Source organism: Halichoeres trimaculatus, unplaced genomic scaffold (assembly GCF_033239565.1).
Source record: "Halichoeres trimaculatus isolate MK-OKI-2021-1 unplaced genomic scaffold, fHalTri1.1 fHalTri1_scaffold_13, whole genome shotgun sequence".
Classification (NCBI taxonomy): Eukaryota; Metazoa; Chordata; class Actinopteri; order Labriformes; family Labridae; genus Halichoeres; species Halichoeres trimaculatus.
In genome coordinates this window covers 7,939,275-8,227,632 of record NW_027437191.1, presented here as the reverse complement: position 1 = coordinate 8,227,632, position 288,358 = coordinate 7,939,275, and the positions used below count along the sequence as shown (strand labels likewise).

At 41.2% G+C, this 288,358-nt stretch overlaps 8 protein-coding genes and 1 non-coding gene across 13 annotated transcripts; 6 read left to right on the top strand and 3 right to left on the bottom strand.

The window, feature by feature from the left end:
• Positions 1-45,316: 45,316 nt before the first annotated feature.
• snw1 (SNW domain containing 1) lies at positions 45,317-52,948 on the top strand. Its single transcript, XM_074685889.1, has 14 exons — positions 45,317-45,411; positions 45,895-46,048; positions 46,242-46,403; positions 47,264-47,359; positions 47,611-47,717; positions 47,945-48,049; positions 48,593-48,662; positions 48,779-48,844; positions 49,019-49,135; positions 49,222-49,363; positions 49,967-50,072; positions 50,786-50,903; positions 51,179-51,342; positions 52,342-52,948. Exons 1-14 carry the CDS (start codon positions 45,398-45,400, stop codon positions 52,532-52,534), a joined length of 1,614 nt encoding a protein of 537 aa, XP_074541990.1. The 5' UTR covers positions 45,317-45,397; the 3' UTR covers positions 52,535-52,948.
• Positions 52,949-69,082: 16,134 nt separating this feature from the next.
• Positions 69,083-89,208, top strand: sptlc2b (serine palmitoyltransferase, long chain base subunit 2b). Its single transcript, XM_074685505.1, has 12 exons — positions 69,083-69,359; positions 73,356-73,550; positions 73,931-74,085; positions 76,231-76,379; positions 77,847-77,971; positions 79,323-79,416; positions 79,924-80,029; positions 80,936-81,155; positions 82,201-82,327; positions 84,714-84,849; positions 85,168-85,297; positions 86,918-89,208. Exons 1-12 carry the CDS (start codon positions 69,216-69,218, stop codon positions 87,029-87,031), a joined length of 1,695 nt encoding a protein of 564 aa, XP_074541606.1. The 5' UTR covers positions 69,083-69,215; the 3' UTR covers positions 87,032-89,208.
• A 611-nt stretch (positions 89,209-89,819) lies between these two features.
• Positions 89,820-105,797, top strand: ism2b (isthmin 2b). Its single transcript, XM_074685327.1, has 6 exons — positions 89,820-90,452; positions 97,933-98,184; positions 99,192-99,516; positions 102,813-102,950; positions 103,068-103,136; positions 103,417-105,797. The coding sequence occupies exons 1-6, from the start codon at positions 90,342-90,344 to the stop codon at positions 103,932-103,934; spliced, it is 1,413 nt and encodes a 470-aa protein (XP_074541428.1). The 5' UTR covers positions 89,820-90,341; the 3' UTR covers positions 103,935-105,797.
• Positions 105,798-107,377: 1,580 nt separating this feature from the next.
• LOC141801712 (cholesterol 24-hydroxylase-like) lies at positions 107,378-119,316 on the top strand. 2 transcript variants are annotated; one of them, XM_074684899.1, is made up of 16 exons: positions 107,378-107,512; positions 107,950-107,982; positions 114,736-114,813; positions 115,109-115,190; positions 115,601-115,674; positions 115,945-116,031; positions 116,187-116,325; positions 116,481-116,591; positions 116,676-116,838; positions 117,249-117,314; positions 117,577-117,649; positions 117,734-117,818; positions 118,085-118,195; positions 118,485-118,573; positions 118,674-118,740; positions 118,825-119,316. In XM_074684899.1, exons 2-16 carry the CDS (start codon positions 107,978-107,980, stop codon positions 118,987-118,989), a joined length of 1,395 nt encoding a protein of 464 aa, XP_074541000.1. In that variant the 5' UTR covers positions 107,378-107,512; positions 107,950-107,977; the 3' UTR covers positions 118,990-119,316. The 2 variants fall into 2 exon arrangements, with proteins under 2 accessions (XP_074541000.1, XP_074540999.1); XM_074684898.1 differs by lacking the exons at positions 107,378-107,512; positions 107,950-107,982 and adding an exon at positions 114,338-114,608.
• On the bottom strand, positions 114,201-114,273 carry trnat-ugu (transfer RNA threonine (anticodon UGU)). The gene has a single exon. It is a non-coding gene; the product is annotated as a tRNA-Thr (tRNA).
• Positions 119,317-122,263: 2,947 nt separating the features above from the next.
• Positions 122,264-179,884, top strand: ccdc85cb (coiled-coil domain containing 85C, b). 4 transcript variants are annotated; one of them, XM_074684902.1, is made up of 7 exons: positions 122,264-123,727; positions 161,634-161,713; positions 162,886-162,927; positions 168,939-169,040; positions 174,333-174,425; positions 176,422-176,520; positions 177,697-179,884. In XM_074684902.1, the coding sequence occupies exons 1-7, from the start codon at positions 123,010-123,012 to the stop codon at positions 177,784-177,786; spliced, it is 1,224 nt and encodes a 407-aa protein (XP_074541003.1). In that variant the 5' UTR covers positions 122,264-123,009; the 3' UTR covers positions 177,787-179,884. The 4 variants fall into 4 exon arrangements, with proteins under 4 accessions (XP_074541003.1, XP_074541002.1, XP_074541005.1 ...); XM_074684901.1 differs by having other exon boundaries at positions 168,936-169,040; XM_074684904.1 differs by lacking the exon at positions 162,886-162,927 and having other exon boundaries at positions 122,265-123,727.
• A 1,114-nt stretch (positions 179,885-180,998) lies between these two features.
• ccnk (cyclin K) lies at positions 180,999-188,215 on the bottom strand. The gene is made up of 11 exons (XM_074685943.1): positions 188,054-188,215; positions 186,745-186,980; positions 186,433-186,514; positions 186,210-186,341; positions 184,264-184,369; positions 184,103-184,160; positions 183,659-183,828; positions 183,360-183,568; positions 183,190-183,220; positions 182,944-183,015; positions 180,999-182,521 (listed from the first exon to the last, which is right to left on the bottom strand). The coding sequence occupies exons 1-11, from the start codon at positions 188,060-188,062 to the stop codon at positions 181,989-181,991; spliced, it is 1,638 nt and encodes a 545-aa protein (XP_074542044.1). The 5' UTR covers positions 188,063-188,215; the 3' UTR covers positions 180,999-181,988.
• A 3,887-nt stretch (positions 188,216-192,102) lies between these two features.
• On the top strand, positions 192,103-222,146 carry bcl11bb (BCL11 transcription factor B b). The gene is made up of 3 exons (XM_074685273.1): positions 192,103-193,002; positions 200,481-200,864; positions 217,035-222,146. Exons 1-3 carry the CDS (start codon positions 192,939-192,941, stop codon positions 219,098-219,100), a joined length of 2,514 nt encoding a protein of 837 aa, XP_074541374.1. The 5' UTR covers positions 192,103-192,938; the 3' UTR covers positions 219,101-222,146.
• Positions 222,147-235,764: 13,618 nt separating this feature from the next.
• Positions 235,765-237,013, bottom strand: LOC141801933 (uncharacterized). Its single transcript, XM_074685274.1, has 5 exons — positions 236,921-237,013; positions 236,783-236,838; positions 236,543-236,701; positions 235,903-236,444; positions 235,765-235,820 (listed from the first exon to the last, which is right to left on the bottom strand). The coding sequence occupies exons 1-5, from the start codon at positions 236,941-236,943 to the stop codon at positions 235,812-235,814; spliced, it is 789 nt and encodes a 262-aa protein (XP_074541375.1). The 5' UTR covers positions 236,944-237,013; the 3' UTR covers positions 235,765-235,811.
• Between the last annotated feature and the right edge of the window lie 51,345 nt (positions 237,014-288,358).

Below are 288,358 nucleotides of genomic sequence, written 5' to 3'. Positions count from 1 at the left end.
ATAAACTTTAAACTTGGGTTCTGAAAATACAGAAACACAAGCACAGAAATTCAACATGGCTGCATCCTGCATTTCATCCTGGTCTACTAAATGACACGCTTGCACCTGTGCATACTAAAGACCCCAAAGCTGCCCCAAAATGGCTGTGTGTGCTATGCTCATTTGAACCACCAAAAATTACTAAAATATTACATTAGTGCCTGAATATTTATCTTTTAACAGCTGAACAATGTCCATCTATCCATCCATCCATCTTCTGCTGCTTGTCCGGGGTCAGGTCGTGGGGGCAGCAGCCTAAGCAGGGAGGCCCAGACTTCCCTCTCCCTAGCTACTTTTTCTTGCTCTTCCCGGGGGATCCTGAGACGTTCCCAGGCCAGCTGAGAGATGTAGTCTCACCAGCGTGTCCTGGGTCTGCCCCAGGGTCTCCTCCCAGTGGGACGTGCCCTGAACACCTCACCAGGGAGGCATCCTTATCAGATGCCCGAGCCACCTCATCTGGCTCCTCTCAACGCGGAGGAGCAGTGGCTTTACTCCAAGCTCCTCCCAGACACCCGAGCTTCTCCCCTTATCTCTAAGAGAGAGCCCGGCCACCCTACAGAGGAAGCTCATTTTGGATGCTTGTACCCGTGATCTTGTTCTTTCGGTCATTTCCCAAAGCTCATGACCATAGGTGAGGGTGGGAACGAAGATCGACCGGTAAACAGAGAGCTTTGCCTTCCGGCTCAGCTCCCTCTTCAACACAACAGACCCGTGCACAGTCCGCATTACTGCGGACGCCGCACCAATCCGCCTGCCGATCTCTCGCTCCATCCTTCCCTCACTCCTGAACAAGACCCCGTGATACTTAAACTCCTCCACTTGGGGCAGGATCTCATCCCCGACCTGAAGAGGGCACTCCACCCTTTTCCGACGGAGGACCATGGACTCAGATTTGGAGGAGTTGATTCTCATCCCAGCCGCTTCACACTTGGCTGGGAACTGATCCAGAGAGAGTTTAAGGTCATGGCTTGATGAAGCCAACAGGACCACATTATCTGTAAAAAGCAGTGATCCAATCCTGAGGTCACCAAACTGAACCCCCTTGACATTTTGGCTGCACCTAGAAATTCTGTCCATAAAAGTTATGAACAGAATCGGTGACTAAGGGCAGCCCTGGCGGAGTCCAACCTTTACTGTAAACGAGTCTGACTTACTGCCAGCAATGTGGACCAAGCTCTGGCACCAGTCGTACAGGGAACAGATGGCTCGTAACAAGCAGCCCGACACCCCATACTCCCGGAGAACCCCCCACAGGACTCCCCCGAGGGACACGGTTGAAAGCCTTCTCCAAGGCCACAAAACACATGTGGACAGGTTGGGCAAACTTCTATGCACCCTCAAGGACCCTGCTGAGGGTATAGAGCTGAACAATGTATAATACAAAATAAAAATAAACATGACAGTAGGGGGTGTCCGTGTCTATAAACATGTTTCACACCATTATTATGGGTCCCACTCTACCTTAGTTTAGTGGCAGGGGTTAGACTTAGGGACATTGGCTGTACAATCTAAAGCTATCCACACTAGAGCCTTTCTTCAATGTCCATGACCCAAACACCAAGTTTTATGAAACATAGATAAGTAGATGAATTGTTTCACTTGCATTTTTTTGCACTTTAACCAGTGTGTTCACACAAGTAGGTTTCTCCTTTTTTTCTTTCTTTGGAGACATTTCATGGCATAGGTGGATGAAGGGTAGTGTGCAGGGTAAATTGTCCTCTAGTTTATTAATTGCAGCTGTCCGTCTCATATGGATAAAAGAAGGAAAAAGCTAAAATGTTTGGGGAATCCAGTCAACACCTGTCCAGCCTGTTCAAGTAAAGTCTATGCATATCAAACATTGAATGTCCGTACTTCTTTTGCAGCAGATCACCCTCCTGGAGGCTGGGAGGACTTCACTGCTTAATCTCCCAGTCATTGCCGTTTGTGTTAACATTGTCTGACTTGTCATAAAGGTCACAGCGAGATTTCATTCCAATTTTAGATATACTCTTTGTCTCAAGTGCAGGAAAAAAAGAGGTGCTGTCCTCTGCTAAACCTTAATAGTCTTTAGAGACACTGAGGTCAGGAAAGTTCACTTCCAATATCTTTTTGAGTGTCTTGGAGCTGTGTGAAGAGGTTTTTCTAGTGAAGACACTGGCAGCAGGCCCACTGAACAGAACTTCTCTCTGCCTGTTCTCGCTGGTCGCTGCGGGCAAAAGTCTAGATTACGATTAGAATGCTACCAAGCTAACATTGTATCTCACATTGTAAAAAAAACTTCTAACTGTTTCCCATTTCGTGATTTGTGTTTTTTTTCCTTGAGGCAGAAGATCAAGTAAATGCACAATAATATTCTCTTAAACTATCATCTTCTAAACTCTGTCCTCATCCTGTCTCAGTGTCTGTTTGGGGGTGAAATCTGAGCTGAACCTGGGGCAGAACCTGATTTTGAGTAGTTCAGCTTCTCACCTTGTCAAATAAAACTTTATATTGCCAAATAATCCTCCCACATAGAAGGAACAGTGACTAACTCTGGGCTGTCTCACACCATTTCTAGTGAATTTTTACTGTTTTGGTGCCTGAGGCGGAAAGTAGTTTTACATTTTTCTACCAAAATAAACATGGTCATGTTATCATGACTTAGGGATGATTTGCCTGTTTTTCAAACCAGACCACAATTTTTGTAACTCAGAGTAAACCTTTGAGGGACAAAGATTTGGAGAATTATTGGCTAAGATGTGTTTCAATTTAAGTCGAGGTGTCACCAGCTTTACAGGTAAGCAGGATACCAAAGAGTCATTGGGGATTATCTTTGATGAACTCTTGAACACAGCACGAGGAGGATGTCAGTGTTGCTGTTTGCCAAAGTGAATTCTCTCCACATGTTCAGAGCAAACATCCACTCAGTGTCTGAGCGAGCTGTGACTTCACCCGGCTGTTACTGAAGGTATCAAAACCAGTAAATGCCTCAGCCAAGGTCTGTACGAGGATACTTGAAATAACTGGCAGAATTAGCCTTTGGCTATTGGTTTACTGCATGGAATGTGCACTGCATTAATGATAAGAAAGTGAGGTTTGCTGTATCAGCCTTGTTCTAGTTGGAGTGCCTGGGTGGACTTTTCACACAAAAAGCTGAAGTTCAGCTGTAGACTGCAACAGGAAGTTCTCCACAGCTCGTTTTAAGTGGGTGTTTACCAACAAGGAAGTGTTTCAACCAACAGGGAGATGTAAAACATGATCCATGGAGGAAACAGTGAGGGGGTTTGAAACAAACTCAAGAAACACAGTAAAACAGTGATCGCACCATAGCAGAGGATGGCAAAATCAAAGTTAAACATTAATTTTGAATAAAGATCAACAGTTGGTTAGATAAGATAAGATAAGATAAGATAAGATAAGATAAGATAAGACAAGACAAGACAAGACAAGACAAGACAAGACAAGACAAGACAAGACAAGATAAGATAAGATAAGATAAGATAAACTTTGTAAACTCAGAGGGAAACTGTTCTGCAAGAAATTAGGGAGAAATACAAAATACAAATTAGGAAGTAAAAAGGATAAAATATGATTAAAACAAAATGTCCAATTTAAAATGCAAAGTGTTAAGTGGATGACCCAATACAAAGTTTCTGAGTCAAAATAAATGCAGAAACCAGTGCATACAGTATCAAGCTAAGTGAAGGGATAAATGAGAGTCATGGAATGAGTAAATTGAGTTGCACTTGAGTTAAGTTGAAAACTCTTGAACCTATTGATAAACTATTACTAATGATAAACCATCCGATATGACAGATTAAATAAACTTCAGGCTATTGTACACAGGTGACAAATGAAACAATGATAATATTACATTAGGTATAAACTTATGACAGCAGTATGAGAAATAAATTATAAGAAACTCAGAAGTGATGCTGTCCTTGGTATCTGATTGGCCCCTGTGTCATTAAAAAAAAAAAACACAAGACAGGAACCATGACTCAGCACTTTTTCCTCTCCAGGTCTGTTGAGGCAGCAGCCCCACTAACTAACATGCAGGGGGCGGTTATGAGCAGTGCGTAGCCAAAAAGACACATTGGACTAGCATAGTCTAAAATCCTTGCTGCTTAGTTTTAACAATGAACCACTGTTTGTCATCAGTTGTTCTCACAACTCAAAAGAAAACACAAAGCATTTTGGGCAACGCCAAGAAGGGAGTAAAGAAAAGGGACATTTATAAAGCGGTGCAGGGGGGCACTTGTTTTGGTGAAAGGTGAACATTGATATTTAAATAACTGAATCTCTCTAAAGTTAAAGCCATATGAAAGAAAAAACAAAGTATCAAGGAGACCAGCTTCTAAAAAACTAGACACAGCGCAGGTTGCTGGTTCAGCAGAGTCTACAGCCTGTGGTGAGGCTGTTTCAAACTTAAGTGTAGATCCAAAAGGTCACTTACTGATTAGTAGAAGTGTTGAAGCAAATATAAATATAGTAATTCAGATTTCAAAAGGAAGATACATATATATTTTAACTCACCAATGTTTATTATTTGATTTTTCTTGAGCCTGGTGATTCATTTATTACTTCCACCAAGGAGGCTATGTTTTGGGAGTTTGTCTACTTGTTTGTCTGTAAACAGCATAACTCAAAAAGTTATAGACCGATCTTCATAAAATTTTCAGGATGTGTTCAAAATAGGATAAGTAAGAAGTGATTAAGTTTTGGAGTTGATCCAGATCACCATCTGGATCCAGAATTTTTTTAAAGGATTCTTTATCATTGTGAGATAGGGCTGTTTTCACCATATGTTTATATAACTCCATGGTAAATGATTAGATTGCTTTGCAAAACAAAACAAGACAAGGTCACCATCATTTCTGACAGATGTAAAAGTATGATCCAGATCCTGTCAATATTCTGTATACTAAGATCCTGAATATGAAATACGTCCTGGGTCATCATAATTTTCAACACTGTCAGGAAACAAATTATCGTACAAACCTGCAACCTATCCAAATAGTAGCAAACAGTCTCCTGAAAGGGAGTATAACATTAAAGTAGGACTAAAATGTTGATGACAATCACAATATGTTTGGTGGAGGTCTGCACTTTCTGAGTGCTTTTCTAGTTTTGGGAAATGAAGACATCACATTTTTAAAACAATGGATTCCATGACCAGCTTGTCTGGTACTGACTTCAACAATGATTCATTTTTATCCATCCAAAAAGTTCAGTGTCTTCCAAAGTTGTGCTCCATGACATCATCTGTGAGAATAATCAAAAGAGGGTAAATCTAAATGGATGAAAAGAGGAGGAAATTAAATAAAATAGGATACAGCGAAGATAGGAGGAGATGAGGAATGAGTCTCATGAGTTAAAGGTAGAAAATAGAGGTGACAAATGAAAGGAAATGAAAAGGGTGTTTCACAAGGCGGGAGGCTGAATATGAATGTAAAGAAGGAAAACAACAAGAAAACTGACTTTTTACAAAGTGAGGAAGGTGTAGAGAAAATTACTGAAAGTGAAGTAAAAAAAAGTCAAAATAAGGGCTGTACATCCTGCTCCAATCAGCCGTCAGTGAAGTCATTGTCTGAATGAGAGCTTCTTTCTTCCTCCTTTCTTCGACAACGGTTGCTAGGCGCTACCCAAGTAGCTGCCTGTTGCAGCAGCTCTCTCGTCTTTGTCCGTTTCTTGTAATTTTTTCGTCTTTTTTCCGTCATCTTTGTATTTGGAGTGGATCATCACTTTGTATGGTTCATTGTCGGTCACGGACACCAAACTTTTTGTGGCTTCGGCGGTATTTTTTACTACTTTTCTCCTGTGTTTGTCTGGAGATCCTACATGTAACCATGGCTGCATTGTTTACATGCAAAATTAGCTGTTAGCAGCCTGTAGCATGTCAATGCTAACTAGTGTAGGGCTTGATGATTTCCCTCGAGCTGAGGAGGAGGCGGTGAGGACGACGTGCTGGTTCTCGGATGTGAGCTGGGAGGTGACGACGTGGACCTGTCCTTCCATCCATCGTTGTTGGGAACGTGGGATCTAGCCCCGGGGGATGGATGAGCTAGCTAGTGCTGTTTACGGACGTGGCTGACGGAGCTGACATCGGACGCCGCGACACATCGGAGGAGCTTCGCCTGCTGTGAGCAGACAGGATCCAGGAGACAGAGACTGAACAGACTTCTGGGGAGGCTCAGTCCTGGACCCTGTGGAGGTGGAGACTAGCTGGGCTGGAGAGTGGTGGACGGGATGTCGTCATCTAATTTCTTATGGACATTTTTGCACTTTCTATACTCTTTCTTACTTTTGTTTTCTTAAATGCTGCGGTGACTCCTGAATTTCCCCTCGGGGATAAATAAAGTATTTTCTATTCTATTCTATTCTATTCCTGTTGTCTAGATATCCTGCCAACAGATTTTTTTTTAAAAGTCTCTAAAGTCATGGCAACAGATCTGGTACAGATTGTAAACATGTCTCTTCTCTCAGGCGTTTTCAAGCCCTGAAAACTGCTGTGATCAAGCCTCTGTTAAAAAAGAACAATTTAGACAAGACAGTGAAAAACAACTACAGGCCCATATCCAATTTACCATTTTTAAGTAAAATTATTGAGAGAGCAGTTTTTTAGCAATTATATAACTTTATGACACTGAACGACTGTTTTGATGTCTTCCAGTCAGGTTTCCGGCCTCATCACAGCACTGAGACTGCTCTGGTTAAGGTGTTTCATGACATCCACCTGAACACAGACAGTGGCATAGTTTCAGTAGTTGTGCTGCTCGATCTCAGTGCTGCTTTCGATACAGCAGACCATGACATACTGTTAAACCGACTAGAGAACTGGGTGGGACTTTCTGGCACAGCACTTAATTGGTTTAAATCTTACCTGAAGGACAGAGACTGTTTTGTGTCTATAGGTAACTTTACATCTGAGTGGACAAAAATAACATGTAGAGTCCCCCAAGGATCCATCCTGGGGCCTCTGCTGTTTAACATTTATATGCTCCCACTTGCTCAGATTATAAAAAACAACAAAGTCAGTTACCATAACTATGCTGACAACACACAGTTATACATTTCAGTGTCACCAGGTGATCATGGCAGCATACAGGCTCTGGGTAAATGTATTGAACAGATCAATGATTGGATGAGCCTGAACTTCCTCCAGCTAAACAAAGATAAAACTGAGGTTGTTGTTTTTGGAGCCAAATCAGAGAGAGTCAATATCAGTGAGCAGCTCCAGGTGTTACAGTTAAAAACCACTGACCATGCCAGAAACCTGGGCGTGATCATGGACTCAGATCTCAATTTTAACAAACACATTAAGACAGTTACAAAGTCAGCCTACTATCACTTAAAGAATGTGTCCAGGATTAAAGGACTGATGAGTCAGCAGGACCTGGAAAAACTGGTCCATGCTTTTATCTTCAGTAGGCTTGATTACTGTAACAGCGTCTTTACAGGTCTCCCTAAAAAATCAGTCAGACAGCTGCAGCTGGTTCAGAACGCTGCTGCTCGAGTCCTCACAAAGACCAAGAAAGCAGATCACATTAGCCCAGTTCTGAGGTTTACACTGGCTTCCTGTTTGTAAGAGGATAGAGTTTAAAACTCTCCTGTTGGTTTACAAAGCTCTGAATGGACTAGGGCCAAAATACATCAATGATCTTTTGATCCTGTATGAACCACCAAGACCACTTAGGTCTTCTGGATCAGATCTGCTTTCAGTCCCCAGAGTCAGAACTAAACATGGAGTGGCAGCATTCAGCTTCTATGCTCCAAAATCTAGAACAAGCTGCCAGAAAATATCAGGTCTGCTGAAACTCTTAGCTCATTTAAATCCAGGTTGAAGACCCACCTTTTTACAGCTGCCTTTTATTAGAGCATTTTAACAAATCATTTTAATATCCTGTTTTTAATTCTGCACTGCAAATTTTATCTTAAAATCTTTTTCAAATCTGTTTTAAAATCTATTTAAATCTTTTTAATCTTTTGTTTGTTTTTTGTTGTTTTATTTTACTGTATCTTTTTAATTAATCTCCTTTTTAATTAAATTTTAATTGTTTTCTATAATTTGTTCTGCCTGTAAAGCACTTTGAATTGCCATGCTGAAATGTGCTATATGAATAAACTTGCCTTGCCTTGCCTTTCTGTTGGAAACTGCAGAGATTCAGACCTCATTGAAACGCTGACATCAGACTTTGAGCACATGTTTTGGTGTCTGATATATCCTTGGTTTGACTGCATCTCATGGCCGTTGCAAAAGAATACATTCAGAATGGCAATTAGCTGCATGATGTACAGTTTTATGTGGTGTGAAATTGGGTTTTTCAGGTGTTATTTCACCCAGCATTCGCCATAATTTACTCAAGGACTGTCACGCAGCGCAAACCAGCTGCCAGTCTCATAATTGGGAAAGTCAGCAGAGGATGGCACAATATACTTCACTGTATGAATATCCTTCTTTCTGTGCTTACAGTGACTGTGCTGGTTAGTCGGGCATGTGTGACACAGAGCAAAAATGCCATCCAATTTCCCTTTTTGGATGGGAAAAGGCACCTCGCTATCAAACATCTCTCAGAGCCTGTCAAAACAGATTGCTCTGATATACTGGTTTGACACAAGCAAGGGCATCCCTCGACTCCAGAGAGGTTTTTGGTGGAAGATACAGAGATGCAGAGACAGACGGCACTCATAAAACCTGCGTTCACTGACAAACCCGATACCCCAGAGGAGAAGATGCTGACAAATTGACATATAACTTTACTGTATCTGTCGGTATTTCTCATTTTCTGATGCAATAAGCCCTCAAACAGTACACAGTGCCAGACAGCTGAGATAACAGTCGGTTTCTGACACCACTGGCCTTTTGTGATGGCTGTAAGTCAGTTAGATAAATTAGGCACCTTGGCACACACAGTCAAAGACACACACACACACAGTCACACCGAGGCACAGCCTCATACACAACTTTCTGCTTATGTCATCAAATGTGGCGTTAAATTTGTGCTCAGAGCAAGAATACACTCTACCTGTCACCATGGCAGCTGCGTGGGGTGATTGCAATCGCACAATCAGTGGTGGCTCATGGGAAATAAGCCTGAAAGAATGAGCTCTCCTGAGAAACAGAAAAAAAAGACAGACAGAGGAAGAGAGTGAGAGATAAAGACAGGGAGAGGAAGTCAGGCGCAGTCAGAGAAAAAAGAGCTGAGCAGAGACAATGAATCAGAGTAACCTTTTGTCTCCAATGACATGAATCAAGTATATTTGGCTTTGCATGTTTGGCGCTCATCAGTACTTGAAGGCTGCTCCCTCTGGGAAATGTATTATCTAATAACATGTTGTTTAAATTAAGCAAGATACATTTATCATGCAATCACATCAGGCGATCCCAGTGTGCAGCCAGCGTAGCGCAGTAAACATGTACATTAAATAATTTAGTTTTCTGTTTAGGTATTCCTGCTTCACATGAACGTTTTATTTTTCATATATTTTCTCAATACATTAACTTTTCTGTTTATTGGGGTTTAGGCATTTCAAGTTTTACTGCACTTTAACTGTTTATTTTAAGAAATAGAGAGCAAAAGTGTGTAATTGTGGTGGTTTACTTCCTTTGTAACTTAATACTCATGCTTCCATTCACGTTAAAAAGTTTGGTAGGGCAGAACCGCCATCTCTGAACATATATATATATATACAACAACAGTAAAACAAAGAGAGGTGGCACCTCCTAGCGGTAGCACTCGGCACTGCCGCAATACATTCAAAGAAATACAAAAGGACTGTTACACCATGTAACACTTTTTATAAACTTTATGTTTCCTGTATAAATCATGTGTATTGATGCTTTAATGTTATTTTGGAGCAACCTGGCGATTTGGTTAAAAATAGAAGCAGCTAGAGAAAGAATTATTGGTGCGTTCCGTTTCTCCTCAGAAGTCGGAATTTTGTAAGTTCCGAGTGGGAACGCCCAACTGGATGGAATTTCCAACAGGAAGTCGGAGCACCCACACCAACCCTAGTTTCCAGGAGAAATTCAGAGTTCAGGGGTAAACAGTAATTAAGCTCCTGTTATATTAAATTTAAGAATTTCTGACTAGTGTTTGTCACAATAAATCAGCCATATACATCAGGTGTGGCCAACCTGTGGCTCTCTGCGTTTCGGTGTGCAGATTTTCAATCCATTCAGGAAAAAAAAATAATATATATATATATATATATATATATATATATATATATATATATATATATATATATATATATATATATATATATATATATTGTTTTGAGTATAGATTTGTACTTAAGTTTCTGTTTCTGTTCACTACATGAGCTCCTCTCAGTTGCTCAGATAGATCAATAGATAGATAAATACCTACATACATACTAACATACATACATAGATGATAGATAGATGGGTAGATGGAACATTGTTGCTTCTGCAGTAAAAACAGAAATTTGTTTTTGACACGGCTCTAAATACAAATTCATACAATCTTACAAACACAATAAATCTTGCTTTGAAAATTGGAAATGTATTGATTTTTATTTTATGTCAATATGTTTTTGTGTGAGAGGAAGTGTGTTCCTAAAACAACCTGTGTAGTGTAGCTCTTTGTAGTAACATGGCTCTTAGTCTCTGACTGGTGGGCCACTCCTGGTATACATGGTATTGTTCTATGTTTATATACAGAAATACTGCTGTTATAGAAAGTGTTTCCCACTTGGTGATTGGAATGCTGAACTTGGAGATGACGTCTTACCACTCCTTACTTCCCAGTTTCAAGTATAAATGGGAAACAGAATCTGTAGCCAATATCTCCAAAATTACTGCTGTTGACGAATTGCACTGAATTTGAGCCATTGTTATACTTAACTTGACACCTGCTCAGTGACAAAATGTTAAAATTAGCATTTCAACATGACCTCTAATGGGCATTTTTCAGGTTTTGCTGTCAACCTCATGTGGACACCAGAGGAACTGCAGCTTTTTTTTTTCAGCTTGCATACCTGCTTTATTTTTCACCCCAGGAAATTGGTAGCTAAATTAAAATCACACAATTTTCCATAACTCCACATCTTCAGGGATGTCTTATATTTGATCTTTCCTGGCCTGACTTACCTCTGTAATTACAGTCTTACATATCTCTGGCAGAAAAAGTCAAAGCTCCTATTTCTGCCCTGAGCAGTGAGGAGGGCTCTCTGAGGAGCTATGTGCAAAGATGCACCAGAGCATCCTTCACTGAACTCTTTTACTGGCTGATCTTGTTCCTCTATTGGATATCGGTTAAATTCCCACTGAAGTTTACTGGAGCGATCTGAAACGTGAGTTTTATACCAGACTACAGGCTGAAAGTAGGTTAAACTCAAGTGTATTACATTTGATCTCTTTTCTGATTCCCTATCCATTTTGACAAGTGTGGGTCTGAACTACAAACTGTTTTTTTTTCTTATACCCCATCTTTCCTCAGGTCCTTCTAGTATCACCCCATTAACTGTTATTAAATACAGTAAAGTAAAGAAATAGCTCTGTCTGCAGCATTAACAAATTCATCAGATAACTTTTCCTGATTAACATTACAGATTTTCAATCCTGGAGCTGTCAGCTATCGTCTGGTTAAGATATACGCCTTCAGTGACGAAACAAACATCTACTTGGGTATTCTGTAGTCAGTCTTGAGCAGTAAACCATTTTTAAGGCTCCCGTATGATCAAAGCAAAGAAGCTTCACCAGTAAAAACATGTCTGCAAAATAAATGCCATCCTTTCTTGGTTTCTGATACAAAAGTCTCAATGCTGTTGTTTTTTTCAGAAGAGTCTGATGCAGATTTGTTGCACAAGATGAAATGATTGATCCTTAGCGGTTTGTTATCTGCACTTAAATGCAAGTATCTGTTCGCAGAGAAACATAAATCCTCTTCTAATTTCTACTGATAGCTATTATGTCATTACAGACATTTGCATCCAGTCAACAACTTTTTTTGGGGTCCAGACTGATTTGATAATTATGTCAAAGTACTATTAACAGACTATACATACAGCTAGATTAGTTTCACATCACCAAGAAGAAGATTATAAATGGAGTGATGACCATCTACTTCTCTATCTTAGCAGACGATAAAAATTTGACTTGGACTTACAGCGGATATACACAAAATGCATCTCCAATCTGTCTCCTCTCTGTCAAGGCAACAGATCAGATAGGCTTTCATTCAAATCACTGTGTCAACTCATACTGGATCCATTCTGTTGCAGTACGTCTGCGTGGCTGGTCTGTCATGTTGCATGTAATACGCAGCCATCCTATTTTTGTGGAGCTGTGACACATACATTTAGCATAGGGAAGATCGAGCGGGACAGGAAGTCATGACCGGAAACTACCATAAACACCCAGGGACTTTCCCAACAACGATGGATGGAAGGACAGGTCCACGTCGTCACCTCACAGCTCACACCCGAGAAAATAAAACAGACCGTGTAAGAATATTTTTTTATTTAGCTTGACTACGATGATAAATGGACATAATGAGTGGAGCCAGACCAGGAGTCAACATGTTTAAGGTTTTACAGTCCAACATAAATGAAGAGACTTATCATTGGAGTAGGAAGCATGGGAACTTCTCGATCTCGTGACTCCAGCTGTCTGTCAGTCATGCAGCTTGATGGACTGAAAAACGCAGTGAAGTGACAAACACAATCAACACGCAAAAGAACCAAGTCGCACAGTAGCTGTATCTGGTGTATTTAGGGCTTAAGTGCAGCTGTAAGAAAGGAGCCCATGTCCCCCCAAACAATGAGTGGCTGCCAGTTGCAGCCTGTCTCTTTGTTGTTTTTGTTTCTTTTTTTCTCTTTTTCTTCTTTTCTCTTTTTGTTACCTTTGAACTCATGGCCTGATGTTACGTATTATGTTGCACATAGACACCAAACTGGTTGCATTAGCAGTGGTTTTTTACTTTTTGTTACTCCTGTGTGTGTAGAGATCCCACATGTGGTTGCATTGTTAAGACCCAAGATTTCACCTGTTAGCAGCCTCTAGCATGTCTATGCTAACCAGTGCTGGGACTGGTGTTCTTTGAGAGCTGGGGAGAAGGGGGCAAGGATGATGTGCTGGTGCTGTGGTATGAACTAGGAAGAGATGACGTCAACCTGTCTTTGCAAGATCAATCTCCTATAAGATGAACGAGCTAGCTGTGCTAACCCAGCATCGGAGGAAATACCTGAGGGCAGAGTAGCGTCATGCAAGTCACAGACATGGCTAACAGGTGCCACATTGGACGGGTTTTACCTGCTTTGAGCGGACAGGATAAAGGAGAGTGAGACTGAACAGACTGGTGAAGAAGGTCAGCTCTGTCCTGGATCCTGTGGAGGCTGACTCGAGAATCACGGCCAAGCTGCCATCTCTGATGGACTTTGTTTTCTAGTTGACACTTATTACATTCTCCTATATATTCTTGAACATTTTGCATGTTGTATACTTTCTTGTATTGCCGCTGTGACTCTGAATTTCCCTTCAGGGATTAATAAAGTACATACTATTCTTTTCTTCTCTGTTCTATTTTAATAGCCTATTCTCATTCAAGCAGACCACATCAGGGCACAGTGGCATTTTTGCTCTGAAGTGCAGCTTTGAGTGCATTTGTCCCTCTGCCTGCTCTTTATGAATATGACAATGTCTTTTGGCTCATTTGCACAGTTTTACCAGGTGCGAAAGTCATGGGCTTTCTGTGAAAAGAGCTGGTTACAAAGACTTCTGCCACCACTACAGGGAGGTAGAGGGTGGGATGAAGAAGAGGCAGGACTTACTAATGAACGTTTAATGTATTCCTAAAAAAGCAAAAGCCCCTGAGGCCTGTTTATTAAAAGCACTCATAGTGAGCTGCGCCCCTGGGTCTCTGTGCAGTTTGTTCCACCAGCAGGAGGAAGAAGTTCCCCACGATGCAAATCCTCATCCTGAGGGCCCAGAGGTGCTGACTATTGCTTGACCTGCCAGTGGAGGATTGTGGGATAATAAGCTCTTCGAGTTATCAGGCAAAATGTTTTTTTTTTTGTAGACTCTTTAAATATAGTCCTGGAGGAGACAACCTCCCACCTGACCCAATCTTTTTACAATTCCATGATGTAACACTCCTACTTATGCCCTGAGCTCGTATTTCTCTCTGCTTCCCTTTCCTCTTTTTTTATCTCTCACTCCATCCCACCCACTCCGTCTGCCTCTCTCGTACATTAGCCCTCCATGGGAATAAACTGAATGAGTGAACCTGACTGTTTGAATGAGTCGACTCTTCAGCTCATCTCCCCCATCCAAGTTTCGCTCCACATTAGCCTCATTGCGTTTCCTCTCTCCTCCTTCCTTCCCCCTTTGATGTCAAATTAGCCCTTTACCCCCGAGCTGCTGTGAAACATGACAACACGATTCACCCCTTCACCTGCCCCTAGCCTGTGTCTCTGTCATACTCCGCATTCCCCCATAAGCTCAGTGTGTCCCTGCTTCACCTTTAACAGCCCTGCCCTCCACCTCTCTGCCATCGCTCTGTCTATCTCTCCATCTCCAGCAGCTACCCCCAGCTGCACAAGGGAGCCGTATTTAGCATGAGCTTAGTAAAATCAAAACGCTTGGCTGGAAGATGCCATCGCTGTGTGTTAGTGGGTGACGTTTCACACTAGGGGCCCAGAGTGTGTGAGTTCTCTCAACTACACGACTCAAACCAACCAGATGCTCCACAGGGGGATGAAAGAGCAAACATTGCAGTTTCACAGCACTGCCATTACTTCACGCCTGACAAGAGGAGGAGGAGGAGAAGGTAGGAGTAGTATCATGTAGTGCCTCTGGAGAAATGGAAACCTGCCTGTCTGCTCCCTGTGGTTGTATTTTTTAGACGTGTTACAATTTTATCCACTGTTATATAAACTCCTGTACATTATGCTGTCTTTAATTTAGGCAGCAATCTGAGGGGCTGAGTGTGAGGCTTATGTGGAGGAGCCAAAAACTGCAGTTCCTCAGGTGGCCACCAGGGGCTGGCCTCAAAATCAAGTCTGGTTCTACTTCAGTATCTATGCTTTTTGTTTAAAACACATGGAAGTGCAACTATTTCTGAATAAAATGTAGTAAAACTACCCAAAGACAAGGAGTGAAAAGCTAATTTTTATTTGTTTTTGATGACTAATAAATCTTGCTGTATTCGACTTAAAACTCATCAAGAGAACTTCACTGTTCATAATGTTCGAGCTGGTTTTATCAGATTAACATTACTCTGTTGATACAAGTGAATCATGAATTTAATACAATAGCCTATTAGCTTATTAACAACATGTTAGCTAAGCTAGCACGCTGCCACACCTCAATTTTTTAACTTACTTAAGACACATTAGAAATCATAATATTACTGCTGAGAGTTTGGCACTTTCACAGGCTCCCACAGGACTTAGAGTATATTCATAAAAAGAGGTATAAGCCCCATGATCCTTTTCAGAACCTAACAGCTGGCCTAAGCTTGGTTTAGCTTGACACATCCAAGAGGTCCATCTCAACAACCTTGTCCCCTCATATGGTCCTTTTCAAATAGAAAATTTCTGTGTTTCACTCATCTGAAAATTTCTAACTGTGGGACAGAGAGGCAAGAACCAACAGGAGCTCTGAGTGTCTGAAAAGAGGCCATGAAAAGAGGAATTACCACTCCATTACCATATCACTCTCTCACCACCTTGTGGCCCAGAGTCTCTGCACACTGTTGTAAATTGCTTCTAGCAAGGCATGCGTTTGTTTTGGAACTAAACGGAGATCGGATCAAAACAATTTTTTTTTGTTCTAGACAATTTTTTACTGGCTACAATGCGCAGAGGTAAGATACCTATCAGTACAGTTATGCAGCAATACAGTCTGAAACGTGACACCAAGCAAATGTTGTAGTAGCCCGGTGCTCTGAGGCTAACGTGACAACAGATAAACTCTGTCAGTTTGTAAGTAGTATAGTAGCTGTTTATATTTAGCACAGCTGGCAGGCCGATGCTCTAAGACATGTCTGTAATGTGTAACGTTAGTAAATCCTGGTTAGCTATGTCCTGCCAGTCATCTACCAATCAGAGCTAACGTAACCTCACTCTTCATTTTATTGATTGACTCTCAAGTTTGAACAGACCACTGCAGAATAACTGCTGACTGTGGGTTGGAATGAACATTATCACAAACAGCTTAGCCCCTGTGTTGTAGAGTGATACAGCCCGAGCTTAAGGCTAATTAGCCTTTAGCTCTGGACGTATCACCCTCCTGTTTATCTTTCTTCTGCTCTTCTGTCCTTTTTCTGTCTGGCAGTTTGGCTCCTGTGTCCACCATCACTACAAATTTTTAAATAGAAATTGTTTTCATCAGATAAAAACACAGATCTCTGTGCTTTATCTCTTCTCACTCCTTGCTGATTCTGCATGTCTCATTTCTGTGCGTCGTGTTAATGCAGAAACCATAATCCAGCTTTCAGAGCCCAGAAAAAGGAGTTTTGGCCTTGAAATATAATTTTCTCTGGTTGCATCAGAGCTGAACTTAAATGACTGACATGTTTTTAATCACACTCAGGATAATAGTTGATTAAAAATAGGGCATGTCTTAGAGTGGCTGTTGGTTGCTTGCTGTTTGCTAGTCATTACCTCAGCCAACTAACAGTAAATTCTGTTGAATGTGTTAACTTCCGCTGGCTCCACTTTGCTGCATTTAAGCTTGTATCAAATCGGCTGTTGGAGCCATCCACAGCTGATTCACAAGACTTCTGTTTCTGTCAGATGCCAGAGCATATATTAGCACAGAGAAAATCAAGTGAGACAGGAAATCAAACACCAGCATATCATTAAAATGTGTGATTTTCAGAATCAAACTTTCTGTTGACATCAGATTATATTTCAATTAACTCCAACAGCAAACTATTATAATGAGCAGTGCCAGGCCTGGAGTCAACGGGTCAGAATAAGGAGAGGCTCATCAATGAGGTGAGAAAATTATTGATTCATTTCTGAGGAAAATCTTTGATCGTGTGACACCAGCTGTCTGCTGGTCCATCAGTGTTTTTGGGTGTAGACAGACGAGAGAGCAAGCAAGCTGGTATAAGTCACTTAACCTAACCTCTTGGTCTGTTTGATTGTTGTCTGAATTTGAGGAATTTTTCATTCACGTATTGTACAAACCGTATGGCTTGCTGTGCATTAATTGCATTAACAAGCCAGCTAAAAGTTTGTGATCCAGCTTCACTAGCTCAAAAACCGAGGCATGTGCTGCTTGTTTGCTAGCACTGACTTGAAGGTGTTGTCATTTAGCAAGCTACCATGAGTGGCTTGCTAATTGGAAGTCATGTTAATGCTTTTCTGAGACAAGAAGATAAGTTATTTCAAAACACTGATGAATGACATTTTTCCCACTCTTTGAAGTCGGACATGTGGGAGAAAGTTACATGTTTCACAACATCAAAGTGCTTCTTTTTTCTTCTGTCATCACAATTTTTAATTGGTTGTTAAAAATCATGGAACAAGATAGTGAATTAGTTCATAACAAATTAGCCTCCAATCACTTTTGACTCTAGAAAATCAACCTTATGGTGGCCAAAAACCCTAACTTGAGGCTCAGTAAAATAACGGTCAGACCAGTGAGTGGGGTCAACTTGGCTATGGTCATATTTATACGTTTTAGGATCTCACTTTTGATGCCCCCGTGAGGACTTCTGGACTTAGCCTGTACATTTTTACAGGTAAACATGAAGCAGTGTTTTTGGTCTGACAGCAGCTGATACTCTCTTTCACCCTGAGAGCAGTATGGGCTCATGTCTCTCACAGATTGACTCTGAGACAGATTCTGGCAGCTAAAGCACCGTCTATAGAAGTGCAAGCAGAGTGGAAATATTATTGCCCCGGGCATGCTTTTCCAAACCCTGCAGTACACCCTGGTTATCATTACCCAACAAAAAAAGACAGATAAAGATAATCTCCAGCAGTGTGAATTCTGAGGATGAACATCGAGGCCCAAAAAAACACCCAATTCCAGAGAGTTAATTAAGGTTTGGATGACTGGCTGCAGAGGGTGTGGATGAGCAATGTGCTGCTCACCGATAAAGACGATTGGCTCAGTTTTATTGTTGTCTTCTCACCCGCCCTCGCCTCCAGAAAGGGAGAAAGAAAGGAACAGGCTTGGTTAATGATTGCTGATTGCCTGATTGTTTCATTAATCCGATTACTTGCCAAACTGCCTGTTATCTCAGTTTGGATACAGGACATTACAGGAAAGAGGCGCAATTTATCTTGCTGGGGTGATTGTAACTGCACATGCTTCAGTTCAGCATGCATAACAACCATGTTAGGGTAAAAAGCTTTAAATAGTTTGGCATGATTCTTTACAATGTTTGTTTCTTGTTTCTCAAATACCAAAATTAGCTCACCTGGTTCAGTGCAAAGCACTTCTAATGAAAGATTTTCAGTGTTAATACAGTTCTGTAGCATTGTGGCCCAGAGATGAAAGCTGAACAAAAGTTTACTTTTTAATGGTGTTTTTTCCCAAATGTTCAGATGTGAACACTGTGGGGCCTTCAAAGCCAGCAGCTGTGTTTTTTTGTGAGGCCCACTTGTGCCTTTTGCAGAAATGCACAACTGAAATCCTTCTAGAAATGTTCACGAGCTCTAACCTTGACATTTGCCAGACTTGCCTGTTCACACATTTCCCTCACAGCATGAAGCAGTCATTGTTGGATAAGGGGAGTGTTGAGACATCAAGAGCCTGCTGCATAAGCCACAAGGTAATATATATGATTATATAGCCAGGGCTGAACGATTTTGGAAAATTGTGTGATTACAAATTTTGGACCAATATTGCAATTGTGATTTAACATACGATTTATTTATTTATTTATTTATTTATTTATTTATTTATTTATTTATTTATTTATTTATATTTTTATTTTTATTTTTATTTATTTATCTATTTATATTATTTTATTTTATTTTTATTTATTTATTTATTTTATTTTTATTTTATTTATTTTTATTTATTTTATTTTATTTTATTTTATTTTATTTTTTTTGGGGGGGGGGGGGGGGGGGGGGCGCTCTTCTGCATTTTTCACTACACACAAGCAAAAAATCATTCCATAGTATGACCAACATGACAAAAGATACTGTGACATTTAAACTATCCTTTCCTGTAGGCCAGGTTATGATGAAATAGGATGAATTGATACATGTATTGATATGGATAATATATCTTTATCTGACGATTACAGTCACAGTAGAATACTGACTGTTTGATTTAACTTCAAGTCTTGTAGATGTGTAATATCATTATCATTAATTACCTTAAATAAAATCTGAAAGAAACAAAGTCCTGCAGAACAACAGGCATGGTAGGAACAATAATATGAAAAATAAATATGAATCCCCTCTTTAATGAATCTCACACAAAGCTCAGAAATGTAATTAAGACCAAATCGCTGACAAAATATCAAATATATATAAAAATCTCACTGATCTCTCATCAGGAACAAAACACAAAAGTTTTGGCTCAACTACTGAAATATGTAAACATGTTGATTTCACTTTTAAATGCACTTTAAAACTTTTTTTTTTAATTGCACTCTTTGCAATTTAAAAAATTGCATTCTATTACATTGTGATGTCGGTTGAAATTGGATAAATTGTTCAGCCCAAGTTATGGCACAGAAAGCAGCAGAGAGTAATGTTAAATTACAGCATTTTGCATTTATATGTGTAAACTTACTAATATGCAAACATCTGAGAGTTCTTCTCTAAAAAACTATTCCTCCTCCAAACCTACAGTGGTTTCATTCATCCTGTTACGTATCACTCAGCTAAATGTCACTGGCCTGTCTGCTCTCACTGCAAAATTTACTTAATGTTTCCATCTGCCCTCATCCATCAGCTCAACTTTGTTTAGAAGTTTTGCTTTGCATCTGGAAAGGGAAGCAAAGGTGAAAATGTTTGTCTCTGTGGTTTAACAACTTTTTACTTTTGTGTGATACAGCTGACAAATCAGATGTTAATTATAAACACCAGTTTCTCACAAATTAAGGAAAAAAGATGGCGGTACAAAAAGGTGTAGTGATGTGTGACACTGAATGAAAGCTGTCTGCTAAAGCGCTATCATGGGACCCAGGACCAATTCAGCGTAAACGCCAGTTTTCACACCACCACACACACACCACACTTCACACACACACAGGTAAAGCCTGTTCTTGACATTTAAATCCCTGTGGTGTGTCGGGGCTCTGCAGGTCTTTGTCAAGTTGTGCAAGTGATATTTCTATCGACTGTGTTCATACTGCAACCGGCCCTCTCTCTTGAGCTCTAATCAATGTGTGCTAATGCCTCTATTATAATCCGTGCTCTTGAATTAAGGTGGCATTGATCAACAGGCCTGTTGTTGCCACAGTGCGGGGCTGCATGAGCGACTGAAGGGAAAATTCAGTCTGAAGCAAACAGTGACTCAGAAAGGCAACGAGGAGGGGTGATGTGAAAGTAATATGGGAACTGAGTCTGTGCTGTTGTTTTTCTCAAACTGGATCTTTAATTTGTTGCCTCTCCCTGAGGTTTTTAAGTATGCATTGTTGCCATCGGTTCGGAGAGGGTGGGAAAATGCATCATGCGTGTCGATCAGAGGTGTGCCGGATTTTAAATACCGCTGAGCTTTGGGGTGCTCTGTGAATGAATTGCTGCAGGTGTTTGGGGTTTCGTTTTTACACAACAGAATTGGATCAGTGGGCTTCTCTGAGTATTAAAATGCATCTTTTTTCCCCCCTGTGTGTTCAGAATGAAACACAGGATGACGGTTTGGACAGTGGAGCACAGCAGATCGAAACAAAAGAGATGCTCTCTCTTTTCAGTATCTGCCCTTTACAAACAATGAGATATGATCCCTGAAGCTTTTCATGCTATTTAATTACACATAATATTGTTCAGGGGAATAACAAACAAAATAAAGGCAGGTGTTTGCTCTTTTCTAAAAGGCTCATTAGAGAAAGGCTCTTGACTTCTAAACAGCTGTGAGTACTACGTCTTTTCAAGCAGACATCCCTCGGTTTGCACATTAAACAAGGTGTGTGCACTGTGTGACAAATGTAAAAACTGATAAATAATGTCAGGAGAGAAAGGAGCATATGAGAGGTGCAAAAATGACAGGATTAGATCAAGGTAATTTTCTTTAAAGTATGTAACAGGAGTTTTATTGGAGTGGCAGAGCAGTGATTCCCATCTGTTGATATTCATTCTGAAAACTTCAGGTCTGATTAGATTAATAGATGGTCTTTATATTTCTTCACATTGCTCAGGCACCTAGCTAGCCTTTTTTTTTTTTTTGTGACGTGCTTCCTATGTCTCACTGCTCATTTATTTTCTGTACTTCATACACCTACTCAGCTTCCTCTCCATTTCCAAGGCTGACCAAGGCCTCGAAAATGAGAGTAAAACATGACAGAGAGGGGAGAAATGCACCAGGTGATGGAAAGATATCAAGAACACACTTCACCTGCATAGAGGAAGGTTTCTATGAATGGCACAGAGCGTAAAACTATATATATTTACCACAATGCAGGACCATGAAATAGAGTATAGTTGATTGATGGCATCTGAAATGAACAGCCTTGTCTCTTGGAGTAGGCCATGTGGGGATGTACTTCAAGAAAACCGACAAACACAAGAAATGGTGACAAAAGAAAATCACATAGTTGGTTTACTCACCAAGTGCTTGGTGATAATGTTCAATAAAGGTCATGGCTTGGGTAAAATCAATATGCTAGATACATTTTGTGAAAGCAACATTATTAAGGATATGAAAGCATTCTTTATCCCTTACTAAGCCGTGGCAGTGATTGGCACAAGAATAAGAAAGTATGTGTGGGATGAGCTATATTTCTGCTCCTAGTTACTGATAAAACAACAACCTGGTTTGAAAACAATATCTCTCCAAAAGCATTTGAGTCAAGATGAACAGACCGTATGTTGGGTGCGGAGGATTTATGCGTGCATATTATAGTTTTGGTTCAAGGTAAGGTGTGTCAATATGAGTGTCTCAAAGTGGTGATGGTTGGACGTATCATCCTACAGATGTATCAGCATCAGAGGTAAAAACAGAGGCAAGTTGCACGTATCTTTTAGCACAGCAGCCCAGGCCCAATTTTTAACACACCTCCATCATGCGTATAACCAGAGAAAAGCACTGGATGTATCACTTTGGGTTGCTCAAAACGGAGACGTTAGTAAGTCAAAGTGAGAAAATGTGAAATTGTGAAAAACCTGCTGCGATGATCACAACAGAAACTCATTTTACACGTCATCATGTGTAGAGGAAAGTGAAGTGTGAGAGAGTTTGTGAACATGTGACAGTTCTGCTCTGTGACTAGCTGAATCAAACAATGTGTTGTTGCAAGATCGATGAAAGTACAAAGACATGATCTGGGGTTTCCACAAGCACCAAGTCACTTAACTTTGGCCGACTGCTTATTCTATTTCAGATTTCAATAAATTAATTCAAATGTCAATACCTGCTTCCTGCTTTTCCCTGTTTATAGTAGGAGCAATTTCCTCTACCTCGTAATAATACAGGCACAAGGAAGATGTCTGTTTTGAAAGGCCCTTCTTTGCATGATCTGTAGTCTGTATGTCAATGTCAGAAAAAAGGGTGTGTGTGCAACAAAGAACTAAACTTTGGGGTCCGATATTAGCAAACTCAGCCCCTAAGGAGGTCACATGCCAGTGCTCTCATTAGTACTGGTCCCAAGCCAAGATCAATGGGAAGTGTTGTGTCAGGAAGGGTGTCAGATGTAAAACTACCAAATCAACATGCAAAACCTAGTAATTTGTGATGAATGCCCTAAAAGGGGAAGCCAAAGAAGAAGTTTGATGAAACTATATGCAGTTTAATGCATTTGCATTTCACTGAAAGGAGGTTTGTAAGGAGCTTTGTTATGGTGCTTTTGTTGGCTTCATATGTGTATAACAGTACAACATTACCTTAAAGGGTGTTTGATATGACAGCTCCCTGAAAGGGAAACCAAACCTTCAGAGCTCCCCCTGATGGCTGGCTAATGACTGGCCACGGTACAGATCAAAAAGCCTAACTTCTTTAAGTTAACAGATTGGACATGGGTCAAACTATAGAATTCAAAGACACACCAGTAACAACTTTCTAAAAATCGGTTGCTGTAAAAATGCAGTTTAACCCCAGATGTCTGAGCTCTGTTGACAAACTTTCTGCTATAAGTTGACCGGAAAAGCTGTTTGACAGGAAACCGTTCAGAAATATGGATAAAGTGGATCTTTTTTGCAAGGTCTCAAGCCTCAAATGATATCACCAGTGCAAGCTATCAACAACATGAGAATTTGTGGACTATGAAACGCTTCTTTCGTTGCTAGCCTTGTCAAACAACACACGTTATGCCTCAAGGATCCTACTCTTAGCAGTCAACCACATATAATGTATAAAACGTGGACACATTCTACCAGCATTACCCATCTGTTTTTTGGCTATCCTGGCCATATTGGAAGTGGCAAGGGCTTTGCATACAGCCATAGGTAGCCAGCCAGTCATGTGACCTGAGCTGTGCCTCTGATTGGGCGAGCTTGTGATCTTAATATCTTCTGGACTGCTAAAACTTCCCCCCTGTACAGTGTGTGCCGATAGTAAACTTGGCGATTCAGATAGGAGATGTTATGAACCAGGCTGTAAATAGGTTAATTTCTGCTTTGAATTTTTTTTTTTTTTTTTTTTTGCTTGGTGTGTTTGTGACTTCCTATACTTCCAGAGCCAGCCTCAAGCAGACACTCCAGAAACTCCAGATTTTAGCACTTCTGCATTGTCTCATATTCTTCAACCAGAGGTTGCTGCTTCAACCAGAGGTCTAGACCTTGCCCTCAGTTATATTTTTACAATAGCTGTATTGAGGACTGATTGTGTCACAGCAGTATGACGAGGGCTGTCCCATTCTGGAGGCTCCTTCAGATGTTAAGACTCCACTGCTCTATATATCCTTTAAATCTTTCTGCTTTAATTCAAACAAAAAGCAGACTAAGTTACAGTTATAATGAGTTTAGTGTCACTCACAGTTTTATGACATAAAAATATTTGAATTTTACAATTTTGTATGCATCCTATGTCAACCCAACCAACACATGCTGGCTATGACAGTAGCGGACTGTTAGCTAGGTCATACATTTGAAACATGATAGGAATTATTTTATTACATATGGATAGCCCCATTTCTCTATAACTTATATCAGCCTACAGCCAACACTTGATCTGATGCTACATTACGAATTCCTCTCAGGATTGCTAGCTGCTTATTTCCACCTTCTGTCTTCCGTCCCTCTGCCTCTCCTTTTTATCTCTCTCTCACACACTCTGCCATTTCTGCGCTGACATTAATTACAATGAGAATCACAAGTGATGGCACTCATCACTTCAGCATTACAGCCGGCATATTCAGCAAATGCACAGCCTGATGAAGTGTCCACGTAGCTCTGCGCCGTGATTTATAACTTATTTCTGCCACAATGCTTAGGCCGATAACTCTTATTCTCCACCATTTACTGGCATGACTTGTCTCACACAGCGAGGTGACTGTGTTGATGTGTGCTCAAAGTGCGTAGAATGACCTCTACAGTGAAAGGACCAGAGCTCAGAGAACACTTATGTAACTGCTAGAATGGTTAATATTGTATGGAAAAGTTATATGAGAAGAAACACTGTGCACATGAGTGGGCTTTTTAACAATCTGGACACATATCCATCATGTGTCTGTGGGCGATAAGCATGTGTGTACAGTCCACTTGAGCTGTTCTTTACTTCTCAGGCAAAAGTTCAAGGCAAATGCTTTTCTCATACGGCCAGCCAACTTCACTGACTTGGAGGCTTTATTCAGAGGTTAACTTCAACGAGTCCCTTCATGCAGAGCCAGCTGAGAATGTTTAATCTGAGAGTGGTGTGCCATATGGATGGGAATATAAAGAAGAAGAAGAAGAAGAAGCCATGTGATTGCATGGTTTAAAACAAGACTAAAGCCTTTATACATTAAAGTAAAATCTGGCAATGTAAAGAATATCACAGAGACTGAGGGTGAAGATGGTGACAGAAAACAAAAGGAGAAACAAAGCAGGTTAAATCAAATGGGAGCTCCGACAAAAAAGAGAGATTGAATGAAACAAGAATGAGGAAAGAAGAGTAACCTCCAATTCACCCATAAAGCGTGAGCGCTGCGCAACGCGCTACGCCGTACTTAGAAACCACTCTAGTCAATCATTGCATACACACAGCACGCTCTGCGGCCCACCAACACCAACCAAGCATCACCAATGGCTGAGTGCAGCTGTTTCGCTGCAAGTCTATTTTGGCCATAGTGCGCTGCAGAAACGCGTCCATCTATGCAGAGCAGATCTTACCAAACAGGAAAATAGACACAAAAATGATCAGAGTATCAGGTCATTTTAAAATAAAGCACCGTGTTCTGGCTCCCGTAAATCTAGTCCTCGTTTATCAAAACTCTAGCCATGTTTCCACCATGCACTTCAGTTCGTTTTGTCTCGGTACGGCGCGCATTTTATGGCGTTTCCACTGACTGATCCTGGGACAGATCCCCAAATAACCGAGTTGAGCCGTCCCACTTTTTGGGACCCTTCTGTTGGGATGCCACACTGAACCAATCCGCTCTCGAAAGGTGGAGCTACAACACTGCAGACTATTGATTGGTTGGTGGAATCGTCACTTACTGTGCGACAGTGGCTGCATTTCTCCTGGTGGCTCACAGACTTCCCTGAAACAAAGCTTGAGTGCACTCTGTACCAAAGAGCAACATTCCAATCACAGAAAACGTAATGCTGGGTGTTTTCCAATGTTGCTCTTTGTTTACTGTGTCGCATTTTTCTTCTTCGTTGGATTCATTAGCGGTGTACACTGTGTCACGCTGCTATGGCGTCACGCTACATGCAGCTTGTACGCTGCCTACCACGAGGGGGCACGGTTGGCTGTGGAAATGCAAACAAGACTAAGCTTAACCATGCCAACCTGTTCCAAACTGTACTGTTCTGAACCGGACTGCTTGGTGGAAACGAGGCTAAAGTTTCTGGCACATTGCCAAAAGTCATCATCCAGATGAAATCCAAGCTTTTGGACAAGGGAAGTTTATTTTGGAGGTGAAAAACTTCATAATTCTATACGACACCACATATCCTTTTTATAAAATCACCAACAGAAGGAGAAGGCATGGACTGAAGGTGCTGAAGTTTTGGGAGGACCAGATGAGTTTAACATACTAATTAATTCCATGAAAGTACTTTGTCATGGGTGGGATTCCTGCTGGAACATGTGGTTCTCCTGTTATCTGATGATCTCAGGTATCCAGCTGCTTTGGGTGGTATGCGGTGTTCACACTTTATGTGTGAATTGGGGGTAAGGGGTCCTATTTACACATTTCGACCCAAAATGCTGAAAAAAAAAAAAAGGATTTACATGAAAAAACTGAGAGACTGAAAACGCTGTAGTTAGCATGCCAGGCCTGTAGTTGGCGCTATGACGGTCTTGACAATAAGTGTTTTTTGGTAGATCTCCACTGAAGCTGAGTTGGGCTGATCAATAGGTGTATTTGGGAATACTGAGTGCAGAAGTGGCACATCTTGCAGAAAAACAGTCAGCAGGTTCAGCAAATCCAGCAGCACAAGCACAATATGGCAGTCCACGACGACTGTAACAACAGTACTGTTGTATGTGAACATGCGCAAAGCGGAGCATGACGTCAGAATTTCCTCTGGCACCAGCTTGCTGTTTACATGGAAACAGTGGCTGCATTATTTCAGAAAAAATCCACTCTGGAGGCTGTTTTCAAAAGTTTGCATTGTAGGTCAGCTCAAAATGCCATTTTTGTGTAAACCTGAGGCCAAAATGTAACAATACTCTTGCATTTAACCATAAACATCTCCTCAGGCAAACATAAAATGAGAGGGCATGAGAGAAGAACTTAAAGAGAAGACGTGTGTGCTTTATCTGGTGAAATTAGTCTGAAGTCAAAGATGGAAAGAGAGTCTCTAATCCGTCTTCCCCTAAGCCTCGAATCACCTGCCATCCACAAAGTCACAGTCCATCCCACAGGAAAACACTCATTACTGGCTGCCATTACGTTTGACTGCATCCCTCTCTATAACCTTGAAACACTGTTCGCTCAGCCAAAAACACTTCAATCCAGTGGGAGAGCAGGGTCAATTGAGTCAATGTCGAGTGACTCCTTTCCCCTAAAGGCACAGCAGTTGACATCCTTTCCGTTCTCCCCGTCTTGTGTGTAACAAGGACAGGTATAGGTATACCACATGGGAACAAAAAGCCCGCTGTGGATGTGCATTGATCTCAAGGTAGAGTAGAGGGAATTAGGCCTCAATGAAAATGGTGTTGGCAAAAGATCCTACAGAGTCTTTGAAGGCGTCAGAAAAATGTCCTTTAGAATTGTTTTCCAGAACCAGGCGAGCATCCATCACCTCTAAAACTGAAAGACAGAAGACGAGAGGGAAAGGGAAGGCAGAAAACCTTAACATTATATCAACAACTTTCCTTCCCAGTAAGCAATTTTGTGTGTGAAATCCTCAGGTTTTTAAATAATTAAAGGAACTCTTGGTTACTGCCAATTAAAAATATTTGTCCTCATCTTGACTGCATTAAACATGGGGCCTTATTTTAATCTTATAGTAAAATATGTTTCTGTACTGTGGTGTACCAGGCTTTCTCGACCACCCTGCAGTGCTGAGCACTGGTAATAATACCAATCTGAATTTTCTGCTGTTTTATTTGCAGTGGAAAGTTTAGCAAATAATACGGAAGAGAATAACTGATGCCTTGAGAGACAGATCACAGAGGAGGGGAGCTGTAGCTAATTTCATGCCTTGTATTTTCCTGTTATGCATGGCTAATTCATGGTTCAGACCGGCGCGATGAAATGTGCACCCTGTGATCTCCCGCAGTCCCTCCTCACCCGGGCTTTGGGTGTTGGAGTCTGAACTATCTTTATGAGGGGAGGCCTGGCAAATCCATATTACGGTTTTTATTTTCGTACAGCGCTAATTCGGAGAGTGCCTGATAAAACCAAGAAGCAGACAGTAGTGGCAGTTCCATTTGGGTTCGCTACCCTTGACTGGCTCAGAGATGTAAATGACTATCCACCCCCCACTGTCCTATGTGCCTGGTCATGCTCCATTTGTAATTTAATACCTCCAACAGAATGCACTGTTGGCAGAAAAAGTATATGGAAAAATTGCCTCTCACTATGCTAAAAAAAACGAGATGTCTTTTGATTGACGTTTTTTGAAACTAGACATTAAATGTGTAGTTGAATGTTTGATTCTGATGTGGATACCTCTTTAATTTTTGTCCTCTGTAAAAGAATTGTTTTGCAAAGAGATAGTATCCAAGGGACAAAGCCGATCTGGCATGGTTCAAAAGTCATACAAATTGGCCTGAGACTCACCACAAAAAAAACTGATGGATTAAAATATTCAAATTGCTTCCCCACAAAGACAACAAACAACTTTTTTTTTTTCCTTTTTTCCCAATTCAGATTTTTAACTTTTATATAAAAATAGAACTTCATTCAGCAGTGTTTACATGTTAAAAAGTCACAACAATGCTCTCCTGGTGTTATATTAATACAGCTACCACTAATTTAACCCTTTAAATTTTTATAATTAATGGACCTATAAAAAAAAAATCTAAAGGGAACTCTACCTCCACCATCTTTGAATATATTTGTTTGTGTTTAATGCTTTCAGAAACTTGAAAAGGGGCATTTTAGGCCCTGTTTCCACCAAGCGGTTCAGTTTGCTTTGTCCCAGATCGGTACGCATTCTGTGGCGTTTCCACTGACTAATCCTGGGACAGACCTCCAAATAACCCAGACAAATCATCCAACTTTTTGGGACCCTTCCAGGTGCCAGACTAAATCAATCCAATCCCCAAAGGTGGAGCTAAAACACAGCAGACCGTTGATTGGTTAGTAGAATCATCACTTACCCTGTGACAGCAGCTGTAATTTTCCTCGCAGCGTACAGCCTTCTCTGAAACAAAGCTTGATTGCACTTTGTAACAAAGAGACACACCCCAATCAGAAAGAAAAGAAAATTGCTGGGTGTCGTCCAATGTTGCTCTTTGCTTCTTGTGTCGCATTTTTCTTTTTTGTTGGATTTATAAGCGAGGTGCACTGTGTCATGCTGCTATGGCGCCACGCTATCATGTAAGTGATGCAGCTATCGGCATTCGACTTACACGCCACCTACCACCTATCCTGTTTTTGTGGAAACAGGAACAGGATCAGGTTTAGGCCCCGTTTACACGGAGACTCCCGCAACGATTCTTCCTTTGCGTTTTCAAAAGCCACCCGCGTTTACATGAGGACGGCGTGAAAACGATCCGCGTACATACGACTCCAGGAGGACAAGTCTCCTCTTCTGTTCTTTCTTTTTCTGCCGTTTTGTTGTGTGAGACGGTCGGCAATCCAACCATAACGCGCATTACCGCCAACTACTGGCTCAACTGGAAATGTAGCTGAGCGCGGAGCCTTCACCTGAAACTGCAAGTGCGCATGCGGTGACGTCAGCGTTTCACCCTGAGACGCTCCGCTCTGTGTTTACACGAAGCTGGATGGAGGAGCGGATTCAGATCTTTCCACTCTGGGGAGCGTTTTCAAAAGTTTGCGTTTTCACTGAAAACGCAACGTGGTCTCGTCCAAACGGAAGGCCAAAACGCAACGAAATGTTTGCGGAATCGACCGTTTTCGGCGTCTTGTAAACGGGGCCTTAATTTATCTAACCCAAGGGTCAGAAACCTGCGGCTCTGGAGCCTCATGTGGTTCTTTGACTCCTTTGTAGTGGCTCCTTTTAGCCTGGAAAAAAAAGAATGTTAATGAATTGAAGAATCTTTATTTTTCTTACAGAGAGAATTGATGACTAAAGACATTGACACTAAGTGAAATCATGCCTTTACATTTTGTTGAACTAAATATGCATCACATCTTGCAATAAAGCCTGCCATCGCTCTGTTTCACCTCCTACAACATCAACAGTCCAACAGCTTTCCATGCACCATGGTTAACCTCAAGTTTTGCACCCCTGGTAAGAAAACTAAATCCCCAAAAAGATTCACCTAGAAAATAATACAGATTTTAATTCTGTGTAAACAATGTGCTGGCCTCATTTGCATGCATGAAATGTTGTAAGACAATGAGTTGTGCATAATTATTGATATCTTTTATCAAATTCAACTGAATTTCAATTTTGAATTTTTTTTTTTCAGATTGTTTCAGATTTTTGCTTAATTTTATGACTTTTTAAAATTTCATACATTTTTTTCACAAATTTTTTAAATTCCTTTTTAAGACTTTTGCAATTTTTTCGAATTTCAAAATTTTGCAAACTTTTAGAATTTTACTTTTTTGGTATTTTAAAACCTTTTTTTATGTTTTTTATTTATTTTTGAGTTTTTTTATTTTAAAAAATGAATATTTGCAAAAAAAAACAACAACTTTTTTTGGATAATTATTCACTAGATATTTATAATATAAACTTGATTAGTCTGCTAGTCATGAAGAGTTAAGAGGTAACTGTAGCTGGCTTTCGGTGCTATTTCCACAGTTTTTTTTTTCCTTCCTCGCCGTGTGCCCATTTTCAAATTAAAAGCTGTTCAGTGTCTTCTGCACGAATGAAAAAGATTCAACTTCTGTAACACTATTGCACTGGTAAGTGTCAGGTCTTGATCATCAAGCAATCAAAATTAAGAAGGGATACTGATGTCAACTCTTTACAGCACTCTATAGTCCGTAGAAGAGAGTTTTTATTTTATTTTATTTTATTTTATTTTATTTTATTTTATTTTATTTTATTTTATTGAAGGTACAACTCTGAGAGCTGATGCTACAGAACAGTTTTGATCAACATACTTGACCTTTTCTTTTTTAAATACTGTTGAATGAACACAAATACAAGAACATTTTTAAAAGCAGACTTCATTTTCACTGCAATGGGAGGCAGTAGAGCATCAGGACAGTTTTGGTAACCTGAAAGCACAAAACACTCTGTAATTGAGGTCAGGGGCAAAACCATTTGTAGCTGCTGCCTCAAGCTAACACTCAGAGTGACAGACATGATATCAACCCATTAAACTCCTTAAAGTGCTGAACAAATTGTTGCTAGCATACAAATGTAATATCTGGGCTCTTAATTCATTCCTCTCACCTGAAAATACCTATTACTGCCAAGTTTGACAAATTAATACCTAGTAGGGGCACCTAATGGGCTTAAAAGGTGCTGCTAAGCAAATTTGTTTACTCCAGTCACAGCCAGTAAGTTTGCAAGCAAATAAGCTAAAAAGCTAATTGGATTCTGTCTGTATCTTATTTACAGAGCAGACCAGACAGCTGTATTGATCCTCTCACGTATCTCTCAGCAGTAAATTAAAAAAGCATATTTTCAGAGATGTCATCTTCGTCACCTGCCACAGCATCAGTCAATGTAAAGGTTTCAGAACCATGATGTGATTTTGGGTGTGAGTTGCATGTGCCATTGATGAACACCAGCTCTACACAGTGGAACAAATCTTGAATATCACAGCTGTGTCCTCTCATCCTCAGGAGTCGTCGCCGCGTATCTGCTACCAGGTATGTGTGGGGCACAGCTGCACACTCCACCTCCCGTCTCCTTCACCTGTCAAAAGCTGTTAAGGCGGAGTGGCCCCATCTCACCACCCGCTACCAAAACATATCGTCTGGTTGCTGTGGAGGGTGTAGCCGTCCCTGGGTGAACCTTGCTGGTCCACGCTCGGGTAATGAGGTCCATTTCAGAGAAATAGGCTACCTGTGGTGGGGTAGTTAAAGGTCCAGGATAAAGGGGGTAGAGTGGAAAGAGTGAAGAAGGTAGAGGAGTGCGAGGTGGGTCATCCAGGGAGTGTCCAGGCATGAAGATGAAAGCAGAGCGGCCATCTTGGCTACAAGAAATCAATCAGACTGTGGTTAGAGGGCGCAGCTGTCCTGGAAGTTCCCCAACTGTGACAGGAATATGTCCCAATTATAGATGTGTGTTTTGTGTGTGTTTGTGTGTGAGAGAGAGTTTGGTAACAGATTTGTGTGCAACACTGACAAACAGAAAAATCCACCCTCTTAATATTAGGGCTGCAAAACGAATCACAGTCCCACTGTTTCCTACAACATCCTCTACAAGTTTGAGCCTGAAGCACAGTATCACCTCATTTCACTGCTTTTTTCTCAGACTGGATTACCTCCACTGACACAAAATGGAGCAGAAAATGAGGCCGAACTGCAGCTGCTTAAACTCGCCTTCCAAATCCTTTCCCTCACTCTGAGGGGGCTCTGTCTCAAATCTGGAGCGATACATATCTCCACTGCTGGAGAGGCTTCTGCAGCTGCTCACTATCAGCTCCCTACATCGAGCGACATGCTCTGGAGATTAGCCCTGTGCGCTGCTGCTGCTGCTGCTGCTGCTGCTGCTACTGCTGCTACCAGCACCGCCTGCATCTCTTCTTCCCCTTCTCAAGGTCACATCCGCGTTGAGGCAGAGCACCAGCGCCGTGTGCATGAAGCCATGAACACGGCATGAAATGTGGTTTATCAGAGCAAGTCCGAGCACTTGTTTATTTGAACACACGCAGAAGGTTGAGTAATTGCATAAAAAGGCTGTTGATGTGCGCTGAGAGCATTTTAATTAGCCGTTATTTGCCCTCTCAACGACGAGCTCTCACCAAATGACGAAGCAATTTTGCGTCTATTAGGAAATTAATGACTTCCTCTCCAAATTGGGAGGCCGATGATGGGACTGCTGATGGGCGTCCAACTCCCTCTTAGCATCCTGAATGGATCGGGAAACTGCACAAGTTGGATAAAGTCCAAACACAGAAGGGGGAGTAGTATCTCACACAGCCCTCCTGCTGGTGTAAAGAGACCCTGACTGGCTGCAGCTCTTTTTCTCCCCAGCATCTCCCCCCACCCTCTGCTAATGCCTTCTCTGGCATTCACACAGAGCTTCTCACAAGCACACTCTCTTTAAAAAAAAAAAAAAAAAACATACAGTTGCCTCCAAAGCTACAGCATCATCGCCATTTTAATGTCTGTCTCTTTCTCATGCAAAGCGGATGCAGCATAGAAGAGCTCAGAGTCGTGGAAGCACCTGCAGGCATCTTTGTTGTCACTTGTGAAAGTGTGTGTGAGTGTGAGTGTGTGTGTGCTTGGATTTTAGTGTAAATGTGTGTATGGCAGGATGACAATGCAGCTTTGAGTGGTGCTGCCATCTAGTGGTGATTGTATGATGTGGAGAGCTTTCACATGTGTGGGACATTGTTCATTCATCCTAGAACAAACAGAAGGGTGAATAAACATGTCACGCTCTCATCCTTTCATTTATATACAGGGGGAATACAATTAACCAGCTTGTAATCGAGGTGAAATTTCAACATACTCTGCATATCTTCACATTATACATTACAACTTGAGAAACAGATTGTCCAGTGTAGCCATTACATGCAGATGAAAGAGTGTTTAATACATGATTCACGACCTCAAGCAGGCAGCAGATTACGAAGTGCATGAATGTGTTTCTGCTGTTTGCATCACTGCATAAACTACACGGTCATAAACACTGAATCATCCGTTCTGCTGCAGACTTAATCATCCATTCCACTGACCTAATTATGTCCATAAGACAAATGCAAGCCCCTTTCTCCTTACAAAATAGCTCAGTGAAACCAAATCAGAGGGATAAATACTTGTACACTAAGAGGAAGTGTGACGTTAGTACCTTACAGTGCATCGTGCAGAGTCACCCCTCCTCCCCTCAAGCTTTCCTCAGGCCTCCTTAGCTCGTTCTTTCATAGATTTAATGCTCTACAGGCAGTGCCTGCGGTGAATTCAGCCCTTAAAGGCTGTGAGACCCCTCTGCTGACCTTGTATAGTCACTTCTCTCACTGGACTCCATCCTGATGCTGGCGAGGAGGAGCAGTGAGCAGAAGTGACTCCACTTCTGGGGAGGCCAGATAGCACAGCCGCCAGCTTCAACAATGCTGGGTTAAGGTCAGTGGTAAAGGTTGAGAGGACTTTAGCAGCCATTTCATACGGGCACAATCCATCTATCTGCTTCAGCTTCTTTTACTTCTGTTTTTTTTTTTTTTTTTTTTTGGACTGTGTGTCCATCTGGTTAGCTCAGCTTTTTGGCTGCTGCTGTTTTGTTTATTTGGACAACAGGATGGACAAAGCTTCATGGCATACACACTGCTGCAGCGACTTTTGGATTACAAACGAGAAACCAAGCCCTGAAGCATATCCTGCTTTATTGTCTATTTTTCTGAGGCAGGAACCTTCTGGATGGAGATGAAACCGACACGGGAGCGCCAAAAAATCTCTCCTGCCGGGCTAGGTTGACTGAAAGTTAATGGACTCTCAATAGACCTCATAATGAACTGGGCTTAACTGGTGCAATTAAAAGCTTTTGGTTTTTCTTTACTTGAGGTAAATAAACCAGGGAGGATTTTTATTTAACTCTCTATGTTTAGTTTAATCAAGGCTAAGTTGCTTTGGGTGACAGGTAATTTGTTGACAAAACTTAATCTCTGAGCCATGTTGTTGTGGTTTGAATTTTTAATGGAAATGTTTTGCAAACAATGTGACTTGCTTGGTTCATTAATACTCAGTCCAGGAGATTTGTGCTCCAGTCTTTTAGAGGAAAAATCCACACATTACTGAATATGTATTCAAACAGAAGGTGTACTATGCCCCCCGTACCTGGCTTGCTGTATATTAATCAAACATCAATCTCGGATCCATTGGCCATCATCTGACACATTAAGCCTCTGGGAGCGCTGGCAAACTTTCAGAGCTTTTTGCTTGGATGGCTTTAGTGATAAAGGGCTTCCTCTTCCATCTGTTACTATTCTAAACAGTTCATCCAGCTACTTGAAAGCAAGAATGGAGTCTTGAGTTGAGAATCGATGTCTCAGAAATGGCTGTTGGCAACAGATGTCTGTTTATAGACAGCTATTAAAGCTAAATCACTGTAAGACGACTGCCAGTGGTTCCTGATATTGCATTATGCCACTGTTTCCCGGTTTATAGCAAAAATATTCTCAAGCACAAGTGCACAGTTCTACAACTATACAGATCTGTATATAAAGTTTAAAACAGTACTTTAGTGAGTCAGCGCATGGGGCTCAATTTTGGCCTTATTTTATAGGAGAAGACAGTAGACTGTAGCAATAAGATCAGCTCATATCCAGTCCATGCCTGGTGAACCAGTGCCACACACTGGGCTTCACAACCCCTTTGCGCTCAGCTGATTGCATTTACACAGCAAAATAGGAAAAGAGGCGTTCAAACCAAACTGTTTTGGACTGTCTACTTATGCTGCTCTCGCATATCCACCCCTCTGCACCTCCTTTTCATGCTTGGTCTGTTTTTACCAGGGTTATATGTGATGTAACTGATGTCTTTGTTCCTGCTGCTCGCCCAACATCGGTTTTTCATGCTTGCAAATGAAAGTAAGAGAGATGTGCTCTCCCCTACTCAGGCTTCAGCATATCACATGTGCAGAGAACCCCCAAAGATTAAAACTCATGAGAGGCGCCCTGACTCTGACTTGGAACATGTCCACACTTAGCCAGGTATTTTCAAAACCAAATCCCCCTCATACGTTTTTAAAAAAAAATGCTTTCATCCACATGCAGCTGGCAAATCCGCCGGTGAGTGTGAGTGTCATACACCAAACCTATAATGGGCAGTGTTTTTTCGAAATAAAACCTGTGTCATCCAATCAGAATGAACCCTGTCATTCAGCTGTGATGTTAGACAACTGAAAAACTTTGTTTACCAGCGTCTACATGAAACCACAAAACCTGAGTTTTCCAAAGTCTTCATTTTGGCTGGAGTTTTCAGAAAACATTGTTTTTAGTGACTTGAAACTGTGGTTTCATGTGGATGGCAGAGGTAGGCATAGAAAAATATACAGGAGGTCCTCAACTTGCGTGGTTCTCGACTTGTGTTGTTTTGGCTTTACAACGCCAATAAATATATGTACACACAGAAAAACAGAAGGTCTAAAGTTACGCAATCTGTTTGTAAGCTCCTACGATGCGTATAAGTTTTTGACGTGGAGTGGGTATGAATACACAACTACGCAGTGCTACAGGGTCATCAGCATCGTCCACTTAGTCTCGAGTTGCGTCATAGTGTAGATTGTCTGTGTTTGTGCCCCGGCTATTTTAAGTGTATGTACTATTTTCCCATGAATATGAAGAATAATACATGTATTTGATAGTTATTTAGAGATTTAGGGGATATTTATGAGTAAAAATCCGACTTACACTGAATTTTGGGTTACAACGTGTCATAGGAATGGAACTTGTTCATAACTTAAGGACCCCCTGTATGCAGTTTCCCAGATACCCGGCTATGTGTGGACATGGCCTAAGTTTCAGGGTTACGTTTCAAGAGCGTATGTCTTGTATCAGTATACTTAAAAAAGAGACAAAAACAACCTCAAACTTGCACCCAGTGAAGTAAAGAAGGTGCTAAAGTTAGCATACTTGATCACATTCCAGTAGTATTGTTTGCTACATCACTGTCTTGCTTGCTGACTCACCTCCCCTTCATAATATCTATTCACCTGAATATTCACCTTTTCTTCATGCCAGACTTTCCAGCACTTATCCCCAGACTGATTCCCCGTTACAGACTCTGCCTGCCTTGGACTTACCTGACTTATCTTTACCCAAGCCAGTATCTTCGGCCCTCGTCCCTCACTACAAGTTTCCTTTGTTCTTTACAAAAGCCACCTCTTCTCTCTCATAGACTTTGTATACTGTTTGTTTTGCTCTGTAACTGGACAATTCAAAGGTTTATTGACTGTATTTTTGTGCCTAGCGTCTTACATTTGTGTCCACTTGAACAATCCTGGCATTAGCAATTTAAGTGACTAAACCACTGCAGGGCCCGAGGTGTTTATATACAGTAGTTAATTAATGCTCTGATCAGATGTGGGAGGTATGTAGTTAATTTTGGTTTATTAGACACCTGCAGTGATCCCACTACATCAAAACTGATGAGTGCATCATCAGTTGATAGATGATAACTTTTAATCAGAGTTCATTTTGAAACAGGGGAAGTCCTCTTTCTCTTCCTGGCAAAGACTACAAGTTTAAGGCACATCTGCACTGGACTCACCTGAGAAACTAAATGACAGCCTTTGAGTATAGCCATGAAGTTTAACAATGACAGTGACAGAAGGCTGTGCACAGGGAGGATCCATCCAGCACACACTGAGACCTCCATACCTGTCTCCTGGATTAACAAATGATGTTTTGCCCAATATACAGGAACACACATCCATGTAATTCAAACTGATCTCCTTCATCAAAACAGCTGCAGAGGGGAACAGCAACTACATTCACTGTGTAACCATATCTGACAGGTGAGCAGTGAATAGACCTAAACTAATCTAAGACCATCATCCTGCCATCTGTAATCTGAGGTGACACATAGTTAGGCAGCTTTGTGAGATTGTTGTATCAGGTGAAGGGCTTCAGTCCAACAATGAATAAGCACTGTGCCATACCACTCCTTCACTTTGTCAAACATGCTGTGCCCCATGTGGTAAACATGCACTCCAGTACCCCTGTTTGTATGTGTACATGCTTTTCACATGTGTGGCCGTGTGTTTGTGTGCTTGTGGTTTTGCTTTCAGCAGACTGGAAACTGGAAGGCTGATGACCCACTTTGAGTTGTTTTCATTCACCATTCACTCCTCCTGTGCAGCCACAAGGCTTTTGCTTCCTCTCTTTTCTTCTGCGGCTCCTTCCTGTTCTCCGCCCCTGTATTTACCTGGTAATAATTGTGACACGAATTGTTTCCGACAGGGGAGGAGCTCAGTTTTGGGAGCTAACTCCCGCTACGAGACAGCCAGGGAGAGGAAAAGAAACTTTCTTTGATTCCAACAGCGTGAGCAACTGATAAGTTTACAAGAGCTCCCTGTGTGTCTGTGTTTACCTTGTGACTGATTTTCATAGAAAACAGTGTGTGAGGTGGGCAGAACACAGGAATGTAAGAACTAAAAAGCAGTGTGTTGTTCTTTTTTTTTTAAGTTATCAAACAAGATTTTGATACAAAGATCTTAGTAACAGAATACAGTCACACTGTTAGTTCTCTTTTGGTATTTGGTTTGCACAAACACTAACTAGCTCATTAATTGGTGCATGATCAAGTGAAATCTTCAAAGTTTGGGGAACCATGTATTACCAGATTTTTAGCAAACTGCAAATCAAATACCGAAAATTTAATGAGCAACATTGCTTTTCGTTTTTTAGCAGTAATAGCTGCAAACTGCTGATGGGAGGGTTATAGTTTGAATAATAGATGATAAATAAATTCGAAACAGTGTATTGCATTGCTGAGACTAAGGCAATTTAATTCTAATAGAACAAAATTTGTACAGCCTTGTAATAAACCCTGTTTCCACTTCATACCAGAGGCTCAAAACCCTCTGGCATTGTATGTATGAGAAACCTGCATTGATCTGATATGAGGATCCTCGTGGATTTGCTCTCCCTGGACGTGTTCTTCCACCCCTCTATCTCTGATACTATGCTGTGATTTCATTGGTTCAAAGAAGCATGGGTCTCTTGATGCTATCAGCTTTCTCAGGTGGGATACTCACCGACCACAGTGGAGGTTTTATCAAAAAGGAGAGACACAATCTTTGGTCCAGAGGTCTGAACAGATGTCAATGAAAGTCCAAAGGGATCTCCAGGGTAGTGCGGATGGACATTTGAGCACAGGATTCCTGGATCCTTCAAAGGTGTAGTCAGCGGTCTGGGAGAAAACAAGCAGAGAGGTTGTTAATAAATAAATTTAGACACCCCTCTCCCTTTATACCCCACCCCTGGCTCCACGCCTGAAAGATGATGGTGGTGCATCGTCATGGAAACAAACGTAGAAACTACGTAGCTGCCCAACATGCCGGAGGCCGGACCAGCGGAGGCCAGACCAGAGGAGGCCAGACCTGCGGGAGCCAGACCAGCAAACGCTCGAGGGTCAGTTCGCTATAAAACGTGAAACCGCATTTATTGCTTTAAAAGTAGTAGGAGTGGGACGAGTTTAAGTAGTAATGTAGCAAAAGATATTATAATGATATGATATGTAAATGTTTTCCGATCAAAGATGTGCGATTCCCCACAATAGAAAGGTCCAGGTTGTTGAGCTTGCCTTTGAAAGCGACTTGACCAGCAGATGTACGACCGAGTGGGAGGACGTTGTCCTCAGGAGATTTAGCTGCGACACTCACCGGCTCCAGCTGTTTTACAGGTGTTTCTATCTTTAGCTCGCTACTATTGCTTGGGTTTCGTGGTTCTTTGATAACCCTGACAAGTCAGACAACAGTAGCCACAACTCGACAGCCATAATTGATAACATCACAACAACAGTACATTTTGGCAGATGAGAGAATAAGATGAATGCCCGGCGGCCATTACTGTTATGTGAAGCACCACAAAGCTAATCTTGCTCACCTGTCCGGCAGAAAGAAGGCGACATCCGCGTCCGTTTTCAGCTCTGTTAAATCGCTGAGTTTCCCCCACCGTCGGAAAGCCACACCAATGTTGACCCGGGTCTTCCCTCTCTTATGGTCATAGACCTTCTTTTTCATTTTATGCTCTTCTGTCCTTTTTCTTTTGGGCTGTTTTTCGGCCATTGCTACTGTTGGTATCGCACTGCTTTCTTACGCTAACTGTGCACGCTACGCAACATACTACTCCCCCTTCCCCATCTGTCTCATCCGATCATGAGTATGAGCTGCGCCCTGGGTGTGTAATGGGTGTACCCTGTTTTGGTGGCTCGGTCCGAGCCACAGTATTTACCTGCCGAAATTCAGAGCCAAGGCTGTGTATTGAAACCTGACTTTTTTTCAACATGCTGTCAGTGATGATATCTTGTAGATGAAGAGGAGAAATACGGCGACTTTGACAAATAGTGCAGATTAGACGATGACTACACCTTTAAGGTTTGTCCTGATGTTGAGATGTAACTTCATTGCATTATCATGTGACCACAATCTGCATACATGTTTTTTTTTGTTCTGTTTTGTTTTGTTTGTTTGTTGTTGTTTTGTTTTTTTTTGTATTCACCACACAGTCCTAATGTACTATAGATATTTGCGTACAATGCCCTGCATTCCACAAAAAAGTAATCCCTAGCTTGTCCGGGAATTGCAACTGAGACTCAGAGAAATGATGCACTAAGGAACTATACTATTATTATGAATTCTGAGGGATTTGCCAAAACGTTCAAAATTGGGTTCCTTATTTCCTTTACCTCTTAAAAGGTGCGAAACAAATCCCTTACTATTATCTGTAGTCTAACTGATTCAATGAAAAGAGATTTTTCTTTTCCTTTATTTTACTTTATTGTGGTCACTTAATCTTATATGGAATCAAAAGGAGAAAGCAATACGCTCTGGAAAAGTGGGGCAGATTACAGATTCCACTGCATGTGATTTGGATGTTAAGATAAATTTTGCTCAAGGCTACAGTGTCATATCACAGCAGTGGTAACTATTTCCTCAACAGATGAGAGAAAATGGGACAAAATACCGTTGGAAGGTTGGTTAGAGCAACAATTTCTCTTCAGCAGCTTTGCAGTTTCTGTCGGCAAGAATAAAAACAACAACATTATTGTAGCCAGTATATTGTTTCCTTTGAAATGAGTTTGCCATTTGTGTGTACATCAATTTCATGTAATTTATGTCAGTATTAGCATTAGCTAGGTTAGCATAAGGAGATATTACCTCACTTGTACATATCTCTATAACATATTTCTATAGCAAAAGCGAAACAAATTGTGTTTTTTGATAGTATTCATTGAAAATCTAGTTAAATTTAGCTTATTCTCTTTAATATTTTATTTATTTATGTATTTTGCCAGAGCTCATACTGACTTCCTGTACACTTTGCTTGGCTGATTGCTTTTTATTAAACAACACATGGTGTGCTTATAGCTTAAGTAATGACATTTTAATAGCATTGGTTAAATTTCAAAGATGCAACCAGAATCTCTGTGCCCTTTTTTCCTTTTTCGTAACTTAACTCACTGATCTCATGATGCAATAAAGGGCGCCCTATGTGCAATTAAGTCGGAGGGTTGAATACAATTAAATAAAGAAAGGTATCTGCTGATCTTGTGTCTTCTGCTTAATCTTTCACCCTGATCCCTCTAAGCCATGCAGTGACTTTGTGATGTGGCATGTATTAACATGGACCACAAAGCACAGCCCAAGGCCTTCTCCCACAAGCACATGGACGCCACAGATTCACACCAAGAAAAAACGTTTGCCTGTTGTCATTTTGACCCTGAGATGATGAACATCTCCCATACCATGGTTTGGTATGGGTTAGTAATAACATGGTTTGATACGGTCCCATACCATAATATACCAGATGAGACTACAGGATACAGCATGAAAAAAGATGAGATAAAAATATATGAGATTATAGGACATGATACAAAGAGGTACAATATGATCAACCAAGACAATGTCAGGTAAGACAACTGAGGGACATAATGATACAAGTTCATATAAGATGATAACAAGTTTGAGGCCCTACAGGGCAATACTGTAAGATATGAGGCAATCACACAAGACCAAAACGAGACAATATAATGTGGAATGAAAACACGCATTGAGGGAAGACAATATATGATATTATATGATACCATACTATGCATTTGATGGGATATGACACACCTTATGTCTCTATAAGTCTCCCATATGCTACCAGCTTGTCAAAAATCAGGCAAAAGCACTGTGTTCCACTGGAATGTAATCAATTTATCAATAAAGCCTTCTCTTTTATAAATATGGCATGACCATCTTTTTCAAAAATGTTTCCCTTCCTTACTCGAGATATTAATCAAGCTTTGCTTTCAAACTCCCTGGAGGGAGATTTTAGCTGAGTGGTGAAAGGATGCCCACTTCATCAGTCATCCTGCAGCAGGTTTGGGAACAGGCGGACAGAGCAGTATAAAGCTCCTCAATGCCAAATGCCAGGCACGGTCACAAAGAGAAGCACCCTGATGATTGGGTTTATTAAAAGCTTTCGTGTCCCATGCCACAGCTCTGTGATTGATCTCCTCTGACGTGTCCTTTTACCCTGTGTCACATTAATACACTACATCTCTGCTGAGCGACTGACAGACTGCCTCCTCCTCCTCCTCCAAGAAACAGAGAGCAGGAGGAAGGGAGGAAAATGGGAAGGGAACAGAGGGGAGAGGCAGAGGTGATAGAGAAAGAAAGAAAGAAAGAAAGAAAGAAAGAAAGAAAGAAAGAAAGAAAGAAAGAAAGAAAGAAAGAAAGAAAGACCAACTTATGTCACTTCTGTTGCTGATCATCTTGACAGGAGACTCTGAGTCACCATATTCATCACATTCATCATAACTGCAGGGTCTATGAAGGTGACTTTACATAAATCTCCTGTATGATACCAAAACAAATCAAGCCTTTTGAATTCTCCCTCTGTGAAGTCATCTTCATATATGCCTCACTGGCATCTAGGACAGAAACAGCTTCAGGGTTGTTATATTTCCATTTTGCAATGTTGACTGCCCTTCCTGCTTCTGCTGCTTTTGCTGCTTCATTGTTCTGTGTGGTAACCAGGTGGAATCAGTTCACTGTGACAAAACAGCAATGCTAGCATTACAAAGGTATAGCCTTATTCATAACCTTGAGAAAAGGCAAGGCCATGGTTAATTCACAGACTCCCTTTAAACTTATATCTGCTGAGAGATGGGGCTCAAAGTAGCTGGGTTCTCTGGTGTAGTGAGGATCTGAGGATTTTTGCAGCACTGAAAGGGGAAAGTCTGCTTTGGCTGGACGGGAAACAGCAGCGCCTCAATGATAGAGCCAGCTGTTTTTCAATAGGAAGGTTGGGGGTTTCATCCTAGGACCCCCTGTCAGTATGCCCAAGTGTCCTTTAGCAAGACACTTCACCCTGAACTGCCCCTCTTGGCTGTAGCAGTGTGTGAATGGGATTAGTTTATACTGATAAGTGCTTTACACAGCAGTTCCGGTGTGGTAATGAGTGTATTATAATATGATCTAAACTTTAAAAAGTGAGGAAACCAAAGAAAGTGCTAGATAGATGCAGTCATTTAATATGGTGCATAAATTCAAGTAACGCCTTGCTCACATTGGCTCCAGTACGGTTGCAGTCCAGATACGGTGCGGATTTTGCGCATGCTGCCACTCACATCAGCTCCAGATAATGGCAGCGGCTGGCTCCGGTGCCGGGTACAGAAAGGGCACTCGCGAAAGGAGGAGCTCACGTGGGTTCACGTTCTTGTCTGGACTTTCGCGGGAGCTTTATACCTCTAATGTTTATGATTTTTAATAACGTTACTTTTTTCTTTTCTTGAATTATTCTTATAATAGTATGGGATGTGTCATATAAAATGGGATGACTTTCCACTTCAAGGATGAGTCTCTCGTCGTCCCTTGTTCTCAAAATGCGACTTCGTGTCACCAGGTGTGATGCAATGTTTACAATTACAACTAGCGTGACTGTGCTGTCAAAGAAGAGTCAAGTTACATTAGTTTGTTCACTGATTTTATTTTAAAAAACAACAGATCGTCATGCCACCTGGCAATTCATTTCCTGTATAGCTCGTCATATTTCATTCAGCTTGACGCAGACCCTCTCCGGCGTCCGGAAAAGATAGACTTCTTGCGGATTCTTTCCAATGTGCTGTACCATACCATAACATTACAGGCTAAAACAACAGGCTAACCGCAGCTAAAGTTAGCATCCTGAAGCTAACACAGAGACAGGGGGGACACTGAGGAAAAGCTCTTACATCTGCTCCACAGCACTCAGTATTTGAAATACTCACATTTCCAGGGTCCAAAGTCCGTTGGTGAATGGTTGGTAATGCGCCTGGATTCAGGACCAGTCTATTCGCTAGCCCTCTGTTGTACTGTCCAAAGTTGGAAAAGCAGTCCATAAATTTCACTAAAAGACTTAATAAAGGGGTCTTTGCATAATATGGGACCTTTAAAGCAATAAGACAAAAAAATCTAACTGGGATTTTCCCAAGTGCATGTTTACTGTATGTATGTTGGTGTTCAATAATAAATGTAGTGTTTTAAATAATTCACCAGATGTTCTATGTTTGTACATATTTTTCTTTATATTAAATCAACTTGGTTTGGTCTGTAATTCACTGAAGTTTACCAGTAATTTGGCATTAGCTATGGTTTGTAATGTGCATAGAAACATGATATAAATACAAATGCTCAATGTCGGTAAAACCAGAAGGCTTAATTTTCCCTTGCTCCTTTAATGCTTTATTACTGTCAGATGACACTCCATAAGCTCCTGCATTGTAAGCTTAACATATCAAGAAACAATGACCCATGTGTGTCTCCCACTGAAGGCTGCAAAGAATAGGCTGAGATAAAAAAAAAAAAAAAAAAAAAAAAACAAAGAACCATTTACATGTGCAAAATTTCCATTTAAAATGTCTCTCAAATAGAACCTTCTGCTAACTGCACAAAGATGTCTCCAGATTCTGGACACCCTTTGATGACACCTTTGGATTTCATAATTCATCCCAAAATAACACTGAAAGCTAGCATTTAAGTGCCACCTGAATGAAATCATGGTTGAATTGAAAAAGTGTTTTTATCCATGCACCATGCACATTCCAGTTAAAATCCACAGTTCTTTCTATCTTTTAATTCAGGTTGTTTTTTAAATGTTATAACCAATGAGTTATTTCTTTCAGTAGATGGTTAAAGGAAGGTAGAAAGTAGTCAAAGGAAGCAATGACTTTGTCCACAGAGGGCTCCAAAATCAAGACAAAACTGACAGTTTGTCGCAGCCCTATACTTGATTGTAGTTTAGCGGTTGCCTTAATAAAATCAAAATCACTCTCCTTGTTTCTTGTCTCCATTTGACAAATTTAATCTGAAGTCTGTAGTTGAAGAGGTACACCCCTCCTTAAGGGTTAAAAGTTTACTCTAAAGTTTGTAAATAACAGTGTAATGCTAAACTTTGCACAATGACCTATCTTACTACTCTATTTACTTGTTTCTCACTGGAAAACGTTTTATTGACCTGCATTTTGATGTAAACTCGCCACTTAAACTATATTGTCAAGTATATAATATCAAGTGATCAACTATGTACATATGAAGAAATTATTAAACCTTTTTGACAAACATGGTCTAGCTTGTTAGAATGGATTAGCAACACTGATGGAAATGCTCAGTTCCTCCATACAGCCCATACAGCCCCTAAATCCACTATATCCTTTAGCAGCACTGCGCATGCTCAGTTTCTTGCTAAGGAAGAAAGGAGAAAATGTCTCTAGCGAGGTGAGTACCACGATAAGGCCTAATATGCTGTTAATACACAAAATAGAGTTTATTTCACATTTACATCGTGATACAGTATGAACAGATCATATTTAAAGTTTTAAACTAACGTTGAATGCATTTCTGTTATTGCTCTCCTGTTGTAATCGTGGCTACTGGTATAAGCTAATGCTAACTAGCTTGAGCTGTTAGTCGTAAGTTGAGTGTTGGGCATTAGCAAGCTAACTTAGCAACATGCCGCCGTAGTGACCAAACAAGAGTTATTTTACTGTTTACAAGCGCCGTCTTAGTTATGTCCCACAGTGTTAAGTGAAGTAAATCTAGATATTACTTCCCGGTTGAATAAGTGGTGGATTTACTCTTCAAAACACGTCTGTTTATTTGAGTCAGCGCAACACGGAGGCGCTTTCGGCTAGCGTTAGCCAGTTGGCTGTTACTCATAGTATTTGTGTTTGTTAACCAGTTTTTCCCCATTTTCCCCAGTTTTTTACCAGCGCCGACCCAGCTGTCCCAGGACCAGCTGGAGGCAGAGGAGAAGCTTCGTGCTCAAAAGTCCTACTCCACCGCCCTGGTTTCGTCCCGCAGAGAGCCTCCTCCTTATGGACACAGAAAAGGCTGGGTGCCCCGCTCTCTTGAGGTAAATCACCTAGTATTTAACGTGTCTGGCATAATGCAATAAATGTAGGCAGTCATCTAATTGAACAGTAGTCGTTGGACGATCTTGTCATCCGTTGATGGTGGTGTGATAGATTCACAAGTGTTGCTGCCATTGAGTAGTTTTGAGCACAAACACGTCAGTGCTCTTATTTCATTACAATCTGTTTCTGCAGGACTTCGGAGATGGAGGAGCTTTCCCAGAGATCCATGTGGCCCAGTTTCCTCTGGAAATGGGCAGGAAGAAAAAGACATCAAATGCTCTAGCAGTGCAAGTGGATGCAGAGGGAAAAATCAAATATGACGCCATAGCAAGACAAGGACAGAGCAAAGATAAGGTACACAAGAATACAGCTACTGCAGCAGTTGTGCTCACTTTTGGAATGTTTTGGTGTATTAGTGTGAAATATTTACTGGAAATCAGATTACACAACTGATTAACAGCTGTCTGGAGATGGTTGGTGAGGTCAAATGCACTTTGAGCAGAGTTCCATTAAAATTCAACCAACCAAAATTTGAGACAATGCTGATGTGCTAAAATCTGCTGTTTTTCCAGTGTCCGCTTGAGGCAGGATCACATACATACCAAGCCTAAAAACATATTTTTCACACCAGAAATAAACCTGTTTACAGCCTGGTACAAAAAACTTCTCCCATCTGAATCCTTAATATCACTATCAGCACACACAATACTTTTTCTAACTCTGCACTTTAGAAGGCAAGCTGATCAAGCTCGCCTGATCAGAGGCACAGCTCACCTGACTGACAGGCGGCCTGTAGCTGTTATTGTGGAGACTCAAAGCACATCCCACTTCTAATATGGCTGCAACAGCTGATTTGCTTCAAAAATTCATTTCAGCAACGGACAGTTGACGTCAGGGGGACCTTGTTCATGCATTATACCGTCTGTGGATTCAACAAACTGTTATTCTGTTTCCATAAAATATTACTGTGGCTGCCCATCTATATGTTGTTAAGGCCAAAGCCAAAAAAGGTCAGCACCTTCAAAATGCCATGGTAGTTTTTGTCTCTTTAGATGCTCACAATATTTTGAATTAAAAAATGATAATTTTTAATGATATTTGTTGTTATAAGTATATGCATCACAGTCAATCATGAATAATGTTCTCATATCAGACCCTTGCAAGAAACCTTAATGAAAGAATTTCTGAACATTTTTCTGTCTTTTTTCTTGCAGGTGATCTTTAGTAAGTACACAGACCTTCTACCAAAGGAAGTTTTGAACGAAGACACACCAGAGCTTCAGAAACCAGATGAGGAGACTGTAAGAGAGGTAAGCCAATCGTTTAGTAAGCACCTGTAGGAAGAACCAGTCATTAGTATTAGTCATTTATGTTGAAGTTTTTACTTGTATACTGTACTCTTCTTTTTTTCCCCGAAACTTAAATTAAAAAAAGTGTCAGTCAATGAGAAGTGATCAGAAAGATAATATCAATATGCATAAGCACAGCAGCTTGATTATTTGGAATTTTTAAAACAATTTTATCAATTTTTTATAAAATATTTTGTTTGTGTTTTTCTTAGCTGACAGAGAAGACCAGGGCTGCCCTGGACAAACAAGTTTCTCAAAAGATTGCTGCTGCTATGCCCGTGAGAGCTGCAGACAAACAAGCACCAGCACAGTATATCAGGTATGTCAAACGTAAATTCTATTGTGTCCCATTACTGAATTTGTGTTAGTTGAAAAAATTGGTTTCATGTATGATAATCAGAAATACTCCCTGTTATGTCATGAAGAACTTCAGTTAAACTGCAGATAATGTGAGCCGTCATCTATTTACCTTAATTTGTGTTTGTGGAGTGAGGTAGACTTTTCTTGAATCATAACACGATTATTCCTCTTTTTCTCTCCCTCAAGATATACCCCGTCTCAGCAGGGAGTGGCATTCAACTCAGGGGCCAAACAGAGGGTGATTCGCATGGTGGAAATGCAAAAGGATCCAATGGAGCCGCCACGTTTTAAGTAAGTAAACATCAGTGTGTGATATTTAGATTTAGATTATGGATGGGTTATGTTTGAACAGGTTTCTGTGTATCTGTTTTTCTTCCACTAATTGGTGCTGTTTGGACCAGTAAGTTTTCTTTGGGCTTTTTCCTTCTCTTATTTCCTTCATTTCTTTTATTGGCAGTTTTTATGGCATCCAAAGTTAGGATTTAATTTCAGAAACTTCTGCTTTTGAATAAAAAAATGGTCAAAGGTAATGAGAATTAAGCACAGAGAAGCAAAAGAAGCAGCAAAAGATTAAAGACCCATTCGCATGGCTATAGTTCATAACTACTCAGTAAGATGTTCCTTTAGAGTAAGCCTCCCTGCAAAAGTTTCCCCTAACAATTGCATTTTTCTTTCATTACATATATATATACATTGTTGAACCATGTTTCGACAGTTTGCTTTGAAAACGGGGGGATTTTTGACCAAGATGTTAACTACTTATGGTTCAATCCTATATTCTCCCTTCTCATTGCCTAAAAAAATTAATGAATTTAAACTCATTGCATTTTTCAGAATCAATAAGAAGATTCCTCGGGGACCTCCTTCTCCTCCAGCTCCAGTTATGCATTCCCCAAGCAGAAAGGTAAAGTTGGTGTCCGTGTTTTTTCTACTTGAGTCTTTTATGTTGAAGTGAAAATAAACAAACATTTAAAAAAGTTCAAAAGAAACTCTGCCTGACAGTTTCTCCTTTTATTGTAGATGACTGTCAAAGAACAGCAGGAGTGGAAGATCCCTCCGTGCATCTCTAACTGGAAAAACGCAAAGGTAATGTGACACCAGATGTCAAACAAACTGTGTGGGTTATAAAGTCATCTGCATTTTTGTTAGTTAGGCACAAATGTTACTCACACCAGCTTTTGTTATGATGATTCTAGTTTTTTTGCCCTACTACCTATTTTTTCTTACCATGTTTCTTTTGATGTGCTTGATGTACCTCAGGGTTACACCATTCCTCTTGACAAACGTCTGGCTGCTGATGGCAGAGGGCTTCAAACCGTTCACATCAATGAAAACTTTGCAAAGCTGGCTGAGGCACTCTACATCGCTGATAGAAAGGTACCGCACCACTAATCCTGAGTGAAATGTGACATCGAATAGTTTGTTTACTCACTTATACTAAGCATATGTAAATGTTTCCATAGGCTAGAGAGGCAGTGGAGATGAGAGCCCAGGTGGAGAAGAAGATGGCTCAGAAAGAGAAGGAGAAGAAAGAGGAGAAACTGAGGGAGCTGGCTCAGATGGCTCGAGACCGCAGGGCGGGGATCAAAAGTCATGGGGACAAAGGTGAGTGATGAAGACGACCAAAAAGAAGAGTTATTTATTCTGTTTCTTCATCCTGTCTCTTCCACACACATGGCAGACTTGTTCTCAGTAATGTCGCCACTTCTAAATCTGGAGCATGGCTGACAGAAGTGATGAAAGCGTTTCTCACTCTGCCAGCTCACAGGACCAGCAGAGTGTTGTTCGACCTGTTTTTGTAAAAACTTCTTGAGTAATAATTTAAATACATGACAAAAAAAAACAAATTAGAATCTCAACATTCAGTTCTATTTTGAACGCCAACATCTGTCAGATGAGTTTCTTTTGACTTAATCTCCTCTCCTACTGTGTCTCTAACACCTGCCTCACATTTCTACCATGCCTTTACCATCTGTTTTTTTCATTACCCCTAACATCACCTAACATCCGCTTTGCTCACCTCTGTCTTCTCATTTCTCCCCCCATCTGTTCCCCTTTTATCTGCATGTTTCTTTTCACCTCTGCACATCAACTGCAACATGTCCCATCATCTGTCTCCCTCTACATGTGGTCGTACTTATTTCTAAATTTATCTTTTTGTGTATTTTTCCCCCTTTCTGCTTGTCCATCTCTCTCTGTCTCAAGCAGCAGGTGGTGAGGACACCGAGGCCAGAGAGCGTGACGAGATCCGCCATGACAGAAGGAAAGAGAGACAGCACGACAGGAACATTTCCAGAGCTGCTCCTGATAAGAGGTGCTGGACACGCACTTTAAACACACCACATGTGAACTCACCCACCCTCGTAGCCCCGTATATATGCACACACACTCACACACTGCTGAATCATTCATGGCACCAGCAGTAATACAGAACAAACCCAGCAGGAACCAGCAGAGTGCTCATACAGTAGTTCATGTCCACAGTGATCCACGTACCACGCATGAGAGACGATTAATCACCGTGTGTGTGTGAGACCTGTGTGTGTGAGCTGTGTGTGCTCCGTCAGGTTGTCATTTGATAGAGCTGTGGGTCCCTGGAGGAGTGTAGGAATTGAAATTCAGAGGAGAGCTCATTACAATCACAATTCCAGCTGTCAGAAAGCACAAACCTTGTTATCTTAAAATTACCTTTCACTTCACTTTGAGCTGTTGTTTGCTGAAGGACAGTCAAGATGTTAAAGTCACCAAGAACTTAATAAACAAAGTTATACACACACTTCATTATAAACTAAAGCCTTATCGGCAAATCTGTTGTACTTTTTAGATGGAAGATGTTACCTTCAGTTTGACCTACGGGCAGAAACAGAGATTTGAAGGCAAAATGCTGCAGTGTATGACCAAATACAACAGTGACGTTTCCATTCCCTCATAGACACAGAGTGTTTTCTAATGCTGCTGCTTTATGCCTGCTTGTCTTTGTCAAAACTGTGAATCTTTATTAAAGTCAGCCTTTGTTCTCTGTTTCAGGTCGAAGCTGCAGAGAGATCAGGACAGGGACATCAGTGAGCTCATCGCTCTGGGTATGCCCAATCCCCGGTCTGCCAGTGAGGCACAATACGACCAGAGACTCTTCAACCAGAGCAAGGTTTGAATAAATCATTGAAAAAAAATCTTGAAGTGTGAAAGACAGATTACTTCACTGTACAACATAAGGAATCATCTGCATTTCCTAATTACTTATGGACTTAAGGTTCTTCAAGCATCTGTTCCAGTCTGATTACACCTGAGGGGCTTTTGGGTACAAAAGAGTATAGAAAGTGTTTTAATGCAGAAACTCCCCAGAACGGATAGAGCTGTTAACTTCTTGTGTTTTCATGTTGTTTTGAAACTATGAGTCCCTCTCTGTTTGTCTTTTTCCAGGGTATGGACAGTGGTTTTGCTGGTGGAGAAGACGACACATATAATGTGTACGATCAGCCGTTCCGCGGTGGCAGAGACATGGCCTCAAACATCTACAGACCCAGCAAGAACATTGACAAGGACGCCTACGCAGATGACTTTGACACACTCATGCAGAACAACAGGTACAGATCCTTTCAGGGGCAAAGTAAATCACACTGCTAACAGAGCAGCTAAAGTTTTAACCTTCTTATCATAATCACAAACAAATATCAGGAGCATGAATAACTCTGAGGTCATTGGGGCGTTATGTTAAATCATGAGGTAAGTGTGCACATGACGCCCCAGCAGGAGCTCTTGTCCTTGGGGCTGCAGTGCCACACTCCACTAGTGGAGCATGGCCTGTCCCATATGTTTAGTCACCAGCTTGTCATTGTCCTCCAGGAATGTTGTCTGGCTTCAGGGTGCTACACCGCTGTGCCAAACAATGAAAGACAGTCTTTGACTTGCACAAACTTCATAAGACAGACGAACAGATGTTTCATGGAGAGCCTGATCGTAGCTCTGTATTTTTCCCTGTAAGATTTGTTGAACAAGAAGAAATCCACTTCTTTGCTGCTTTGATAAAAACCTAAATGTTAAAATTAGAGTAAAATTGACTTTTATAGAAAGCACAGTTTGATATGCTTGACAGATCCTGAGGTCCGTGCAGCTTCATGCGGATGAATGACGTCATTATAGCAGCATCGCCCCCTCATGCAATTGTTTTCAAGCGGGAAATTTCTGCATCACACACCTCCAAAAGTTTCTAACTTACACATGAAGGCGCATGGAGGCACAGGAGCTTCTAGTGTCTGAATTACAACAAATATTGGCATTTATAAATCATAACACAGGAATCGCCATAATATCCGTGTGATGAACAACTCCTGGCGTGAAATTTTAGCCGCACTCATCAGAGAAGAAGTGGCAAAACAATATTGTAAACAGCTTCTTCTACTCTAGCTTAGTACTGTGATAGACATATACTGTCCCCTGCAGTTTAGGAACAGATGCCATGCGGAGCATTAAAAAGTAGAAAAGGCCACACACGTTCATCTTCTCTCCATGCATCATATTCATGCAGAAAGCATAACCCAGCCTTAACTGTGAGTTTGCTTAACTCTGTTTTCTTTTCCCATCAGATTTGTTCCAGACAAAGAATTCTCAGGAGCTGACCACGGACAGAGGCGAGAAGGTCCAGTGCAGTTTGAGGAGGATCCCTTCGGTCTGGATAAGTTCTTGAAGGAAGCCAAACAGCACGGAGGCTCCAAGAGGCCTTCCACCAGCAGCCGCTCGAAGGACGACTACCACGACAAGAAACGCAGGAAGGAGTGAGAGCAACCCTCAGAGGTCATGTCGAGCAGCTGCTAGCATGTTAGGAGAAAAAGAAGCATTCTGCGTCTTCTTCTGGTTAATTTGAGTTTACCAAACTCAGTCAGGAATCATCAGATTTTTGTTTTGTTTATATTTGAGAAGGTGAGAGATTCTAAAAGATACTCACATTCTCTCATTTTTTACATTTATCGTTTGCTCTTCGTCATTTGAACATCTTTCAGTGTCATGTTAAAAGTGACACAAGGGGAAACCACAACACAAGTGGAGATAAACTGATAGATATGGTATGTGTGGGGTCAGCCTCTGCATCTAGAAAACGCTGATTGTACATTGCTACAGACGCCATATTACATGTGAACCCTGATATTTGATGTTTTGACCTTTGAAACCCATAGAGTTGAGTTATTGTATCTTTTATTCTTCTTTTTAACATACATACAGAGCAAACCCAGCAGGAACTGTTCATACTCTTTCCCTTATTCGTCCCTCACACTGTCAGCTGTGTTTTATTTAAGTCCCTGGTGTATTTGTGAGCGCAGTTACAGACTGTATGTGATGGCTAAATATGTACAGCAGTATAAACTTACCTGTATGATGTAAGGCAGACCAGCTTTATAATTCTTGTACATTAAGACCAGTGGAATAAATTTCATATAGTGTGTAATCAGTAGCCTGGCTGTTTATTTGAGTGAAGTGTCCTCCTGTGAGTTTTTTCAGTCAAGTTTTCAGCTCCTCATTGTAAACTTTTCCAGCGCAGCAGCAGAGTGTAAAGTCCATTAGCTGTCTAATTATTATAGTTTCCCCATATTAGATTTCCCTCTTTTTAATCACATGCGAGTAATGCATCCCATTTACAAAGATGATTAAATGCCCAAAATGTATCTACAGCAGCCATCTATTTCAAAGTGTGTTCTGACATTTTTTCTCCAGAAATGGGCTCTGCTATTTATGCGATGATTAGGCCAAAACTGCTTCCATTAATTTCAATTAATTATGACTTATGCAGGCTGACAGTTTTATTTTCCCAGCCGTCAGAAAATAATCATCACAGCATTACACAGCCCGGCAGACTCACAAATCTCTGCACAGTGCCATCTTTCACTCATGCCTGAATGGGACTCGGACAGTTTTTATTTGCACATAATTTATGTTTTCTTCAATCGGCAGTGTTTGTAGTTATGGCTTGGTGTATTAGTGCAGAGCTCTGGACTTGTACAGGGTGTTTTACTGCTCGCCTTTTACCAGCATTAAAAAATGATGGATCCTAGAGCTGTGAAATAACACGCAGAAACTCAGAAAGAGTGAGCCTGAGCCAAATGATTTGAAACTACTGCAGGAAATAAAAAAGGAACATATCACATTCACAATTTTTATACTTTAAAACACCTTATTTGGCTGTAGGTCACCTATGCAAAATTAAAATCATAGAAAATAAAGAAGTAGATGTTCCAGCTGAAATTCAAAACAGAGTTGAAGCAGAAGTATTTTATTCTCTCTGATAGCCAGCAGGGGGTGAATATAGTGTTGGTTACAGAGAACACTGACAGAATTTAAAGGAGTAAGGAGTTACTCTTTAAACAACAAATAACACTTTCTGCAGTATTTCTGGTCTGTCACAGCTATACCTTTTTCCTTTATAAGATATTGTCAAATTTGAAGTTACACAATTTATATTCAGGGTGAGGATGCCTGAGATCAACCAGTCTATTTCACTGCAACTCATCATGTAGGATGGAGAAGTAGCCATGCATATTCCAGTCTGTTGTTGTCATGATGTCCTTTTCCTGCCCTCAAAAATTCAAGTCAACAACATAAAATCCAGAGTAGCTGAGATGCACTACACATGTATTAAAAAATGGAAATAAAAAATGTATGTTGATTGGATGGAAGCAACAAATTATATATTTTTTATAGGGACAACAAAATGTAAAAAAAAAAAAAAAAAAAAAAAAAAAAAGAAGAAGAAGACCTGAAGAAACATCCTGATTAGGTTGATCTGCAACAGGTTCATTACTTAGCTGGCAGGTAACTTCAGCACAATGTTTCTGAGCTTAAAATGGCAAAAGAATCTGAGTAATCCACACAATATAATACACACTTCAAAAGAGGATCTGTTGAAATCTACAAAGAGAATAGGTAAAAATAAATAAATAAATGAAAAAGAAAAAAAAACACTTCAAGGCCATAATCTTCTGGCCTTTAGGCAACACATGTGGCTCTGGTTGAAATCCCTTAAAAAAAACCTGTCTAGGAGCACTCAGTCCATAACGGGACTTGAACCAGCAACCCTCCAGTTACAAAGCCAAGTCTATATGGACTGAGATACTGCTGCCCCAAAGTGAATGCTAATTAACATACACAGATTTTGGAGTAAAATGTACATAAAATTTTCAGGATAGACCTTGTAAAAAAAAAGCATAAGAAGTAAGGCAGTTTGTTTTGTAGCCTGTTTCTCTTTTTGTAAGGTGTGTGTGTGTTTCTGGATTGAGCTGCAGAGCATGGTACACAACTGTGTAGCACCTATGAAAAATTCGTCACGGCCACGAATGCAGTCTGACAAAAAAAAAAGAAATCATGACAATGAAAAAATGTCAAGTAATAGTAGTTCTGGGCCAAACAGGTATTCCAACAGTATAAGATGTTTTACCAAGATGCATTGTTACAAGAAATAGCATATTTTAGATTAGATTAAAAAGCCTTTATTGTTCCAATATGGGCTATCTGATTTAAAACAGGAGTCACCAACCAAATTTATACCGTAAAATAAAATACATGGAAAAATTTATTTGAATAATAAATGTCAGCAGGTGAGTCATCATGACCATCTGTGTAGCCTACAGTACAAGGATATGATCTAAGATGGACCCCCGAGGGAAGGTAAACCTCTTTCCAGACAGGGAAAGTCAAACCTCAGCATACAGAGGGGGATGTGGGTCAGCTAAAATGACCTTTGCCCTCTGCTGCAGGCTGGTGCCAGTGATTTTTTGGCAAAGTTTTGCAATACTCCCTGGCCGGTTTTATTATTTTTATTTATTATTATTATTGATGCTAAGGTTCCTGTACCAGAAAATCACTGCAAAAGTTAGAATTGACTCAATAAAAAAATGAATAAAACAATTTTAAAGTTAAAATCCCCCAGCTTCCTTTAAAAGAACAGTCTCTGGTTGGCTTTCTTGCAGATACAGTCTGCCTCCAAGGTCAGTTTGTCATCTGAGATGGTGCCTAGTTACTTGTACGGGCTTAAAATCTGCACAATCTCCAGTTTTGTATTGAAGTAAGTTTTTACACAGGGTCACATTTAGGGACCAATTTCCCTGTAGGGAGAAGTTGGCGTGAGACATGTCCATGTCCATGAGCAAGAAAACAAACTCCTAGTTTCTCCTATTCAGGGACTGTTTTCATGATAATGATCTGCTTTGAACGGCGCTGTATTTCCTGTATGAATAAACTAAAGTGGAGAAGCTGACATGTCCATGCTGCTCCTGCTGTTTAAGGGGCACCGAGGATGAAATGTTTCATCCTCAGTAGTAACTGTCACATTTTTGTGAGAGTGTCACTGTGAGATGATTGAGAAGGCAGAGAGGAACAGTGACAAATACAGTCTGTGTGCAGGTCAAAGTGTGTGAGTGTGCGTGTGTTTGAAGGATCAAAGAAAGTTAAAGGTCCCATATTTTGCAAAAATCACTTTACTAAGTCTTTTAGTGAAATTTGTGGGTCTTTGGCTTTCCTCCCAGCCCACAAAATGTGATATTTAATGACCAAACCTGTACTTAGTAGTGTTTGTGAATGTAAAATCCTGACCTAAAACGAGCTGTTTGAATAACTGGAGATTTGCCGACGTCAGCGATTCCCTTTTTTGACCAATCAGGAGCAAGTCTGACCTGATTGGTCCACCGGAGCAGATACCCCCCTCCCCTCCCAATCCCCTCCTCGCTGCTAGAGAGCAGGGAGGAAAATGCCAAAGTTGAAGGGCCATCACTGCTCTGTTTTTGGCTGTAAACAGCCACATAGTTCCATGCACAAGCTTCCCATCTCAGAAGAAGACAGGACTAAGTGTCTAGAGTTCATTTATCAAGGAAATGTTCCAGCTACACTCAGTAAAACTGTGCATGTGTGTGCTAGTCACTTCACGGCCGACTGCTTTTCCAGCTTTAGACAGTACAACAGAGGGCTAGTGAATAGACTGGTCCTGAACCCAGGTGCATTACCAACCATCCACCAACAAACCTCGGACCCTGGAAATGTGAGTATTTTAAATGCTGTGTGCTGTGGAGCAGATGTAAGAGCTTTTCCTCAGTGCCCCCCCTGTCACTGTGTTAGCTTCAGGATGCTAACTTTAGCTGCGGTTAGCCTGTTGTTTTAGCCTGTAATGTTACGGTAAACGAGCTTTGCTGTTTTCTTAACATTTTCTTAACATTGTGTCACATTAAGGAAACCAATGAAGGCTACATTCATTTCTTTTATGTAGTGTCTGATTTATTTGTGAATTAGTAATGAACTTTGTAAGCTACTTTAAAAACTTCAATCCTTGACATCACTTGGCAAATTTCATCATATTAGTGGCAAGCTTAGATAATATTTAATACAAAAGTCTCTGAATACTTCACAACAGACAAACCTGGTCGCACTTGCTCTAACACATATACAATTTCTTTTTAAAATGCTTGGGATTGCCTTTTGAACACCATTCAAATCCATTGCAGACTTCATCACCAACAAAGCGAAACATGACAATCAGAGTGTAAACACATTTCATGGCTACGGCAGAGAAAAAAATGTGTAAAACTGTGTTTAGTGCTGCGAGGTTCTTTGGATTAAAACTTTAAATTTATTCTTCTCGCTGTTTGAGATCATATTCTCTGTTGTGTCACCGTAAAGCGCTCCAGATTCCCCACGCTTCCCGTCCAGAGGAGGGCTGAGAAACCAAGCTAAACACATTAAACCGGCAGTCAATTACAGCAGAGTGGCTCTGATGTGATTTAACATTGACCTTTACTCCTGTGGAGAGGAGCAGACAGACTCACAAGCTTGGCGCGGGATGTGTCCCCATCTTACCTCTGCACCTGGGAAAACAAACAGAAGACCATGACTCTGACCTGTTTTTTACTTAATTTGTTTATTTTTTTAATCTTTTCCATCTCTTTTCAGATTCTTCTCAGATTTATCTTCTTATCTATCCAGTATTTTCACAGTCAGACTCTTAGTATGCGCATATCACATGTAGATAATTCTTAATTTGATGCTTTATGCTAAATAACAATGGAAGCGTGTGATCATGAGTGTGAATCCTTCCCTCTCTGTGCATAAATGTTGAATGAATGGATGGATGGGAAGTCACTGTGCTCTCAGTGTGAGGTGATTTAAGGACAGCATGGGGTTATTGTGAGGGCCTGGTGTGAGTGTCAGTGTGAGGAAATCAATCTGACATGTGCCATCTTAGTGTGACAGACCCATGATGGGAAAAGTGATAGCTGTGTGTGGTTTTTGAGGAAAAATTATGAACATGACTAAAGTCCTTGCGACACAGAGACACATAAAAATAATGGAAAACTACTCTAAAAGGTGGAAGTAAACAGCCACTTCTTATCTACCTTTTTTATCCTGCTTGGTTTCTGTCTCAAAACCACAGGAAAGATTTGCTCCCTCTCAGCCTGCATTTGTCTCCGGACCCTTGTGGAGAAGCAGGGGACAGCTTGATAAAAGGTCTCCACTCAGCTCTTGTCTCCCTTTATGAATGCGCTCAGAGGAAGATGAATGAGATTCTTATTCATGAAGGTAAGAGGAAATTGGTTCCTTGGCATTGCTTTTGTGTGCTGCCCGATGTAAACGGTGAACATATTGTGTTGGACCATAATGGAATCCTCAGGTTGCAGACAGAGAGGCCATGATGGATAACTCCTTATCTTTTCTCCAAGAGGAAACAAACCCAGAAATAATAAACTGTATTGAGCTGTTGCAGTGCATCTCTTCCCTCTTTGGACTTGCAAGAGGAGGGCTTAAGTTTGTTCTGTGATGCCTTTTGTGATATTTCTTCCTCTTTCCTTCCCTCAGCGGCAGTACAGCAATAAGTTGGGTGATAAATGTGCTCACTGACACTGTTGACCTGTCGAAGACGTTGGCCAGACAAAGATCTTATCTTAATCCATGAGATTTGCTCTTCTCCTCCAGAAGTGAAGGCAGCAGCAGCAACAGAGGAAGCTTCTTTGTTCTGTTCAAGAAGCACACCCACATCCATGGAAACAATGGCCCTATTCCCTCTGTGACAGCATCACTGTTCTTCATCCATACGGACAGATGAGTCATTTCACCAACAAAAAAAAGGAAGGAGGGGGATCTCATTTTAAAAGGCTGAAACATAAAAAGCATAATGCACAGCATCCTGCATCCTACATGGTGACGGTTAGTGTCCTGAATGCTGTGTTGGAACTACTCTGCTAAATTTCTCTGAATCTCACCTGGAAAAATACTCAAACATTGATGTTCCCCTTTGTGGCAACACTTTACTTGACGCACCTCTGTATAACGCATTATAAGTGCATTTATAAAGCATTATAATGCCATGATAGCACTGTATAACTACAGTTATAAACACTCATAAATGATCATAATGCTTTATTACAATAATCACAAGACACTATACAGCATTTTATCATCGCTTACAAGGTCAGGTATTATAATACATTATAACTGTTAGCAACTCACTGACAATGCCCACATACATAATGAATTATACTTATATTCATGATATGCTTATAAATGTCTATATCTATCATTATGATCATTTATGAGTGTTTATAACTGCAGTTATACAGCGCTATAATGGCATTATAATGCTTTATAAATGCACTTATAATGCGTTATACAGAGGTGCGTCAAGTAAAGTGTTACCCATTTGGTTGTTGTATGCATTAACCTGCAGATAAACCAACAACAGAATAAGAGAAGACTATCCAGCTACAGCAAACAGTGAGGAATAAAATAGATGTTGGGTTCAGTCTGTCAGCAGCAACTCAACAAAAGCCCCCTACATGTCATGCTGTCCAGTGTTTTTAACAGGCCATAAACATAAACATGTCCTAACACAGCATGTTGCAACAGAGATGGACAAAAAGGCCATGCCAGCAAAAGGTGATACATGTTTTCTGACAAAAGACTGCATCAAGAAGTATCCATGGATAGAGGGAACTTGGTGAATCATGCCTCTCTTGTTTGACTTTTACATCAAAAATTTCTTTTTGATATTTTTGATATTTTTATTACTCTGAGTCCAGGGACTGTCAGCAGTCATAAAGGTAATTACAGGGCCCTTCGCCAAGAGTGGCAATTATAATGATTTTTTCTTGAAGAAACTCAATGGAAAAACAATTCTTCATGTCATAATTTAATTTACTGTACAAAAAGTGGGAGAAAAAAAATTAAGATAGAAGCCTGTGAACTCAAGGGCTGTTATTTGCAAACAGAGAAGTCCATTAATTTAAATACATCCATCCATCCATCCATTTTCTACTCCACTTATCCTGTTTCAGGGTCGGGGGTGGCTGGAGCCTATCCCAGCTGTCATTGGGCAAGAGGTGGGGCACACCCTGGGCTGGTCGCCAGTCAATCACAGGGCTGACACAGAGACAGACTACCATTCACTCACACCTACAGACAATTTAGAGTGATCAATTAACCTGGTGAGCATGTTTTTGGACTGTGGGAGGAAGCAGTACCCAGAGAGAACCCACACATGCATGGGGAGAACATGCAAACTCCACACAGAAAGGCCCACTGGCCAAGACGGGGATTTGAACCTTCTTGCTGTGAGGCTGCAGCGCTGACTGTTGCTCAAACATTGTATTAACACAACAGACCCATCACATTGGCTCTAAGTTTCAAACCTAACTTCAAATATTTTTCACTTGGGAAGTTGACAAACCTATAAGTCTATTCACAATGAGTCAGTTGCACTTTTTGAATCCTGATCTGAAAAAAAGTCACTCAAAGAAACTTCTGCAAAAAAATTCACAATATGAGAAAGAATGGAATCATCAAGCAGTTGTCAAGCAATTGATTCTGTCAGTATGTTTAAGATATGCACACACACACTTACACACCAGCAGATACTGCACATACAGGCACAGCCACACAGTCGCACATAGCTTGAAATTACAGAAAATGTGAAAACATGATGTTGCAAGTAGCATACAGTGTGATTAGTCCAACTACCCTGGAAATGAGTTGAGCGGATGCAAAAAATAAATAAATAGATAAATAAATAATTGAACCTGTTTTGAAAAAAATAATGGCAGATGAAATTTTCAGTGTGACATGATTGACAAAACATGGGATCCAATTTTGTTTTGTAATGTGCTTCAATTTCGGATGAAAAGAATTGACTCAGTGTGCAAAGACCTTAACAGCAAATGTACATAAAACTAGTGTTCAGCTAGTCAACAGAAGTCAGAAAAACACAAACAGTCAGAAGCAGCTAAACATGGAGATACTTCCTCTGTGGGTTAACACAGAGCCGAAAGTCAGATTTGTTAGGCGGCTGTTAGCTGACTGGAAGTAACTGTTTCCAAGCATGAGGCAGCAGGATTAAAACTGTTTTATGCTTACCTTGAATATCCAGATATATTCATTTGGCTTGCATATTGGACTTCATTGTTCTGAAGATTTACAGTGTGTCTCAAATCCCATACTTCCATACTGTGTACTCAAAATTTTCAAATTGAGTGTACTAAGCATACTACTTACTCACTGGCTTAGTGTGCGAATTTTGGGTGTAGCGCTGTCTCAAATCGCATACTGCCGAGAGCCGTACTTACCGGAAATGACGACATGATGTCGACCTCTTCTTCTTCTAGGTCTAATTGTGACCGGCTTCCAGCGCATTTCTGCCAAATACCGCCACTATTTGCGGTTTTCAAAGCCTTTTCATAGTATATTAAACACAGCTAATAACACGATCAAAATATCAAGCTCTTACCATCTTTCATTGTAATTACAATGAATTTCAATCGCGCTTTGCTACGCCGTAAACGGCGCTAACAACATCTCCTCCTCCTCCTACTGGCTGAAGATGTTCCGGTATGTATTGTTTATTTGTATTTTTTACTGTGCTGAGCAAACTGCCACAGCTCTTCCGCCATTGCTGCCAGAGGAGGAAATGAAGTGTGTTGAGTGTCCACCACAGCTGCATACTCAAAATCCGGGCCGATTTGAGTACATCATCCTGGTACTTTTGTATACTCATTTTTCACATACTATGCATACTGTTTTTCATTTTGACACAGTATACTCAAAATTTTGAGTATTTGAGTATGGAAGTATGCGATTTGGGACACACTATTAGTTTCACTTTTGGGGAGGGATAATGTCACCCAACTTTATACAGGCCTCCTCAAATCATGCCTCAGCTGTGATACGTCACTCCAGACGTTCGTGTCCCCACTGCTCAGTCATGGCTAAATGTACTTTTTGTATACTGACTGTCACTTTCATTTATTTGTGTATATATGTTTGAACACAGCAGGCAAAGCCACAGAGTGTGCAAGTCTAATCCGTCAATTTCACATTCACTTCCCACACCTGAGCACCCGTCCTGTCCTCTGTCACTCACTTTCCAATCATTAGTTCCTCATCTGTGCATATTCAGGCTGGATTTCTCTCATCATTGTAGCAGCAGTCTGTGGAGTTGGCCAGAAAAAAACTGCTCTCCCGAAAAAATGGTCTGCCTGTCAGTCTGTCCGTCCCATCTGACTCACCTGGATCCAGGAAAGCAGAACCCGTCGTCTTCCTCAGTGGCTCCCTCTGGGGATAATCTATTATGCTGGGAAGACTAAGACAGGCGTAACAATCTCTAATGGTTGTGTCAGTCAGAAAGCAGCCTACCACACATACTTTGGCAGTGGGGCCCACCCAACCATGGTGGAGGTGCACATTGACTGCTGTGGGATTTGCTGTGACGGGAAGTGATTGACGCTTACACTAATGTCTCTATCTGAGGATGGAGCTGGGCTGTGGAGAGTATAATCTGAGTGGAAACTTGTGGTGGTAAAGTTGGATATATTGCACATATGTCAATATATCAATATCAATATGGTTATATTCAACCACTCTGAATGCTGCGTTTGTTTCCTCTTTCTCCCTTAAGACCGCCATCTGTGATGTCTATTTCATTGGAATTATTAAGCATGTATCTCAGATTTGGATGTGATTTGCATTTGCTCTTTTGTGCTGGGCTGCAATTTTCACAGTGAATACACTTGTTTGTACTCATTTACATGGTTACTTGTGTGCTGTTTTGATTTCATCATTTGTTATCAACCACATTTAGATGCCGCTGAGGTATGAAAAATGGCTGCTTGCCTAGACTTCCTCCCTGGCAGTGTTGGGTCTTAATAAGTTGTCGGGGGAATAGGAGGAGAGATTGATTCTCTTGATGATTTCATTAGTTGACATCAAAGCAGGGGAATTTCAACAGAGAGAAGGAATACATCTCCAGTGAATAAGGAATCATGTGATGTTGGAATGACTGTTAGAACTCCAGTAACCGAGTCAGTGGAAACCCAATAATTAAGAAGTTTTTCTCAGTGGTCCATACCAGAAGTGAAAAAATCATTAAGAAGCCAATATTTTAGTTTTAATGCCTTAAGGAAAAATAATTAATATTGCTTGAAACCTGGGAAATATATGTTTGTGATCAGTCTTTGGTATTATGAGCCCTTTTTACAATGTACACCCATCAGCCACTTTATTAGGTACACCTTGCTAGTACCAGGTTGGACCCCCTTTTGCCTTCAGAACTGCCTCAATCCTTGGTGGCATAGATTTAATAAGGTACAGGAAACAGTCCTCAGAGAGTTTGGTCCATATTGACATGATAGCATCACACAGTTGCTGCAGATTTGTGGGCTGAACATCCATGATGAGAATCTCCAGTTCCACCACATCCCAAAGGTGCTCTATTGGATTGAGATCTGGGGACTGTGGAGGACGTTTGAGCACAGGGAACTCATTGTCATGTTGAAGAAACCAGTCTGAGATGATTCCAGCTTTATGACATTGAGCGGTATCCTGCTGGAAGTAGCCATCAGAAGATGGGTACACTGTGCTCATAAAGGGATGGACATGGTCAGCAACAATACTCAGGTAGACTGTGGACTTTAAACCATGCTCAGTTGGTACTAAGGGGCCCAAAGTGAGCCAAGAAAATATCCCTCACACTATTACACCAGCAGCAGCCTGAACCGTTGATACAAGGCAGGATGGATCCATGCTTTCATGTTGTTGACGCCAAATTCTGACCCTACCATCCGAATGTGGAGCAGAAATCCAGACTCATCAGACCAAACAACGTTTTTCCAATCTTCTATTGTCCAGTTTTGGTGTTGCTGTGTGAATTGTAGCCTCAGTTTCCTGTTCTTAGCTGACAGGAGGGTCACCCGGTGTGGTCTTCTGCTGCTGTAGCCCATCTGCCTCAAGGTTGGACGTGTTGTGTGTTCAGAGATGCTCTTCTGCAGACCTCAGTTGTAACCAGTGGTTATTTGAGTTACTGTTGCCTTTCTATAAGCTCCAACCAGTCTGTCCATTCTCCTCTGACCTCTGGCATCAACAAGGCATTTTGGCCCATAGAACTGCCGCTCACTGGATATTTTCTCTTTTTGAGACCATTCTCTGCAAACCATGACCATGATTAGACCAACAACCATGTCAAGTTCAAAGTCCCTTAAATCACCTTTCTTCCCCATTCTGATGCTCTGTTTAAACTGCAGCAGATTATCTTGACCGTGTCTACATGCCTAAATGCATTGAGTTGCTGCCATGTGATTGGCTGATTAGAAATTTGTGTTAACGAGCAGTTGGACAGGTGTGCCTAATAAAGAGGCGGGTAAGTGTATGTTTAAGGTAGAACTGCAACACTACCTAACGTGTTGCCTGCCATGTAATACCATCAGACGCATAACAGTAGGGTGAGGTTGGTTTTCAGTTGCATGTGTGTCACAGGTAGAAACAGAGATGAAACAGAGGAAGTACAGTGAAAGCTTTGTTTATGTACATGTCTGATTGCGTGTATTCAAGGCTTCCACCTTGAGTTTAAGGGTATATTCTCATGGCTTCCACACAATGAAAAATCACATACTTGGACACCACTCTTATGGCACTGTGGGGCTCCTTGGTAAAAGTTTCCTTTATGTTTGTGTAAATGCAAATTCTCACTTTTTGAATTCTGCCAAGGGTCCATTTAAATGTATTAAGACAGCAGCTGTTCTCCATTGACATCATGCCAGAAGCTTAACTGCTGGTGAAATATTGTATTACTTTACTCAAGCTTGTTCCTTAAATAATAGAGATTTTCTGAAAGGGCATCAGGCCATATTTTAAAAGACAAAAATATATTTGATAACCCTTAGCCAGCAGCAAAAGTTGGCTTTTGAGCCTTTATTAGTTAACAGCTTGGTCTGGCATTTAACATTAATTTACCTTATAGGTACCTACAAATTAACATACATCTTAAATGGACTGATAGGAATATCAGTTTGAAGTGGACTGCAGTGACACCATTGGCAGGAGTCGCACACTTGTCATGACAACTTGACTCTTAACAAGGCATGTGTTTGTTCTAAAAATCGAGATAGGATCTTTTTTGTAACAATTTTTCTGTGTTCAAGACAACTTTCAATGGATATAACACAATGAGTTAATGTTTTTAACAACAGTTACAGAGTGCTTTTTGAAATGTGACAACAAGCAAACTTTGTCAGTTTGTAATGTAGATTAGTGGTCGGCTATGTTCAGTGCTGCTCACAGCCCGGTGCTCTGAGATGTATGCTTAACATGTACGGTTAGTGAAACCTATCAGTGCTCATCATTTTATTGAAAGACTCTGAAGTTTTAACATACCACTGCAGAATAAATGCTGCATGTGGGTTAAAATGAACATTATCACAAACAGTTTAACACGTGTTTCGGCCTTTAGCTTGTGTTTTAGCCTTTAGCCTGTGCTCTATCTTTCTCCTGCTTACCTTTCTTTTGCTCCTCTGACCTTTTTGTTTTTGCCAGTCCAGCTCCATCATTCTCATTTTGAGTTGTAGATTACGATCAGACTTATATCTAGAAGTAAGACTTTTTCCAAGATCACTTAGAAAGTCCTCTCATTCCCTTTGAATTTTTACATCCATCCAAACTCCCTATTTAGCAAGTTTCAAAAGTAATTTCAGCATTCAGCAGCTTTCTAATTTTGGTATATATTTAGGTATCTAATGTTGGAGGGTAAAATAGCAATCATCTGACAGCTTTGACCAAAGTTGGTGAGTTTTTCTTTTCAGAAGTATCTCCAGAGGTCTATTGATTCCTTAACAGTTGTCTTCTAGCAAATCAGTGGAACTGCAGTTTTTATTAAAGCCCAAAATAATTACAATGTAGTCAATAAGACTTACGGCCTGAAAAAAACATTTCAACATCATTTTTGACCATTTCTTTTTTGATTTTGAAACTTAAAGTCACCATAATTAGAATACATGCTGAAAGCATGAATTATTGCATTTATGTGTGAAACACTTCATTCTGATTGGTCAAAGGTGCTTGAGTATAAATACTTATTCTGGTTACCAGGTCACACATGTAAAGTTTATTAGTCTGTGAACAGGAGTACACAGTTAATATCTTCACCACCTCCTACCAATCTCTTATGGTCTGACTTAACTGCGCATGAAAAGCTGAGTTTAATGGGATTCATAACAAGAGCGCAGACTAATGTTTAGACGTTGATGAAAAGAGATGACAGTTTAAAGGTTATTTGGATTATTTGGTTGGGAAGAATACAGTAGAATACTAAATATATTATATTTCTGTACCATTAAAGTGTGACCAGCCATCAAAACTAATCTGCTAGCTGCATGAGTAAAACAATCTTAAATAATAAAAAAAAAAGTATGATAATCAATAAAACATAATAACTTGTTGGTATCTTTATCTGCTTGCCAGATAATAAAGCAGGCTGAGGTACAGTTAGTTGGTTGTCATGCAGAGTCAACAGAAAGATTCACCCTAAATCTTATCCTTTTTATCACCCAATTTAGCTGAAATGGGAACATAATTTAAAATGTAATAATTATTCTAATATCAATGGAAGGCACTTTGCTTTAACTATACTTTTATGACTAGCTTTAACATCCACTACGGAGACTCTGTGGTCCTGAAGTTTCAAACTTAGCACTTAAAGAACCATCACAACTGACAGATTTAGGAGTTTATAAGAGGGACATTTGAAGCGCTTGTTCATTTAAGTCACTTTGGTTTTCAGCATGTAATCAGAATGAATTCCAGTCACTTTAAGCTCCTTGCTGTGTCTGTATCAATGAGAGCAGATCCTCTTTCCTTTTAACCCTGCCTCTGATCCTATTAAAGCTGGATCCTTATCACCTCTATCAGGTTTGGAATGGATGGGAGCTTAACTGCCTTTGGGCACGTTGGCAAGAGCTGGCTGCTCTGATGTTTCATTATTCCACGCTCAAGGTTACAACCTTGAGACAAAACAAGAGGGAAAAGGTTTGAAAATTGATTAGAGAATCAAGTCATCAGATGTTATCTCTAATGTCTTTATCATGGATGTCACACCTTAAACAAACACTGACCTGCACACCAATGCAACTTAACACTGAACTATCACCCACTGCAACTGCATTACTTCACACTCAAGGTCTGTTTACAGGCAGGGTTCAACCTTTGTGTGGCCCAACAGTGCCATCTAGGTGGGGGGGATTGCAGAGCTGATATTACATTTGCATCTCTGCATGAATAGAAAGCCTCTAACACTCAAACAAACACATGCAAACAGAGGTGAATGGGAGGGACAGGTTTCCTCGCAGGTGGGGTGTTACACAAACAGTTGGACCTTATCTCAAACAAATACTCAGACACAGCAGAGACCATGCTGACAGGCACGTTTTCCCTGGACCATATTCTCCAAACAGGAAAAGAACAGTACAACCAAGAGGTCCACTGTGACTTCAGGAAACCCGTCTATTGTACTTACACCAAAGGTCTTCTCCACTTCCTGATGTACCTGAAACATTGTTTTTAGCAGCCTTCTGCCCTGTAGGACACCAGACCAAGTCATTTTTATTTTTCAGATTAGTGGAGGAAGCACTGGTGTGGTGAAAGTAAAGTCAATGGTGTTTACATTGCCTGATTAAAGCTATAGTCAAGTAAAAAGTCTGATGTCTCCGGTTACAGTTAAACTGGGTCCACAAAAGCCTCACTGTGACACATTTATTAAAGTAAATAGGATGCCATAAAGACCCACACCAGAAGCTTATAGAAAGGTGCACAGGCTTTTCCTTAGCTTAGACTTTTCACCCTTGTAATAGCTAAGGGTTAGCCCAGTCTCTTTTCCTCTGAAATAATCATGGAATTAGCCTTGACCCTTGTTGGCCTCTCCCAAGCCCAGGTGAGAATTCACGTCACTGCAGAGAGGCGTTCAGCTGATGCCTGAGCAAAGGTTATTATGGGTTATTTCCATGGTCTGCGCTTTAGGACGTCCCACACTGGAGAGAGGTTGACGCCTAGCAAAGATTTTGACAAAGGAAGATGTCTCACACCATTCAGTATTAGTTAAAGGAAAAAAAAGTGTTTTAGCAGACAGTTATAAAAATTTCAAAAAAAGGAAAATTAAAAAACTTAAAAAACCTAAATGGACCAAATTTAAAACGTGATAAAACTTTAAACAATTGATTGACTGCTTAAAACTGTTTCTTTTGAACAGGTAAAAGACGACAATAAACTAAAAAGAACCTAGAGAAAAACAGAAAGTCAGAATATATATATATATATATATATATATATATATATATATATATATATATATATATATATATATATATATATATATATATATATATAAACTTTGCAGTTATGTAAATAATAGCTTTATTCTGTTACTACTAATTACTTCCTTAAAAGAAGTACGAAGACGTTACAATTTTTTTTCCCACCCCATCTCGTCTGATCAGAAGTAATGATCCAGTCACTTTTCTTTTTTTCAAATAAACCTATAGCCTATTTAAAGTAATCACTTCTTCCTAGAGATTTACTTAATTGGTATAACATGAATTGTTGTAGAGTTAATTTTGATTTTTTTTGTATTTATTAAGAAATACTTCAAACATATAAATTAGCCAGTATAAGCATGTAAACTCATACTTTATACATCCTATCTAACTTTTCTAAGGACCTGTTACCTTTACCTAATTGTCAGTACTAACCCACAAGTATGTCTCCTAAATCTATTCAAAAAACAAACACCCCTCACATGTGCACAAATGTATAAATACCTTCAGTATACATAAATACACATATATACATGTTTTGCTTTCATACCCACACACATGCATGGACACACAAAACTTATACATAGGCTATATTGTCTAACACGCACTCTACATGAGGTGAGGCTGCCTTTCGTTGACGGATTTGTGAATTGTCTTCTCATAGACGATCTTTGTAAATGGAGTCTCGGCCTCGACCAATGACACCACTCCTGGGCGTGGATTTCCGGTAGGCTCGTGCGGTTCACCGTGCAGAGTGGGCGTCTGATCCGTCTTCTCCTCCAGCTCATACATGACTTCACGACGAACGTTACACAAGTTGGTCAACTTCACATCGTGAATTACTCAGTTATAGTCGGCCGACAAAGATGACAGAAAGCTCCGCGAACAAGCTACTGAACGGAGAGGCCTGCCACCGGACTTCAAATGGGAAAAAAACGAGTAAAAATGGCTTCGTGAAGAACCACTGTCTGTTTCAGCAACCACAGAAGTATCGTCGCCCCAGAGAGAAGGTAAGGAAGGCCCAACCGTCAACTGGTCGATACTGGAGGGGTGGCGGTTGTGTTTCACACCGTTTGCTGTGGACTACTTTGAAATACGGAAATAATGTCAATGAACGTACCATTAAGTTATTAATTCTGCGGTCATAATGCGGCAAAGAATTCCTATTACTTAATGTTTTTATTTTGAAGGCTCAGGAAAAGTGTGAGCTGCGTCTACAACACGAAAGCATCACACCACCTCAACATAGTAAAAGCTAACTGCTGCCAGTCTGCTGTTTAAATTCTACTTATTTTTGTCTTTCTAAAAATTAAGCGTGTTAGCATTAGCTTGCAGTGAGTACTATGTGTTATGTAGGCAACGCTTCTTTCTGTTTTAACTTCTTGTTTGGTGTTACCTGTCACCTGATCGGGATGATTGTAGTGGGGACTTGTTTGTAACCTTACACCCTGTTGTTTCTTCACTTCAGTGTGTGTGTGTGTGTGTGGCTGGTGAAGTCAGACCGGTCTCTGTTTACACTGACTCTACTATGATGAAGAGCAGCGTCTTGCTGTGTTATTAGCGGAGTAGCTGTCTATCTGTGTGTGTCTCCTGGGAGAGGAGAGGAGGGCAGGCCCGTCTCCACATGACACTTGAGCAGGAGAGGAATGTCTCCCGGCTGTGAAGGGTGTGGTCCCTCCAAGGGTAGAAAGAAAAACACTAAACAGTGTTGGTGTGTGAGGTGTGGAGGTGGGGTATGCAGACACACACACACCCACAAAAATACACATACCTTTATTGTTTTTAATTTGATTTATTACATCTTGAACCAAAGTCATATAAAAACCAAACCTTTACTTTCTGTTGAATGAGAAGCACAAACTCTCATTTTTGTGAACATCACATTCCAGACTTGCGCAGCTTAAAGCTGCTGATTTCAACATACAGTGGGTTTTCGCAATAAATTCCAGATGTTATGGCTGTCACACTGATGACATCCGCGTGCACAGAATGTCTCCATTCAGCCAGAGATCAAATCAGTGCTACTATGAACCAATGCTGGAAATACTATCAGAGAACATGCACAACTAAACCAAAGTTATATCATCATTCAGAGTCACAAGACTTAAAAAATCAAGATATTTAAACTTTAACCATGTGTAAAAATAAATGTTATGTTTGCGAGATGAACAAGGCCAGAATGTGTATTATTTGTATTTTGACAGTCGATGCAGGCCAGGCTAAATGCTACCATGAACAGTATTTACCTTTACAGGGTTCCCGTGGATTCTTAAAAAGTCTAAAAAGGCAGTGAATTCATCAAACCAAAAAAGGCCTTAAATGGCATTAAAATGTATTAAATTAGTCTTTAAGAGTCTAAAAAATGTTAGTACATATTAATATGATTGTAAATAGTCCCAAATCTCAAAATAATTGCTAACTTTTTTCTTTTTTTAAGTAATTTACCAAGTGACTCTCGTGGTACACACGCAATCATGAAAGCGCAACCAACAAACATTGGTGTGGTTGCAGTTGGGACTCTATTAGCTGTCCCCAACCCTGTGTAATTGATGTGGTGCTTTGTCCATTTGTGTTTAGTGCGAAGTTGGTCTTAAATTTAGTTTCAAATGGCATAAAAAAGTCTACTAAAGTCTTGAATTTAACTTGCCTTAAAGTGATACTCCGCGATGGAACAAGTTGGGTCCTATCACAAGGTTTAGGGCAGAAATTACCCCTACAGAAGTGTTTTTGTGCAGCAGAAGCCCAGGAGGCACGCACCAAACACCCCCTCCCTGCTCCTCTGCCGGTTTCCTCTGCACTCAGACGGGGCCATATTTTACTTGACCAAAAACACAAATAAACAGACTCCTACCGAAAAAGTCTGATATCGGTCTGCATTCACACTTTATTTAGAGAATTTTCAGTGCGTTACTTTCACTCAAAAACACCGCTAAATAAGGCTCTAGTTCTCATCGTGGCGTAAAACGGCGCTACCTTTACTGCAGAGCCACAGCTGGCTACGAGGCGTTCGCCGCTTAGTGTATCAGTCCGCGCGCGCCGTGCCAGATGTAAACAAATGCAGGTAGTCTGCCGGGACAAAGAGACACGATGAGAACTAGAGTCTTATTTAGCGGTGTTTTTGTGTAAAAGTAACGCGCCGAAAATTCTCTAAATAAAGCGTGAATGCAGACCGATATCAGAGTTTTTCAGTGGGAGTCCGTTTATTTGTGTTTTTGGTCAAGTAAAATATGGCCCCGTCTGAGTGCAGAGGAAACCGGCAGAGGAGCAGGGAGGGGGTGTTTGGTGCGTGCGCCCTGGGCTTCTGCTGCACAAAAACACTGCTGTAGGGGTAATTTCGGCCCTAAACCTTGTGATAGGACCCAACTTGTTCCATAGTATCACTTTAAGCTGTGGGATCCCTGCTTTAAGACTTCCATGTTGGTAAAGTGAACTGCAGTCATCCTGTCTGCAAGTTGATCATAAGGGTACGAAGTGAGCAGACCTGTTCTCCAGTGGAGCTCAGTCTGTCTTGTCGTCACCTTTGACTTCAAACCAGTTGGTAAGCAGCGCACTCTCCCATTAACTCCTCACAAGTTACACCCTGGATTTGCACTTTGTCTACTGAGTGTGAGCCTCCATGTCCTCCTCAGTCAGAGTCTTCCTCTAAAAAAACTCATCCCCCACTTATTGATCTGGTCTGTCCATGTATGAGGAAGGTGCTTGGAAGCAGGATTTTGATGAGCAGGCAGAATAAATGATCTCTCTAACAGCTTTCAGCCAGGACCACAGTGTCAGTAATTGCTCGTTTGGAGATGGGAATTGGATAATTGTTTAGCTGAAAGAGTATTCACTTATTTACTCATTTTGACATGTAATGTAAAAGCCTTTTCAGTGCATACACATCGTAACACGATCTTTATCTCACACACTGCAGAGCCAGCACATAACGTAGAAGATTTCCACAGGTTTGTTTGTTTGTTTGGCTGGATGCACTCTGGAGGATAGTTGCTCTGCTATCCAGCTTTAAACGGACGGCACAGATTTTCAGTTTTTCCTGTACCTGTGTTTATCCACAGGTATAAAAAAATGAACAAATACGACGTCAGCTGGTCCGTATTTAGCTGCAGAGGTTTTCGTCTCTTTGAGCCGGGCACATGAATGTGAATGGGATTTTGTGTTTGTGGTTCGAGACGGACCAATGAAACCATGGTCTCTGGTCTGTTGGCCTTTTAATTCAGAGAAAGGGACCTGTTTAACTGGCTTTTAATACACACACACACACACACACGCGCAGCTCAGTGCCCTCCTGTTCCCTGGCTCAGAGGTATTTCTTGGAGAAGCATGACTGGTCACATGAGCTATGGTTGCTAAGCTGCGGGCCAGAGTCACAGTGTAATGAGTGACCGCCCTCATTTGTTTAATGTTGGCTTTGTCGACAGGAGTGAGTTCTCCATTTTTTCCGTTTAGTTGTTGTGAAGCGCCTACGATGTGTGACCACTTTTATACGGCCTCATAACCCAGGATCAATATTGCTATTCATAAAAGTCAATGAATTAGAACCCTGGTCTGATGGCCATTTTACTGCTGGCTGGTCCACAGGGCTCAGGCACGGTTGGGTCTCCATGAATTAACGTGCTGATTGTGCCCTTTATTGGGTTTCTTACTCCTTTCCAAGAATAACACCATTTGAACAGATCAGCCCTGCTGTCGTCGAGTGTGTGCTCAGCTTATACTGGACTAACTTGGCTGGTTTCTGTCACAATTTATTGGGCCTGCTTAGTGAGGCAGACCCAAGTGTAAACAGAGTTAAGCATCAATAAACCATTACTCTCATGAAGGAGATTCCACAAACAGAGAGGCTTTCTCTCCAACTTAAAGTCAGAGACTAAGTGAAACATTTTAACCGCTGATTCAGGGACTTGAGCTCAGATCTTTGCATTTCAGAAAAGGGTTTTGGTTTCTGTTTCATTCAGTTTGTGTTGAAAAAAACTTTCAATGAAGCTCTGTTTTCCCTGATTTATCCCCAGAACCAGAATGTCACACACAACTCCAGCCTGTACAAGAAGCCCTTCTTGGAATCCTTCGAGGAGACTCCTCTACTGGTGGCCGTGCTCACGTACATGGGCTACGGCATCCTCACCGTCTTTGGCTACCTCAGAGACTTCCTTCGCCACTGGAACATCGAGAAGTGTCATGTGGCTCGAGAGAGAGAGGAGCAGAAGGTGAAATAGATATGATTTTAAACTTTTTTCAATCCAAAAGCAAACAGACCATTCCCTTTGAACCTGTCCTTAAAAAGGCCATGTGTACTCAAATCCAGCCTTAACACTTGTGTTGTGAGCTTAAGTTCTATGATAGGTCTTAGCCGTGTTTCTCAACAACAATAAGGGTTTTGGATTAAGATGTTAGGAAATATAATCCTTCTGTTGAACCATGGTTCAAGTCTGGCCTCGTCCTCAGCTGCTTTCAGTGTTTCAAGTCTTTCACACCTTCCACCTTTAAATCTGGTTTAAAACTGTGTCTCAGTAGCCTCCAACAGAACAAAGACAACCTTTGGAAGTCATTTTACTAAAACTTCTTTTAAACTTTTCGTTCCCTGCAGGATTTTGTCCCTCTCTATCAGGACTTTGAAAACTTTTACACCAGGAACTTGTACATGAGGATTCGAGACAACTGGAATCGGCCCATCTGCAGTGTCCCTGGTGCTAAGATGGACCTGGTGGAGAGAGTTTCCCCCGACTACAACTGGACCTTTGAGTGAGTTGCTGCATCATAGCCTTCATTAACACCTGTACAGATATGTTTAAAAAATCTCTTCATTAAAAACAACTCATCCACACTGGAGTTTTTCATGAACATTGGGTTCTTCAGTGAGAGTGATGATCATGAACAGTTTTTTTTAACCTTGTCTTAACCTTGCGAACATGCAAATATGCCTAACAACAGGGGTTCTTAAAGTAGGCGGTCGTGACACACTGATGGGGAGTTGCAAAAACTTGTTTTTAATGGTATATTTCATTCATTATTGTAAAAAAGCAATCACAAACATTGGTTTGATTTAGGGATACACCAATCCAACTTTTCTGGTTCCAATACCTGGGCTTTGGTATCTACCAATACTGATACCGATCAGATACCAGTGTTAAATAATAACCTGCATACCCTACTGTGGGATAAGACTGGTAATGTTTTGAGTAAAAGGGAAAAAATGAGTATATGGAATTACTGAATTTAATATTTATCTAAACTATGAAATATTTAAATGTTTACCTGTAAAACAATTCTTCAGAAAGCATGCAAGTTCTTTTCAAATGTAAAATTTTATACCCTGTAGACAGGTAATGTTGCAAAAAACAAAGAAGAGTGCATCAGAGGCAACGTTTAAAATCAAATAGCAAAGAGCACTGGCAAAAAAAAAGGATAGAGCTGTTTGCCTGGATCGGCACCATGGATCTCTTCCCACTGATACCAATCCAGCTTTTAGAGGCACCGAAACACAGATAACCGATACCACCTATCAGTGCATCCCTAGTTTGATTAGCCATGCAGACAGCAAACTTCTGATCTGGTTTCCACTCTGGGATGTCTAGAACAGTTACACTGATCGGCTATTTTTGGAGAATCTGATTGCATTGGATTTTGTTCCGTGATCGGGACCGATCCAGTTTTTACATGTTTTCAGCACTGTTACGCTTTACGGCTGCTGTAAATCAAACCGCGTTTCAAACATGTTTGTTGTGTGGGACTACTTCTCTTTGGAAAACAATGATAGTAAAACAGCTTCTTGCAACATCTGTTAAGTGAGTGTTCCTCGAGGAGGTACCAACAGGGCTCACTATAATACAACAAATATAATTCGTCATTTACAACAGAGTCACCCAACAGAGTACAGGATTTATTAGAGAAAGGAATCGGTATCAGATCATCATTGGATCTCTATCGGAAGTAGATAACATGAAAAAAATCAGGTCGGACTGGAAGTCATAAAATCTATATCCAGAAGTGACTCAGGCAGGATAATGCTGGTTTCAGTGGAGGCACCTTTATTTAGGAAACATAGCAATGTGCACATATGTAGTTTAATACTCTACTAATCATGTTTGTTTTTCACCAGGCCCTTAACATCTTTAGCGTCTTCCCATGGCCGCCAGCAGTATCATTTAAAAAGTTGCCGTCTGAAAAGTTTTCTTAAACCTCATTGACTTAAAACATCTGCTCATGTAAGGACATGAGACTACAGGGCAGAGAAAAACTATTTTAAAACGTATCCACTTACGCGTTGTTGGGCCTGTAGTGTGATTGTGTGTTTGTAGATTAGAGTCTGTATGTACACAGGGTGGATATAGTATCAAGGCGTTGTCTTTGATGGTCATTGCTCCCTCAAAGGTGTGTATTTATATGTCTCTGGTGCTGAGCACAACGGGAAGTTTATCGATTCATACTTCAAGTCACTGACCTTGGAGGTCTGATAGTAAGAGTGACATCAGTAGTATTCGTCACATGGCTCATAGCCCAAAACAAACAGAAGACAAACCTGATAAAGCTGTTAAAGAGCTCCAGTAGCAGTGTAATAAAGATAACACTAATATGACAGAACTGGCAAATGACTTCTCACTTTATTACCTCAACAATCAGTAGGAAACTGGCAGAGGTCTAACTTTTTTGAGATGGTACAGAACTTCTACATTTGTCTATAAACACGTTTTCCTATTATAAGCAAGTTTTTTTTCTTAGTTTCTAGTTAATCTCTTGTTTTTGTAAGATATGATGTTCAGTTTTAGTTGTAGACTGTAAATGATATTGCAAACTGAGGCAGAGAGTTTCCAGGCAGCAAAGATCGTCCTACAGTCACTTGTGTTAAGGGTTAATGGGAGTCGTGGTTTCACTCTCTGTTTCTCTCAGGCACACAGGCAAAGTGGTGAAGGGCGTCATCAACATGGGCTCATACAACTACCTGGGCTTTGCTGAGAACGTCGGGGCTTGTGCTGATGCTGCTGTTGAGTCCACACAAAAGTATGGAGTTGGAGTGGGCAGCACACGCTGCGAGATGGGTAAGGGTCACACTTAAGAGCTGCTTTGAAAGAGCTTCAAGGATTTATAATCATCTAACAGTCCCTTTGAGTCATATAGTAATGAAGTGGACTTTAAACCTTAGCTGGTGTATGAGTGACTGCTCTCTCTTTACGCTGTCCTTTCAGCATACAACACAGACCACAGGCATGAGTGGTTTTCAAGGATCAGAATTAGAAAGAGCTTTGAAGTTCACGTCCTTTCACTGCTGCACAGAGACTGCTCCTAACCTGGGAAGCTCTAGTCCATTTCCCTTTCATGAAACATTAACGAACCAGTTTTTTAGAACGTTGTTTAATCCAGCAATGTTTGCGTCAGTATGTTCCAGCGTCTTCTCTAAATCTGTCTCTGCTGGAGTGTGGAAGCTTTGTGTAGCAGTCAGGACTGTTTCCTTTTTAGCCTGTTTTTAACAACATTAGTCTGACGCTGGATACTTTAAACTCATGGACAACCATAGAATGTAAGTGTCTATTCTGATCACCAGACCGAGAGATGCTGTACAGAGAAGAGGGGAGCAGATTTCTAATTTCATGTGTAAAGAAGAGGTTTTTCTACAGCCATATGAACACACACATTGACCATCGGGATGATTTCGAGGTCTAAAATTGTAGGTCACTGAGTTATCATCGATTCAGACTGACTGTGGAAGATAAAACTTTCTGGAGGGCACAGAAAATTAAACATCTCTTAAGAATGAAAGGGTGGTTCAGTTATCAGCATCTGTTTGTATTACTAGCATTAGCTCTTATTAGGGGTGGGAGAAAATGTCCAAAATCGATATAGCAGGATTTTTTTTCTTGACAATATCAATCAGGATTCTTAGTCAAAAAAAAAAAAAATTTTGACTAAAATATATATATTTTTTTCTTTTTTTTCTTTTAGTCTGTTTATAAACTGGATTGGAAAAAAGTTACCACTTTTCTCCAGCAGAGGGTGAAATGTTACTCTCTGACTCACGTGATGCGCATAATGGAAAATATGGCTCCTGATATAGTCTGTAGACATTATCACCATCACTTAACTTTTTCCATGGTCTGGTGTTTGAAAAACAATCTGAAAATGACAAAAATCGTAAATATCGAGGAATCGTAATTTAAATTGAACTGGCCCCCCAAAAATCGTAATAGAATCTGAATTGTGAGAAGCCCTAGCTCTTATTGTGTGAGTGGCTTGTTACACATCCTGTTACAGGTCATAACATCCTTTAGGCATTGGCATCTTATCACATTGCTTAATGTCTCAGCAAGTTACCTCCACTTGTTGGTGAAACAGTGTAAAAGGTGTAGGAAAGAATCCATGTTCTTAAATGCTGTGAACCCTTGTACTGTATATCTCCAGAATTAAGTGAAATACCATTCAAAGAATCAGTTTTCCTTCCTGCTGCAATAAGTAAAAACATTCACAGGAAGATGTACATTGTACTTAAAGTGAGACTGTGTTCTTTCTAGGAAACCTGGACATCCATGAGGAGCTGGAGCAGCTAGTAGCCAGGTTCCTAGGTGTTGAGTCATCCATGGCTTTTGGCATGGGCTTTGCTACAAACTCCATGAACATTCCTGCTCTCACCGGGAAGGTGAGGAATTTCATTACTTCCCTTTATTTATTGTTCTTGTGTTTTCTTCAGCACATCGTGTTCTTCTTGATTGGATTACCTTCTTTTCTGTGTTTTTAAGGCTATGTTTGCCCCTGTACCCATCCTGTTATTGTACTGAGTGTCATTATTAGATTTACTGTTAGGTCAAAACATTGCTTCCTGTGTAAAGTAAAAACAAACTGCATTTCAGATGTATGGCCAAGCTCAAGAGTTCAGACTGTTCCACAACACGCCATTTTCCATCCAAAGCTTTCAAAACATTTTTAGGGCAGCGGGTTGGAGATTAATATTTGACAAGTCCCGGCCACTGTTGGTCCAACTCCAACAAATCTCACAGCAGTCTGTGCTCACGTTCGTTTGCGCTCTCTTCTTCCCTGTCTTTAGCAGGAAGTAGAAGCGTAAGCTGACAGGCGTGGGCAACCTTGTGAGTCAAAGAGCATGCCTTCTGACAGACACATGAGTAAAAACAGATAAGCCAAGAGAAAAAAGTACAACTTGACAGTAAAAGGTTTGAGTCAGTGCTATTGTCACATGGGGCCATGAATTTGTTACTATGCCTGTAACTTCTCTGCTCACTCTCGTCATGGTGTTACAACATGTATGTGTGTTGTGTAATGAGCACATTTAGTCATTGACTGTAAGAAGTGGTGTGATTCATCTGAGTGTGTTAATTATTTATGTTGACTTTAAGAGGTGGATAATGGGTTTGTAATATAATGAAAAGAACACACTTTTGAGAAACAAGCTTTTTTAGATAAATGAAGTTCATTGATGAAGAAAGTCTTGTTCAAAAAATTAATCTGTGATGCTTTTAATGTGTCTTTAGTTACTGTACTCAGTTTAAACCTGACACATTTATTTCTTTTTTGACGCAGTCTCCTTGTTTTAAAGGTAATGTGTAAGAAAATGATAGTAAGAAATTGTTTTCTAAATAGGAAAAAAGAGTATTTTGTATGATCTTATCCTTCTTTTCTGAGGGTAGAAACCTTCATCGTTTGTCCATGGCAGCAGATTTTCTTAGCCTAGAAGTATTAAAAGTAAAAATTTACCCAAACCAGCCAATGACAGTCAGACTTTGATTTTGTTCCAGAGACTTAACTTCTTTCCTCTTAAGACAGGAGTAATCAGTCTGAACCAGAAAGTAGTTGTGTAATACTAAAAGTCCTCCAGCATGTGACGCCCCGGGTGTTACAGTGGTAAGGCACTAGAGAGGGCTGGACCTGAATATTTCCCACTAATAAACTCCTGGTACTGGATGAGCAGCAGACCAGCAGTAAATCAAAACTTTGTGACATTTTTAAAAGCCCTCCTCTCTTTCATCTCCCTTCAGGGTTGTCTTATTCTGAGTGACGAGCTGAATCATGCATCGCTGGTGCTGGGTGCCCGCCTGTCCGGCTCAACAATCCGGGTCTTCAAGCACAACAGTGAGTGAACTTTAGTAAAGAGCGCTTTCTATTTGAATAACTTGACAGAAATGTGCACTAGCATACATCCAAGGAGTGCAGTGTACAGCATACCTTTTCAGCACAGCTGGAGAAAGAATTAGTTATAATCTGCTTTTCCCAACAAATCACAGACTACAAGCTGTTCTGTCTAATGCAAAAACTTGGCACTAATGTTATTTCTGTAGTTTTGCAGTATTTTTTCTTGAATTTAAATTTTGAGCTCTCATATAGGTTTGATTGGTGGATTTTGAAAGCAGACATACGTGTACACACACAGTTATTAGACATCCCCAAGTTTTTTCCCTAAAGTTATCCAAGTTCATACTGAGAAGCCCGGACCCAGGCAGCCTGGCTCTTTGAAGCAGATCTTCAAAGGGTTGCAGTCATTAATACATTGACTTTCATCCAATAATGACAGAAACCTTGTGTTTTTAAGAGGCAACAACGCCCAATCTCAGTCAATAACAATATTTCTCTGTGTTTTAGACATGCAGAGCCTTGAGAAGCTGCTGAGAGATGCGATCGTTCACGGGCAGCCCAGAACTCACCGACCCTGGAAGAAAATCCTCATTGTGGTGGAGGGAATTTACAGGTAAACCTTTGTCTTTCTTTGTTTTTTTTACAAGTAAATGTGCTCTTTGTTTGAAATTTTATGGTGTCATGTGAAGGTATTCATTTACCAAAAACGAAGAAAGGTCTTTTTTTTTCTATGATGTGAATTTTTCTATTTCTTGCTAAGATAAACCGACAGGCATTAAAGTAAATCTTAGTTCCATAAGAAATGTGTTGCAGTATTTCAGAGTTCAGTCTATATATAAATGTAAACACTTTTCCCTGCATTGATCTCACTTGATGCTACACCCACATGCTGACTGTGCATTAAACACACAGAACAATGACGTTTTCAGTGTGAACAAAGTGTGACCAGGAGTTGCACAACTTCTGCTCTAGTATCTGAGCCACGGAGTAAGCACTCTGTTTTATCGTGCTGTTTAAATAAAGAAAATAATGACACTTTGAAAATGTGCCCCTTCTCATTTAATCTCGAAGCATTCCTTGGTGTTTGAAGTGTGCTTACGCTAAAAGCAATCAATCCTGTTGATCAATACAGCTGTCAGAGAGACAGCGTGACATAATAAGTGCCCTTTGCTAATGCAAAGTTAATGGAGCTTCATTTCCACTGGGATTTAGGAAGCAAACACTTTAGCTGCACCAGACACGGTCTGAATGGGCTCTAACACCTTCATATGCACAGCTTTAAAAGGTCAGACAGCTTTTTTTAAGGTCATCTACTCCTTGTTCTCTGTGTTACTGCAACCTCACGGCCAGGTAGTTGATGGTTTTTGGTTTGATGCACTTTCAACCCTCACGTGGGATAGAGGAAGCTCTTTATATTAAAATTTACAGCTTGTTATTGAGTTCTAAACATGTCTTTCATGTGAATGACTTATGAACCTTTCTGATTTGGTGTATTTTGCATCATTGTTCTGTCTAACAGCATGGAGGGCTCTGTTGTGCGCCTGCCTGAGGTCATTGCTCTGAAGAAGCGCTACAAGGCGTATCTGTACCTGGACGAGGCCCACAGTATCGGCGCCATGGGGCCCAACGGCAGAGGAGTGGTGGACTATTTTGGACTGGATCCCAAAGATGTGGACATCATGATGGGAACATTTACCAAGAGCTTTGGTGCTGCCGGAGGATACATTGGAGGGAAAAAGGTTGGTTGTTAACAGGAGGTTGTGAGGTCAGAATATAAAATGTGTTGAACTCTGAACTGTAAAAAGGCACAATACGTACATTAGCTGAAGCTCTTCCTCTTTCTATTTAGATATGCTCTGACTTTCCCTACATGCAGACACCCAGCAAATTGTGTGTCAGTCACTTTCAGTAGTAGTCATAAGGCTTACTAAAAAAGGAAAATGTAACTTCCTTTTTTAAAAAAAAAAAAAAAGAAGAAAAAAAGGAAAAAAAGAGGAAAGAGGGTAGGACTAAAGGCTACTTCTTGTTATGGAGGACGTGAAACATGTAGACAACAGTATATGGTCCATATACAGTCGCATCTTCATATACTTCTGAAATCCCAGAAAAGACATAAATGCTGAAAGACCCAAGAACACATTTTAATATGCAAAGTGGTAATGCCTAAACTCTCCAGGTGATGGCACTGTTACTGTTATGAAAACACACTTGACTGAACTTCAAAGATTGTTTTTAAGTCTTTCAGCTCTAAAGATCATAATGTTTCTTTATTTTATTTTGTGCATACATGATAATAAGATTATGCTCTTTGAAAAAAAAATCAGTTCTTTGATATTGAATTGAAAATTGGTAATCACTTATTTAATGAATAATTGGTTATCCATCTTACCTCAACAAATTTGACATTAGAGCTGCTTTTATGTAACCAGTTAAAGGTGCATTATTTGCACTCATGTAACCTCTCCCCTTCAGTTTGACTGTTCCATACACGTGGCTTACGTTAACAGAGACATGAAACACATTGTAGAATTAAAAAAAACACCATCCAGAAGATTATACAAAAGACTTCAGCTGGCCAAATAGGTTTAAAGAGGGGCTCCTGAAATTCTTAATATTGCTGTGCTCCATACTTCACCAGAGAACAGAATGCCGATTTATGTAAAGTCATCGTACGTATGATGACAGAGGTTAAAAACAGGACTTTTTGAAAACTGATAACATGAAGGGTTTGCTTTATGATTACAATGGTAAAACAAAGCAAATGTTTTGTGATTTTTCTGCCAGGAACTGATTGATTACCTGCGACGCCACTCTCACAGCGCCCTGTACGCCACATCTATGCCCCCTCCTGTGGCCCAGCAGATTATCACCTCCATGAAGATCATCATGGGAGAGGATGGGACCACACTGGGTAGGTGTCAGAATAGAACACCAGCCACCTGCTGGCAGGATTGTGTGATAAACAGGACACATTTGATATGAAATGTTAAATTTTTATTTTGTTGTCAAACTCAAAGATGGTGTTTGGATGAATGTTCGCAATGAAAAAGGTGATTATTTCAGGTGGTGTTTCGGGAAGGCCCACTAAACATCAAACATAGACCTAAAGGAAGTAGAAATCTGTCTATTTTTTGTTATTTCAGTAACATGAAATGTCAAAGATTTCTGCTACACTTGAGTTTTTTCAGTCTGATTTGAGATTACGCTTTTCATATTTGGCATGCGCTTCCCTCAGCGACCACAAGATGGCAGTACAAATCTTTGGCTGAACCTTGACTCAATTGTGCAAACCTGACAGGAGGGGTTCACAGACCTTTTTTTTGACTGACATGAGCTTTTCCACATTTTGTACTTTGGCTCTTTCATACAGATAGGGCTTGATAACCTTGTAACATTTTCCTCTCCAACCTAAAGATAAAAGTTAGTATCCATGACCCACTGACAATTATTAACTTTCAAATAAAAATGCGTAAAAGGTCTTTGACATGTGCTAACTCCTGTGAGGTGTAATGTAAATGTCACATGGGGACGCTTAAGTCCTGTTGGGTATGTGAGTTTTTTCCAGGTCAGAGGCAGCTACAAACTGATTTTGATTAGGTATTGGAAGAAATGTCACATGATCTTAAATTTTAAGGCATGTAAAATAAATTTGAACGATTTCAGATTTTAACATCCACCCATAGAGGGTGATGTGTCTTCATATCTCTTCTGGATCTGGATATTTGAAGGTCTTTAAGCAGTCGCCTTACAGCAGCTGTGTTTCAGAATATCCATGTAGAAAGCTGTTTGGTGGACAGTTACTGGGCTGACAGAAGGTCTTCTTGAAGTGTTGGTATGCTGACTTTTTTACCCTTTCTCTTTATGGCTTTCAGATGTGTGTTCCTCTGCGAGTGTGTGTGCTTCTGTGCCTTCACGCTGGGTACAAAGCAGCACGGTGCCGAGGGCCAGAGATCCATGCGGATCAAACTCTGCTGGACTCATCTCCTACACACACAAACAGATCCGTAGTTTTGTTGTTCTTGCAGGGCGGCACCCCTTTTACTCTTTTATTGGGCCTGATTGATGCCGGCTCCTCTAACGTGCTGATGTAGGCTCAGATTACCCCGCTCCCCAGTCATTGAATCATTAGGTTGTGGAGTAAACACCTGGGGCAAACTCGTACAAGACGGCTGCCCTACAAAGTCATCAGCTCCTTCTCAGAATGTTTTCTGAGCAGAGGAATCCTGACTGTCTGACCTTTGAACATTTCCCAGCGTAGAGGACTAACAATGACAGTCTGATTGGTTGCAGCCCTGTCACTCTTTGAAATTCAGCCCTTTGAAGATGCAGACACTGACACAGACTTGAAGTGACAGTCGAGAGCTGCCTGCTAACACTTTGTTTCTGCGTTGGAGTCACTGAGGACGGCTGCTCATGGTTCCTGGCATTGGTCTGCATCAAAATGTGACATTTGTCGTTTGAAGCTCACATCAATCAAATATGTGGATGGGAAGTAAAAGCAGAAGATGGGCAAAGCTTTCTTCAACATGAAAGGAGCTCAGAAATGCCTGAAAAAGAAAACGCCTGAATATTATATGCTGTATTTTTTTGTTTTGTCCATCAGGGCTGAGAATAGCTTTGGATTCCTTGACTGTGGAAAAAGACGTCTGGATAAATATAATGTCAGACTTTGTTGTGTCTCAGGACGCTTTGAAGTCGTGGTGTTTCTGTTCTGTTTTTCAGAACAGCCAGGCAGATGTGTGTTGCTGTTGGCGCTTCCCAGCCATATGGTTATTTGTTTTTTTAAGATGCTATCAGTGGAGGTTCAGCCTCAGGATTCAAGGAGTGAATCCTCAGTGTGCATCAGACTGACACGTGAGGATTGATGCCTGACCTGGACTTTGAAGAGTCCCAGTTGTCTTCAAAAACAAACCATGTCCTGCTCTCTGTCTAAGATGTGTAAGACATGACACATGAGCTGCGTTTACTAAATGCTAAGCTAGTTTGTAGATTTATAAGTTGTTTTGCTGGTTGAGATGTCATTGGAGCAGGACCTGTGATTTCATACTGCTTTGATCAAGCCGTTGGTTCATGTGTCTTAGCATGAAAAGCACAAAGCCTACAACATCACTCTGAATTTCTGGCCATTTGATTGTAAAAATGGCTGTGTGCTGAACAAAAATGAAACAAATCAGCAGAAAATTGAACAGATGCTTCTAATTTTTGGAGAGAAAAATACAGTGATGTATTTTCATGGTGTGTTTACATCCAATAATCATCATCTTGACATGTCTGTGTGCCTTTTTCTGCCTTCTCAGGTGCTGATCGCCTCAGACAGCTATCAGAGAACACCACCTACTTCCGCAGGAAACTCCGTGACATGGGCTTCATCATCTACGGCAATGATGACTCCCCTGTGGTACCCATGATGCTCTACATGCCAGCCAAAATTGGGTGTGTTTCTCCTTCATTTGAGATAATTTAATACATTTCTATGCTTTGGAGATCTCGGGTAATGAGTATGAATTATTGTAAGACTGAGAATGATTTCACTGTTGGAAGAGACGTAAAGGCTCACGCTCTTAATTTCAGTGATTTTCCTCACTCCTGTCCCATCTACAAATAGAGTTTGACTTAATGTGTGGAAAGCTGTGTATGATTTTAGAGTCACACATTAAAGAAAAAAAACACGTAAGATGTGGCTGTGGTGTTGGTGGAGAAGTTGGACTTTCCATGCGTTGCCTCGCGTCTCATGTAGTTGTTGCTTTTCAGGGCTTTTGGTCGGGAGATGTTAAAGAGGAACATCGGAACAGTGGTTGTCGGCTTCCCAGCAACACCCATCATCGAGTCCAGGGCACGATTCTGCATTTCGGCCGCCCATACCAGAGAGATGCTCAACACAGTAAGTCCCAATCACTGTCAGAAAAAAGGAACAAAAAAAACAATAATTTTTTAATCTTAAACCTTTGAAAGTATAAAGTTGAAATGAAATAAAGGTTAAGATATTGAAGAAATAGGTTGTTTTTTTCCAGAGACATTCATTTGAACATTATTATCTCTGCCAAGGAGGTGATGTATTTGGGAGTGCTTGTCTGTGCACAACATAACTCAAAAAGTAACGAACAGATCTTGATGAAATTCTAAGGAAATGTTAAAAATGGGATAAGGGTGAAGTGATTAAATTTTGGAGGTGATCTGGATCACCGTGTGGATCCAGGTATTTTTTTAAAGGATTCTTTATCATTGTGAGATAGGGCCGTTTTCACCATATGTGTATATAACTCCTCAATGAATGGTCAGATTACTTTGAAAAACAATACAAGACAAGGTCACCATAATTTCTGACAGATGTTAAAGTATGATCCAGATCCTGGCAATATTCTGGATACTAAGATCTGGAATATGAAGTATGTACTGGGTCATCATAACTTTCAACACTGTCAGGGAACAAATTATCTACAAACCTGCAACTAACACCAAATTGTAGCAGACAGTCTGCTGAAAGGGAGTATAACATTAAAGTAGGACTAAAGTGTTGGTGACAATCACAATATGCTTGGCGGAGGTCTGCGCTCGCATTGCTACGAGGGCCTTTGCCTGGTGATGGTGGAAGAAATGGTCTCCTTCATATTTTATGACATTTTTGGCTTCGTCTCTGTAAAGGAGATACCTCTCTGAGATGTCTTGCAATAAAAGGATCTTCTTTGAAAATGAAGCATTCAAAATTTCAAAGTCAGCGTGAAAATGACAATCATCCAACATGTAAAGAGGAAAAGTATCTGAACTCAGATTGTTGTCACAGGACAGAGTTATACAGCTAAAGACTAAATCTGATCCTTAATGTGATTTAAGGTTAAAGGCCCTTTTCAGCTGTTGTCTGTCTCCAGAGTCACAGTGTTGGTGCGCCTGCAGAATAATAAAAGCTCCCGGTATGTCCTTTATTATAAAACAACTTGGAAAGCCAAGCTGTCTTGAAGTATTACAGCGTGGCTCAGACAGAGGCTTTTATTTGAGCTGCTCTGTCTCTCCAAAGACACTTCATTCATCTTCCTGAGGAGCACGTCAACACCGTTTGTAATAGTCCATTTAAAGGGCACCGGCCTGCCTTTGTAGAGCACTTCGAGGAGCCGATTTTTCCGTCTTTGGAAAAGCCAGCCCTCGCTATTTCTCCAAGCATGGAATCAAGAGAAAAAAAAGGGTCAGGAGGAAGGTAAATTGTTTCCAGGTGCTCTGCACTGTTGCAATGCTGATACAGTCTCTTGTGGAAAGAAGTGGAAGGAGTTAGTGTTCAGTTGTGGTTCTTGCAGGGAGCCTTCTGTCATGTTTAGCGCTTGAAAACCCACGTGTGATTAAAGCTTATCACTTCATTTGTCACCTCAGAAGTAATCCTCTTTCAAGATGTGTTTTGTGTGTAATCCTCTCATCTTTTGGAGTTTTCTGTCGTCTGGCTGTCTTCATTATTTTGATTGACGTTAATAATTCCGGCTCCACATTAATAGCTGTCTTCCTGCTCTTTTCCCAGGCGTTGGCAGCCATTAGTGAAGTGGGCGACCTGCTGCAGCTTAAATACTCCAGACGTGAGCAGCCTCTTTCCTCTCTGGGGTGGATGTCCGAGGAGAGTCTGCTTCAAGACTGAGCCTGATCCCTCACAGCTCCACCCTTTCTGTATATGTTCCTGTTTTACATCACCTTCATTTGTCCCTTGTTTCCCTCTGAGCCACTCTCTCCTCCCTGCCCTGCATATCTCTTCACATCAGATCCATGTGGGCCCAAGGTCTTCACAGGTTTCCCAGCGGTTTTGAAAACGGCATTACTCATTACTCAGCCGTAGTGCATTATGGGACCTGACCAAATCACCTTCATCTTCCTGTATTTATCAGATGTTACAAAGTGCATTCAGAGCCTTTCAGTTTGTCCTAACTTATTGTGACTGCATCTATCTGAGTCTTATTCCTGTGAGCACATCGAATGTGTATCTTATTTGTGCAATAATAACAACAACATGGAGTTTCCTTGTAATTCAAACAACCTAGAGCGAAGTAGACCAGTTCCTGCCATGAGTTTCTACTCTTGGGCTTAGAAAAAAATAAATATGATCATAGCTATGACGAACACAAGAGGAAAAAATTATATATGTAAATAATATTTATCCAGGAGTTTGTATTATACTGCCTTAGGGTGGCATCCCAAACTTCAGAGAGATACTTTTTTTTCCACAGGAGTAACAGCATGTTAACTCCACATTTATTTATCTGATGGCTTTTTCTCTTCTAATCACTTTTACTTGAATAGAGAGTAGAGAATACCGGGGTTCTTTCCCTAACCAAAGGATATACTGTATGTGTATAGATATGTTTTCTACCTGTTCTCTAAATGAAAAGCAGATGTTCAAAAAGAAAAACCTTTAATGGGGAAGAATCCCAAGGAGCAAGTCTTAAGGAATATTTTTTACTGCTTATTTTCTAGAAATATTTTTCAGCCTTATTTACTGTTTACACCTGCACTCAAAAACTTGAGCCCAGTGTCTTTAACATTTCTATAAGCTAATGAGCTCCATGTGTAATATAGTTCCCCCTCACGCTAAGTCGTTCTCACTCAAGTGCTTTCATGTGAATCAGCGTTGACACGATCTTTGAGCATGATGACACGCTGAACCCCAGATCTGTATGAATGATGATGACGCTCCCATGCTCATCTGATATACAGACGGCTTTATTTATTTAAAACGTCTTCGTCATCTCTTAGCTTTGATATTTTTGTAACTATTTTCTGAAAGGCAGCTCCTAATGAAAGGTGTGCATCTTATCTGACTACTTTACCATGTCTTAACTTCAGTGCCAGCACTACTGACAGGCATCTCGATGCACACATGACGTAGTCCCTGAAAACTGCGAGATATATTTGGGTATTGCTTTAAACGTCATTGTGTTTCTTTTTTTTTTTTCATTTAATTTATCATCCGTGGTCTAAAATGACATTCCATGTCAAAACGTTTTATCGTCACGTTTGTTTTGCTGTTTTTGTCTGAGTTTTGTGTCTGTGTGAGGTTACCCCAAACATGACCTACATGCCACGTTCAAACACCCTCATCACCAGTTTTTGTTTGATCGCTTATTTGATGAGAACTGGAGGTCGTGTCGGAGTGGCCAGTCAAAAAGCTGGACATTATCTGGAAATGTAACCATTCCTGTAAATGTTCATTAAAGTGATGCTATTCAGCTCCAGTTTAGAGATGTTTTTCCTTTGGTCTTTGGATTTTTAGCGCAGCATAACTGTTTGGGGTTTCCTTTTTAAGTGTACGTTCTGCACACATTGTTTGCATTTTTGTCTTTGAGTGAGTCATTCCAACATTGTTTCTGTTGTGCAGAAAATGGCTTGAACAACCCAATGATGTATTTGCTTTTAATAAACCCAAAGTAAAAGTTGAAACAAACTATGACTACGATCTGATGGCACTCCTTAAAAACAGCATAAAACAGAAGATGTCACACTGTGCATCGACTGCATCGGCAGCACAGTGCAGCACGTTGAGCTCCCACGTTTCTGTCTATAGAAGCAGAAATATAATTACAAACATGACTGTTTTTTCAGCCAGGTTTCTCTCCTAGGAAAAAGAGATTACTCTGTTTGATTTGCTTTGAGCTATTTCATGTACTGTGACATGTTTCAGCTAACCCACCACACACCTGCAGACTAAGCTGCAGTGACCGTTGGTAAAACTTTGCTTTGTTAAAGATAAACCACTGAGAGGAGTTTGTAAAGCCATGTTTGTTGACCATGCTGTTGGAAACAGTGCTGATTAAATCACTTTCTTTGTACCAAGTCCTGGAATGGGTTTGTATTTATTTACGGCAGGCCACACAGACTGTTATCAAAACTTAAACACTCACCTCAAAGATATGTGAAAGCCTTTTATACTGGGAGGTTACTCACATCCTGCCACTACTCCACGTTTTTCACTGACCAGTCATACACTACTGTCCTAAAACTGTAACCATGAAGCCGATGGCCAGTGAGGTGAGATCATAGCTTCAATACAGAGTTTATAAAATGAAGGAATCTAAAAGTACAGGGATTATAAGGCCAGTGGGGATGATTTCACAATGCACTGGCTGAGTATTTCAGCTCTGTGATCAAGTTTGTTTGAGTGATTTCCCAGTGGCTGAATCAAATGTCCTCGTCGTGTCCTGCGTGTGTAGCCCTCTGTAGTTTCTAGGTAAACTAAACCGTGTACATTATCAGGAACCTCAGCGGCCCCATGCTCCCCCCTCCTCACAGCTGTGAGCAATAAGCCTCCCACCCCCAACTCCTTCAGCACCAACCTCCTGAATGCGTGCGTAAAAGGCGAGTTTACCGAAACCGGTTGGCTGGGCTGTACGCACACAGGCGCACGCACACATTCTCTCAAACCGGTGGATGAACTTCAGATGGATAATGGATTAACGCATCAGACAGATAGCGAAGACGAACAGCATGCTATGAACTCCAGATGTCAATGTATTGGAAGAAAACACCCACCCACCCACGACGGAATGACTCACAGTTTAAAGTAGTTGAATAAGCGAGCGCCGGTGCGGACGGGGTGATTCTGCGTGGGGTATTTGACTTCTTTCTGGTACTTAAAGCTTCTCCAACTGTTGTTTTTATGGGGAAGAGAGGCGTTGAGCTCGAGCCGCCATACAGACTGACAGTTGCTGCGCGAGGCGCTGGTGCCAGATATGGATAGCGCGCGGGATACCTCTGGACGCTGGTGCGCATCTTCATAAGTGCGACACCTCTAGACTGACAAGGCCCCAAACTTCATCTGTCCCGAGTCAAAGTCGCGGTCTAACAGTGGACGTGCGGAGCAAGGACACTTTGTTTCAAACAAGAAACTTACTGAAGGTGAAAAGTTTGAGAAAAGTCTCCGAAGTAACTTTTACAAATCCTCATAGGAGGCTAAGAAGATGCGTCAGGGGGTCATGTTGAGATTTCAGATGCTGCTCGTGATTTGGTCTACTCTTCTGGTTAGCTTGGGGACAGCGTTTCCGACCAGACACAAACATGCTGGCCATAAGGTAAGCTTCATTCACGTGTTTTTAAGAGTTACGTTGTGTAGCTTTAGAAACACACCTGTTGCTAACTAAGAGGGGTTTTTTTTTTCATGTTACTGATTTGCGAACATCGTGGTGCATCTGCAGTTGTAACATGCCGATACAAAAAAATAAAGTTCTTCGTGCTCAGAAAAAGACAGAATCTCCGCATTAAAGCAAAAAAGTGGACAACAAAAACAATATTTTGATGACATAAATATTGGGACACGAATATTACATTTAAAAAAATCGTTAAGTTTTCATTATCGATAAAATTCCCAACGCGTTTCTGGTGTACGGAAGCCACAAGAGGACATGCATCCTTTGGTTTAGCTAACTTTTTTTTCGGTGGTAATTTGTTTGCAAATAGATAGATAGATAGATAGATAGATAGATAGATAGATAGATAGATAGATAGATAGATAGATAGATAGTTTGTTTTGTTTGTTTAGACCACAAAGCTGGATTTCCTATCATAAAAAATTAACATACAGCTGGGCTTAACATCACTTTAGTTTATCAAAATTGAAGGGAAAATGTTACAAGATCTCAAGAATTTTTTTTTCTTTTTTTACTGATACACATGTACACCAAAATAGTTTTTTTTTTTTTTTTTTTTTTTTTTGCTTTTTTAAGTGTATAAAATGGCTTAAAATTAGCTTTTTCAAGTATTTTTCTTTGCTAGTTTTGCTATTAAATGGTCCCATGAATTTATGACAAACTAAAGAAAGTCACAATAACGATTAAAAAGAAATAAAGTTCCTCCTCAGTGCTCCCTCTGCTCCTCGGTTGCACTTTTCTCTCCATGTATAGTCAGAGTTGCCATAGCTGGGTATACTCCCTGCCATGATAAATCCAAACTCCTTTCTCTCTCTCACACACACAGGCTGTGTAGTGGTGTGTGTGTGTACTCCAGTGTTTGTGTTACGCACAGACATATTTGGATATCAAAGTCTGTTTGTGTGTGTTTGTGTCAGGGTTCAAGTTTTTGCCTTTGAACTCTCCGTCTTGTGTGGCCTCCCATGGATGCCCTGTTGGGACTCTGTCTCTCTCATCATGTGTCTGATTGATGTCCAAGCAAAGGGAGACGGGGAAGAAAAAAGGGGGGGAGGGAAAGGAGAGAAGAAGGGAATGATTAGTGAGAAGAAGAAAGAAAATATCTCACTGTGGCTTGTGTGATTGTTCATTTCATTCACCATAAAGGCTGCAGTTGGGGAGTGTGCACTTTCGCCTGTGACCTGCTAGATGTGTGTCGGTAAGTGCTGGATGGAGAGGAGAGATTAGCAGAGGAAGAGAGGAAGGAGGAGGAGGAGGAGGGGAAGCTCAGTAAAGCGGGTGCCCAGTAACGAGATGCTTATGTAACCAGAATAAGGCAAGCCCTCGGCATCTCACGCTGGAGATGGGGGTCAAGTGTCATTCATCTGATTGTTTACGTTGGCTCTTTTTTGTGTTAATGTGGAATTTCCTGTTTTTGGTCTTGCCCCCATCTCTCAGCAGAGAAAAAGAAGAAAAGGAGGGGGTGTTGGTGTTGGCCTCTTTTCCAAATATCACGACCTGTTTGCCCTAAATGTTTGGTACCTCCGACCTCCCCAACCTCACCCTGATTCCACCAGGCATGCATTTGTTGTCCCGTTTCCATTCGGAAAAGATGGCGATCAAAGAGGGTCTATAGTTTATTGTTCTTCTGTAATGGTTTGGAAACAGCCAAGTGCAAAGGCCTTTGATATCTGCGGGCGCATAAATCAGAGCTGCCACACTGCCTGCCTTCCCAGCCTGCCCCCCAACCCCACCGGATCCCATCGCTGCCCCTCACCTCAGCCCCTGCTGCCCCCATCCAGACTCCCGACCCCCTCTCCCTAACCTAAATGTGTGTCACAGCCAGCAGTAGCAATGCCAGTAGCCTAAATGAACCCACTGTTTTAGTCTAATGAAAGGAAGACTCAACGTGTTGCCAAAAGGTTTGATTTAATGTTTCTCTTAGAAGAGAGAAGCTCTCCAGACCAGGCTTAGGTCCCCCCGCTGCATCCAGATAGTCTCCCTGTTAAACACACCGCATGCCATCATCCTTAGAGCCTTTGATCAGAAGAGCCCCTCTACGGAGAGGAGGAGAGCAGGATCAGAGGAAAGAGGGGGAGGACGAGAGGAGGAGGAGAGTGATATACAGGGGAAAAGAATACAGGATCCAGATGTGTAGCTGGACGAGATGAGGAGGGTGTGAAAATATGTGGCCTTACTCCTGACTCTGGACCCTCAGTGTCTGCCTGAGTGTGTTAGGTGTTGGATCATGTGTGTGTGTGAATAATGTCACCAGTGGACAGATTTGCTAGTGATGCAGTCCAGGGCCAGGGCTGGATAAAACGGAGCATCACGATGGAGGATTCAGTTCTTAAACCAGACGTCAGACACCAGGTGATCCATGTTCAGAGCTAAAGCCTGGAGCCTGAACGACTTGATCTGCTTCTGTTGTTTCTTTCCAAAGATTCACAGCATACCGCACAAGATCAGAAGTATTTGCACAAGTATTGGTGTGTCCGTATCAACAAAGACACTTTGGATATCTTTTCTGTACTGGCAGACCAAAAGAGAAAACATTCAGAAATCTATGAAATCCAGGGAGGGACACCTAAAAATACACATTTGATAACCCACAAACTGGACCACAGCTAATTTCTGTGTTCAGCTCTTTCTGGCTAACACTGCTGTTAGTTATGTTAGTCTGAATGCTGCTTTATAGTGATACACCATTGAGCAGGATGTGCTGTAGCTAACAATGAACTACTGACTTACAATAGATTGCAAACCTCATGGACAGTACAAACTAGATCAACTACACAAAAAGCTTTTTTCTTATATGTGTGTGTGCTAAGCTTCCCTAATGGATTGTTTAAAGAGCTGCAATGCATTTTGGGACAGCTGGGTATGACCAGTGAGCTCCTGTCCCTTACTTTTAACTTCGGCCAACCATGCACACATCCTATTTTTCACATATACAGAAATGTAGTGTCTCAATGAGACGCTAAATCAGGGGTGGGCAAACTTTTTGATTTGTGGGCCACAATGGGTCCTAACATTTGACAAAGGGGCCGGACCAGGAGCAGATGGATGGAGTGCTTTGGTAACCTATCAGCGTATCATTCGTTCATTCCATATCCTTTCTAGAATCCAAAATCGGAAAACGGATAACGACTTGTTATTCAATTTTTCGTTTTCAAATCAAAAATCAGAAAACAAATAACGGTCTATTTTTTGCTGTTTTGATTTTGTTTTGAAATTAAAATTACAATATGAGCGAATGGAATTATAATGGGATTTTTAATCCGTGTATGGTTCGTTCTTTCGTTATACTGTTTCAAAACAAAATCGAAAAAAAAAAATTGGAAAAAAAGACTTTTTTTTTTTTTTTTTTCTGTTTTAAAACCAAAACTGTAACAAAAATATTTATTTGTCCACTCCTTATTGAACACTCGACATTCTTGTCCACTTTCCTTTTCTTAGGTCCGTTCATCTTTACAGAAGGGCTGATGGGTCAGAGGGTAAAGTGCAAATGTGGAGTAATAGGCCTACGCTCCACCTCAACAAAGCCAATGTATCTACAGTGCCCCATCTAGTGGGAAAACATCAGAATTGCAGGGAAAATAAAACATTAACAAGGTTTATTCATTTAATTTTTTCAAGTTCGGCGGGCCGGATTAAAATGTTTAACGGGCCGCATGTGGCCCCCGGGCCTTAGTTTGCCCATGCCTGCGTTAAATGCTCTGAGCGGCTCCCATCCTGGGTTACAACAACACTAGCTGTGAGTGTTGTTAGCCAGCAAGCATTTCTACGTGTTCTATACGGTTTTTCAGCCTTTCCTCTGAGATGGTAAAGACTACAAGTCTGAGTTAAATTTAGCTGATGTTACTGGAAATTGATTCAGTTGTAAAGTTATCTGCTGTTCACATTCGATTCCATTCTCAATTTTTTTTCTCAGCTGCTTTTCAATTTGTAGGTGGTGTGATTGTTGAAGTTGTTTTATACAAAATAGAAAATGTTCATCAAAGTATCTTAAAGATAGTTTGACTTTTCTTAACAGGTTTTGCAAAACACATTGTCCAATTAAAAGACAATCAGCTGATAATCATACAAAACAAAAACAAAACACACCTATATCAAATGACCATTTGGTAGCTTCATCCAAGATTATGTTTTTTGGGTTAAAAAAAATGAACAAGCATTTTGTAATCTTAAAATTTTTGGTCTGTGATCTGTTTTTTAATCTAAAAGCTGGTTTTATAATGATGATAAAAAATACATTTTATTTTTTGGGCGCCTGTCATGATTCAAGGTCACCTTACATAATAAAGTATAAAATCAAGAAGAACAATAATTTCATAAAAACAACAAACAACAGAAGTGAGGATGGCGAGGTCAACCAGAAAAAGCTGGACGAAACAAATGAGTTTCAATCCGGGATTTGAAAATGGAGAGAAAGATTATGTCCTGGATGGTTTGAGGGACAGAGTTCCATAGACTGGGAGCAGCATGGCTGAAAGCTCGGGACCCCACTGAAGATAGGCAGGCAGAGGGTGTAGCAAGGAGCATGGAGGAAGAAGATCGGAGAGCCCTGGAGGGTGTATAGGTGTGACGGAGATCAGAAAGATACATAGGTGCAAGGTTATTAAGAGCCTTGAAGGTGAGGAGGAGAATCTTATAGTTTATGGGTGGCATTTATAACCAAAGTGGTCAAATAATAATGTAGATTTGATGAATTTAAAAAAAAGAAAATGAAACTTAACTTAACTTCAAAACTTTCACACTGACATACAACAGTTTGTGAATCTGTTGTATGACTTGTGTTGTATTGTGCACCATGTGCTCTGATCCTGAGTGAACAATATCACGCCTGAATGTTGGAGCCCTGCTGTAATAAGTCAGCTTTTCTTATCTATCATTGTTGCAACGCCTGTGTTATTGCAGCCTGAGCAACATTTCTTCTTTCTCCAGCGGATATCATCACAGAAAAAAAAAATGCTACAAAGCTTCCAATAGGTTATCTACTTGTCACCACCCGTTTAGAAATATCTGGGGTAGGGGCCAACTTCTCTTCATCCATCATTTCTCATGCCTGACTGGCTTCTCCTCTAAACAGCCATAATGTGTTCACATGCTTGAATTTGACCGACCACATAACTTCTTTATGGGACAATCACAGGCAGTCAGTGAAAAGTACGCAGCGTTCTAGAGGCCACAACTATAAATCATCAACCGTCTGGTCATTAATTCTGACATTTCTTCTTCTCTTGAGCCCTCTCACAGCAACAGGCCACAAATTAGCCCTCAAACTAACGCTCAGGCCTTGTCCAACCATGTTACAGGCCCAATTTAGCATTTTTAGAGTGATATAAAGAGATGAGTAAATTGTAAATGTCAAGGGTAACTTTTCTATTTCCCATTTTTTTGTGTGTGTGCTTGTCATAAAATTTATGTGTTTTATCTTTTTATTAGACACAAAGAGAATCATACCTACTTCAAACGGCTTTTCAGCCACCATTATTCTCAGAGATTGGCATTACCTCCTCTCTTTTTTTTTCTCAGTACTGTAAAACCCAAAAGGTCAAATTAAGTGGTGGCCGTAGTGGCGGCAGCACAGCAGGTTCAGACACGCTCGCACCAGCCCAGGGGTCCCATGCCTCCCAGGCCCTCTCATTAAAGCTAAAAGAGGATCTCTCTGGCACAGGCCCCTCTTTGTCCCCGGCCTGGATGCCATGACTGTTGTGGGAAAAAAAAGAATGAAATAAGCGAAGGCTGGTTGGTCACTTGGCTGGTTGGTTGGATGCCTCGGGGGCTTTTTGGAATTGCTGACCAAGCTACAAAGTGCTACATGGTTTCAAGGTTTCTTCCTGGAAACAGAGCACTGATTGTTTTTTTACTCATCAATGAGCTATTATTGATAGATTGTTTTTTGTTATTGGCTGTGTGTGTAGCCTGGCCTCTAAATATAAATCAGTTGTTTTGTTTTTTCTTTACATCATTAACATAGGTCTTTGCAGAAAATCTCTATAAATGCAAAAATCAGGCTTCAAATCATCCTCACTAAGATTTGTTTTTATTCATTTGTAAAGAAGCTTTGATGCTGTAAACAGTTCTGAAGATGTCTTGGTTACAGCCTAAATGGCATGTTGAGAAGTGGCGAGTATTGGCGAGTAATGTGGTCAATAGTTAATATTAGGGACGTCCCGATCAAGTTTTTTTGTTCCCGATCTGATTCTGATTTTTTTATATTGAGTACCTGCTGATCCGATATTTCCTGATCCGATCTTTCAGCAATGCTTTAAAAAAAAAGAAAAGAAAAAAAAACTCCTACAAGTTTTCCTTCGAGTTATTTTTTTTTTATTTAAATGAAGAAATCATTCGCTCCAACATGGATAAAGCTTTTTTTCTCCACTTAGTGCAGCATTGGATCAACAAAATAAAAATAAAGCTTCTCAATGGTGCACCACAAGATAACCTTGTATGTGTGTGACAATAAGGTTGCAATTTCTTGTTTGCAATTTTGTTGTACTTGTTATAATGACAAATAAAGTTCTAAATGTGAAGTTCTATCCTAAAATGAATGATGATGTTCTCTTATACACATTTTAATTAAAAACAAGAACTAAGGCCCAGGCTTTTTCCGATTCCCCCCTCCCTGATCTCTGATCGTGGAAAAAAAAGAAGTGATCAACCCCGATTTCTATCACGTGATCAGATCAGGACCTCCCTAGTTTATATGTTCCCAAAAATGTATTTACTTCAGATCTAATACCAGCTCTAATCAGTGAGTTGAAATAAATCTGAATATCTTGTGTTATTTCACCTCTGACATCTGTCCCCTGTGTTATTGCCGTTGCTCCAAACTCTTAAGGTGTTTTTTCCATACCTGGATGGTATGAGGGACATATAGTCCAAAAACAGGGATCGTTTCCCACCTTGGCTCAGATTGTGTGGATTTTCGGAAACACAGCTATTGCTCTCTGATGCAGTCTTGGCTTCGCTTGCAGATGAACCCTGGACAAACAGCTTCTTGACTTATCACACGAGAAGAAGCACACTGGTTGTTGCACATGGAATCTTTGATGCGATGGATTGCTTGTTGTCTCCACCTGGTTGAACCACTGCAGAAGAGCTAAGACTACCAACACCACAGGGCTCCACTTTTGTAATTTTGTGTTGTGTCCAACATTTGAAAAATATGCTCGTCTACCAACTTTTCATTCATCTGACGTCCAATTGTCTCCAAGACAGCCCACGACTCAGTTTGTTTGTAGGTAAACTAATGTTGGAGTCCAGTGCCATCAGTACTTTTTATTTGTTTACCTCCTCCATGGGAAAAGGAGACTGTGAAGAGTTATGACATACAGTTCTGAGTTGGTGCGCGCTTTGGCTGATTGACACTGGTAAAGGTGTAAACGCCAACTCAATATGTCATCTTGATTCCTACCAACAGGCTCATGGCCACCAGATCCACAGCAGTGGAGTCCAGAATGTCGCTGAGACTCTGGAGCAGCAGAACCAGGTCCAAAGTCTCCTCCCTGATCCCCCCAGCCATCAGAGGAGGTGGTCCCATCCCCAGCACCGCTCAGTCGGAGTTCTTCCTCAGCCGGAGCCCGAGGAGGAGGCCAAACCCTTCATCCTGGATCTCAAGAACTTTCCAGACCTGACTAATGCTGATATCAACTCACAGAACCCAAACATACAGGTGAGTTTAGAGACAAAGGTGTGTTCTAAGATCAAACTTTATCAAACCTGTGAGTGAACAGACTAAAAAAAGTTTGGTTTGAGCTCTCACAGCACATAGAGGAGTTCGTTGAGTTTGTCTGCTGTATCCAAACAGAAACTAAAGAAGGTAAATTATGCATTAAATGAAACCCATTCCTGTAATGAGAGCTACGGTATGTTCTTTTTCATCTGTGGAAATGATTCATTTCCCTAATGTTAAACAAAATCAACAGCCTCCCCGTCTAATCTTAGAGCTGTGTGTTTTCATGCTACTGTTTAATTAAAGTGTAATAAAGAAAAACAGACTCTATAATCATAAGTGTTAACCATTAATTCTCTTCTTCCTCCCAAAAAGATCAAAAAAGTTCTTCTGTTAACTTATCTCACAGCAGTTCAGCTCTCCAGCTCTGGTCAGTGCAATCAGGATGTGGTCAGAGGGACGTAATGATGATGACGGCCACGTGTGTGTGTGCAGAAAGTACAGAGATCAATGATGGGTTTTCATGTGACCAGATGTACCCAAGTCCAGATAAAAGACTGAACACAAGTGTTTAATCAACCAAAAGCAATGTGTTATGTCAAATCATACACATTTACAAACGTTAATTAATGAGAGCCCAAAGAGGAACAGCTTTACTTTTGCATGGTCTTCAGGTTGTCTGAAGCGAGAGCGTAGAAGTGCTGCCGCTTCTCAGATGAGTCATACTGAGATAATGAGAGCTACTTATCCAGAATAAAAGGTTCACATTCTCTTCCTGAGAAGATCGTTTACTTGTCTGAATGCTCATGCTTGTGTCTGGATGGCTGACTTACATCCGGTGAGCAGTTCAGCTTCATTAAAAAAATCTTTCCTTCACATTTGAGAGATTTGATTTCCTGAGGAGGAAGCATTACGTATGGATGAATTGAGAGTACATGACACAACAACGAGAACAAATCTCTTGAGGTGTGTACCGCAGTTTAACAGAAACCCTCTTTTCTTCTTAGGTGACCATCGAGGTGGTGGATGACCCCCAGATGGAGGTCGAAATGGATCTAGCCAACGAAAAAGAGTGGCTGCCCTCCTCATCCTCCTCCCCTTCCTCTACAGTAGACTGGCTTGGCGGCAAGAAGCTGTTCTGGCCCCTTTTCTGGAGTTACACGGATTCCAGCGAAGACAGCAGCAGCCGGTCAGGAGCGGAGGAAACTGGTGAGGAAGAGGAGGAAGACTACTCTCTGGATTACGGCAGTGAGGAGCCTTTGCCCAGCGGAGTGGGAGGAGACTGGGATACACGCTGGAACGAAGGCTGGGATCCAGTGCAGAGCTACTATGGTAAGAAAGACCAGTTCAGTCACAGCCCTGTTTGGATACGGCTTCATCAAACCAGTCGACGAAGTGTTGACCTGATATTCAGCCTGTGGGGTGTGTTATACAAATAAATCAGAACGTGAAGTGAAACAAAGGACCAGTTGTTCAAAGATTAAGATGATCTGGATTTGGGAATCCCATTTCTTGCTATCCAGGATCAGGTAATCCATCTCAGTTATATGCCAGCATTGGATTGGATTACCCTGATCTGGACACAGTTTTCAAGATTACCAAATTCAGATTACCAATGCTCTAAATGAGACAACATGTCATAATGTGGGCTACCAGCTCTGTAAAGAACAACAGGTAGAAGAGCCAACATGGGTCACTGTAGATGTTTTTTTATTTTAAGAAAAAAAAAAAAAAACCATAAACATCCACTTCCATTTTTAGTTTCTTTTATGAACCCAAATCTAAGCCCCAACAAATGACTAACAAATATTCATAAAAATACAAAGTGGATATTTTGAAAACATCTGAAATATTGAAAAAAAAAGAGGGTAAATGTCCGATAGTAAAGTTTTAAAGTTTTACTACATTTTCTTCCTGAAATCCACCTTGAAACCCCATGCCCTGTTGGGATCAGGAAAATCCTGCTATTTTGTATCAAAGTGATCCAAATCCTGCTGAAAAGTTCTGAACAACAAAAGCTGAAGATTTTCTTCTTTTTTTAACAATTCGATTCAGCTTTTCTCATATCCACAGATCTCAGTTAATAAATCATAGTCACAACTTAACAAGGAATTATTCAGTTCGTCAAATGTAAAAAATTTTATAATCAAAATTCAAAATTCATGGCACCCGTCTGTTTCTGAAATGGAAAATGAAGCACATCGGCTATAGCGACCATATTGGTAGTGGCAAGGGCTTAGCATCCAGCTATAGGGTGCCTGTCCATCACGTGACCCTGAGCTGTGCCTCTGATTGGGCGAGCTCACGATCTTTATATCCTCTGAACGGCCGAGTTAGAAAACATTTCACCTCCCGTACACTGTGTGCCTATAGTAAAATTGGCAACTCAGACAGAAGATGTTTTTTAACCAGGCTGTAAATAGGTTAATTTCTGCTTTGAAAATGGCTTTTTTTGGCTTGGTGTGTATGTGACTTTTGATACTTCTGGAGCCAGCCCCAAGTGGACACTCGAGAAACAGTTGTGTGATCTAATCCGATTTTGAAATCCTTCTTTACCTTTTGAACAACCTCTTTGCAGAATTTTATCCAGTCTGATAACCAAAATCCGATTCAATTACCTTTGAACAACTGGTCCAAGAGGATGCCGTTTGATCACACTGTTAAAGATAATGGTAAAGTCTAGAACCAGAGACAGAGAGAGACAGAGACGTCTCATCGGCATGCCAACAGTCTCTGCAGTCAGAGAGAGCCAAACAATGCCAGCATGCGAGGCAGCATGAGCACTCGACCATCAGGACATTGTGGGTTGTGTGCGCTTTGAAGTCGACACTGGTCGTGCTGGTCGCAGAGGCCTGCCTTTTGAAGATGGGTCCGATGCGCTCGCTAATGGCAGCGTGAGGCCGGCACTGTTCCCTGGGACAAAACATCTCTCTGCTTGTGGACAATTAGAGGGCAGATTGGGAACACAGAATGACAGGGGCCATTTGGCGGGCCCTTTTATCCCTCCCCAGGACCCCACGGGCCCCCCCCCCAGACCCTGGCGGCCCTCGCTGCCCTCTGTGGTTCGTTCTTTTTGAGCCAGTTCAAGAATTTCGGGGGGCTTTCAGGGCTCTGCATAACTTTTACAGTTCTTTCCTCCCTTTTAAGTTTGCCTCCCTCCAGTGGGAAAAATGCTGCGTCTCTGGGAGTACAGAGGGTACACAGACCGCTGGTTGTAGAAATAGTAAATAAATAGAGAAAGAGAAGTACACGTAATGAATGAAAGGGAAGGAAGATGAAAAAGAGAGACAAAAAGAGGGAGTGAAAAAGAAAGTTTGATAGGTTTGGCGGTTGTTAGTGTGTGTGAGGCCTACTGTGGATCAGAGCACTGTCACGGGTTAACCACAAACTAAAGCTTTCATTCCTCACAGACATTTCTCACAGACACTAATGGGTGCATGATGGATCTATTTGTTTTCTGAAGGTTTTTGAGGCTTCATAATGTTAGATTGTAAAATTTGCAAACAGGTGGCTTGGCAAGTTTGAACTCTTTAACCTTTCCACCTCCCATTATGCTAATGTACAACCTTCATGTGTGTAACTGTTGTGCACACAGCCAGTAAAGAGCAACAATGACTATAAAGTGGTCACATCTAAAGACTCGCTTTACATAAATCTAGGATGTCTGCCTCAGCTTCTTCTGTAATTACGACTCTCCTGAGACCTCATTCCCGTATGGCCACATGGCAAGTTGGCAGCGCCCACAAAGTCAAATTGGGTGCTCGCTACACCCAAGCTGGTATTTCTGCACCCACCTCGCCTTTAATCAAGAAGGACTTGTTTCCAGTGTTATTAACACCACAAGGAAGCATGGTGCGGAGGCGGACAGCCACAGCACAGCTTCCCTCTCTCTAATTTTACTGAAGTCGTCTTAAAAAGAATATGGGCTTGCATGGGAAAGGTTCAACCAGGAGAAAATTGTCATTTATATGAACTGAGTCCATCCAGAAATGTGACTTTTGGAGCTCCAGCTGAGCTCAACACCAAACTGTGAGCAGTAGATTGTTTTTGTTTTGTCATTAAATTAAAACATGAGTGGTTGCTTAGCTTGTTAAATGTAAATCTATAAATAAATGATACTAACTTGACCTGACAGACGTGAACTTTCTTAAGGCACGGTTAATTGCAGAGTTTTCATAGTTAATTTCTTAGCTGTCGCTGTTGAAATGTGTTGTAAATCAGGTTGTCCAGGCACCTCTGTTGCAAACTATCCAGCATGACCTGCCTGTGGGGAGGAGGTCTTCCTGTGTCAGCTGTGTGCTCAGTCAGCAAACAGTATTTTATGTTACATGCTCCAGTGGTAACTCAGTTCACACCAGCAGTAAATGCAAATAGCTTTGGTCTTGTCCAGAGAAACATCTGGCAGAGCGATAAAGCTGACGTTGCCATTCAAAGGACCTGTTTCTACATCAGATTTGGCTCAATAATGTATGTTACTGAAACTACAGGAGGGGTTGAGGGTCATAATCCCAGAATATGTGTGATTTATGTGTCAAGACAAAATAGATGTACATTCTTCTTTTCTAACAGCACAGTTATCTTTGATCTGCCATGATACTGAATACTTTTCATTCATTTCCTCTCTACAGAGAAAGAGTCTGATGAGTGGACACCCTGGTCTCCCTGTTCAGTGACATGTGGACATGGTGAAAGGAAGAGGACAAAGTCCTGTGGATACTCCTGTACTCTGACAGAGGCCTCCAAGTGCGACCTGGAGCCATGTCCTGGTAGGAGAATGTTCACATGAGAAATGAGATGCAAGCCCAAGTCCCTGTTCTCTGGGTTTTTACACTGTTTCCAGCTGTTTTTGATCTTCAGCTGATGTGTCATTCTCCTTTCTGTAGGTGAAGTCAACACTGTGGCTGAGCCTTTTCCTTTCGAGATGGAGAATGGCACAGAGCCATTTGGAGCAGGTAAGTTTTGTGTTTGAGAAGTCCAGCATTTGAAAGATTATATCATATTTTATTCTCTTGCCTTAATATTACTGTACTACAAGTTGTACACATTTACTGTGAAGCATTAACAGATGAACTTGGCCAAAAATATTCTTTCAGTTCTAAAATCCCCTCAGCTCTGGATCTTTGAAAGGTTAAGCTAACATGCTAGGTAGCTAAAGATCATGCTATGTGCTTCAATAGTGACACAAACTGTAACTTGTAACTTCATGTGGCTTTCCTGTTTCCTTCCCTACAGATGTGGACAGCTGTGAGAAGTGGCTCAACTGTAAGAGTGAGTTCCTGCAGAGGTATCTCCACCAGGTCTTATCTGAGCTCCCTAGCTGCCCTTGCTCCTACCCCTCTGAAGCGGCGTACACCGTGGTCAGCATCTATGATGAGACTCACGGCCGGCAGTTCCGCTGGCGGGATGCAAGTGGCCCTAAGGAGCGATTGGACATCTACAAGCCGTCAGCACGTAGCTGCATACGATCAACACTATCCAGTGACTCTTCCACTCTGGCAGCGCAGCACTGTTGTTATGGTGTTGGCGGGCGGCTGATCACTCGGGGGAAAGGCGCAGGCACGCCAAACCTGATCAGCACCGAGTTCTCTCCTGAGCTGCACTTCAAAGTGGATGTGCTGCCTTGGATCCTGTGCAAGGGAGACTGGAGTCGCTTCCATGCGGTGCGGCCTCCCAATAATGGGCTGAGCTGCCCAGAGAATCCACACGAAGATGTGTTTATGAACGAACTTGAAGAGGCCAGAGAGTATTGAGGGACCACAGCCAAAACTATCACTTCACCCTGAGAATCAAAGGGCCCAATCCTAATTTGAGCAGGAACTGCCAACCTTAAAAGTCATCTAACATCTACTCCATGCTTCATGCATCGACTCAGAGGAAACTCTAACTTGTGGCCGGGAGATTTGAGGGCTTTAACAATAATGGTGAAGTGTGGCTGCCCTAAGTTAGGAAATGGCACGGTGTCCTGATATCAGGCCTGACTGAACTAAACCGCGTTGCAGGAATGGAAAAAAAAAATGCAGTGTTTTCCCATCGCTTGCAAACCTGTTCCACATCTGGCATGACATCAAGCTCTCTTTCTTCACATTTGATTCACTCTCCTGGGTGCGTGTAAGCATGATGTCTACCTGCTGGCTTCCTTCATGGTGTCCTCGAGCGCTTGTAATTGACAATAACAGCATATGGTGAACATCCTGATTGCGCTTTTTGTAGGTTTGACATTTGTTTGAGTGTGGGTTGGATAAAATGATGAAACAAACACATGCATGGGAAGAGTCCAACAGATAAATATCTCAACTATGCTGCTACAATAACAATCCTTCAGGTTTTACAAAGGTTTAAGAGGAACCAGACAACAGGACATAAATAAACCCAAAAGATGCCACATGCAGTACAAGTAATGCACATTTCAGTCACTAGATTTAGTCGAGCTATTTGAGACCTAAACCAGAGGAAAGCTGCTGATGTTATTATAAAGCTTATTAAATGAGAATGAAGAAGTAGTGATACAGAAATTTCAAATGAGTGTCACATGATCGGTGTCATGCGTCTCCTCACATTCCCACTGCTAGGAAAGTGTTTCGTCTGGGTGCCAAAGAGTTAAAATTCAGACTGCTGGTGCCTGAGTAAATCCAAACTCATTAGTCTCTATGGTGCAAATGTAGGGTAAAATTAACTGCAGTGAGTAGATTGTGCTCATAGATTGTGCTCTACAGTGTTCTCAGGGGGGCTAACTTTCCACGATACAAACATTTATTCATTTACCTCTACAGTGGAGCACTATTGAAAGTGGAACAAAGAGTATTTGGGTTAAAGTGTAGATACAGATAAATTATGAGCAGATACGGCTAACAGAGAGCAGTTTGAACACTTAAATCTGAATAGTTGTGGCTGATTGTTGCAGAAAGATATCATTGCTGTTTAAGCTTTTGGCCCAGGCTCTTTGGGTTTATGTACAGGACTAGATTAGATAGAAAAACACATTCCTACTCAAATAACGTTCCCTATAGATTGTGTTTGTCCTTTTATCCTGGTAAACGTACAATACAAGCTAAGAAAGTTTTTGCCATCTGCAAATATTTCTGTAGCATAAGGGATCGGAAGGGCTACTGTTGAACTAAAACCGCAACAATGGGTTCTGTCACAGTATTTTTTTTGTTTTTGTTTTTACACCTCCTACCACAACTACACTCTTAAGTTCCTGGAATTGCCCTTTCTATCCAGTCTAGTTCTCTCCACGTTTGCTCCAAACCTTTTTCAGGAATTCTGCTTCCAGATGTTAATGCAAACAAGCGTTTTCATTTTGGAATCACCAATTTTTAAGGATGGCACTTTATTTAAGGTTTATATAAATATATTAATATACAAAAGATATATCAAAATGTATTCATGTTTGCCATTTGTTGAGGATGGTTTTATTGTGAAGGGAAACTCGTTGGAAATGCTGCATTGTTCTGTGAAAGTGCTTATATCAAGTTTTTGTGGAGGAAGCATGATCTTGTGATTTCTGAATCTAGTATTACATATATGGTGTTGTACAGTATTTATTTGTCTGTTCTCTCTTTTTTTAAGTTTACTGAAGCTTTGAAATGTCTAAACTTAACATGGTGCACTAATGGGACTGAAAAAAATGAAGGCATCCGTTATCAAAAGGGAAACCACTCACCTCATATCACTTCAAACAGCTGCATCAAGTGTGTGTTTTATTCGACTTTGTACTGCAGTGCTCTATGAATATGTTGTTGCAATTATACTGAAGAAATATATAAAGACCTTGCATTCATCATTGGACTTTTTAATGTGTCATTTCTTCTTCCATATGTTAAAACTGTGTTGCAGAGCTGAAGAACATAGTGTTGTACTGTGCAGCAACATTCTAGAAAGACTGAGTAGTTACACTCTTTACTGACTGGCATACCAAATTTTTCCATGGCTTTCCGCTCCAACAAGACACGTACAGTGCAGCAAACATTCCTGTAGAGTGCAAACATGTCACTTTCTTACCTAAAGCAGCAGCCTTAAGAGGCAGCCAACAGGAAAAGTAGAGAGACCAAACAAGCAAAAAGTGATACAGGTAAGTCTTTCAAATACCCCAGACAGAAAACAAGAGTTAAATGTTCAAAGAACTGTTTTAATTTTAGGGAAACACTTGAGTTTCACCAGAGAGCTGTTAAAAGACACTAATACAACTTTCATGGTTATGCAGAAATAATTCAGGAATTGATAGACAGTTTGCTATTTTATCACACATTTCAATGCTAGAATGAAACTTTGACCCTCTGGTGCACAGAGGTGACTACAGTGGACAGCTGTTTGAAGAGTGCTCTCTGCTGCCCCACTCCTTTGAAGTTCATTCAGTGGTCAGTGGTTGTAACTGCAAGAAAATTTTCTCTGCAAGATGACAGCTAGAAAGCCACACAAGTGTAACCCTGCATATTGTGTACCAGACTTGGCATGTTAGCACAGGCTAATCATTGGTATTTGACACATACCTGATCAGTAGAAAGCCAACTTGTGTCGCTGAAAGCAGGTGAAAGTCGAGCCAAGCTTCAACCCCATTTAGGAAAAAGCTTTATTTGTTTGGTGTTTCATTTCACTTTAGTTGTGTTTTTCTTTCTCCATGCTAAGTCCACCATAGTAGCCACTCAGGATAGCTTCCTCCATTCACTAATTAACATGACAAGTAATTTGCGCTCTGTTATTGGATGATGTTATCACGCCTACTCACCGCCCAGAAATGTCACGATACAACCAAAACATCAACATACAAAGAGAAAAGGGGGTTGGGGAAGACATAGAAACTGACAAACAAGTATAAAGGCTCAGAAAAGATGAGAAAGCAGGATTATTCCTGTAGAAGTTAACATTTTTTTCTATATAAAAATCCTGCAGACTGTACCTTTAAGCTCATACTGTTGAATATTGAATACACAGGCGCGTACATTCCAATAGAGACCACATATCTGTAATTTTCTGATGTATGTGTATATATATATATATGTGTGTGTGTGTCAATTTTTTTTTATCTTTTATATTTTTTTTCATTTTTGAAAAAATATTTATTTATTCTTATTTATTCATTTTTATTTTTATTTATTTATTTATTTATTTATTGGGGGGGGGGGGGGGGGGGGGGGGTGCTGACAGTTTTTCATTCCTTTATGGTGTTACCGAATCACCAGGTAGCAGCTAGTTAGCTTAGCTTAGTACAAACAAGTTTGGGAGTAAACAAGCATGACAGAAGATGACGACCTCACATCAGAAGCTGCCTGTTGTCCAGCACCCAGCACAGACTATTTGGATGTCGTGCCACTACTGTTCTGCTATAAAGGTAATAAAACCTTATTCCAATGCATCCTAAAGCTTTCTTAGAAATTTGCATCTGTCTTTTCGCTCGTTATCTCTCGCTAATTGTCGAAACGACCCATGCTAGCTGCGTTCCCCTGTTAGCAGTGTTTGTGCTAATCTGGCAATTGCTGCCCCTAGCTTAATGTTCACTGATAGAACAGAGGAGTGTTACTACTTGTCACTATAGTAAGAATTAGCAGCAAAAAATCACTTTAATTTTTTGCAACTATGGTAGCAATGGTAGAGTCCTTGTTGAACATTAATAACTTGATCAGTTTGTGAAAACTTTAAACAGATAAAAAGTGCTCTGTCTTACTGCTAAGCTAGCCAAAGTTAATAGTGTTGATAAATGTTTTAATGAATATTGGTTGTGGTTTGTGTGTTGTCTGTCAACATTAAGTTTTTTTTCTCATTTCACAGATCTTTACAACACTGATCTAAAGATTTAATGAGGTAAGACACACGTCATTAGCATGTGCAGTCACTGTTTGAACCACCAAACATATCCTCAGTTTACTCTATGTAATCGTCTGTGTGTTCTCCATCCAGCATTGGTTTTCTTTACAACTTGAGTTCAAAATTAAAAGTCAAAAGTCGCACTAACAGTCTCAGTCAGTCTTCTAAACAATCAACCACAGCCTCTTTAAAGTCATGCACACTATGGGCTTTACAAATGTGCAGTGGCATTTTTCTGGTGATTCACAAGAGTGACACATGGATATCAAACTTAGTTGTGGTTTGGGATCAGTCAGGAGACAGTGGTTGTGCCAGAAAGAAATTCCTTTTGATTAACATTTGAGCAGAAAAAAAGAGAAAAAAAGCTGGATGTCAGACTTATACAGAAGGTTTTCCTCAACCACTCAGACAGTGTAGCTCTGCTAACACACAATTTTAACCCCTGAAACCCTCACATGCATTAACTAACAACCACCATCACTGTCAGCCATGTCCAATGTGGTATCTAGGCTGATGTGTTCCTGCCATCATGCTGTCTGAAGCTATACTCTCTCCAGAGGATTAAGTTACATTGAGATTTAAAACTCAAAGGTCAGGGTAATGCAAATCCATAGGCTTAGGCATTCCGAATAGTCCTCTTAGATACTCTAATTCCTGTGGGTCGCAATGTCTATCCTCCACTTGCTCTCGTTGACCCAAGAGAGGAGAGGGAGAAACAGCCTGGTTATGTGCTTACAACATAACATTAGGTCAAAAGTGGGACACAATTAGCAGAGGATGTTCTCGTGTTATGCTCATAACTATAGAGGTACTTAGAAATCAGTCTGTCCATCCGTTTGTCTGTGCAGAACGATAAGGCGCTTGGTAGGTCTACTGTGGTCCCTCAGTGATTCCTACGTTGACTACAGATGAGTGCCGCGTGGAGGGAAGCCAGACACATGTTAACCACATTGCCACAGAATAACAGATAAATAACCACAGATGTGAAGACAGGGGAGAGAGCAGAGGGAGGAAAAACAGAAAGGAGAGGGAGAGAGGAGAGAGCAACATAAAAGGGAGGGGAGGGTTCAAAAACCTTTGTGGCTAAAGATGTTATCTAAAATATTGAGTGAGGCAAGAGGTCTCAGGCGGATGTATTAAAAAACTGGCGAATGCACTTCACGGCTTATGGAGGGCATATGTATCATGTTGCTCAAAGAGTACAATGTCGTTCTACAAAAGGTCAGAGGTGCTTGTACATTTGAGCTGAAATTAGTTGCTTTTATTTCAAACATGGAATGTCAAAATATCCAAATTCAACAAGCATGCTTCATCGTGCATCTACATTTTTGCAGTCTGATGTGTGTGATGTGATTCATTCCTTTAGTTAAAGCGCCGGTGGCCCAGGCCAGGTGCCAGCGCTCGGTGGTTGCAGATCTGTTTACTTTTGTAGGCTGGCAGGAACATGAGATTTCCTCTGGGTGTACTGCGGCTGGTCGACCTGAAAACAGCACGGCTCTTTAAGTCCCTCGCTGCTCCCGTTACAGGCAGTGGAACACTTGTGCTGAGGCTAACCCCACGCAAACAAACACACACTCACACACAGACGGACAAGGGTTCATTGAAAGCCGTGAAAATCAGTTGATATGCTGCTCTAATGCTGCAAACATACATCCAAACAGAATAAGTCTGTACTCAGAATGTGACTGATCTACCAACATGACTTTTAGGATTGCCAGGAGTTTATGGATTATCAGGGGTTTGACTTATTTCAGTCCACCTTAACACAGAGGGAAGCTTTGTTCTGGGATGATTACTTACATTAATCTTAATATGGAGCTTCCATTCATCAGAAGTCTGGAGACGTAGAGCATGATGTGTGATTCATAAAATTAGGTGTTTTTATTCTGCTTTCTCTGGTTGGTCAAAAGAAAGACTCAATTCTGCTCAGAGCTAAACGCTAACGTCAGCACGCTAGTAGCAGCTTCTGAGTCTCTGTTACACCAAAATATCTCATGAAGACAAATATTCACTTCTGGCCTTAGGGTCTGTATCCACAAACAGCTTTTTGTGTGCTGGTATTTCCCATTTTCTATGTATCACCAATGCAGTTTTTGTAGTTTGGCACTCTGTCCCTTGCTCAAAAAGGCCCCTGCGTCAGCTGTTTTACCACAGTTTAACAGCCAGAGAGTCCAACCTCCTGCGCCAACCACTCAAAGTCAAGACGGAGCAGGGCTTAAAATGTTAACTCTGGCAAAGACATGTATGATATGTATATGACAGCATGTTTTATAAAATTAGATTAAAACTTGAAAAAATAAATAGCTAAAGTTTTCTACAGTAAATAAAGTTTTTCAAAATTTCTATGTAACTGCAATAAAACTCGACAGAATTGAGTTTTACAGGAATCCAATGCAGTTGAATTAATTTTTTGTTTGGTTTTACATGACTGATTCTTAAATGACCATCTAGGGCTTCCATAGAGTAGACAGAGAGAAATTCTGTGCAGAGAAGCATCAGAGCCAAAACAACACAGTTTTGAATGGGTTTCATATGGCTGTCTGATTAAAAAAAAAGGCTGATGCCGATATGCCCCAAAATGCCAAATATCGGCCCCGATAATCAGCCCGGGTGATAATCGGTCTATCCCTAATTTTTAGGTCCAGAGCTGCTGTGAATACAGTGACACAATTAAGCCAAGTGCGTATGTAAGGCAGACATCTGTAAAATCAATTAACATCAATGGCACATACATCTGTAACTTCCTGCTGTCATGGAAACAACTGAATCTGCAGAATGGACAAGAATTATGACAATCAGCTTATGGGAACATACAAGTGCTGATGCTTACCAGGTACAACCTTTCAGCAGGATGAAAGATTAGGTAAAGTCACAATTTCAAGTCAGAGTCCAGCGACAGGGAGAACGGCTCATTACACATGAGTAAAAAAGTAAGATGGTTTAATTCAGAGAGTTTTATCCTTTGGAGAACATGAGGTGCAAAAACAAGTTCCTGTTGCAGCATTTCTACTGTTTCCTTAAGCACTGCTTAGACTTAGACTCTTAAAGGCATGCTGTTGCTTTACTTGTTTTTCTGCTTTGCGAATGGTATAAGGCAAAGACATCCAAGCAATGAGTATCTTTTCACCACTTTCAGTTATTTTGTGAAAAAAATGTGGAGGGAAAATCTGTAGGCATCTCTGGCCAGGATTTGAAGTAAATCAAAATTATTGATACTGGATTTGATTACTAATTTTTGATGTGGACTACGAATGAAAAAATGAATAAACTCGTCACTCAATTTTAAATAATGTTGTTAATTATATAAAGTGAGATAAGGGCAAATGACGCTTCATTTTCACTAGCTGATCAATTAACAACCTGGTAGATGACAACTGTGGATCAGGTTCCTCCACTGCAAACCCAGACCACAGTAGTTGACGAGTGATGCTGGAGGAATACGTTGACCTGGCATTGTTAAATAGTTAGCATGACTAGAAAAACACAAAACTGTGTCTATGTATTGTCTTACTGCAGCAGTGAATGGAATACAAAATATTTTTGTGATTTCTAGTGTCAAACTGTCCTCCCTTCTTTAAATTTCTCATGCTCCTCAACCTTGCAGATCATGTTCAGGCAAATTGTTCTATCAACCTGGAGCAATATTCAGCCCGATAATCCCGACACTGGACATCAATATCCTCAGAGGAGTCTGAATAACCGACATTCTTTGGATGAACCAGACTCTACAAACTTTTGTTTGTTTACTTATGTCCAGTGGAAGACTTAATTTTCTCCATTTCTCCCTCTCTGTTGATAATATAATCAAAAGAGCAGCCAACACAATACCTTTGGACATGAGAGGGGCCTGCAGAGCCAGTAGTACTGAGGCGGCAGCCAGCCAGCCATAACAACATCAAACAGCCCCTAGCCTCCAGCGTTTACCCAGAGCCAAGACCCTGGACCAAAAGTATGATTGCTTGTTCTTTGTGAGATAAGAATGCAGACAAGCTTGAAGGTTATTGCGCACAATATATACAGGTATGAAGTGGCCATAGTGGTAGAAGTGGATGGATTGTTGGATAGAATTTGCTAAAATGACTTCAGATTGTGCTTCTTGGGTAGCATGCATCAATGCAAAATGTCTTGTTGAATTTTTTTTTTTACTGTGCAAAATTAAAATTTTAACCCCAGAAATCATCACCATCACCTCCATTGTTTACGCAGTGAACCTTCATGGTCTTAGAGGAAGCATAGATGTGTGAACCAGGCCTCTGAATAGACTGACAAAGAGCACCCTCTTGTGGACAGTTGGACCAAGAACACATGCCTGATGGTACATAACCTTTACCTCTAATTATTGTGCTTAAAAATTAAAACAGGTGTTTAAAAAATTTAAAGTTTCATTTGAAGTGTTCAGAAACTTTTTATTTGAGATACATTTCAAATATTTATATTACTTATGTTTCCTCCTTAATAGCTTTTGTTGAATGAGTTTTGGCTCTTCCAATAAACAGCCATGCCTACACAAATTGAGATTAATTTGTTAAGAAATCATTAAATTGGCATATAATTAGTTCAATACGGCTTTGGCAAATGTTCGCTTGACTTAATATCACAAGTTAGCAGAACAAAAAAATCTGACCAAACAGGTTTTAGAGGGTTGGGCTTTTTTCTCTTTGTCCAGATCACCTTAGTTGTCCGCAACATACTGAGAGTACTTGTGTTGTTATTCATATCAGTGTGCTTTCATTGCTTTAGTCTGTGCAAGCATTAAGACTTTAAAGATAGGTTTGAAAGGAGAACCTGCAGAGCGGTTAAGGGTTAAGCAGTGTTTGACCCATTGTATTACCATGAGCAAACATCCAATTTACAATATCCATCTGTGTGACTTAGCTTATCCCTCCTGTATGCATGTCCTCATTAAACCTATGTGACACTCTCTGTTGACTCAAATAACCACGCTTATTTCACTGCTCCAAGAGATGTGTAATTGTATTAAAGTGATTGTTTCCTGCTCCGTCATCTGAAGTGAACAATGGCAGGATCTGATGTGTGAAGTACATTTTCTTACGTACTTGTACGCTCAGGTTGTCAAATCGGTCCTATTTTCAGTCATGGAGGAATTCCCCTGTTTCTGTGTGCTGAAACTGAATGGTTAGGGATGAACTCTGTGATAGAGGGCAGGACACTTTAAAGTTATAAGCATTAGCAAAATGGTAAACACACAAGGGACCTGACATAAACTAGCAAAACAAGTTTTAAACTGCATTTTTGTCATGGAAATTTAAGCTGATGCCGTGTCTTTTCAATACACAACCAATGAATTGGAGGCTTTGGTTTTGCAAAAAGGGTTAAAAAAAAAGACTTTGACAAAAAGCAAAGAATTGTAAGGACTTGAAATTAAAGGATTTGCTATGACCAACTTAAGACCTTTGATGCCGAACATATCATATTTGATACATGTGTTTGACCTCTGACTCATTAACATGATAAATAGATTCCTGAAGAGCATGCCCAAAAATGTTTAAAAGAAAAGAAAAAAAGGATTTAACCCCCTCAAGGATTGTCATTCCACTACAGGCAGCTGAAGCTGTATTTAAGCCCTTTTGGTATGGCTACTCTCATGAAATCATTCACTTTTTTTTTCAGGAAAATCATTGCTAATTTTAAAGATTTTGTGGTAAGAATGAGGATACGTATTTTTTTCATTAAAGGAATGCTTACTTGCTCAAAAACTTAAAAAAAAAGTAGCCAAAATGGCCCAATTTATTAAATGTAATACAAAATGTATTTATAAAGGATTTGATAAAACAATGTTTTTTTATGGATTTTGCTAAAGTGGTTAATAAACATCTATGTACCAAAGAATTTGAAAATTCTGCTTGTTTTTTGATGAGTCAGGCTTCACAGGGTTAAAACACAACCTTTTTAAATTTTTTTTTTTTTTCAACCGAGCATATCGTATTTCCATGGTCATTTTTACTTCTTCTTTAAGTGATTACCAAGGCTTGCATAAATTGAGTAATAAGCAAATTATCAGATACATCAGATCTGTACAGTAAACACATTTCTTGAACGTATTACAATCAAGGTTATCCAGAACTTAATTGTATTTCATTGAATGAATGAATAAATGTTCTTGCTTCAGAATATGCGATGCTAGTTCAGAGGCGGCAGCATAGCGCTGTTTTAAGGGGGAACCCTACACGATAAAGCGAAAACGTTTATCCCGCAGGCCCCAGCGAGGATCGAACTCGCGACCCCTGGTTTACAAGACCAGTGCTCTAACCACTGAGCTATGGAGCCCGATGTATTAATGCCGAAGTGCATAAAAGATTTCAAATTTCTCTTTTGTCACAACTAAAGAGGAAGTACTGACGTAGGTACTGTACCGGAACACTTAAAACTCGCTGTCATACCCCCGATTAACTGATTTCGCTTCTGACTTGCTAACCGACGGGTTCACGGTCTGTCGGACTTCACGGCTTCGTAATGGCAGTTTTTCAACTCCTGCTTGGCTGGACTGGTCAAACAGTTCTGTTTCTGCTCTTTTTGTTTTTCATTGCATTTCTTGGTTACTGCCTCTATATCAAACACACTCATAGCAAATATGACCACATACCCGGGCCACCGAGAGACAAGTAAGCACTTGTGGTGTAGTTGCCGCGAACGCGTACTTCACCTGATTTAACTTCGCTAAAGTCAGCTAACGCTTGCTAAATCGACGAACTTGAGTTAACTATCACCTTACAATTTCTCTCCTCGCAGTTTCTTTCTAGGTCATTCACCAACATTCCTGAAAAAGATGAGAGCTGGAGGTAACATACACGACACATTCCTCCAATGGTGAGTGAAAACGATGCTTTTCTAATTAAATTATAAGCTGTTAAAATGTCCAGGGATCTGAGGTCATTTCAGGACATCAGGACAAACAATTGGGTCGAGTCAAATGGGGTTGTTCCTTGATGTTTGAAAAGATAACCCCTTGTAGGCTGCTACGTGCTCCAAATAGTTCAGTCCGTCATGTCAAGTTAAAATATTTTATTTGTTGCAATGTCTTGGCATTTATCAAACATTCATCTATTAATAAAAATGTTGTGGTATTTGAAATTCAACGTTTAAAGTGAGATGTCCCTTGCAGGGCAGAGACATACGGGCCTGTTTGCAGAGTAAATGTCCTCCATTTCGTTTTACTCCTTGTGTCCTGTCCAGAGACAACTAAGGTAAACACCAGTTCCTAGACCATGTTGGTCAAAAGACTGAAATCATGAGTTTCTACACATTTAAGATTGTAAGCAAGTTAATAAGCCACACCTTGCAGTTGTTTGCAGGTTACTGTATATTGCGTAATCAGCCAGCATTACCTGATGAGTGTTTTTTTCTTGTTATTACAGATGTATAAAGAGTATGTAAAATTCAATTGCTTTGTCAGACATATGAGCTTCTTTTGGTATGTCACCTCTTGGTGAACTGCTTTAGGATGCCTGTGATTTCTATACCATTGCAATACTCACCTGCTCTTGTTTGGTGAAGCAAATTACCTAAATGTCCCTACTACTTATAAGACTGTTTCACCTTATGTACTCAGATAATACTTGCATTAAAGCTAATTTGTCGCATGACTTTGTTTTAGGAGGTCCTGATGTCTGCAAAGTACCCCAAAGACAAATTCCTCTACAATAGGCTCTTCTATCTCTTCAAAGAAAGGTTGTTGCTCACAGTTCCATTAGCCTTGCTCTGTGCACTGTTTGTAGATAAACTAATACAGAAACTTTTTTATTCACAACACTTTTATATAAGTGGTACAAGAACAAGTAAGTAAAACTTAAACTAGTCGTCAGCTTTGCTTGCAAGCTTGGCAGTATGTTTGGTGTGTATTTTTCAACTAACATAATGGACCAAGAAGATTTGTTCACTAATTTGAAGCCCATTCTGTTTTGTTGTTATTTGGTTTTTCATTTGGTGCTACATTTATAGATTCCTTGGTTATGGCCTGGTAACAGCACAGAACCATGAGATGTGGTATAAACAGCGCCGGATCATGGACCCTGCCTTCAGCAGCTTGTAAGTTATTTAAAGACAACACAGCGCCACAGCATTAACACTACTAAACTGTTTCTATTGTCTTTTTTTGCTTTGGAAAACTGTACGCAAACACATTTCTGTTGAGCTTTGCTGATACGTTCTATGGCTGCATGATACCATACCATTGTTTGCAGGTATTTAAGAGGTCTAATGGGCACCTTCAATGAAAGAGCAGAGAAACTGATGACTAAACTTACGGAAATGGCTGATAACAAAACAGAGGCCAACATGCTTCACCTAGTCAACTGTGTAACGCTTGATGTTATTGCTAAGGTATTTTTGCATAATCTACTTTGTGTCTTACTAAGCAGAAGCCGTATCACTTTTTTTTTATCTAATCAACACAAATTTAGAAATTCCTAGCAGACCCGGTTGAGTTGAAATGATGTTATTCAAGTAACTTTGTGTTTGTTTTTATGATAACTCAGGTTGCTTTTGGTGTGGACTTAGACCTGCTGCAAAAAAATTCACCTTTCCCTCAAGCCATTGAGACATGCCTTAAAGGGATGGTGTACTACGTTAGGGATTTCTTTTTTGAGGTATGTAGTGTCCTTCTGGACTATGACTGAACACATGAAAATTTATTACAACAAACTAACTCTCCAAATTGTTTAAAATTATAGTACAAGCCCAAGAATTGGCAGTTCATCAATGAAGTGAGGGAGGCATGCCGCCTGCTGAGAAGTACTGGTGCTCGATGGATTCAAGACAGAAAGGCAGCAATAAAGAATGGCGATGAAGTCCCAAAAGACATCCTCACCCAAATCATCAAAACTGCTGGCAAAGGTGACCATATCTGAAGCTCAGATTAAATCAGGTCAGATAAGACAAGACTTAACCTTAAGGTGCAACAGGGTCACAATGATTACAAAACAAAAAAGTTCAAGACTTAATAGCAATCCTTTATCTGCTAAAAACTGTATAGGATATAGTCTTATAGGAAAACTTTTACAATAGAACATGTGTTTCCTTTGATTTCAGTATTGTTAGATTTGCATTACAGGATGTTAAATAACCCTTCACCTGATCACAATCACATACAGTAAACATTATCTCACCAGGTTAGTGGGTCAGTAAATAATGACAAACAACTTTCAGTCCAACATGTCAATGATTAACTTTCACTTTTTAATTCCATGTTAAGGTGTTTGGGCTATTTTCCATTTATTTGTATTTTGATTTTACTTTAAATACAGAGGAAAGCATGTCTAAAGAAGATGAAGAGTTCATGTTGGACAATTTTGTGACATTTTTCATTGCCGGTGAGTTTCTATTGTTTTTTTGGTTTACAATATTTCACACCAACATAGTTTTTTTCTTTCATACATAATAGGACTTGTACTTTTGAGGGAACAATTAATCAAAAGTTGAGAAGTGTTGAATTGACCTTTTTCCTCCTCGGTTGAGATAGCTTTATTTAAAATTTATCACCGTATGCTGAAGTTGGATACTCATTTTAATACTTTGATCATTGGACCTATTTGTACACTTATTTATTTCTTTTTGTCACCTGTAACATTTCAGGGCAAGAGACAACAGCAAATCAACTGGCTTTTTGCATCATGGAGCTGGGAAGACATCCTGAAATACTTCAGAAGTAAAGACCTGAGACACAAAAAGGTTTCTTAAGATGAACAATCAAACATGAAACAGTCATATTCACAGTTGTTTTTCTCTGTAGAGTGAAGAAAGAGGTGGATGAAGTCATTGGGATGAAACAGGACATTAGTTATGACGACCTGGGTAAACTGGTCTACCTTTCACAGGTACTGCTAATGAAGAGATGTTTTAATTCAGTCATTCAAATCCTAATTGGAGTAAGCATGATGTGGTGAATCACAATATTTCCCTCACTGACGCAGGTTAGCTTCTTCCCTAATTCTATTTTTGATTATGAAGAATGATGAAACATTTAACCAGGATGAATGGCCTGCCATTTTTTCATTCTTCTTCTTCAATGTGTTTCATGTATTTTTCAACTTTTAAAAGTGAGACCTTTGATAGACAACCTCACACTGTGATCTCCCCCCAGGTGTTAAAAGAGACTCTTAGGATTTACCCAACAGCCCCAGGCACATCTCGTGACATACCACAAGACCTTGTCGTTGATGGTATCCACATACCTGCAGGAGTCACTATTTTTGTGAGTCACTTTGGAGCATGTTTAAACCCATGAACAGAATGTCATAATGATCTCTTTTTCGTAAAACCCAAGTTCCAAAGAAGATGGGATATTGTGTAAAAATGTTGATGACAACAGAATTTGATGATTTAAAGGTCATTTTAAACCCTTTATTCTGAAAGAAACAAAAACAAACAAAAAAAAAAACAATGAAAGGACAGATGCTGAAATGTTTTTTTTGTCTTAGCACTGATACATTGAAATAAGAAAAATGGAACTTTAATGACAGCCACATCGTTTTTAAATTCAGTTCAGCTCCTATGTCTGCGGAAGAATGGAAAGATTCTTCAAGGACCCGCTGAAATTTGACCCAGATAGATTCCACCCAGATGCTCCAAAGTAAGTGGCTCATAATCTCGAGATAAGTAAGTTTTGTTATTTGGGTCAGAATGCTGAGTCATAATTATTTAATGAGGATATCACTTATCTGTTTCTAAAGGCCGTATTACTGCTACTACCCCTTTGCCCTGGGCCCACGGGCATGCTTGGGACAGAACTTTGCTCAGGTTGGTGGTTAAATTAATAGGTAAATGACACAAACAAACATGAAACACATAGTATTCATTCGATGTGTGATGTGGTGGTTGCAGATGGAGGCTAAAGTTGTGATGGCCAAGCTGCTGCAGAGGTTTAACTTCACCCTGGTGCCAGGACAGAGCTTCGATGTGTTGGACTGTGGCACTCTCAGGCCAAAGGGTGGAGTGGTGTGCTCGGTGAAACACAGGGATTACAAAATGGAAAAGGACCAGCAGTAAAACCTGGTAAAGAGGATTCATAGTATATAATGTGGTGTAGACTGGGTTATTGGTTTGCTTTAACTAACTTTCTGATTGTTGCCTTAATATAAGCCCTTTATGCTGCAAGTTTTTAAACACTATTTTTATGTGTTTATAAGAATTTAATTATACATTGGATGCTACTTTAAATGGCAGACACTTATATAAAGCCAAATGCATTTATGTACAATGATTTTCATTTTATGTTCAAGGATAAAAAGGGATTTTTTTTTAAAGTTTTTAAAAATATACAAACTCTCAACTCTTGAATAAGCTAATCTTTAAGCACTGACTGATCATTTTCATAACCACTATGTATCAAACTGTTTCCTGCTACAGAAATCATTGATGCTGCTGTTTGAGCTTTTTATTTACCAAATTATTACATTGTATGTATCATTTATACTCATTTGGAGAAAATCAAACTTGTTTTCTTCGACATAATAAATGCTCATTTGACAGATGGGTTTCACTCTTTATTTAGGTTGGCTGCCTATGATTTTTAGTAGAAACATGGCGTTTCTGAACATTACCAACATTGTCCACAAGAGGATGTTGTAACCACACCAAAAAGCTCACTGTTGTTACTGTTTTTAACCTAAATGTAGGAGTGAAGTGTCTGTGTCATAATAAGAAAGCTAATCTGAATGCTAATGTTCTAGTTGGTCAGCGAGTCCTGAGAGGCCACAGCTAATGGATTCAATCATGTTAAGCAATAACCTGGAGATAGAGAGCATCAATGCTCCTCTTCATGGCCCACAGTAAGGATTGCTGGTGGAGATTATCTAACACCTTCTTTGAGCTATTCATTTTGATCCACTAAGCAAAGTGATAGGTAAAACTATTCTATCTGTAAGAACGGTCCAATGTAAAAACTCATCAGGTGCATGGAAAACCTCCTCCCTAATGACACAGCCATAGCTAGGTTTAATCCACAAGGGCAACTAATTGCTCCATCATTAAGATGATCTAAACGATGGATCCAAAAAACTGAAGCACCTTAAAAGATATTTTCACAATACACAAATGCTTTAAGCTTATTTGGATAAAAACATTTCAGTTTTTAAGTTTTTATCTAAGAGAATTTCGAGTTTAGAAGTTCTAAAATTATATGAACAGTAACAACCAACCATGGGGTGAAAATAGCAATTAATTTGTTTAAATTGTGGATATTTGGCTACATACCTCCAGATACTTTCTCTGGACTATGGTCCATGTCAAAAATCTGTAACATAGGTTTTAAGATAAGACCTAATTCAGTCATGGACAAGCAGAACTTACTGGTATGGCAACGCCACTTAGACAAACTATAACAATACAAGCATAGTATTAGACCACAGTGTTTTAATCAAACCCTTTGAAAACCAGTGTTGGTATCAGTGGAGTGGCACTAGACTGGCTTTAATGCTACATTCAAACAGAACCTTCTTTGCCATGCTGGGTGATGCTCCTCTCTCTTGTGGTGTTCCACAGGGGTCAATTTTGGGTCCCCTCCTTTTTACTGTTTGTATCATACCCATTCCTGGTATAGTTTTCTTTAGTTATGCCAATGACATCTAGCTGTATGTCCCTCTAGACTAGACTTGATTGACTGATGTTTCAAAAATAATGTTCTGTTTGTCTGACATTATAAACTGGATGTCTGTCCCCCTTTGGTTTTGCTGCACACACTACAGATACCCTCACCTCCTCCCTCAGTGCTCTATCGAGTAACGTCTGCAGGGAGGCCCACAGCCTGCCTGATAGTCGGCTGTCCTTTGATGCACAGGTGACCGTGGTGGTCCATTCATGTTTTGCATCATTGAGGCTGCTCACTAAGATTCAGAGCTTTCTATCCTGTGCAGATTTGGGAATAGTCATTCATGCTTTTATCTCCTCTTGACTGGACTAGCGTAATGCATCAGTGCATCAACAAGGAGAAATATTCAAAGACTCCAACTGATTCAAGATGCTGCTGCCAGGCTTTTGACTTGCACTACTAAAGGGGGCCACATAACTCCACTGGTTCCCTGTGAGTTTTAGAATTGATTTTCAAGATTTTACTGCTTGATCTCAAAGCCATTAATGGTCGGGCTCCCTCTTATATCTGTAACCTCCTTAGTCCCAATAAGCCTGACCAATACCTGACATCCTCCAGCAGAGCCCTACTAGCAGTACGTTAAGACCGGTCACTAAAAAGGACTAAGCCTTTGTTATTTGGGCCCCCAAACTTTGTAACTCCCTGCCAGGGGATACCAGGTAGACAAACAGAGGAGCATCTTCTAAATAACTTCTTAAAAACTGACTTTTAAAAACCTTTTACTTCTTTTACACAGTGTTATGTTGTTTCAATTTTCAAAATGTGTTCTCAAGTGTATTTTTTTTCGTTGTCATGCACCTAGTAACTTTGTTTTGAAAGGTGCTACAGAAAAAATGAGGGATTGGTTTGGATTTGTATATTGTCTTTCAGATTGAGTTTTGACGAGGAAACAAAAACTCACCGGCTAACATCTAAGCAATAGTACAAGTACTCAGGAAAATCTAACAATAGGCAGTGGAATCAAAAGTATGGCATTTGTTTTTTTTTAACTGTTGCGGAGTAGGTTATAAGTTTCCCTAAAAATGAATACTCCATTTAAGCAAAACGTTTTATTGAAATTGTACTCAAGGACAGTTCTCACTTAGATTTTATCTGTTACTTCCTGTTTCATTAATGCCTGATGATCAATTATTAAAGCAGCTTTCTCTTGACAAGTTATGTTCCTGAATTTCTGAATACATGGTTTTATAATCCAATCTTTGTGACATGCTCTAACAATTCGAAGTGTTTCGTTATTGAGCCTTATGACTGTGTGCACAAGGGGGCGCTATGACCTTTATGACAAACCTCAAAAGCACCTGTTAAACTGCAATCTTCAGAGGATTAGGGGTCTTACGTTGTGAATAGTTTGAGTTCAGTTGAGAAAGTTATTTTATTTTTGTTTCCCCCCATTTCGATCAAGTTATTAGGCTTGGACTGAGGCTCAGTGAGGTGAAATAGATGTAATATATGCAAAAAAGACTACTATTGAAAGAAAACTTTACATGAGAAATGGAGATTTATTCATGGTAACGATACAAAATTATATTTTGTATATGTGCACATACGTTTCATGCTGTTTTATGTCTCTGTTGTTGTTTCTGAAAAGAATAATAGATGTTTGTATACGTGCGGAGCTTGCGTTACTGTTCCTTTAAGAGGGCTGAGCTCGTGCCTGCTGAGGCTGCACTGCACTTCTCATCTACCTGCTGCCCACTCCGCTCCCGCGTCTTGATTGGCCGTCTTGGCCAAAATCCTCTTGAATGATTTCAAACCCGAGTGTTTGGACGGGGAGGAGGGGGTCGGGTGCTAATTCCAAGCTGGCTGGCTGGTTGGACGGGCTTTGAATTCTCCGTCCACCAACAACAGCACCTCAGTAAAGAGGCTTATCCACGGAGGGCTGTGGACGGCGAAACCCGTTCTGGAGAGCACCGCCGGTAGGGAAGTAGGTGTCGTGTTTGCGACAATTTTAACCATTTGCTCAGGTTAGACACAAGTCAGGGGCAAATTGATGTTTAATAGTGTTTTTGTGTCTCATCATTTGAATGGAGCGATGTCCAGCGGAGACGGCGCACATTGCGATGGGACGCGGTTTGTTGTGCTGACAGGACTCGCAGCCAGGACCTGATTAGAAATCTCTGCTAGGCTACTCGATTTAAAATCATGTGTTTTTTCCTGTTTGATGGAATGTAAATATCTGCAGTCGTTTTTGCCTTTTTCTTGAGAAGATTAGCAAGGGCATTCAGTGCATGCACGGGTTTCCATAGCATCACATTAATATTTTCCATTTCATTATCATCGGCCTGTTGAAGCGGACGCAAAACAACACTCATATTTTTGGACAATGTTTTCCCACACAATTCCGCAACTGAGGCTAGGTTAGTTTTGACGGATATAATTCGAGCCAGCGATAAATAACTGAGACTTTAAGCCAAGACATCATGGCTAAAAATCCATCCGAGGGGCAGAAGGATGAGCTGAGCCAGCTGACGGACGAGGAGCTGCTGCGGCTCAGCAAAGAGGACCTGGTCCGGAGATTAAGGAGGGTTGACAGCGAGAAAATGAACTTGATGATTGAGCATGGCAACATGATGAAAGACATCAACCGGCGGCTGCAGTTGCACCTGCACGAAATCCGAAGCCTGAAGGAGATCAACCAGAAGCTGCAGGATGACAACCACGAGCTCCGCGAGCTCTGCTGCTTCCTGGACGACGACCGACAGAAGGGCAAGAAGCTGTCCCGAGAGTGGCAGCGCTTCGGCCGCTACACTGCCAGTGCCATGTGGAAGGAGGTGGGTACGTATATGATGAAGCTGAAGGAACTGGAGGCCAACCAGGACACCGTGTTGAGGGAGAACTCTGAGCTGAAGGAGATCATCCTCATGTTGGATGAGGAGAGGAACGGAGCCGGGTCCAGGAGCTCCATAGACAGTCAGTCCAGTTTAACCAACCTGAACGGAGGCACTGGCACGGTCAGGGATGTTGGTGACGGTAGTAGCACGTCCAGCACAGGTAGTGCTGGAAGCCCTGACCACCACAACCACAACCACATACACAAGCCCAGCACGGAGAACAGTAAGCTGGGGCCCACCATGAGGAGGTCCATGGATGACCTGTCTGCACCGCACCACCACAGGAGCATCCCCAATGGGCTGAATGGTAGGTCGAAACTCACAATCCACCTGTGGAAACACACCTGTTTGACACAGTCTGCACACAGGCTTAACACAGGCCCAGTAAGAGGCCTCTCCTAGATTCTGACCAATCAGGCAAGGGATTAGTTTCAAAATAAAAGCTGATTGGCCTTGTTTCCCGACAGTAAACTCTGGTTACTTTTGGTTTTGTTTTTATCATCTTGTCCATAAAAAAACCCTCTAAGGCTGAGAAAATGTGGCTCTTGGTACGAAAATCTCCACACAGCACCATGAGTAGTTTAAAATTGAGTCTTTTTTAAATGAAGTTGGTATTATATACTGATTTATGTTGTAGGCCTCTAAAAACACATATGCACCTGTTTTATTACACCACAGTTTCAATGCTAACAGACTCAACATGCCGTGGTGTTATAATTGTGTATGTGACTGCACCAACAACATATGCTGATCAAAACTGCTGTGAAGGATTATCATGGGGGGTCTGGGCTTAACCTCACTGTAAGTCTTGATTGGGGTGATTATAACACACACACACACACACACACACACACACACACACACACACACACACACACACACACACACACACCGCATCCTTAAGTGGCCTTTTTAGTCTCACACAACCCCATCATTAGATTCTGCACTGATTTAGGTCACTGCTCTCGTGGTCCTCAAGGAAGAGGACTTATCTTAACAGCTTTGAAAGGTGGGGGGGGCTCAAGCAAATTGATTTTTTTGGGGTCGTTGGCTGATTATCATTGTCGACTTTAGCTGTAGAAGAGCTCTTATGTCTGCTTAGGGCCCTTTTGAAATGCGTGGCGTGGGACCAGAAATCAGTGTCCCTGTTTTAAGACCTAAATACACGGCTGAAAGCTCCGAGCAGGGATGAAAAAGCCCTGATGGAACAGGAGGACACTAAGCCTTGTTTAGCTCGGACACTGGCTGATAACTCGCCATGATCTCTCTGGCGTTGAGAGTAAATTCTCTCTCAAATAGGGAAGGAATCGTCCATCCTTGGTGCTTTATGTTCTTTTTTTATGTGACCCTGATTTACAAGGACAGGAGCTGCACATTAGGAGCTCAAAGCAAGCAGCTACAAATCAGATTACACAGGTCACTTGTTATTCATGGGACATTCCTGGAATTGTGGACCAAAAACCGTGAAGGTAACAAATGCTCAAGGATGCAACTGGAGACAGCTGAGGGAGTCCGGAAACACACATACACATGCCCTCAGTGGCGCACACAAACATTTGAGGCAGTGTTTGGTTGTCATTACGCAACATCAATATTGTGTCTGTCGCGGCCCAGCACCTCTCTAAGCCGCTGTTTTGCTGGATGTGTGTGACACTTTGTGTGCCCCTGAGGCCCTGGCTCTTTGTTCATTATTGTCAATGATGTGCAGATAAATGCAAAGATACACACGACACAGCTAGCATGGAAAAGACCTGATTCATATTGCATTGTTAAAACAAATGCATTGCTAATAAGACTGATGCTATCTCATCCCCAACAAAATAGGCTTAAATATAATTGCAAACAACTCCATGTGGATAGAAAACAGAGCCACTGTTTACATTGTGTTGAATAACTTGAGATAGAAATCAATAAAAACAACAACAAAGCAAATACTACATCGATTCTAATCTACTGTTACACAAGTTGGATGATTGCACCCACAGGCAGCATTTACTCACTTCTCTCAATCAATACATCTCAGAAACCTGCTCAGATTTAAACTTTCGTTTCCTAAAAATTGCCTTAAGTATTTTAATCTACACACTTGGTAAAAAAATTTCACCCCCAGCACAGATTGACTCAATCAGCTGCCTGAAACCCGAGTGGAGTGACCATGTTGTGAGGTCAGATGTGCCTGCGGTGTGAGGTCTGCAGAGTCACTTTATTTAATGCTGTGTAAATGCCACAGGCTCCCCTGGGCATTCAGGAGACAAGCTCGAGGATCACCACACAAGTGCTAAATGAACAGCATCTGTCAGGGTGCCAGACAGGAGGAAGAGGAGGGTGAGTTGTTGGTGTCCTAGGAGAAAACCCAGCAATTTTTCAGAAATCGAGACTTCAGTAGTAAACATTCAAACCCAGTTTGGATAGCTTTTCATAATTCTTTTTGTTCATCTTAGAAGTGCACCCCTTTAGAGGCATGGGGAGGGGAGTGTATAAAAGGGGGGCCCAGCAAAGGTCTTTCAATAGGTTTGGATGTTGTTGGGGGAGTGGCTGAGGGGTGGTAAGGGGTTGGCTGGGAGGCCTGGAGGAGGAGCAGCGGGGGGACTGTTGGAGGGCATATTGAGCTCCAAGGAGGCTGGGTTTTGGAGACATCCTGCTGTCTGCTTAATTGAATTTCTTGTGCGTTGACACGGTTGACAACCCCCCCTGCAATCCTCTTCCTTTGGCGACACATGCTGTGTGCGTGCATGTTTGTGTGGACAGGGGTGTGTGTGTATGTGTGTGTGAGAGGCGACTGAATGCTTCACTTCTGATGAAATAAAAGAGAAAGAGCAGCAGGGACTGCATTAAACAGAACAGTTTCATAACCTTTGGTGGTGACTTGTATTCCCGGGCTTCTCCTCTTCTGCATTCGCAGTAGGTGGTCTGGAACCAAACCCCAGTCAAAGTCCACCTGAAATACGACTCTGTCACAAAGATCTTGCATTAGCCCCCCTTATATGCAGCACAGGCTTGGTATATTTGTGTGAGAGAAAGATAAAGTGGCTATATGAGACCCCAAAGTGCTGCTTTGACATTGTCCAGATGAGGTGATAAAGATCCTCTCTGCACTGATGCCTGTTGACCTTTCGCAGACCCTCAGACGGCTCCTTGCTTTGTAGCTTCCAAATGGCTTTAAAGGTACTGTGTTTCTAACTCAGCAGGTAAAGCAACTCTTAACAAGCCAGAGAACAAGGTTTCTGAGGCATGAAGAGAAGCAGAGAAATTATTCATGCCTGGCTAACTTCAACAGATCATGCTAATTTTACCACAGTTAAAAGGAGAGTGTAGCAGGGGAATCGCTCTCTGTCTTATATCAAGAGCTTTAGAAAGTTCTCCTTTCATACCATGTTACAATTTTCTATAAAAGCTGACCTCTGTGGTACTAGGGATGGGTACTGAATTAGGTACTTTTACAGGTACCGATCGAATCCTGTCGAAAGTACTGGGTATTGATTCATGTAAAATCAAAAGGTACCATGTTTAGGTACCTAAACGCATCCTTGTGACTGTGAGGGAGTGGAAGAGTAGGTAGATTTTCCATGCTGGATATGAACACAGCATTGTAAGTTTATATTTTGAAGGATCAATATGTCAAATTGAAAATAATCTATACTTTATTATTAAACAAACTGATATATTTTACCACATAAACACAAAACAGTACCGCAAAATGGTACCGTTGAGTACAGGCACAGGTGCCCAGGTACCGGGCATTGGTACCATATTGTTTCAGATGTGAAAGGTACCCATCCCTATGTGGTACTATTGTTTTGTGCCATTACTCCACATGTAATGACCCCTGTAGCCACCCCAAATGCACGGAGAGAAAACGTGTTTAATAAAACATTGATCCAGTGGATGGATTTTAGTCCAGCTGTGCAGGGATGACTAAGAGCAGTCACGGCACATGCAGTGCAGCCACTGTGGCTCTTCCTCTCACTTTCACACTAACTAGTGTGTTTGTTTTCTCGTGTGTGTGCCGGAGGCCAGGAGGATGTTAGTTCAACACAACTTCTGTTGACTGATGGACACAGCACACTGAAACTGAGGACCTTCTTAATGAAACAATAACAGCGGTCTCTTCCTCTCCATCTCTGCTCTGGGAGGTAGAGGAAGCAGATTTCTTGATGGACAAACTTGGATCAACAAATATATGCTGCTGTCTTAAACGGAAAGGGGAGTCCAAAATGAAAGCTGCTTTATAAGTCACATTTTTCCAGGTTAAAAATTTCCCCTGAATTCCTGGTTGAGTTAAGGTGTTACTTATTATTGTGTATGATTAAAAGCCCGGCAGTTTAGATGGAAAAAACTTTAAATCTGATAAACATCAATGAATTTGAGCTTACACCTTGCACTGTTTTTTATCAGAGAAAAAGCTTGCAGTATCCAAAAACAAAATGTCATTGTTCGTCAAATGCACACGTTGCTTTGATTATTCCTCAGATTTAAAAGCCCTTTGTTGTGACAAAATCTTGAGTTTTTGGTGCAGTTTCAACCAGCTGGCAGTTCCCAACTGCCTTGCCAGGCCAGGCTGGTTTCCCTCCAAGCTTCTTGGTTATTTCTGCCTTCTACATTTGATTCTGTTTTTTTCCCCTCATGTTCCACAGTTGTACACTTGTTTAACACGCTGCAGCTATGCATGGAGGCAGTCTAATGAAATTTAGGGAGCTGGAAACTGCCGCTACATGTATGTGTCTTCAGGCGAGATTGCTTTCAATTGCGGTCTAGCATCTATCTGTGTGAAAAGCCAGGGCACCAAACAATCTTCTGGAGCCAATTATTCTGCACAGATGATTTTCACCGACTTCTTACCTGTTGTGGCCAGCCGTAACACTTCCTTGCATTTCATAAGTCTGTCAGTTCCTTCAGCTGCACGTGGCTCGCAGAAACCAGTCAGATAGGTTAGTGATTCACTCAGGATTAGTGTCCTAAAACCCTGAACACAATGCAGAGGACTGAATTTCATTCATATGTTTTTACATGACGGAGGCAGGCTGCTCAGACTTTCCTTGTACCTTACTCGAGTAAGGTCTCTACTCTTGAGTCATCCTTTAAAAGCTTCTCATTTATGCTCAAATTAGGCTAAATTAGTGCCAATTAACTCACTGAGAGGTCATAAATGTGTGTGTTTAAACTGGGGTCATTAGCACCATGCCTGTGTGTGTGTCAGTGATGATTTTAGAGGCTTTTTCTCTTTCTGTCACTCTTTTGTTTTTCAGTTTACATTTCTTTACCCTTGGGGATTGACATGACCTAAAAGCTAACAATGAAACTGTAAAACCAGCCCTCCCAGTCGGCCACCAGTGTGTGTGTGTGTGTGTGCACGCCTGTCTGTGTGTCTCATCATGCTAACTCAAATTACTCAGTGACCAGATATTCCCACTCATGTTTGACTTAGTGTTTAGCTCCTTTCTCCCCCTGTGGATAATTATTAGTGAGCTTGTAAAGTCTGATCACACATTACAATCCCTTTCTTCGGAGAACCGAGGTCACTTTTTATGAGGTGATCAAAGAGAATCACAGCAGAATCTCTAACAGCCAGTTTGCTTCCTTCACTCACAATCAGTCAGGCTTTCGGCATCTTTTCTGTTTTCTCCTCAAACAAACATCAATCAATTACAGGCAGCTTATCAAAGTGAGCCTCCGAGTTTCTCTGCGTGAGCTCCTTTCTCGTTTCAAAGGAAACCCTTGCATTAACAAAACAATGGTGTTTTTCCTCTCAGCTGTGGTTTCAAGCCTTTGTGTGGCATGTCTGTGGGCTGTGAGAGGGCGTGTTAGGAGGAATAGGATGTGTCTGTCGCTGATTTCCTGTTTGTCCACACTTGTGTTTCATGTTTGGTGGTTTCAAGACGCTGACTTGTTTTTTTTTTTCTTAGCTCCACCCTGATGGTTTTATTTGCGCCTCATCAAGGTGCAGCATCAACAACAAAAATGCTTGGCAGCAAAACTAAAACTACAACTTTTTAAAGTGAGGATAATTGTGAAAATTTTAACCTCTTAAGACCCAGCGTCCACACATATGGACATTACATTTCTGCATCTCAGACCCATGATACTTCATTTTTTAAAACTTTGACCTGTTAGCCACATTTATAGACAGTAACACTAACAAAAACAACCATTAGAGAACTCATAACACAAATAATCAAACTTCCCAAACAAATGCCAAGCTTAGTTATTATACTTGTTAGGTCGTACTTATCCCAAATAGCAAGGTCAATTAAAGATTAAACACCAGACAAAAGCCCGGGTCTCAAGAGGTTAAAGATGCTTCATGTTGAAACTTGCAGAAAACATGCATTGCTTTTTAATATATACCCTCCAGGGGATCTGTTCTCTTCTCCCCTTCTGTCTTCTTGTTTGGTAGGGATAGTAATTGCAGGGTATGTCAAGATTTTATAAGGTTAAATCATGTTAACTGAAGAATGCGAACAACCCAAGGAAGGTAGGATACAATATGGTAAAAACATGGTAAAACTGTATTATTAGGTCACTGATATATGGCCGGATAAATATTTTTTCCAGCTTTTTTCTTTAGTTTTTAGACACAGATCTTCTTGTTTGTAATGATCTGTTTGATGAAATTCATCGTCCTCAGATTCCAGGTCATGTCATTCATGTTGTTTGATAGTTTCCTTTCAACGCTGACCTGTCTGGCTCTCTCTGGCTTGCATTTCCCAGCACCCCGCCTGCCTGCGTGAGGCCTGGTTGACCGATAACACTGATAATGGAGTAGAAACACACACACACACACACACACACACACACAATAGCTACACACAGGAGAGTCTGAGAGAAAGAGCCACAGGGGGAACTCTCAGCTGTGTACTGTCAATGAAAAGCCAGCCTGTCAGGACGTCCCACATTCCTGGATAAACAAAAGAGGAAGTGGGTCTCTCTCCTCCTGGTGTCGCAGCAGGATCTCGACTGCGTGGAAAAGGAAAGAAAGCGTGTGTCTCTGAGTTGCTTTTTGAACTTTACCTCCCCTCGTGTCTTCTTATCTGAGACTCTTCTCCAGACTTTTCCTCTTCCTCCATCTGCATCCTTCTCTCTTTCACTCTCTAACCTTCTCTCTGTCTTTTTTGGATCCTGGGAACCTGCTGTTAGGTCTGCTGTCCGTTCTTACAACACTCAGCCAACAGAATGAGGATATAAAGCCAGCCTGAGCATCACACACATAGATTTGGTCCCACAACAAAGTGAAATGTCAGTGCGTCTGAAAAAAAAAAAAAAAAACTTTATAAAAAGTTTTGTCCCCGTTTCCTCCACATCCACATTGATCTCAAAGTGGGTCCCTTTATTCAAATCACTGGGCTGCTGGAGGGGCTGGGGCTGTTCGGTCGCCTAGGCAACAACAATGATCAGTGGGGCGAGTGGACGGCACCCACGCCTAGCCTCAGAGTCACTGGAGCGTAGGGGGAGGAAGGGATAGGGGGGATGGGGATACATTTGGGCATGGTCGGCCTCTATGCTGGATGACCCGTGTAGAATACCGCTAGCTAAAGCTAGGTCATCACCATGGGTGTGTGTATCTGTGTGTGTGTGTGTGTGTGCATCTGCATACTATAGCTAACTCACTGCCTCAGAGGAGACAAAAAGGGCGTGGTCTTAGTCAAACACTACTTTTCTGTGGGAATAACTTTTCATCATTATAGCAGAAAACTCTACTGACGCTTTAAGTTGCTCTTCTCTAAAATGTGGAAACTTATCTGCACTTTCATACGAGTGATGAGAGACAGATAATAGATAAATTCAAGGTTATTCTCCCTTGTTCTGTGTCCTATTGTTTGCTAATCCTTTGCTGACTGAATCAGGTTTTGTAAAGGATTGCACCACAGACAAGACCTCTATTGATCTATGAAATATATTAACAATAAACAACCTATTAAGATGCAAACTAGAGTCACAGGAGTGCAGTTGGAGAGTGTCTGGGCTCAGGTGGCACAGTGTCAAAAAACCCATCTGTGGGCTGCACCACACACTCACTATCAGCAATTTGTTTTCTGTCGATGCAACACACCCAATGACCTTCGACAAACAGAACATTCCCAGGTTGCCAAAAGTCAGCAACTTTTGACAGAACACTTCTTCATCAGCTCCTCGCGGGGCCGGGGAGGAACAAGGCGTTCATCTGGATTTTCTGCCTGTCAGCTCTTTGCTTCAGGTTGCTGTGACATTGGAGACTGGAGTCAGCAGATGTCTTCACCTTGCCTGCATTCAGATAGTGCTGTCACCTCACTTTAACATGTATTTTAACAGTTATAGACTGTTTGCTGCTGCCGTGGGGCTCAAAATGCCGGCGTCGGACTGCTTTGGGTTGGTCCCACACGGAAAGGCATCACACTTCTCAAGTTGAGAGACATAAATCCTCATTTTAAATATTTCACAAATGTTACAGCTGACGGGAAAATCTGTTGTGCTGTTGCAGCGATGAAATATTGAATCACTTGATTGGTTGCTTGGATGATAACTTCAAAGTTGTAGTTGAGACATAACTGGAGTGCTTACAAGAATGTGAAACTGGCAGAGAAACCTCGAGATGGATGAGATAATGTTAAGTTTTGAAGGTCGGCTCAAGCATCTGGAAAGAATTGTACAGTCTCAATATTGCCGGTCTATCCCCTGGAAGTATTTTTGGATGGTTTCAGGTAACCTTACTCTGCTGGTCTGGAGGCTAATTTCCTCTTGCAGGCTGGTTTTAAGTGCCAAGACTAGACTGTGTAAGTTGGGAAAACATGTATCTGTTTTGCTTTGGGATTGGGCTTGAGACATTTCTAAAACACATTTCTCTTGAATTTTCTTAGGACCTGGAGCCCAGTAGTTGAAACTTTTGGATAACAAGTGATCAGCCAGGGGGATTTAGTTTGTGTTAGTGTGCATTGAATGCAGGATGAAACTCTTGTTGATTTTCTAAACATGTCAAGAATTAACTGACATACAAGTGGAAACATGCACATGGTATGTAGGAGTCTTGTGTTACAGTGGAGGAGGTTACTGAGTTTGAGGGGATACAGTGTAGCTCTCCACCTCTTTTTCAGTAACGACTATCTGTCAGTGCAGCATAATGTCATCCACATTACACACACTTCCTCTGAAAGATGGAGGAAATGTGGTTTTGTTTTGTTTCTTAAAACGTCTCTTAGATATGTGGGTGGCTTGTGTGGAACTGTGACTCAAGAAAAATAAAAAAGTAGCAGCACAGTTCATACAAGAAGAGATAAATTAACCTTTGCTTTAAGTTTGAGTTTGTTTTCTGTTCCCAAAGAACAAACAACACACTATTTTAGCCACTCTATCAGCAAAAAAGCGGGGGGAATTGGTTGTGGGTTGGTGCTGTCATTTAGTTCATACTATGTCAAGGACTAAACTTGAAAAGCAGTTTTTCATTAATTTATGATTTGTGAATTCTTTATTTCAGAGTGTTTAGTTGATGTTTATTATCCTTGTGAATCTATAACATTGGTTGATAAAGGACCATCACATGCAACCTCATCTTTTTTCACCCTCATGATCTTTTTATTGAGAACAACCAGTGAGACAAACTTGATTTTTTTTTTCTTGTGCCACCTTTAAGGTGGTTTAACAACCTTGATTTATTTTTTTATTGTGAAATGATTAAAGTCTCTTCTATTCGTTTTTCAAATATCCATCCATTTTCTATACCACTGATCCTGTTCAGGGTCGCAGGTGGCTGGAGCCTATCCCAGCTGTCATTGGGCGAGAGGCGGGGTACACCCTGGACTGGTCGCCAGTCAATCACAGGCCTGACATATAGAGACAGACAACCATTCACTCACACACTCACATCTATGGACAATTTCAAGTGATCAATTAACCTGGTGAGCATGTTTTTGGCCTGTGGGAAGATACCGGAGCTGTTTTTCAAATTTGGTTACCGAAAGAACAACAATAGACAACAACAACAACAACAACAACCTAAGACAGTCGGAGACAAAAAGACGCCCCTGTCCCATTCCCCCTTCCCTGAATAACCAGGTCTTGAACAAATATTCAACCATACAGTCAGAAATAAAAACAAACAAAGACTCAGTTAAAAAAAAAAAAAAAAAAAAGTCCTGATGCAGCCTCTAACAGTACATCTAATCTTCTCTAGGTGGTAAAAGACACATAACCTCCCTTATCCTTTGGCCATATACTGGGGTTACCAAGTCCCTCTATTTGGATAGAATTAGCCTTTTGGTCAAGAGGCAACAAAAAGACGTCATGTGTTAGCCTGACACCCACAATGAGAAGCATTCCCAGAGGGAACTCCAAACAGTGAAACCAATGGAGAGGGGTCGGTTATTGTCCCACATTTTCTGGAAAAAGTCTCAAAGATGGAACACCAGAAACTATAAAGTTCAGGGCAGATCCAGAACGTTCGTAATGTAACAGCTGTGGTTTGTGTGAAAGGTTTCAAAAGCTAGTTGACAGAAATCTTAGAAATGAATTTCTTGCAGGACAACGGTAAAAAAATAACCTTGGTCTATAGCGCCCCATCACTCTTTTATTTGTGTTTTGTGTTAATTAAAAATCTGTTTTTGATGAAAAATTTGAAGATAAAAGTGGTGAAGGTTAATCTTCCCTGGTAACATACCCAACAACCGTTCTGAACATGTTAGCATGCAAAGTTGTCATTAAGCTAACAGCACAGTTTAACGAGTCACAAAGGGAGGGTCAGGCAGCCGCTTTAATAGTCCCTGTGGTGGATACCTCAGAATATTATATTTTTATTACAAGAATGATTCATCTGTTGATCCTGAGTCCCAGTTGTGCTACTCATGATGAATTCCCAGAGACAATGTAATCGGCGTTGACATTTCCTCAGAATCGTATTCGGACAAACCCACTCAACTGGGCTTGGCCTTGGATTACGAGGTCTGATCAAAGTCATTATTTGTTTTAACTTGGCGAATGTAGAGCGTTCGATTCCATGGATGTGGCTGTTAGGATCATAAAGCGCTTAAGTAAAAGGAGATCATATGAAAATGATCAGTGGAGAGCTGACAATATGAAAATACAGGCTCAGTGTAAGGGCAGAGGAGTGGTTTGAACCCAAATGTGCGTAATCTCTTCATTTATTTCCTCTGATTTGACATTTACGGTATTAGTATTAATGTTCTTGGAACATCCATAAGCGATGTCCACCTGATTATCTAGAACTGGAGTTGTTCCTGGGTTTCCCTTAAATCCTCTTTGAATCCCTCAGATTGTGCAGATAATTCCCTGATCACATGCTGGCTGGCCACAGTGATTGATCTCAGAGGCAGATGTGTCAGAGAGACTGATAAAGAGGAAAATGAAACTGTGGATGTTCAGACTTTGGCTTCAAAGTTTTTACTTTAAAGGAGGACATGTGAAAAAGATGCTTCCCTCTCTTGCTCATATCACAGTCGTTTTTTTTTTTTTCTTTTTTGTCAAGTAGGCCATTATAGCTTGTTATAGAGTTGTTAGACGTTAGATGGAGCAAATGAAGCCGGTTATTCATCTTCAGAGGAGAATCACACAGCATATTCATACTCTTCTCACTCACATGCTGAGAGGAGACGGCGTTTCTGACAGTCAATTATGGCTGCTTCTTCTCTCCAGCACTGTGGCCTCTTTAGCTCAGATCTCACACGGCTCCTCTTCTCTCCTCTGATGCAGTTTTTGGACAGTTCAGCATCAGCACATTTTGGATCAGACGAGAGCTTGTAATGCTAAAAAGACTGGTGAACACTTTTGTAAGGTTTCTCTGTAAGCACATCACAAACATAGCAAGGCTGCTTTTAAATCTGAAGTGAAATGATTACAATAAGATAGAATTTGACCATCTGAAGAAAACACAACATGCATTCATAGCTTCTCTTATCGTACTAGACTGCTGTTGCCTGTGAATGATCTATTTTGGGGCTTTTTAAGGATATCTGTGTTAACTTTGCAAACTATAAGACGCTTTCACTTTTGTCATTCAGTGCATGGAAAGTTTGTTATACAAATTATTGTGTTTTTATTACAGTCAGCCTGAAATGCTGGTCATCTGTTGTGTCTTAACTGTAATTTAACCACCCTTCACTAACCAGGGCTGCCACTCCGGTTGGTAGCTGCTGCCAAAAAGCCATACTGTAGATATCAACACGTACAGATGGCATCTTGTAGCTGAGCGTTTCCTTTCCTTTGGACCAGACAGTCAGAATCTAAGTTTCTATTTCAACAACTAAGATTTAAGCTATTAGCCAGAACATTCCTTGTTTTAGATCATGGCTAATGCCTCTTATCACCATTTAGGCGTTCGTGATGCCACTACTGACACAAGTTCTTTACCAGAGCAGCTCTACAAGCAGTTTTGATGCTCCATAAGTAAAAGATGCTACATCAATTTGCTCTTAGTGTATCATTGCTGCCACCAGCAACCTACTCTAGAGCAACAAAGATGGGCTAATTGTAGCTGTTTTAATTAGATATACTCATGACACAGCATCATCATAGTTGTTTACACATGAGTAGATATAGGGGCCGTTTACATGACAATTGTTTCAGGATAAAACGCAAATGTATTGTTGCGTTTCGGCCTCTCGTTTACACAGGTACCACATTTAAGCCAACCTGAAACACAAACTTTTGAAAACAGCCTCCATAGTGGATTCTTTTCTAAAACGCTGCCACCACCGTTGCCGGGTAAACATAAAGCTGGAGTTTTCAGTGGGAAAGCTGATGTCACGCTCTGCAGTACCATTGTTACAATTGTCGTGGACTACCATGTTGTGCTTGTGCTGCTCAATCTACTCAATCTGCTGACTATCTTTCAACAAAATTTGCATCTGTTGCTCTACCTGTGCACTTAGTATTCACCAATACACCAGATGATCGGCTCAACTCTACTTCAGCGAAGATCAACCAAAAGCTGCTTCTTGACAGGACAGTTATAGCGCCAACTACAGGCCTAGCATGCTCAGTGAAGCGTTTTTAGCCCTTTCGTTTTCTGTGTGAATGCAGATTTTTCTCTCTGCGTTTTTGCGTTGTTTTACGTTGTTTTACGTTGTGTAAACGGGGCCTAACTGTTCTGCACCTTGCAGGGATACATTAAATTCAGAAATAGTGTCCTTTTCTTTCCCTTAAATCATTTTAATCATATCCACCCTCACATATGAACATGATTCTGTCCAGCCCAAGAGCTGGCCCCTTGAGCCTTAAGTGCTGTGAGCAATTAAGCGACATAAAGGCGAAGTTTTGTTGAAAAATACAATGAAGTAGTTCTAGCTTGTTTTGTCAGTTCAACTTTTTTTAAGTGTTGAAAAGTTTCTCAGTACCTAAGCTGCCATATTGCATCAGATTGGTTCGTATCGTGTCATCAATACTAGAGGTAGACCGATATATCGGCCGGCCGATATATCGGGCCGATATTTGGACATTTGTCTCTATCGGCTATCGGCCGTATTTTCTTTTAAAAAGCCGATTTTTGATCCGTTGTATAAAATGACACAATTTTTGATCAGGCACAAAAAAGATGAGCACCTCAAACTTGTGGAACCACTTGGATACATTACATACTTTTGTTCAAATTATATTAATAAGTTTAAATTTCTTTTTTGACATTTTAAGAAGAGTGTGAATGTTTACTACTGCTTGTTACATTGTGTGTTTACTCAGACAAAATATTTCATTGTTTTGAAAGCTGAATAAATGTTCAGAGGACTGGACACGACTTGTTGTAATAGATTTATTTTAGTTGCTCAGAAGTTGCTGCGTTTCACAAAAATGTGATAAATATATATTTATTTAACAATCGGCCTGAATATCAAATTGGAAAAATCGGCTATGCATATCGGCATCGGCTGCCCAAATTTGGAAAGCATCGGCATCGGCATCGGCCCCCAAAAAACCCATATCGGTCGACCTGTAATCAATACCCATGCGTGTTGACGTATTCTCAGGTGCTTGCTAAAGTCAAACTCCACTTCTACAACATTTAACATACAATAGCAACAATTTGGTGCTTGCAGATGAACATTCCTTAACAATACAAGGGATGTGACGCTGATTGAAACTGTCGGACAGTCCCAACCAACTGGTCCTCTGAGTGTTTACAATTTAGCACAAAATAAATATCTGTATCCGAGCATCTTATCTGTTTTTTTGTATTACACTGGAATGTGACGGTTTCAGAGTGTATCAGGACTCCGTTCAAGGATATGAAATCCTGTACACAATCCACATGGATAAAACGGTTAAACAAGTTGATAAAGTTTTGACGCTATCACGGGGGACCAAAAGGCTGCACTCAAACTTTCTATTATACACCACAGACACTGGCAGCTCAGTTCAGCTGTGATATTTTTAATGATGTCTGGATGATGTTAGACTGATGAGTGAACACCATGAACCCACCCACGCTTCACTTCACATATACGCACTTCTTTGATGATTCCACTTAGGACTTGTGGCTTTCTATGTCGCCGTAGACGCATCACTACTTTTGATTCCTGTTTGTGAGTTATTAGTTGAGCAAGCACCACATGCCAGGCAACAGGAGATGATTTACGGTCTGTTATCTCTGCTGTGCCTTTTAGATGTCCTCTCAGTTGACAAAAGATGTAGAGGGATTAAAGCATTGATGCTGTTGCTCTGCTCTTGCTTTGAGACATGGCAGCGCTTGGAGGGGAGGGCTTCTCTGTTAAAGGATTGAGGAGCAGGAGCCAGTGCTGTATTTCTGCCCACCGCTCTTTTAAATACATGGCACGTAGCCCTGCGTATGATATGCACAGTATGAACAAAGGCGTTCTCTTGCACCCTGTAGGAGACACAACGGCGTTAAATGACTTGTACTCTTGATGAAAGCGCACTTATTGGGTTCAACAGGGTGCTCTATCAGGAAGTGGAAGTATAAAATTAAAGGTTGTGGGGGAGGAGATAAAGGAAGATGCAAGATTGAAGATCCAGGAGCAACAGAGGACAGCGCAGAGTAGACAGCCTTTGCTTGTTGCTAGGATACCCTTTTATTCAGTATTATGGGGTGTGCTTTACGACCCCTTTCTACACTGTTGCACCTCTTTCAGCCCTCTGAATTCCTATGGTACTAATAAATCTCCTCCTTCAAGTAACTCTTTTTGTTTGGGGAACTTCTACACAAGTTGGATCTTGTTGTGGAAGAATGCATCTACATCCAGGGATTTACGTATCCCCTTAAGGAAGTTGTGGACTGTACACCTGCAGGGCCTTTTTGTACTAAGCACATGTGCAGGAAGCAGAAGAAAGAGGCATTAAGTGAGAAAAGATGAAGGGAAGTTTCTGCCATGCGCTGCAGAGTCATCTTTGCTTCACATGCTGCAGGATTTATGCTACAAGGAGGAGGATGAATAGTGCTGTGTGATTTTTCCATGCAGGAGTTATTAGTTGACCTCTCAGTGAGGGAAATATCAGAAAAAGCCTGTGAAGTAGAATGACAGCTGAGGAATGGAACCACTTCTTCTTGTGTTGATGATGTAGTCACCACAGTCATGGCAGCGCGGTTCACCAAACGGGTGGAAAGGCTGACGGAGGAGGTTTAGGAGGAGCCCACATCAGTGGCCACAAGCTCACATAGCGCTGAAGAGAAGGGGAATCTGAGAGTTGTGGAGTCCAAATGTAGGGCGGAAAAAAAGAGTGATGGTTGGGGGCTATGGAGGAGGGAAATGGGAGACGTGAGGAAGTGAGAAGAGAGAAGAGACAGGAAAACTGAGGTAAACTGATAGAGATGAGGCGACTAGAGGAGGAGGAGTAGATGATTAGAGCGGGGAAAGGGAAATCTGGGAAGAGGTGAAGGTGAAAATTAAACAGTAAAGCACTCAAGGATGAATATATCACTAAACCTGCAGAACACTGCACGGAAAAACAACATTGGTTACGCTTTTACTTTCTTTTTAGATAAGTTTGTATCCTTTTTATCGCCACTTAGAGCAGCTCTCACTGCAGTTTTTAATGACTTTTTCTACTTAAAGTAGAAAGATGCCAAATGAATTGGGCTCTGCATGTCCATCATCATACTTAAGTTTGCCATAAACTGTGGACCTGCAGACAGCAACCCTCTTTCTGCTGTATGCCTCACTTCAAACTGGCTGTGCATAGTTGGGGTCAATTTGTGATATGCTAGTTTAACCCTGCAGAGTTTGCACTGCACCTCTATGTCGTTTCTTTTCTCAAAGGAGCTCCACACAAAACATTTTGATGCCTGTAGAAGTGTCCGCAAGTTTCTGCTGTTTGTGTGATTTGCAGCATATACTGGTGCAACATTTGGTGCTATCAAGTTATTTTCATGTACTGGTAAATTAAAAAATGCAAAAACAATGGCTTTTTTGTTTGTTTAAGAAAAAATATTGTCGTCAAAAGCGTTGTCCATTTTTTTTTTTTTATTTATTTATTTATTATTTCTTTTTATTTATCTATTTATTATTTTTTATTTATTTATTTATTATTTATTATTTCTTTTATGTTTTAGGAAACAAGAGTTGTGTAAGAAAGTGAGTCTATTTCAAGGAAGAGCAGGATCATAGGCAGCATATGAACACTTCTGCAAACACCATTTGTCCACAGCTGTAGGGCTGAACTCCATGAACTGTATATTACTTTAAAAACCTTTTATTGACAACTAATAAATATATATATTTTTTTTTAATACAAAGTATCGTTTCAATCCTCATGAGAGTGCACCATTGTTATCAGATTTAATAACTCAAACCTTAAACATGTGTACTAGCTAATTCAGGTCTATTGATAAAAAACTCATCTCATAACTCTGACTTTGTTCTTATAAAATTACAGTATTTTTCTCGAAGAGTCCCAATTGCTCCCAAGATCTAATTTTCTATCCTCAATGTGGCTGAAGTCCTCTGTTCTTCTTTAAACCTGTGACAAAAGCATATTTGAGACACTTTTCTGTAAGGTTGTTTGGCTGTTTGGGTGTACTTTGAGCTCTAAGAGAAAAAAAACTTCTTTGCTTTAAGTACATACACAAAAGTAAACAAACTGTACACTCCCCCTCTACATTCCAGCAGGCCTAACTCTTTTCAAACCTCCACAGACCTGCTTATTGCCCTCACTGTTTTTCACAACTGATCCATCTTGGAGAGTTTCCAGCTGCTTAATGCTTCTTTATCCTCACATAATTCAGAGGTGGTCTGATGCTGAATTATTTACACTCTTGCTCTGAGTTATAGTTTTCATTTTGCGATCCTGATTGTGAAACAGAGCTCACTGCAGTGCTGCAGATGTTCAGAGCTCTTGGGTGGGAGCTTGCTTTGCCTTTAAATTTCTTATAAATGTCGCAGAGAAAAAAAGTGTGCTGACAGGATCTTGGATGAAAGGTAGAGAGAACGCAGCATATTGTCATTATGTTGTAATAAAAACAGCGAGTTTGATTACGTAAGTCAGACGACAGTGTCTGTGAACATGCCCCGTTGATGAACTGCTATATGGGAATCCACATGTGGAAGGAAACATGAGAGAAAGGTCAGGAGTTTAGATCCCAGCGAGACGTGGGATATTGTTGTCTGTCCATTATTTATTCATTTCTATGCTTTGAGGAAGTTCAGAAAAAGGACACACCATGCAGCACATAAATGTTAAGACGTGTTATCAAGCCAGCGCAGCAGATAAGTATGGCAGCATCAGTCTCCAGCCAACATGTGGCATGTTGTGTGGCAATTTGTGTTTTTATCATGGCTGACTGGATCATCTATGCATTGCTGGAAGTCACAATGAACTTATTGTTTCCACACAGATTAACACATTCATACATTTAAGAAGTTGAAAGCCATGATTAGCTGCTAGGTGAGACCTACACAAAAGGAACCCAGCACAAGTATAAATGTCGGGACTCAACAGTCAAAAAATCAAATAATTTTATAAGCAACAGATTGTAGTAAACAAAGAGCTAGCATATGGTCCTATTTGCTAATCTGCAGCTTTTACACTAAGGTGATTAGAGGTTTTATATCCCTCTATGTACAAAACAGCACAGAAATCCAGGGCTTTTTGGGGCAAGTTCACACTGATTTGGCCACCCTAAAACCTTCCTCCAAAACAAATCCAGAACCACTCTTATTTTATTTTTCTTTACTTTTATTTCTTTATATTTCACTTTTATCAATGAGATATTCCACCGCTTTCTCCTGTAGTCGCACCACTTTCTTTATTTGTCGCACCGTTGACCTCCCTCCAGTTCCCCGTCGGTCTGTAAGTAAGACCCATTGAGCCACAGAGAGCACCTGGTCACAGCTGGCTTCTTCTGATCTGTGTCACTCACGGCTAATGTGAGCTGACACGGCAGCTCCCAAAGGACAGCTGGCTCCTCAGCAGACAATAGAGGCCAAGCAGCGTCTGACCCACCTGTGCTATCCAAGGTAAAGGTTGTCCTGCTCGGGTCGGTGACTCATATCTGCGGCCTTTTCCCTGTGGTTGCAGTGGTCGCTCAGGTACTGGAGGTCAGCCAGCTGGCTTAGAGTAGACAGAAGTCTCAAAGAAAGGAGGACTGAGTGTTTGCTTTGTAAAAATGAGCGTTGAAAGATGGTTAAATTTGGGTTCTTAGTCATCTGTGTTGTTGACGCATTTGGTTTCACACATCATGAAGTGTCTATGACCTTGTGAAGACCTGGTGAGTTACATATTATCCAGCCTGTTTCTGTCTGTTGACATGAAAATTAGCTTATCTTTGTATTTGGTGTGAAAACATGAGAGCTTATAAAGCTTTTAAACAAAGTAGAGAGGCAAATTTACAACGATCTTTAAAACTATCTCTAAGTTTTGTAACCTGCTTCTTATTTATATAACCAGTCCAGATAGATTTAGCTTACAAAGATGTGGCTTCATCCGTTGAGTATGACTGTTAAACTAACACACCAGTTCATATGAACATCTTGAAATAGTCTTTTAAAGATTTATCAAGTGTTCCTCCCTTGAAAGTATTCACCCAGTAGCCAGACTATTTCTTCCAACCCTCTCCAGCACTTCAGTGGTTTTTGAATCCCAGTGGCAGCACATCAGCTTCAGCCGCAGATGTAATTTTACCGTCACAAACAGTTTTAGTTTATAGCTCAGGAACACATTTTACCATTTTGTATTTCATTTTGGGTAACCAGATGCTAAGAATCATTCAAAGACTGTGTTGGTTTTGATTGATGAGGCTATCTGATGATTCGTCTCTGTCAGAGGACGTATCAAACCAAACTGCCTCTGTATCAAACCACCCCGCTGTGTAAATTATAGCCATGCATCATAAAGTAAGAACGCGTGGCTTGATGACCTGACCATGGGGTGTCGGAAGGGTCCTGAATAATGAAATTACCAGTTGATGAGTTTCCATTAGGCTTTATGAGGTATTTATAGATGTGTGTGTGTGTGTGTGTCTGTGTGTATGAAATAGACTCCCGTTGTACTCTGGTCTTTGTCAGTGATTCAGGGCAGGTTAACCATCTGGCTATAAACTGATAGTCTACTAATGGAATTCGTCCCTGTGAATCTCCTCTCTATTTACGCCTGTGTGTTTGTGTGTGTGTTGTTTTGTTTCCTGCTCAAGCTACACTAATAAACCTAATGGCTGTAAAGTCAGAGGTGGGCGTCAGGCCTATTAAAGGGACGGAGCGTTCTCATGCAGCAGTGCAGATTTGGAGTCAGGACCATCATGGTGTACAATGACAGCTGTAACCCTGCCCATGCATTGGTCAGCTGAATGTGTATGTACTGTGTATAATGCCGTAATCTGCTCCATCATCCTATCAAAAGATATGCCCTAAATTTGAAACCAGCCAGACACGAGCAGCAGCAGCAGTGGTTGTAAATCTCATTACAGCCTTCAGGGAGGGAAAATAAAGACGTGATGTGTAGAACAACACTGCTTCATGATGCCATTCATTATCTGCAATTAGATTTTAAGTGGTGAGATTAACTCCAATCCAGTAATTGAAGTGCTGTTAAGTTGAGTTGTTGTTGTTATATTGATTGTTACTTAGAAGAGTCTCTGCACACAATCTAAAAGTGTGTGTGTGTGTGTGTGTGTGTGTGTGTGTGTGTGTGTGTGTGTGTGTGTGTGTGTGTGTGTTTTGCAATTTACGATTTCACTTAGCAGCCACTTATGTCTAAAGCGACGTACATCATTGAGCAGTTTGGGGGTATAGTACCTTGCTCAAAGGCACCTCAGAAGTGCTTGGAAATTTATGCCAACATCTCCAGGTATCAGCCCAACTCCCAATCTTGGTCCATGCTGGGACTTGAACCAGCAACCCTCTGGATACAAACTCGTGTCCCTACTGCCACCCCTACTTCTTAAAACCTGGTACCCTTTTTGATTCAAGCTGTGACCTAATCCTTGTTGCATGATGTGGCATAACAAAGTAAAGTCAAACTGCATTTAGATTTAAATAAATCAACTCTTTGCACTTTTTCATACTCATAAATCATGCAGTTGGGGATGCCAGTTGAAACTGAAACTTTAAAATGTCACTCCAAAAATAACACTGCAAAGGGAACATGCTGTAAATGACTGCACCTTTCTCTGCAAAGTACTTTTCTTTTGCAACTTTTGTTGTTGTAGTAAGAATGGTAGGAAGAATGCATATTTTGCATTTTAAATGCCTTTTACTATGGTTAATGTATCTGTAAATCACCAATAATGGGTGTAAACATAGATACTCCAAACTTCTAAAGAGTTTTGTCCAAGTAATGAAGCACAAGTTGTTAATACATGAGTGGGACACAGTTGTTCTTGAAATGTACTCACCATCTTTCCTGTCATTATATTATTCTTTTTACTCTGTGTGGCCAGTGTTGAGTAGAGTCACTAAACACGGAGTCTACTGGACTCTTTGATCAAGGTGGAGTCAAGTTCAAGTCACCAAAGAAGAGTCTGAATTTGGTCCAAACATCTTGGATCCAGTAAATGAGTTACTGTAGTTGTTTTCCAGTATCTGTTAGCAATAACATGATTAGCAGTTACTTGGTATCTCAGTTTGTCTTCTTTGCACAGAAACTGTTGTTGAATGGGATACCACTTGACCATGCATCAGGTGAACACACACGCCAGCTTTCTTCAAAAAATGAATGAGTTATCAGGGCCTACTACAATAAACAAACAAAAAGGGATAGTCTTTATCAGTAAATAAGTACCAGGAATCCGCAGATTGTTCCTCCAAGTCTTAATGCAGCCAATGCTTAAGCCTGAGTCAAAGTAAAGCAGTAGGTCTTGAAAATCTATCCTGAACTGAAACGTTTAGGACCTTCTCATCCATGACAAGAACTATGTTTAGGTCCTAGTTAAGGTTAAGCCCGAAAACATTTCTCCTGAAACACTCTGAGAGAAATCCTATTATTTGATAAGACTTCCAGCACATTGCTCAGGTTTGGGAATGAAGGTTGCATGCATAAGGAAAGTGTGTAGAAAGAAACGGATCATCTTAGACGACCCTCTGTGCTCGGGGTTGTTTTAAATGGGAAACAATTAGACAAGTTCAGTCACCCTGGGTTGTTCAACGCTCTGATCAAACAGACAATGAATCCTCTCTCAGCTTAGGGTTCATAAAGTTTACCTCTAAAGGATCACTGGCATTTTCACCTTTAGTACCCAGTTCATCTTCAAGAAGTCTCTCTCCCCCTGAAGGCTGAGGAAAGGAAGAGTGTGTTTGTGTGTTTGTGTGTGTACGTGCACAGACACTTGGAAGATTAAAATGTTACTTTGCTGCTTCAGCGTCTTACAAGAAGATTTCATGTTAAGGGGGTTAAAAATAGCCCATGTTCGCACCATGTGCCTGTTTGGATGTGTTTCAGAGTGTTCAGCCTTACGGAAGAGGATGAGGAAATCTGCCACTCAAAGCCAGAAACATCGGTCACTTTTTGCCAGTAGGTCGATGAGATTTCGAGTCGGAAAAACTCTCAAGGGATAAATCCGGTGACGTGGATAATGAGTCCTGGCTCGTGGTGTTGTGTGTTGTAGTGGAGACCTGGATGAAGCTGCACAGTCTAGCCCTAAGCCAGTGCTAAGTACTCATAATGGGATGTAATAGAATTCCCTGGGTTATTGTGCCTGTTTCTGTCCTGTCTGCACTGTATCTCTTGTCTCCTTACTCCTACTGTAGAGTCTCTCGCTTCACTCTCCTGTTTACTTCATGATGGCCTCTTTCCCAATGACTGCGCTGTCGCCTTCGCTTAGTCTCGCCACATCTCAAAACGCTGCTGTCGGGCCAAGTCAAAGGCTATAGAACTCCGGTCCAACATCAATCCAATTTTAGCCGTGGAAGGGATGAGATAACTGTCTTTCTGGACAGCTCTTACGTAAGATGTCTTTCTCTTTGTGGCAATTACTGAGCTAATAGCTCCACTGAGATCCCTTTTATCCGTCAGGGCGACGTTAATAGTTACTAAAGCTTTGGATGACACTGGGGTTTTGATTCTCTAAGTCGTTCCATTGAGAGCTTTGCCTTCCCTCCAGTGATGACGCATTTTAATGAAATGACAGTAAGGAGTCATGTTTAATAGTATTCTTTTACAGTAATAGTGTGGATTTTGTTCCTGTTGACAAAGATAATTCTTTGCTTAGACATAAAATCAACCAAAACAACATGGATTTTGTCAGCACTCGGATTAAATAGCAGAGCTGCAAGCTGAATTTTGCCCGCTCTGCCTTTCTCTGGGATTTTCATCAGGGGTGGTTATCATTCATGTAAACAGGAATGAAACCATGAGATGATGTCAATGGAAAGAAAAGGTTATTTTTCCTGGATTCGCAAAATAAAACTCAGTTTTCAAATTAGCCGCAGAGCCCACAGGGCACATGGGATTTTCAGATGGCGATAATAAAGGGGTTCCAGGGTTATAAGAGTCTCTGTATTTACCGTCTAACTGCTCGCTGTTAGACTCTGCTTACATAAGCACAACCTTTGCCAGCTCAGCAGTCACTCAGACGAGCCTTTAAAGGAGCGGGGAGGTATGCAGATTAATGCAAATGAGGTTGCCATGGGGTTTGTGGTGGTGAAACCGCAGTAACGGGAGAGGAATGAGGTTAAAGAGGGCCAAGGGCTCGGGGAGGACGCTCCCTACCCATGATGCCCTCTGGTGTTTGTTTACACACTGCGGTGGGTTGTGGGTTGTCTGAGGTAAAACCATCCATCACTGAGGCATCTTTTGGAAAGTCTATCATTGGTGTCATGTTAACGAAACCCAGGCGTTTAAAGGCAACAGATCTGCTGAGTTAAACTGCTGTTTTAGTTGACATTTCCCAAATGTTTGGGTTGAGAAGGGCATGATTTAACTTCAGTTTAACCAAGAAGTAAATATTCATAACTCACATTCGCCAAAGACATATAATCTCCACAGCACATCAACCCATCTGAATGCTTTTTGGTGCTGAGCTGTATTCAAACAGATGGGGTTATCCTGTTGTTGGTACGTCTGCACTCCAGCACAGCTCCTTCTCAGTGTGTGTGCTGATAGCAGAAATCTAACTGGTTGAGTCGTGGTATGTGGTGACCCATGTCTACGTCAGATTTATGACCCTTGACTTCTGCTGTCAAAGGTCACAAGAGCCACTGAGAGTTAAAAGCTGCTTCAAATCAAAAATATGATACCGCTAAATTTATTTTTAACTGTCTTTGACATTTTTGGTTTATTAATGAAAGTTATCTACAACATAACATACAACAAGTTTCCTGGACACAAACAGTAGCCAACCCACTCCATTTTCTATGTGTCACAAATCTTTTGTTGTGTGTTTGCGTGAGTTGCCCTCTCATGCACACACTGACAGTAATTAAAGGTGGAGGCTGAATATAAGCCCCCAGCTTTGATTTCCTGGAATTAAACCCAACTGGTTGCCAGATTGCCATTCTTCCAGCCTAATCAAAAGATTAAGGGCAGAGGACAGAAGGCTTATAAGCATCCACAAAACAAACAAGCTGTGCTGCTGCTGTTTGATGGTTACTTCATAGTGTAGAAGATAGAATAGAATAGAATAGAATAGAATAGAATAGAATAGAATTTTATTGTCATTGTAACAAGTACAACAAAATTGAAGACACAGCAGCAATCAAGAAAACAAAAGTAAGAAAGTGTATAGAAAGTGCAAAAAGGTCCATAAGAAAATAGATGATGACAGCTTGTCCATCATTCTCCAGGTCAGCCAGGTGAAGCTCTTCCAACATGGCATTGGTGTCTGATGTTAGCTCCGTTAGCCATGTCTGTGAATAGCTTGATGCTACTCTGCCCTCTGGTATTCCCTCTGTTGCTGGGTTAGCACAGCTAGCTCGTCCATCTTACTAGAGATCGATCTTACGTTCCTAATAACGATGGATGGAAAGACAGGTCCATGTCATCACTTCTTAGCTCACACCCTGAACCAGCACGTCGTCCTCACCTTCTCCTCACCTTGTGGGAAGACATCAGGCCTTGCACCAGTTAGCATTGACATGCTACAGGCTGCTAACAGCTGAGTTCACATGTAAACAATGCAGCCATGATTACATGTAGGATCTCCAGACAAACACAGGAGAAAAAGTAGTGAAAATATCATTGAAGCCACAAAAGGTTTGGTGTCCATGACCAACAAATGAGCCATACAAAGTAATGATCCACTTTAAATACAAAGATTACGAATAAGAGACTAAAAAAATTACAGGAAACGGACAAAGAAGAGAGAGCTGCTGTAAAAGGCAGCCATAGCCAACAGGGCGGCGCCTAGCAACTCTATACAGTCACAGTTACAACTCTTTAAGTCACTGTTTGTATCTTTTTAACATTAAATGTATCTTGTTGATACTAGTAACAGTGTGTAACTCTCCAATATAGTAATTTCAGATTAAAGTGATTTCAGCAACATACAGCTTTTATTGTGAAAAATGCATCTGAGATGAATTTTGTTTTCCGTCAAAGTAAATGACCTCAAGGGGAGCTGCATGAACATCTGTTGTTAGGAGTTGCTTTTCCTACCATGACTCAGAGTCCACGTCCTTAATACAGGTTTCCCTTTTTTTTCTTTGAGTCTTCCTTTGACACTCTCAAATTGTCAAATATATCGAAATAATGAGTCAACTTGTTATTTGTAAATCACATTAACACATGATGTGATACCTACGTAACCACAGACGCACACCATCGCAAATACGTTTGCACATTTCTTCTAGACACACAGCTGCAAGCTCACGAAGGCGTCCGCTGACCCTGCAGCTGTGGTGACGCCAAGCTGAGCGAGCAGCAGAGAGATGCATCACTTTGCTGGACAGGATGTGTGATAGCAGCGAGACACACGTCTGTGTCACTGTCTGCTTTGAAACTATAAATAAACTACTTCTCTCTCTGTCAGCCTCTCTGTCGCTCTCGCTGAGGACCCCAACAGACAGATCAATAGATAGACATGAGAGATGAACACTGGTCCTCAATTTCCACTCAATCGACAGGAACAGCCTGTGGTGCATTGAAAAGGCCCCAGCTGACCTCGGGGATACTGAAAAAAGACTACAGTGGGTGTAATTAAGTATAAACATGCTGGTTATTGTGTGTAATTAGATGAAGTCAATAGCGATTATACATGAACTTCCATCTGTTTAATCGAGACAGTCAGTCTGATTGATTTATGCTGAGAACAGGAGAGGAAATGAGGTTCAGCCAGGATGCAGGAAACAGGAAACAAGTAGGAGCCAGTTTTGTGTGTGTACACATTGAATCTCATATGAGCAGATGGAGAGAGTTTCCATTAGCAGGAAACGAAATAGCCGCCAGAATGTACGGAATACTTTCTGAAGTAAGGATGCTATGCAAACTTTCAGAGAGATTTTCTGCAGAAACGTTCTCAGGAGACTCAGACCCTTCTCAGGCACACAGGATCTTCTCTTGCTTGTGCCGTGTGAGAAGTACTTTCTGAATCATTAGACTGAGAGGTTTGTCTCACTTTAACTGTAGAGTAAGGCAGCATCTTAGGGTTATTTCAAATACTATTTAATAAAACATCCCGCCTGAACTAAATGTCATACCATTTTTCTAATCTATTCTTAAGGATGCGTGATATATCAGTATTAACATCAGTATCGGCCCATGTTTTTAATTTTTTTAACAAATTGGCCGATGTGTAAAAGTGGACAGATATTTTACTCATTAGCTGCCAGCCCTTTTCAGAGCATCTTGAACGATCTTTTAAGACCCAAATGATATTGTTTTCTATGACTGTGTAAACACTAAAACAACCTAAGAAGAATGGACTCTCTTCTTTTATGTCTCTTCCTGCTTTTGATCCAAAAAACAAACAAAACATACTTTTTTGATCATGTTCACCTCGGGCGCTCCATCCTTTGATCCTCTCCATGGTCGTCTTTTCTCATTATCGTGCCACTCTTTCTCTTTGGACTACCTCGACACATCATCTCAGATCGTTCTTTTTCTTTCCAATATTGATATATTGGTAAATATTGGTTATCGGCCATTACAGCAAAAACAAAGAGATGCAATATTTTTTAAGGCATTCATAAATTTGCCCCTATTCTAGCTGCTTGGGGTGACATGAATTGGATTCCTTGATCAATAGTGAGAAAATGCAAAATGATCAGACTTTGGAATGGCAGAAAATAGGATTAAAAATAAGATTTTTATTTTTGGTAAAACACAGAACTCTCCATGGGCTACAGAACTTCTTTCTTTTTTTCAGGGAACAGATTCATTTCAGAACTTATATCCAAATTAAACACAGTTATGGCCATGAATCTTACATAACAGCTAATTTAACAAGAAGTCAAAGATCTTTAGTTGCTCAGTTGAGAACAGGAATCCTTCCACCTGCTCTGAAGTTGGCAGGTTCAAAAACATCCAGGAGAAACACAGACTTTGTGAGTTATATGAATTAGGTGAAGTCGAGAATAAAGCACATTTTCTTCTGTTCTTTCCTTTTTACGATGAGTTGAGAGCTCCTCTGATGAATGAAATGTACGTTAAAGTCCTGATATGTTTTGGGGTACTGATGATGACAGACTGAAATGGTTGTTTAGTTATAATATTTACAAGTTGGCCTTCTTTGTATCCAGAGCCTGGAAGAACCGCCAGGATAGTTTATTTTTGTGAGATTATTTCTTCTTTGTAAAAAAAACTCGACGACTGAATATCATTAATATTGGATATCAGTATCAGCCAAAATTTTCATATCAGTGCATCCCTACTTTTTCTGAGGAATAATAAACATTATAATGGTCGTAAATCACTGGTTTCTAAAATATTAAAAGCATTCAAAACTATTACAACTTTATATTAGCTGTTGTTGATTTAATAACTTCTAAAGCTCTTCTTCAGATATGAAGGTGTGGAGGTTAAGAGGTGGTTTTTCAAAGTAGGAAGAAAAGCATCGTAGTACAAGAGCTGGGAAATGGAGAATTCTGCTGAATAGTTAATACAGAGCTTGTATATTTAGTTTCTCCGTGTGTGGTCAATGTCCAAGGTCCTGTCACGGCCAATCAGCAGTTTTGTTTCCACTGCAGCACCAAACACAGCTTCACTCAACTATTGCACTGGCATGATACACAAAAGGCTGATAAATATTTAATCCACTAAAACCTCCTCAAGGCAAAACCTCTTCCAGCAGTTTTGTGTTTGACACAGATGATTTCTCAAAAGGCCTGTTACCTCACATTAAGGGAGAAGGCATCCAGTGCAGAGTTCAGGCTTGACTGAGCCTTTTCTGGCTGTCAGTGAGCCCTGATTGGTTCTGCTGTTGATGCTTAAAAGGCTGAATTCACCTGGTCAATCTTTAAGAGCTGTTTGGACTCACAAGCTGTCCTTTTAAAGTGTAATCCATTTTCACTTTAACTTTCACACTCAGCAGGGGTTGTCTCTCTTCAAGCGCTGACTAAAACTGTGCTGTTATCACACACTCTCGCACACACACATTCACATGCACATAAAAACACATCCTGCTTTCTCTTGAGCACACCCACACACACACACATATACACAGCAGAGAGTGCGTGGGGAGGTGAGGTGGCGGGTGCCATGTCTTGTCAGATGGGGTTAGCTACCCGCCAGCTGACGAGCCAGGCGAGCCTTTGAAGCCCTTCCAGGGGCCTGTGGTTTATGTGCCCGGGTTGCCAGGTTCTGCAGTCCCCCTCATTAATGCAGCATGGGTGCCCACTTAACTTGTCCATCGCTGCTGCACTGATCAGTTTGCCCTGGCCATGACCGTGCGATGGGCAGCCCAAGCAAAGAAGGTGCAAAGAGGCACTTTGGCGAAGCAAATGCATCATAACACACACACACACACACACACACATACACACACACACACACACACACACACACACACACATAGCTGCCGGGTGTCGGTAAAGATGAAAGAGCAACAGATCCATGCAGACTTCCAATTCCTAATACTAACCCACACATCATTCTGTTGCTCTTCTGTGGAATGTGTGGGCATGAATAGTATTCTCTGCCTGTCGAAAATAGGTTAAGCTTTAGACAGGTTTGAGTTTGATGAAATGAAAAGTTAGCTGTCGTCAGCTATCACTACAAACTGTACCTAGCACTGCGTCCAGTTTAAGGTCCATTTTCCAAAGCCTTTTCAGTCTCTAACGGTTGTTTTATTATTATCAGCAGTCAGGCTGGACTCTGTGGGATCCAATCTCAGTTGCTAAGAGCTAAGCTAAGGCTAGCATCTCTGTCATCCTGCTCATTGTTTTGACCAAGAGCCCTCCAACTGCCTTACAAACTCTCAACCTAAGTCAGTGATACATTCCCCTGACTTGTTTGTTAAAACAGAGAAAAAATTGAGTATTTTTGGATTGAGGTTTTATGAAGTGCATGATAATGGGAGATTGCAGTCAGCTCAGCCCTTTTTTTAAGAACCTGGGTGGTGAACCAGAACTGAACCTCAGCTGTCCACTACAGGGTCACATTGAGACAGTTTCAGGTGGAGGGACTCATGTCTGCATCTGCAAATAGTGTAAACACAAAAAGGCTATCTGGGATAAAGCACTAATAACTTCCTAGGTAGAGTTTACACTAGAGATAGACTGATAGACTGATTCTTTCAGGGCCGATACTGATAACTGGTGGTGAAGGAGGAGTAATTGAATAATACAAACTCCAGCTCTCAATTTAGTTAAAATGCCTTTAGGTCTGCACAGCTTTCACTGCTGATTGGCTGTTAACATAGACATGACTGTGGATGTAACCAATCAGATGGTACTGTGGGTGGGACGAAGCTGGAGACAGAGAAGTAACTGCAGACAGAGCAGCATCAGAGCCAAGATAACACAGTTTTAAATTGTTTCTTACAGCTGTCAGATTTAAAAAAAAGGGCAAATTCTGATATGCTTCAAAATGCTGAATATCAGCGCTGATTATTGGCCAGGCCATCAATCAGTGTAATTCTAGTTAACACAGTTTGGTTTCTTTAAAATAAGTTCAATTATGTAGAAAAATGTCCCTATCAGCACCGAGAAACCTAATTTTTCTCATTTGAGACTTAAAACTGGCCATTTTTTGACAACATAATCGATGAATTACTGACTGTAATGGAGTCCTACCTTTGTGTAGTTCTTTGTGTAAGTTTTAAACCCAAGTGTTAATGTTAGATGACAAACTGCACTGTTGTGATGGTAATATGCGTGGGTATAGTGCATTGTCTTGCAGCAATAAATGACCTTTTAACAGTTCTTCTTTCCTTAAGCTCATTTCTGGCTCCAAAGTCCAACATGGGGCTGTGGTGCCTCTCCCTGTCTTTGTTTCTTTTTCTCCCTCCTCTCCCCTTTCCCTCTCTATTTTTTCATCTTTCCCTCCTTTTTCCAGTTTTAAAGTTGGCCTGGGTCGCTCTTTTTTTCAGAATTTTCCCCAGATTTTCAAAGTTGCTGGTAAATGGAGATGTTTGCCTGTGATGAATTAGACTTTCTGGAAAGGGTGAGCTCAGATTTCATGGACTTTGAGTTGGGTGTTGGTGAAGAGAAAGGAGGGAGAGACTGTTTGGACTGTTTCTGCTCTTTCTTCAACATCTTGAGGTAATTGACCCAACCTCCTGCCTTGAGCGCACAAACTCTCACACACATACAGTGTAATCACAGATGGGTTTGAAAATCCCCTTTCTGGCAGAAGCCCTCTCGCTTGCTCTCCCACACGTACACACACTCGCATACATTCAGCCATGCATCCCACATGCGCTCTCCATCTTACAAGTGCTGCACATATAAGCACTTAGCAGCACACACATACACACATACTGCTGAGAGAATATCCATGTCTGTGTGCTAGAACACCATCATACAGCTGTGAATAGGAGATGAAAGCCAGAGCCGAGCCAGGAATAATAAAAGCAGAGTGATTTCAATTCACCACAGGCTTCTATAGGCCATGGGATCTGATGTGAAAACATAAGGGGAGCCTGATTCTTTTTCACCATACAAATTTACCAAAGTTACTTTGATGTAGCAAAGACCTTGGAGTCAACAGCTCGAAAGCGGGCTTTGCTCTAATTGTAACTTCCCCGGCTGTATCAGCTCAATGCCCAGTGTAAATTCATACACGTGCAGTCTATTTTTAACTCAAGCCATCCTAAATGTAGCAGAAACCCCATTTACCAGCAAGCCTGGCTCCACACAAGCCGCCTGCGCCTCCCAATGTGCTCTATAAAGCAGTGTCCTGCCTCGACCTGCTGTGAACTCAGTCCCACCCACTGCCCCATACTGTGGGTTGACACATATAGAGAGGGTGTGACGGGGAGGGAGAACAAATAAAGAGACAAAATAGAAACGTTTAAAAGAAGCTGCATTCTTTGTATTTAAGGACTAAAGCAGCTTCTTTTGTTTGATCTTCTCTTTATTGTTTTTATCTTTTCTTTTAAAAGTACAGACACAAAAATAACAATAAAAAAAAATAAATATAAATTAAAAAATAAATAGATAATAACATAAATTTAGAAATAAAATAAATATTTCGAAATATAATATAAAATATATAATATACAAATATATAAAATTATTAAATAGATAAAGGAATAAATAAAATATAAAAATAAATTCCAGGCAAGTGTAACCCTATTTCAAATTTGCATTCAGATATACACACCAAAAGAAAAAAAAAAAAAAAAAAAAATATATATATATATATATATATATATATATATATATATATATATATATATATATATATATTCACACACACAAGGACTAAGACAGCTCCTAACTTTATTTTGGTACATTTATTCACCATCGTGTAAACACTACACACTCAAAGAATCATGTTGCTTTATCGAGGAAGCGATAATGTGCTTTATTCCTTCCTCTCTGAGCAGCCACTGGTTTCCATTCACACTTTGTTACACATAGAGGATAAAGCTGGTAGCATTTTTCTGTTGTTGTTGCTTTGAACAAATCCCATAGAAAGACCAAAAAATTCACAGTCTGACTCTCCATCAATACTGTCTGACTCTCCCAGACTCTTTGAAGCTCTCAGCCGCGAGCCTAATGTCATTACTGAAGCATTACTCTATTAAAAAAAGTCTTACACATATACTCACACTCAAAAAATAATTTCCTCCTCACATGTGAACCTCAGATTAAATGATAAGAGTAAATAGTGTGGTATTTGGGAAATAGCAGCTGCATTTTCAGTGGCAGATTAGAAGAGCTGGATGCTGCAGACAGTGTAGCAGTGAGGCTTTTTAAGAGTCTGAGAAACTTAAAGTGCAGAATTCATCCTTTCTGATGAATTTTTTATGCAGTTTCCTTTGTAGGGAAATAAATAGAAATCCTGTCATTCTGAAATTTTCAACATCCTTTAAAAAAATGCGAAGCAAACTATGACACAATACTTGAAAACATGAATAACATTCCTTTATAATGCAACAAAACTGAGCATGGAAACCTGTTCCATGTTTCCAGTAAAGTCTTATGAAGAAGACAACTTTAAAAATTGGCACAACTTTTTTGGAAAGCTTTTTCTGTTTGATTTTTTTAGGCTACAAGCATAGTTGATGCTACTTTATACGAGCACATGGACAAACAACCGCAACATCCCGGCTTAAGTTGATTTCAGATGTACTTTTTTATGTTTGAAAGAAGCCTAAATGAGAGCCATGGCTTTGAACTTACGAAAAAAAACATGCAGCTTTGTGTGCTTGTCTGTGTATCGGACCTGTATCATAAATGAGGCTTTAGGGGAGAAACTTAACAGAAGATTGAATAAATTGAGAAAGTCTGCAACTTTCCACTAGAAGGCAGAACAGCTCCTGGTTGCTGACATAGCTGATTGATACCTGACAGGAAGAATGGGTCAGAGAGAATTGGAGGATTATGATGATGAAAGGTGTAGAGTACTGTGTGGTTGCAGTCAAACTTAGCTCCTATCACACTTACTCATCATCTTACTGATATTTATTTGTTGCTTGGAAGACTGTCTCTTGGAAGACATATTTAGTCTTTGTATTTCCGCAGTGAGAACTTGGTCCGTGTTGCCAACTGTAAGTCAAACTCTTTCCCTGTTAGGGTTGGACTCTGCCAGGGCTGCCCTTTGTCACCGATTCTGTTCATTACTTTCATGGACAGGATTTCTAGGCATAGGCAAGTGGTGGAGGGAGTCAGGTTTGGGGGGTCTCAGGATCCCATTTCTGCTTTTTGCAGATGTTGTGGTCCTATTGGCCTAATGGAACACTGACCTCCAGCTCGCACTGGGGCGGTTTGCAGCCAAGTGTGAAGAAGCCGGGATGAAGATCAATACCTCTAAGTCCGAGGCCATGGTTCTCAGTCGGAAAAGGGTGGACTGCCCACTCCAGGTCGGGAGAGAGTCTGTGCCCCAAGTGGAGGAGTTGAAGTACCTGGGGGTCATGTTCTCGTGTGAGGGGGAAATGGAGCGAAAGATCGACAGATGGATCAGGGCAGAGAGAGTTCAGCCAGAAGGCAAGGCTCTAAATTTACCGGTCAATCTACGTTCCAACCCTAACCTATGGCCACAAGCTGTGGGTAGTGACCGAAAGAACAAGATCGCGGATACAAGCGGCTGAAATGAGTTTTCTACGCAGGGTGTCCAGGATCAGCCTTAGAGATAGGGTTTGGAGCTTGGACATTCGGGAGAGCCTAGGAGTGGAGCCGCTGCTCCTCCATCGAGAGAAGCCAGATGAGATGGTTCGGGGATCTGGTGAGGATACCTCCTGGACGCCTCCCTAGGGAGATGTTTCAGGAATGTCCAGTTGGGAGGAGGCCCCGGGTAGACCCAGGATGCGGTGGAGAGATTATATCTCTCGACTGGCCGGGGAAAGCCTTGGAATCCCGTAGAGGAGCTGGTGGAAGTGGCCAGTGGACAAGGGACTCTGGGCTTTGCTGATGGCACTGCTGCCCCCGTGACCTGGACCTGGAAAAGTGGTGGAAAATGGGGTGACACTTGGAAGTCTTCTTCAGTTTGTGATGGGGGATTTTACAATGACATATAACTATTTGATCAACATCTTAAAAACAAGTCTAGATAAATAATCACTTTTTAGCCCCTTTTCAAAGCTTTTCATTCTTGGTCACTAACTGAAACAGTTTTGCCTTTCACTCAACATCACATTTCCAAGGCTTTTAGTACTGCAGTTATCTAGATGGAGTTAGTTCTTCATTCCAAGTAGTCGTAAAACTATTAGGGAAACATTTAAACAATGTGAGGCTGAGTGGCTGTGGCGTGTTGCAGATGCAGAGTGATCTGTAATGGACAGATGGGGACGGGGAATACAAAGAAGAACCAGTTGAGGTCAGGACCTCAAGGATTGCAATAATTTTGCAAGAGTTTGACTTAACTTTAACTGTCCTTTAAAGGGAATGAGAAAATAACTTCCAAGAAAAGCCAAGATGCCAGATGGATCCGCTTTAAAACAGTTGCACACTTCATAACAGCAGAGAAGAGAAACAGAGGATGGGAAAGTTGAAAACAGAGGGATGTAATAAAAAGAAAAAGAGAGGGAAACACGGAGCAGAGCGGAGTTTAAGAAGGGAGTGGCCGGTGGAAGTGGGTCACAGCCATACTGACGCGATACGAAGTGACGTGTGGGGAGGGGGGGAACGGACTCGCGCCACCGTCTGCGTCACCTTTTGTCCTGCGTGCACGCAAACACACACACACACAGGCACACACACACACACACATTAAGAGCTCTCACATGCTCTCGATTCATTGGGTAAACAACACTTGTGTGGGGTAAAAATAGCTTCCTTGTGCGCTGTAAGGACAAGGTTCCCCCCCTGTGTGTCTGCGTCTCTTTCTGTATTGTTTACTGCTTGGTTGGACTCTGTGGGACTCACTTTATCAGCCCTTAATATCACATTCAGGTTATGCATAAGGAATAAAGGCCTCTCCCCGGGTGCCTGTTGTATATGAAAGCAGTAGACTGTAATTATTTCTCTGTGGCTGTGAGATGCTCCGTATGATCTGCAGCTTCTCCCTCAGCTCGGCGGAGGAGACAATGTGGAGCCGGAGGGATGGAGGATGGATAAAAGGCAGGAGGAGTGGCAGGGGGAGACAGGGGAACAGTTTAATTGCCTGACCCCTCTCTCCCACCAGGATGACTCTCCAGAGCCGGGTGTTAAAGAGAGGGTGACGGCTGGATTCTCTCTGCAGATCCCCGCGGCTCCTTGCGTGTGTGTGAGTGTGTGCGTGTTTAGGGGGGAGGTGTCTGGGCGTTTTGTGTATGTTCCCACGGCAGATCTGCACATATTTAAGCAGGACCACTTAATCTTGTCATGTGTGATGCTGGAGTGATGCGCTCTGAGATTTAACATCACCCCCCTATAACACATCAAAGGCTTAATGATGGGTAAGGAAGGGAGACGTTGTGCTGTGGTATGTGAAGTCTCACACTGATGGTGTGATTCTTTACTTTAGGCCACAAGTCAAACAGAGCCCGCCTGAGCATAAATCAATATTTATCTTTGATTTCTTATCAGGATTTTTGTTTAATTAGTTCTGAAGAGATAAAATATAACTCTGACAGACTCCTTTGACTTTGGAGTTTATTGGATTATCATGGTTGGTTCTTAATCTCTGTAAATAATCTAAATATCCACATCGCTAAAGAAAAGAGAAAAAAAACTAGTGAACATTCATTCCCTGTCCTCCCTGTTGTTTTTCCTACAGTTCCTTTCTTTGTTGTTTGAGTTTGTTAGCGATGACTGGAGGCCCGAGGAACCTTCAACCTAATCGGATTGAGATCTGGCTGCAGGTCAGGCCAGCAGATGAATCCAGATTAGAGGGTCACAAGGCAGCAAGAGAGGATTACCAGCTCTGGCCTCTGCAGCCTCCTCCTCTCGTATAAACAGCTGATTGACGGCACTGTCTGCACCCGCTGTGTTGTAGAGTCAAGGGTTGGACATTGATAGGTCCTTTAGGACCTTCTGGGTGCTTCCGTCACTCACCTCCGTTTACCCTGTAGGTCTGTGGAGCAGGTTTAGTTTAGTATCTTGGAGAGATTCTGGATTAGGTCGGAGATTATTCTTATAAAACCCACGTTTATTACACAGGCTGTTTTGTGTTAGGGAACTGGAAATCCACTGCGCTATTTGTCATTTATGGTAACTATTTTGGACACAGAGTCTTTACAATCCCCCAGAAAGCCAGTTAACCATATGGCCAAGACATTATTCTCAGGCAGAAAACTAGCTACATATGTCCACCTGGTTCCTCTAATCTTTCAGCCTCATCCTGGAAACTTGGTTTCTTATTTCCCCATATTTTGGAATGCTGAGCTCTACAGAAACCCCACCACAGCCTTCCACTTGAGTGTTTGCAAACAGGATCTGTATGTAGAAAAAAAAAAAGTTTGGATTTGAATTTGTCTCTGCTGAATTCAGACTGCCTGAGTGTGTTGTTAATGAGAATTGCACCCCCTTGTTGCAGAATCAGCTCAAATATTCAACCCATGAATCACGCCGGCTGTGCAGACTTGTTAGGGTCAGTTCAGTATACACAAACTAAGGTCAGAATTACCTCACTGATGCAACAAGCTGCAACAGTATGTGTGTGTGAGAATGTGTGTGTGCTGCACCCTACAGCACTGACGCCTCATCTGCATCGCAGCTCAACCCAACCGTTTATCAGCAAGCTCCCAGTCGGCTGTTATAAGTCCCCATCGCTCTCTCCTCTCTCCATCTGTCGGCTCTTCTCATTTAGAAAACAAAATAAAGTAAATGTGTGTGTGCAGTGGCGTTCTCCTCAGTTAACTCGGAGTGCGGCTCTGGTGCGGCTCCTGTGCATCCCTCGTCTTTGATCTCGCTGTAAATTAAACATGCCTCTTTAGATAACAGGCTCTGTGCCACCTACTGACTCAAACTGCACCTCCACTCTTCACTCGGCGCCTGTCCCTGGTTTGAACTCCATCAAGTAGACTCAAGTGAAAGCAGGATGCTGATAAACAACAGTTGGGGGAATCTCTGCGGAGCAATTAGGCCACAGTTGAATTCTTTGGTGCTTGTAAGCAGTATGGAGACAGTTTTGCAACAAACATCAAACATTTGGTGGATGTCTGTTTTTTGCTGTCAATAAATGGGTGAGGCCGGAGGGGAATGTGTGCCAAACTGGAAAATGACTCCAGTGAAGAACAGGTCGGAAGTTAGGTCAAGCACAGCTAATCTGGGTGGGAATGCTGAGTGCTTGACCCTTGACATCAAGCTACAACTAGTTTTAAAAGCACATGAGAACTTTTTTTAAAAAAAAACTACACATGAACGATGAATTTGTAGAAAAACACCTTCATGACTCAGCAGTTTTAAAAAAGAAGATAAATTGAGATAAATTTTCTCAGAGGAGCAGCTGATTTATCTCCAGTCACTTCACAGGAAAGAGAAAGGAATCTTGAGAATGTAGGCTAACTTTGTGACATTTAAAACTTTAGAGATGTGAAAATTCGCAAGTTTCTCAAACGTTACATCTTGAATTTATCCATATTTTCATTGTGTGTATGGAAGCAAACTAATGATACAGCTCACAGCTATGCAGACAGATAGCATCACTTTGAGTAGCAGTTTAACCACATCTTGAGAAAATTGAGAATAAAGTTGAACGTTTGCTGTGTCTGGTAAAAGCAGCATTTAACTACTTTTCTGGAGCTTCATAACAAGTACAGGCATGAGGATGTTGTCATAGGAAGACTAGTGATGCTAACCTGAGCCACACTGGCCAACTGAGGTGACGTATTTTATCTACAAGCTTTGAAAACACTCACTTTTTTTCATCTTGAATATTGTTTGCTTTTTTTTTACCTCTGAGGTTATGTTTTTGGGAGAGTTTGTCTGTGAACAACATAACTCAAAAAGTAACAGATCTGAATGAAATTTTCAGGAAACGTTCAAAATGGAATAACGGAGAAGTGATAAAATGTTAGAGGTGATCTGGATCACCGTCTGGATCCAGGACTTTTTTAAAGGATTCTTTATCATTGTGAGATAGGGCTGTTTTCACCATATGTGTATATAACTTCAGGATAAATGGTCAGTTTGCTTTGCAAAACAATACAAGACAAGGTCACCATAATTTCTGACATATGTAAAAGTAGGATCCAGATCCTGCCAATATTCTGGATACTAAGATCTGGATTATGAAATATGTACTGGGTTATCATAATTTTCAACACTGTCAGGAAACAAATTATCATACAAACCTGCAACTAACTCCGAACTGTAGCAGACAGTCTGCTGAAAGGGAGTATAACATTAAAGTAGGACTTAAGTGTTGCGTGAAAATCACAATATGCTTAGTGGAGGTCTGCGCTCTCTGAGTGCTTTTCTAGTTTTAACTGTTTTCTAAACTTCAGATTGGTCAGGTTTTCAAAGTTGAAATTTCTCCTAACATGATTAGAAAACAAGTCATTTTCATACATCCTCAGTGTTAAAAAAGTGCAAAAGCTTTCTTTTCTTTTCAGACTTAAGTGGACAATCTAGGAATAGAGTAACTTTATTCTTTCTTTACAACAAACATGCTAAACCATTTTCTCCTTTTATTGTCCAAATAATTTTATGTTAAGGGAGCAGAAAAGCAAAACGTGCACATATGTCAGCTCTAAGGACCTGGTTGGGGTTAAATCAGGCCATGAAACCCTAACTCTGGAGATGGGATTTATGGCTCTATAAAAGTGCAAGCCAACTTTTGTGCACTGCTCGATGTGGTCCTTTTACTCCGATGGCCATGCCCGCCTGTTTTTCTGCTCTGGGTCTTTGAAATGCTAATCAGTTTTCCTTCTCTTTTCTTCTGCTCTCTTTCAGATTCCTCCTCCAACTACATCAGGCAGCTGGAGACGAAAGTGCGGATCCTGGAGGATGATAACAATAAGCTCCTCTCACAGGTGAGACACGCACGCATAAACACATGTTAACCCTTCTGCTAACCATCCAGTTTTCTTGCCCAGTCTCGTATAATTTGAGCCTGTAGTCTTGCTAAACACCACTTGTTCTTCTTTCAAACTCGCCCAAAACATGTGAAAGGCAGCTGTGATGAGATAAAGTGGCTGCCTGATGCCTCTGTGAAGCTACCCCCTCACAACAGCCCGCCTGTTGGTGGGAGAATATGTTTATCTATGTTTTATTCATGGGGAGTCAGTAAGCTTCTATAGCGAGCAGCGATGTTAGCCCCTGAGGCGAGCTGTGAGAGCAGAGGAGAGATGAGAGGAGGAAAAAGGAGGAGAAAGAGGCATTAAGCGACGATGACAGAGCAAAGTATTCCTCCCAAAGTTGACCTTGCTCTGACTTCTCCCAATTTTTTTTCAAGAGGATGGAGGGCTGGGTGAGTAGAGGTGGGAGTGTGAGAAGGAGGGGGTGGATTTTTGGTTTGGTTCACCAAGAGTTCACATGTCAGTCTGCAGAGGTGTGTGTTTCGTGCTCACGCTCGCAGACAGTGGACTCAGGGCAGAAATGTTAAGTGAAACATCAATTGGTCATGTTAGGGGTCGTACTGTGGAGCAGTCACAGCTATGGCTCCTTAATTAAGGGTAAATATATATACATCAAAGCCTTTTCTAGTTCATTTTCTTCCTTTATGATGTGTTTCACTTCATCTGAATGCAAGTCAGGCTGCAGACAGTTGGTTGTGAATTTCACACTTTAAATGCCTTCTTGATTCGAAGCCTTTATTCTTTTTTTGAAGCGATTTCACTTTGCCCAATTATCTCCCTGCAGATTTATATGTAGGCAGAGAGTGTGGGCTGGAATCACTGATAAAGAAAAAAGAAAAACGTAGTGCTCTACATAATTAGCCTGTACGTGCTACAGTCAGGTACTACACCGTGTCTCACAGCAGGTAGGACAGACAGAACATGTGAAAGGAACCCAGTTCTTTTTTTTTTACATCAGTAGAGCCAAAGTTGAAACAAAACAAAACTTACAGCAACTGAAGTTTGTAATGAACCAAAACACATACATAAAAGCTTTTAAGTCTTTTTTATTTTCTTGATTTTTTGTGGCTCATGCAAGACAAGAATCTAATAATGAACCAATACACGTGATGTTTTTCTCTCTCTAGGCTCATAACCGCTATAGTTTATCACAGATACAGACCAAAAAGGTAATGTTCTGCAATGTCTCTTAAAATATTTGTTGACTCATCTGCTGGTTGAGACTCTGTTGCCCTTTCTGCTCTTTTATCTCTTTGGTGATGGTTGTTTTCGAAGCTTTCAGCTTGTTCCTTCCTCATATGCAGCAAATGGGCAAAACCAGAGCAACACCTGTACAAGGCAATGTACTCATAGTCAGTCAGCTGTGTGTTATTAAAGGCTGTTGACACACAGAGGTGCTGAGCCAACTCTGTAGTAATGTTTAGTTATGTGTTTACTTGGCAATAACACAATGCCCCCCTCACTAGGTAGCACCAATAAAATTAATTGGCAAACAAGTTATTATTTTCTATAGTGTAGGTCCAAAAAGCCTGTCGTATGATGGCCCTTTAACTGTAACTCCTTATGATGCCAAAATGCTGTAGTGCTTAGATTATTATATAACCACTGGAACAATGCAATGAGTAACCAACACTGGCAAATGTATGTTAACAAGTAAGACAAAAGACTAATGATGACAGCTCTGGAAGTGTCTGCCATGCGTGGGAGATACATTAAACACAAATTACCTGCAGACTCCACATAAACAGATTGTGCACAATTTCAACTTTTCTGTCGTGTTTTCTTACCTTTGATCATCAATTTATTATTCAAATTTACGCTTTATTCACAGGACATAGTCATAGTTCTTTGTGAAATTGAGTACAGAGATGAAAAAGGAGGAATGAAACAGGAATTTATTCACTGTTAATGCTCTCGTAGCCTGACTTGGTGACACTTTACTTTAGAGGTCTGCAAATTTGATCGCACTTAGATAATAAATAGACAAAATGTTTTCTTATTTCTTTGAAATTACTCCACAAAATTTCATGAGAATTTGGTGAAAATTAGCACACAACTTCTGGCCAGATTCTGTTTTGCAATGTGCCTGTACTCGCAGTGTCTATCACAATCAGGTAAGGTCAACTTACAACCCCACTCTTGGTGAATATCACATCTGAAGCCCTCAGTTGTGTCATGTAAAACATTACAGGCCTAATCATAAAGGTTTATCATTTTACATGTGATCTCAATTATGTATATCAACAAACTGGATACTAAAGAACTTGGTGAAATTAAATAACAAATAGGTAACTATCAACTGCTTATTGGGAAATTGAAGTATTCACTTAACATTTCAAAGGTAATTATCAGAGGAAACAATGAACCCAACTTCTGTTTTCAAGAACGAAGCAGCTATTCATCACCTGCTGCTCTGGAAATTGCAGAAACGATGGGATACTTCTAAAAACATTTTGTGGTGGGTTGTGATTTAAGTTAAAATAAATTATTTGCTTATCATCACCTTCTTACCTTGCAACTTGGAGTCAATTTCAAAGAAACTGGAAAAAAACAGTTTGACATGCAGCAATACATTTTAAAATTATTCTAAAGAAGTTATGTGCTAATTTCAAAGAAATAAGAAAAAAATGTGTCTAATTATTACCTAAATGTGATGAAATTTGCAGACCTCTAAAGTAAAGTGTTAGCGCTGATTTTGTTATAGGACACAGTGAGGTTAGACATTGTCATCTAAATCTTACAAAGTAAATAGACTTATTCCTCAAAATCTGAAATATCACAGCGTACCATGCAGCACGTCATAGCACATATTTTGTGCATCAGGACAGTCAGTTTAAAATATTGCCTCAAACATTACCACAGAGGTGAATCGCTCTTGTTAAACAGTATCAATATGAGCCCTGAAGGATTTTGACTACTTTGTCTTGCAGGAGTGTTGCCGCTGTGCCCAGTCTCTGTTATGCACTGCTAGCATGCTAGGCTAACTAATAAGCACAGGTGGCCCTGCCTGTATGTGGCCTTTCTTGGCAGCAGAGCCTTCCTCTGTCCTTGGAGCTTTTTTTTATTATTATTTTTTTTCACTGCACAGTGAGTGTTTGGTATAAGTTACCTCAGGTGAATGGATGCTATGTTGTGCTTTGGTGCATAAATGACACTTGTCCTCGCTTGTCGGGATGTCTGGTGAGCTACATAATTAAAGTTTGGAGGTTGACACAGGTGACACCCTGGTATCAATGATGCATGTAAAACAAGTGGTGTGTGAGTGAAAGTGAAATATGAAGGGATGAATGTATGCAATAGAAAATGTTCTTTTTGAATATAAAAACTGCTTTTTATGAATTTACAGGATAAAACTTGAGTGTACTGTAATAAATTATGGAGTTTACTTTTTAAATTTGACTCTTATACAATACAGCACTAACTACATTTGTCTGGATGCTAGCAGGTGGGGTTGTTACAATGGATTAGTTGCCTCAATGGACATATTGCCTAACATCCTGTGTTATGAAACTGGCTCAGTGAAACTTGTATTGGGCCTTTAGGAAACAATAGCCTCTTATCACAGGAATGTTGACCCTCCAAACCAGCTAGACTGAAGGATTTTACCGTACCAAAGGGAGCAAGGAGGGAGTAAACTACAAAGTCCCACGGTGAATATTAACAAGGGCCTGCACAGCACAGGTGTGAACACAAAAAGAGAAACAGGTGTGTGTTCACACGCACGCCCAGGCTCATACTCTAACATGCTCAGCCACACGCATATACGTGATTTGCTGCTAAACTCTACTCCCACACTGATCTCCAGTGTCTTTCAACCGTTACTTATGACTGTCAGCTCGGTGGAGTGTGAGGTGCTCTGTGGCTTCTCCTACACGCTCACTTCTACTCCTTCATGAACACAAATGTGCTCAGTGTGGCTCTGAGAAATGAATGATTTAGATGATGGATTTAGAAGATGCCTCATTCGTTAACTGCAGGCTAATTTAACTCATTTAGTCAGAGAGGACTGCTGCAGGGTCTGGTGGACTTAAGGTTAATGAATTGTGCATTATTGAATGTCGGAGTTTTGTCTGATTTAGTGGCTGATGAAACACATCACTTAAATGGGGGCTAGTTGACAAAAGCTGACGGTCTTTGATATGTAACAGAAATACCTCACTTTGTGCTACACTGGAGCTTAAAGTGCAGCTGCAGGTGAAGAGTTAGCATCCTAAACTGAGCAAGTCATTCAGTTAAATTTTAAAAACAGGATTTCTGTGCTGGTTAGATTTGGAGTTTTAGTTTGGAGAAAACAGCCTAAGATCAACCTCTTCTCATTCTTCTTTAATTTGTAATGGGTATTTTTGCTTGCCACCATCCTCTCTGCACTATTGTTAAGAAAGCACCACCTCGCCCCTCATAACTCAAACAGGAAGTGATGCATGACGTCCACAGCTTCTCCCTGTCACCACCAAGAACACTGTGATAGATGTGTAGATAGAGGGGTCTGAGTTTTACAGGGTTGCAGGGGGTCAACTGTCCCCAGCTGTCAGGCTAACAAATGGCTTTGTTTGGTCTCATTGGTCAAGGACGACTCGGAGAGGACAGTTAAGTTGTGTGTGACGTGTGTGGGTTTGTTATTGGAGATGGAATTGGCTGGGCAGGAATCTTTTTCACTTGATGCATGTGTTAATTTCATGGATTGCAGCTCTTGAAGATGTGACATTTAAAGCGTATTTTGCTAAATGACAAAAAGCTTGGAGAAATGACAAAGAGACGGTAGCGGAGGAACGAAATTGAGGGCATGAATATGGAAACCCAAAGGATAGATCACAGAGAGCCAAGGGAGGGATTGTGAAAGGTTATAGGAACAGCAGCAGGATACTAAGCTGGGAGAGAGGAGCAGAGGAGGGAGAACATCAAAGGACAGGGAAGACAAGGGGAATGCTGATTGTAGCTTTGTGTGTGTGCCAGATGTGTGTGTGTGACTGTGCACCTGTGTGTGCTAGAGAGAGGGGGAGATAATACAGCAGCAGACAACACAGCACAATGGCCACGCAAACACAGACGCACGCTTACTGCTCATTGGGCTATTTATTGCCCGAGAGCTCCAAGGCATCACGTGTGTTTACTAGCTGTGCCTCGCGCAGAGGGAACACTCGTGCGTGACATGAGAAATGTCAGAAGGAACAGCGATGCTGCCGTGTTCCTGCCTGCAGAGAGAAACCAGGCTGGTTACCGCCCCCAGTAACCAGCCGTCTTTGGCTGCTAATGAGGACTAATCATGTGAACCTTGATCCTGCACAACGGCAACTATTGATGACACACTGCCCAGCGCCACTCCAGTGCAGTTCGTGATGCTGCTGAGAGTATTGGCGTGAGAGGAGATGGAAAAACAGGTGGAAGTGCAGGAAGATGACTGAACATCAGGGTTTCAAATAAACCATCAGAGAATCTTAATCCACACAGCAAAGCCTAACCAATCCATTGATATTTACTGTATATTGTGCAAAAATAGTGGCTTATTGTTGGTATAAAGCCTGCAAAAAGAAACAGGAATCAGGTTGGTTGGGCTATTTGTCATATCAGGTTGTTGTTGTTGTTAGGCTGTGTTGCGCTTTCTGCCTGCGCGGAAACCAGACACACGAGACCCATGCAAGAGAATGAGTGAGGCTTTTATGCTTTTTAACTCCCCGCGCAGCGTCCATTCGCAAACTGCAGGGGGCGGCGTATCACAAACATACGTCTACCAAAGTTCTAAACTAGAGTCGAATAAGTTTTTCTTTCTTTACAACACACCATATCTGTCCAAGAGATTTTTCCAAGTTCCTTTAGGCAATGTCCACACGTAGCCGGGTATTTGGGAAAGATATTCTTATAGGTTTACGCCTGCTGTCCACACCAAACCGCAGCTCACTAAAAACAGTGTTTTCTGAAAACTCAAGCCAAAGTGAAGATTTTAAAAAAACTCCGGTTTCATGGTTTTGTGTGGACTAAACATGCACCGCTTGATCAACTGGCCGATCGATCGATCGGTGCCGATTTCCTTAATTTTGGGGGATCGGTGTTCGTCCCATCTTTACATATGAAACTGATCTTATATACCTCCAGGAAGGTCTGACAGCCGACCATTGTTGTTTTTTTTCTCTGAGACCTAAAACTCAGGACACTTTATTGGTTGTTTAAGTTAAAAAATAAAGGTTTTATTGTTTCACAGGTATTGTTCAATGATTTTCAATAAATTTAGATTGGAACTTTGAAGGTATATGCTCTCAGTTATAAAAAATAAAAATCAGTCTCGGCCCAAATTGATGTTGGCAGGTCAGGCTTTTTAAAGATTGGTGATTGGTGATCGGCCAGAAAGTACTGATCGGTGCACCCCTGGTGTGGACCCTAGTAAGCTGAGTTTTCGGTTCTCATTGACATTATTGACAGGGGCTCTTTCTGATTGGCTGGCACAGGTTTTACATCTGGAAACACTGCCATATATGGGTTTGGCATGCCTCTAGCCCTACTTATCAGCGTATTTGACCGCTACGTGTGGTCAAAAGTATATTTTAAAAAAAAAAAAAAGGGGGGGGGGGGGGGGTATTTGTTTTTGAAAATACCCGGCTACATGTGAACATGGCCTTAACAGATTCCTCTTCTCCGCCCAGAGTAGCTGCAATTACACACCGTGAATTGTTTACCACTCAGTTATAACGGTGATCCCTGTGTGAAGAGTCATACAGATGGCTGTATATCTTCACTTCGACTATTAGGAGATCCTGTTCTTCTGCCATCTTGTCTGCGTGTCGGGCAGGTTAGAAACTTTTGAGTGTTAGACGTAGGTGCAATTGTATCTCAATATTATCTATTGATCCATATTCAGCACAAACCAAAGATTGTATCAGACCCACTATGTCACAATATATGATCAGGGGATGAACTTCTCATGTCAATAGATATAATATATCTTAGTTTTTACTATTGTGTTTACTATACTCAAATTTACAATCTCCAATTAATTGAACATCCGTAAGAACGCAAAAACGCACAAAAACAATCTTTTTTTACAATTGATATTTATTCAGGCAGTAAAGGGTTAACAGTATTTAAATTGACATAAACAATGTTAAACTTTAACGATTATTTTGACTTTTTTTCACAGTCTAATCTCTCATATCTGTGTTGATATGTTTGTTTTGTTTGGTCTTAGCAGTGTAACCCAGGTGACCTCCGTGTCCTAAGGAAGGGGATGACCCTGTACCACTCAGAGTCCCAGCTGTCCTCCCTGCCCCAGCGCCAGGATGCCATGCACATGGTCAGTACCCAAGAGGCTAATGCACTCACACACACGTACAAAGTTCCACAGAAGGGGAAACTTGAAAAACTTCATACTGATGCACAAAAGAGACATCCACTCTTTCCACTTCTCCTACTCAGCTCAGCGCTGCTTTTACGAAGGTGGTGAGGTACAGAGACGGGGTTTAATTGCAGACGCACATGCACACTTAATTGTAGAGAAGACGGTGCCAGTGCCTCCACAGTGGAATCAGTCAAGTCAGCTCTAATTCACTTTACTTGTGACTCTCCAATTAAACCTCCACAGGCAGCCTCACTCTCTCTCACAAATGACAGGAAATGAAACGCACACAGAAGGAGAGGGAAGAAAAAGAGAAGGCAGACACAGGCTAGAAAAGGAGGGGAGAAAGATGAGGAACTAAAGTAGAATAAATTGAGGATTGGAAGTTGAGAGCTCTCTTCTCTTTCTCTCATATCCTGGCCCTTTAGCTCACTCCCTCCTCCCTGGAGCCTGTTTGAACTGAATCCTACTATGAAAGTAATAATCCTCTGAAATCCATTGCCACCCCTGACCCTGCTATTGTCTGGGGAGGAGAGGCTAGGTAATTGTTTTCTGACTGCTTAAGGGAGGTCAGAGCTGGGCTATGCAACTAACCAGAGAAATAACCCATCCCTGTGTATAAAAATCAATATTGTGTTTTAATCACAGGCCCTCAGTGTGGGGTGCAGGTCGAGTGCCTTCAGATCCAGCTTGCACCTTTTAAGCTCATGGGTCAAATCTGCCTCCTCGTGGAGGCTCATCCCGCTCAATAACTTCCATGAACCATGACCCAGCAAGAGGTCTCTCCCTGCAGGAGGATGGATAAACTGCAAATTATTGTGATAGTTGCCTCCCTCTATGTAATTCACTGGTGCAGGTTAACACAAAACAAGGTCATGATGATGAAGAACTGTTAGCTTTATGCTAACATGACATTTGATGTCATTCTGACTGAGGATGGAGAGGGAAAGTAGAAAGAGAGTTCATATGTCTCTTCTCTTTTCATCTAAACTATTGATATGAATTAAGGGCTATATGTAACTTTTCTTGCTGAACTTTCTCACTGACAGTGCTAGCATCAGTGTTTACCTGGGGGAGTTTTTCCCAGATGAATTCACAAACTCAGCTAGTTTAAATCAGATTGAGCCTTAACATGAGGTTCCTGTGTAGATATTATTTGTGTCTCAGTCTTAAAACCCACTAACAGTAAACGTGACCAATGCTTAGAGAAAATTTCTAACTGGCTGAGCCATCAAATGCCTTTGAAAGCAAAATTTTAAACTTGGTAATGTTTTTTGCCGAAAAACATCTCAATTATACAAATTAGTTTTACATAAATACTTGTAACTATAATGTGTTGGTTTTTGTTTGTTTCATGTATTATTTTTTCTTGGGTTTTCCTTGTGTTTCTGGTTTTGTTTCGTGGTTCTTGCTACCTGTGTTAGTTTGCCTCCTGTCCTAGTGTTTCACTTATGTTCTTCACCTGTGTCTCGTCACATACATGTTTGATTTCTTTGTCTATATAGTCTCTTGTCTCCCTTGCGTATAGGGCCGAATGATTTTGAAAAATAACATGATTGCAATTTTTTTTTAACCAATATTGCGATTGCAATTTAGCATGCAATTTTTGGAGGGGGCATTTATCTTCTGCATTGTTTACTAAACACAAGCTATAAGTCATACCATAGTATGACCAACATGACAAAGGACGCTGTCAACTATAAACAAGTCTCTCTAGCACTTTCTAATTGAAAAAGAAAAAGGAACACTGTGAAATTTTACTGACCTCCAGTTGTCAGTAAGAGTAACAAACCATACAGAGTACAGTAAATAAGGCCAGCCACCATCATTCTGCTCTGTGGATCTCTGTAGCTCACAGAGTTTTAGACAGAAAACCAGCGTATTGACTTTTGCTGGTTTTAAGGAAGAATGAGAAAAAGTTACTATATTCCCTCCAGGTCAGTGTGCATGATTTTTTTTTTCTAATTGCAGACTTTGCAATTTGAAAATTGCATTCTATTACATTGTGAATTCGGTTTCATATTGATTAATTGTTCAGCCCTTCTTGTCTAGCTTCCTGTGTTTTCTCCTCTCGTAAAAGTGCTTTTTGGATTTGGGGATTTCGGATTTGGAAGTGTTGGGTTTCTGGATTTTTGAGTTTGATTAAACAAAGTATTTTTGATTTAAATGTGCACTTTGGTCCACATCTCCTGTCTCCTAACCATATAAAAACATATGTTTATTTTGTGTTTTTTTTTTTTTTTTATACCAAACTAGTTCACAGACAGCACTGGCATTCCCCCGTTACAGAACAAATGTTAACCAAGCAGAGCAATGCATAGGAATGACAAGAAGCCGATTGAACCATCAAATATAGGTCCCTCATAAGCATTGGTAGTCACTAAATTTTCACTACAAGTAGTTATCTTGACAAGCCAGCTTAAAACAATTAAAACCACAGCTAACCATAACCAACACAAACTGTCTTTAGATTATCATAAAACAGAAGTTCACTGAATGGACCCCACATTACAAGTGTACCATGTGCTAACTTCACTATAAAGTTAAGATACTGAACTCACTAGAGCTTGGTTGTAAATGTCTGATTAAAAGAAAGGTCATATGGTCAAAACACTGTATCTGTCATGATATTACAGGCTTAAAAATGTATTCAGTTGTAATACTTTAAATAAAGTGACTTTAAATTATAGTGAGCCCAACTTACAACATTAAATATAGCCCCTCTAAAGAGTGAAGTAGTGTTCTGGGATTTGTATCATTCTCTTAGGATGGCTCTCTCGTGATAACTTCTTAGAAACATTCACTCATGTTGAGCTGTGTGATGATGAATTTCCTGCTCTAACGTGACCCAAGTTCATCCACTTGAGAAAAAAAAAAAAAAACACCACCTCAGAGGTTGGAAAGGAAGAGAATGGGTGGAAGAGAAGAGAAGAGGTGGGGGCCAAAAACTACAACAGCAGAATAAGGGAACTGCTGTGTGAATCCACCCCAATCTATCAAGACCTTCCTTATATTTCGTCCATTTTAGCCCAGTTTCTGGTCATGTGTGTGCGTGAGATTGTCAGATAGACAACTAAGAAGAAGCAGAAAGATGGACAGAAAAAGAAAGCAGCTGGCCTGCTCACACACACTCCACAGTCAGATCTAATTCTGTATGCTGTAAACAACAAACCATTGACTCTGACAATGTTTGTCGTCCTCCTCTTCTTATCCTGCAAGGCCAAAATCAGGCCTGTTTATGCAGGCATCCCGAAATGTACATCCATATGAACAGTAAACATTGCCTCCAGCTGGCTGTGTTTCTGCGCTGTCTAAATCTGTATCTTTACTGCAGCGGCTCTGGTTCAAAATAAACAGAAAAATCTGACCCAGTGTCAGCGGGAAGTGTTTACACATTTCAAATTAAAGCTTTTACCAACAGAACAGAGCAGAGGCGACAGCAATTTACATAGTTCTCCATGCAGCTTGAAAAGTGAAACTGCAAGGAGCTGCAGAGATAAGTTAGTTACATTTGACCTTTAACGAAAGAAAACACACTTTACTCTAAGGTAATTATAATCAGATTTAGAAAGACAGATGTGACGTATCATTTCCTTATGCCCCTGAAATATTTACCATTCTCTACATCATTAATACCCTCACTTCAAGAGGCCCATGCCATGGAAAGGGATTGAACTGGAGGGTCATGCTACAGAATCATCTCCTTTTGTATACAGTTTGAAAAAGTATCTAATATTAACTTCAGTAATTCCATATGCACTCATTTCTGTCTTTCACTCAAAACATTACCAGTCTTAACCCACACTAAAGCATGCAGGTTATTATTTAACACTCATATTGGATCAGGACCGGTATCGGTCGATACCCAAAGCCCGGGTACTGGTATCAGGACCACAAAAGCTGGATCGGTGCATCCCCAGTTTTAAGAAGTATTTATACATTTTGCACGTTAAAGCTAAAACTGTGAATGAGCCATAGACGTCATGTCACTATTGTTGACCAGTTAATTTACCAGACTTAATTAATGTTGTGTTTCACCATAAAATGTTGCAAAGTAAAAGTGAAAGTACTCTAAAATTTCAAAAAGAAAATGAAAAACCTACCTGAGAATTTGATGGAGAGCTTTGATAACTCTTGTTGGTGCACTCAGATGATTTTATGTGTCCTGCAGAATCTTTTAAACTCACGAAATAACCAAATTCCCCTGTAACCTTTTCATTTTATGCATTTTTTTTCTGAAATCAAAACTCATGAATGAAATCTCATACGACAGGCAGCTCATTTCCATGCTCTCAGGTGGGGCATGTTTGAATTTATACATAACTTTATGAATGACAAATTCTTTTTGACTTAAAAAGTTGTTCTTGTGTGTTTCACTTTTTTAAACATGCCATAAAATACTCAATGCAAATTTAGTACAATCTTATGTAATGTCATTCTTTCATGTCGTGTTGTTTTTAGGATAAACCTGCAGGACTAGCTTAAAAAATCAGTTTCATGTGGTTTATTTGGTATGAATTAACTGTTGGGCCGTTTCCACCAAACCTCCCTCCCTGCTGCAGTGGGATTATTATTTTATCTCTGTGCTATTAGGTTGTGTGGGCTCATTCTGGCACCTAAATGGGGCCAGTGGGTGCGGAGGGAGCTGACAGGCGCATCACTAACTAGCAGAGAATTGAACTGGGGCTAACAGAGCCACAGAGCTGTGTCTAATGCAGGGCCCCGATGCCAGCCTACACTGAATGGTGCCATTGTGTGTCCCAGGGATCTCTGTGTCCCTCTAACAGAGAGCCACTGTCTGGAACTAACCAGGGGGTAGGATGAGTCAAGCAAACCCCCTGCTCCCATCACAGCAGGTTAAATCACCCTGTGCAGGTAGCAAACCTGGCTGGGAGTTGAATTTGTGGTGAGCACAAAAAGAAAAGCTAAACACAAGGGAAGGAGAGGTGATGTGAGTCAGGATGAAAGGGATGGCATTTTCAGAGCTACACTACAAGAAACCTTACTTGTTACATCAGAGGCAGACTGTGATACAGAGCGAGCAGTTTATTTCCTGTTGTTGAGCAAGGTTTCCTGGAATTGGCTCACATGAAGAGCTACGTGAGGTGGTGCTCATATGACCCTCGGGGTTAAACACTGTGACAGCAGAATTGATGAGATAAGAGTGTGACACACAGCTCAGGCTGTCCACTGTACATTGTGTGTTCAGACCTGTCAGTAAAACCTTCACTCTGCTTCTTCCACTTTCAGGGTACTGGCCGTCTCCCCACCAGCGAGTCCTCTCCTGCCACAGGCTACCTGTCTTGTGTCCAGAAGCCTGAGGCAGTGGTGCATGCCATGAAGGTACAAACTCACTCAGTAAATTAGATTATAGGGAAATGGAGAGGTGAAACAACAGTTTGTTTGGTCACAATCTCATCAGGGTCTACTTTGGCAGTCTTTTTTTCTGTCCTGGGGCCCCTGAGGAAAACTCACCTATTTTATCAACTCGACTAAACAGTCATTGAGTGTTGGAGGAGGCTGCATATGACAAACACAAAATATCTACAATCATGAAATCACAAAAATTAAAAAGGTTTCATTTTAGTTTTGTCTAGCTTTTTAGTGAGTATATGGTAACACTTAACTTTAGGAGTCCACAAATTTCATCGCACTGAGATGATAATTAGACAAAGTGTTTTCTTATTTCTTTGAATTTACCCCTGCAATCTCTTAAGAATTTGGTGAAAATTAGCACATAACTTCTGGCCAGATTCTGTTTTGCAGTGCACCTATACTCACAGTGTCTATCACAATCAGGTAAAGTCGATTCACAACCTCACTCTTGGTGAATATCACATCTGACGCCTTCGGTTGTATCATGTAAAACATTACAGGCCTAATCATAAAGGTTTATCATTTTACATGTGATCTCAGTTATGTATATCAACAAACTTGGTACTAAAGAACTGTGGTAATTATCCGAGGAAACAATTAACCTAAATTCTGTATTCATAAACTAAGCAGCTATTTATCACCTGATTCTTTGGAAATAGCAGAAACTTTGGGATACTTCCAAAAAAACATTTTGTAGTGGGTTGTGATTTAATTTCAAATAAATAATTTTCTAATGGTCACCTTCTTACCTTACATTTTGGAGTAAATTTCAAAGAAACTGGAAAAAAAACAGTAACCTACCAGTTGTGACTTGTGACAAAAAATTGGGACATTAATTCAAAGAAGTTATGTGCTAAATTTAAAGAAATAAGAAAAACCTTAGTCTAATTATTACATAAGTTTGGTGAAATTTGCGGACCTCTAAAGTAAAGTGTTACCAAGTTTACATTTAACAGAGGTTTTATTTAATTTTTAAAATACATATATATATATATATATATATATATATATATATATATATATATATATATATATATATATATATATATATATATATATATATATATATATATATTTTTTTTTTTTTTTGTAGCTGAGAATTATTTTAGCATCCAGACTGATCACAGTTTATGTGGTAAGAACCTCATACCTGCTTTTGCCAGCACCTTTTACAAACATATCTATGCAGCTAAGAAGTAAAAAAAAAGCAGCCAATTTTCTCAATACTGGCTCTTGAGATCAGGCATGTTCACTTTGATGGCCAAAATGTAAGTATTAAAGTAGTGTTATATAACTCTGTATAATTTGGGGCTTAAGAAATAACAAAAAAGCCCAGCTTGATTCTTAGTTCTCAATTTCTCAAGGACTCAAAAATATTAGATACGGTATTTTTTAATTAAAATGTGCAATAATTGCTTATAATTTTGATACAGCACTTACTTGTTGCAACACAGGCTAATTGTTTCATTTTCACACAAGCCCCGCCTCCAATAAGGCCACTAGTTGTTCGTAGGTTAGAATTTAGGGGGGCTCCAGGGCTGCCCAATCAGGCTTCAAAGAGGTCATCAAACCACTCTAACTCCTTCTTCTGAACATGTGATTGGAGAACTGTTGACCAACAATAACACAAAACAAACATGAATGCTGAACAAATGTGAGATTTCAGGCTTGGGTATAGTTGCAGGTTCAGACATTAGGGGGTGGGCCTTTCAAATGCTTGATTGTTATTTACCAAGTGCAACATTGTTTTTTTGTCAAACAGCCTTAAATAGTCCCTGAATAATACAAAAAAAAAGAATTCCAATAACCTGTTTTGTTTCATTTTTTTCGAAATAGAGTAGTTACAATATTGTATTTCATGAGAATTAAAACGCAAATACATGAGTCATACAACAGTATCTAATCAAAAGTTGTTGTTTATTGCTCCTCTGTAGCTTTATGTCATCACTTTGTGTGCTTTTAGGTGCTGGAGGTCCATGAGAACTTGGACAAGCAGGTTCCTGAGGACTACGAAGATGATCTCAGTGAAAAAGAGAAGGCTATTGTGCGAGAGATGTGCAACGTGAGTGCAACACTTTACCTTCTTTGCAGTTCTACTCCCTGTATCTCCCAGCACTCTGCCTTTGATTCATGCTGGCCCTGTGCTTTAAGAGACAGTGGTTTCAGCTGCCTGGATGCGTGAAAACTCATTTCCAAAGAAGAAATGGGAAGAGCATGAGCTGAGCGTGTGATCCACCATGCAAGTCATCTGTTAGGACTGCTGAATAACTTATGTAACACATCACAAATCCAGAAGAAATACTGAAGTCAGGACAGTCATGCAACTTGGTTGATGCAGTCTGATGTGTTACACTCACCCTGTACTATGTGCTTTGGATATAAAGCATCTCTGTAAACAAAGAAGCCTTATGGCACAGCGTTATTTGTTCTGTCTGATGGTCAGATTTCAAATTCTGTTCCGCTTGGTGCAAATCAGGTCAGCCTTTGAGCTGATTCCTCTAATGAGGAAGCCTCATTTAGACTAATTTGGTTTGGAATGACACTTGCACTAGTGTCCCCAGCACAGCGCTCCCACTTGCTTCCTCTTTTCTTTCTCTCTATCTTTCCATCACCCTCCCTTTTATTCCATGGTCCCAGCTCCACAGCCAACTCTACACTGTAAGTAGAAGCTTGTAGTTGAGCTGTCATAGCAATTAAAGTAGAGCGGCAGGGAAAAGAGCACCCACCACCCCCTGCCTCAGCCTCACCCCTCCATTTCCCTCCCCCTACTCTCCTTCCATCTTTCTCTGTTGGTGCTGAAAGGCCTGGTTTGGGATAAAAGGTCTGCTGATTAGGGGAAGAATGAGAGCAGGGCTATCTAGGCCCTGCAGAGGTATGTGACAGGACAGGAATCTGGGGGGAAACTACAATGGTACCTCTGTAATATCACTGGGGTCTCCCACAGGGCCCTCTCCCTGAGAAGCGGAAAGATCTCTGCTTCAGTAAAGACAGAGGACAGAGATTCAGAGATTGCTCCACCATAACATGCATGTATGTGTGTGTGTGAGTGTGTGTGTGTGAGAGAGTTTGCAGACTCTGCAGCTCAAAGCCAAACTGTGAGCATTTGAAGATTTCACTCTTGAAGAAGAAAGCCTTTTTCTGTTTTCAGCCTTGCCTCACTCCTTCAGTCTCTGCCTGTAAGTCTGCCTGTCTCTTCCTCTTCCCCTCTCTCAACTTCTGTCTCTGCCCTCGTTCGCAGGTGGTGTGGAGAAAGCTGGGTGATGCAGCAGGATCAAAGCTGTCCATCAGACAGCACCTCTCTGGGAACCAGTTCAAAGGGCCGCTGTAGCACCGCAACCAGAGGAGGAGGAGAAAGAGATCAGGATTTACAGTACCTACACTCACCTGAAAACACCTCGTACTTCTTGCGCCTACACAACCCATCATGCCATGCTCCCTACTGCCTACAGCACCCAGCATTCCTTCAACAAAAGACTGGCTAAGAAAACGACTTCATGGACCTGTCAGTGTGTTGTTCACATGTACGAAACATGTTCCTATCTCAGAGTTTATGAAGCGTTGACGACTGGCAGCTAGTTTCACTGATACACCACTTCTCTTTGTTGATTTGATGCTTCCAGCTACACAATGCTCTCTCTCCAAACGCTATCAACACACTCCCCTTTCAGCCCTTTATAATATAGCTGTGCTACACCAAGCTAGCGATACGACATGGTTTAAAGCACAGACGTGAAGAGGCCACAGGAGCGGAAATCTCTACACTTGTTGCTGGGGTGTGAAAGCAACATGGTGGTGGTATCTTCAGATGAGTTTTGATAGTACCTCCTATAGAGACCCTAGCTCCTGTCACATGTACTGCCCCCTAGTGGTCAACGAGTATAACTAGCATTAGCATTCTAAAGTGTTAACTAATGTGAAACCCACTGTGACCTAGCGCCTTTTGCTCATACTAAGACAAGTCTATGGATAATAAAGTCTAGAGATCACTGTTAACTTGTGTATATTATGTATAAAACCATAGCACTACTTCATTGTTATTGTTGATTTTTCTTTTATCTATTTTGTATTCTAGCGTGGCCATGTGATCAATTATTTAGTTTGAGTCGCACACAACAGCCAGACCTTAAACAGGGTTTGCTTTTGGTAAAAAAAAACAACAGAACATATATATCTTTGTTTTCATTTTTTATTCTTTTTCAGATTAATTGCTATTATTCCTTTTTCTCTGTAACCTGAAAATGTATCACAGCCATTCTAAATCAAACCATCTCCATGCGTTAATTGATAGATCTTACTTTGTGGAATTAACTAAAACTGTATGCTGTGTGCATGCTTGACAATCATTTTCTCAGGTTGGGAGGGCTACAGCTTTACCTTTGCCCATCTGAAACAGCAGTGCGTGTGTGTGTTGTGGTGCTTGTGTGTGTGTGAGTGTGTGTGAGTGTGTTTGCTTGTGTGTGTGGAGACTGAATGGTTCTCTTACAGCTGTAGCATCTACCTGTGAATCCTCTTTTTCTCTATTGAACCCTGATTACAACTCGGTTTAAGACTGCTGAAGGCGTTTGCTGAATCCACACAAAAACCTTTATCCCAATAAAAGTAAAATAATAAGAGTTCATCGTCATTGCTGATGAAAAACAGTTACTCTACTTGAGCACAGTCTTTTCTCTTGGATTCAGCAGGTGTGTTTATGCAGTGCATGTTTCTTAAGGTTGAATCTATTTTTTTTTCTTAGAATATGAGAGATAAGTCTTCCCTTAGGTGTCTCCTGAAAACACTAACATTTAAATATGAGTATTCCTTGATGTCAGAATGAACAAACGCTGTTTGTCAAAGTATTTATTGCCAGGTTTAGATAGAGATGGGAGCGCTATCAGTGACTAAACAGTCTTATTTTAGATTTATCAGATTTACTCAAACTGTAAAGTTATTTCATAGATACGTTTAGTGACTGACAGCCCCATCTCTAGTGTTATTTGTTCCAAATTAGAACATTTCTAAGGCTAATCGCCATGCACCTCTCTTCTTTCAAATGATGGCTCAAAAATAAATCAAAGTGTGGTTTTATAAAAAGTGTCCTTTTTTCTAGGAACTAATTTGAAGCCATGATACAATTTTGAATACTTTATAAAAAAGGCATTTGATTTGAAATGTGCCACACTGTTTCTGCATGGTGTTTTGATTTGGAACTCAACTGTGTTTTTTAAACATCTAGAGTATTTCTTTCTTACTGTCTTTCTTTCTGCCTAAACGCTAAAACCACAGTACATAATCCTAGAGTCTACGGAGTAAAAGTCGATTCCTGTAGTAACTAGCATGGCTGTGACTTCTTTTCTTGAACTTCACTGATAAGATGAATATTTGGCAGATGAAAAGAAAACATCAAATAGGCCACTTTTAGAAAAAAAATGGGGAGAAAATAAAGAAAGTTGGTTAATGAAACTGTCCAGTGTTGTCTTTACGCGGTGGAAACAGACTGTTTAATATAGGATGGGTGGAACAAACGTCTTAGCGAGAGGAAATGTTGTTTCTTTAATGATTGAGTTACACTGCCCTCTGGTGGACTGGGTGCTGAAAATACTGCCACAAACTGTATTCGACTTCAACAACCACATAACGTGAAGGGGGAAAAAAAAGATTTTACAGCGATTCTAATGAATTGTTTAAGGTGAAAATTAATCGTTGGGTTGTTTGGAATTGAAAAAAGAAAAGTATATATGGTTGAGAGTTTAGTAGAAAGTTAAAATGAAGCTAGCAAAAAAACAGGGAAGTCACTGGATTTCTGATTAATATTAACGCTCATGATTTAAGTTTGGAGGGATATGCTGAATTGCTAAAAGCTGTACAATATACTGGGCAAAAATCAATTAAGAAGGCTATCTGAAGGTTTTTAAAAAACAGAATTAACCCTTGAAATAACCATGCTTCATGGCTAAACCATTGAAATTGCACTGGTAATGTATAAACCCTTTTACACAGCTAGCTTAAAGTTGGGAGACATTTTGATTCAGTAAAAAAAATTATCTCTTGACATAACAAATCAAATGACTCAAAAATAGGTTTAAGTTTTAGTAAGGATAAAGTTGTGGTGGCTGACAGTGAAGTTGAGAGAAATATGCTAATAAATAATGGCGACAACTGCTAGCTAAAATAGCAGGAAAGCTAGCATAGCGTTATGGATGAACATTTGACATAGTTCACTAAAAGAAAGTATGGTTTACATGAAGCTGCTTTAAGGAGTGATTAACAGTTCTGAATTAGCTTTAAGGTGAAATGTTTGTCAAGTACATTTCTATGTTGGTTAGATGTGTGTAGCACTTCGTATTTATCAGTGGTACTAATTTTGTTCTTGCCAGTTCTGGCCCACTTGCCCATCTGATAGGATAACGCTAAAGGTGCATTAAAAAAATAATAATAAAATCCTAGGTTGAAAATATTACGAATCCAACATCTACTAACAACTTCTTGTTGGCTGTTTCACCTTATAAACACCATACAAACACACGGGCCTTTCAGAAGTAGGAAAATCTTTATTATCCTAAGTGCCACACAGACAAAAAAAAAAGCTGCGTGCAGGATACAGAGAAGAGAGGCCTAACTAAGGCACACATGGATAAAACGCAAAGGAAAAAAAGCCCAATGAAAAGCTCAGATATGTACAAATATACCTCAAACTGTTCAGTGTTAGACATGATTGGTTTAATGAGAGGTTTGTCAAACTTAGGTTCATGTGTAATTTCACTAAAACTAATGAGACAGGTATGACAGCGTCTAATTGTACATGTAAAATTTCATATCAAGTACTAGGAGTTTTAACATTACAAGTAGTAACACGACAAAAACAGCATGTTTGAACAAACTGCATTTTCACAGGTATATTTGAGTGATATCTCCTTTGTGGACCAGAGAGCTGCTTTTCAACCATCAAGTTTTTTGCACCGTTTCTATTTCAGCAGAATGGTTGGAATGTGAAGAAAAGAAACAGGTTGCAGAAGCAGAGACACTTGTATCACTGGGATTTCATGAAAACTTAAAAATAACTAAATCAGGCAACAGAATATTGAAAGATGTCTAAGACTCCACTTTAGAGTCCTTGAAGTAAAAATTGTTCCTCATTTTTACTTACAGAGCATGTTTGGAAAAAGAAATAAAAAGGGGAAATAAAAGTTCTGACATTTCTCGATTACATTTTCAAAACAATAACAAACAGGGGACAGCTTTTGTTACATGTTCCTGGACCCAGGCACACGCACAAAGAGTACCATCCTGTACATGTCTGAAATGTTCATTTTAGCGTATTACAGGAATCTAGGCAGGTCAGGTTCTCCGAATACCACTTTACTTGTGGTCATGGGAACCTGACTTGGTGCAAACCATCCAGGCCTCACTTTTACTTTCAAATCTAGTTGTTGTGAAGTCACCACGAAGAACAAAAGTCAAGAAAGAGCTGAACAAACTCGTCCTCTGTTTAGATCCTCGTCACTCTTTCTCTGCAGCTGCACAGCTACAGTTCATGCTCCTGTCTCACTCTCATCTCATCCATCCACCCCGGTTTAAGGGCATGCCAGGCGGAGGAGGCAGGGGGACCTGTGACTGTCCTGGGGGCACTGGAGGTGGTGGAGGGTACCCAGTAGGTGGGAGGGCGATACCTGGAGGCGGCATACGTGGAGGGGGTGGAGGATAGTTGTTGTAGCCTGGTGGTGGATAGGTTGGCGGCAAGCTGGGAGGTGGGTATGAAGAAGGTGGAGGTGGAGGGCCTGGAGGAGGTGCAGCAGGTGGTGGGTACACATGGGGGTGGTATGGCGGAATAGGGGGTGCGTAGGTTGGAGGCATGGGAGCGTAGGATGGACCTTCTGTCTTCATCATGGACTGCAGGCTTTGGAAGCCTTCTCCAGACATGTAGGAGCTGCTGGTGGACATGATGTAGTTCGAAGGCGGCGGTGGAGGAGGGCGATGAGGTAAGGGAGGGGGCTGGTGTGGAGGTGGGGCATGAGGAGGAGGAGGAGCAGCTTCACTTCCTGGTTCAGCTTCTGTGGGCGGGGCTGGAGCTGCAGGTTTGCGTTCTGAGTGAGAAGAGAAAGAGAAAACATTTAAAAATTAGATCATCTGTCCCGTAAAAACCAAAACCCCTTAATCAGTCCACTTTGATCTGAAGTAACCTCTCCATTCTCAGACTGTGAGCACACAGCCAGACCAGGACTGGCGGGCTTTAGCCACATAGGAGGTCTCATTATCAGGCTCAGGCTCTAATCAGATTGGTCTGGGAGAGGTTGGGAGCGTGCGCGTGTCAGGAAACATCATGTCCAGACGCTTTACTAGTTATGTAAGCAGACTAAAGACTTTATGTTGCTTTCCAAGCTGGAGTCCCAGGCAGGGGGTCCTGGCAGCTCATTACAAGCATTTCGGTGGCACACACAAACAGACCACATGTACCCATGCTCTACTATGTAGACGAGAAAACAGCAGAAAAAACATTCACCTTTACCTGGAGGAGGCTGTGATGTGGGCAGAGGGGGCATGGGGCTCTCCAGTCTGGGAATCTTTGATCCCACTTGTTCTGTGAATTCAACACAGTTGTCAACATTTTGTTCATTGAGACATTAATATCATAAATCTAAGAAACAAAAAATTAAAACACAAAAGAATCAACAGAGGAATTTCAGTGGGTGAACAAACATCTAAAGAATCTGGTTTAAATCCTGCAGGAAAATTAGGTTTGTTAAGAACTTACCGGGAGCTTTTGGTTCTTCTTTAGGGGATGCCTGAAAATAAGCAAACGTCAAAAAATGAGCAGGCTGTAGCATCTGTTGAGTATTAAAATACAACATTGTGGGGTATTGAGACGGGTACTTTCCTACTGGTTATTGTTCTCAGGCTGAGAAATTCATGCATGGTACTCACATGTGAGCGTTTGAGCTGGCGTGCTGGGCTGCCTCCCTGAGGTGAAGTCTTCTTAGGGGGTGGGGGAGGAGGGTTGGTAGCTGGAGGTTGTCCCTGTGGGGCTGGAGGGGCTGGGAGCGGAGGAACAGAGGCTCGCTCCTTCTCCTGGATCTGCTGTGGGATGGGTTTATTCCCCTGAGAGTACAGGTCCAGGATCTGGTGGCAAATGTCTTGAACACAAAGACATGTTTGTCCTGAGTCCGTAAAGTGATAAAAGAAAGTCTCTCATGCAGCAAGTGTTGGAGCTACATGGTAAGTACCTTCAAGCAACTCCACTGGGACATCCTGGACAAACTGCTCCCACCAGCGGCGAGACGACTGCTTGGCGGTCCACTCCTGGATGTCAAACTTGCAGAGGCGGCCGGCTAGGTACATGACAGCTACTGCGATGATCTCTGGCTCCCACTGCAGGGACAGCATGGTGCACAGGCTGCAGGGACAAAGAAATGTTATTGCACTTCCTCTTTGATTGTTATTAATGCTGTGTGCATCCTAAACAATTATAAAAGTGTGACACCACTCAGGACCTTTTTCTTCATAAACACTTCACAGGCTGCGAAGCCTGAGCTATAAGTCGTAGTAAATGCACATTTTTTTGCATTCAGTATGTGTGATGACAGATTTACGGAATACAAAGCACATCCTGAGCATGACGACTGAAGATGTCATCTACAACACACAGAGTTTGCATGCAAACAGCTCACCTGTCATTGACAAAGGTCCACGCCATCTGCAACACCTTGCACACTTTATTCTTTTCCCCTTTAAAAAACAAAACAAAATCTCAATAAGTCTACCAGACTCTTAAGACCATGAAGTATTTCCACCCTCTGCGAGGAGCTTCACAGCACTTTTCCTATCTCACCTTTGAGCTGTTTGACGTAGCGCAGCAGGAACATGTAAGGGTGCTCCACCTGCAAGTCGAATTTGATCGTCTGGAGCAAGATTCTCTCCAACACCATCACCTCTTCCTGTTGAAAGACGGGATGCCTCAAACACTTTTGTTGATGAGATTGCAACACACCAAAGTAAGGCAACGAAATACTGAATTTTAGTTACTGCACCAACTTTCTACCTTGCACATGTACCAAGACAATTTACATCATATCCAAGATATTCAATGTACTCTGGTATATTAAAACCCACAAGGTTTTTATAATAACTGATTCTTTACCTTGTAAACTTTCCAATTTTATCCAGCTACTTGAAAAGAGCATATGGTTTTAAATGTATAGAATAAGATTTAAAGGAACGTGTAGAAATAGAAACATTTAGTGATATCTAACAGTTTGATATTTTATCCTCTCCCTGGTGAGGTTTTTCAGGCATGCCTAGTTTGAAAAAGACCCTGGGATAGACCCAGAACATGATAGAGAGATTATTTCTCTTGGCTGGTCTGGAAACATCTCATCAACCCCTCAGAGGAGCAGGTGGAAGCAACCAGGGATAGAGGTCACTGGTCTTTGCTGATGATACTGCTGTCCCTGTGGCTGGTAACTGTAAAAATCAAAGCTAACTTGACACAATATTGTCAAAATATTAGCTGACTTTTCCTGTCTGTTTGACAAAATTTTATCAACTTTGCTATGTTCTAATTTTGATCAGACACATTTTAAATCTTCACGTTTAGGACAAGACAGAGGCATGTTTGCAATTTGGGTTTGACATCACAGAGAACACTGCAGGCAGCTTGGACAGCAGACTATGAGCCTGTTTGTATGACCTGCTATTTTGCCTCTACTGAATGTAGAGACAATATGCTAAGTTAACATTGTTTAATATATGTTTGTCTTTTTCAGCCTGCTGTAACAAAGCCACCGACTCAGAATCAGAAGAAGGGCTTACAGACCTGTTTCCTCGTGACAGATCAGAACTCAATGTTTTTTAACAGTGAAATTATAGGTTACTGCAGCTTACAGTAAATCAACCACAGTATTGATTTTAAGATGTTAAAATGTGAATTCATAAGTAACATCAACTTTTAGTTTGTAAATAAAAGTCGAGAATTTAAGTTAATAAAATGTGAAATTGTAACTGCAACTTACAGTTAGTGAACAGAAGCTACGGTTTTAAGTTATTTAAGCATAAAAACATGAGTTACTGCAACATCAAGTTGAATAAACAGAAATTAGAACTGTAAAAGTTAAGCCAAATAAATGTAAAAACTCAAAAGGTTAAGTTTATTAGCTTAACTCAAAATTTTGCTGAAGTTTGTTGCCTTGAGATTTTGAGTTCTCCCAGCTTTTCTGTTTTGTAGTGTAGCTCTGTTTGTGAAGTGACAGTGGCCTTCAGAGACAAAAAGCTCTTGTGATGCATAACAAGTATCATCCAAAATCTGCCAAGTTATTTTTTTAACCACCAAAATATCTACTGGGGCACAGATGGGCTTGTGGTCTAGATTGTGCCCCGTGAGGTTCACCCTTGAAAGGTTGGCCCAGGTTTGATTCCAGCCTATTTCCCACTGTCACCTTGTTTTCTACTCTATCCACTATCCTATCCTCTCTAATTAAAGACATAAAAAGCCTGAAAAATAATAAAATGAGAAACAAACGAAAAACATCTATTGGTGAAGTTTTTCCATGGACAACAACAACAACGCTTCTCTTCTTCTCCAATGTTACTTGTTTTGTCTGTTTTATATGTTCTGTGATGTGGTAAAAACATATTGGTGCAAAAGCTTAGCACCCATTACAATGGGAGAAGAAGAGGTTAAATTATAATCTTGTCCCAATCAAACTCTAGAATTCCTGGACTGCTGAAATAGGACTGGAACGTTTAAACACAGTTTAAGAAAAATAAAAAAAACACCACCTTGGGATCATCTCCAAACTGGGCAAACTGCATGTCATTCAGCAAGAGGCGGGCTGTTTTAATGATGTCTCTGCACTTCTTTGGGGTTTCCTCTACTTTTCCTGCCAGGAAGAGGCAGCAAGCACCCGTCACCTGTTGACAGAGAAATCCGACCATTAATCACACTTGTCTATTTTAATCCTAGGAACAGGAAAATTTGAGAATGTTCATCCACTGAACTCACATATCTGGGGAATTGCTTGAAGGAGTGAAACATATAGAAACGATGGAAATAAATGATGCCAGTTGCCAGTGTGTCATAGTGTCTGATGACAGTCAAGGAAACCACAGAAAACATTTACAGTTGATAACAATTTCTGTTCTTACTATGCCAATCAGCCATAATATTTCAACTTCCTTCTTGATGATGTCTTTTTCAAGAGAGGATGCCATGTGTCATTAGCTAGTACACTGTTTTCATCTTAAAGAAGTTACAATGAGCTATGGCTGGTACAGCTTTTTAAATTTTTTTAATAACTCTAACGAAAAAGGATACAGGCCAAGTCTGGTCCCCACGTCAAAAATGAAGCGGGCGCCTTCTCTCCGATACCGGGCCTCTGTGCCAGGGTCCAGACCTTCAGACTGAGAGGGTGTGTGGGCTAAATCCTTCTTGTCCCAGTACCAGCATGGCTTAATGTGGTCCAGGATCCCTTGGTTGGTCATTGAAAGGTTCTCCTTGGAGTCCTTCATTGGCTGAGGAGAGGTGACAGAGGATGGGCCTGCTGCACTGGGCTGTTAAGTTACAAAGCAAAGAGAAATAAGTTGCTGTGAAAAAAATTGTCTATTTATGTTTAATACATTAGTAACAACCATCTGCTTTAATCCAGATAAAAGCTGACAATTTAATTGCAATTTCACTGTTTATTGTATCGGAAATATTAGCTTTTCCAATGACATATTGCAAAAGTCTGAATCCATTTGAACGAAACGAAAACTATGTTGTGCTTTCTCAAAGAGTACGGTTACATTTAACACTTTCAATACACCCCTGATAATGACGGCTGCTTCCTTTAACACAGTAAACAATGGCCTAATGTAGGATTAATGGGTGCCAATTTAGTGATTAAATAGAAGATACTCTGATATTTACTTAGATTAAAAAGTGATAGGGTTATCCCCAATCAATTATTTTATCATACTCCACGCCCTGATTGGGATTAATTCACGATTTAAAATGTATACTTGAGACAACATAGATTACCCCATAAAACAATGGAACCGGTCCCTGATTTAGTTTCTCAAATACCAGAAAACATTGTAAAAGTCATAAAATAAGACAAGAGAAAATAATGTGGAGGTTTCCTCAAACATAACGGAACGATTGTCATGCCATACCATCCTGTGTGTTAGAGACACCAGTCACTCTTACAATGACAATAACACTACAAAAAAAAAAAGATTAAAAGCACCATACGTAGTAATAATGAGTGGGTGTCCCGAAAAAAACGGAAGAGGTTTTAGAAATTGACGTGATGGAGTCGCACGAGCGGCGAGTCAAGCTAGCGATACAAGCGCTTAAAGTTGCTGCTACGAAGCTAACGTTGCCATACATCAGAGAATAATGGATGGAAAAGATGGTTAAGCAAAGGCCAAGACTTCTGAATGTAAGTTATGTGCGACAGTCTGACTACAGTATATGGATATTTTCTGAAGCAGATAAATTAAAGTTAACCATTGAATATTAACAGGTGACACTCTACGTTAGCATCTTCAGCTAACACACTTAGTCCACCGCTTAGACTCGAAACGAGTTAAAAACCACATCTGTTATGACCCATCTGTCCACAACAAAACACATTTCCCACCTTTAACATGAAGCCGACAGAGTCAATCACCCCAAAACAGACGATAGGAACGATTTATCGAAGTTATTCACAATAAGTTGGCTAACAAGTGATCAACAACAGTCCCCATCGTAACAAGGGCACCGCCATTTTGGAGTACGTCAGAGGCTGTTGGGCAACGTCATCACGCAAATATCTGATGCACGTGTGCTGAAGTCAAATGTCGAATAAACTTGTCTGTCTGGTCTGTGTCTGACTTGACTCAAGCTTCTTCGACTTCTAATTCTTAAGGAAAGTAACGCTTGTTTAAGAGGCCACTAACATGTGTTAAAAGATTGACAAATTATTTCCAAATATGTCCACTAGAGGGAGACAAATAATCACACATGGACATAAGCTGCCAGGACCGTAGAATCTTAGATACGAATGCAGTCATTGGATCAAATGACTCATTTGCTAAACCAGTAAGCATTAAGGCCCCATTGGGTTTGTTTTTGTTTTTTTGTTTGTTTCGTTCGTTTTTGTTTTTACTTGCACTGCATAAGACAGTAACACCTACCAAATCTTATTTATGTTCTTAAGTGCTATTCATTACACAGCTAACACTATCACCACAAATATAATTCAGTACACTACATGTTGGTCAGGGACTCTCTTCTCTTTACATCATGCAAAACAGAGCTGTATTAAACCCCTACATTATTATTGAAAGTATGTAGTATTTTGGGGTCTATTATAGAAATTATTCCATTAAATTTATTTGTTTGAGACACAGAACGTTTCATTAACATTAAAGAAACAAAAATCAAGAGTTTGAACAGAGATGTTGTCAGGGGACAGGTTACTGTAGGATTTTTAGCCCCATGAAACAAAAATCTTACACTTCAGGATAGTCTTAATATTCAACCATTTTTCAAGGCTCCATAAGTCATGGGTACTTAACATTATTTACTAATTTCTCCCTATGTGGCGTCCCTGCACCTGGATTTTAGCCTTTGTACATGGGGTGCCTACTTTCCCAATTAATCTGAAGCAGCACCAGCTTCTGTCAGTGTATCTTGATTTGCCTGTAACAGTAAGAACTATGTGGGTTTGGGCACATTTCAATTCAAGTTGTCCTGTGGAAACGAGATGCCTCTATCAGATTGAGAAGGCAACTCTGTGCAACTGAATCTTTTTTTTCCATACATAAAAGTAAAGTTGCACCATTCTTTTTCTTCCTGAGTAGCTTAACTTTTCAAACTCGTTATGAAAAAAATCTCATAGAATCACCATCACCTTGTTTGCTTCATGCATTACAGCATGATAGCACACTACTTCTGAGTAACATCTTGTGCCCTCATGGTTCCCCTCCCAGCCCTCACTTCTGAGAAAAGCCAGCATTGAATCATTTACTGCGTCCAAATTAAAATTTGGAATCTGCATGCATTATATATTCAGCCGTGCTCGGACAAATCCTCTTAACTGCTGGAGAAATTGTCAGGATGTGTCCTGTAGAAAAGTAAGAGCCTTGTCTAGTTGTATTGCCCGTAGCAAGGGAGCATCTCAATCTGTCACTCAAGTCCACACACACACACACACACACACACACACACACACACACACACACACACACACACACACACACACACACACACACACACTACAGTAAATCAGCTCATGAATAATATATACTTGTACTTTCTTTATTAATATTAAACATTGCATAATGAAGCACCGACTATAAGCAAATCCCAGAGCAATATTCATATTACCATGAGCCGTCCTGGAGTGGACCTATCATTGTTTGTGTCAGTCCTGTTGTGGTTTAAAACACATCAAAATGTTTTCCTGGATGGCCTTTTGTCCAGTGCACTTTTATCTTTTCCCATTTTTATTGGTCTATTTTTAAATACGATGTAATATTTCTATTCTTCATAGATGATGGGGGAGATGAAAAATGGAAGATTAAAGGATATGACAAAGGTTGTGACCCAGAATCCAAGCCGGCTGTGCTGCACCACTAATGTGAAAGACCTGTCCCTTCTCATACAATGTCTCTGAGCTCATTTTTATGATTTGTCATAAATTATGAGCATGCAGACTCTCCTTTAATAGTGGTGCACTTTTTTGGAAAGGTGCTCAAATGTCAACATAATGTCTTTAGTGACTAGGACCAAACTTTCATCTCCGCATGTCCTCGTCTCTTGTGTAGGTATTGCCCTGCGGTGCGTTCAGGGGATCTCCTGTTCAGCACTGGCACTTTACCACGCAGAGTTGCTTGTCCCCTTAGAGGCAACACTTTGGACTTAAAACCTTTCCTGTGTCCACAAGCAGGGTATTTGTGGTATATTGGCCTTGTGCAACCCAGCTTAAACTGCCTTTGCCCGCAGCCTGCAGATACAAGCTATAATGGAGACATTGATGTATTATTGAGAAACCCATGGGTGAGGATCAAGGAGCTGCTTGCAGGCAGCAGGGAGAGCAAGCAAGAGAGTGTGTATGTGTGTTTGAACTCAGGATAATGTTTTCCTTCAGTATCCAACATGTCCATGACTGCTGTTGCTCTTTTGGCCCCCTTGCCTTAAAAGAAGACATTTCATGTAATATCGCATAGCGAATTTATGCTCCCCAGTCAAAGCAATATGCTTGACAACATGCCGGGCCTGTGTGTGTGAAAGATAGCTGTTGTGTGTAGTGTTTCCATGTGGAGTCTGCTGAGGTTATGTCTACTTGAGCCAGAGCTGAGATGACATTTCATTTATATAAATAATTACTGTCCTGAAAGTCCCCTAGGCCTGCCCTGAAGCAATCAAACTTCTAATGCTCTTAAAATTGCCCACCATGTTTTATTAATGGATGACTATAAAATGCATATAGCTGTACACTTCTCTGCCGATCCACCAGGAAGTAGTGTCGACTTTAAATGGTCGTATTAGGCTTTGTATTTTTACTCAACAATGTATTTCACTCAAATTATAGCAGCACAGGTTTAAATTGTATGCTAAAGTGAAAAAAAAACAGAGAAATTGAGCATGTTCTTAACTGAGCTTTGGCCTGTACAAAGCACTTATCTGTGCACGCACACTGATTCAAATGAATACAGTGAATTATGTGCTGAATGATTGCCCATTAGTGCCATTAATTGCCTCTGAGTGAACCTGATCTGCTCTTCAAGGACTCTCTCAGACTCGGAATTGTGTAAATGGCAAATTAAGGAGGCTTCATGCTAAAAATAAGAATAAAACACAGCAAGGCTGACGGTGAGTGTGCAAGGTTTCGCCCTCTGAGCAGGTTTGTTATGTCTCCAGACTGTGCCAATAGAGGGTACTGTTGCCTCACAACATGTTTAAATTATCTATCAACAAAGATGCAGCCTGCTGATTTAACCCTCTGATTCGATGTGGGGGAAAAAAGGTGTGTTTTACATACTGATTGAGAGTGTTTCTCAGTTATTTAAAACACATGAATTAATCCTCAGCCCGGAAATTGCAATTAACTGAGTTTTTTTGACCTTTGAACCCTGATGACCTAAAGGTTCCCCACAATTCCATCAAGGTGTGGGTGGTCCTCTTGTTTGAGCCTTTTAGTAGAGTTTCTATCCAATATGCCTATTTAGCACTATTAGGAGACTAACAATTTGATAAATAGAAAAAAAAAATTTTTTAAATAAAAAGGGAGTGGGGGGCAGTGACCATTTGAAAAAAACAAACAAACAAACAAACAAACAAACAAAAACATCCGGTGAATACAGTGAGGGGAATTTTAAGCCAATTAAAGAGTATTAATGTGACTTTCAGAAAAAAGAGGAATTTGGGCTGAATGCGTACATAGTGACACATGGAAATAACCAATGATAAGTGATCAATAGTTTATGACCCGATGAGCGTCTCGCGGAGCTCCGTGGAGCCACCTCTGTTCGCCACCAGTGTCCGCGCGCTGTCCGCCGCCAGCCTCCTCGTGCTTGTTGTGTCTGACGCTGAAACGTCACGGACGCTCTTGAACTTGAGTCCAATCCGACTCCACGGAGGCAACCCCAACCACACACACACACCCACGCTCACACACAAAAAAACAGGCTGCTTGTAGCGTATACACACACACATAAACGCGGGGTCCTCCCTGACAGAGCCTCTTTCATCGTGTGAGTCAACAAGAAGTAGCCTCGACACTGGAGGAAACTAGGAAACATTGGACCTCTGCTTGTTGGACGAGAAGGAGGAGGAGGTGTCTTGTCTGCCCGCCTGCTCCCTCTCTCTCTCCCTTTCCCCCTTTCTCTCTCCCTCTCTCTCAATCAGCGAGGCTACTGCCACCAGAGCCAAGAGTTGCCGCTCCGCGCACCGATGCCAAAACGCACAGGAGGAGTCAGTGCCAAAGGGTCATTTTAGCGCGCCGCTGCTGAACAGGAAGGACTGTAGGGAATCGTAGAATAAACAGCAGAAGTTTGACCCCAGATGATACAATCATATCATTTGAATAGAGAGTAGAAGAAGGGGAGAGGAGCCAAATAAGACTCTACACGCATCACCGGTGGAGCCACAGCGGTCGCTGCAGAGGTGGGCAGTCCGGGATTTTTTATCTTCGAGAGGTCACTGCAGAAACATACCTGCGCGTTTATCAGCTCATTGACCACCACTGCTTCCACAAACCTCAACTTTGGCTTCCTCAATCCAGGTGTTGCTTCCTGAGAAGACGCTGTGTGCGGGACATTGTGGACAAACTGCTCTTCCATCCCCATTGCGCTCCTGTCCGACTCCTCATTTACCTTTACCACGCGCGTCAAAGTTGCAGCCAAGACTGTAAACAGTTGAGGGATTAGGGAAAAGGGGGGAAGTTTGTCTCCTGCGCTCCAGAGAGGACCGACACCACGGTCCAAGCCGACTCCAAGTGCCGTTCACCGGGCGATGCCAGAGTAAATGCCGGGGCAATGTCCCGCCGCAAGCAGGTGAACCCACAGCACTTATCACTGACGCACAGGGAAACAGTACAAGGTGAGTCCCAACCTGCAGCACCTCTCACGTCTTGACTGATGCTGTTTATTTCTATAAATGAATTAAAATTCATCATAACTTTTATTTTAAGAGGACATTCATCATTTATAGAAAGAAAGATTCAATTCCTCCTCCTGTTTAAATCTTTGAAATTGCGCCGAACAGCAACAGAAATGAACGACAATAACTTATTGTGACAACAATTGTTTCATCTGATAACACATGTGCATACACATGAAAACACCATGATCATTTCTATTCAGAGAGACACCTCTTACACGGAATTTTAGAAGCTTCCCAGCGTGTCACAAATGAATGTTTAACACTTTCTAAAAAAAAAAAAAAATACACACACGTTAGTAAAATGTTAAAATGAATCTTTAGCAGCTCTGCTTAGATTCACAACAAAAGATCATCCAGTGACAACTACTTTGAGACTTTGTGACCAAGTGTGTGTGTGTGTGTGTGTGTGTGTGTGTGTGTTTTCATCTGCACGCACGTGTGATAGTATGATCCAAAATTTTATCACAACACAATTTCCCAACGTATTGCAACACGTGGCACAGAGTGTTTATATTTGGGTGTGCTTGTTAAATCATTTCACTGATTTTTAAAAACAGTTTTTATTGTTCTGTGACTCTGCACTATTTATTGCATCTTTATTTGTATTTTAGTTTAAATAATTTTTCTCTTCGGCCTACGTCTGTCATTCACACACACTCAGACAAACACTCACAGTCTCAAATTATTATGTTTTTCTCCTGGCACAGAAAGGCCTGTTTGCACTTTATTGTCACGTTTGGTGCACATGACAAAAATCTAATTGCGCACAAATACGAGTTCACTTTGCAGTCACACAAAAAGTACACAACAACACACACAAAGTGACAACAATTTGAACTTTATGAACACAACATCTGAGCACAAAGGCTCCTCACTGATTTCAGTTTCCCAAAGCTGCGACCAAAAAGTGTGATGAAATTGCGCAGATTAAATCTGAGGCAGGAATCCCTTTTTTTTTCGTGGGCATATGATTAAAAGTCGCATAATCCAATTTCAAATCAATTATATCAATCTAACCTTCATCTCCCAGCGCTCCCTGCTTTGCCTAAATCCAATTTCATAGAGGCCTAATCTGGGTAATTCATTGCAGAAGTTCATGATGTAATCTTTGGCCAATCTGGTTTGTGTTGAAAGGGCTTCGGCGCATTCCGTCCCACCCGACACGTTTGGCATTTCGACTTATCATTTATCCCATTCACTTCGTCTCTGCTCCTTGTCACCGACTTTTCTTCTGTTGAGTCGCAATAATTACGGTAATTTCCAGACGTAAGGAGCAATACAAAATCTAAATGTTTGCTCTGAGAGGAGTTTTTTTTTATTTTAAATTTTTAAAGTGTGCTGCATCCTCAGCAGATTTTAGGACAATGATAAACATCGATCCAGCTTGAAAATTGATCTGACAGTTTATCCTCTGCTGGCACAGTCATTTTATTTAGATAGAGACTGAAACGATCTCCCACAATTCATTTTTTCAAGTGTGCAAAATTTCCAGCAACTACAGTTTGACCTCAGGCATGTGTGCTGATTTTCTTTCTTTCTTTTTTTTTTTTTTCTTAACGTTTACCTGCATGAATTATGATAAATAATTTCAACCTTTTGCATATTTTCATTTGACTCTAGGGAACTGTTACAAATTTGGACTAAATGTTAAATATTTGCCTCCTCTCCTTCCAGCCATGGGTCACTTTTTTTCCCATGATTTTTGCATAGTACTTACACAAACCCTCCCAGCACCTGCTGTGCAGTCAGCAAATTCTTAAACCTGTGGTGCTGAATGTGGATTCTTGCATAATTAGATTGATAATTAGCTATTACAGATCAGATTTAATTCCTTAATTTCCTTGTAAGAGATTCAGAAGTCTTGTGCATATGTCAGTTTTTACCTGGAGCTTTATAGATTCTTTCAATCACACTAAACGTGTGTTCCAACAACAGTTTCGGTGAAGATATATGCAAAAACCTTTCCTGGTTTTTACACCATGGTGCAGGGGGTGAAGCTGTGCTCCTGTGGCTACCCCGCGTACAGAAATATGTCTTAAAGTAGGGCCATCTGGGCCTGAATCTGGTCCTACCTGTTCTTTCACATGATACACACTGTCTCCTGTTTGATGAACTGTGGCCTCGAGCGATGACAATGGCCTGAGAGGCACAAGTGCAAGATCAAGGAAGGACTGAGTCTGCAGGTGTTACTGACTTTGTGATGCATTCAAGGCGGTCAAATGCAATTCAAAACAACAAAACAGAAAACAAAACAAAAAAAGCTGGACTCTTAACATCAGAGCATGAAAGCTCTCGCATTTTTTGTTGAATCTCCTATTGTCCTCCCTCTGTCTGCAAGAACAATGTGTGTGAGCATGCACACATGCACTTGTATTTGCATAAAGCACCTTCTCTGTTTGCCTGCCATACAGGATATCTTAATAACGATACCACGTCGGGGGCTGTGATAGATGGATTGAAGGCTTTTAATGTACCCATCATTCAGAGTGAGGAGGCTGTGTGTCGCTGTGGGCTGTTTCCTTAAGCTGGGTGGGTCAGAGGAGGACCAGGATCACACCTCAGGCTGAAGGATCTGAGGAGCGCTGGGGGAAAACCAAACTGTAATTTGATTGAGTCAACACATCAGGAGAGCTCTGCAAATGTACAGAGGACATTTTAGATATTCAGTGAGAAAAGAATCAAGTGGACTCTCGTGTTTGTTCTCATATTGAAGGAGTGTGACTTCGTAAATAGGTCGAGCAACATTGCAGTGTCAGTTTGGAGTGTCAGGATCTTCTTACACAAGTAATAATCTGGAGTTTCTGCAGGGTGCCAGCATATATCAGCCACATGTCAGACAAGGGGTTACTCGGTGTAACTAAACACAGCCTGGTGCCCTGCAGCCATGGGCTTATAGGTCACACTCTTGTTGGGAGAACACAGAACCTGAATATCAGCATATTTCTGGACAGGCTTTCTGTAGAAGACTATGTACTGGAAATCGACTTGCCGGGCCAGACATCAAGAAGGACGCACAGAGTGACTTTAACGTCAGTTCATGCACACAAAGCAAAAGTATGCGCCAAGAAAAGCAGACACACACACACACACAAGGAGCAACACTAAAACAGTACGCATCACCTTGAAAATGCATTCACAGACTCACTTATCATAAGGAACAAGCTGAATCTGACCTTCAGTTTGCTGTTCATCCTTTTGTTTAATTAAGACTCCTGCAGGCAAACATCCCCTCAAGGCTTTTTAGACTCTTTCTGCCAATGATTCAGCCTCCATGACAAAGAAATCTATCATAGGTATATCCTTATGAATCATTCTCTGGTACCACAGGCCTCCCTTGTTCAGACCCTCACATTTTTTATTTGCAATCTAATACCAGGATTATAAACACACAGGATTGTTTTCTGCCATCCAGCCATGGAAACGCTTCACCATAACTGTTTACTCTCAGAATTGGCATGCTACTTGTGAAACAGTTAATGTTTTCGCCTTTATTCACACCATATGGCTTTCGAATGCTGGGGGAGAAAACCCACCGTACGCACTGCAACAGCACAGTAAATATTCACACACACATTGTGGTAACTGGATGATAATCTCACAGGAGATGACTGGTGAACGATTTATGATTTACAGCGCGGCGTTGCAGTTTGTTCTCAGCTTCTCTTTCTATTTTGCAATATTATTGAACACATTTAATCAATTTTGCAATGCCATAAAGCTTCTCTATTATTATTATTATATCTCCTAAAATTGTTTGGCAAATTTTGATTTATATCACCAAATGTCATGCCTCATGGCTCACAAGTCATTTATAGCGATTTAGTGACAAGTCACAGTCAGCAGCAGAGCAGTATTTTGCTCACTTTCAGCCTGATAATCTAAGATTTATGATAAGAAATGCGGCTGCTACAGATTAAATGGTGATAAGATAATGAAACACACAGGCCTGGCCTTACACAATCAAACTGTTGCAGCCCTGCTTGGCAATCGTAGCAGAGAAAAAAAAAAAGGGATAGGCAAAGCAAGGCCGCTTGTTGTTTGAATTTTTGATTGCAACCATCTGCAGCGTTGCTGGTGTCATTTATTTTCAATGACAGCGTGAATCTTACCCGACTTTCCCTGTGGGGTTTACACATGTGTCTGTGTGTGAGGGAGAGAGTGTGTGTGTGTGAGTGTGTGTGTGTTTTCAGCTCAGCAAATGGAAGGGGAAAACAAAGAGAGGGAAACAGGTCTGAACCCATACAGGATGGTCGACTGTCATATGAGTGCCCCTGGCCTTACTCTGCCTCTACCAGCAGAACACAGTGTGCAGCTGGTATTGAGACGTTGTGTAAGGTCAGGACTCTAACGGAAAGTAGCTTCACAGTTTCTGCTGAATGGAGCTTACCAGACTCTAATCAAGCTCCTATCACTGGAAAACAAATGTTTCAGATCCTGCAAAATTACAGACCAACTATTTGTTACTCCTCCCAAAGTCTGGGGGAACTTGTCAAACCTTGTTGCCTTTTTTATTTTTGCTTCCACCTTTACCTCAGGCTACAAAGCAAACAAGAAATAGTCACTGGATTTATGAGAGCGTTTAAGGACTGGCACATTAATTAGGCGTTATAGTGGGAAGAGACTGGAGGAACCTTTTTATCGCATGTCAAACCTACCTTGCTTGTTTTACCTTTCTGCTGCTTGCTGAAAAACAGTGACAAGAAAGACATATTGGACTGTGCAGCCCTGACCTGAGTGCATGGCGAACACTTAAACATTTAAATACTCCCAAATCCAAAAAATCTCTAAATGCAACAAATCCTCTCCCTTCATAAAATACTCTCTTCTTTAAGTACTTTTTGGGCAAAAGGTTCGATACATTTTTCCACCATTTTTTATTTTTTTTTGCACTGATGGAAATATTGGTGAAAGAGGCCCATTGTCTTCGCCTCTGTCTCCCATCTGGTACACATTGTGCAGCAGCAGCAGCAGCAGGAGCAGCAGCAGAGTGACTGACTGACTCTCTCCTCATCAAACTGATAGGGGGTGCTCTAAGGCTGCCTGACTTAACTCGCACTTGATAAGGCAGAGTAGCAGGACTGTCATTGGGTGAATATAACTCCCTGAATGTGTGTGTGAGTGTGTGCGTGTGTGTGAGAGAGAAAGAGAGGAATAAAGTATGTGCAGTATCGTGTTAGACAGCTGGGTTTCATTGCTATCATCACGCCTTCTCCTCGATGGCATGTTTGACAGTGTGTCTGCTATGCTCCCTTACCTATCAAGCATGTTCCTCTCACATACGAGTTTATACAGAGGAATTAGACACTGTCTGTCACGATGATAGGCCACATTAGACTGTTTTTCTTTCATGTGTATGTTTCCATTTTGCTCTGTTTGTGTCCACACTGTTTTTTCTCCTTCTCCTTCTTCTCCCTCCTCTGGAAGAATTCCATGTTCAGTTCCTCCTCGCACCTGTGTTTTTCTCACACAGGTGAGCCTCAGGAAAGACAAGCGAGCGGGTTTTTCAGAGAGGGGTGTGGTTTTTAGAAGATGTCCGACTGATATTTGAGTGGCATAGTGACAGTGCCAACGCCTGCTAATTTACCGCCTTCTGGCCCCGAGCCGTGTTACTCAACCAGAGGCCAACGAACAGGCCCTACTTTATCTGTCTGAGCAGGGAGAAAGTCAAGTTCAAATGCCCAGGTGTCTGTCATCTCCTCTGATTTACAAAACACTAAGATCCGGGTCTTTTGCCACCTGTCTTGTTTTAACGTCCAAAATTAGAGCGCCATATTGTTAGCGAAGTAGAGCTCCTGCCTATATTCATATGCATTGCACATATGCATGAATGCATGCATATGCACGCTTACATGGACTGTGTGAACACTCTGGAACACTGCTCCATGTGAATTACGGTCGCAAGCTGTGAACTGTAGGTAAATATGTGTTTGTGTTCCTTCTTTGCCGCCAAAGATTATGAGATGGAAATTATTTGGCAGGCATCCAGGAACCCATCTCCATTTAGAGAAAAGATATTTGGCGTCGGATCATCACTCCAGGGCGAAGTGAGTGGACTGGAACGTGTGTGTGTGTGTGTGTGTGTGGGAGGGTGGGTGCGTGGTTAGGTAGAGGGTGGGGGTGATTCATTGCTGCAAAGGAATATTTCAAATGATAAAAAAAAAATGGTGAAAACTGTGCGTAATACCCAGCCAGATCTCTGCCCGAGTCTAACGGTTAGAGCTGGGATTTTTGGAGGAGCAACGCCTCCCTGACAGTTTGAGATGGGAGATAAGAGAGTTTAGGATCTTTGTCTGATAACAACACACCGAGACGCAGGCGCACACACACACCAGCACACACTCTTTGTCTAATCTTTGCAATTATTAGGGTGTCATGTTTGGAGAAAAAAGAGAAAAGAGTAGCACAAAACAGGGAGGGGTGGTTGCAGAGACAGGCAGGCAGGCGCTTCTGTGCTCCTCTGCCAGGCATCAACACCTCTCCCTGGGTACCCAGTCTCTCAGACACCCCCTTAGAGTCTCTGGAGCTTCAGGTTTCCTCCAGGACCTGTCTTCATACTGGTACATCGGGGTGGATTCAGAAAAAAAGGGGGCTGTCCATGAGGGATTTACGTTAAGCTAAGGGAGTCAGTGTGTGCCATAGGGGACGAGCGGGGGGGAAGAGTGTGTAATGGTTATTAATGACCGTGTCAGATCTGTGAAGAATGAGATTTACTCTCTTAACAAGACCTCGGGTTTGGCTTTATAGATTTTCTGTCTGTGGAGAATACAGTGTTCAAACTCACCTGCTCCATTCATGCATGCACACACACACATTTCTCCTTCTCCTTTTCTTCTTCTCTCATTTTTCTTTCCTGTGTCTTATTCTGTGATACACACACACACACACACACACACAGACACACACACACATGCTGGTGGATGTGGCCTCCAGTACGCTCCACTTTGTTCTGCACAAGCCGGGGCTCCCACGTGGTGAAGGCAGCCGTCTATCTGTGACAGCTCAGTGCAGCAAAGGCCCTCACCGGAAACCCAGCCTGTACTGTGAGATGAATAGCTTCCTGGCCGCACACACATGCACATAAACACACACGCACGCAGACAAACAGAGGCACTGACACACATATACATGATACAGTGTATGTGCTGGGTCCCACCCACGCAGATCTCTCACGGATAAGCCGCACAGGTGTTTGTCTGGGTGAAGCAGCTTCACAAGGGCGTTGTTTTATGCCATGAAAGTGACACAAGAGAGAACGTAATGATCGTCGTATGTAAGAGGAGGAGGGGTGTGCTTATTTCTGGTAACAAACTCATGAACACTTCACCTCAATGTGTGTTCTTATCTTTTTCTGTGTGTCCTTAAAAAAGCAACAAAAGTGACTCAAATGTGTCTTCTGTCTTTTATCTTCTCTGCAGCTGATGCCAATCATGATTCAGGGGCAGGATCTCCATCTCCAGAGCTGTCCAGCCCCAGCCCGAGGAGGCTGGGACCCGGGGAGCACGACCTCTTGACCTGCGGCCAATGTCAAACCAACTTCCCTCTTGGTGACATCCTGGTTTTCATCGAGCACAAGCGCCGCCTGTGCCGAGGGTCGGGGAGCAGACCAGGCTCCTACTCAAAACCAGGGGAAAGCGGCGGGGTCGTGGGCGTCCATATCTCTCATAGGGCTCGGTCGCTGGAGCTGGGCAGAGGCTCCATCCCGGTGGAGGTGGGCATCCAGGTGACCCCTGGAGGAGAGGAGGTTGACGAGAGGAGGATGACACCAGCGAGGGGGATCTGCCCGAAACAAGAAAGAGGAGGTATGAAGACTGAACACGCTGAATATTTAAAGAGGAGGCAAGAAGGAGCTCAATCTCAACACGGTTTTGAAGAGAGCTCTCATGTCAAAACACACACGCGCGCTCACACACGTCTCTCACCTGTCCAAGACAGATAGCTTTCTTTAAAGAATCCCAGCTGCTTGTTATTTTGACAGTGGCCTTCAGGAGGGATTAATGTAGCCCGCGATGATTTCATTAGGCCAGGTGAGAGCTGTGTGTGTATTCTGCTCTGCAAAAAGTAAAACATCACAAACACACTTATACACACAAAATCATACACACTCAACAAACAAACAAACAAACAAACACACACACTGGCAGGCCTGAAGGACTTCTTCAGCTGAAACCAATTGTGAAAGGCGAGGAGGAAGGTGATAGAGGAGCCGCCCCCAGTGTGTGTATGTGTGTAAGTGTGTTTTTATTTTTTTTGGCCTGTGTGAGAGTGTGTGTGTGTCACGTGTTTGAGCGTTTGTAAAGAAATCCTGCTGCATATAAAAAAAAAAAGAGGTTAAGAAAGCTGATTAAAATTCATCTGTGTGCGTGGTGAGGAGAAGGGGATTAATAAAGCAGCAAGGCCGCTCATCTGGCTACGGGAGGAGGAGGAGGAGGAGGAGGAGAGGGAGGGTGGGGGGCATGGGCGAGGTGGGGGGGTCTGAAGACTGCCAGCGCTGCAGGGAAACCAGTTCAAAGTTATCAGAGGAGACAGTCACCATCACACCCAAGAGCTGGGGAGGCTATCCAGGATTACACAGACTAAGAGGGACTCGGCTAAAAGAGGGAGAGGCTTTTGTTGTCAAAGTTAGCCGCTGTAGTTACATGTGAAGGGATTACACACACACATACACACACACACAGACCGACCACCACTGTCTCCGCCAGGTTAGGTCTGCGCACAGTAAAGGGTTAACTCTCATACTCTGTTATGCCAAACAAAGGTGTATATGATATAACCGTTTAACATTTATGCATGTTAATTATTTGGAGAGACCTTTCTGTTCTGCTCAGATACAGTTTTTCTTTCACAGCATCACTCTTTCAGCCAGTCTTTGAAATGTTGTTTTGAACTTTTCTGGAAGTGGCAACAATTCTGAGACACGGATTAAAAATTTGCACTTTGTTCATTCAAGAATAAAAAAAGCTGGAGTGGATTTCTGGAGACATAAATCAGCACATATGCACAGTTTCTGCTTATGTGTGTGTGGCCAGCATCTGTTTGTGGTCAGTATCTTTTGTAGTTGAAAAAAAAAAAAATTGCATTGAAGAGTATCGCAAACAGAATGAGACAGCAGTCACAGCTGAGATTTGGAAATAAAAGTCGGTTTTATGACTCTTCAAGTCATCTCTCAAAAATCCAAAATAGAGACTGAAAGTGTGTTTTTGTTAAACATTAAATGACTGAGAAACAAAGGGAGATAGTACCTCAGCTTGTATTTTGTCTTTTTAAATTCATTATTAGAGCGTTTAATGAACATTTAACCCACTAACAGCCCGCTGCTGAAGAAAAAACAAAAAAAAACATGGGACTCATTCGGCAGCTCACGCATTCAAAAGACTCAATGAATTTTACACAGCACTTTGTCTGTTGGGTGGTCAGAGGAAAAACATTTAAGCAGTTAGAGAGTGAGTCAGCCTGTTACAGCGGCAGTCATTTAGTCACTCACTCATACACACACACACACACACTCACACACACTCACAGACAGAGTGACAGTCTTATCACTAAGAGAACAGGACATGAAAGCACTCCAAGCCCCAAATGAAAGAGAGGAGGAGCGCTTTGTTCAACACATTAGATTGCCACTCAAGGCAGTCTCAAGTTTCAACCAAATTAGATTACATTATTAGGTCTAATTAAGTCCAATGTGTTCGCAGCTCACACACACTAACACACACCCACACACAAGTAAGGAAATATCATAACCGTTTCTTGTGAGCATGTGGGAGAAGTTTGCAGCGGGAACACACAAACATATTTCTGCTGCACAGGAGAGAAACTAAATGAGCATATGCATCATACATAACACACACCAGCATGCGAATAAGTACAGAAATGTTCCCATAATGCACTGTGGCGTGCATGAAATACCTGTGCTGTATGGCTGTGTGCATTACACTTAACCCTCTCCTCTCCTGGATTGTTTTTTCTTCACCTGCTTGTGTTTTATAACATCCTGTCTGGCCTCTTTGTCTGTCAGCCTGCTCGCTTAAACTGCAAACATGCTGCAAGGCTAGCAGATTCAACCCCAAAAGGTGCAAACACACACCCAAACACACACACGCGCACACACAGACACACACACATTGGGCGTAGATGAAAAATGGCCCTTCTGTGCCCTATTTTATTTTCCTTGAGTTTCTCGTGCTGATGCATGCACTCTGCGTGTTTATGTGTGGGCTTTGTCACAGTATGTTAATATAAGTCTGGTGTGTGTGCATGTGTGTGTGTGTATGTGTGTGTGCTGCACCCTGTATGAATTTGTGTATGCGTGCAGCGTCTGTGAAGAATGACGCGTGTCACCAGGAAAGCGAGTGGTTGTCGCTAGGGGAGCGTTACCATGCTAAGACGACCCTGGCCCTGCTTTGAACCCCTCCCAGGACGGCTGGCGGCCCCCTCGGAGCACTTAAACACATCCCGTACATCCGAGAGACGTCACATCATGACATCTCGTCTCTCTTCTCCCTGCGTCTGTCTCTTTCTTTCTCACACACAAACACTTTGTATAGAGATCACACGCTAAATATTTCATGAGTCCATGTGAGCGACAGCAGCAACATCTTTCCGCCTCTTATTTCACCTCCCTCTGTCCACTTCTGATCTTCCTGCTGTTACGTGTTCATCACTCCATTTGGCCCAAGATCTTTACATCAGTATGGTCTGTTTTTGGGTGTGAATCCACCGACAAGCTTGAGCTACTTCCCATACTTCTGTGTCAACTGAACCGGAGTGACACTGGATTTACGATCAAAGAAAAATAATCGAGACGCCCGCCACTTTTAAACCGTCACACCTAAAGGTGCAACATTTTTTCCCACATATGAAAGTGTGTTAAAGTGCACTGATGTTGTTTTCTTAACCCTGAGAGGATCAGCGTTTGTCTCTAAGCCAATCAGAATCAAGGATTTTCTTTACGTAGAATGAAATGTAAATGATTGATGGTGGTTTCTTGAAGGAAACGTGAAGTGAAACCAACGAAAAAATGACTGAAAAGTGAACAAGACCTTTGTTCCCCAAAAGGTCAAACCTTCGTGTTCAACACTTGTCACCAAATATCTGTGACATCCCAGTTTCCACACCTCAACACTGCTGTGAATTTGAAGGTGTCCCTCTGCTCTTTTCTCTCTTCTTTCTCCTCTCTCCTTCTCCCCCCCATCTTTTTTTTCCTCCCTTTTTTGCCCCACCACCCAATGCTCCTTTAATCACCTGGCTTGCTCTCATTTCCATATTAAATAGGCTTTAATCATGAAAAGCAATCAGGCTTTTGCATATTCATACCTTCCCCTGTACGCCGGCTTCCCTGTCTCGCTCCAGTGCCAAGCAGCCAGTAATCAGTAGGCAGGCGGCGTAATGCCATAGCCCCGGCCCATCGCATGAAAACACACACACACATGCACACACGCACGCACACACTGCATGAGTTAGAAATAACTTCACATGCTACTTACGTATTATCTCTACTCCAGGAGAGAGATACAGAGAGGCAGAGATAGACGGAGAAGGGTGAGAGATAAAAAAAGAAAGATGGCGAGACTGATCCCTGATTTGAGCTGTGAATATTTGTACAGAGGCTCAAGGAAAAGTCGATTTGCATAATGACTTTGTAGTTTTGCATTAATCACATTTGCATATGAAAATGCGTTAATTACTCCTGATGATTTTTTTTTAAAAACTTGCTTCATTTGATGTCCAAGCTCTGGGGTTGTGATTAGGGGTTACATGGTGGCAGTTGTGTAGGAGGTGTGTGTGTACACATGTGTGTGTCATGTGTGATTCTGATACATTTCTCCCCGTGTGTTTATGCGCTCTTACACGAGTGTTTTGAACACTTGCCAGGAATTTTGTCTTGTGTCTGCTGGTAGGCATGTGCATCTTCTTTTTTTAATTTCTCATCTGGGCGTTTGTGTGTCTGAGCGGGTGTATGTTTTCAGTTTTTGTATTTTGATAAATATTTTCTTATTCCTCTGTGGGTAAAAAGACAACTGTCACTAAAGCACACAACGTTTTTCTTTCTGATTAACAAACTCTCATTCATGATTCAGTATCTCTCACTCATGTGCTTCTCTTTTGGACTGTCAGGTTGCAAAAATGGAAAAGCAAATAAAGTGATAAGTAAAACTGATGGCACTGATATTCAAGAATATTCTTTTTTAAAATGTCAGCACAGATGACAGATCACTGGACCTGAGGAACAATATCTCTACTAAGAAGTTGAGTAAAGGATTGATGTTGTTCTAGCTGTGTTGAAAAAAAAAGAGCTCAGGAGTTGCTTTTCTTTTTTTTTTTTAAACACAGTCACTTTAAGAAAAATATCCAATTCAAAAATCCAGGACACACACAGCACAGAGTTCTGATTTTACGCATCTCCTTTGGTTGAATGTCGTAGCAGGTGCTTTTGCAGAGTTCTGTGTGAAACCTTGAAGAAACCTGTGGATGTGTAAGCTAAAAGAGGAACTTTTACTTAATTTGCCATTTTTAAAAAGGAAATTACTTAAAGAGCAAACATGTCTTGTTAAATTTTTGAAAATTAGCAGCTCAGCAAGCAGATATTAGAAGTGAAAGTACGGAAACTTTTGCCAAAGTTTATGAAGTTACCCTCGATCATTTTTAGGATTTGTTTCCTCATTCTGAGAATGTGTGCGTCTGTGGGCATTATGGGTACATATACACTACATCAGTGCGTGTGTGTACAATTACAGTATACGTGTTCCTGCCTGTGTATGGGCCCCTAGAGTTGTTGGCTCATAACACCGTGCCTCAGACAGGACCACCCCAGGGGCCGTCTGACTCTGCTTATGTGTGTCTGTCTGCTACATCCAGCAGGGTCAACCAGGTCTATAAGAAAGCTTCTAAAATGGCCCAGCTGCACATGCACACTCCACCTGACACACACACACTTACAGGAACACTACAAGAGACACACAAGTGTGTTTAAAGATTTATACAGAGACACAGAAACTCAACACGGTGCAGGAATACTCACATTGATAACGCAGACACAAAACGTGTGCATGAAGGAATGCATACATCTCACATTAAGGCTGAACACACTCGTGCACACACACTCACACACACAGCTTAAAGGCTCCCACATGAAGGCATCAAACGCTCCACAGCCAGCTTTATGGCACTCATATGGCAGCAGATTTGATATTTTCCTACCACAGCGGGGGAATAAAACTCGCCACTAATTTGGACTGCGAGCGCCACCGCTAACTTTCAGCATGTGCCGACTGACTGTGTCTTCCAGATGTGTGGACTCTTTGCTCCTTAACAGCCTTACTTAAGAGGCATTAGAAACCTCACACCCCGGCCCTGCTATGCATGGAGAGCGGTGATGGCGCTTGCTCCGGTACTCCACACAAACCCGCCGCTTTGTGCAGAGAGTGCTGATGTGAAGTTCATGGTCTCGCTGCTACGGACCATAAGTTGTCTTGTGTCAGTGGGAATCTGTGAATGTGTTTATGTTCTTTGCATAAATAGCTATAATCAAGGTAATTCGACTGCTGCTCTGTAGTTATTCAAGCTACCGGTTGCTCCTGCTCCCTGGTTGTGACATTCGATTACAGGTGTGCTTTCATTAGTGCTGAGTTAAGGTGCAACATTTTTAAAAACTGGCTGTAATTACAGTCTGGATGTATATGCATTCAAGAGCACACATAGGAACCTGCTGGGCAACATGGTGATTTTTCCCCCTGCTTTAGAAACACATCTGACTGGAGAACTTTGGGACACGCAGATAAAACTCATGTGTCTGTGTGTGTTTTCAGCTATTGTGCAGTGTGCCATAACATGTAATATGCCCCCTTTCAGGAGTAAATGGGGAGATTTTCTGACCGGGGCGTTCACTCCAGATCTCTATAGAAAAGTGTTTGCCTCCTGGAGGAAGAGGGCTGCCATTAGCATTCGTGAAAAGGGAAAAGAGATGGTGCTAGTTAGCCAGTCAGACAGGGGTAATCCTACTTGCTTCACTGTTGTTGCTCCTTTCCTCTTATCTTATTAGCGTCCCGCTCTGATTGGGCGGGTTTGTGGGAGAAGAAAACGAGGAGACAGCGTTTATGGTCGTGTTTTTTTTTTTTTTTTTTCCCTTTTTCAGGCTGCTCTGCCACAAGAGATATTGAAAGCCTTTCATGGTACACTTACGATTCCCCTTATTTCATCCACTTATTTGTCTCCAGCAATTACTCAAAGAGAGAACACACCGGACGCAGACAAACACATGACGAACAGATGACAAACACGAGCTGCATTGATGTAGCTTTGTCACTTTAATATAAATCAGTGGTGAGCTGTTACCAAAACCTAACGGGAAAAGAATCTAAAAGATGGTTTCAAAAATAAACTTTTGATTTAACACCTCTGTTCTGACACAAGAGAGTCTATCGGTATCTCATTTTAAGAGTTCAAACTTTTATAAAAAAGGTATTTAAGAATTTTAATGGGAAAAGCTCTTCCAGATGCAGCGTCTTTGCTACTTTATAATCCAAAGAACACACTGTGAACAATTTTCATAGGGATTTTCTTTTTAATGTTTGGCAGAAAGTAGTTCCATTTCCTGTGAAAACGGTTAAAAGCGACGTCCTTCTGTGGATTATCCAGAGCACCAGGGACAGACTCATTGATGTTCAGTATTTTTTAACATTAATTTGTGTTTTTAAAAACAAATCTTTTCCTTTTTTGAGAGCTCCTAAACTGTATATGCATTGTCTGATTTTTATGGATTCAAGGGGGAAAAGACACTTTTAAATTTTTTGCTACAGCACTGTGTTTCTTGTTTTATTAATTCATACTTTGACTTTAACTCACATAACCTGAACTCCGATCTAAGAGCAAAGGGAGAAAACATCTGCTCCGGTCTCACTCAGGAATAAAAGAGGGCTTGCACTGTCATGTCCATAGATGGCAACGCAGACAGGGGAGTTAACTGCTCGAGGTTAAGGGGGCTGCACTCTCGCTGTATACTGGCGTAATTCATACTTTTCCATAAAGCCCTCTTCTCCATGTCTGTCTCTCCCGGAGCAGAGCAGAGCGAGCCAAAATGAAATAAAGCCTAAGATGTTATCAGGGTGATTGGTGCCAGTGGAGCTTGTCTGGGCCTGTGGTCTGGTGGGGCAGCGCTGGCCTGTACCAGTGTTAGTATGTGTGTGAGTGAATGTGGGTGTGAGTGTGTGTATGTGTGTGTGTACGTCCTTAAGGCACTGGATAGATGAAAGCTTTCTTTAACCATAAGCTATGCAGGAGCCGTGCCAGGAGCAGGAAATGTATCAGCGTGATAACAGCCAGAAAGACAGAGAGAAAAACGAGAAAGACACAGAAAGAAACGACGCAGAGGGAGAGAAAGAGAAGGAGGGAGACACACACAGAGGGAGAGGCCGCATGAAACCCACAGGGGGATGCCTGAGGCCAAAGTCAGCCCAATCACACAAACACACACACAAATGTCACTTCATAAATATGTCTTGGGCGTGTATGATGAGAGATGGATCTATGCTCCTATCTGCATCTGTGTGTGTGTGTGTGTGTGTGTGTGGGTGTGTGTGGAGCATTCAAGGCTAAGTGTTGGCGACGGTTTGACACACCTGAACATGTATGGGACCAAATAAAGAAAATGAGTAGAGTACACCTGGAGACATGACCGTTGTAAAGCTAATAACACTGTACTGTCGGCCGCTGCAGGATCACATCTTGATCTTATAGATGAAAGAAAAACTCAGAGATCAACAAAGAAAAAAAGCCCAGCGAGTGTATCATGTTGCTTTATTGCTTACGAGATCGTATTTTATATGTTTGCAACCAACCTGTTTCCTTTGTAAAGTTTTCTTTTTAGCATCTAGAATTAGCATTAGCCTTTTATCAAGAAGTTCAGAGTTTGAAATTTAAAGAAGCATGCTTGAATTCACTGCATAACCTCATCTTTAAACACTAAACATGAAGCTTCTATCAACAGTTTACTAGCCTAGCCAAAAAGCTGTCAGCAGTTAGCTCAAGTGGTGCTAACACTGGGATCTTGCCACCTTAAAGCAGAGCTGTAGACTTTATTTTTATTGTTTAACCTGCAAAAATAAAGCTGTGAAAAGTACAGCACACAACTCACAAGGAAGTTACAACCCCATGGCAGGAAACGGTCTGATGCTAAACCTCAGGTGAACCACAACGTGCAGTTTTAACTATTAGCTATCCTTTGTTTGTGATCAACCTGAGCTTCATGCTGATGTCAGCTAACCAAGTTTTAGAGACATTACATAGCCACATCCTTTAAGAGTTGAGCTTTAATACTTTTTCTTCTCAAACTAAGTAGAGTACTTTGTTAGAAAAAAAAAAAAAGGAGTGAGACATTCATGTCACTTTTTCATGCTTTAAGATCCCCCTCGCTTTGTTGCTTTCTTTAGGAAGCTAACACTCATCAGATAGCTTGCAAAACTGGTGTCAAATGATGCAACACTTCTGGGCTCTCTCCTGTGATGCTCACAGCCTTTTGCTTTCTGTTCAAGCGCGAGTGAAAGGAATGCATCCTCTCACAGCCTCGAATGGCCAGAATCTCGTATTAAAAAGAAGAAACTAGTAAATAAGAACATTAAATGTTCAGGCCCTGTTTCCTAATCGCTGGAAAGGCTGCTACGCCATGTCCAAAGCATGTGAGGGGCAAGTTTTATAGCGGGCTGATTGGGTTGGAAGGGCCTGTGTGCTTCATTCAGGGCCTCGGTGGTATTTTCCTGTGGGCTGCTAGTTAAGTGGGCCTGGCTGCTTGGCTCCAGTGGGCAAAAACCAGCTGGGGACCATTACTACTGCTGAAAGAATACAGCACCCAGTCACAGGAGGGTAGCAGAGATAGACACACTGAGCATGAGCATATACTGCTAACACATTCATAAAACTGCACAGACACACAAAGACACAAAATTTCCTGCTTCTGTTTCCATTATCATTTGTCTCCTGGACACACGCTCGTGAAAACACAGGCTTTAAGAAGGTAAAGGCGTTCATAGATTAACAAGTGACATATTTACAAAACAGACACCACCTTTATCAGGGGTTACAGCAATTTGGGCACTGTTATTTTGTTTGGTTGACTGTTAAAGAAAAAAACATTCAAAGAATAATGTAACACCTTCTATGCACTGTTTGTGTTGAATGATTGATCCGATGAAAAATTTAATAAACCCACAAAACAGAATTCGAGTGTCACTCACATGTCAAAGTCAATTTCCTATTCCCTGCCGCTGCATAGGAAATTAAGTTTCTGGACAAAGTGTGAGCCCCTGCGGGGGTATGACTGCAGCTCATTTGGATGTAAAACCTCAAACAAACATTGTGCGAGTCCACAAAGTCGCCCTGCATTTCATTGTGGAGCAGCGTGAGTTTTTTGCCATCTGATGCCATCACCTATCCAAACATTTCTGTGTTCTCTTTTTTGTCGCTTGTAGCATCTGTGGGGACTTTTCCCTCTTTTAAATCTCACCTTGTGTTTATTCTTTTTGTTCATTAGGATCAATCCTTTTATTAAGCATACTTTCACCGCATACTTCCTCAAATTGGTCCCTTTATTTTTTTATTGCATGGCGCCACGTTTCCCCCTGCTGCTGCTGCTGCGTTGAAGTAAAACAGATTAAATTGGTTTTAATTACATTACGAGAGAAAGCACAGGTGATGGAGGACAACAAAGCTCGTTTTTTTTCTCCATTTCCCATGCTGCATGTGATTCTCTTTTCTCCTCCTGTGCTGTCTCCCCCTTCTCCCTTTCTCCCGCCGCCCTCATTTTCTGTCTTTCATCCTTTCCTCCATCTTGCTCCTCTCTTGCTTCTTCTTGCAACCACAAGCACGATTGAGTGTCATCCATTTGTCAGCGTCACATGACAGACAGCAGACCCCACAAGTGTGTGCACATACCCCTGATACACACACACACACACACACTCACAAGTACAGGCGCTGGGACCAGTTAGGAGCTGATGACGATGAGTCAGGCTTTGAGAAATGCCACAGAGAGCTTAGCTAATGCACTTTATGGAGCTCCCTTTTTCTTTTCATTCCTTTTTTCTTCCATCTATATCGCTCCCTCTTTCTCCCTCCCTCTTTCTTTGTCCTAGAAGCCGAGCCAAAAGTCATAGCTCTTCGCTGACAGAGAGGTCTTTCCAGTTATTTTTCACAGCGCGTCCCCTGTGCCCTCACTGGGATAGCTCGCCTCATGTCGCTTATGTGCTACATGAGAGCCTCCACCGCTCGTGCATTGTTGTACAGCTGGGCTCACTCACTGTGTGTGTGTGTGTGTGTGTGCGTGTGATCAGTGGCTGGAGATACCTGATCCCTTTTATTGTTCATTTGACCCGCATCCCAGGAGGCATGAGGGTCAGGGTGGAGTACCCAGATACCTCGTGCAGGTGCTGAGTGTGTGTGTGTGTGTGTGTGTGTGTGTGAGAGAGCGAAGGAAGACACAGGAAAGAGAAAACTGAAGGAATAAAGTTGAGAGCTGAAAGGGAAAATACTTTTTGCTTTCCATCTTACACACTTTCCAGCAAACCCATTAGGCAGCACTGTTTCTTTAAAACTTCTCAGGCATTTCAGCTGGTCATATCGGCTGCACACACACACACACACTCACACACTCACACAGATGTATATGGTTAGCAGGCCGAAGCTGGTTTTAGTTAGCATGGAGCCAGTCACACTGTGTGAGAGCCTTACCCCCTGCCTGCTACCGCCACCCTCCACAGTCTCCCTCCTTCTTTCTGTCTCTCCATCCCTCTCATGTTAGTGCTGCATATGTGACGGTCAGCCTCTCCTGGTTTGCCATCTTGGCCCTGTGAGACTCACCCTCCGATACCCACGCTTGATCTGTGTGGCCTCCTGATTAGCCTCCTTGATGACAAACACGCCATCAGAGCAAAGGGGAGACAGAGGGAGGCAGGGAGGAGGTGCAGGAGGGACGGATGGGAGATGTGCAGAGGTGGAGAGGAGCAGAGGTGTAAGGGGAGCAGGGATTGGGGTGGAGGGGGGGCAACGGGCGAGGTGAGGAGGCTGGGACCCCTGGGGACCCCTAGATCACAGCCATGCTAATGAGGAGCTGCTTTGCCAGCAGCAGAGGTGTCAGCTAACCCCTGACAGGTGCACACACACACACGCATACTCCCAGGGCTCATGCCTGCGCGTACATGTGTGTGTGTGTTTGAGTGTGTGTGTGTGTGGGAGGGGCTGCAGGGGCAGGTTTGTGTCCCAGTGGCCTAGCCTGCGGGCGGCTTTGTTCAGTATGCAAATCCGTGGCTGTGGCGTTCTGTCGCCCTTGATGGAATGCCGGAGCAGAACAGCGAACCTGAACCCAAGGAATGCTGCAGTACACACACGCACGCACACACACACACACATACTTGCCCCTAACACACACACATATGTGAGATCCACTGTAGTGCATCCTCTGCTTCCCTCGCCACCTCCTTGTTAACAACCAGACTCTGTGCTGTCTTCTGTCTCCACACTAAAGCAACATTTTTCTTACACGTCTCAAACTCGACTCTAGTTTTTCTGCCTGCTGCAGAAGTGTCCGTGTCAGTGAACGCAGCACAGCGGAGAAGTTGGCGGGCCAGCGTTCAAATCCTTCTTATTTTCAATTACGTTTTTTCCCTAAGCTTTTGAGAGTTAATTTGGCATCAGTGAGCGTTCATTACCATCCACTCACTGTTCACTGAGAAGCTCCAGTTTGCCCATCTTGTCGAAGGCTGAGTTTGCAGATTTTTTTGTTATTCTTCTGTGGTCTTATTATAAGTCCCTCTGGATTAGAGGGACTGATAAAGCCCCCAAACTGTAAGTGTAGTGTAAATGGAGGGGGCCCATGCCTCGAAAATATAAATCAAACTCAGACTGCAGGGATGGCATATGTGAATTCCCAAATTAAAGTGAAATCCACATGTCTGCACCGTGCGCCTGGTCCCAGCTTCAAACCCTGCCAAGCTCACACCAAGTTTCCTCCACTGGCCATATGCAAACAGTCAATATCGTGGCTCCCCTTCATTCACTGGCATTTTGTTTGTACTTTTTAAGGCAAAATAATGGCTATAAAAGGCAATCTGGAAAGAATAAAATCTGATGTAAAGCTCAGATCTCAGTCCCTGAAGACTGGCTTAATTGGCCCGGTGGTTTAGTAAAAAAAAAAAAAAAAACAACCCAGGAGAGAAGGAGGGCATTATTACTGGCCCACCTCAGCTCCACGCATGTGCCAATGTTTTAATAACTTCCTCCAGGCCTCCTGGCCTTCAGCCCTTGTTTTGTTGCACAGGACAAAGAGTGCAAAGCTGGTCTCAGATCTGCACGGTGTTCTTGTGTTTTTCTGAGGGAAGTCTGCCTCTGCAGAGAAGAGCTGATAAGTCAGAGATACAGAACATTTGAAGTGTCAGACCAGCTTTCATAAGTACTTGTGCAGCTTGCTTAATGACAAAGGACTGTGAATTTAGCTTATAACGTAACACCAATTTACAGAATCCTGCTGCGACTCCATTTCATTTAACCTTTCATCTCAGACGCATTACCGACCAGTGTGTGTGTGTATGAGTATGTGTCTGTGTGCATATGGTGTGTCAGAGTAAATTGGGCGATTAGGTCCGGCATCAGTGGCTGCGTGGAGACGAGTGTGTAACTCTTCTAACTGCTAGTTGACCTTGGCGGTCAGCAGCGGAGGGGTCCCTGCGTGTGTGTCAGGAAGACGACTGTAATTGCCTCAAACTGAAGCGTGACACGGCCCATCGTGATTCTCTAATGAACGCTTTTATTGGCTGGAGCATTACGCGGTGACAATGTTCACACACACACACACACACACATACACACACAGCATGTGTGTGTATGTGTGTCAGAGAAGGAAGAATGGAGTGTGAGTATCTTTTGTGCATTTCTGTAAGTCAGCAGGTTGTATCATAGTAAGAGTAAGAAATGTGAACAGTCTTTAAACAGGAGGTATTTTTACCCTGCAGGGTTTAGTTTACTCTTATTTTACTTTAGGTAAACACTCGAAAAACATCAAAGTGTTTGCAATCAGAGTGGCTCGGGTGGAGGCTCGGGTGGAGCTGGAGAAAGCTAAGTGTGATAGACCAAGAGAGACAACAGTCGAGCAAACTTGTTGGTCTTAAGGCTTATAAAGTTCTCTTAATGGAGTGCTAATTCTGAAGCTTTTGCCAAGATGCAAAGGAGAAGCTGAATGAATTTAACTTGCAAAGCTGTGGTGCAGAAATAACCCAGTTTTCATGTCAAAGACGAAATAACAAATCTCAGAGGCTTAGGGATGGCTAGCTTTTACATTTGAAATGATTCGGTACCAATACCTGGTACCTGGCAATCGGTATCGGTACTAAATGGTATCAATTTTTGGTACTTTTCTGTGTTTATGTGGTAAAAAAAATATCATTTTTTTAATGGAAAAATGATTTTTTTTTTTTTCATTTTAACACATTTATTCTTCAATATATAACGTGAGAATGCTGTGTTCATGTCCAGCGTGGAAAATCACCTACTCTTCCACTCCCTCACAGCCTCAAGGATGCATTAAGGTACCTAAACATGGTACCTTTTGATTTTTTGTGAATCAGTACCTGGTACTTTTGACAGACTTTTGGTTGATACCCGATAAAAGTACCTAATTTGGTACCCATCCCAAGCTGCAGTTTTAAGCTCCTGTGAAGTCAGTGGTGTGTTTTGTCTGTTACATGCCAAAGTTAGAGTATTTTCGTTTTCAATCCCACTGTGCTCCAGATTAACAAACAAATGAATGATTGGTGGGAATCTTTTTCTTAAAAAGTGAAGAAAGTTAAAAAAACAAGGAGGCATTGAAAAGAAATGATCAGGTTATTGATGCAAGAAAGACTCAAACTGTCTGTCTGTCTGTTCCTCCCCTCCCCCTCTTGCTTGCTTGTTTGGGAAGTTGATGAAATTTGTCTTTGGCCGTCATTAGGCAGCAGCCATCAGCTGCCAGTCTATTAGCTGCCACGCTTCCTTTAACAGCATATGGCACAGCTGTGTAAGATATGACAAGATGCAAATGTGTTGCTGTAGTGGTGGTGGGATGGGTTGGTTGTGGGGGTGGTGCTATGATTTGGTGGCGTGTATTGATGAGGCCGTGTGTTGAGAGCAAAAAAGCAGATGAAAGAAGAGAAAACAACAGTATTTGATTAATCATGAGAGCATCACCCCCTCTCCCTATCTCACATCTTTATTTCATATTGATCCTCCTATGTTGATGAAATTAAACAACTCCCAAGTCTACAGACCTCTATTGCTCCCTGGGGGCTTGTAAATGCCCTCTGTGTGTGTGTGTGTCTATGTGTGCGTGTGTGCCCAAAGCACGTCTGGCCCTTAAAGTCCCTCCACCTCTCTTCTTACCCCCTCTCCTCCTCCTTCTCTTTCCTTCCCTCTCCTGCTCTCTTCTCCCCGTCCAAGCTGTTAAGCTGTCCAGCTCTCAGCTGCCAAGCGGCCGTGTGAAGCCTCGCCAAACTAAACACGGGCAGGCAGCCCGCCACTCGCCCCCCACGCACACACACAGAAATACATCCACATACATGTCCACACACATGCACAGACACATGCTCCTACACACACGTTAGAAGCAGGAGTCAGGTCATCTCCCGCCCAACACACACACACACACACACACACACAGTGAGAGTGACGGCTACACCAGAGCTCCGCTAATAGCGGAGAAAAACAGACAGAATCAGTAAATGAGCCCCTCATTAACTCTTTCTGACCCTGTCTCCCCTGGGGAAAGCCAAACCAATCACACCGCCAAATCAGCTTCCTGTACCAGACACTGATCCAACATCAGCTTTCGCTCATCTGCTCTGCATGGTACAAGTGTGTCCTGGTGTGTGTGTGTGAGTTAGAGAGTGTACTTTGGTGTGCTGAGAAGAGGAGGGAAAAGAAAATATCTCTGCACATGTATCTGTGTCTGCATGTGTGTTTTACATTCCCTGACAATGTGTGGCTTTGAGGCAGTCAGCCATCTTAAGGGCTCTTTTCTGATCACACAAGACTTAGGCAAAAGTAACTTCTCCGTCTTTGTTTTCTCCCTCTGGGCTCCGAGCTGTGGGACCACCGTACCAACTCGGCTCGGTTTGCGGTAGCTGCTGAGGATAAAAGTAGATGCAGATGCTTTGCAAGCAAACACAAGACCAGGAATGGCCTCTTCCATGTTAGCCTGCGTTGAATTAGATGAATCCAAAGCGAGGCTCATTTTTATGACTCACCAACAGGCTGACAGGTCCGTGCCACAGTGACTGATAGATTCATTTGGCATTATTAAGTCGTGCAATTTAAAGAGGCAAGTTGTCAGTTAGTGACGTGTGACTGTGTGAGTGTGAAGCCACAACAAATAACTTTACTGTACTTGTAATAAGAGCAGTGACGTGAGGCTCTATTTAATGTGGATGCTCCATCAAGACTGGAGCGGTCTTTACTGTTTACACGTAGTCTTCAACACCTCTCCTGTCTCTGCCTCTGTGTGTCGATCTTTCTCCCGCTAATGCCACATCTCCCCCATCCCTCCTTCACCTCTACCATTCCTCTTTTTTTTCCACACTGTTTTTTCCATCACTGCCTCCCCTGTCTTCATACGGAGATGACAGAGGAGACGAGATGGATCTGTATATTAAAGCCTCGCTGACATTAGCATAATGTGTCATAGCCTTAGGGCAATACCTGCCATGCACATTAGCCTGTAGACACACACACACATAGACACACTCAAATTACACAGACACAGAAATATCTACATTGACGCTCATACAAAACCGAAACAGGGTTGTAACAACTACATCAGTTGTTCTCCCTGATTTTACACCTGTTTCAACAGTTTGTAAATGAAAAAGCAAGATTCATGTGTTTGTGATGAGCGTTAAAAACTTCATATTTTGTCGTCTCACAGAACTTTTGTCATCTTTTTTCCACTTTGTAAACAGATAAGGATGAGCCATCCAGCTACATCTGCACTACCTGCAAGCAGACTTTCACCAGCGCCTGGTTCCTGCTCCAGCACGCCCAGCACACTCATGGCATCCGCATCTATCTGGACAACCACCCGGTCAACTGCTCCCTGACGCCCCGCATGGCTCTGCCTCCACCCCCCTGCCCCGAAGCCCTGCCCCGCTCCCCTCTCCCCACTTTCCTCGGTGACGCCAACAACCCCTTCCACCTCCTCCGCATGGCTGCGCCCCTGCTCAGGGAACATCCCCCTCCCCCAGGGTACATGGAGACCCGGCTGCCTGCAACGCCACCTTTTGTCAGCCCCCCTCCACCCCCTAGACCTCCCCTAGAACGGCTGGGCCCAGAGGAGATGGGGCTGCTGTCACAGCACCCCAGTGCCTTTGAGAGGGTAATGCGGTTGGCCCCCATGGACCCTCCATCCATGGACTTCTCTCGACGCCTGAGAGAGCTTGCGGGCAACACGACTAATAATGGCGGGCCAACACCTCCCCTTTCCCCCAACCGCGTGCCACATATGCACCGCCTATTGAGTCCAACGCTATTCCAGCCTGGTGCCAAGCCTCCAACATTTCTCACTTATGCCCCACAGCCGCCGACTTCTCAGGGGGGACACGGTTCTTCCAGCCCTCCAGATTCACAGGGACAGAGCCAGACCCCAGGCAAGTCCAAATCCTGTGAGTTCTGTGGCAAGATCTTCAAGTTCCAGAGCAACCTGATCGTCCACAGACGCAGTCACACAGGAGAGAGGCCGTACAAGTGTCATCTGTGTGATCATGCCTGTTCCCAAGCCAGCAAGCTCAAGAGGCACATGAAGACACATATGCACAACAAGTCTGGGTCCATGAGCGGCTCCCCCGAGCAGGGGAACAGAGGAGAAGGAGCAGAGGGGGAAGATAAAAGTAGGGAGGGGGATTCAAGCAGAATGGTGATGGACAATGAGGAGGAGGAGGAGGAAGAGGAGGAAGAAGAAGAGGAAGAGGAGGAAGAGGAAGAGGAAATGAGGAATGGAAGTCGGCCAGATTCCAACCTAAGTGAGGACTCTCAAGAGTTCGGCCCGAATCGAGAGAATGGCCCCAGGCAGTCTCCCGAGGAGAAGCCCCTGAGCGGGGACAGAGAAAATGACAGTGGCGGGATGGGCATCATCCATCCGTACAACCACCTGGACAATCACCTGAGACTAAACCCCAACAAGAGGAGCCTGGAGAGACAACCCAACGGGGATGGAGGAGAGAGGGGTGAAGCAGAAAGAGGAAGAGAGAATGAGAGGGAGCAGGACAGGGAGCGGGAGGAGCAGGAGGAGCACAGGCCCACCATGAACGGCAGGATCAGTGTATCCGAAGCAGACTCATTCCCTGGGCTGTTCCAGCGTCGGCCCACTCCCATCACCAGCCCGAACCCTTCCAATAACAAGAGGATCAAGATTGAGAAGGAACAGCTGGAGCTCCCTCCAACCATTCCCCTCATCTCCCCGGAGAACGTCTACTCTCAGCTCTTGGCTGGCTACGCTGCGTCACGCCACTTCATCAGAGAACCCTTCCTGGGATTCACCGATTCCCGTCAGTCGCCGTTCGGCACCTCCTCCGAGCACTCCTCCTCAGAGACGGGGAGCCTTCGGTTCTCCACACCGCCTGGGGAGCTGATGGAAGGAGGGAGCGCCTCGGGCCGAAGTGGTAGTAGCACTCCTCACCTCCTGCGGGGACCCGGACCTGGCAGGCCCCCGAGCTCTAAGGACAGGAGGAACGACACCTGCGAGTACTGTGGCAAGGTGTTCAAGAACTGCAGCAACCTGACAGTGCACCGACGCAGCCACACGGGGGAACGGCCGTACAAGTGCGATCTGTGCAGCTACGCCTGCGCCCAGAGCTCCAAGCTGACACGCCACATGAAGACCCACGGGCAGTTCGGGAAGGAGGTGTACCGCTGCGACATCTGCCACATGCCCTTCAGTGTGTACAGCACGCTGGAGAAACACATGAAGAAGTGGCACGGGGAACATTTGATGGCCAGTGAGGTCAAACTGGAGCAGGCGGACAGAGGTTAAGCCAGCAAACATTAGTTTAAGAGCTGACAGCATACACAAGCAGACACACACTCACACACACTCAAACACACACACACATACACACACATACACACACATACACACACAATCCCTATAACCACTCCTTCAGCTATGGGGCTTGGCTGGAAAATCTCTCTCTTAAAAAAAATGAGACTGATTGATGTTCATGTTTTTTTCTTGTCACAAAAAACTGCCACCTGAGAATATAAACAAAGGGAAACTTTAATGAAAACTTGTCTGGAACGCCGTGCTTGGTGTTTCTTGGCAAACTGTCTGAGGATTTTATCAGTTAGGAATCCATGGAGCCTTTCTACTGTGCAATAATTTCTGTATTTATTGGATTTTTGTAATGATATTTGGCATGTGCAGGTACATCTTTGTGGGATTTCATATGGAGTTAGTTTTAAAATGTGCTAAACATATTTCTTTTTCTAAAATGAGATAACTGGAAAGAAGTCACCCTTAATACAAATTTCTTTTTTTTTTGTTCCTTTAAGGAAGCTTACTACCATGTGAGAGTAAAAATTGTGTGAAGCAGTTAGCTTTTAAAAGTAAAAATACTTGTTTTCTATATGATGAACTGCAGCAGCGGACTACAATCCATTCCCTCACACAGGCCTAAAGCACTGAATGTCAGCCTGACAATAAAAATACAATGCTGGATTAAATCCAACATTATCTTAGAGACCTGATTAGTTGCATTAAATTGATTCAGGGAGTTTGTCCTTTTTGATTATTGGCTTGTGAATAATTATTTCCAAATGCAGTTACTGTATTGCCGTCCTTGCTTCAGTCAGGACGTAAATAAAGGTTGCACTTAATGGAGGTACCCTTAACTGATGCTCAGTACATTCCCAATGTAGGATTAAACCACCCTATTTAATACGATGAATAAGTTAAGACTACTTGTGATTAATGTGAGAAGGAGAACAGTCCTGTTTATGTTTGTAAATATATTCTTTTTTATATGTTTAAGTAGCCCCAACTGTACGTGAAGACGGCCTAAACTAAACAATCAGAAGATCAGCTGCTTGCATCATCCACGGTATATGCTAAGTGTAACTACCATTCATTATTACTTTATCAGAGCCACCTGATAACCCGCCCACTCCCTCGCCCACGTATCTCTAACTAAAGCTACTTCAACAGTTGTAACACGTCTCAATCACTGTCTATCTCCTTCCCCCTGTCTGGCGTGGCCGCTCTCTCTGACCCGGGTTGACTCCCCATGTCCCACAAAACGCTTCCAAATGAAATTCATATCAATGTGTGTGTTAGCGTGTGTGTTTTCTTCTCTCCGCAGTGCGCTCTAAGCCTCTCTCCGACGGCGTCTTTTCACAGTTCACTAGCTCAGATTCATGCATTAGAGCGGCTTTTAAAAGGGAAGCCTGTTCATTCGCCTCACAAAGTGATACGGGTTTAACTCCCAGTAACAGATTCTGAGACAGTGTGCGTGTTCGTGACTTTTGGGGATTACAGTTTTTTATTTTCTGCATCGCTCATCCTGAAATGAATCTGGCTATATGAGTTATGATAATTTTTGAGCACAGCTGCAAAGGGGGGAAGGCCAGGCGACCTTGGGCAGGGGCTATTCTTATAGTAAGAATGAAAGATTGGAACAGAGAAATGAAGGCAGAAATGGAGGGAGGGAGGGAGCAAGACCTTGACCAGAGAGAAGAGTCATTCAAATGAAATTGGAAGCATATGAAAAGTGAGTTTTTTTTGTACCTAAATGCACATCTACTGGCCACATCTTATAACGGACCGTCAGAGAGAGACAGCCAGCGTGAGGGGAGGGAGAAAGCAAAGCCACATGAAAGGAGATTGAGACTCATCTTTCATTTTAGTGCTGCAATTCTCAATCACCAAAATCATCTTCACTTGAAAGTTTGACCTGCTTTTTTCCTGCCCCTTTGTCTGGTTTTCATCTGCGCCCAAACATACTTGTTTTGACCGAAAAAGAAATTTAACTGTACCTTGAATGCAAATTCTTCTCTTTGTGATTTTTTTTTTAAAGAAAGGAGATGGTGTTCAGGTCACAGCAGCACTCCATAAGCTATTCAGTTGCAGCCTAGTTCAGTACTTTTTTAGAGAAATAACACAAAAAGAGATCGTCTGAAGAGCTGCTTTCAGCTTGCTTACACATGTTGATGCATGAGTGCAAAAATCCAGATCCTTTTGTGTACGCACAGTGTATTCATACGAGGGAAACTCAGTCTGAGAGTCAGGCCAAAAAGAGCCATACAGCTTCAAATAAACCACCTTCAAGTGATGACCGGTGCAACCCTGAGATCTAAATCACACACGGACATTCAGTCTTACAATATGTTTACAGTGTTGAAGTATGCCATTAATGAAATACTCTGTGTAAGTGTTTAAAATGATAATAAAGTATTGTTTTCTCCAATGTTCTTTCAAATGTTTTGAATGCCATAGCAGTTTTGTATGATTATCCTGGTGGAGGGATTTTATCTTCATGGATATGTTTCTGTATGATTACTTGTTCACTGTACGGGAAGACAGTTTTTAAAAATGTCATGTTGCAGAATCATGCCAATTTTTTCCTTAAAAAAAAAAGAGCGGTTTCATTAACTTTATTTAATTTGTTTTCTCTTGTTGGTTTGGTGAAGCTATCCTTCATGGATGTAAAACAAAATGATTTTTAAAAAAAAATACAGGATGATCCTAAAGGAAGAACCTTCGGCAGGGGAATATGATGCTTTGCAGGAACGCTTTTCCAAATCAATTCTCTGAGACGTTCATGAACTGTATGTTTTTGTTTTTGTTTGTTTATTTTTCATGGTCGGTTGAAGGTCTTGTGATGGCACTTACGACTGTAATTTTAAATACATTTTCATATTTCACTTTTCACAACTTTCACTTACACTCTTTGTACAAAATAGTTTCCTTGGTCTTTTTGGGGGGAGTGCATCATTGTGAAAAAAAGTGATTTCAGAACAGTACACATCTGCTGTTTTGGACATATATGTATTTTTGTAATGTGTTGAAAAATCAATACAAGAAAGCCAACACTTCAATAAATGTTGCAATTGCTCTATGATTGAAGCAGATTTTCATTTTGGTTATTTCTTCCTCCTTTTTTTTTTTAAACAGATTCCACAACAGATATCAAAACATAGGATTTTAACCCCTTACAGCCTGAATTAATAAACAATAATAACAATAGATTGTTTTATGTGTGTTAGCATTACAGATGTTAAATTAAGAGTACAGTACACACAGGGTTTGAATTACACAGTGGCCTTTGGGGCGCTCTATTTTTACCATGTGCAGCACGACTTTTCAACTCACATGTATGCGCTTATTTTATTACCCATATGTGGTGAATAACAGGTTTACATAGAAAAAAATCCACTATAACTACAGCAACTGCCTAAAACTGTAATGAAAACTTCATAAAGGCACCATAGCAGCAATCCAAAAAGTGTCAGGGAAATTTTCTGTTGACTTCATGAGATGCTGAAATTCACAGTAACTACGAACCACAGTGTGATGAATCAAATCCTTTACTGTGCAGAGTGGAGAGAAGATCTCTGCAAAGTGTCCTCTGCAGATGTAAAAGTTGTTTTGGCTTAAGTACTGTCAGATTGAAAATTAATTAATAAAAAAAAAACACAGGACATACCTCCGCAACTTATTGAACCGTATCATGTCAGCTGTTCAGATCAATGTGGCAGCGGCAGCTTTCCTGCCTTCTAAATCTCTTAACTGCCCCTCACTTAAGTTTTACAGAAATAAAGCAGAAGGTAAGACTTAAACAGCTGGTCAAATCCCCCACAAAGAAATGTAGTAAGTTAATTCAGAAGTGCGAACGTGGCCTCCGCTCAGGTGCAGCAGCGTACTGTAACGTCACACACAACAAACAGTGTTATCCATGGTACTGAAACAAACTTTGATATCAAGTGAAGCTCATCAAAAATCAATTCCATCTCAGTTCAGAAACAGGCACATCACAAATCTGAACATTTTCAGAGCTCCACCTTAATGTGTCAGGTAACGCTTTCAGGGGGGGCGCCTGACCCTTTCAGGGAAGTGGAGCTCCCTGTTATCTTGTATATACAGACATGAGAAGTTCATCCCCTGACCCATATATTGTGGTATAATGGGTATACTTTGATCTTTGGTATGTGTAGAATATGAATCAATAGGTGATAATGAGATCATTTCAGCTGCATCAAGACCTGACAGGGTATGTAGCAAATTTGCGACAACAGGCATCAAGGGGTTAAGCAAACCGTTTGATTACGACACTAAATGTAAAGTTTGTCCACAGGGTTGAATAAAACAAAAGTGTTAGTGTAAATAGAAAAAAAATACTTTATTCATACAGTGTGACATGCAAACCATCAGAAACTTGTCCATGATCGTTGATTCTGCCTTCATATCTTATATTGATGGATGGCAAACTGTGCTGCTCCTACAAGACAACCTCTTGATTTGAGTGATGAAACTAGTAAGTGCAAAAAGCAGCAGTTCCTTGACTCTACAAAAATCTTTGTTCAGGGTCATGCTAAAGTTTGAAATGTTTCAGTTAAAAAAAACATGTTTACAACCTGCTGCATAATGAGAGATTCAAACTGTTATCAATTAGTTTTTCTTTTATTATTGTTGTTGTTAAATGTAGTGTGACTGGTATAATTTAGTGCATGCTGACTGAAGGCACACTTTTAGCTCCACCTCTTTGCCTTTCTTTCTTTTTTTTTCTTTTCTTTTTCTTTTCTTTGTCTTTTCAGTATTTCAATATGGTGACCACCATCCTATGGCTTCTTTAGGAACCAGTTGGTAACGTCAGAGAGACTATGTCCATATTTCCACATTTCCATGGAGTTTACCTCAGACTTATCAAACTGAGGTATAAAACACAGAAAAACATACAACTACAAAACAGCAACCATTTCTGTAGTGTGTAAAGCTAACATTTCTGAGTAAAGTTTTTTTTTTTTTTGTAGTTGAGATGCTCTAACACATAACATCTGCAGTATAAGTGACAACAACTAAAGACTTCAATGTACAATGAAATGCTGCCACAAGGATCCTCCTCATTCAATCCTGTTCAAGTCTTTATCTTTGGACAAGAAAAAGTTTGTCCTGTATCATTGCTTTAATCTGGAAGACACATCAACTTTTTACGTTCTTGTGGTTTCCTGCACTAAATTGTGGTGTTTACTGCAGACACAGTCAGTGTATCTTAAATTAAGAGTTAGTGTCTCCCCTTCTGGATAAACCTCCTCTTAAATCATATTCAAAAGCTGAATCAAAAGCAGCAAAGACACATCCTCTAACAATCAAAAGTCCAAGTTTAGTCATTTTGGAGACTGAAAACACAAGTTGTGTTTTCAGCGGCTCTCACGTGATGTCAAAGGTCTTTGAGTTGATGTTTTTACGGCGTAAATTCAAGGAAAAATACACCTATCATGTTGTCAGTGAGGAATCTTACAAGCTTGCAGCCATTTGGCCAAGTGTCTCAGGGCAAGACAAGACACAGACAGATACTGAGCCCTGATCACAGTCCAACAAATGATATTACATATTCTGCTACTACATTCACACACTGATTAAAAAAAGCACCACACACACACCTTGAGTTTAGGTATGACTGCTTATACAACTCTGTTGTTCATAGACGACAATACAAATGAGAAAGTGAGTCATAGTGTATGCTTAATTTGTGAACGTAGCTCCTGAACGTCTCATGCTTCAAAAATGAGTCCTGGCATGAGTGTGGGGACCTGTCAGGTATTTCTTGATATCAGGCCAACAGCAGTCAAGCCCGTCCTCGCTTTAGCCTCCAGGCCATTGGCTAACATAACAGAAAGAGTGCTTGTATAGTGTGTGAGAGTGTGTCTGTCTGTCTGTCTGTCTGTCTCTGTGTGTCTGTCTGTGTATGTGTGTGTGTCTGTCTGTCTGTGTTTGTTGAGAAAGTGCAAGAAAGGAGTGAGAGGAGAGGCAGAACAATAGAGCGGAGATGGAGGAGTGAAGAAAGGAAAAAGAGGGCGGGTTTGTGTGAGAAAGTCAAATCAGGAAGAATTCTTGCTGCTTGCCAGCTCTTGCCACACACAACGACCCATGAAGTGTTTCAGTTATGTGTGAGTCAATGTAAAAAAATACAATTATATCACAGAATATTCCAGAAATTATCAAACAAGCAGCGACAAATTGCACACACGGATGATGTTTGGAGGATTCTACTGTTCGCAAGAGGGATTGTTTTCTGACTTTTCCTCATGCTCTGTGTGTGTGTGAGTTTGTGTGTGTGTGTGTGTGTGCCTGGAGGCTGACATCTGGGTGCCATGTTGATAATTCTGGTCTTTTGGTCAGCAGAAATGTGCATGTTGAGAGGATGTCACATTCCCACAGCTCTTATCCTGGCAAAGGCAGAACTATTGACATAACAATTGGATGAGCATGAATTTTGTGCAGGCTAAAAATTGGGAAAAAAATGATTCAACACAGGTTACAAAAAAGATGAATTGTGTCAAATGATTTTCTGTTCCTCACATTTCACACTTCTGAAAATTGCAGGATGCAACTCACATTTTACTCAAACTGATGTAGATCTGTTTTGCAAATTTGATTACAACTTCATGCATCATATTTTACAACTTTTCCACACCAATTTCCCCATTCTGAGCTGTCTTATTTGTTAAAGGGCCATTCTGTGTAATCATAAGCCACACAAATGTGCTCAGGCCCAATCCGGCCACTTCTCCACCACCAGCCCATTTCGTGCCGGCCACATGTGACATGAGGGTAGAAAGTCCTCTTTTAAACTTGTTTGGGCGAAGGCCCCCCTCCTGCGTGCCCAGCTCCGTGGGAGAAAAGTGGCCTGAAGCGCCCATGGTGAGGAGGTGCCGTATCCTCTTGTGCAGAAAGCGCTGGGCAGAGGCCCTGTAGTCACAGACAGTGAGTCGCGGAGCGGGAGATGGGAAATCATGGTTTGGAGTAAAACCACGTCCTCGGGGAACAGGGTGTCAGCAGGGATGGCGGTTGACGTCCTGGGCCACACAGAGCCACAAGGCGGCCGCAGAGACCCGACTTTCCGCTGGATCACAGGGCTCAGGCCCCACTGGCCTCTCTATAGATATACAGTTACTAATCTACTGCTCCTGACCAGTCCCCAGTCAAATGATGCTGCCCGCCCAATGAGAGCACTGGGCGACAACCAGAGTAAATGCGGCCCAGCTGGCTGCTCCTGGGAAAACAGAGGGAAAAGGAGGGAGAATGGATGGAGGGCCAGCAGGGAGAGGAGGGTGGTCAGGAGACAGAGAGCGGTGTGGTCGAGTGTGGTCACTCAACAGCTGCGGCATGGGAAGACTCTCTCTTCTGGGACAATCTGACCCGCAGGAACAAAGGCTCTGTGGTCTTGTTGAGTGTGTAACTAAAGGACAGGAAATGCAGACTTTTTCAGAGGGAGGGGAACAGAAAAGCCTCTTGGTGGGAGGTTTTGGTCGTTTATGACACAACCATGTCGTCAGGCATCCAAACAGCACTCATCAGAAAACAGAGTCGACATCTTATGGTTGTTATTATATCATATCCTATATTCAGGCAGCCCATCAAGGGTAGGAAGAGTGAATCCAGGGTTGTTCTGTTCAGGAGAAGAGATGAAGATTGCTATATTTCTGTCCCAGGCCAAAAACTTTTTAAAGTTTTTTTTTTTTCAAGAGAAACATGCAGACGGACATCAGACTCAAATGAAAACCTGTTCAAGACATTTTGATGAAATTTGTTTAATACAATAAATTAGATTGCTCACACTTCATTATGTTCAATTAGCAGTATTACTGGTAATGCTTTACTTTTTCCAAACCACTAATCAGAATAAAGTTACTTATCCAAGTAACTGAATTATTATCTTTTTATTTCTCAGTTTTTCTTAGTTTAAAAAATATGTGAGGTTTTTATTTTTTATTTTTTTTTAATCTCGAGGTGACGAGAATCATGTATTCAAAAAGTCAGGTTCGCAGCATGTGTACAACTCATTGCAGCCAGCAACAGAAAGATTAACAAAAAGAAAGACGTGTGTTTTCTAGCTGGAAATACAGTCACTGCTTTGAGTTTGTGTCCGCTAAAGATGACAACATTACGTTACATTGTACACCTTGTGCTGGTCGTTTGCTTAAGATCCTTCAATGAAACAAGGATCTTTTCGAGAGAGATCAGCACACTGGAGACATAAATGCTTGAGAGGTTGTTCGATTTTTACCTGGGGGAAAGGTGAGTCCCGTCTTTCACTGTAACTCCCCATATGCCATGAGCTGAACCCTATCTAGCATAAATCCACCGTTAACAAGCAGAGCAACATAAGGTAAGCTTCAACAAGGCATCCCGTGATTAGCAGGGGCGTGCCTGGATTTTTTAGACTGGGGTGCCCTGATCAGGGTACTGAGGATTATGTGAGCCAAAGAAGCAGTAGCATTTATTTTTTGCATATTTCTAGTACAAGTACAGGATCAACAGGCTACAGCTTTAACTAAAAAATAAAACTGATTAAAACAAAAGTAAAAACACACACAGCCATACAAGAGAACTAGATGCAACAATAGTGAGTCCGGAGTGGCCTGTTTAGTTAAGACTGATGTTTCTTTGAGATGGCAGTACAGGCACGTGTACAATATGTCCCAGAGCAAAACCTGCTCAACAATCCAATTTCTTTTGCATATTGTACTATTCTTATTTTTTTTTTTTTTAAAGCAACAAAATAAGTACTTTCCCTGGTAACTACTTACATGTAAAACAAAGTAATAAGGTTACTTTTTGGGGAAAATAACAAGTAACTAAAACTGATTTTTTCAAAGTCATTGGCCCAACATTGCGCACAATAAACACAGTGATCCAATTAAGATGTGGAGTGTGTGAAGCATGGAGCATTTAATCTAATTAAAGCCACGTCAACAATTACAGAGACAATCTTTAGGCGTAAGGTGGGGGGGGCATTGAAAATCATTATATTTTGAATTTTTGTTTGACAGTATCAAAATCGGGGTTCTTCGGTTGCTAGGCGCTACCCGGGTAGCTGCCTGTTGCAGCAGCTCTCTCGTCTTTGTCCGTTTCTTGTGGTTTTTTTCATCTCTTTTTCGTCGTCTTTGTGTTTGGAGTGGATCATCACTTTGTGTGGTTCGTTGTCGGTCACGGACACCAAACTTTTTGTGGCTTCGGCGGTATTTTTTACTACTTTTCTCCTGTGTTTGTCTGGAGATCCTACGTGTAACCATGGCTGCATTGTTTACATGCGAAATTAGCTGTTAGCAGCCTGTAGCATGTAAATGCTAACTAGTGTAGGGCTTGATGATTTCCCTCGAGCTGAGGAGGAGGAGGTGAGGACGACGTGCTGGTTCTCGGATGTGAGCTGGGAGGTGACGACGTGGACCTGTCCTTCCATCCATCGTTGTTGGGAACGTGGGACCTAGCTCCGGGGGATGGATGAGCTAGCCGTGCTAACCCAGCGGCATCATACTGTTCACGGACGTGGCTGACGGAGCAGACATCGCCGCGACACATCGGAGGAGCTTCGCCTGCTGTGAGCAGACAGGATCCAGGAGACAGAGACTGAACAGACTGCTGGGGAGGCTCAGTCCTGGACCCTGTGGAGGTGGAGACTGGCTGGGCTGGAGAGTGGTGGACGAGTGGTGGACGGGATGTCGTCATCTAATTTCTTATGGACATTTTTGCACTTTCTATACTCTTTCTTACTTTTGTTTTCTTAAATGCTGCGGTGACTCCTGAATTTCCCCTCAGGGATAAATAAAGTATTTTCTATTCTATTCTATTCTATTCTATTCTATTCTATTCTATTCTATTCTATTCATCAAAGAAAAAAAAAAAAAAAAAAAAAAAAGATTTAATATTTTTGAATTCAAATTTTTCATATCAGTCTTTGTTTATAATGTGTATGGGGAAAAAGTTACCACCTTTCTCCAGCAGAGGGTGAAATGTTTCTCTCCGACTCATGTGATGTGCAAGGTGAAATATGGCCCCTGATATAGTTGATTAGTTAACAAGCAAACTCAAAATTGCAAAATATCATAAAGATTCAAGAATCACAATTTGAATTGAATCGTCACGCCAAAATTGTAACAGAATCAAATGGCGAGAATAGCATATTGTCCCAGCCCAAGCGTACTGTGTGAAAATTTACATAAGAAACTGTTCCCTCCGTCTGTACCAACACACCTTCCACTGAGTCACATTAAGTGCTACAAACTAAGTTAAACTTCAACGCACTTAACATACAGCTCCTTAATCTCTAGTGCACCTAGGATAACGTTCTTTTTTTTTTTTTCAAATCTGAGCCTTTTCCTTCAGTTTTGTTTTATTTTTTCAGTTCGGCTCATTTTGACAACATTCTTAGTTATTTAAATGTCTTATAAGTTGTATTTGGCTACACATCAGTTTTGCTTGGTCCTAATATGCAACCAATACCAAGATCAGAAAATCACTAGCCACACAGAACCGTCAAGTCCTAAAGGATAGTTTTACTCAAAATGAATATTTATAGCTAACAGCTGATCATCAAACTGCATCAAACCTGATGAAACTTGTTTTGTGAATTTGCCTGATCCAACCTGTTGATATTCTGATTAAAATCAGTCCATGTAAACATAGCTTGTGACAAATCTCAAATTATCTTCATTCTGCCTGTTATTTTTAACAACCTTGAATTAAAATAATTTAGTTCTTTTAAATTGTTTCAACTTTTCAAGAGTTAAATTCCTTATATTTTCTAAACATCTCTCTAAAGAAAAGGAATTAATGAGTGAACAGACATGACAGACAGTTCAGGACGATCCTCTTTAACTCTGATTTCTCATCAGCTAATTCTGTTTTATGATCTCTAAAACAACTCTGTGGGTTGTGATTGTAAACTGGCCTTCACCTCACCATGGAGACAAAGTCAAGCAAAACATTTATTTATCTTTTTGCTCCTGCCGCACCCTCTGTGTCTCCTCTGTCTTGTCTCTTGCTCTCTGTTTCTTTATCACTTTGCCTGACAGGCATAACCTCCCTTGTATCTGTTTTCAGGTCTTTGTTTTTTCTTTTTCTTTTCCGGTTTCTACTGGATTGATTCTTTCAGGTAAACTTTTTCTGTATGACTCTTCCTTTTTTCCTTTCCTCTTTACCTTTCCTTTTCTTTTTTTTCTTTTTTTACAGACAGACAGACAGACAGACAGACAGTCAGTCAGACAGACGGATGGACGGACTCTCCCCTGTCTCACTGTCGATGTAATTCCACTGGTGTCAGACCTCCCAGGCGGGCCCAGACACAGGTACATAGCTACTGTGGAGGGGGAGATTCACTGTGTCGGCTTCCTGACGCCCTACCTGCCCCCCACACACTAACACACACACAAACACACACACACACACCTTCCCTCAGGGGGGTCAGTGTCATTGTTGGCATTGGGCACATGCTTGTCGTGGCGCAATATTAAATCTTCTCATTTGATTTGGACTGTAATTATGTCGTAAAAACAAACTGGCTGTGAAGCCGTGGCCCGCCAGTGTGATCTACTTTCATCAAGTGCAGACTGGCTTAATTATAGTGTGCGCCATACACCCATCTTTCACTGGGCAGCTTTTCCTGCTGCTTCTTTAAGCCATCACATTCTTTTATTGTGCGTTAATCACAAGGCAATTGGGCCGTTCACAGTGGCTGGGGGTAGATTTGAACACTGGTCTGTACACATCCTGGGTAGTCGCGGAAAAAAAAAGTGACGACTTAAGCAGTTGTACATAGTAATGGAATCTGATGCCTCCTATATTTCTGCGGTGCACTTAATGATATGGTTTTCATCCCACAAAGGTATTCAAATGTGAGGAATCTCTGCAGAGAATAAAGGATTTGCTGTTCTTTGTGTGCTTCAAATTGAGTGTGTGAGCTTCAATAGATAAATAAGTCAATTTGACAGTAAATGACCAAATCTCATCAAAAGAAATCTCACTGATGAGAAGGACTGTAAATAAAAGTTAGATCTCTGCCCCGAGGGATTTTATTTCTGTTTCATTATGTTAAGAGGGAGCCATAAAACACTTGAAGGAATAACGCTCAAGTATGAAGATCTATGAATTTTACGAGCAAATTATTTCCCCATATAGCTGCGTCTTTTTATCCCGGTTTTACAGCCAGACATCTGAAATCCGTGTTTGTTTAGGCCTATATTTGCCACATGGCTAAGTCGAACCAGATCCCACCTTCACATCCACCGGCACAGGAGGACGCCAGATGCCAAATCGCAGCATATGGCAGCATGTATATTCAGTTTTCTCTGCGCTGCATGCAAAATGCTTTGATGCACTGCTTCACTGAAACAGTTAAATGATTTGTGTAATAAAAAAAATCTCTCACACCTACTTTCTGTTTCAGATGAGAAGACACTTATCGTTAAAAAGTTTGCATTTGGATGTAAAAATAAGAGAAAACTTCACTCCTGAAGTCACAAAAGCCACCACGAAATCTAGGAGAAGCCTTTTCATTAGAATAATAATTATAATCTTGGTTCGACGCTCTGTGGCAGCCAGTGGGAGAACACAGGAAGGTTTTAAGTCAGAGACGAGTGGATGAGGGGAGGATAAAGGATGGAGCTGTCTGGGGACTGACCCCTTTATGTCTTAATAGTCGAGCTGAAAAGGAGGGGAGACTATGAAAGCTGAAGGGTCACCGGGGGAGAGCTCCCTCGTTTTTGTCCCTCTCCACCGGCCTTTTATGATGGGTTCATCTGTGTTGTGACAGGTGTGTGAAGTGGGCACCTTACTGGAGGTAATTGCCATTTCTCTCCTGTGGGTCATTGTTTGTCCCTTTGCCTGAAAAGACCATTAGAAAGAGAGGGTTTTAAGGTTGTTACAGTGGCAGAGGAGCTGGAGATGAAGACGGTAATTCTCTTTTCTCTATGGTTTAAATTGAATAAGAGATGGTAATTGCGAAATGTCCAAAATATCCTGAAAACCTGAAGGGGATCCATTAATAGTGTGGTGTGCTGTACATAAACAGAGACAGTAAACACACCCTGCTGATGCTGCTGTTCTTTGGCTGGAACAGACTGCTGTGGCTTCACTGCAGAAACCATTACAGTGCCACTGAGGAGAGTCATAAAGGTGATTAACAGCTGCTTCTAATTAAAGATCAATGGAGAGTCTTTCTGAGGTGATTTGTTATATGAATTAGGATGCCCACTGTCCATTAATGACATCAGGCACTGTCACTGTAACAGATTGGCTATTGATTCACTTTTGTTTGAGACACAGCTCAAGCCAAACTATAGATCAAGACTACCCGAGACATTAGGATTTGTTTATGAATCTACTCAATGTGTGATAAAGGAAAGACCTTTTACTGGCCATGCTTTGGCTTCCCCAGGTGTTAAAATGCATGGCTTTTGCTTAATGTATGAATTGCATCAGAAGATGGATACATGGCATACATCTCTCTAATGCTGGGGCTGGGGTGGCTGGATCCACACCCTCCTCCACTCATCAAGCAGATCAGCAATGCATCACAGGGGTAAAAAGGCCATGAGTGACACAGGTTGCAGAGTTATTTTATGATTTTATGATACACGTTGAAGAGATAGTGCCCCATCTGTAAAGCGGGGTTGTGTGAGTACTTGTCAAAGGAGGCATATTCGCCATAGGGGAAGCTGGTCAGCTTAAAAACTTTGTTGAAAATCCACTGAAGACCCTTTTGAGAGGGTGAACTCTATCACAGAATTTATCTGAGAAATGTCAACCCACACGCTACATTCAGTGTATTTTGGGAGGACAATATTCAGCATATGTTTTTTTTTTTTTTTTTTTTTTTTTGCCATCTTGTTTCGGCATACACGATCCATCTGATGCAGTAACAGATATAGTTTTTAATTATTTATCTATTTATTTAACTCAGGCCCATTTACATGATAATGTTTCATCCAAAAACGCTAAAACGCAGTGAAAAAAACTGCACGGAATCTACACGGAATCCCTGAGGGCCTGAGAACGCTGTGGTAAGCATGCCAGCCCTGTAGGTGGTGCTATAACTGTCTTGTTCAGAAGCAGCTATTGATATATTTCCACCGAAGTAGATTTGAGATGATCATCTGGTGTTTGGGGGAATACTAAGTGCAAAAGTGGAGCAACAGATGCTCATTTTGTTGAATGAAAGACAGTCAGTAGATTCAGCAGATTGAGCAGCATAAGCACAACACGGTAGTACGCGATGATCGTAAGAATGGTGCTGTTGAACTCATGGTTGGACTGTTGTGTGCGCTTGCACGAAGCAGAGTGTGACGTCAGCGTTTCTGCTGAAAATGCTGGCTTACTGTTTACATGGCAATGGTGTCGGCAGCGCTTCAGAAAAATCCCACTCTGAAGGCCGTTTTCAAAAGTTTGCGCTGTAGGTCGACTGAACAGTGTTTTTGTGTCAGCGTGAGGCAACAAAACTTTTGCGCTTCACCCTAAAACTGTTGTCGTGTAAACGGCCCCTCAGGCTTCCATATCATCTGCTCACACTATGTTCTGATGATGCAAACACATCATAGCCCTAGGTTTTGTCAACTTGCTATTAAAACAGTAAGATCTGAATACTTTGAAGCACTTTCATTCAGCTTTTCTGGTTTAACTTCTGAAAACTGAAGAAAGCCGGGAACCCTGGTTGGCAAGTAAGTGCATGGCGATACCAGCCGATACCATCCGTACCGTGCCCAAGCATGCTTCAACCCTGAAGTCCACTTTGTTTGGCCAGTATGACCACTCCGTATTGGGCTCTTCAGCACAGTACACTTCATGCACCATGTTTTCTGTTTCCTCCACTGTGCTGACTCTAATGAGAGAGTGCTTCTTCTTGGAGAAGTGTGACTACGGGCCGTACTGGCCAGCAGGGGAATGGCGCTGCGGGGATGAGGGGCAATTGTGCTGGGTGGCTAGTGTGACCGCGCCCTAGGCGGACTACAGCTGGAAAGAAACGTCCTGAAGTGCTGCTGTTACCAAGTCCCACTAGTGGCCCTTGGGTTGTGACCAGACTTTACAGATCTGTGCCTTCAGGTAGCTGTGGGTCTTGCTTGATCTCCAGACTTGTCTCCTTTTTGTCCTTCAGTATCATTATTCCTCCATGAACTCTACTTTGCTACGTAAATATGCGACGTTTTATTCAAAAGCGCTAAGAAGCAGTGAAAAAAAATCTTTGTTTGCACAAAAACGCTAAGGGACTGAAAACGTAGAAGGAATGCCAGGCCTGTAGTTGGCGCTATAACTGTCTTGTCCAGTAGCCGCTTTTGGGAGATCTCCACTGAAGAAGAGTTGAGCAGATCATCTGGTGTATTGGTGAATGCTAAGAGCAGAAGTGGAGCAACAGATGACCATTTTTTGTTGAAAGACATTCAGCAGATTCAGCAGCACAAGCACAACATGGTTGATAGCATTGATCGTAATGATGGTACTGTTGTCCTGTAGTATGCGCTTGCGCGGGGCATGTCGTCAGCTTTTCTACTGAAAACACTGGTTCACTGTTTATACAGCTATGGTGTCGGCAGCATTTCAGAAGAATTTCACTCTGGAGGCCGTTTTCAAAAGTTTGCGTTTCAGTTCAGCTGAAATTCTGTGTAAATGCGAGGCTGAAACGCAACAATACTTTTGCGTTTCACCCTAAAACTGATTGTCTATCAAAATTAAACTTCAGCTGAAGATGAAGCATGTCTCATGTAAGAATAGTATAAAGACAGGCTTACCTTCTGACAGAAAAAGTGCTAAAAATGTCCAAATAGTGTAAACTTGTGCCAACTTTAGTGTCTAGGGAATAAATCTTTTAAATTTGAACTATAATGTCAGTGACAGTTTGTAACAGATAACAGCCTAACCTTTGTTGGTTTTCTAACCCAAGTTTAAGAAAAAGAGCTTATTTCCCCATTGCTACTGAACTTGAAGTACTTCATATAACCTAATTTGATGAAACAAAAAATTACCTTGATATTCAAAATTAGTCATTTTAGCATGATTACATTTGTACAACAGCACAGGCAAATAGCCTTTTGATGCATTGACAAGAATCTACTGCATATGGCATTGAAACATTTGCATTGTAAAGAGGGGCTTTGCTAGGTCACATTAAAGCAGTGAGGTTGAAAAAACAAAGCAGCCAAGGGTCAAAGCCCCTCCTTTTCCTGAAAGAACCTCATGTTTACCAAGTCTTTGTTCTGAAATTGAACATTCAACTCCTTTGGAGTTAAAGGGTGTTGGTTGACTTTGTAAATGTGCAAAGTCTGAGGGAATCAAAAGACCAGTGCTCATTCTCATTTAAGTGGCATTAAAATTACTGAAACCAAGGCTACCCATCCTTTAGACCATGGACTACATCCTGAGGACCCCCTTGTTCATAACATTGACCGGCCTAAATTCTGTAAAAAAAAAAAAAAAAAAAAAAAAAATTACAGCAAGGTGTTTTCTATCCTTGAACAAAGTGATCAACATCTCATGGTCAAATCAGAATTGATCTCAAGGCATTCAGTTAAGCAAGAGCCCAGTTTGCCAACACTTCTATAGTTTGAGTTCCACAGACCACAACCCATGGTTCAGACCCCACTTTGAAAACCACCATACCTTTGCCAGGCACAAAAGGGGTCACATTTTGTAAAAATCACTTTAAACAAACCAAGTTATTTAAGATTTTTTATTGAATTAGAAACTAGGTCCTCAGTCAGTCTCAGTATCCCTGGAGAGAGGGGAAGAAAAAAAAAAAATTAAGAGTCAGTCAGCAAAACATGCATGATTTGAGTAATTTTCTTACGGCTTACCCTTGAAGGTATCTGTTTCACAGGTGTCTGTCCCTTAACAGGAGCCTGCATGACAGGGGCTGGCTGGAGCTCAGTGATGGTGTAGCTAGGGATGTAGTACCTCTGGTAGTGGGCATCCTGCCAGTGGTCAGCACCCTGCTCGTAGCTCTCACTAGAGTGGGTGAGAGTGCCTGGAGGATACTGGCCGGTCATGAACATGTAGTCGTACAGGTGGGAGGTTCCTGGCCAACTTCCAAAACCACCAGCACCACCAACACTGCTGACACCACCGACACTGCTGACGCCACCAAGACCTACTGGCTCAGAGTCACTGGCGTACATGTGGTCAGCTGAAGCGTAGACACCAGGGTGGGAATAGTAACCTTGTCCATAAGTTTCAGATTCAGAGTTGCCGTGCTCATAGCTTCCCTCATACTCTGAGAGGTCACCTGGATGGTACTGGGGCTGGCTTGCATAACCATAGCCGAGAGCGCCAGCATCAGCAACGGTCGCAGATCCAGCATCAGAAAGGAGACTGAGAGGCTGAACAGCCCAGGCAACATCTAAAGAAAAGTTCAATTCAAAGTCAGAGCAATACAAACGTGTCATTTTGCCTGCAAAAGCTCAGGAGAGCCAAGCTAGTGGAACTTGCACTTGTTACCTTGAGCAGAGGCATGCTGGAAACCACCAGGAGTGCTCATAGCATAGCCTGGAGGAGAAGCAACGCTGTTGCCTTGAGACATTGCCACTGGTTGGACTGACACTGAAGCAGGTTCAGGTCGAGGTTCTGAAACTTCTGCTGGAGCAACTCGTGCCGGGGCTGGAACCACCAGGATCAGGGAGCATTAGATGTAGTCAAAAAGCTTAAAAGCAACTTTTACATAAAGAATAGGTGCCTTACCAATCTTAGAGGGGTAGCTGAAACTTGATCCAATCAGCACAACAAGGAGAAGAGCTCTGTCAAAAATAAAAAGGGAAGATGAGTACAGCACAATACAGTCAAAATGTGGAAAGCAGTCAAAACAATCCCAGTGCTTACCCAGAGGTGAGGAGACCAGCCATGATGAGGGATGAGGAATGAGCAACTCTGATGCCTCCTGGAAGCTGGGAAAGGTTTATATACGCAGCAGGTGACCTGCACTGACCAATCAGAGCACTAACGAGTCAATGGCTCACACCTGCTAGTCTACCGGCCCTGAAGAGGGAGGATTTAACTCCAGCGAGGGCTGAGTGTGGAGCAGTTGTCTCACAGGTGTTAAATGTTTCACTGATTACCCCGGTTGGTGACCCCGCACAGTTCTGAACCAACTTTCTTACTTACAGCAGTTGTGTTGTGTGTTTTTTGTGTATTTATAGCTATTCTGAGATTTTCTTTTCATGTTTTGTGGCATGAATGTAAAACTTACTGGTATAGTTACTGCACCAGATCATCTTGGTACATGTTTAAGTGAATCTTCAATCAAATTTTTTATCCGTGTATAAAAGCAACAAAACACAAGGTAAAAAAAAAAAAAAGATATACAGGTTAATTTACAAGTAAAGATGAGATCTTTTTGTGTCTGCATTGGACATAAAGCTATGAAAACTCAAAACCAGAAGTTAGTGAGAAAGCTCTGCCCTGATTTAACACAAACAATTAAAGCACTCAGATTGTGAGCCTGGGCTTTGTGTTGTAAACAATCCACTCAAACAGGATGTGTTCACTTTCAAACATGAACCTTTGATTGTTATACAGTCTAAGCCGTAATAAAGTCAGCATCCTTTTTAAAAAAAAAAAAAAAAAAAGAAACAAAACAATTACATTTTTCTTTCTCCATGAACAGATTTTTTACTCATTATGAGCAGATAAGGTATTTTTTGGCTTGTAATAATGGAAATAATGCTTATTGGGACTGTTTAAAGAAAGTGGATTACATCAAGTCTAATAATATATTTTTTAACACAAATAGGACTAAAACACAAGGCTGTTTTTTTAGATCTTGCAGTGTAGATTTATGAAATCTTGGACCCAGCCAATTGAAACTATCTTTGCAAACCTTATTCCACAGCAGAGAGTCATACGGAGTCTGTCTCGTGATGATATTGGAGAGGAAAATTTGATACAACCCATGACCTGAAGAACATGCCCTGAAGAAAATGATCAACTGCATCACTATAGGAGAAATCTAAGAGCGTTTGATAGCGGCACATCCCTTCATTAAGATCTTCCTCCTCTATACCCAGCTTGAGACTGTGCCAAATGTGCCGTGGTTCTGCATTGTGACAATTTCCGGCACTTCAGATGTGTATTTCCTGGCTTTCTAATCAGAATGCTATTTTGTATCTCAAAAGGGGCTCCATTCAGCCCAACATTAACAGCCCTCGTCTGTGATAATGTGGATGCTTCGGGCCATAGGCCACCAGCTGCATCCACTTGTCAGTCTTTGGTACAGATGCCCTGTCTGTCTGCTGTGGCGAATGAAACTCATGTACTAAATTGGCACTTATTGTGCAGAATGATTTTATGTACGCATTTTAATGTGCCTCATCCAATTCCTTAACATGGTTTAATTATATCTGCAGACAGCCATCTCAGATTTTAAAATGATTTAAATGGAAAGCTCCTGTCCCTCTTGTAATTTATGTCTTTGAGTGGCCAGTGGAGACCAAATCGAAGCGCTATAGATCTTTGTATAAAACCCGAATACTCTCAGGCAATTTATCCAAATCTGCAGGATTTTCTGTGCATCATATTAGTTTCTCATACAAATCAGATGAAGAGAACTCAATTATGATGGATCAATAATTCAGCATTCTCAATTATGCTTTAATTGTAAGAAGCAATATCATCCAATCTTATTGTGCGCAGAGGTGTTGTTGCTCTGCAGAGCTTTAGCTGATTGTTTATATGAGATTAGAGCTGTGTATCAAAGAAAAGATCAGGCAATGTCACACAGCCTTGGATAGCCAGCAAGTGACACGTGCACAGACACACTCCCGCACACAGTCAGACACACTCCCCAACACACACACACACACACACTCTTAATGACACAAACACATAACATAAAGCCAAATGCTGCCACTAAAATTTGCATGGTGCTCAGTAATGCATTAGTGAACATCACTTGGCAATCTGTTCATACGGGCTTAATTGGATTTTAATACCGCCTCTGATCTTGTTTTCTAATTAACGGCGGTGGCTGGCAACCAAGCAGAACCATGCACCCAGCAACACCTTTGATCCCGGCCATATGGAGTTCCTCCAAGCACGCCGGGGATGTAAAAATCCCTCACCTAGACGTGGGCGAACAACAGGCCCCCGAATCAAAATGGATGGGGTGAGGAGAATGAAGGAGGGTGGAGAATGGAGGAGTGTGGCACTGGATGCTGAAGGAAGAGGAGGAGGGGGCGGCACAAGGTGGCGGCGGGGGTGGGCAGTGGCATGTGTCATCCACACATCCCGGCGGCTTTGTTATTGATTAATTTCTCTCACGATCATTTGTGATCACAGATACATAAAACATGAGAGGGGGGACTGAATGCCTGTACACCTTATCATCCTCGCTGCCATTTGACACCCCTTCCTTGCTATGTGGAAATGTCAATAGCTTTTCTAATCTGTTTACTTCTCCCCTTGTGGCCACTGCTTTATGCTTTTGATGAAGGGCTGCCAAAAATGTGTCCTTTTCTACCCTTGCTTTTCCTGCTTTGGCAGACAGAGTGTGGGTATTAAACTCTACATCTGCACTGTCGCCCTGGCTCTCTAGCTCTTATTTAGTTATTTAGAAGGATATTAAACTCAAAACCTACCGCGGTTTCAAAGGTAAGATTATTTAGCACCTATTAGAACAGCTTTGAGGCACATTTTGGTGTACTCAGCTTGCTTTTGCCCTGATGTGGTATCAGCATATTGACCAAAGCTACACTGCAGTCGCTGAGGTTTAATTTCTGTTAAATTGTATCAGTGAAAGCTCTAAGCAAAAATAAATAAATAAATAAATCAAATTATTACATTTTATATTCACCTTCCTACCTCAGTAGACATTCCTCCAACTGACATGCTTCTGTTTGTTGGACTTTGTTGTTTTGGTCCAAACTCCATCTGTGCCGCAGTGTTTTATTAAAGGACCAGTCTGTCACCTTTTTGGGAATAACGTCAGTCTTTAAAAAAAAAAAAAAGAAATTGTTAAATATTTTGTACCATACAAAACTGATGGGTTGAACAATGGAGGTCGGAGTTTAACTTGGAGGAAACATTTCTCGACCTATAACAGCCACACTAATGTCTTAAAAAAAAAGTAATAAATGCATCTATTAAAGAACTTTGAAAATGCTCATTTGAATTTTTCTTTACCTTTGACCAAAAAATGCTACAACCTACCTTTTTCCAGTCTCCACGACAGCATTTCTTCCCAAAATGCAAAGTATGTCTTCACGAGGAAACATTGTAGTAAGCATAAAAGGCCTATAGTTGGTGCTATAACTTTCTTATCTAGAACCTGCCTTTGGTTGATCTCCTCCGAAATGGAGTTGGGCTGATCACCTAGTGTACTGGCAAATGCCAATTGCAGAAATGGTGCAACACATGCACATTTTGTTGAAAGATAGTCAGCTGATTTAGCAGCACAAGTACAACACAGCAACCCGTGACTGTCATACCAACAGTACTGTTGTATGGGTATGTGCAAAGCGGAGCATGATATCAGCGTTTCTTGCTCTGGCTTGCAGCTGCTTTTCAGAAAAAGTTCACCCTGGAGGCCACATTTAAAAGTTTCCATTTTGAGTTAGCTATAATGCTATTTTGGCGTAAATGAGAGGCCGAAAGGCAACAGTGCCTTTGGGTTTCATCCTAAAACCTTCGTCGTGTAAGCAGCCTCTTAATGCTAAGCTAAGCCAAGTCAAGCTAAAAGTTCTTTTAAAGTCACAATTTAAAATTGATCTCACATGAAAATGTAAAGAGAGCAGCTAGCAGTTCCATATTATTAGCCCCATTACCACCAAGTGGTTCAGTTTGGTTCATCTTGGTACAGCACGCATTTTGTGGCGTTTCCACTGGCTAATTCCACAACAAGTTCCCAAATAACCAAGATGAGCCGTCTCACTTTTTAGGACCCTTTCGTCTGGGTGACCAAACCAATACGATCCCAGAAGTTGGAGCTACAACACTGGGAGCCATCCACTCGTTGGAAGAATTGTTGCTTATCTGACAGCGGCTTTATTCCTCTTCAGCACACAGCCTTCTCTGAATCAAACCATGATTGCGCTTTGTTACAAAGACCCACATGGAAATCGCAAAAAAAAGAATTGCTAGATGTTTCCCATAGTTGCTTTTTGTTTACTGAGCTGCGTTTTCTTCTTCGTTGGATTTATTAGCAAAGCACACTGTGTTGCGCTGCTAAGGCTTTACACTATTATGTAACTGTCACGGCTATCAGCGCCTGGCTCACTGGCCACCTAGCACAAGGGGGCGTGGTTGGATGTGGAAATATAACCAAGATTAGGGTTAACGAATCCTACCCACACCAAATTGTACTGATCTAAACAAGACTGCTTGGTGGAAACTGGGCTATTGATATTTCACTTAAGTCCTGCTTCTGATAGGGAAAATAGCCAATCACTGTTTAGGATTTTTTGCTGGCCAATCAAATTTGAAAGGGATCCTGTCTACACTTGGCCACACCCCTGACTGTCTTGTATGGTATAGTGCCATGTCACATCATGTCTTATTGTTTCATGTGTCATATGTCACTGTACTGCATTATACTGCACCATGTATTTAAAGAGATAGACTCAGTATGTTTTTCTTTATTAATTATTGACATAAAGGTGAATGAGGGTATTTCCCCAAACGCCCCACCTTATCACTGACATCCAGTCTGTGTGTTGCTTTGTTGGTTTCTTTTGATGTATCACTTTTTGCACACAGCTGAAGGGAGTAACAGTATGCCCTCAAGGCCGTGGACATTCCTGAACATCCCTCAAAAGGTACTTACCGTTTGCAGTATATCTGTTAGAGTCGTCGATCATGTCAAGTCAAAGCAGCTGGACGTACAGTGTTCAGTTAGAGACATTTTGAAGCCCCCCCTGGAGGCATTAACGGCTGAGCACTGATGCTGGGGGAGGTCATTGGTTTTTAACCTCTGTGGGAGCTGATAACCTTGACTTCAAGCGAGGGTTATGATAATACATAAGACAGTACTGTACAGCAGTCATCCATGCATGAGAAGGTTTTTTTCTTTCTTTTTTTTCTAGTTTGGCAAGCTGCCATCTTACTGCTGTCTGACAGAAAGCAGCTCATTAAGTATGCATATCAATTAAAATATCTGAGAAATGTGGGAGATTTTGTACCTTCTGCAGTTTGATTGACAAGTGAAAAGATGGTCCTATTAAAGGGTGTTTTGGGTGGTTTTCATTAAGATGCACTCAGTAAACCACTGTACTCGGACCGGATTATTTGACTTTAATAGTGCCGTATATGAAAGTGTTGATAGTGGCAGCTGCAGCTCTGATTAAACAGTGTTTAAATCCTCACAGACGCTCTCACGCTGCTGTTTGGCAAATCACTCTGTGTTTCATTCTTATTTTTGCCGAGATGCAATCTGACATCAGATGGCCTTCTGCAACAATGGCAAAGAAGAGGGAAAGGCCTGAAAGTCCTCGCCAGTGATTGCACCTGAATAATGATGCCTTTTTACATGCTGCTTGTTTGTCCTTCACAGGGCAATTATTGGAACAATGTGTACATACTCTTTTGAAAAGGATTGTGACATATTGTGCCCTGGCTAATGACGAGAAATGCATTAAGACTAAAGTGGAGTTTCTAATGAGGATGGCTGACAAGGCCTGAAGGCCCTCTCTTTCTTTTATAAAGAACTCTTTCTTCTATGAAAAGGGAAGTCCTTGCCCTCCTTAATTTATCAAGCTGTCCTTCGACCTTTGCATGTCACAGAGTTTGACGTCTTTCTATCAAAAACACTTTCAAGCACAGAGCAGTATTTTTACTTAAGTGGTTTAATTCAGCGTAGAGTCTGTTCCTTCTGAGCTAAATGGATGACCCAAATAAAAAGTGGCCTTTTCTCTTGTTTGAATACTATCACACAGTAATGACTGAGATAACTTATGTCATGCTAACACTGTACATTTTCCATGTCAACCAAACAGTTAATCACAAGCATTGTATGAATATAAAACTTTTAACATAGCTGACCATGGAATGGTTCACGTTGTACTGTTTGTGCTACACATTTTTAATAGTTATTTCCATTTTGATATTTATTTTACAATATTTAACTTTGTGGAAAAAGTTGATGAATCTGTTCTTTGTTGCTTCAAAGTCCAGTCTTTACAGATTCAGATCACCTATAATTCAGAACTGCTCAGGGTTATGAACAGATGCTTTGTCATGAGGAGAGGTGAAGCTCTCTTGTGCTGTCTCACAGTATGTCGGTCCATTCACACGTCAGCTGGTCACAAAAGCTGCTCCACCAGTTTTTCTGACAATGTCACACAGGCCTGTTATTTCAACTGTTAGCACAGACAAAAGGTTACATATAACAGCTCCTACTGTGACGCTATTTCACTCTTACAAAAGAGGTCATATTTGTTGCAGACCATTGTATCAACTGTTTATATCTAACCTGTTAGTAAAAAATATACATCTTCATGGATTACTTTTTTGACTTATTTTGCAAAATATACGGGCTCATGATCTTATAAGAACATTTTGAAAAAAGTCTGCCAATGATATCTCCATAAAACAGGGTTGTCATCTCAAGTTGAGTGATGCTTTAGCTATTAAAAGTCAAGCCTGCAATTTAAAATAAACCTATAAAGCTAACTAGGTCTCTCCAAAGCAAAGCTTGCAAACTATAATTCAAGATCAAATAATTTGACCATAACATGATAATTGTTGGATACTGAGATGAATCATCGCAGGATTTAAAATTGATCCTCGGCTTCATCACCGACAGGGATGAAAGGTAAAAAACGCCCACATGGGATCATTCATAAACTTCTGCAGAAGGTAAATGCAGCGTGGATGTTTTTCAGGTACAGTATGTGCACATACAGCAAATATGTGTTTTGGCTGCGAGTCGAAGTCGAAGGTCTAATTATGGGTTCCACAGAATAGACAAAAAAGTTATTTCGCTCCCCACCACTCACACACTTACACGTGTATGCATCATACACATTTGCAACGTCCACAGTGGTGAACACGCCCAGTGTACTTAGCCCAGGGTGATTCTGGCACGGATACAGAAACCAGAAGACAAGTCATATCAGCAATGCAAACCGTCCCTCGGGTCAAAAGTGATCAACATCAGTAGAATACCACAGCGAGTTACAGGCTGTGGAGCACTTGGCTTCAAACACTGGAATGAGCCGCCTTGCTCAATCAACGTTATGAAACCAGGGGAATAAACATGCATGTGGATGTAAGGTTGATTTATGGTGTGGGCATTTTATAAGCTGTGAGTCAACCCAGGGTTTTATGATGTGTCCCTTTCACAGGTGGAGAAGATGCATGCATTCTCAGAAGAGCAGACTTGTACTTGTGTTAAAAATTACTCTGTCAAAGTTTACGCACGCTAAAGGACATTTCAACCTGCTGTTTGCGTGCAAAGCTCACCAAACCTCACATCATATTGTGTGATTTTAACTCACTGAATACAGAGGAAAATAAGAAATTATTTTTCTGGAACTAATTAAAATTAATCGTGATATGTTTTTACCTGAGGGGCAGGAATGGAGTTGGAATCGAGAGACAGTGTCGAGGAATGGGTTGATACAGACTGCTTGCCTGTAGATGAAACAAGCTTAAAAAACAGAAGTTGACACTACACGAACTGTAACAAACACCAAAATTTGAGGGTTTTTATTTTCACAGACTCTTTGATAAATATAATTTTGATAAGCTTTGTTAACTTCTTCTTCCAGGCTGATCATTTTAAAGACTAAAACTTGGGGCCAATGCTAATTGTCACTTTTTCACTTCTTGTAACTTCTTTGTCTCCCCCTTGAAAGGCTTGAAAACACATCTATTAGAAACTGGACACCACTTGATTCCTAGTACATCATCACCTCTACAAGCTCACTGGCTGTGTTGCAAGCAGAGCTACTTTTTTATTTACTTCTGGACTGGACATATTTTTTTTTAAACTGATGATAAACTGATTGAGGGAGACAAACTCACAGCAAACAGACTTCACTACGATGTAGAGCATTACATGAGTGACGAGACAGCTAAGCTATGAGAAGTGACTGTTAAGCGTACGTTACAGTATTCAGAATCTACGTTACGTAGATTTTTTTAATACTGTAACATTCACTTATCATAGCTTATGTAGGTAATGCATCTACTGAATGCTACTTAGCTGTCTTATCATTCATGAAATGCAGTGTATTGTAGTGAAGTCTATTTGTTGTAAATTTTGCCACCCTGATGAAGCTATTACTAGCTATAGCAGTGTTAGCTAGATCGTTACAACAAGCAATTTCAAAATACAACCTGCAATTCAAAACATGGCTAATATTTATGTGGAGCAGCAAGGGATTGGATTTCTGATAATAAAAAAAAGTTCATATCATAGGACATTTGTCATACCCCTTGGTCTCAAGTAAGGTCCTGGTTTGTCTTTGTTTCAAGGGCTGTGTAGCCCTTTCCCTCCAAGTTACGGAGAATTGGGACACCCCTTCACTAGCCATGCTTGTACAAAACCAAGGGCTAAGGGGTGAAACAAGCGCTAACAGGTAGAACTGAGATTGGCCCATAGCCTGTAACGTCTTTTCAACTGATGATGATCCGTGTGAGCTAACCTGCACTTACTGCTATGTCAACTATGCTTCAGGCTGAAGCTAATATTGAAATTGGTGCCCTGTTCACAGAGACCACAGTCTTTATTGCAGTGGTCATTGGATCAGTTCCTTGTTGTTGTCATTTCTGGGGAATGTCATCAACCACTCCATTCCTCTACAGATTTTAATCCTACACAAGGCTTCAAAAAAACAATCAGTGACCAGTAATCATTGAAAACTGAAAGAAAAAACATACAGCAAAAAAATCTGATAAAACCAGACTTGCCTTTGTTTGGGGTTTATATACTGTTGACTTATTCACAACAGTAGATGGGACTACTTGTCAATAAAACATAGAGCTCAGCTTGACATAATTTACAGCTACAATACAACAACTACCAACCAGTATAAGATCAAAGTTATCAGTACTGCAGAGATACTATACAATTGTAAAAGCAGCTGAGAAAAGAGTCGCAAAGTTTAACGTTTAAAGACGAGGGAGCCAAAATAAAATGGCTTAATGTGTTAACGATTGGAGAAGATCTTAACATTTAATACTTGAATCAAATAGCTGTCGAAAACACCACTTTTTATCTTGTTTATTACAATGTGCTTCTTTTATAAAAGTTTACAGGAAAATGGTTTCTTTGCAAAAAAAAAAAAAAAAAAAAAACTTTCAGAAGTTGTATATTTCTTGAAGGGAGTTTTAAAAAGAAGGGATGCCTGATATGAAGACTTTTGGGATTCCTGTAGCTACAGCAAGGAAACTTTTTTGTAAAAGATCCTTTGAGGAAGATTTGTGTATCTTTGCTGATCCTGTTGTGGACATGTGAGTGGTCTGCTGAGATGAAATATCACTCCTCTTTCTCTGAACAGTAAAATGAATAAAATAAAGATAAAAATAAAGACACAACAATTTGAGTTGATCTGGTCAAACCATCAGCTCTAAGTTCTTGCAGTACTTGGGCCATGTCCTCCCCTACTCTTCCCCCATATTCCCTGTCCAACCAAAGAAAGAAAAAGCCCAGAAATCATCTTTTAAAAAAAGTATCCGCAATAAATCTCTTCAGTGAGAGAGTTGAAAAAAAAAAAAGACGCTGGAAGTCAGCGTGCTATAACTTGTTTCATTAGACTCTGACCTGGCTGCAGCACTAAGTAGCATTTAAAATAACAATACAGTAACCATCAATCTGCTGTCTGAGAGTCTATTTTTTTGCTCAGGTCACAAAAGGCATGACTAACAATTTTGGCCTGTTTCGTAACCAGATAGAAACTCCTAACAGTGTTTGAGCTGAGCGCAGACCCCTCAAAACTTAACTTCAGCAAAGCCAAAAAGAATATGTACTACACTTCCCACCTCTGGTTCCCATCTGTCAGAGAGACAGACACATTGAGACTCCCACTGAAGACAAAAAAATGTAAGTAGTTTAAAAACTATGTAAGTGGCAGTCTTTTAGGAGCACCACATGTTCACGCTAGACAGCAAAGGGCAGGATACAGGTTTTCTCCCACACCAGAGGAAAGAATTTCAAAAGAATATGGTCAAGTCAGAACCCCTTTGTATCACTGCAATTCACTCCTTTTCTGTCTGCCGTCAAAGAGAAGATTAAGTTGTCAAAATGTGGGTCTTGGTCCAGACTGGTCTTTTGAGTGGATATTCACCAGTCTGATCTCCGCCACTGCTAATAGACGGAGCTCAAAGGGGAGCAGAGAGAACAGAGGAGGGAGAGGGGTAAAGAAGGCTTTAGGATCACTTTACCTGGATTCGGCAGTGTGGCGCTGGTGGATTAGTGCCCCGGGCCTCATGGCACGCTAGTCTGCAAACACCCCCAGAGTGCTGCTGCACAGGTACGAAGACACATGGACACACACTTGTTCTTTCCTGAGAAATTAATTCTGGGCTACAATTTAAGAGCGTTTTGCCCTGCATGACATCCAAACACTTTAAGGATTTCAACCCATTCCTGTGTGCTGCAAACATGTCAAAACTCATCTAAATATTACAACCAAATGCCCGATGATGTTCAAACTTGGACTGTATCACAGCCTGAGACAGAGTAACACCAGATAAAACAAGTACTCTTAACTCCAGCAGCTTATAAAACTTCTGCTCTGATTCCTGGCGTGCGTACAGTTGGGATGCCTCACACAAACTTTCTTCGACATCCTAGAAGCTTTCCGAAGTCTGTTCCCGCTCTGATACCACTGTGTAAGGTCACTCACTCATCCAGAACTGCAAAAACCATAACCCATAAAGGAGAAAATACAGGTTGTTCTTGGCAGGGAGGAGAGAAAACCCACCGAAGCTTCATCCCTCTCTGCCGCCTCTGCCTACTCTCCCCCCAGTCACTACCTGATGACTTCTCCATCCGTTTTAATTGGTAATTATTTTGCGGGGTTTAATGCCTTTATTCAGACTGTCAGTGTGGAGTCAGGAGAGGAGGATTAGGTGCCCCAGGGGGACGAGACACTGGCACGGCCAGGACAGCTCATTTTTACACGGGCAGGGGAGGAGGACAGCTCATCTTTGATCCGGTTGGGGCTTCGCAGGCCAGAGGGGTGACAGCTGCACTTTCTTTAGCCCACATTTGAATTTGAATTCTATCTTAGGATGCAGCGCGCCGCGGACTTGGCAGGGCAGTGGGGTAATCTGCTCGGCACAAACGCCCGGGCCTTTTCTTCCTGTGTGCCCTCGCAGAGATTGGAGTAATTAAAGTTAAATGGAATGCATTAAAAACTCACTTGTGCCGAGGCTGTGGCGGCCGTGCCAACAGTGAATGGGCTGGGGCTGTCCTTTTACGCTACTCTAATCCTGCGGAATATATGTGTGCCCCGTGACTTTGATGCTACGCTACCAAAGCATCGGAAACGGCTACCAGCGGAGCTACAACTGACTGCTGGCTTTCACCTCAGAAGAACATCTTGGAGAGCAAATTCAGCTGGATTCTGACATTGGCAGCGGGTCGGATGGAATCAGCTCGAAAAAGGCTATTAGCACTTTCCAGACTCACATGTCACTGTCAGATTGCTACGCCTTGATGTGCTGCCTATTTAAATGCCTCACATTGCTTTTCCCCTGACCTGTGCTAACATTTAAAGTGAGTCCTCACGCGCTGTCCCTGTCAATAACTTTTACATAAAGAACTTGAGCTGTTAATTGTTCCGTGAAAGGCCGGCCTATACATGAAGAACAGCTTTCCATGCCAACAGATTCTGGCTCCGGACCAATGTATCTTTGCAGAAGAGATGGGCGCTCCCAGTTTGTCAGCTATCACTCTGTGGACAGTAATTGCCGCAGTAGAAAAACCTGCATGTATAGCCATAGGCTGCATGGGAACCAGTCCTGCTCTTCAAAGTGCATGTCAACAAACGGGAGTCATCAGACACTAAGGTAATTGTCTTTCATTTTAGAGGAATGTGGACAAAGACAAAGGGGGGCAGGCTGCAAAACTATCATCATAATCTCTCACTGGCTTTGTGTGAGATCCTCAAGCCCTTCTAATGAGAGGAGATGGTACGGAAAGAACATAGGTGTGTGGGAGCACTAAGAAAGGGAGAAGAGTTCATTAAAAAACAAATACAGAAAAAAACAAATAAAGTGTAAAGCATCTGAAGCACATAAATTACTCAAACACTTTCTCTTCTCAGGTTCCTGCAAACTTCTTATCCTGAAAAAAAGAACAGAATATCCTGAGACGGCGTACAGCTCTTCACGTCTTCAAACTTCTTAACGCCTACAGCCAAAAGCCTGCATGAATTTGTCTTATAGCACTACATGCTACACCAAATATTCCCTTCAGGCCCACAAGGGTCCAGGTGTAAAAACATGGCAGCCACCTTGTATGACACTTCTAATTGACATTATATATAACATTACATCATTTTTTTAATCACGCCACTTTTTTTTTTTTTTTTTTTAGTTTGAAACAGACCGAACAAGAAATACGAATCTAAGCCACACCCTTAGAGGAGCGAAACATTAAAGTGACACTGAACCAAAGTTTCAAAAGTTTCCTTCAAGGTTTGGACGCCCCACTCAAACAGCCTCTGAAGAGCTGATTGGTCACATCAGACATCCTGCTGTTTCTCACTGATATTCTTTGTTGTGTCTTCCGGGAACAAACGGTAAATCTAAACATACCTGTCCAGGTGTCAGCAGTGTTTGTGTAGTGAATGTTTGATCCCTGCCTGTACATTCTCTATAGGTTGAAACAGGAATGGCACTCACTATGTTTTTTTTTTAATTATTATTATTACGTTTATTACGTAAGACTCAGGCAGGTGTAGCCACAACATGCAACTAGTGTTTGCATTTTTATGGAGTAACTAAAAAACAAGTGTTTTACATTTTAAAGGGACTTTTACAATTTTTCAGTTAAATCTTTATCCATCTTATTTCAAGATATATTATAACATGAGTCGATACATGTAGCATGTTCCCATAACCTGTATTTATATAGTTGTCAATACATGTAGAGTTGTGTTGGTGTTGGCCACTTTCTGCCTTAACATGTTGTTGCCTTACAGCTGTGTGTTTTCAGTTGTGGAAATAACATCTCAAAAATTGATTGCAAACTTAAATATATATGAACAGAGGATTAAAGTGAGACCGAAACAGGATACAGCCGTTGGTGTGTACTGTATAATGTTGTGATGTGATGTAGTCACTGCTTACCTGACTCTGTGAGTGGGAGCAGCACTACACACTGTTGAGGACCTACTGGTTCAGTGGATTCAGCTCATTAAACATGGCAAAAGCAAAAAAAAGAAAAAAAAACATTTCAAAAATATATTACATTTTATTTTATTTTATTTTATTTTATTTTATTTTATTTTTATTTATTTATTTATTTATTTATTTATTTATTTATTTATTTATTTATTTATTTTATTTTTTTGGGGGGGGGGGGGGGGATTTCTTTTCCATCATTTGTATTGTAAGAAAGTGGTTTCCTTTTGATATTTAATATCAAACATGTAAAAATACAATTTCAGTAATATAAAGGGAAACTATATGTATAAAGATCTTTCAAAACTCAGCAGAAGTGACTGTTCAGCGTCATGTGACAAAAAGCCTGCAGCAAGCCTGCATTACATATGCTTCCTGCTTGGCCAAACTTCATTTTTAACATACAGATGTTTTTAGCTCCTCACATGACACCGGGTGTTGACATGAGTACAAACACATCTAAAAATATTGAATGAATTTTCCGACAATTATAAATATTATTTTTTTTATCAATATTTTGGTGGCTTAAAAGATTTTATCTGAAGTGAAAAATACATGTACAAGGTTTCCAAGCAAGATTTAAACATGCATAGACAACAACGCAAAGAAGTCACATGTCATTTATATGACTCATTCCTCTTCTGTTAGATGTCTTCAGCTTCATTGGATGACAGGCAGCATTATGATCAGGGAACGCAAAGGGTTAATCTACAAATCAGAGATGTAGACTGATAGGAGACACCAGAAGAGGGTGGATGAGTATAAAATCAGGCAGCATCTTGGACAGCTTTCCTCGTCATGTGAGGCCTAGTTTATTGTAAACACATACATATGTACACTACACATCTGTACGCTTCACCTGCAGTTAATACTTTGTGTGTATTCAGGATACATACATTCTCCTCCGAGCTCCAAAATCAGGGGAAAGTACGATGATTACAATTATACTTCCATTGTCTGTAATAAACAGGCAAGCTGGTGCTCCTGTGGAGGAGAGATTCAAGTACTTATTCACTTTAAAGTGAAAAGAATCCCTGAATAACTAATTAAAAAGCATCTGAATGCCAGTATAAGACCTTGGTTAATACTTTTGTGGGTTTGATTAGTGGTGATTTGTCTATTCGTTGACAGACGTCTGATGTCGGCGAGATAAGGGAAGAAAGCCAGAGCTTTTGGCTGGGAAACACTATTATTCATGGGCAACATTTGAGTGTGTATTTCCATTAGATGTGTGAAGGCCTCTAAGGTCTAAGAATGCACTTTAATAGATACCTGTCAAATGTAATTAACTATGTTTTTCCTATATCATACGTTTTCCCATCGCCTCCAGCCAGAGGCTCCACAGTGTGTTTGTGTGTGTGTGTGTGTATACAAGTACACAGGCCTGTGTGTGTCTGTGTGTGAGAGAGACAAGAGTCTGTCTCAGCGCCTTTTGCCACCCAGCGATTGGAGACAGTTTTAATTGCAGCATGACAACCACAAGAAAGGACCAGAAGCCCCATAAAAGCCAAAGCAAGCTGGCAGCCGTCCCGCAGTGGAAAGCTAGCCATGCCATAATTACAGGTAAAAAGACCTCTAGCACTGCAGCTCAGCACCGTGTTTATTTGACACCAATCATGCAACTATGCAGGTATCCCAACAATAACGCGCTCTGTCCCGACAGGACCGAGGTGCCTCCAAGAAGTGACTTGGACATCGCCGGGGATCAAGGAATGTCTTGTGGCGTGGAGAGCGAATCCATGTCAGAACATGAAAAGGAGCACAGAGACCTTGATTTTTTTAAAGAGCTCAGATAAATTCACCAGCCTGAGTTACATTGTTCCCAGTCAAAGAGGAGCCACGCATGGCATCAATAATTCATTTTTACAAGACTCACTTCTGCCTCACAGAGCTGGTCCTTGAAAACGTTTTCTTAGCTCCACAGCTGAAAGTGTAAGAGTGTTAAAGACACATTAGCAAAGTTAGAACAAGAGGGAAGACATCCTGTTCTTTACTGACGCTGAGGCGATCACCTTTGCTGATTCCAGTGGAAGGTGTAAGGTGTGACAGAGCTCACATTAGCGTTAAATGACGGAGTGCTGGGGAGCTGGTTTGACTAAGTGGTTAAATCACGCAACCCATGTACAGACCCTGCAGTCATTGTCACAGTGGTTGTTGGTTCCTCTCTCTTCCTTCAGCTGGCTTTGTGTTTAAAGGACAAGTTCTCTGTTTTTACCCCTAAGTTACAGTAGCAGCACTATTTTCTTACCTGTAAGCATCATGCAACACAAGTTTGACTTGAACACCTTTTGTTAAGTTTTTCTTGATAATGGAGCAGTCTATACTTAAGGCCTTATACACACATAGCCTGGTGTTTTAAAAAATGAAAAAAAAAAAAAAAACCCTCAATTGTTTAAAAAAAAAATACTTTTGTCCACACGCACCGGGCAAATCTGACGGTGAGTGCGTTTTGGAACATACAAAACCCATATTCGGCAGTGTTTTTCCAGGCGTGAATCCCATGTCATCCAATCAGGATGAACCCCATCATTCAGCTGTGATGCTTGAGAACCAAAAACTCAGTTTTCTGGGGTCTGCACTAAATCAAGAAACCAGAGTTTTTAAAAATCTTCACTTTGGCCAGAGTTTCCAGAAAACATCACTTTCAGTGACAAAAAACTGCTGTTTTGTGTGGACGACAGGCCTAAACGTGTAAAAATGTATGCGGTTCCCAAAATACCCAGCCACGTGTGGAAATGGTCTAAAACTGGTGACTCCTAATACCTACAAAAGCAAACAAGACATAAAACTGGATCATTTTTTTCTTTATAGTTCACTTAAAGCCATAAATTGCTGCAACTGAGCCAGAAAAACAAAACAGTTGAGTGAGACATCCGAAAATTTCAAAGGAGATTTCCTCTTATGCGATACAACTTCTGCATACACTTAAAAGGATTGGTAACAACTCAAGACATTGAATTAACCTGATAAAAAAAAATAACACACAATTAAAGGAAAGGTCTTTTGTTACTTGTTTTAACCACAAAATTCAAACTGGGCTCCTCCTCCTTGGCTCAGTGCCAGCAGCAGCACACACCCACAGGCTCCGACCAGGACTATGTGAACACACTCCCTGGCCCAGCAACCACATTTGGCACTGCATTTCTATGTAGGAGAGACTTGAGAGCTGCCCACCTGATTTGTCATGTTAGCACAAGCTAATCTCGGGTATTTGACACATACCTGGTTAGCAGAAAGCCAACTTGCATTGCTCTTTGTCCCGAGCTGCTCTCCAAGCTCTCGGAAGCGAGTGAAAGTCAGGCCAAGCTTCACCCTTGTTTGGGAAAAAGCTTTATCTGTTTGGCGTTTCGTTTCACTTTGGTTTTGTCTTTTTGTCCTCCATGCTATGTCCACTATCGTAGCTGCTCTGATTAGCTTCCACCCCTGATCACCTTGTCACTTGCGCACTAGGTGCTCTGTGATTGGCTGACGTAACCATGCTCACTCTCCTCCCAGAAACATCCTGATACAACCAAAGCATCAACATACAGGCACAGAAGGGGGTTGTGGCAGACACAGACACTGACACACATGTAAAGTGGCCCATAGGAGATGATTGAACAGGATTATTCCTGTAAAAGTTGGCATTTTAGTTCTTTTGGAAAATCCTGCAGACCTTACCTTCAAAGTAACAACAGTGTCAACTATAAAAAAAAAATAAAACAACATCAAGATATCCCCACAGAGCCTGGAGTAAAAGTCTTCATTTAGAAAAAGTTACAATTCTCAGTTCAGATTTTGGTGCATAATTGTTTTCATCACTGTGAATTGTACACATCCTAAACTGCTTGATGTGTAAATTTGTGATATTTAATCAGTACTTTTTAATCGTGAAATATAAACCGTTTTTTTCTTCAGCAAAAGAAAATAAAACCTTGGAAAACAGATATATTACAATCTAACACAGTACAAATGCAGGGGGTTGGAAGCAGAGTATCAGACCTTATTTAAAGTACTTAGTTAATGAGATTTGTTACATATGGGAGTTGCAGAGTTGTCTGGCAAGGTGACAAAGGGGGTAGAAAAATGACTCCTTGGTGATGAACTTTGCCTGTGTCTAGAGAAATGTGCCTCAGTGAGCCTTCCTTCAGAGCACTCTCACAAAGATTTGAAGTCATTCAATTCAAACATGATCTTTCAATTTTGAGAAATCACATCGGTAATCACACCAATACATTGGGAGTGTAAATCAAACACATTTTAGTGACAGCGCTGCTCTCTATTTGGAAATCCAGACCCCGGCACATAAATCTCACCTCTGTAAGTGCTTTACGAGAGCACAATGTGTGTTTTATGTGTTCTTTATGAGTGTGGAAAGGCCACATCTTGAATGACACTCACTGCCAGGCCCATTGGCAGGAGAAAAAAAATACAAAAACGTTTTACAGGCTCGTTTTCTATAACATATGCTCACTTTCTCACTAAGAGGGAGTACGTGTAAAAACTCAACATGTTTCCTCTCACTGCTGTTCGCCTCTTTTTTTTCATGACTTCATTCTGCGACTCTGTTATTTACTTGTTTCCAGGTTGTGGTGATTTACTAGTTAGCTAATGACTATTAAAGCAATTGGCTGCTAAAGTGGTGAACCGGGGCTCGAGTGAAGAGGAGTGTTCATCACAGTATTGACTTTCTGTTGAGTGTGTCACAGACCCTTAAGTCACCGAGGCTGGGCCACTTGAGGTGCCCGCTGAGGAGGTCACATGACCCACAAGCTCAAGCCAAACCCTGTCGTTTAATTTATTTTTTACCACAGCTTTCTTTCTTTCTTTCTTTCTTTCTTTCTTTCTTTCTTTCTTTCTTTCTTTCTTTCTTTCTTTCTTTCTTTCTTTCTTTCTCTTATCTCAGTTCCCGTGCATTTGTTTATTTTTTTTCTCAGAGTTTTTGTTCTTTTTTTTTTTTTTTTTGTCTTAACACTTTTCATGGAGTGGAAACCTCCACAAGACTTTGTTTCCGTTTTCTACATCAAGCTGTTTTCAGTGTCATCAATCAGAGCTTGATCCCTTTAGCCATGTTACATAGATAACACAAATGCAAAAAAAAGATTTTAGATTATGATGAACCTGCAAAGCTCACCCTTTAAAAGGACGAGGCAACTTTAACTTTTTTTTTTCTACTGTTACATAGAAAAGGTCAGTGTTAGGTCAGTGTTTTTAAGCTTTATTCAATATTACCTTAGTGTTGTATGTCTGTTCATCACATGGTTGTTGAAATTACGACATAAAATCGTCTTTATGAAACTAAGTGATCTGCATGTTTATATATTTGTATCTTTGTAATCTTTTAAAAACCAGACATTGAAATTATGGCTTAATAAAAAAAGTTCTGAGTAATTCTGAATAAATGTCTTAGTTCAAAGGGGCGCTCACACATGTTGACCACCTGTCTGGACTTTTCCCAAACATTTAAGTGATCTGCTGTCAAATAAAGATGATCTTCTCTTGCATCAGTCTCTATTTCTTCTCTGTCACTGTGAATCTCTAAAACTTCCTGGGCTTGAGATATTGTTAGCAGGCTTTACAAATAGCAGAAGTTAGTGGTTCAGTGATGGATATTGATAGAAATGGCACCAAAGCAGAAGGAAGTTAATGTGAAGTGCATTTAGGATGTTGTGGTTATGGAGCTTGTTATTGCTAGAATGCAAAAAGTAAAGGTTTAGAGAACTGAAACTACAGCAGCCATAAAACTGCTCACTTCACTCATTACAACTGATCAGGAGACACAAGAGAATTCACTTTTTCCATTATTCCTTGTCCAAACCACTGTCAGCAGCAGCAGCAGCATTAAGAGGGTTTTTTTTTTCCCCAAAGGGTTCGACATTTACTCTGGTGGTGTATCAGACCAGAGAAGATATTGGTCAGAGATAAAAGGCTGAGATGATCAATAGATGCTAACGATGGACTGACTGGCCAGCAGCACTTCAGTCTGTGTCACAGTCACAGAGCAGTGATGAACTTTCCCCCGAGCTTCAAAGGAGAGGCAGAGGAAATCAGAAGGAGACCACACGCAGCCACGAGAGGGAGGGTGGTCTCTGATCAGACAGAAGACGAACGAGGGGGATTTCATACCTGCAGTGAAATTATGTCATCTGGGTCAAGTAAGCAGAGACATGAGGGCTGAGAGCCACATCAGTCTTTGTTATCGTAAAACTGAATTTCACTTTTAAAACTTGACCCATTTAGTTGAACTCTGAGTTATACTTATACCAGACACATCATGTTGGTTTGTTTCATTGGGGTTGATGCTGACTTACTCAACAAGTGGATCTCCATTTAAACACATACTTTGAGATTCAAACTGACCCAGAGTTAATTGTTAAGACTGTGATATGTAGGTTATTTTTTCGTATACACGGTTTATTTTACATATATGCAATCATATGCAACAAGTAGCTGCAGAAAAAGAGACAGCCTGAAATATCATGACAAATCAATTCACAGGAAAGAGCCGCGCACATTCTACCTCTGTTTGTCTGTTGACACTGCTACAAAAACATGCATTTGTGTTACCATTCTAACAAAGTGCCAAAAACACAAGTGTCTGGCTGGAGCTAGTCATTGGAGTAACTAATGACCACAGATGTCAGAGCAACTTTTCTTCAGGGCCCAAGCCTCTCTGAGAAGCTTTATACTCTGTGAAGTGGAGCTGAATCCTGTCCTGCAATCCAGGCAACAACAGCAGAGCAGAGGCCTATATCACGAAGCAGGATTAGTGTCTTAGCGAGATAACTTCAGGGTTAACTCTTGATTACGGATAGCATGAAGCCAGTTCCTTTTTTTATCAGGGTAGATCACCATGGTGACCTGCTCTGAACGGCTATGCTGCTCTGGAGCAGGATAAGTTGAATCTGATCCTAATGGAATACACACAAGTCATTTGCAGAGTAGCATTTATTATTTTATGAGATTTAAAAGTGTGATCACTATCATACTGAGCCAATGATGAGTAACTTAGACATTTACACAGTCCGCTATGCATTGCCATGAATTTTGCCTGTGGTTGGCCGCTGCTACCGTGTCCCCCCCTTACCGAGTTATTGCTTCTCTCCTCCTTGTATTGCTGCATTATCAGCCGCTGCTCTTCAGCGGTGAAGTATGTAGCTTTCTTAGTTGCTCATGATTGTGATTGGTCAGCTGCCTCTGAGCCCTCCTCTTTTACGTGTGTGTTCACGGCTCTTGATGAGACAATCCTGGGATGAGTTACCATGTTGATAACTTGCGTCATGCTATCAGTTATCCTGATTGCCATTGTTACGGTTACTCAATCATGGATAGATGTGAGTTACCGCAGATAAGTTGACCACGCTTCGTGATATAGGCCTCTGGTCTCCTCTCTGCTTGTTGTTTGTCTCTCCAAGGTAATTTAATACAGTCACCTGTATTTAATGTTAGCTTTAACAATTTAGTTTCTTGTAACATCAAATAAACAGGTTGACGTCAAACCCGTAAATTAAAATGTTCAGCTAATAAGTTCAGAAAGAAGGGTGAAAATCTGTTGCCATGAAAGCTTTTCTGAATCTTGAACCGACAGGACTGTTTTCAATGCTGAAAAGTCATCATCTGTGAATTAGAATCATACTTTGTATTTGGGTCCTGCTCACGATATCCGTAATCTGGTTTGCATAATGGGCTGCACGGTGGCTCAAGGGTTAGTGCTGAACCCTCACAGCAAGACGGTCACCAGTTCAAATCCCCACCTCAGCTGGTAAGCCTTTCTGTGAGGAGTTTGCCTGTTCTCCCCATGCATGCGTGGGTTCTCTCACAGTCCAAAAGCATGCTCACCAGGTTAATTGGTCACTTTAAATTGTCCCTAGGTGTGAGTGTGTGTGTGATTTTTTTTTTGTCTGTCTCTATGTGTCAGCCCTGCAATTGACTGGCGACCAGTCCAGGGTGTACCCCGCCTCTCGTCCAATGACAGCTGGGATAGGCTCCAGCCATCCTTGATCCTGAACAGGATAAGCAGTACAGAAGATGAATGTATGAATGAATGATTTGCATAACCACCTGATCAAAATCTATCATCCTTCACATGGCACAAATTCCTGACAAAGTAAAACAGCTGTGTGGCTCCCCTTGGGGTAACAAAAATCAGTTTGTAGCATTTCTTGACTTTTTGACATTTCTGGACCCCAGCTAAAAAATGCAAACAGTCAGACTCTATAAGAAAGGTAAAACATGTAGTCAAAGTAATTTGCTGGGATTGAGAAATGATTTTTCCCAAACTGCTGTAATTTTAATTTTGATAATAAAAAATATATCTTTGAGACAAACAAGATGGAGATTGTATTTTTTTAAAAAATCAAATCCAATGTACAATGTGTGCTGCTGGAGTAAGCACAAGGGTGTGGGAATTTGTCACGTTTAGCCATATTTTATAAACTTTTGACAAAGACAGGGATATTCGCAAGTGTAACTTTATCCCATTCAACTGAATCTGCTAATCTAAGCTAGCTCTTGCCTAAGTTTTTTTTTTTTTTATCAATCAAATACCTGAGAGTGATAGTCATCCTCTCAACTTACCACAGGGGGAACAGCATTTCGACGAGGCCACCTTGAGTTCCAGTATGTTTAAGTATTTGTACAGTTCAATCAAGAACTGCACAGAGAGTACCAAACTCACGCTGACATGCTGTCTGCATGAGCCACTTCAGGACAGCATGCTAGCATGTACAAAAACACACTTAGACACTCCCACAGATGTACAGTATGTGCACATGAACTCAAAGACCCATGACATGTATTAAAACTGGTTTTGTAAATGCCTCTACTTTACTGCTCCACGATTTTCAGCCATGTGTGTCTCCCTCCCTCTCTGTTTCATCACACATGCATGCACACACACTTTCGCTCTCTCTCTCATGACTATAAATTTGCATATCTAGAAAGTATTTCCTGGTAAGTAGAGCGATGGCAGTTCTCAGGAGAGCAGCAGACACAGATAGAAATTTGTATTAAAAAGAAGAAACATCTAAGCAGAAAAAGAACAAAACCACGGTACACCATTACTTTAATGATCCATCATGTTCAAAGGAAACTTATTCATAATCCTGCTGCAATAAACAAGGGAGTGAAACACTGGAGTAAAGTGCTTTTCATTTGGCTCTTGCTGGCAGCAGATGTTTGCTCTTCACCCCTCCTTTCCTGTAGTTTTTCCACCATTTTTTTTTGTAAATCCACGGCACATTATGCTGGTAAAGATTTGTTTCATTGACGACATTGTGGTTTTTAGCACAAAGTAAAAGGTCAAAGGTCAGATTCCTCTCATATCTGCACTCCACTATGGGAACTTAAGTCCGTCTCCTTCTTTAGGGAAAATTTCTTTTTCTTCTCATACAGGCTAATACATCCTGGGTTCAGAGTTCAAAGGTTATGAGTCCCATGAGGTGTCAGCCTCATTACCCAAGAGAGCATCACCCTGCCCTGAGGGCTTTCTTTGTATTTACATAACCTTTGACCCCTCACTACTAGGGAGGTTCAAGTCTGTCGTTAAAGCCATCCTTCAGTCTCCAGTTTACTTTTCCTCGAGGTGTTTCAAGGTTCAAGTTCACTGTCAGCACAGCCTAAACATGTTGAGGCCGTTCCTGAGCTCTGGCTGAGCTAAAACAAGACTCTGGATCTGCTTTTCTTTCTGTCTGTTTGTGATGAAATCAAGTGTGCTTCGGTGGAAATACTGACAATAAAGTGAATTACATAAATAACATTTTATTAATGTTTTTTAACATCTAGATGAAAATGGAAAAAAAAAAACTTGTTCACAATAGATAAGGATTTTTTTGTGCAGCAGACTCCCATTAACAATGTCAGGGTTTATTTTTGTCCTTGGAATAAGAAAATCACAAAACCCTGCCACCAAAAGGTCCATGTAGCTGTTCGGGTGCCAAAGATCAGAGTAAAAAATTACGAAAACAATAATAAATTTTATTAAAGTTCAAACCACGGTGACACCATACATTCTATGAAAGACAAAGCACATCAAAAACACAAAAAAATAATCAAAGCTATAAAAACTTTTCACAAAACAGAAAGAGGGAAATGAACTAACCTTTGAGTAACCTAAATAAAAACACTAAAAGTCAATTTAAAAATTCTGTTTTTAATTGATTCATTAGACAAGAGCTTTTACAGCCCTGATCTCTGAAGTCAATTTATTCACTCTTGTCAGACTGACTGCAGACTCTGCTACTTTTGTGTTTCTGAACACAAGTTTACATTCACATTCACACGAGTTACTTCTTAAATTTTTCAATTTGTATTTTTGGTAAAATTTCAAGTGGATCATCTCTTGAGTTTCTTTTTCTTTCAAGGTCAAGAGTGAGCTTTTTAACCAAAACTTTAGGTTATTATGTATGAAAAATTTCCAAAGGGCTCAAAAATAGTGAGAACAACAGTAACTTTTAAATCAACATTCAGGTGTGGAAGCTCTGTCTAAGCTTACCTTCATCTTTATGTGTTTCTTAATACACTTTGCCCAAAGTGACACCAATGACACCGACGCGCCTGTGAAGGCAGCAAAACTGGAAAATCTTCGGCTTGGAAACGGAACAGAGACTCCCAGTCCAGGATCCTTTCTTTCCTCTCCTCCTCCTCCGCCCTCTGCTCTCTTTAACTCTTGATTGTTAAAGTGATAAGTGACGGTGATGGATGAGTCAGGCTTTGTGTAATTATTGTCCTGGTTATCATTGTCACTGCTGATGGCATACATCAGCATGTCCCGGCCCATTTTGCATGTGATAAATAACAGTAGCAGGGAAAAAGAAATGTATTCAGACTGTTTGAGAAGGATGTAAACACACAGGGCAGCTAATGGAGGGTCCTGGTGTGAGATCATGGCTATCACTTGATGGTGTGATTGTGTTAAAACACACACGCACATACACACAATTCTTCTCCACCATCTTGGAGTTTTGTTTTTTTTCCCTCCCTCTTAGCATGTCCCAGCTTATCCAAACAAAGCTTCTTTTTAAAGAGGAGTCATTCAATCATTTTATTCACTTTGTCAGAGGTGATTAACTGATTCTAACACTTTATCATGCATCTATGATACTTGACAGCCCTTAGGTGATGTAATCTTTGAGGATGATTTATGGATTATGGCAATTAGTGCTCAGATAAAGGCTATTATTAGAGTTCATTTGCTTTTTACACACGACTGTGTGCATTGTAATGTCGTCTTTTCAAGTCACGTTTACACAGTACCTGTGCAGAGATAGAATCTAGTTTGAGATAAGGAGCGGCTTGAGGGAAGTCTGTGTTTAATCCGCAGGGTATCTAGACTCTGTGATGTTTCTCACACACAGATGCAGTGAGATATCATCCGCCATTTGCCTGTATTCAGAGGTATTTATAATAATAACCAAGGAACTTACTGTTATCTTTGATCTGTTACAATAAAATGAGCCTTGAAATAGTTGATTTGCAACCTCTTATTGCTGCTCTGCTCCCACTTCTGTCTCATTTTCTCCTGTACCGAGGCGAGCATGACCTTTGACCCCGGCTCTGTGGCTGACTGAGCATTATGAGATGCTAATTGGCCATGTTCTAATACACGAGACTGTGATGCACTGCCATGTAAAGTGTGGAAACACACTGTAAACTAATTAGATTTCTTATTGTTCTCATGTTGCCACAACTTACATTTAGCACATCAGTGTATTTTATGATCAGATACTCAAAGGCGTCTTATGCAAGTGTATTCAAGTGTTACCTTACAAACTTTGGGTGTGCACAAATGATATTACTGATGACATCACTTTTTTTTTTATCATTTACATACAAGTGGTGCTTGCAAGAAATGTATTACAGTAAGCTTAGGGAGATTTTGTCCATTACGTGTCAGTATTTTCCTGAAAAGGCGCTATGAAAGATTTTAAGCGATTTTTAAGGTAGAGTCTGCAGGATTTTTCTAAAAAAATAAAATGCCAACTTTTACTGGAATAATCATGCTCAATCATCTCTCCTAGAGGCCTTTTTCAATGTGTGTTAGTTTCTGTGTCTGCCTTGAACCCTCTCCTCAGCCTGTATGTTGATGTATTAGTTGTGTCGGGACATTTCTGGGCAGAGAGTTAGCGTGGTTACATTAGCAAATCACAGGGTGCTCAGTGCGCAAGTGACTTTGTGTGTTGATTACTGAGTGGGAGAACCAACCAAAGTGAAACAAAACGCTAAACAAATAAAGCTTTTTCCTAAACGAGGGTAAAGCTTGGCTTGAGTTTCATTCGCTTTGGGCACTTGAAGAGCAGCTCGGGATGTAGAGTGATGTGATTCGGCTTTATGCGAACCCATGTAGAAACGTGACGCTAAAGATGGTCGCTAGGCTAATGAGTTTGTTCACGTAGTCATGGTTGGAGGCTGTAGGTGTGTGCTGCTGCTGGCACTGAGCCAAGGACGAGGAGCCCAGTTTGAATGTTGTGTTTTCTCATAGGTAACAAAAATTCCTACAGACCCTACCTTCAAAATCAGGCAGTACCAATAGGGTAAAGTAAGTCTAATTAGCTCTGGAAGTCCTCTAAGGCTAGACCTTCAGCCAATCAGAGCAATGTACCGTGTAACAGTACAGAGCAGAAGAAAATGTAAAAAGACAACAGGATGTATTTAAAAGTAAATAATCTAGCTTGTTCAATAAAGCTACAGTAGAAGATTTGACTGACTTCACTGCAGTGGAGCTGCCATATAGGCTGTTGTGTTGTCATCCTTTAGCATCTGCCCCATTTCAAAATAAAGGGCTATGATTGGTTCGGTGTATCTAAATTCAGCAGGTCAATAAATAACTTTAAACCAGCGCTAACATCTGTCCATCTTTTGTAAGCTAGCTAGCTAAATTAGAGTTCATAAAGTTTTATTTTCTATGCCACAGTTTAAGATTTTGAGTTACCTGAAATAATAGTGTGACCCATCACTCATGTCACTTTGTATACTTCAAAAAGTTAGATAAGTTAGTATGATTCTTAAAATAAGTTTTGTTTTCCATTTATGAACTGACAAAACCAATGCAAGAGTCTCATCTTTTCAACAGGTGGTGAGGGTGCCTCATGGGTAATGAAGTCTATCCTGGACAAACACTTCAGATTTTACCTCAAAAAGTTGTCAGAATCAACTCAACATGAAAAGTCCTCATTATTGCTTCAACATTTATGTATCCATGTAGTATAAAAAGAATAAACAGACTATTTCACTCACAGGTTGTTAGAAAACTCTCAATTGTTTAGAAAATTTTGTGAAGTCAGGCTGGATGATTGTATTTGAGACTGGAGCAAGATTTAGACAGTGAATGAGTTAGCCTCCTCTTACACACACACACACACACACACACACACAATCATCACCAGGGGACACCATAAGATGAACAAAGCACTCATAGAGCTCAATTGAGAAAGGACAACCCCAAGAAAATCAGGACAAGAATGTAATAAATAAAAGAATAAACTATGTAAGGGTAAACTGGAACGAAAGAGCCAAATTTTGCTATGCCATCAGTGCAGCTTATCCATGAGCAAGTTACAGCACAGTTTATTTTTAATCTCTTTGAAAATATTTCATAAAGTCTTAATTTTGTTTAAAAAAATCTTTATCTTTACTCAATCAAAGTAAGCACTGAAGCATTTTGTACCCTGCTTGTACCATTAGCAGCAACCTTTTAACCCTCTCATTTTTTCCAGCTCATTTTTATTGAGGAATCCAACCTCCATCTCCTGCTTTAAGGTGTCACCTGATCCCATTCATTAAATAAAGCTGTACAGGTGAACTCTCCCTCACACCCAAAATGTCATTTTAAGGAATAAAATGTCTAAAAATCAACTGAGGAGTCAAAGAATAAAAGTCATGACACTTGGGGCTATTTTGATAAATGGTGACTCCACAGCTAAGAAGTGACACCTAACACCTGTACCTGAGCTTTCTCTCTGCTTGTCCTCTCGATGTAAGGTCATGGCGGAGAGAAGTCTGCCTTTTTCAGACACAGTCCTTGGTAATCGTGGCTGTCATTTCACAACCATGGATCTTGTGTATTTCAACTTATTTTTGTCTTTATAAAACCGGCTTGTTTCAGATTGTGGTGATTCATCTTGAGATAACTCGAGTACTTTATAACCGTTTGTGCTCAATAGAAGAATTTTGACAGCCAGTGTCAGAAACTCTTCATCCTTTCAAAATAACTCAGAATATGCAAACTTGAGAATGCATCACAGCTACAACTTCATACCAAAGTGTACTTGGTAGAAAGGACACTGTAAATTAACGTCATAGTGTGTCTTTTATTGTACTATCCAGTAAAATATTTATTGTCACCTGTTTATCAGTTATTCATCAGTGTTTATGGCTGTTAGTTACCTTGCTGGAGAGAAACTGATGTTTTCTGATATGTAACCCAGCTCCTCCTTCACACATGTATCCTGATATTTCTGGTAAACTAAAGGCATTTTAGTCACTGAATTTCCTTCATTTGAAAAATTTCTGTTTACCTTGCTCTCAGACTCCTCTGATCTGAACAAAAACACATTTTGAAAGTGTGCAAATTATCTGTGTGGTGGTGGACCAATCACATGAGGCATAAGATCAAAGAAGGTGCACAGTGATTGGCTGTAGGGAAAACTTTATAAATAGTCATTTATCATCTCATGTAGATTCAAAATGTGATGTTGAGCCTGGCTCACACCACAGGAATTTAAAAACCTGAAAAGCTCCTGAAATCAAGGTTGTTCCACACACGTAAGGAGAGTCTTCACAGATGAGCTTTTCTTAAATCTCAAACTCGCTCAGACAACAAGATTTAAAATAATGACCAGCACACACTACGTGCTTTCATCGAGATTATAGGACTACAGAGAGTAATGCATCATGTGGTCCTATGTCGTATTGCAAGGAAGCGCATGTCATCAAAAAGTCAGAGTCATTGTGGAAGTCCTTGTAGGAAACGTTCTGATCTGGCTCTCTCTGATTGGGTATTGTCACCCTCAGTGAAAATTAGTAGCATAATAACCCCAAAATTAAACACATTAAGAAACTATTGGGGCAACTCTGACAAGTCTGTGAGCTGATCATGCTCGCACTTGAAGATAATCTGGGCAAAACATCAGGGCCAACCTTGGTCCCCGACCTGATGTCTTTGCTGGTTGTCAAGAGGGCCAAATCATGGTGAAATCAACCCAAGAATCCTGGTATTATTGGTTTCATTCATTCATTTATTCATTTATTTTTTACAGAATACAGAATACTTTATTGATCCCCGAGGGGAAATTTCATTAATTTCATTTTCTATACCAGTTATCCTGTTCAGGGTAGCCCGTCGCTCCCAGCTGTCTTAGGGCGAAAGGCGGGGACACCGTGGACTGGTTGCCAGTCAGTCACAGGGCTGATACATAGAGACAGACAACCACTCATGCACACACTCACACCTATGGACAATTTAACCCAACAAGCATGTTTTTGGACTGTGAGAGGAAAGTGGAGTACGCGGAGGGATCCCACACATGCACAGGGAGAACATGCAAACTCCACACAGAAAGGCCCACCAGGTGTAGTGTTATTTTTAAGATACAAATGTCATCAGGAGCCCAAGCTAAGGCTTATAGTTTAGGGATGTTTTGAGGTATTGGTGTTCATGATAAAATGCTTATTCTTATCATTTCTTGATAGATTCCCTTGGGTTCCTGGCCAATTCCTGACCTGTAAGCACCTGATATGCTTATACATTTTCTCAATCTGACTTCTTAAGTAAATTTTAACTAGTAAGTATCAAAAAAAGGGTACAGTTAAGATCAGGGTTACAAACACGTATTCAGCTGCATTCACACATACAGCTGATTCATATAAGGTGTGGAAATTTTCAGGGACGTGTGTGAAAGGGTGACAGGTGTAACTTCTTTAAACATTATTACCTCCGCAAAGGAGGTTATGTTTTTGGGAGAGTTTGTTTGACTGTGAACAACATAACTCAAAAAGTATTAAACAAATCTTGATAAAATTTTCAGGAAACCTTTAAAATAGGATAAGGAAAAAGTAACTTAATTTTTGAGGCGATCCAGATCACCGTCTGGATTCAGGATTTTTTTAAAGGATTCTCTGTTATTGTGAGATAGGGCTGTTTTCACCGTATGTGTATATAACTCCACCATAAATGGTCAGATTGCTTTGCAAAACAATACAAGACGAGATCACCATAATTTCTGACAGATGTAAAAGTACGATCCAGATCCTGGAAATATTCTGGATACTAAGAACCTGAATATGAAATATGTACTGGGTCATCATAATTTTCAACACTGTCAGGAAACAAATTATCGTACAAACCTGCAATTAACACCAACTTGTAGCAGACAGTCTGTTGAAAGGGAGTATAACATTAAAGTAGGACTAAAGTGTTGGTGACAATCACAATATGCTTGGCGAAGGTCTGTGCTCTCTGAGTGCTTTTCTAGTTTTATCAACAAATTTTGAATTTTTTTATGCCTTCAGCGAATAAAAACATAATGAAGCTTATTTTATTCATCAGTGAAGTCGTATAAAATCGAACTAACAAAAATGTGATAAAACCTTGATGATTAAAAACCCAACAGGTTAAATTGACTCAGTGTGTGAGAATGTGATCTTAATGAGATTTGATGTAAAGCTCAGGTTTTCGTGTAGGATTCACACATTTTTTGTTCCCTGTTAGCGGCAGACAAGGAGCAGTTTAAGGGCCCTGAAGGCCAATCAATCAGTGCTGGTGTGTGGAAGTTGAACTGCTGGAAAGGTCAGACAGGTCAGGGAGCAGCCAGAGTTCACTGCTGCCTGCCTGAAGCTGCGTCTCCGTCAATAGGTAACAATAGGTTATTGTCATGTGAATGTTATGAGGATTAACCTGACTTCATGGACAGTCTTGGTCCAGAAACTCAAAGCCAGTCATTTGGTCGATTCTGGTATAAATACATGAAGAATATCTTGGATTATTTAGCAGAAAAATCAGGTGCATGCAGCTGCAGCAGTACAACAGATGACCTGAAATGACAGCAGCTTGGATACATGAGCCACTAAGTACCCCATAAAGCACCTTCACGCCTCTCCTTCTCTCCTTCTCCTTCTCTCTGTCTCACTTTCTCCCCCCCTCTCTCTCCATCTGTCTCTTTCTATAGCCCTGTCTTACTCTCTCACCTCCCCTCCTCTCCTTTTTTTCTTTATAGACAGATGATACGCTGTCCTCCTTGCAACACCCTCGCAGTAGCATATTTCTCTCCCTGGAGCGAGTAACTCTGTCTTCTGCCTGTGTCCACACTCCTGTCCCGCCTCCCCCCGCCCCCCCTCTACAACCCAGGACAAGCATGGCCCGCAGCCTCGATGGCCCTCAGTGGAACAAAAACACACGCTGCCTCTCAAAAGCCTCCTTTATTTGCAGTGAACAAAAAGACAGCTTCACCTCCGCACTGTTCCCACCATTAGGGCCCTGGCCTGGACCCTTTCTCTCCTCCTCTCTCCTTCCTTGCTCACACCCCCACTGGGTCCTTTCAGCATGGGGGCGGCGAGGGTGTGAGGTCTGCCCTTTATGTTCACATGTGTCCATGCTGGTTTACTCTGTCAGACTTGCCCCCTTTACAAAAGATGTGCAAAGAGATTGACCAGCAGCTTTTGACGCGGCCACCCCCCATTCAGATATGACAGAGGGTGGGTGGAAAACACACCTGCACCTTTATGTGTGAGTGTTTTCCCAGTTAACGCTGGAGGGGTGTGGGTGTCCTGGGTGACCAGGAAGTTTGGATGCACGCCTGAGATCAACTGCTAGTCTGCTTTGATGAAAAAAAATATGTGAGATGAGTGATTATCAATACTTTTTCTAATGATACTCAACATGAAGAGCAGGCAGCAGTTTAACCAGGCAGGAGAGATGGATGATGGGAGAAATGGTGATGCCAAAACTCAGGAGCTTTTTTCTTGTGTGAGCCACAGTGTTCAAATACAGAGCGTTGGAGCTGGAATCAACAGGAAAAGTCATGTGACTAGTCCCATTCAAAACTTTTACTTTGGAGATACTTTAACTTAATTTTGACACAAACTTCACAACTTTCTGTATGAGCCAACTGGAAGTGTTTAAAGTGAAATATGCCTTTCCAAAGTGCAGTGGTGTCATTATCATCCTGCACCGGGCCTGCTTACTTGACTACGGTCTCCCCAAAGGGACAAAATAGCGGGCTGTTGAGAAGAATACATACTAACTTTGGACCTGAATCACATTGTGGTGAATATGTGAACACTGAACACTTTAATTTGTAGTATCATTATTGACATTGTAACTACAGACCGGTCTTTATCATCTATTTCTTACTCCTCCAGTTTGTGGTTTTTCTTGTTGAGGCTGACCACCAATTAGTCTACTTCTCCTTGAGGTTTCTGTCTATTAAAATTAAGTTTTGCCTACTTGCATATTGTCAATCATTTATATCAATCTATATCAATCTGTTCCATTCTGTGTCCACTCCATACTTTATGTGCTTGTTTTTCTTCTCTCTGTCTCCTTTTGCAGTCTCTGTGACCTTTTTGAGGTTCAGGATCTCAAAACAGCCTCCACCCAATGCTAAACTTGACCATGTGAGCCAGGTTTGGCTGTTGTGACGAGTTTTTTTTTTCCTCGTTTAATGTCACCATATTTTGATATCATGAGCAAATTATATGTTCTCTTGTTTAACATATGGGAGCAGCACTCAATCAACCAGGTCTAACGATGCAGCAGCAAATTTGCATTGCGTGAATACAAAGTGGGTCATTTGGAAAACGTTGTTGGCATGTAGACCCTGTCATAAAACCAAATGCGTTTACATATTCAGTAAATGCCCCTGTTCCGTGTAATGTTCACCCTTACATTCACTCCCCCTTTCAAAAATAACCAAACGAGACGCCTGGGCCATTTGACTCTGACTGGGTCCATGAAGAAATCATTATCCCCATGACCCCGAGCTATTAATTCCATCTCTCACTCCTCCCTCTGTCTCTCCTTTCTCTCATTCTCTGCACAAATTCATTTACATGAAAGACCACTCACACTGGCACGGGCCCGCAGGTAAATGACAATCTAACCAACGATTTCATGCAATATTACCAGCCCACAGGGCTGTGGTAAGTGTATCATTAATAAATCTGCCCCTTCCCCATGACTGAAGGGATCAACATGTTTTAATTATCCTGCCGTGATTTGAACTCGATCAGCGTAGCGTTCAGTAACACAAACATTCCACCAGCGCGCGAGATAAACACTCTGCCTCTGCTCCCTGCATACTGAGCGGTGCAGGGACAAGGTAAGACACGGTCAGACTCTTTTACTCTCTGTCTATCCGTCTGTCTGTCTGTCTGTCTGTCTGTCTGTCTGTCTGAGTATTACTGGAGTAGAGCTGTGAGGTTTGTTTAAAGACAGACTGTGTACCCGGACAAGTCTGGACCTGGTTGTGTCTGATCAGCCAAGGCCGCCCAGACATAAAAAGACGAGGAGGGTGAAAAAATCTGTGTGATTTACCAAATATTTAACAAAGCACGCACACACACACAGACACGTATGTTTTATCACGTCACAGGCTGATCAGACAGATAAAGACAGACATCACATTTTGGTCTTTTATTCCTAGCTCTGTTTTATCTTTTTGTTGTCTTGATGAACATTACACACTCTCACAACTAACAGCCTTATAAAAACTTATACTTTGGTTGAAATTCTCACATTAAAAGTCAAAAACTTACTTTGGGATTAAATGTCTCTGCTTTAAAAGATCTGAACCACTGATCCAGGAAAAGAAACTTTAAGAAGAGATTTGCTTTTTCTTGTGTAGAGATTAGCTCTTGGATCATCAGATAAATAAATTAGGCATGTGTATTTTGTTCTGTTATTGGGTGAACCTTGCTTATAATGTTTTTGAGGATCCAGATTGGGATACTGCAGGGGTGTGTCCAGACTTTTTGTGGGTTGGGGTGGCCTAAGTTTTGCAGGGGAAGCATGAAGTCTTTATTTACCAATTCTCTATATTTGTCTCCGCTTATCATATCTACTTAAAAAACTTACTTTGAAGTGTCATACTGATGGTTTATTCCTGTGTGAAATTTTTACAGTAACACAAAAAGGCGGCAACATAAAGCTTCTGAACTTGATTCTTTTAGAGACTCCTTTAGAGTGAGGAGACTTTAAGATGTTTTGATTCCAAGGGGCAACATCTGGTTAGTAAAAATGAAGCCTATGTGGAAGCGCTAAAAGTCGCTGTTCATCGAGAATCCGCTTAAGGCTGGCTGCAGAAAGACCAGAGGTCACGTACACATCCAGCCATAAAAACAGACTTTAACGTCATTAAAAGGCATATTTTTCAGCCTGGTTTAAAAAAAAACGTCTTGGGTCTAAAACGTTGATTTCACTATCAGCACACACTGTACGGTGAGTGATATTTTTTTTCTAACTTTGTCTAACTATTTCTAACCCGGTTTAGAAGTTATTAGGATTGTCTAATTGTCCAATCAGAGGCTAAGCTCAGGTCACGTGACTGGTAGGCCCCCTGTAGATGGTCGAAGAAAAAAGAGAAAACCCCACAGCCACGTCACAGCAAATGTGGCTGCGTCCGTGGATTGGCTTCATTTCAGCAGTTTCAGGAACAGATGTGTGATGTCGCGGAGGCTAAGTCCATGTATTATACAGTCTATGGTTGATTCTGGTGACCCTTCTGAAGCTTTCTAGAGGCAGAGTAGAAGAATATTAGTCTTTAACAGTCTGGGTCAAAGTAGTCAAAACTTCAGAATCACTCGTAATAAAGTCATGGCTGCCAGCCATTTTCAGAGCACAGAGCTTCATCCTGTCTGCCAATTCAGAGCATTTTGACTTATCATTCAAGACCCACAGGACATTGTGTTCTACAACTATGTAAACACCAAATTAACCAAAGAAAGAGTAGACTCTTCTTTCATCCGGAAAAAAAATTGTGTCTACCTTTTTCCGTTTTATGGTTATTGTTGATAGAACAGGCTGGTTTCTGTAAAAACACCTGTTTTTGACCAAAACTCAGAGAAAACAAGCTTTGATTAGTTCTTAGCGCTTGTTTCTGAAGCTCCATCAGTTTGATCCTCTGCATGAACTTGGTCATTTTTCTTCATGACTATGACACAAACCCAGTTCCAATGTGAGCTGCCTGAACTTGTCCGACTTGTAACGTTTTGCTATTGTCTTGATCTTCATCATCTTGCATCTTTTCCCAAAATCTACAACCATTTGACCCATGTAGGTGGCAGTTTGTCAGTACACTATTTTAGAAGCCAGAGCATCCGCCACAGCGTCCGCCGCCAGAGTGTCCGCCAGAGTGTCCGCCAGAGTGTCCGTCAGAGCAGAAGGTCTGCCAAAAAAACACAATTGACGTCTATAGATGTCACCGGCAGCCATTGAGTTCACATCAGTCCAACACATTCAAGTTCAAAGTAAGTTTGTAGTGGAAGAAAACAGACAGAATACAAATCTTCTTTGTAATTCTACTTTTCTTTGTTCAAGGGAGCTTTATGCAGGACGAAGGGTGAAGAGGTAATGTGATGACGCATAGTGACGAGACATTTACCGACAGTTACTCTACAAAAGATGAGCTGATGTACCAGTTTAGTGTTTATTGAGAATCTGCACACAGTTCAACTCTTCTTCCTTAAAAAGGAGAGTAGCATTCACATATCTCTCTAAACAGTACATCCTGTTTATCGCTGTCCTGGTTGAAGAGTTTCTCCCTCTGAAACAATCCTTCATCAGAAAACACATCTTTTTTACTAATCCCGCTCCAGTATCAGCCATGAGTACAAAACATTTTGGATAGAGAAAAAATCCAAAAACAAAACTTGCTTGTGTTTACCAAAACTCACTTTTCTCAGCTAAACTTTACGAGTGGAGTTCTAAACAGACACTTCACTTCAGCCTGTAAGGGCTGGATATCAACTTATCTTTTTTTTTTTTCACCAAAAACCAAACCTGAATACAAATATTAAAACCTTTCATACACAGAAAGCCTGCCTAGTAGCTGATAATCTCTTTTCTGATTCAGTTTAAACATCTTGATCTTTAAGGACAAAAAGAGAATAGATCTGTTTAAAGGTTTAAAGAAAGTGCAAGAAAGCTCCTGCACACTGTCAGGACACAGTTACAGGCAACATTTAGTAAGGATGCTTCTTGTGTTGTTGCAACAACTGAATTTCCCCACAATAAAGCAAAATGTATCTTTTTGAACAATGTATTTATTGACACACCCCCACAGTGCATCTCACAGCTGTTGTTCTTGTTTGGGTATTTCACAGATGAGACGGTCATCTAAAAGTGGACTAAATGACACGTATGTATTTTTCTGCTCATGCTCTGCTCTTATTCTAAAAAGGATGTTATGAAGGTGCAGTTAAAGGTTAGAGACCTCTGGGTTACAGATCTATAAAGCTTCTGCATCTACTGGGAAAAATATTAAATTTGTGTCAGAAATCGAGAAGTGAAATTTTCCTCTGAGTGAAATGTTTCAAATGTGTTGTTTTCCTGTTTGCTGTTTCCTCTGTCGTGTGTCGTTCACGGTGGGAGAGCAGCATAAATGCTTGGACTGGGACTTCAGCATTTCACTGGAACAGGCTCAGGCAGTACAGCCAGAGCTCGTGTGTGTGTGTGTGTGTGTGTGTGTGTGTGTGTGTGTGTGTGTGTGTGTGTGTGAGTGTGTGTGTGTGTGTCCTCCCATCTCCTCATCAGGAAAAACTGCAGCCTTTTTTTTTTACCGCTTTAGTGTCTAAAGTCCCGTAGGGCAATGGGCAGCTTATGTAGTTCACACAAACACACAAGGCATACAAGTATACACACAGTCACAGTAGGAACACTCACTCACTCACTCACACACACACACACACACACACTCACGCAAGAAGGAACCTGTTATCAAAAGCTCGTCCCACTGGCTGGCTGCCAAAAGAAACGTGCTGAGGCGAACACTAATCCACTTTAAATTACAACAGTACTGAAAGCCTGTGACCACAGCCAAATATTGATACGGGGTCATTAGTCAATTATGGCGGGGGACTCTCACCGAGTGATCAGAGGGGAGGAGTCGGGGCAGAGGTGACCGAGCAGGAGGTGTGAGAAGTGGCCTGAGAGTGGGAGGTCACGGCTCTGAGGGGGGGTGGATTATAGTATTAACAGGCAGAGGGTGAAACTACACGACAAAGTTGGTGAAGATAGAGCTGTAGCTGTAATCCAAGCAGTCATGTAACCACAACCTCCCACTTTTTCCTCTTCATTCGCCCCTTTGCTGCCGCCTCTCTCCAATGTGGGAAAGCATGTGTGTGAAGACGACACAGAGCACTTTAACTGTGGTGTGTTTTCAGTGCATGGACCAAAAAGCATCACCACCCCCCCTAGTGGCACATCAGGTTCTAGTCTTTTATTCCTGGGCTCTTTCTAAAAGTGCATTACAACTCATTAAAATAAAATATATGGAAGAAAATGAAATTCCACCTGTCTTCAGAACACTTCCACCCCAATAAAGGCCAATTACAATTATCTTTTATTAAATTCTGTGTGATTGAGACATCATTTTTCTCATTTTTACCTGGTTTTTATTTGTTAAATTGACACGTAAGGCACTCAAGTTTTCATCTCCGATTGTAATTAGTATTAAGATGGATAGAAAATCTAGAGGAATCTAATCATTCAATTAGGACCATAGTGTTTGAGGCTAAGTGAAACTACATCAATGCCGTGACACAGATGATACCATTAATTTCCTCTGGCTTGGTAATTTGATAAGGCATCAAATTGGAGAGATTGCACTGCAAAGGGCATCATCATAGCCAAGCCAATTTAGACACTGCATGAGGCTGCAGATACAAGATTACAGAGTGCATGTATCAAAAGATGAGATGTGTTCAAGTTCAGATCATTGTAGTCTAAGTGACTGTTTGAATTTGTGTTAGTTGCGGTTACATATCGTCACACAGAGAGGCCAGAAAAGTTTTATGTGCATAATTTGTCCTTGACAGACACCATAAGAGCTTTAATTGTTCAATACTCTTTCACGACACATAAACACAGAGTGACTGCAGCTCTGAAGGTGCAAATAAGCTAAAGAGCCCAGTACCAGACCACCAGTAACGTAAAGACCACCTATAAATGCTTTCCATCGGTGGGTTCACAGAAGCACTTCAGCTGTAATACTTTAATTGCTCAGGGACTCAAAGTCTAATAAGGTTTCTAAATCGAGCTGCTTTATTTGTTTTCCTTTGACTCGCGGCTAGAGCAAAAATGCAGCCACTCTAATTGCAGCGCCGTCATTAAGAGCTGAGGGTATTAAAAGTTTCTTCCTCCAAAAAACGAGCATGTTGCAATGTTGGGTTTATTTATTTATTTATTTTTTGTCTTCTCCCCAGAACTGAATTATGGGGCCCCTTTTCCGTCAAGGCCAGATTCACTCAGGAAGTAATTGAGTTTAATAGAAGAAATAAAAAAAATGCTCTCAGCCTGAACAAATGTTGAAATACAGAAGGATAGAGTTCATTTAGTGTTTTTACTGGTTGTGAGTGATGTTTCATGGCAATTGTCTGGTCTGTATTAAAGCAACCTCAGTACTGGGCTTGCATATAGAGGTTGAGTGTTTGCTCATGACAGACAGGGAGTTTTAAATTGTGTCTCTTGTGTTATTTCCCTTCGCTGAAACAGCAGACTTTGTTAAGCTGTCGTTAGGAATCAAACATCTGCGCCCAAAAACAAGAAATGTCCTAAACTATAGATCACACTTCCTGTGAAACACAGCTCTGTCTCCCCTCTCTCATGTCTCCTGTTTTCAGACAGAAGTAATATCTGCACTCATTTTTACAAATCTAACACCATCTCCTGAACAAACCTGTAAAAATATGTATTCTTAGATTTGTATTATTATTAATATTTTAATCAAACTAACCCCATCTCCTCTTTGAGCTGCTTACTTTTAATTGAGTTTGTATTACAGTAATTATCAAGTGAGAAGGAAATGAAGTATCTGTCAGCTCGATGTGTTGCAGGTACACTCTCACATTGACATGGGGAAGGGGTGGAGGTGGAGGTGGTGGTGGGGGGGTCTTGTACTTCCCCTGATGAGGCACACAATGGCAATCACAACTCAATTAACACTTTCTATATATACAACTGGAGAGACACACACACGCACACATACGCACACATACACACAAACAGGCAGACAAACAGCGGGGGTAGAGGAGCGAAAAAAGGCTTTTTCCAACTCTTTCTATTGATCCTGTGACTTTGACAGCTACACCTGATGTAGGACCTGTGAAATGAGACAAGAGGAAGGCGCTTAAAACGGCACTTTGCTTGATGCCAATTAGTTAACTGTTTTGTCAACCCCCATTACTGCCATGCACAAAAGTTTAGGCGGCAAAAAAGGGAAGAAAAGTTTAATTTGAAGGAGGTGATGAGGAGGGGAAACCTGCCTGTGAATAAATTCGTACTCACACTGAGGTCAGAAAGAAGATTTAATACATTTGGAAGAAAAGAAGTAATTGGAAAATGTAAATGTATAAGATTAATTAACAATGAATGAATAAAATAAATGTATATCCGGCAGATTATTCCCAAGTGTTGAAACTTTTCCAATGCTGGACTCATATTTTCTGCATTACTATGCTTGTTTAACGTACAATCTGCTCCGTCTGGCTGCTACTTCATTCCTAAATTCCCTCCATCGCTTCACAGCCTTCCTTTATTCTACACCTGATCTGCTTTTTACCGCGGCCAGTCAGAGAAATCCACCTGAACTTATTTCAAATACATTGTCCTTCCCCTCCCTGCATGCCTTTCTTCTTTTCCCCCTCTCTTTTCCCTCTTTCTCTGTCTAAACTTGCTTTCCTTGATGAGTCCTAGCAGGGAATCACAGGCTCGGAAAAAAGGTAGGTGCCTGACAGAGATTGATGTCTGAGCGCTCCCCCTGATTCGCTGATTAAACCCATCAATCAATATGCAGAGGAGGTGTCCAATGCAAATGGATCCAATCAGGCGGAACGGAGTGGTATTGTCTGTGTGTTGTGGCGAGCGGTGAAGTTAGAGGTGGAGGACGGGCACTTCAGAGCGCTTTGTCTCTCTAGGACAGCGACTAAAAATGGGTGCAGGCTCAGGAGAAAGAAAAAAAAAACAAGGCGACAGTTTGAGATTGTAAAAACGGAGACTGGATGATTGTCATTAATTGTGCTCCCGTGTGATCATGGTACCACAAACACACACGTTCTTCCTCTCCTCTTGTGTAAACAGCAGAAAAATGGGCTCATCTGACTACAGCTGCTAATTTCACATCACACACAAACACACACACAGTCTCGCGTGTGGATACATCATCTGGGCGGCATTCTCCTTGCGCCGTCCCCATCAGCTCCCACACACACATACACACTCACACACACTATCATATTTTCCATGTCTCCATCTTCATCCAATCTCAGTGTAATGGTACAGCGGGGACTGCGGCTGGATCTCCCCTCTGGGCCCCGGCTGCTCCCTCAAGTATCTGCCTCACTCTCACTTCAACCCTCATTTGAATACAAGCAGCATCCTCGGTCATTATAGTGTGAGTGTGTGTGTGTGAGTGTGTGTGTGCGCGTGTGTGTCCTGCTCACTTGTCATTGAGATTGGTGTGTGTGTGTGCGTGGAAGTGACACAGCCGGGATGGATACCATTGCACCCAGGGGTCACGTCGGCCTCAGAGAGCTGCGGTTGTTTCAGTGCGTCTGGAAGAAAAAAGGCTGTCGAAATCACCCTCAACCAGCTTTTTCTTTTTTTTATTTCTGTCCAGTTCAAGTTCATTATTCATGATTGTTCCATCAGAGTTCTATCTCTATCACCCTCCTCGTTCAAACCCCACAGAAAGAGAAGCCCGGTCATTTGTTTCAGTAAATGACACAGATGCCTCTCACTCTGCTTATAGACTTATTCCTCCCCTTTTTTTTTTTTTTGGGTGAAGGGGTGGGGGTGAGGCGGCGGCGCATGTGAGGGAATGATACCATGACACGTTCTTCCCTCCCTTTTCCTCCTCCTTCATCTCCTCCTTCTATCCTTCCCTCCTCCCTCCCTCCCTCCCTCAGCTCCAGTAGGGAGACAACGAGCCCCCAAAATGGCTGCCTCGGTGCCAGGGGGACCACAGGCTGCTCTCCCATCTCCCATAATCACCGGGGCGATGCTCGGATGCCTCCCCCATTTGCATAATGCCATCCTGACACTTTCACTTCCGCCATCCATCACCGGCGGCGTGAGTCCCGCGGCCTGCTCCGTCGCTCCGTCTCCCCCTGATTGCGTCCTGTGTTTATCTGCCCAAGCACAAAAGATTGATTCCCCGCTGTCTCTCGGCCTTATGTTCAGCAGATAGGGATTTTCGCCGAATGATGAAGCACCCAGTCAGCTAATGATAAACAGAAAACACATATTCAAAAGGACGGTCTCTCCCCCCCACACCCCATCTCTCTGTCTCCCTCTCCAGCTTTAGTGTGGCTGCCGCTCGCCTCTGCCATGTGTGGGGAAGGGAGGGATGTCAGGTTAAGGAAGTGAACACACTCTGCAGGGAGTTCAATTTGAAACGCAATTGTTTTCCTGTCAGTCCTTTTACATTTTTTCCGTTGATTTGCTCCAGGGGTAAGGGAAAATGAAGGACCGGGAGGAAAGGGAGATAGCAATTAAAATAAAACTGTCGTCTTGATGGCTGCTCTTGTTCTTCTGCACAGCACAGTGCAGGCGGATCTGACAGAGCGTGCTTTAAGAACATATCCTGGCTGAAAGATAAAAGCATACATGAGTGCAGCCCAGTAGCTTTTAAGAGGAGGGAATTGGTACAAGAGGGTTCGTATACTAGTACTTAAATAGGTACAAACCAAACCCAATGAGTGCATTATTCATTTAATCGCTAAGCATCTAACTTGACGCCATGTTTAACCTCGGAAAGCCGATGAATGCCTGTTGTAGAGACGCATATTACATTATAACATCCATTAAATCAACAAATAAAATGTTTTGACATCATGCTTCAGAGTAATGAAGTGGGCTGGAGTCACATTTCTGTAAATGCACTTGTGCAGGGTTTACAATGCAGCACTGAGTGTGCACAGGCAGGGCTACTGTACGTGGCTGCTGAATGCAAAGCAAGTGCACCAAGTCTGCAAAGTTTCACTCCCCGATAACAAAATACTATTAGCTGCTGTCACGTACAGGAGAAGAGAGATTATTTTATTTATTGAAATGAGATTGAAATGATAAATCTCTCTCCCCATGATAAAACACTGGGACTCATAAGCCAAGTGTGGGGGATAGGGATTAGAAAAAGATGGAGGCGAGAAAGAGGGAGAGAGGGAGAGAGGGGAGGAGTGAGAGGGGAAGAAATTCATAATGCATAATAAAACAAAAGGTGTCGTGGGAAACATCACTGATATTAAAATCAGAGGCAGACAGATCTATATGAAAAATGCAGATTTGAAAATGTAAATAACCATGGCCCCGGGGGGGAGGGGGAGTGATTCAAAGATAGGATGACAACATGAAGAGAAAGGCATTTATATGGGGGCTTTGATGTTTCTCACATCCAAATTTATGCTACTGACGACCAAAATAATGCCACTGAAGGGGATTTTACACAGTGCACTGCTGGCCTTGTTTCATACCATGATGATATAAAACACATTATGCTTCACATTATCTCAGTGTGAGAATGCCTGGTAATGAGATGATTCACATTCAAGAGGGATACTTAAGATTGCATTTCGACATTTCCCAAACAACAACATGTTATCTTCACATTAAAGCCCTTATCCGAAACAAAGGCGTTTGATCCGACGCTCCAACCCCAGGAAATCCACCCGGCGCTCCTAACCTGAGCCTTTCCAGGATGACCCTCTCACTTTAATCCAAATGCATCCCAGATTGCTTTGATTTTCTGCCAGAGTCAACCTGTCAATCAAAATCAGTGTAGGGAATGGACCCCTGTGTTTGGATGAAATATCCCTTTAATAAAGTGGACTGTCCTCGTCACTCAAGAGGGCAGAAACAGGGCTACGGGAACGTGCTCCTGCTCTGCTGCTGCACAAAATGACAGTGCAGTGAAGTGAAATGTGAACATGCCATAGTGCCAGGCTCATAATTTTGTTGTACATCCTGTTCGTATCACAAATTTAGATCCTCTTTGGTGCCTCTTCCTCCTCCCATGACATTGTTGCATGTGACAGAAGGTTTGTGGGAGTGTGAGAAAACTATACTAGGACGCCGTGTTGACTATTGCACATCTTTTATGTGGATTGTGAGGAAAAAGAGTGGGAGTCGCCGGCTATTTCCCCATGTAAATCCACCACACGAGTTTAGCCTTGTCGCGGTGCTTTACAATGCTCGCCTCCCCAACACTGCCATTAGGGAGCTCTCTAGCAGCCATTATTTTGAATATATCATTATTCTGGCAGCACTATCGCATCCAGCTCATCACCATTTTTCTCTTTTTTCTTTGTTTTGAATAGATAAAAGCTTCATGAGAAGAGAGCATCAAGTCACTTGAAACACTGACGCCTCAGTAACCAGATTCATCGGCTTCTTGAGGTTCTGCATATGTTGTTGAATGCCAATCCATTTATTATACTGTTTTGAATGTGAGATCTCTCTTATTGCTGTTTACCCAAACTTTACAGGTATCAAACTCTTTAAAGCTGCTGTATAACATTTTGGTATGAAGTGCTTTACAGTAAATTTCACATCATTTCCCAGTGATGTACAGTTTGAGATGTATCTCTTTGTTTTGTGGTTTTGGCCATCATAGGGCTCCTTTATTTAAACCAATTGGCCGAAAAGTCCAGCCAGGCAGGCACACTGTTTGTAAAACAGTCCTTTAAAAGATCAAATCACATCTGTTAATAACTATTCTCAAAGCTTTTCAGATCATACGTTCACTATTTAAAACAACACCTGAGATTTCTTGAGACAAACTGAGCACTGATCAGACTCTATGACCTCTTTATCTGAGGTTAACAAGCTGCAGATGATTGTGACAGCAGTTCATTCATCAATGACTCGACAGTTATTGATGGATTTATGTTTTTTTTTTAACACTGCTCTAGAGGTTTGACATACAGTACATTAAAGCCTGGCAACTCATAGTCTGTATTTTTGACATACAACAAATCTGTTAAGCTTCAGACTATCATGAATTAACCATCAGCTTAGCTATCTGTAACAACTTATAAACTCTTTGTTAGGACTTTTACCATCTGGAGGAGAAAACTTTTGTAAACTGTGATATTATAGGCTTGATTTTCATTTATTCTTAACTTAAAGCTGCTGATTGTCGACTACTTGACATTTGAGCAATACCGTCACGCTCCCTGATGAAGAGCATTTATTCTCCCTTTCTGTCTGAACTATGAATCTCTATGATGCAGCACTTTGCCCACTTCTCTGAACAAAGAAATTGAGTTATCACATACAAACCTGTAAATTTGCAAGAAGGGCGTCCCAAATTTTTATATATGGACGAACTGTCGCAGGAGTAAAGTCAGATTTGAGTCAGCAGTTAGCTGTGTGTGTTAGCTGTGTGTGTTTTTCTGAAAGTGTATATCAGAGGAGCAGCCAGCCGCCTGCTGTCAAGGGAGCAGGAACTTGGAGCATCTTGTGAAGTTATACTTTAGTCAGTTTTTTTTCCAAACAGCTGAATATGATTGGCTTTTAACACATCCAGCCACACTGAACTAAGAATCAGGATTCTGAATAGATTGTGCAGGAAATGGGTTTGTTCTGAGGAAGAGTCGGACAAATACTTTAGAAGATGGTGCATGCTCCTCATTTCAGTACAGGTCGCTGGGTAGCCTTATAATACCCCCATGTTATTTTGCATGTACTTTATATTAACCATTGACTTTAATTTGGCTTATTTCTGATATTATTACAACTTGATTCATGTAAGTGTATGAATATACATTCTTGTGCATTTCCTTTGTTTTTTTTTTGTTTCTTTTTGTAAACTTGCACCTTTATTAATTTTATAAATCTAAAAGGTTTTTTTGTGCCCCCATCCCCAAGTTTTCCTCCTTTAACTTTATTCTTGAAATATTACTTCCTGATTGTCTTGAACCCTCAATATCTCCTTTAATAACGGATGTAAAATTATCTTTACAGAGACAGAAGTTTTATTGTTGTTCATACACTGCAAAAAATCAGAAATCTTATCAAGTGTTTTTGTCTTATTTTCATTAGAAAATGTCTTTTTAGACTTATTATGAGCCTAATCACCAGATGAGTCCAGGAAAATGTCTTATTTCAAGTTGTATAAAGATAAAAATGAGGTCTGAATCGCTTGTAACAAGTGAAAAAAAAAATCTGTCAATGAAACAAGAGAAAAGTTATTTGTTTTGAGACTTTATGAGCAAATTTCTCTTGTTCCATTGGCAGATATTTCTTGTACTTGTTACAAGCTATACAGACCTCAATTTTTGTTTTTAAAGAACTTGAAATACGACATTTTTCTGGACTGATCAGGTGAATGTGGCTCATATCGAGTATAATAACACAATTTTTATTTAAAACAAGACAAAAACACTGGATAGGATTTCATTTTTTTTTTTTTTTTTTTTTTTTGAAGTGTAATGTTTGTAATTTAGTAAATAAAACTGAGGGGAAACTTGATTCCATTATTTCATGATTTAAAGATCTTGGGGGAGGGGGCTAAAATTCAACCAAACAATGCTAATTTGATGGACTGTGTAGGCTATGTGTGAAGGTTTTTTTTTGCGATTTGAACTTAAAACAAAAGAAAATCAGCTTTAAATTAAATTAAAAGAAAATTACTAGCATGGTTAAGTCCAAATAGCTGGTTTTAAGTCCTGGTTCTTGCGAGGCAAAAAGCCAATCACAGACACACGTTTCAGGTTGGTATCTGGAGTGTAAGATTCTAAGCAGGGCCCAGGCTGTTCCTGGCCAGCCGTGTGGAAACCCCAACTCTGACACACACACACACACACACACACACACACACACACACACACACACACACACACACACACACACACACACACACACACACACAGAGAGAAGATACAACAAAACCATGAAAAATAAGGCTAAAATGTGATACAGAGTACTTTGAAGAGAAACATAAATAAGCATCAGAGAAAGTTCCAGTGTGAGCTAAAGCTGAACTTTTTGCCAACTAAGCTAGCACAGACATGTTAGCACTTCCACGTGGAGCTCCACTGAGGTCAGTCTCTCTGAGCCCTTTAAGAGCACACAGGGCCTTCACCCCGCCCGCTCCACAGCTGCTTTTAGTCAGGGCCCGAGGTCTCTCCATCCTTCCCCCCTCCTTTCCCCCATCTCCTTCATCCCTCCTGCCCCTCAGCTTTCTGTTCTCTTGCCAGGACTGTAATCAAGCCTTCAGCTTGTGGCCAGGGCCTAAACCCCCCTCCCCACCTCCCCTGCTAACCCCCCAAAAAAGCCACCAACAGACTAAACTATGAGAGAAATGAAGGGCAGAGACAGAAGGAAGCGAGCCGGGGTGTGAGAGATACTCATTAAAACTTCACCCTGTGTGCTGACAGAATACAAGCCTAATGTTTTAAATACAGGGATCGCTGCAGTTTGTTGGGGAAAACATTACTGAAGAAAGTTCTGGCCCTGTTAAAGATGGCAGAGCGGGAACAGTACATGAGAGGGAGAGCGCTAATCAAAAACATGTGCACCTCAAATTCCTCTCATAGCGGCGTCTGATTAAGGCCTTTGTCAGGCCGTTAGTTGGTGGCACAGAGCTGCGTTTATGAATATTGTGCACACAGTCATGATCTTTTAGAGGAATTAGGCTCTCGCTGCGGGCTCTACCTTTAACAGCCATTATCAAGCTCTGACTGTTCCTGCTTTTGTGTGATTTCTGCTTCTTTCCAGTGTCATCTTCCATGGCCAGAGGGGATGGCTCGCCCTGCGTGGTCATGTCCAAACAGACCCCCAGTCTTAGCCCTCAACACGACACCCTCTCAGATGACAGGAGAGCTACAGCAGCCCATTATTGTGGACAGGCTTTTGGTTTTCTCAAGGATGTCACGTTGTCAGAGCGGCATTCAAGTCCTGGTCCAGGTACATTCCATCAAGGCCACTGAAAACAGTATTCAAGATCATAACACGGATACACTGGGCCATAATCCGCTCTTTTGCATGAGAATTGTGCATCATAAGCCATATAAGTGATATGATAATGAAGATACAGGATATGATGGAGAAGACACTTCACTTTCTATTTTTATAAAAAAAAAGGTTTGTGGAAAGTAAATTCCAGCATGGGCAAAAATATTTGAAATAAAGTTCAGCCCCTACTTCAGAAGCTCCCTCTTCAGTATTTTTAGCATCTAAATATTTGTTTGCCTTCTTAAACCGAATTTAAATAAAATAGGTTCACTTTATTTTCTAAAGACATTTGTAAAGGAAAATCCATGGCAGGAAATCCGCCCAAATCCTTGGAAAATCCAATAATATTTGCATAGAGCTTAAAACATGCAAAGTCCCTGCGTACGAATTAAGCTGGAAAGGAAAGCCCTGCTGGTTATGCATTAAAATGGATTGGAAGCAGGGTTTGACTCCTACAGGTAAAAGCCCCGCAGTGACGACTGATTCTGCACTTTGAGGAGACAAAAACCCTGAGATGTCCCTTCACTGCTGTCCAACTCCTCACTGTGCTGGGGGATAATCTGTTTGGCAGCACTACGCACTGCTCAGTGACCCTCTCCAAGCTTTCACACCTACCTCTTGAATAGGAAAGATGAGCACAAAGGAAGCTACTATATATCACACGAGCCCCATTGATGTACAGCGCAGATGAAACGGATAGATTCCTTTGTGACAGGAGCGAGATGAGAGGCAAACTTGTGCACAAAAGCTGGTGAGAACATAAACTTAAAGCGAGTAGAGAGTGTGGATGTTTTTATTTTTTCTTCAGCTGAAGTTCTTCCAAGGCCAGTGTTGATTACAGGACCCGGCCTGACACAGTATGCCTGCATGCTGTCAACTCGCGGAAAACAAACACGGAATTTATAGCACATTAAGAATTCAACAGGCAATCTATTCAAGCAATTAATGGCGTATGAAAATAAGCTCTGTTGGCGTTGAAAGCACTCCAACATGAATGTAGGCCACGACTGTTGTGTGCTTTTGTTTTCCGCTGATTCGCCCTTGAGGATCACAGTTCCCGAGCTCACACACTTCACAAAGCCTCCCTGCAAGTTGTTGTTGTGAACCCCTTTCATATTCCTGTGTTAAAACGTACAGCACATCTACAATTACAGTTCCACTGCTGTTTGCCCACAATGCAGAGTCAAGGTGAGTCCGATTATACGGAACAATGCTCGACACTGACGAGGTATTCAGACGGCGCTTTGTTTTGTCATCCCGGAATTGAAAAACATTACGGTGCTTTTAGTGCGGGGGAGCTGGCATCCTGAAATTCTTTCATACATAAAAAAAGGAAATTACTGGACATCCAGTTTCCTATGATTCCCCTGTTAGCTTTAGTGTGTTTATCATTCTTATCTAATTACTGGTTTTGCAAGAACACTGATCCTGTAGCTGACAGATGAATTTTTACCACAAAACACACACACACACACACACACACACACACACACACACACACACACACACACACACACACACACACACACAGAAGAAGTCACACACTTTGGGCCGTTGGACATGCAGGAACTGTAAAGGTGACCTATTAGCCTCAGAGTGTTTGCATTGCACTTTCCTATTGTCACTCACAACACATTCCTCTCATATCTCTAAGGTCAGAGGAAAGAGGACTGATGTTTACTGCACTTTGCAACTTCTTTCAAGCAGGTAATCTCAGAGAAAAAATACCAAAGAGTATTAACTTTTGCACTGTTTTATAAAAGTGGCAGATGTTTTGCTTGTAAAGTACAATTAGGAGGAAAGACTAATAAAGTCAATTTATGTTTTGAGGTCAAAATTGGATTATTTTTGACCATAGATAATATGTGATGATGTTGATATCCTTCAAACCTAGTTTAGAACAGACCCAGTAAGGCTCACAAAACTAAGATTTAACACACACTAACCTCTCAGATGCTTTTGAATATGTTGCATGTCAATAGTTTTGCATCATTTATTTATTTATTTATTTTTGTATTCATTTATTCATCTTTAATTTATTTTTAGATGGAAACTCAAATATGCACTTTGTGTGAAACTGTCCACTGCAAAAAACTGAAATCTTATCAAGTCCAGTCTGGTCTGGTCAGGTTAAAGGGGCTTATATCAAGTTAAAAAAAAAAACACTTTTTTTTTTTTTTACTAAAAACAAGAGAAAAACCTGAACCTGAAGTTTGACATTGTAGGGATATCTTGGCAGGGGTGTTCTCAGATAGTGGTGGTTGGACTACTGGTCCTATTTAATATCTGATTGGATGATCCAGGTAACATCCTGTGAACTACACTTAGCTATCAACCATCTGATTGCAGCATTCCTTTTAATAATTAAAGTCATGACCACAGATGTTCAACAACTAAATTTTTGTTCAGGATGGAGATGAGACAATGAAAAAAATAATTTTCTTTTTTCTTGACATGACAAGACTAAAATGTTAGAGGCTGTGGTAACATTTTCTCCACTGTGCATCTAATCCTAAAATTTAGCTGATACAGTTCTGAGTTTGTCACTCTTCTGCAACAACTGTGCCATCTCACTGCCTTCACCACTGCCTCTTTGTTGATGTAACTAATGAACTATTCCCCTGTGTGTTTAATTGACAAAGCCACAACCAGCTACTGTCGTGACGTCAGTCTGATGGCTGATTTGCAATGCCTTGATTATTATCTCAGCCAAGGAGGTTGTGTTGGTTTGGAGAGTTTGTCTGTTTGTCTGTGAACAAAATAACTCAAAAAGTAACAAACAGATCTTGGTAAAATTTGCAGGAAATTTTCAAAATGGAATAAGGAAGAAGTGATCGGGATCCAGGAGGTGATCCGGATCACCTCCTGGATCGAGGACTTTTTTTTAAGGATTCTCTACCATTGTGAGATAGGGCCGTTTTCACCATATGGGTTTATATAACTCCATGATAAATGGTCAGATTACTTTGCAAAACAATACAAGACAAGGTCACCATAATTTATGACAGATGTAAAAAATATGATCCAGATCCTGGCAATATTCTGGATACTAAGATCCTGAATATGAAATATGTACTGGATCATCATAATTTTCAACACTGTCAGGAAACAAATTATCGTACAAACCTGCAACTAACACCAAATTGTAGCAGACAGTCTGCTGAAAGGGAGTATAACATTAAAGTAGGACTAAAGTGTTGTGTCACAATCACAATATGCCTGGCGGTCTGCGCTCTATGAGTGCTTCTCTAGTATCTATCTGTTGTCGATGTTAAAGCATGTTCAGTTAACTTTTTCAAAGTGGCATACCCAACACTGTAGGTCTTACTAGCCTCATATTCACACTGAAGCCTTTGCATGGGCATGCACCTTCACCAAAATGTGACCACGTGTGTAAACAACGTGGACCTCAAGTCCTGTGAATGCTGTGCTGAGCAGAATTAAGTTCCTTTATCTGCATGGCCTTAATCACGGTACATCCCCCGTATAGATTTCCATCTCTGGCGGCATGTCCCCTTTCACTTTTTGTTGCAATAGTGCTGGATGATTAGTGGTGACATGTAATGACACAACATAAAACGCAGAAAAATAGCAGTAAAAAAGCAAGCAGAAAACTTAGCGAACCAGAAACAACAATCTGACACTGATACAGATGACTATGCCCTCATGGGTTTTGGAGGTGTATTGCAGAGCTTTTTGGACGCATCGACACAGAAGTATGTAGTTCTGACAGCTGTGTCAGCCACCAAAATACAGTTCACTTGCTTCTTTTGGAAGTCTGTATATATATTTAGTCACTGTAACTGCAGAAAGAATGGCAAGCTTCTTAAAAAAAAATTATGGATGGACACCTTGGTTTTGTAACTTCTTTATTTGTTAAAGATGATCAGTTGCAGCAACCTGTGCCACATTGACAAATTATTCAACAAATCTCTCCTATGTTGTTTTGAACGTACGCTGAGGCTCAGAGCAGTACCCCGTGTAAAGAAAACTGAGACCTGACACTGAATCCTGACCCATGAGAGGGATTACAGTGAAGCTCTGACAGCTCAGGACTTCCACAACAACCACTTAGGACAGGAATCTGGCCCTGAGGTCCAGAGGGGAATGTGTATGTGTGTGTTTTGGAGGAGCCTGCAGTGTTCCTTGTGAGTAAAAGAAAACAGACATGAGTGACAAGGATTGTGAAGGAGTTGTTATGAGTGTAGCTTCTTAAACACAGCCCATCAGGCTATTTCCAGGAGAAGGTTAATGTTGTGCTCACAGCTTGTAGGAAACTCCCTCCTATACATTTTCAGCTGGTACCATATGCAAAGAGACATTAAACGTATAGCTTAAATCACCTTGTTGTTTGAGTGGTCCATTAAAGACAGCACATTTCGCATTTGTGATGCAAATTCAGGAAATTTACGCACAGTGATAGCAAAGATCCACACTCCAATGACATAAAGTGATCGTTTCAACACTTCACACATGCACTACATTAGTTTCACATGTTGTAACCTCATAAAATGGTTCTCAAGGAGAGGCTGCTGCAGATTAACACAGTATACATTATAGACCACTGATGCCTCTCTGACATGTGACCAAAATTAATCAGATTTAGATTCAAGTGATCAAACTGTAATTAATCATGTGAAGAGGGAAATGATCCTTGACGCGGCTCCAGCTGCGAGATGCCTCTGTTTGGTCCCGCGTGCCCCTCTTACAGGGGGTCCACCGGGGCTACATTAAGAGGCTTTGTGCCAATGTCACCTAAATTACAGTCACTTAACACAACAGATGTACTGAATGTCGAGCAAATGATGTGCTGGGGTTGGGGTGGCGCATTC

Bases quoted from the DNA above. Each gene is read 5' to 3' on its own strand.
- ism2b (XM_074685327.1), top strand. From the start codon at position 90,342: ATGCGTCAGGGGGTCATGTTGAGATTTCAGATGCTGCTCGTGATTTGG. The intron at 99,517-102,812 runs GTAAGAAAGACC...TCCTCTCTACAG, and splicing joins TCCAGTGCAGAGCTACTATG to AGAAAGAGTCTGATGAGTGG. The intron at 102,951-103,067 runs GTAGGAGAATGT...TCCTTTCTGTAG, and splicing joins CGACCTGGAGCCATGTCCTG to GTGAAGTCAACACTGTGGCT.
- LOC141801933 (XM_074685274.1), bottom strand. From the start codon at position 236,943: ATGGCTGGTCTCCTCACCTCTGG. The intron at 236,839-236,920 runs GTAAGCACTGGG...TATTTTTGACAG, and splicing joins GCTGGTCTCCTCACCTCTGG to AGCTCTTCTCCTTGTTGTGC. The intron at 236,445-236,542 runs GTAACAAGTGCA...ACTTTTCTTTAG, and splicing joins CCAGCATGCCTCTGCTCAAG to ATGTTGCCTGGGCTGTTCAG.
- sptlc2b (XM_074685505.1), top strand. From the start codon at position 69,216: ATGACAGAAAGCTCCGCGAACAAGCTACTGAACGGAGAGGCCTGCCAC. The intron at 69,360-73,355 runs GTAAGGAAGGCC...ATTTATCCCCAG, and splicing joins ATCGTCGCCCCAGAGAGAAG to AACCAGAATGTCACACACAA. The intron at 81,156-82,200 runs GTTGGTTGTTAA...TTTTTCTGCCAG, and splicing joins GATACATTGGAGGGAAAAAG to GAACTGATTGATTACCTGCG.
- bcl11bb (XM_074685273.1), top strand. From the start codon at position 192,939: ATGTCCCGCCGCAAGCAGGTGAACCCACAGCACTTATCACTGACGCAC. The intron at 193,003-200,480 runs GTGAGTCCCAAC...TCTTCTCTGCAG, and splicing joins GCACAGGGAAACAGTACAAG to CTGATGCCAATCATGATTCA. The intron at 200,865-217,034 runs GTATGAAGACTG...CTTTGTAAACAG, and splicing joins CCCGAAACAAGAAAGAGGAG to ATAAGGATGAGCCATCCAGC.
- ccdc85cb (XM_074684901.1), top strand. From the start codon at position 123,010: ATGGCTAAAAATCCATCCGAGGGGCAGAAGGATGAGCTGAGCCAGCTG. The intron at 123,728-161,633 runs GTAGGTCGAAAC...GCTCTCTTTCAG, and splicing joins CATCCCCAATGGGCTGAATG to ATTCCTCCTCCAACTACATC. The intron at 161,714-162,885 runs GTGAGACACGCA...TTCTCTCTCTAG, and splicing joins ACAATAAGCTCCTCTCACAG to GCTCATAACCGCTATAGTTT.
- ccnk (XM_074685943.1), bottom strand. The intron at 186,515-186,744 runs GTATCCTTTTTC...GACTGTCATCAG, and splicing joins GTGGGGACCAGACTTGGCCT to ACACTATGACACACTGGCAA. The intron at 184,370-186,209 runs GTGGTGTTTTTT...GTCTTTCAACAG, and splicing joins AGTTTGGAGATGATCCCAAG to GAAGAGGTGATGGTGTTGGA.
- snw1 (XM_074685889.1), top strand. The intron at 47,360-47,610 runs GTAAGCCAATCG...TGTTTTTCTTAG, and splicing joins ATGAGGAGACTGTAAGAGAG to CTGACAGAGAAGACCAGGGC. The intron at 49,136-49,221 runs GTACCGCACCAC...ATGTTTCCATAG, and splicing joins TCTACATCGCTGATAGAAAG to GCTAGAGAGGCAGTGGAGAT.
- LOC141801712 (XM_074684898.1), top strand. From the start codon at position 114,460: ATGGCAGTTTTTCAACTCCTGCTTGGCTGGACTGGTCAAACAGTTCTG. The intron at 118,196-118,484 runs GTGAGTCACTTT...TTTTAAATTCAG, and splicing joins CTGCAGGAGTCACTATTTTT to TTCAGCTCCTATGTCTGCGG. The intron at 118,741-118,824 runs GTTGGTGGTTAA...TGGTGGTTGCAG, and splicing joins TGGGACAGAACTTTGCTCAG to ATGGAGGCTAAAGTTGTGAT.